The 251,969-nt window shown below is 43.8% G+C and overlaps 4 protein-coding genes across 8 annotated transcripts; 3 read left to right on the forward strand and 1 right to left on the reverse strand.

Annotated features, from left to right (window-relative positions):
• The first annotated feature begins 28,543 nt into the window (after positions 1 to 28,543).
• rbm39a (RNA binding motif protein 39a) lies at positions 28,544 to 67,715 on the forward strand. Of its 4 annotated transcripts, XM_055652269.1 has the most exons (19): positions 28,544 to 28,928; positions 33,114 to 33,180; positions 36,354 to 36,423; positions 39,082 to 39,131; positions 39,982 to 40,176; positions 47,513 to 47,584; positions 48,874 to 48,927; positions 53,030 to 53,147; positions 53,872 to 54,024; positions 54,956 to 55,093; positions 55,359 to 55,424; positions 55,730 to 55,934; positions 57,716 to 57,802; positions 58,833 to 58,907; positions 59,648 to 59,680; positions 60,448 to 60,529; positions 63,161 to 63,266; positions 64,564 to 64,642; positions 65,493 to 67,715. In XM_055652269.1, the coding sequence occupies exons 3-19, from the start codon at positions 36,370 to 36,372 to the stop codon at positions 65,591 to 65,593; spliced, it is 1,668 nt and encodes a 555-aa protein (XP_055508244.1). In that variant the 5' UTR covers positions 28,544 to 28,928; positions 33,114 to 33,180; positions 36,354 to 36,369; the 3' UTR covers positions 65,594 to 67,715. The 4 variants fall into 4 exon arrangements, with proteins under 4 accessions (XP_055508244.1, XP_055508243.1, XP_055508245.1 ...); XM_055652268.1 differs by lacking the exon at positions 33,114 to 33,180; XM_055652271.1 differs by lacking the exons at positions 28,544 to 28,928; positions 33,114 to 33,180 and adding an exon at positions 36,692 to 36,765.
• Positions 67,716 to 72,779: 5,064 nt separating this feature from the next.
• nfs1 (NFS1 cysteine desulfurase) lies at positions 72,780 to 87,150 on the forward strand. 2 transcript variants are annotated; one of them, XM_055652272.1, is made up of 13 exons: positions 72,780 to 73,027; positions 73,551 to 73,624; positions 75,101 to 75,217; positions 75,627 to 75,710; positions 76,083 to 76,235; positions 76,507 to 76,600; positions 77,356 to 77,490; positions 78,813 to 78,970; positions 80,080 to 80,185; positions 80,627 to 80,708; positions 81,654 to 81,737; positions 83,330 to 83,419; positions 84,300 to 87,150. In XM_055652272.1, exons 1-13 carry the CDS (start codon positions 72,865 to 72,867, stop codon positions 84,361 to 84,363), a joined length of 1,404 nt encoding a protein of 467 aa, XP_055508247.1. In that variant the 5' UTR covers positions 72,780 to 72,864; the 3' UTR covers positions 84,364 to 87,150. The 2 variants fall into 2 exon arrangements, with proteins under 2 accessions (XP_055508247.1, XP_055508248.1); XM_055652273.1 differs by having other exon boundaries at positions 72,781 to 73,021.
• Positions 87,151 to 92,953: 5,803 nt separating this feature from the next.
• LOC129707322 (serine/threonine-protein kinase 3/4) lies at positions 92,954 to 201,643 on the forward strand. The gene is made up of 11 exons (XM_055652274.1): positions 92,954 to 93,092; positions 108,652 to 108,732; positions 118,165 to 118,293; positions 120,589 to 120,703; positions 122,320 to 122,484; positions 126,946 to 127,113; positions 128,544 to 128,681; positions 134,504 to 134,632; positions 138,789 to 138,978; positions 164,849 to 165,009; positions 198,830 to 201,643. The coding sequence occupies exons 1-11, from the start codon at positions 93,061 to 93,063 to the stop codon at positions 198,986 to 198,988; spliced, it is 1,467 nt and encodes a 488-aa protein (XP_055508249.1). The 5' UTR covers positions 92,954 to 93,060; the 3' UTR covers positions 198,989 to 201,643.
• Positions 201,644 to 214,717: 13,074 nt separating this feature from the next.
• Positions 214,718 to 227,995, reverse strand: si:dkey-43k4.5 (potassium voltage-gated channel subfamily S member 2). Its single transcript, XM_055652275.1, has 3 exons — positions 227,541 to 227,995; positions 219,378 to 220,372; positions 214,718 to 218,787 (listed from the first exon to the last, which is right to left on the reverse strand). Exons 2-3 carry the CDS (start codon positions 220,341 to 220,343, stop codon positions 218,332 to 218,334), a joined length of 1,422 nt encoding a protein of 473 aa, XP_055508250.1. The 5' UTR covers positions 220,344 to 220,372; positions 227,541 to 227,995; the 3' UTR covers positions 214,718 to 218,331.
• Positions 227,996 to 251,969: the final 23,974 nt, after the last annotated feature.

Raw genomic sequence — 251,969 nt, forward strand, 5'->3', positions numbered from 1 at the left:
GCGGAAAACATGTGAAATATGAAGAGTCACCCAGGTCACTAAAGAGGATATTTCAAAACGGTCCAGAACCTATATTTAGATACTCTAATTGGAGCTGGTCCACCAACATGCATTCCCAAAACTTCCCAGCTACCCTTATTATTAGTGTCCAGAAATGTTGGATGTTATATTTAAGGAAAAGTTCATCCAGAGTTAGGCAATAAATTAAAACCAAGTTGCTTTAAAATTTGCAACTGATCCCTAGCCCAATGATATGACCGTGGGCCCTGTGGTGGTGTTAACAGAGGTATTAATGCATGAAGTTTAAACTCACTAGGTTTAGGTTGAATGTCATGTGTACCAAGGTACAGAGAAAAGCCTTTGCCTGCGTGCTATACAATCAAATCAGATTATTAAAGGTAGACACTGAGTGCTGGAGTAACTCAACGGGTCAGGCAGCATCTCTGGAGAAAAAGGATGGGTGACGTTTCTGGTCGGGACCCTTCAGACTAAAAGTAAGGGTGGTGGGGGTGGATGTGAAGAGCTGGAAGTGAGCAATGCGAGAGGGTGTTACAGAACTCTCCTCTGAGTGAGGAAGTGGCAGAGTGGCGCAATGGTAAAGCTGCTGCCTCACAGCGCCAGAGACCTGGGTTCGATCCTGCTATCTGTATGGAGTTTGTACAATCTCCCCATGCAGTGGCGGACTGGCCAGGGTGTCAGCTTGCCCGATGGCAAGTGGGCCCCTGATAAAGTGGGCCCCCTATATCTAGTGGGCCCCTGATGAAGTGGGCCCCATAAACCCAGTCCGCCACTGTCCCCGTGACCACGTAGGCTTTCTCCGGGTGCTCCGGCTTCCTCCCACACTCCAAAGATGTACAGGTTCGTAGGCTTCGGTAAAATTTGTGAATTGTCCCTGATAGTGCTAGTGTACAGGGTGATTGCTGGTCATCGCGGACTCAATGGGCTGAAGGGCCTGTTTCCGCACTGTATCTCCAAAGTCTAAAGATGCAAGTGTAGAAGCTGGGAACTGCTACTAGATGCCTTGAACAATTTGCCACCGTGCACAGCAGCGAAACCAATGCAGGCCAAGCTTTGACCTTGCTGGTGTGTTCTTTACTCAATGACCCCCCTCCATCTCCGAGAGTTATCAGCTCACTTAGGGTAAAGGGCACGCTGACAGAAGTAAAAGAAAGCCCGCAGTTAGACTTTGTATGACTCGTGGGAGCGCTGAGAGGCCGGGGCGATCATTCTTTCCACAGTCTTTTATTAGCAGAGCAGAAGTGACAGATAATGACTTATCTGTGTACTCCAGCCCGCCTGATTGTGAGGTGTCCTTACTGTCCGACACTGCTGGTGTGAGTGGACTGCTCTTTTCAAATTAGATGAGGTCGGCTTTAGGGGCAAGTAAGAGCACTGCTGCACATGACCCACGAACGTTAACCTCCCCTGCTCATAGATTTGTCTCAGGATCAATGTGGCAGCAAGTGACCTCGTCCCAACAATGTAGTGAACTATGATCATTAAATACATAGGACATAGAACTTAGAACAGTCCAGCGCAGGAACAGGCCTTTCGGCCCACAATGTCCGTGCCGAACATGATGCCACGACCAAGAATAGGGAAGCCACGAGAAATTGCAGAGAATTAAATACCCTTTAGCATGTATTTTGCACTAGGTGTGATTCCCTTTATCCTGTATCTGTACACTGTGGGAGGCTTGATTGTAATCATGTGTAGTCTGCACGCTGACGATAGCACGCAACCAAAAAGCTTTTCGCTGCACCTCAGTAGCTGTCCAACCATATCCAGGGCAGCACAGCGGTAGAGTTGCTGCCTTACAGCGCCAGAGACTCGGGTTCAACCCTGACCTCGGGTGCCGTCTGTACGGAGTTTGTACATTCTCCCCGTGACCACGTGTGTTTGGTCTGGGTGCTCTGGTGCCTTCCCACATTCCAAAGACATGTAGGCTTGTAGGTTAAATGGCTTTGTAAAAAGTTGTAAAGTTGTCCCTGGTGTGTGGGACGGTGCTAGTGTTTGGGGCTCGCTGTTCGGAGCCGACTTGGTGAGCCAGAGGGCCTGTTTCCACACCGTATTTCTAAACTAAACTAAACTAATTTCCACTCTCAGAGAGTCATGGAGTCGTGCAGCACAGAAATAGGTCCTTCCACCCACCTGCCCCACGCCAACCATGTTGCCATTTAACGTTGTCCCGTTTGCCTACATTTGGCCCAAATCCCTCTAAACCTTTCCTATCTATAATCTGAAGAATATCTTTTAAATGCTTTTATAGTACCTGCCCCAACTACCTCCTCTGGCAGCTCTTTCCATACACCCACCACCCTCTGTGTGAAAATGTTGCCCCTCAGTTTTCTATTAAATCTGTCCCCTCTCACCTTTGAGCAAGTAGGATGAGCTTAATTGGGGCATCTTGGTCGGCATGGGCAAGTTGGGCCAAAGGGCCTGTTTCTGTGCTCTTTGACTCTATAATCGATTCCTGCACAGAAAGAGATGTACACTATTTATTATTGTGAAAAAACAGCAAAGAATCAAAGGGGTTAAAGTTAAAATTCATAAATCAAATGTTTGGTGGTCGAGGAATCTGTGTGTAGTTTCCATCTGAATGTATCACATGAGCCCACCCATTGTATTCCTTGTCTGGCTCTTCCGCCTCACACCACCATCAATCGGTCCCAATCCCAACCCGAAACGTCAACTACGCATGTCCTCCAGGGATGCTGCCTGATCCCCTGAGGTACTCCAGCACTTTGTGTCTTCTTTCGTAAACCAGCATCTGCAGTTTTTTGTCTCAACAAAAAGTACTTGTCGTACAAATGATGTCATTCAAAATAAATTCAACATTTTTATGTTAACACACACAAACTTGCACATATATACAGACACACACTTACACACACACACATACAAGCACATACACACACACACACACACATACACACACACACACACAAGCACACACACATGCAAACATATACACACACACACACACCTGCACACGTGCAGCCACACACAGGGATAACACATACACTAAGACACACACTAACACATCTTTGGAACCAGAGGAATCTACACTGTGCAGAGAACAATATTTCATCCTGCAACATTTAACAAAGAACATTTAACAAACGTCACCAATCCATGTTCTATAGAGATGCTGCCTGACCTGCTGAGTTACTAGTGCACATTGTGTCTTTTTTCTTGTAAACCAGCATCTGCAGTTCCTTGTTACTACCTCTCTTAGACATTGTTACTGTAAGTTTAACAATAAAATACTACACGTAAGATTGAAAAACAAATTATATGGATGAATGTACCAGTGGGAATCCCCAAGAGTGGATCAAAAATGCAATAAGTATGGTGAGGGGAACTGCCAATGAAAGCAGCATCCTTACAGGAGATGTCCTCTAGATTAGTTGGAAGCATGGAATGGGGGTAAAAATGCAGGCAGTGTTGTTGATTATTGATTATTGAGAGCTGTTTTGCATTAGAGGTTTGTCCTTGGATTTCATCCCTGCTGGCTGCATTTCCTTTTGTTTATTAACTCAATCCTTCCCAACATGTGTACATGAGATAGACACAAAGTGCTGGTGTAACTCAGTAGGTCAGGCAGCATTGCTAGAGAAAAGGCACAGGTGGTGTTTCAGGTCAAGACCCTTCTTCGCACTGAGATTCCTACCCAGGATGTTTCCATTATGACGTAAGTTCAGAAGACACAGGGGCAACAAGGTAGCGCAGCAGTAGAGCTGCAGACTCACAACGCCAGAGGCCCAGGTTCAAGCCTGACTATGAGCGCTATCTGTACAGAGTTTGTATGTTCTCCCTGTGACCGCATAGGTTTCCTCCGGGTGCAGCGGCTTCTTCCCACATCCCAGAGACATGCTGGTTTGTAGGTTACTTGGCCCTCTGTAAATTGCCCATAATGTGTAGGGAGTGGATGAGAACATGGAACTAGTGTGAACGGGTGATCAATGGTCAGCATGGACTTCTCGAGAAGGCATGTTCCTTTGGGGAAATGGATATCTTGTTTAAAGATTCCTGTGTGAAATCAGCAAATTTATCACTGTAAATCACCGTTCAGGACGGCACGGTGGCGCAGCGGTAGAGTTGCTGCTTTACAGCGCTTGCAGCCAGAAATCCGGGTTCAATCCCAACTACGGGTGCTGGCTGCACAAAGTTTGTACGTTCTCCCCGTTACCTGTGTGGGTTTTCTCCGAGATCTTTAGTTTCCTCCCACATTCCAAAGACATACAGGTGTGTACGTTAATTGGCTTGGTATAAGTGTAAATTGTCCCTAGTGTGTGTTAATGGGCATGTATCGTTGGTCGGTGCAGACTCAGTGGGCCGAAGGGCATGTTTCCACGCAGTATCTCTAATCTAAACTAAACAGAAATGACACATTCCCCTTCACTGAATGGCCTCAAACATATACAGGAGCTTGTGGACTGAGGTAGACAGGCAGCTTAACATCTAAGGGGAGGGATGAGGGTGCGCTGCCCTACAGGGGGGGTCACGTTTCAGAGGCATAGAAGGTTTTTTAGTTTAGTGCGGAAACAGGCCTTTCGGCCCACCAAGTCCGCACCGCCCATTAATCCTCATGAACTAGTTCTATCCTACATACTAGGTACAATTTACAGAAGCCAAATTAACCTACAAACCTACACATCTTTCGAATGTTGGAGGAATCCGGAACACCCGAGGGAAACCCACGCTGTCACAGGGAGAAAGTGCAAACTCCACACAGACACCACCTGAGGTTACGATGGAACCCGGGTCCCTGGTGCCTTGAGGTAGCAGCTCTATGACTGTGTGCCAGTGACCTGGGTTCGATCCTGACTACGGGTGCAATCTGTACTGAGTTTGTACGTTCTCCCTGTGACCTGCTTGGGTTTTCTCCGAGTGCTCTGGTTTCTTCCCACACTCCAAAGACATACAGATTTGAAGGTTAATTGGCTTCAGTAATATTGTAAATTTTCCCTAGTGTGTAGGATAGTGTTCATGTACGGGGATTGCTGGTTAGCACGGACTCTGTGGGCTAAAGGGCCTGTTTCCGCGCTGTTTCTCTAAACTAAAATTAAAAAAGCAAGTCATATCTCCAACTTTTATTTTTGTTAATATTTTGAGTTTAGGTATTCTGGAACAAGCATGTTGATGTTTGTAATTAAGCTCAGAAGGGTCCCGACCCGAATATCCAGAGATGCTGCCTGATCGTCTGAGTTTCTCCAGCTTTTTGTGCCTATCTTCACCATGTGACAGTGTCAGGTCAGAGGTTAGGTCAACATTCGAATACCAACTTCACATTGTTGATTTATGAAAGTTTAAAAATGAGGCACAACTCTTTTCCAAAGCTCGCCAGTACTTAACAGAAGAAAATCCCAAACATCTGTGCATTTCAACCAAGTTCCAAGTTTCCAGATGTATCCTGGACAATATCCAGCTTCGCAGTTCTGCTGTACTCTGTGGAGGTTTGCTCTCAATTCAACCAAGCACTCAGCACTGCCAGTCTCTGTAAGGTCAAACCTCCTCATACTGCACAGTGAGGGTGGGGGTGGGGGGGTATGGTATCCGTGATTGCTAATCGTCCACTATAAACGAGTAGGGGTTTATCCCCCATTGACTTCACTGCCTAATCTGATGGCTGGGTCAGAATCCTCGAGCCCCATAATGAGATGGATCCCAAGAAGTTGTCCCCATTTTGCAGGCTCACAATATATGGGAGCTGTGTAATGTAATCACAAATCTTGCAAGGCTAATTAGTTTTAGTTTTAGTTTTAGAGCTACAGTGTGGAAACAGGCCTTTCGGCCCCCTGGGTCCACGCTGGCTAGTTCTATCCAACACAATCCGGACAATTTACTGAAGTCAATTAACGTACAAATCTGCTGGTCATTGGAGTGTGGGAGGAAAGCAGAGCACATGGAGAAAACCCACACGGTCACATGGAGAATGTACCAACTCCGTGCAGGTAGCAACCATAGTCAGAATTGAACCGGGGTCTCTGGCACTGCAAGGCAGCAACTCCACCACTGCACCACTGTGCCATCCCTATTCATGGGAAAAATCTGGCACTGATCCACTTAAAATGGTATGCTAAAGCCGTGCGGGTTTGTAGGTTAATTGGCCCACTGTAAATTGCGCCTAGTGTGTAGGGAGTGGATGAGAAAGTGGGATAACATAAAACTAGTGTGTAGAAAGGTCCTGACCTGAAAGGTCACCAGTCCATGTTCTCCAGAGATGGTTTCACCAGTTCCCTGACCTTTTGAGTTGCTCCAGCACTTTGTGTGACTTCTTTTTGCAAACCAGCATCTGCAGCTCCATGTTTCTACAACTAGTGTGTACGGGTCGAAGGTCGGCGCAGACTCGATGGGCCGAAGGGCCTGTTTCCACGCTGTATCTCTAAAACCAAAGTAATGCTGAAAGCCTGATCTGAGCAAGTTCTTCTGTATTTGGGATCTGGAGCTCAACTTGGAACATGTGGCCGTGAAGCCAAGCTGAGGAAGGTCACCATTAATGTCAAAAAAACTCAGCTACACCCTGAGCTTATTGCCCGATAAGCCAAAACAAAGTAAACAACATTAGAGCCAATGGCAAATAAATAATTGAGGGGGAAAATAAATTAGGTTTCATTGATCGTGACAGGGCTAAGTGGCAATTTAATATCACTGCGACTGAGTGCCTCACGGAAACAATCCCTCGTGCCACTGTGAGAGGAGACTGCTGTGTACTGACCTGATGCGTTGTGACAGCTTCTTGTCTCCAGGCAACTATCTAGCTGTCTTTGGTAACCACTCTGCACAGTGCACAATAAAATGTCTCCGCATGCCACAAACAAATGGAGACTTGGTCCATGTGTCTGTGTTATTGTTGATTATTTACCCCTCCCTGCAAAATGGGGAGTTGAATTGGCATGGCACCCATCACCTTCCATCAGGGTGCGGTATGAAAGTGCACAAGAGCATAGCTTGCACTGTTTCACGATGTACACTGCCAGACAGGTGGCCTTCGAGTTCATTGTGCCTATAAAGAACTGTGTGTTCGTTCTATCTATTTTCCTCATGATCATATACACCTCTATACGATCACGCCTCAGCCTTCTGCACTCCAAGGAATAAAGTCCTGGCCTACCCAACCTCTTCCTATAGCTCAGGCCCTCAAGTCCTGGTAACATCTATGATGCCCTTTGGTTTAGACTTTAGAGATACAGCAGAAAAACAGGCCCTTCGGCCTACTGAGTCCGCACCAACCAGCGATCACCTTGTACACGAGCACTATCCTACACTCTTGGATCAATTAACAATTTTACCAAAGCCAATTAACCTACAAACTTGTACATCTTTGGAGTGCAGGAGGAAACCGAAGCACCCGGAGAAAACCCACGGGGAGAAAGTAAAAACTCTGTACAGACTGCACCCGTAGTCAGGATCAAACGCGGGTCTTGGGCGCTGTCAGGCAACAATTCTGCCGCTGCACCATTGTGTTGCTGCCGGTTCCTGATTCCCATACTCTGGGTAAAAGACCCTGTACATTCACCCTATCTATTTTCCTCATGTGCTTTCCCCAAGTACTCACAATGCCTTTCCCTTTCAAATAGTTAACCTATTCCCATTTGAATTTGATTTCACTTCTCTTTCAGGTGGTGCGTTCTGGAGAATAACAACTTGCAGTGTGAAAAAAAAAGTCTCACTATCTCACCTCTGGTTCTTTCTCCAATTATCTTAATTAGATTAATGCAATGCTGACTCCTCATGGTTCAAGCTCAAATGATGACCTAATCAACATTGGTGAGAGCAAGTAACTCCAAACTGGTATGGCCTTCCCCTGAGGAAATGAAAAAAAAGAGAAAAAGGCAAACCCCAAAATCATAAAAACACAAAGTGCTGGAGGAACTCGAAGTGTCAGCCAACATCTTTTAGACTTTAGACTTGAGACATTAGAGATACAGCATGGAAACAGGCCCTTCGGCCCACCATGTGTGTACCGACCAGCGATCGCCCCGTAGCACTATCCTACACACTAGGGACAATTTTCAATGTTTTACTGATGCCAATTAACCTACAAACCTATATAGAAAGGAACTGCAGATGCTGGTTTATACTGAAGGAAGATACAAAATGCTGGAGTAACTCAGCAGTCTCAGGCAGCATCTCTGGAGAAAAAGGATGGGCGATGTTTTGGGTCGGAACCCTTCTTCAGACTGAAAGTAGAGGCGAGGGAACTGGAGGTAAGAAAAGGCCAGAACAAAGCATGACCGGCAACAGATGACCAAGGAAGGGTGGAGCCCATCGTGGCCCGTTGTTGGTTGGGGAAGAGGTGATAATGAAGGGATACAAGGATGTAAATGGTGGAACTAGTAGGATGACTAGGGCGGGTGGGTAAGGGAATGCAGGAGCTACTGGAAATTAAAGAAATCAAGTTCATACCGCTGGGTTGTAAGCTTCCCAAGTGAAACAAGTGTTCAGCAAAACGATCACCCAATCTGCGTTTGGTTTCACTAATATATAGGAGCCCACGACAAACACAGTAGAAGTGGCTGGAGGAGGTGCAAGTGAACCTCTGCCTCACTGAAAGGTCAGCCAGTGACCCTGGATGGAGTTGAGGGAGGAGGTATAAGGAGACATCTGTCTCCTCTTTATCCCGTAGTTCCTCTCTTACACCCCCTCCCCGACAGGAACAGAGTCCCCCTTGTCCTCACCTTTCACCCCATCGGCCATCGCATGTCACACATCATCCTTTGACATTTTCGCCACCTACAACGGGATCCCGCCACTAGATACATCTCCCCATCTCAACCCCTTACTGCTTTCAACAGAGGCTGTTCCCTCCGCAACTCCCTGGGTCACTCATCCCTTCTCTATACTTTGCAAGAGTGTCTTTGGTTTAATTTTGCAGACAGCAATGAATGAGTGGTGTTTTTATATTCAAGGGGAGTTTATTTGATCTAATTGATTGGATCTGCTTGGAATGGAAGGATACGGATTATGTGCAGGCAGGTAAGAGTTGGCCTTGGAATCATGTTTGCTGCAGACATTTACAAAGATTTTGCCAGGACTAGAGGGTGTGAGCTATAGGGAGAGGTTGAGTAGGCTGGGTCTCTATTCCATGGAGCGCAGGAGGATGAGAGGGAGATCTTATAGAGGTGTATAAGATTATGAGAGGAATAGATGGGGAGGATGCACAGAATCTCTTGCCTAGAGTAGGGGAATCGAGAACCAGAGGACATAGGTTTCAAAGTGAAGGGAAAAAGATTTAATAGGAATCTGAGGGATAACATTTACACACAAAGGGTGGTGGGTGTGTGGAAACAGCTGCCAGAAGAGGTAGTTGAGGCTGGGATTATCCCAATGTTTAAAAAACAGTTAGACAGGTACATGGATAGGGCAGGTTTGGAGGGATATGGAACAAACGCAGACAGGTGGGACTAGTGTAGCTGGGACATATTGGCCGGTGTGGGCAAGTTGGGCCGAAGGGTCTGTTTCCACACTGTATCACTCTATGACTCTATGATTTTATTGTGGGCTGAGGGCCTGTTCCAGAGCTGTACTGCTCTATGTTCTAAGTTCTGTGATCAGATCATTAACTTTTTTATAACACTGAAGTTTTCAAGAGAGAATTAGATTTAGCTCTTAGGGCTAAGGGAATCAAGGGATATGGGGAAAAAGCCGGAATGGGGTACTGATTTTGGACAATCAACCATGATCATATTGAATGGCGGTGTTGGCCCAAATGGCCGAATGACCTATTCCTGCACCTATTTTCTATGTTTCTATGTTTCTATGAACGTTAGGGCGGCACAGTGGCATGGTGATAGAGTTGCTGACTTTCAACGCCAGAGTTAGATCCTGACGTCAGGTGCTATCTGTGCGGAGTTTGTACGTTCTTCCTGTGGCTTTTCTCCATGTGCTCGGGTTACCTCCACACTCTAAAGGCATACAGGTTCGTAGATTAATTGGCTTCGTAAAAGATGGTAAAATTGTCCTTAGAGTGTAGGGTAGTGCTAGTGTGCAGGGTGATTGCCAGTTAGCATGGACTCGGTGGGCTGAAGGGCCTGTATCGGTGCTGTATCTCTAAAGTCCACACTGCCACAAGTGGGACAATCACTCGTACAGACTGACATTTGCCAGTTGACTTTCATGTCATCATTCAACGCCCTTAACCTTTCTATCCAAAGTTTGCCCACTCTAATTTGGGAGACTGTGGCCTTTACATATCTGAGGACCTCAATGCCTCCGTGATATTTTGCAGTTAAATCTAATCCACTTTGAAAATAAAGTTTTACTGCTAAACTCAGCAATAAATCCTTCATTGACATTCCTTTTCCCACCTTCCCCTCACCAACAGCCAAACTCAATAATGGAGACAGTGCCTGGGATCTCAGTTGACTGTGTAAACGGAATTAGTTCCATGTAAAAAGACCCCGTGTTGCAATGACATTTTATTTTCCACACAGAAGGGGAAAAATATATTTAGTAATTCACCGGATTGGACATGAAGCATTTTAATTTTGTTTATTGTCCTGAAGTACTGGAAAGATGTTTTGTTGCGTGCCATCCAGTCAGTGGAAAGACTATACATGATTACAATCATGCCATCCACATTGTACATTGTCTGAAGAAGGCTTTCGGGCCTGAAACGTTGCCTATTTCCTTCTCTCCATAGATGCTGCTGCATCCGCTGAATTTCTCCAGCATTTTTGTCTACCCACATTGTACATATACAGGATAAACGGTGTAATGTTTAGTGCTAGATAAATGCCAGTAAAGTCTGATTAAAGATAGTCTGGGGGTCTCCATTGAGGTGGAAGATAGTTGAGGACTGCTCTCTAGTTGGTGAGAGGACAGTTTAGTTGCCTGATAACAGCTGGGAAGAAACTGTCCCTGAATCTGGAGATATGCATTTTCACACTTCTGTACCTCTTGCCTGATGGGAGAGGGGAGATGAGAGAGTGACCAGGGTTAGACTCATCCTTGGTTATGCTGGTGGCCTTGCCGATGACAGCGTAATGTACAGATGGAGCCAATGAAAGGGAGATTGGTTTGTGTGATGGTCTGGGCTTTCCCATTCCCACACTGACCTTTCTGTCCTGGGCCTCCTCAATTGCCAGAGTGAGACCAACTTCACCAACAGTCAAATTCCCAAACAGTAGCGCAAACAGTCCTGGGTAGAGTATGTACATGAAATTAGTCCCATAGAAAAAAAAAACAGCTGTTACATTGCAACTTTATTTTCCACACTTAAAGGAAGGAAGAAAATATTATTGTTAGTCATTCACAGGACATTCACAGTCATTCCCACATATCCAAGCTTTATCTAAATGCCTCTTAAACATCACTATCGTATCTACCTCCACCCCCACCCCAGGCAGTGTGTTCCTGGCACCCGCCAACCTCTGTTTGGCTTGCACATCACCATTAAATGTTGCTGCTATCACCTGAAAGCTATGCCCACTAGTATTTGATCAGTGAGTGGATATGCAGGGAATGGAGGGATATGGATTATGTGCAGGCAGATAAGTGTTGGTCTTGGAATCCTTGAAATCTGCACATCTCCTTTAAACTTTGACCCTCTCAACCTTAAACCTATGCCCTTTAGTCTTTGGTTCTGACTGTCGTAACATTTATTCCTTCCCCAATATAAAGAGCACCCTTATACATCTTCTGGATAGACCCAAGGAATTTTTAATATTCTCCTGAAACGGTAATCAGAGTCACTTATGAATGAATGCGATGGTTTAGGACTCACTGTGACTGTTTCCCTGGACTTTAACTCCAAACATCTTGGGTGGGACGAGCTTCTGGTCGAGAGGTGAAAGTTCTACCGTACAAGTATGCACACACTGCAGTACACTATGTGCCTCTGGTTTTTAGTGTTAAATCCTGCATTCTGAGAGTCCCTCTAGTGGCTAGTGTTTACCGTATTTTCTTGGGTAGGATAGGGGGAAGTGTTGGAATAGAGGGGGTGGGGAAGGGGGGCGGTGAAGCAATGTATCCCAATCCTTGCCAGTGGAAAAAAGTAATCCATTCTGAACTCAGCAGGATGGAAAACTTTGATTTACGAGGCACTTAGAACATTTTCTTCTCATGACAAAACTTTTTTTTCCCCTTGAGCAGTCGTGTACTGAGCAAACTAAGAGCCTTCTGGCAACGTGCATCTGTGTCTGGACTGGCTGCTCCGTGCTTAACCACACAGTGGTGGAAGCACACAGTGGGAACAGATGGACTTTTGGCTTTCTTGCTTGTTGTAAGGGGGGCTTTTTCTGATTACATTTAGATTTATTAGCTTTCTTTTGCATGCTATCAAATCAAGTCAGATAATCTGCCACGCTGCCTCAGCAAGGCCACCAACATAATCAAAGACACTTCCCACCCTGGACACTCCCTTTTATCCCTTCTCCCCTCTCCCATCAGGCAAGAGGTACAGAAGTTTGAAAACGCACACCTCCTGATTCAGGGACAGTTTCTTCCCAGCTGTTATCAAGCAACTGAACCATCTGCTCACCAACTAGAGAGTGTGCCTGAACTCTCAACTACCTCATTGGAAACCTTCAGACTATTTTTAATTGGACTTTACTGGACTTCACCTTGTACTAAACATTATCCTGTATCTGTACACTGTGGACGGCTTGATTGTAATTCATGTACGATAATCTTTTCACTAATTGGACAGCACGCAATAGAAAAGCTTTTCACTGTATCGTGGTACACGTGACAATAATAAACTAAACTAAAAACTAAACTAAACTGATAGATATAAATACAATAAAGTGCAATAGGTAGAGCAAAGGGAAGAAGAATATAGCTCTCAGTAATGTAGCGCACCAGTTCCGTAGATAAAGTCCAATGTCCGCAATGAGATAGAGGTGAATCGGACAGTACTCGAGTTTAGAGAAGGACCATGCAGAAGCCTGACTATAGAGGGGAAGAAGCTCTCCCTGAATCTGGTGGGGCATGCTTTCAAGCTTCTGTATCTTAAGCAGGAAAAAGATGGAATGAGCGTGATGGGACTCCTTTGATTTCTTTGGCTCATTCTGTTTTATTGTCATGTTAACACAGTGTGTTGCTGTCAAAAATATTTGTCCAAAGTGAAACAATTTTGCACATATTAACCTTCCATTCAGAATATTTATAGTCATGGAGTGACACAGCACGGAAACAAAAATCCTTCAGCCCAATTTGCCCATGCCGACCGATCTATGATAGACCTACCTGCCCGCATCTGACCTATTTCCCTCTGAACCTTTCCGATCCATGTACCTGTCCATATGTCTTTTAAACGTTATTGTACCTGCCTCAAATATCTCCTCGAGAAACTTATTCCATGTACCCACCACCCTGTGTGTTTTCCAGGAGGAATTTTATTCTGCCTATCCTTTCTATCTAGCATGACCCCACTGAAAGATGTCAGCAGTAGGTTGTTCGTTTAGTTTAGTTTTAGTTTAGAGATCAGTACAGAAACTGACCCTTCGGCCCACCAAGCCCATGCCAGGTGTCAATCACCCTAGTTTACACTAGCTCTATGTTATCCCACTTAATCAACCTCTCCCTACACACTAGGGGAAACTTACAGAGGCAAACTAACCTACAAACTTGCATGTCTTTGGGATGTGGGAGGAGACCCAGGAGAAACCCACACGGTCACAGGAAGAACGTGCAAACTCCACACACAGCATCCGGTCAGGAATGAACCCGGGTCTCTGGCGCTGTGAAGATGCAGTTCTACCAGCTGTGCCACTAGGTCATTGTGCCATCCATTTACACAAATCCTACAATAATCGAATCCAACTTTATTCTCTCCAGATTGTGATCAGGTCGCCCCTCAGCCTCCTTTGTCCGTGGAAAGCAAGCCCAACCCATTCAATCTGTCCCCATAACTGAAGTCCTCCAATCCAGGCAACATCTCTGCACCTTCTCTGCACTCTCTCCATCGCAACAACCACTTCCCCACAGTGTGGTGACCAGAAACGCACATCATGTGCAGTCTAAACCCAGTGTTTTAGAACATAGAACACAGAAAAGTACAGCACATGATGAGCCCTTTGGCCCACAATATTTGTGCAGAACATGATGCCAAGTTAAACTGATCTCATCTGCCTGCATGGGATCCATATTCCTCTATTCCCTGCACTTTCATGTGCCTATCTAAAAACCTCTTAAATGCCACTATCTTATATCTGCCTCCACCACCACCCCTGGCAATGCTGCCCGGGCCCCACTACTCTCTGTGTAAAAAACTAGACCCGCACATCTCCACCCCTCACCTAAGACAGACACAAAGTGCTGGTGTATCTCAGCATCTCTGGTGAAAAGGAACCGGCAACGATTTGGGTCGAGACCCATCATCAGAATGAGAGTCAGGGATGTGGACACTAGATGTACGGGAAGGTATAGAGCCTACACATTTTATCCATTTCTCATCATAGCTATGCCCTCTAGTGTTGGATGTTGGATATTTCCACCCTGGGATAAAGTTTCTGACCGTTTACCTGTATCTATGCCTCTCATAATGTTATATACTTCTATCAATTTACCCCTCAACCTCTGTAAATCTACCCTGGTACGCAGGGAGTGGTTCTGTCTTGTTACATTCTCTGAATACTCAGGGGATCATTTAATCAGAAGTTAGAGGACTAAAATAATTATGGAATTCCCAGTGATGTCCACATTGCATAAATAAATAAAAAGGAAGTAAATAAGTGTGCTCACCAGAGGTCATTGAATGAGAGGGAACAAGTCAGAAAGGTCTCCTGAAAGGTTGAGATGGGCAGATGAAATGGGTAGAAAATTGTTACAAACACCAGTTACAAACACCACCAATTTTGCTTTATTATTAGAAACATAGAAACATAGAAAATAGGTGCAGGAGGAGGCCATTTGGCCCTTCGAGCCAGCACCGCCATTCATTGTGATCATGGCTGATTGTCCCCTATCAATAACCCGTGCCTGCCTTCTCCCCATAGCCCTAGACTCCACTAGCCCCTTGAGCACTATCTAACTTTCTCTTAAATTGCCACATGTACCAAGGTACAGTGAACATACAATCGTCAAACTCAGGAACAATTGGCAGATCAAAGGGGAACAATTGGTGCACCTGGAGAAATCCCACGCGGTTACAGGGAGAACATACAAACTCCGCACAGGCAGCACCCATGGTCATGATCGAACCCAAGTCTCTGGTGCTGGAAGGCAGCAACTCTACTGCTGCGCCTGATAACAGCTGGGAAGAAACTGTCCCCGAGTCTGGAGTTATAGACAATTAAATTCTTATGCGAGGTAATCAACATTGCAAAAAATGCAACTGTACTAGACAGTGTGTGCCCGGTAAAATGACCTTCCTAAGGCGACATGATGGCGCAGCGGTAGTGTTGCTGACTTACAGCGCCAGAAACCCGGGTTGGATCCTGGCTACTGGTGCTGTCTATATGGAGTTTGTACGTTCTCCCTGAGACCGCGTGTGTTTTCCCAGGGTGCTCCAGTTTCCTCCCACACTCCAAAGATGTACAGGTTTGTAGGTTAATTAGCTTCTGTAAAGATTGTAAATTGTCCCTAGTGCATAGGATAGTGCTAGTGTATGGGGAGTACTGGTTGGCGAGGGGCCTGTTTCCGCTCTGTATCTTTGAACTAAACTATAATCTGGAGACACAGGACCTGTAGATGCTAGAATCTTCCATAGAATACAAAGTACAGGAGTAAGTCAGTAGATCAAGCAGCATCTCCGGAGGACATGAGGAAGGGTCCCAAGCAAAAATGGCATCTATCCATATCTTCCAGAGATGCTGCCTGACCCATTGAGTTACTCCAGCACTTTGTGTTCCATCAGTATAGACTAGTTGGGCTGAAGGGCCTGCCTTGGCATCCCCTGTTCTGTATCACTGACGTTTTATTTTGGGACGTTTCTGTTTACACATCTGCAATAATGAGATGAACCACAGATCAGTAAAAGCAACAGTTTTCAATGACAAACTTTGGCTCAGGACTTCTGTGTACTTTGTCTCCATCTTGTGGTCTCTCCGTTGGCATACAACCTCTTACAAACCACAGTGGTGCAGCGGTTACTGCCTTACAGCACCTGAGACCTGAGTTTGATCCTGACTACGAGCGCTGTCCGTATGGAGTTTGCACGTTCTTCCGATGACAGGGTGGGTTTTCTTTGGGTGCTCCGGTTTCCTCCCACATTCCAAAGACGTGCAGGTTTGTAGGTTAATTGGCTTCTGTAAATTTTCCCTAGTGTGTTGGATAGAACTAGTGTATGGGTGGGTGATCGTTGGTTTGCGCCATCTCGGTGGGCTGAAGTTGTATCCATGTTATATCTCTAAACTAAACTAAAGTAAACAAGAATACAGAATATTAACAAAGTTTAATGCAGACTGGAGAATTTTCTGGACTATCAGATGTTATTTCTGTACATCAAGCGGCATGGTGGCACAGCGGTAGAGTTGCTCCTTTACAGTACTTGCAGGGCCGGAGAACCAGGTTTGATCCCGACTACGGGTGCTGTCTGTATGGAATCTGTACGTTCTCCCCGTGACTGCGTGGGTTTTATCCGAGATCTTCTGTTTCCCCCACACTTCAAAGATGTACAGGTTTGTAGGTTCATTGACTTGGTAGCGGCCGATTGGGAACTCCAAGCTGCTGAGAGCGTTCTTCCGACGCCGGAGTTCCATCATCCGACGAGAGGGCCTGAAACATCGGACCGCCGTTGCAGCGACTGCAGAGGCCTCAATAGGCCCCGACCACGGGTGAACAAAAGGAAGAGGACTGAACTTTGCTGCCTTCCCTCACAGTGGGAAACGTTGATTCTGCTGTGGGGGGGGGGGGGGGGGGGGGGGGGGGGGGGGGGGGGGGGGGGGGGGGGGGATGTTTGTATGTTTTATGTTTAATGTTAAATTCTATAGTGTTGTGTTTATCTTATTTGTGTGCTGCATGGTAACTCAAATTTCACCGCACCAATTGGTGTATGTGACAATAAATGTCCTTTGTCCTTTGTATAAGTGTAAATTGTCCCTAGTGTGTGTAAGATAGTGTTAGTGTGCAGGGATCGCTGGTCGGTGTGGACTCGGAAGGCCGAAGGGCCTTTCTCCTCGCTGTAAGCTAAACTAAAGACACCAGACATATCTTTAATACAGCATTAGAATAGATTTTTGAGTGAACTGCATAACATTTAAAGGAGCCAGGATCCTGGTGAGTTGAAAGTGTGTGAGGAAACTGAGGCCCTTAGTGTGTATAAATGAAACAGGAACCAGCAACATCATGGGTGGAATGGAGAGAATGTATCGAGACCCCTCTGAGTGTAAATGCAAAGCATGAACTGGGTCAAGACAAGAGTCAAGAGTGGTTTATTGTCGTATGTCCCGAAACGGAACAATGAAATTCTTACTTGCGGCAGCACAACAGATATGCAAACATAGTACACATAAACATAAACAACGGTGGTCATGGCCTTGGGGGGGCTGAGATATCGCCCACAACGTCAGCTGCAGAAGTTAGCTATGGGAACGAATCTGTCGGCTCTGGCTGGGCCCCGGCTGCAGGTGGCAAATTCAACCTGCGATCTGCGCAGAACTCCCGATGAGGTTGAGATTGGCCGCCTCTCACGGTCTAGGCACCACATTTTTGGGGGACTTCCAGGGGACGGGTGGGGGGTGGGGGTGGGATTGTGTCCAGATTAAAGGTGGAGCCCAGACTAATGACAAATTAGTGACAACTAGTGACAAATGCCTATAGAATTTTCACCATTGTGAACCAGGCGAGGGTCACTTGTTCAGTTGTACAGATGATGTAACCACCTTCTAATGTGTGGAATTAGATCTGCTAATCTCTTAAGGCATTTAACAGTAAATTATATTACCCCTCCCACTTCTGGTAATGTCATCACTTACTGATTCTCTCTCTATCTCTCTGTTCCGTTTGTTCTTTCTGCCTGGCTGCCTTTCACCCTTGCCTACACAGCTTCATCTCACAAGAATCATACAGCACGGAAACAGGCCCATCAGTCCGACTTGCCCATGCCAACCAAGATGCACCATTTATGCTGGTCCCACCTGCCAGAGTTTGGCCCATATCCCTCTGAACCTTTCCATTCACATACCTGTCCATATGGATCTTAAACATTGTCATAGTACCTGACTCAACTACCTCCTCTTGCAGCGCCATATACTCCATATACTCACCACTCTGTGTGAATAAGTTGCTCCTCAGGTACCTATTAAATCATTCCACTCTCAAGGTAACCTGTATCCTCTGGTTCTTGATTCCCCTACTATTGGTTAAAAGGTCTTGTACATTAACCCTATTAATTCTCCTCATGACTTCATACACCTCTATAAGATCACCCTTCAGCCTCCTGTACTCCAAGGAATAACATCCTAGCTTGCCAACCTCTTCCTGTAACTCAGACCCTTGAATTCTGACAACATCCTCATACTCTCGTACACCTCTGTACCCTTTCAAGTTTAACAACATCCTTCCAATAGCATTACGGCGGCACAGTGGCGCAGGTTTACAGTTGCTGCCTTATCGCACCAGAGGGCCAGTTTCGATCCTGACCACAGGCTGCTGACTGTACGGAGCTTACACGTTCTCCTTGTGACTGCGTGGGTTTTCTTCTGGTGGCCCGGTTTCCTCTCACGTTCCAAAGACGTGCGGGTTTGTAGGTTAATTTTCTTATGTAAATTGTCCCTAGTGTGTAGGATAGCACTAGAACCAAATGACCTGTTGCCATGCTGTGTGAATCTGACTACATGACACAATAGTTCAGGAAGGAAACTCAATGAACTATTAGGAATGAGCAGTAAAGTCTGGTTCTTGCCAGCAATGTAAATGTGGAATTATGTCCGAGATAAAGAGGCCATGAGCATGAAGGGATTTGAAGACAAGATTGAGAATTTGTCGCACCTTTTAAAATCCAAAAATTATTTATGGAGCTATAGAGATATACTGCATGGACACAATCAGTTCAACTTGCCCATGCCTATCAACAAGCCCCATCTACACTAGTCCCATTTATCCGCACTCAGACCAAATCCCTCTAAATCTATCCTATCCATGTACCTGTCCAAATGTCTCTTAACGTTGTGATAGTACCTGCCTCAACTACTGTATCTCCTCCGGCAACTCGTTACATATACCCACCTCCCTTTGCGTAAAGAAGTTACCCCTCAGGTTTCTATTAAATTTTTCCCCTCTCACCTTAAACCTATGTCCTCTGATTCTCGTTTCCCCTACATATATTCATCTCTCTTCCTGTCTCCGCAGACGCTATCTTGGTGCCTCCCACCATTTTCTGGATTCATTTCAGATTCTCAGCATTCGCTGTTGCTTTTTCTCTAAGTTAAGTTGTTAATTAAATGTATTTGATGGTTTGTGAGCAGTGCTGATGGCATTTGTTGGGGCTCAGTTGGTAATATCTTTGTCAGTAAATAAAAGTTTGTGTGTTCACTTCAGACACTTGACTCCAAAGATCGAAGCTGGCACACTTGTGCAGTCTGTCTGCCTTACTGGAGGTGTTGATTCATAGATGAGGTGTTAAAACAAGCTAATAAGCAAGTCTGAAGAGTCAAGAGTCGTCAATAGACATTTTTCAGGAGGAGATTTATAGATTCTTGATTGATACGGGTGACAGACATAATGGGGAGAAGGCAGGAGAATGGGTTTGAGAGGGAAAGATAGATAGTCATAGAGTGATACAGTGTGGAAACAGGCCCTTCGGCCCAGCATGTCCTATCTACACTAGTTCCACCAGCCCACGTTTGATCCATATCCCTCCAAACCTGTCCTATCCATGTACCTGTCTAACTGTTTCTTAAACATTGCAATAGTCCCTGCCTCAACTACCTCCTCTGGCAGCTTGTTCCATACACCTACCACCCTTTGTGTGAAAAATATACCCCACAGATTCCTATTAAATCTTTTCCCCTTCACCTTAAACTTATGTCCTTTGCTCCTCGATTCACCTACTCTGGGCAAAAGACTCAACCTGATCTATTCAAATCATGATTTTATACACCTCTATTAGATCACCCCTCATCCTCCTGTGCTCCATGAAATAGAGTCAACCTACTGAAGTCTGAAGAAGGGTTTCGGCCCGAAATGTTGCCTATCTCCTTCGCTCCATAGCTGCTGCTGCACCCGCTGAGTTTCTCCAGCATTTTAGTGTACATCCACAGATCTATTGGTCCGATATGCAAACAGCAGAGGGTCCAGCAGGGGGATCGTGATATTTTTCAGCTTGCCCAGCCCAGCGGAGACTTTGAAGCAGGCAGGGACAGTACATGTTTGCAGGGACTGGTTAAAAATGTCTGTAGACCAGTGCCAGTTGTTTGGCACAGAGCTTGAGAGCAAAAATCCTATAGCGGAGTAAGATGGCCTACTCCTACGCAAAACACGTAGTACCGTCATGGGTAGATTCACGGGTGATTATAGGACCCATCTTGATCCGCCATCTTGCTTCCGGCCAAAGATCGATCTTTACTTCCGCCTCCGCTCCCGTATCTTCGCTTTGGTCTTTGACTTGGGCGGGGAGAAGGGGTGCGCAGCCCGGGGCAGCGGGGAGAGGGAGGTGCGCGGCCCGGAGCAGCGGGGAGAGAGGAGGGGAGTGGTGAAAGGTCCGGGGGAGGGAGAGAGCAAAGATCTTATAGCGGAACTCCGCTATAAGATCTTTGGGAGAGAGAGGTGGGGTAGGGGCCGGGGTGCAGAGAGCATGGGGAGAGATGTGGGGTTGGGGGCTGGTGGGTTAAGGGACTACAGCATAGGAGGGGGGGGAGACATTGTAGTGTGGGGGGAGGCGAGGGAGTGCCGGGGGGACGGGAGAGTTGAGGGGTGGGATTGGGCCTAGTATGTGTGAAGTTGCGGGGAGGTTTACAATGTTTATTATTTAATGTCCCTTGTCTAGTCTGAAATAAAGTTCCATTGGATATAAAGATCAGAAGAAATAGAATTGTGTGTGTTATATGATTATATACATCTATATCACATTCATGTATGTGTGTTTATAAACATTTTATTCTTTAACAAGAATTAACAGAATTATGAACTAACAGAATAATGAATCTAACCCTATATCACGCACAAAAACTGTTCCCCCGCAACGTTGATTACCCTGCGAGTCGGGTCACAGTTTAAGGATAAGGGGGAAATCTTTTAGGACCGAGATGAGGAAAACTTTTTTCACACAGAGAGTGGTGAATCTCTGGAATTCTCTGCCGCAGAAGGTAGTTGAGGCCAGTTCATTGGCTATATTTAACAGGGAGTTAGATGTGGCCCTTGTGGCTAAAGGGATCAGGGGGTATGAAGAGAAGGCAGGTACAGGATACTGAGTTGGATGATCAGCCATGATCATATTGAATGGCGGTGCAGGCTCGAAGGGACGAATGGCCTACTCCTGCACCTATTTTCTATGTTTCTCTATGTTTCTATGGGTCGGGTAGGTTCCGGTTACTACAAAATCAACTCACAGCTTATGAGCCATTTAAAAAGAAATGATATAAAAAACATAAAAAAAGACAATTACCAGAGTCAAATGTTATTCTTGACAAGAATTAACAAAAGTATGAACTGATAGAATAATGAATCTAACCCTATATCACACACACAAACTGTTCCCCCGCAATGTTGATTACACTGCCAGTCGGGTCGGGTCAGGTAGGTTCCGGTTACTAAAATGGGCGGGGAAAAATTCGGTGTGAAATGGTGATTGGAGAGGGGTGGGTATAGAAAGGCCCAGTCTTTGCAGACTGAGGTCACGCTGTGAGTGGGTGTGAAGTGTTGGTTGGGGTGGGAAAGGGTCCAGTCTTTTCATACTGGAGTCTTGCCTTAAGTAGTTGTGAAGTGGTAAATGGGAAGGAGTGGGAGCAGGGTCCATTCTTTGCAGACTGGGGTCTGGCTGTGTTTGTTGCAGAGGGGGGGAGGGGATACCAGGGTTACGTTTCTGATTTTCAAACCTGCAGTAAAACTCATTCATGTCGTTGGTCAGCTGACGATTGTCCAAAGAGCAGGGGTCTTTCCTCTTATAACTGATAATTTCTTGCATGCCCTTCCAAACTGAAGAAGAGTCACTAGCTGAGAACTTGCTCCTAAACTTCTCAGAGTACCTTTCCTTGGCAGCTCTGATTCCTCTTCTCAGCTCTTTATCGATTAGGCTATCTTTTAACCCTTTAACGATTAGACTATCGGCTTGATGCATATTTGACCCCACCCCTCCCCTTGATCTCGAAATGGAAGTGTGACATCTGTATATAATGATCCGATTAAAATGTATATTTTATAAATTTCCAATATTTTATACTAAGTTTATTAAAATTGGTTAAATACTTTTGTTATAAGATGGAAATATGTTGTAATTTGAAGGTACACAAAATTGCTCTGGCAATGGAGGAGACCCAGGACAGAGAGGTCCGATTGAGAATGGGAGGGGGTTGAAGTGCTGAGCCACCGGGAGTTCAGGTAGGTTATTGCGGGCTGAGCGGAGGAGTTCGGCGAAACGATCGCCCAACCTCCGCTTAGTCTCCCCGATGTAAATCAGCTGACATCTAGAGCAGCGGATGCAGTAGATGAAGTTGGAGAGATACAGGTGAACCTTTGTCGCACCTGGAACGACTGCTTGGGACCTTGAATGGAGTCGAGGGGGGAGGTGAAGGGACAGGTGTTGCATTTCTTACGGTTGCAACGGAAAGTGCCCGGGGAGGGGGTGGTACGGGAGGGAAGGGAAGAGTTGACAAGGGAGTTGCGGAGGGAGCGGTCTTTGCGGAAGGCAGACATAGGGGGAGATGGGAAGATGTCGCGAGTGGTGGGGTCACGTTGGAGGTGGAGGAAATGGCGGAGGATTATGTGTTGTATTTGCCGGCTGGTGGGGTGAAAGGTGAGGACCAGAGGGACTCTGCCCTTGTTGCGAGTGCGGGGATGGGGAGAGAGAGCAGTGTTGCAGGGTATGGATGAGACCCTGGTGCGAGCCTCATCTATCGTAATTGTAATTTGAACATGGGAATTAAAATTATTCTGGACTTAATTCACACCTCTGTAACATAGCTTTAAGGGGGAATACCGTACAGAGCTGATTTTGGTACCAAAATGCGTGCAATTCAATTACACAAAAAGGTCAGAAAATCTAGTCAGAAAATCCTGTGTCAAAAACTTTTAGTTTTTAACCGTAAAGAATCACAATTAGCTCCGAATAAAATTGGTGATAATGTTTTCACTCTCTTAAACCTTTGGTTTTCACTGCACAAAGGAGATATTCCAACTCCATCTTCTCCCTGGCTTCCTCAGCATCCTCAGATCGGTCGGTGGGGGCGCTGCGAGCCGGCAGCCCTGCCAGCAGCTTGTTAGTTTTTTCTAATTTTTTAGTGTGTCTCAATGTGTGTTTTTAATGTTTTTTGTGCGTCTTGTGTGTGGGGTGATGTGGGGGGAAACCGCTTCGGTTGCCTCCTCCACGGAGAGGCGACTTTTTCCACGTCGTCTCCCCCGTGGCCTAAGATCGAGGATCGCTTCAGCCACGGGCGCAGCGAGGAGGACTCTTTTGTGCGGAGCGGGTGAGCCCTCACTGGGGGTCGCCGGAGGGGAGCGCTCCATTCGCTGGCCCGCGGCAGCCTGAAGCCGCAGTCTGCGGAGCTCCAGCTGGTGCGGTGACCGGAGCCTGGGTTCCCGCGCCGGGGATCCCTGGAGAGGAGCTCCAACCACCGGCCCTGCGGTCTGCGGTGCTTCTGGCTGCGGCGCGGTGGGTACTTTAGATCTTCGACCGCCGGCCTGCGGCCTACACCATCTTGAAGCCGCAGTCTCTGGTGGGGAAGCACCGATTCAGGACTTACCTGGACTTACCTTGTCTGCACATCTGGACGCCCACAGCGGCGACTGCGGAGGGTTGTGGTCCCAACCACGGGGGAAAATGGAGGAGGACTGACCAAATGTTGTGCCTTCCACCACAGTGATGAATGCTTGGTGGATGTTTGTGTTACATTTTTATTGTGTATTGTTTTTTTTTTAATATTGTACCGCTGCTGGCAAATTCATTTCACTGCACTTTATGTGCAAGTGACGAATAAAACATGAGTAACATCATCAATGGACTGTAGACAAAAATGTTGGAGAAACTCAGCTGGTGAGGCAACATCTATGGAGCAAAGGAAATGGGCAACGTTGCCTATTTCCTTTGCTCCATAGATGCTGTCTCAGCAGCTGAGTTTCGCCAGCATTTTTGTTTACCTTCGATTTTCCAGCATCTGCTATTCCTCCTTAATCATCAATTGCCTGCTGCATTACTGATGTTTTCATCCATGATAACCCTGAAAATATGCAAATTTTTGTAATATCCAAATTATATTAAAAATATGATGCAAAAAGAAAGTCACAAACTATGGAATTCATATTTTTCAATATTGTTATCAAAGCAGTTCCAATTGTTTGATATTGTTTGATATTATTCATATGGAGGAGAAAATATAATAGCTCTAAAACCTTCCTTAATTTTGCAATCTCACTAAAGATAATCCCCCTTTCCCTCTCCCCTCCACCTCTCTCTCCCTCGCCATCTCTCTCTTCCCTCCACGCCTTCCCCTCTCTTTCTCCCCCTCCCCTCATCACCTTGCCCACCTTCTTTTGGCCCTCCCCAACCCAACGCTGAGCATCCCCGGGGTTCATTGACTCAACTACAGAGGGGGTGGGAGCGAGGGGGGGGGGGGGGGGGGGGGGGGAGTGGGGTTAATGGCACCGGAGGCGGAGGCCCCCGCCAGGGATTTGGGGAAATTCCTCTGAATGTGCCCCACCTCCTTGCAGGAATGGCACCTGGGGCACTCCAATGTCCAGAAGATGGTAAAATCACACCCATCTTGCTGGACACAGAAGCGCCCCTCAACTTCCTCCTGCTGGTCCAGAGGGAAAGAATGTGCCATAGCTCCTTCCTGTGGAACCATTGGGACACTGGGACATCATGGTGATGTTCATGAGGACCTTCCCCAGGGTGTGAAGGTGGGAAGGAGGGCCTCGTTAGTAATGCAGGGCAGGACATTGGACAAGATCACCTGCCCCAAGAGGAGCAGCCGAAGCAGCTTCCTGTGCATAGCTCCTGGAAGGCCCCGGTCGCCAGAACACTGACCCAGCAGGGTATCGGACACTACAATTACTCAAACAAATAACAAACAGATATTGACAGTCCAAATGACACAAAGCCAGTGTCCACACACAAATATGGAAACAGTTCGACGGAGGGGGCGAATGGTGTTGCCTCAGACGTTGATCATGGCGGCCCCCACGAAAACTGTTGCGTCACCTGCTCTTCGCCCGGCTATCTCGGCTTTCCTGCCTTCCCTGGCGAGCTGCTGACTTTCACAGGCAATCCCACCTGTTCTTCGCCGCTCCTACAGCAACGAACGGGACTTACCTGCAGTCTTGTTGTCGGAAACCTCCTATCTCTGTCGGTTTTGTTGAGCGAAAGAGGCTTATGCCCCTGTCCCACTTAGGAAATCTGAACGGAAACCTCTGGAGACTTTGCGCCCCACCCGAGGTTTCCGTGTGGTTCCCGGAGGTTTTTGTCAGTCTCCCTACCTGCACTACCACTGCACTTTCCACTACCTGCAACCTCCGGCAACCACCTGCAACCTCCGTGAACCGCACGGAAACCTTGGGTGGGGCGCAAAGTCTCCAGAGGTTTCCTAAGAGGGACAGGGGCATTAGTCTTCAGTTTCAGGCTCCAAGGCCGCAGAAAGAGGTCGAGACAGTGCATGTGCAGAAATCCTCCCACACCGCACGAAAGCCTGACCGGCTCAAGTGAGGCAGTAAGTGGGGGGGGGGGGGGGGGGGGGGGGTTGCTCTGCACGCAGGTGGCAACGTCCTGAAAAAATTTCTCCTCCCTTTTGCTGAGCCGCAGTTCCTGGCAGGTTGCCAGCCAGTTGTGGGAGCTACGCACTCTGCTGATAAGACTGCTCGCAGCCCTAAAATACACAGAAACCTTTAAGCAAGTCTCTGCAACATCGCAGCGATACTCAAAGATGTTTAAATGTATCGATTGCTGTGCCTCCTCCGAATTCCAAAAGATGTTTTAACACACTAGTTGTGTTTGGACAAGAGCTCCAAATCACCACACGTCCTCACGTAACCAGCTTTTTATTTTTTTAATCAAAAATACTTATTCAAATATTAAAATAGTATTTACAACACAATAAAACAAAACAGAACCCACCACTATAGTACAGGACAAACAAATATACCAAGTAAACTACTAAACAACTATATTACAATCCTTGACCAGGATACATTCAACCCCCCTCGGTGCCCAGCGGTCCTCGAATCCCCCCAGGGTGCCCGTGGACTGCGCATAGTCCCTTTGTATCGCGTAACCAGCTTGGAGGAGATGATGGTATTGAACGCCGAGCTGTAGTCTATAAGCAACAGCCTGACGTGTGTTTTTATTGTCCAAGTGGTCCAATACGGAGTGGAGAGCCAGTGAAATCGCATCCTCCATTGACCTGTTGTGGTGGTAGGCGAACTGTAGTGGGTCGAGGTTCTTGTCGAGGTAGGATTTGGTATGCACCATAACCAGCCTCTCAAAGCACTTCATCACCACAGACGTTAGTGCCACTGGACGATAGTCATTGAGACACGTCACCTTACTCTTCTTGGGCACCGGTATTATTGATGCCCTCTTCAAGTATGTGGGAACCTCAGACCTCAGAAGTGAGAGGTTGAAAATGCCCGCAAAAACTCCAGCCAGTTGGTCTGCACAGGTATCGAGAACTTGACCGGGTATACCATCAGGTCCAGGCGCTTTCCGAGGGTTCACCCCCTTGAAGGATCTTCTGACGTCAGCCTCTGTGACTGGGACTATAATACCATCAGGACGAATGGGGGCTCGGGAAGGCACATCAGTGTTCTCCCTATCAAAGCATGCATAGAACGCATTGAGCTCGTTAGGGAGTGATGCTTCGCTGTCGTTTGAGCTGCCTCCTGATTTCGCCTTGTAGGAGGTGATGGCATTCAAGCCCTCCCACAGTTGCCGAACATCCGCCTCATCCTCCAGCTTAGAGCGGGTCCCTTTTAACCTTTTTGATCGTTTTGTCAAGGTCGTATCTAGACTTCTTATAGACCTCTGCGTCACCAGACCTGAATGTACGGGATCTGGTCTTCAGAAGAATGCGGAAGAAGGGTCCTGACCCAAAATGTCACCTATCCATGTTCTCAGGCGATGCTGCTTTACCCACTGAGTTACTCCAGCACTTTGAGTCTTTTTTGTAAACCAACATCTGCATTTCTTTGTTTCTACAAGCAAATAAGCAGGTTTTAAAAAAAACCCAAATTTTAATAGAGTTTAATGCAGTTGTACATCATGGAAGCAGACCCTTCAACCTGTTTCTGTGCTGTATGACTCGATGTTTATTACTATGTGCAAAATACAAAATGCTGGAGGAACTCAGCTGTTCAGGCAGCATCTGTGGAGGGACCAGACAGATGAAATTACGGGTCAGGAACCTTCTTCAGTTTGAAAAAGAGCACCGATCCATAACATTTTCTACTGAGTCTGAAGAAGGATGCCTGACTGCTGAGTTACTCCAGTACATTGTGTCCTTTTTTTTGGTAAACCAGCACCTGCAGATCCTTGTTTCTCTACTCCGTGGAGAGAGTATCAGTTCCTGTTTTAGGACTGTGATCTTTCATTGTATTGTACACTTGATTAGTACTTCATTGATTCTAAAGCATTCTATAAATATATCCTTAAAAAATGTATTTATATAACACCAAAAATAATTTATATTATATATAACTCCCAGTTTATAACTCTCAGCAACTAGAGAGCGGTCCTGAGCTACCATGTACCCCGTTGGAGACTCTCGGACTATCTTTAATCAGACTTTACTGGACATGATCTTGCACTAAACATATTCCCTTTATCCTTTATCTGTACACTGGACGGATCAATTTTAATCATGTATATTCTTTCCGCTAACTGGATAGCACACAACAAAAAGCTTTTCACTGTACCTTGGTACACGTGACAATAAACTAAACTAAATAAACTAATATAACCCCTAGGAAAAAAAGTAACCTATAAAATATATTTACATAAATCCCCAAAATAATGTATTTGACTATATATAACTCCCAGTAAATATAACTCCCTGGAAAAAAAATATAAAATGAATTTATATAACTCCCAAAAATAATATATTTGATTATATATAACTCCCAGGAAATATAACTATCAAGAAAAAATGTAAAATGTATTTATATAACTCTCAAAAAGAAAGTATTTGACTATATATACATTCCAGGAAAAAATGTAAATTATATAATTCTCAAATCGCTTTATTTTAAAAAGTGATTAGGGAGTTGTCATACAAAGCGTTTTTTTTTAAAGCGTTTTGAGAGTGGTCATGTAATTGCAAAACGTTTGCTTAAATTAATTCCTGATGGCAACGGGGGTGGTGAACGATTGAGGGTAACCCCAATGTATCCTTTTGGTTCCTGGTTTTTACGTCACTGACGTTGCCAACGCGATCCCGTTGCCATGGAAGCGGCGCCTGTGACGCGCGGTGGCCGTGACGCTGCGCCACGCCCCGCCCCGCCCCTGCATGGTGACGGTGGGAAACCCGTTTAGTGCCGCCGCTGGCGGACTGGACGGCAGCGGCGCCATTTTGTGATCGCTCCTTGGTCGTCGAGGCTGCTTGTCCGTGACAAGGGGAAAAGAAAACAAATCAATTTACACACGCACAGCACCACACCTATCTAATTTAAACTAGAAATATTGTCTGCGCCCCGTTAAACAGCTTCTTTGCCTCGCAGATCCGTTTTAAAAACAATATATACATTTAAAAGTCGCGAGCGAGGCCTAAGGGCGGAAGACGAGTCCGAACAGCAAGGCCTGACATCAGGAACTGTGAGGAAAAGAATCGCCTCATTGCCCAAGAGAAAGACTCCCAGCGTCCAGACTCGGCCGCAATCGTTAATCCTTTGATATTAAGGTAAATATGATTCCCTTTTCATGCTCCCCGCACGCATTTCTTAATCGCTGACCTTCGCCTGAGGGCCGCGTGTTGTAACGGCGCGGAACGGAGCTCAGACGGGCCTCGAGGAAACCAGGCTGTTTTTAAAAAAAATTAGGGATAATGATGTGAATAGTGGGGTTAATATTTATCCTTGTCGGCCTCCAGATTACAAACACGAACCCAGCGAGTCTCCCAACGAGGATTTAGTTCTCTTTTCATCAGCTCTTTTCTACCGACGAAGTTATGCAACAGGCCCGGGGTGGGAGTTCGCTGCGTTTCGCAACAAACTGCTGATAATCCTGAAGGAGTTGGATTTTGTGTCTCGGTTCCTCCCCAGCTTTGTAGTGCCCTTGTGTGCTCAACCGATTTTGCTTGCAATAAACGTTTATGATACATACATACACACTATTGGTGAAATTCATTGTGGACACTAAATAAATAATTCAACGAAATTCTTAAGGTTTTGAGTTAAAACTGGAAGTTATGATACCTAAAATTTTGAGTAATCTCGCTAGTTGGAGCTGGAAGTTATGATTATATAAGATACCAGGGAAATTTAAATTATTAGAAAGGGGAGTAGATTTTATTAATACATTTAAAATAGTCGAGTATCTGTTGTGGACATTAAATTGATGGAAATCATGATTCTTAAGGTTGCACGATACAATAGAACGTTATTTATCCCAGCAGGGAAATTGAAGTTTGAGTAACCCTGCTAGAGCTAGATCTGGAAGTTATAATTATATAAGATAATAGAGAAATTGAAATTATTAGGGAGGGGAGTAGATTTTATTAATACATTTAATTAAAATAGGCTAAAATCTGTTGTGAACATTAGATTGATGGAAGTTATGATTAACAATTTGAGTAATCTTATTGGAGTTAGCTGGAAGTTATGACTATCAGATATTGGGGAAATTGAAATTATTAAGAGGGGAGTAGATTTTATTAATACATTTAAAATAAACTAAAATCTGTGTGACCATTAAATAGATATTTCAATTCATGAAATACTTATGGTTTTGAGTTAAAGCCTTGAAATTATGATAATATAAAATAATAAGATCAAAATGATTAGGCGAGGAGGCATAGATTTTATTAATGCAATTTATAGTGACTAAAATCCATGGTGGACACTAAATACTCCAGTCTGCAAGATATTTCCTTGCGTGAGTTAAAGCTGTAAGTCATGACTGTATAAGATAATAAGGAAATCAAATATCTTAGATGGGGGGGGGGGGGGGGGAGCAAATTCAATGTATATATTGTCAATAAATAATTTGTGAGATTCTTGATAATCTGAAGACACTCAAGATTTTGAGTAATTCTGCTTGAAATAGAGCTGGCAGTTTGACCATATAAGATAAGCAAATATAAATAATTGGTGGGGGGAGGGGTGAAATGGATTTGGTGCAGTAGCAACTATAAAGATTTTGTTGTAAGTCTAAAGATAAAGTGGGTGATGGGACATGATTTTGGAACTTGTGTGCCATGTTTCACCTTCAGCTCTTTCTTGAACAGGGTCCTGCGACATGGATATGGGACTAAAGGTTACTATTAAACAACTTTGAAAAATGTGTTTCATTTAAAAAAAATATGACTTTCATGGCCAAATTAGCTTTTAATTTACATTTAAACTGCTTCAATTTTTGTTGCATGGTAGATGACGAGATTTTTTTGTTAAATTGTCAGCAAAGATAACAGGAACTGTAGACTGTAAAGCTGTAGTTTCGATTTACATTGCTATATAAACTAAGAACTGCTGCTCGGTGTAATAAATTTAGTAAACTTGAGGTTGCACACTTCATTATGTTGTGGAGAGGGACAAACAATTTAACTTATCACTTCTGTGCATGTTCTCAAGTTGCATGTTATTTCCAAAGTGCATCAAATTAGACTCTTCTATGTGTCTATTTTCATATTGTCACAAGGTTTACTTAATGGAAGGCTTATTATGAATTTTAAATTTAATGGCTTCTACGTTTTACCATGAAGGATGATAAATTCTAGAACTGTAGGGGATTAATTTCGAACAGCTGATAGAAAAGGCAAATTTTGTTTGAAATGGCTGTTGATTAATCATTCAAAATCTGTTCAAATAGTAAAAATACTTAAATCATGTTTGTTGGATCACAGAGTGTTTGAAAACACTTTTTTAGTTGTAATACTAAATTGTAAGAGCTTGTGAAATTTAAAGTCCTTGTGTAGCATTAAAGTTGGGGCAAACTGTTCTATGTTGCTCTACATCTATTCATTCTGGTAGTTCCCATCTTGTGCCCTCATTGGAAAATTCCATAGATGGGGCAGACATATTCCCATTCAAACAAGGCTCCATGAAAAGCCCAAAACTAATTTCCCATTCCTATGGGAATTTATTTCCATAGGACGCCACAGTTTTTTTTTTCCCTGCAAAAAAAAAAGTGAAGCTTGTCCGGTTAGTTCCTAATAATATTCCTTTTGCATGCACTTCCTGCGTCAAAGATACTTGCTGCATCAAGGAACACAGTTCCTCATCCTGTTGTATCTTTCTGTCAGACGGTGGCTGAATTTAGCTTGGCTTTTGCTTCATTTCTCTGCTTACCAAGTGAATGTTTATGGCTCTCATTCTTGAAACTTTATTTACTCACCACCCACCTTGTATTAAGTAATGGGGAAAATTTCCATTGCCCTTAAATTTGCATATGGATTTAACTCCTTTGTCGTTATGATTAATTAACTATGCCCTCTTGTTTCAGATTCTTCCTCAGTGAAGATTGTTTATCATATTAAACATATTTTTAATGTAGGAAAGGTCACTCAAATGTTTATTCAACTGTTTGTGATTTCATCATGTAGGCCATCTGGTAAATCTGCAGTTTTATTTCCGCCATATTTTACGAAGTTTGGCATTCGCGTCTGATTAGAGTACTCATGCAAGGTCTCATCAAGGATCCACACAACGATGCAATCTGTTCTGTCCTTTTGTGCATCAACCCCATCAAATTTAAAGAACAAAAACTATTATTTTGTACCATATTTCTGAAAGTATTCACTTGTTTAACCTTTCACAAACTTCATCGCCATGATTCTTGCCTTTCTGAAAATATCAATCATTTGTTTTCCAGATCCTTGTGCCTCTATACATGCCACAGTTTGACTCGATCATTCACTGACGTTTCATTGTAATTTTGATGTAATCTTCCCATTAATATAACTTATTTTCTAAATTGTAATGTATTGAAAAGTAGGATCCCAGTTTCATGTAACCGGGAATCCTGTGTGTCACTTTTTCTCTGACACTTACCTCCCAACATGTAAAATTATTTCTGTCTGTCCAAACCTTTATTAAAGGCATTCTAGAAGCTAACGAGGACAGAATCTTTAGATATAAATATGAATATCATATAAATAATTCAACTGCACTTTGCAAATCCCTGTGTTCATATTATCCTAAATATGCAGTCTCTCAGTTCATGATATTTCCTGTAACTTTTCCACTTTATTTTGAACGGAAGGGACCAAAATGACAAATTATGTTTTAAGTCCCTTCTTGGGAACGAATTACATTTCTGATTAGAATTTAGAAAGCTTTGGAAGATTATGACAACCATTCACAATTTTTTTCCCCTTTTTTGTTGCTACAGGGTGAAAGCCATCATCAAATCTTGAAGTTTTCTTTAATGTCCTTTTTATTTTCTCCCCTGCCATATATGACCTGGCATTAGTGCACAGTTTCTCCCCTCTTTCCATTATTTGACTTTTTTGGACTGCTCTATTTTGGCCTTATATACTTATGCTGTTGCAAAAAATGCCTGCTTTTACCATTTTTTGATTGATAATACTTCCTGGATCTGTTTTTAATAGCCCATGTTCCCCTTTCTATAGTTAGAAAATCTTTAGCTCTTAGCTTTCATTCTACGTGCAATTTAGTTTTGGCTTCCTTTTTGTAATCCTTAAAATCTTCCCAGTCTGCTGGATTTATGCTTTTTCATAAGTTATTGGAAATTACTTTAACTTGATTCAGTTTCTAATATCATTAGTCAACCATTACTACACAAATGGAGCTTTTACCTTTTCATGGATGTGCTGCTTTTGAACCTCTCCGAATACAGTGAATACTAGTATTACCATTGTTTGCTCCTGCTAAATATGTGTTTGCTAATAGGCTTTTCTTTTTGATAGATTTTGGGTAAATTAACAAACTTGTCAGATGGAAAAGCTAACCAAATAGATCCATTAAATTGGTCAGGTAAAATTTACTTTTATTTCTGTTTGTTTGTAATTTTTGACTGGACTGAGGCTGACTAATTCTGGACATATAATATTCAGAAATAGACCCAAAAATCAATGTGTTTGAGGAAAATAATTTGTCAACTATAACTTTCCATTTTTCTGTCTTCAGAAATTAGTTGTCTCATCCGTGATGCGAACAATCTGATGTCTTTGAAGAATATTTAACAAGGCACCAGTGCTATATCAGCATATTTGGACAAATTCTAATAGTAGGATTGTCTTGTTTCATATTGAAGTTTGTATGCCTGTAAGGTTTAGTTTATTTGTACAGTACCATGCCAATGTTGACAAAGCTCCCTGGTATCACGTTTTGCCCCATATGTCACAAATGAGTTGATACCGCTCATTAGAACACTTTGGGGTTTGTGTGAATGCTGAAACTGGTTCTTTATGGAACTTTTCCAGAACATTTGATTTGGAACATCGCTATTGTGGATTTAGTTATCCACTTTCAATGGCCCATGAGAGGGAAATGTCAGGTTATATTTCTGTGAAGGTCAGCGCACATAATGAGAGAAACATAATTGTATTTCTTTGTATAATTTAGACTTCATAAAGACTGATGAACAAAAATATATTGGGCAATACAATTCAAATAGGTTAAATAGTTCAGTGGAGAGCATGGGGTTCAATGCAATTTCTAGGGAATGCACCTAGTAGTTGATAGCTCTTAATGTTGTGAGAGTAGAACTTGGAACATATGGTACCTAAAGAACCTAGTGCCGAATTTATGGTGTTTTTTTTTTTGGTGTTATTGGCAGGTTGATTTTCAAGACTAAGAGTTGCACTACACTTCTGCTGCTGTTACCTAATTCTGAGCATATATTGTAAGATAGAATCTAGTACCACGAGTTGTAATGCAAAATATGTGGTAGTACACATTTTGAATGTCACTAAGCATTGTTCATTATCAACTTAGGCCTATTATGTATCTCAGGATTTTGTTATGAAGCCGTTCTTTCTGTTTGAAAGGTGCATCTCTGTAAATGCACCAGATCTGGAATTGGCTATTTTTCTGTTTTAGAGGCAGTTGGTGGTATTATCAGGTTTTAAAATTTACACAAGACTATATTTCCTTCCTTTGTACACCGTTGTCCTAGTACAGATGTTTTCTGGAAAAGTATCACATGGCAAGGAAGTAGAAGAAAATATCTGAATGATTAAATGAAGCGATTGAATAACCATGTAAAGGATTTTGTTTTAATAAGATAACAATTATTTTTATTTCAGGTTAAAGTCGGCCTGAGACAAATTACATGAAATGGGCAATTTTTCATTTAATTTAACTAAAAAATAGCCACCTTAAAATATCAGTGCAGATACATCTTTTGCCACAGTTCTTTTAACAGTGAAACATGAGTATGCAACCAGGGTAAGTGGCCAAATTGAACATCACATGACAAATATAGCATCTAACTTCATAAACTGGAGAAAACTGCCTATTAAATTTTCACTGTTGAAACTGGTATATATTTACTTCACGTTGGTGCCTGGGATATAATATTGTTGGACCTGACATTAGACCAAAGACATATTGCCTTTTTAGAGCCAGAGGGGTTTTGCATCTAACTGTTCAAATAGTGAAAGTCTAAACTTTCTTAAATGCACCACACTGCATTATGATTGGGACAGAAGGACATGAATACTTAACTGGAAATTTATTTTCTTCAAAATTTTTAGTCTAATTTAGTGTAGTGTTCAAGATTGCTCTTCAAAACTTTAGTTCAGCTGACATAGAATGAAATACTACTGTTGCTTAACTGTGAATTTTGTTTTAAGTGGAAGTAAAGCAGACCATGGTAGCAAAAAACAATTATCTTTTCATTCTGGAGTAATCCACTGTTTTTAGTCAAAAGATTATCATAAGATTCACTGCAATCATATAGTTGTATAAAGGGAGCTTGCAGTTGTATAATGCTTTTCACTTGCCAAGTTACTGAACAGTGTATAGGAGGCAGAGTGGCTGCTAATTTCCACAAGCAAGCTCTCACCAATAGCAAATTAAAATTATCTGTTTATAGCAAGTGCTGGAACTATTCAATGTTTCACGGCATCTATTGAGCAAAATATTTAACATTTTGGGTGAATATCACTGCCTTTCACTGGCTAAATATATTTGTGATCATTAAATTATAAATGTTGCATTGACAATAGAGAGAATTTCTTTTGTAGTTATTTTTTACATAAATCTAACGCCCCCAACTTTATGGAGATGATGGAGACTTTATTGTTTTGCACTAAATCTTTCATGCAGTAACAATCCATTGTTGTTACGTTGGGCAGCCAGCTTAGATTTTTGTGTTCAAGTCTCTGTGGCACTTGAGTCCATGGCCTTCTGACTTGGGTGAGGGTGGTACACATTTGGTTGCCACACAGTGCAAATCAAATTGCTTTTTTCTTTTCCAGACGTTGTTAAAAAGTAATATGTTAAAGCTATTATTTGGCTTAGACTGTTCTCATATTGCTGAACATGTCTATGTTTTTGTGCCATTATGATGCTTGTATTTGTGACTTTTACAGTTAATTATCTGAAAGCTGCTTCTCCTGAGATCCTTAAGGACATCATTGGAATCACCTGTGTAGACTGGAGAGCCATTAAATCCTTCAACTAAAGTTTTCAAAGAACGAAAACTTTGCTATTGTGCTAATTATGAAATGCATTCTCTGACAAATTATAATGTTCTTCCTTTCCCCCAAAATGTAATTGTTACAGCTGTACTTTGGGTGTGGGGTGGCATTTGGCAGAGATAATATTCAGTGTGTGCATACTCTTCAGCTAGTGCTAATGCTAAATTTGAAGTTCAACCAATTAGTCATTTAATTAAGGGTCTCATTTTTTGTGAGTGCTAAACTGAAAATACATTTCTTATTAGTTTGACATTTTATTCTTTGACAGGTTTGTCCCAATATTAGTAAGCATGAATGGGAAAGGGTATTTTAATTCATGCATCCCCTTTCTCTTACTAAATAGAGATGAATATTCTATGGAATTGGAAATTTGAAAATTAGGTAAAATGCACAATGCATTTTTAGTCATTTTTGTTATAGCCTTGGGTGATTGTTATGAATTTGATTCAAAATTGCATCCAAATTCTTAATTGTTTCTGCTCCTCTTTGTATGTTTTTCAGGTGGCAGTTAGAAAGCATGGCAGATGACCTGGATATTGAAGCAATGCTGGAAGCACCGTATAGAAAGGAGGTGAGGAACATTGGCAACCACACAGGTCATAAGTACAGAGCAACATAGCACCATTTATGAAACTACTGCTGTGCTATACTCATTGAATATCACAGTTCCATAACCCTTTCATTTTAATATTTACTGCATATAGAATACAGATATTTCACTACATTTAAGTAAAGTTTTTCTTTACTGTTGAGCTGGTTCTGCAACTAGAAATGAGATCTTTTTTTGCAGTAGTTTCGATTAGAGTGATGAATAAATGCCCATCTATCTCTTTTTGTAGACTTGCCTAGTGATATCACATCTCTACTACCATGAATACAGCTTTGATTCCAGTCTGAACTATCAAACAATAAGGTAGTAATTGCGTGAAGTATCGCTGTTCTGTGGTACCCTGGGTAAAAACCCAAAGCCCAAGAAAAGATGGCCTATTCTTTGGTATAGCAACAAGGTGAAAGTACGGTTTTAAACAGTAAACATATTGCATTGTAGTATCAAAGAGTAGATAAATTGTAAACAACAACAAAAGTCCATTATTTAGAGCTTTTAGAAGAGAAACTAATATTCTGCATGCAAAAAAAGTTTCACAGAACCTAAACGTAAACTATATTGATCTGTTAAATTTTACTTTCACTGTATGTAATGCATTTATACTATGATAGAATAAAGTTCAACAAAAAAAAACCAAGGCCCTGTTTACACAGAGAAATCAAGATTCATGATTGAAAGTTACAAAGTGACTGGTTTTGCAGTCTCATGCAGGCTGGGTTTAGGAAACTCAGGTGGTGAGCCTCTGAATAACTGTTATGCAGTTATTTCTTGCATAGGGATGAATGAATCCGATATGTTAATTCAGTAAATCGTCCAAAAGACATGCTAATGTATTTATTCCACCAAATTATTTTGGCATTCACAAATATTTGATCACGCCTTTACTACATCGAAACTGGAGAGCAGCTGTTGAGATTTGGGAATCTTGCAGAGACTTTGGAGGGTTTATCCCTGCTGTAACGAATGTAGTTAAATACTATTTTATTTTGATAGTTTTAATAGTTAAATTCTGAACTGAATTGGCAAATTCAATGTTGAGGAATTGTTATTTAGTCTCTGCTCAGGTTAGTAAGACAGGGAACATAATGAGGAAAGAAATGTTTGGTGGCAGCCAGACATTTTGTTGCCTTTTCTTTTTGTAGATTTTAAATGACAGTGTGTGAAAGTCTGCAAAAAATAACTAGCTACATTTTAGGCATTCTGTATTAGTAGATAGTGTGTTTGTATCAACTGATTAGTATTTCACAGAACAAAACAGGATAATGTAGATGCATACGAAACGTGTATCTTGAACAGACTCTGCAAACTACAGAACAATTCAAAACGTCTTTCATCTGTTCTAACACAACATTTTGTTTTGACTAGCTCAAGGCTTGACGGTCCTGCAAATTGCATAACTTGCAATGTAGTATACTATTTATGTCACACTGCACATACACACGGTGGAGAGGAAGGAACCATTCGAAACCTAAAGTTAAAAATCGCCCAATTATTTTGTTTTGCTGCAAGTTTCTAAGTAACATTGTATTTTAGTGCAGTCATAAAATTTGCTTCCAGTGGAGTATGTACTAAAAAAAAATAATTCAATTTTGTGATTATATTTCCTGAGGGGTGAGGGGTTGGCATTTGAAAGTATACTTTCACATGAGTTCAGTATATCAGATTTTAATGTTTAAAAGAAAAGTGCAGACTAATCTAAGCACTCAATTGAAAATTACTGCAAAATATAGTCTTTACTTGGAGCAACTGATGCCTGGGAACATATGTTGGGGCTGTAAATAATTTAAAAAAGCACTAGTCTATTGACATTTTGTGGACAAATTTGCTTTGTAATTACAAGAAAATCTTTAATGTGCAAATGACCAAAATTGTTGTTTATCAACCTCAAAAGAACCAAGTATGTTTCTGTTCATACAATTGACTTGGCATGTCAAATTTGTAGAAGCTCCCCCCCCCCCCCCCCCCCCAAAAGAAAGCAGCTAGTATTTGGAAAAAATAAATATGATACGTCAAGCTTTGCCGCTGCAAAATAGTTGGATTGTGTTTGAATAGTGTTTCTTTCATTTTACCTGGTTTAATATGAATAATATTCCCTGTGTAAACAGGACCACATTTAGGGAATGATTAGGCTGAACTGGTGGATTATTGAAGACTTCAGATTTCTTGGGAATCGACATTACTAAGAGGTGTGATTCCCTGTTTGCTTCAGGGCGAGATGTGTGAGAGAGGTGACTTCAAGCTCTTACAGTCGCACCCTTCCAGCACAAATGGGCGAAGACGTGAGGAACAGGATTGGTCGCAGGAAATCAACTGTGGCTCTCAGCTAACACAGCCACACATGTCTTAGGCACACTTATAGCACTGGTACTGATCGGTGTGTCAGTAGCAGCAAGATTTTCTTGTCCTCCTATCTTCCTAAATTCCTTATTTATTAATTATGTAATTAATAAAAATCTAATGTGTATAGAAGGGTCCATTTCAGAGAAACTTTAGAGTTTCTTACTAGTAATAAATTTTTAAATGATTATGTTCTATATTTTCTTATTCCCTCTTCCCTTCCCCTCACGACTTGCAAAATGTTTCCCCTTCGTCATTCTGATGTTCTTCTGTCGACCTGCCTAGGATGAGAACAAATCGAGCAAAGCTAATGGACAAGAGGAACGTAGTAAAAAGTGAGTGAAGTAGTCTGTTTTCTTAAAGAATTATGAACTGTAAGAAATTATTGTGCTGTTGTTTGAAATGCCAACTGATTAGTACACCTTTTTTAAAAGAATTAATGCTGCATTATTTTCACCTAACCCATATATAAAACCTTGAATAAAAGGATCATAGTTTTGTTTCTCCTGCATAAAGCACTCGATTACCTTGATATTCTGTAACACTATAGCCTGTGAAGTACCTTTTGAAATGTCCCAATTACAATATAGGAAACATGGGTAATTTAAACACGGGAAGCTCCCACAGATAATGTTAATGATGTTAATTGTTAATTAAGGTATCATTTGGTAAGAACACAATACAAGGACATGAGATTATCGGGTTCATTCATCTTTCCTTTTGGAAATTTGGAGGATTTAAAAGAGTCTGGGTTTCAGAAGCGTGCAGGAGGGCAGATGCAATACATTTTAGACATGTTTCGGGTCTTGTTCTCTAAATACAATTTTCCTAATTTGACCAAATACAAAACTGGAGCCGTGGTTAGTTTCCTTGTTTACGTTCACTTCCTAATTTAAAGCAGCCCATGTTATGGGCACCAGATACATTATGCCAAGGTGTTTGCAGTACACTCCCAATTTGTGTTTTTGGGTGCATGTTGAACTTGATGCAACATTTTGCTCTGTTTGAACTTGCTGTGTTTCACTTATTTTGTTGAATTAATTTAGTATGCAATAGTAGAAACTTGACTTCACTGTACATATTGTTTGGCAATAGAATCACTTTACTGAATTGTTAATTACTTGATTTTGTTGGGAAAAGCACCCCTAAATTAGATTGTAATTTAATTGCTAATGATTTCTTCAGGAAAAAGAAGAGCCGAAGTCGTAGCCACAGCCGTGAAAGGAAGAGAAGTAGAAGCAAAGAGCGTAGGCGTAGCAAGGAACGAGAAAGGAGGAGAAGCAGGAGCAGAGAGAGAAAAAGCAGCAAGAATAGGGAACATCGTCGCAGCCGAAGCAAGGACCGAAGGAGGGTAGAAAGAGGCCGTTACAGGAGTCCTTTGTATGTATACTTTTTATGTTGCTTTGTTGCTCTATTTTAAGTAGCCGCTTTGAAATCTTGACATTGGATTCCAAAAATCTGTTTCAGTTAACAAGCAAAGTATTTCATAGTCATTTCTAGCTCGAATAATATGAATATCTATTGATTACGTTGGGATTGAGTCTGGTATTTAAGAAAATGTATTCTGATTCAGTATGGTGGGTGGAATTTTATAGAAATTAAGATCTTAATTTAGCTTTTTGCATAATATATTGGCTTTAAAATATGAAAAGTGATCAATGCCCATTCTACCAGTCTTCCAATAATACATTTAAAGTCTAATATTTCTGTCAGCCTTAACATATTGAAGGTGACCCGTATCTGCTTCATCCTTGATCCCTATATTGCGGCAGTGTTTTGATTAGATCAAATCTTTGTGCCATCTTTTCATTTCTTCAAATTTGTGCTGGTACATTTGCTTATTGCTCAGCATGCATTGCTGGAAAAAGGAGCATGAGTGGATTCAGTGCTTAAATGTGTTAATCATTATATGTGGACGTATCCATCACAGAGTACAGGGATGTTGGGTACCTAACACAAACTGCCCTCTTTTGTGAAATGCTGCGTCATGATTCTGGTTGTGATGCAGCCCTTTTCTGGCAAGAAATGGCCTTAGTGATCTTGTGCCATGTAGTTTGGAGTGAGTCACCATGGCAAAGTGCAATGTTCTGTGAAGGCTGAAGTAAACTGCAGCTCTTTGGTGTTGGGATGTGGGGCTCAGTGGTCTAGCGCCAGTTTCTTCCTGTGTTGAATGGAGCTCTGTCACCTCCTTCTCCACTTTTTTGCTGCACAGGTCTTCCTGGCTGAAGATTTCTTTATGGCAGCAAATTTTACTGCCAGTGTGACCATAATTAAATCTAGTATTGTGAGAGCTGTGCTTTCGAACAATGAAAGGGAATAGGTAGCTTTTGTCATATCCAATAACCAGTCTATCAACAAATGAAGCAGCCATTACGCTCTGCACTGGCCAAGATGCCTCTTGAACCCTACATCTCAGTGGTGATTAGTCACACAACTCACCCAACACTATCTTTTGCACGCTGTCTTTAAATATTGCATTGCTGGTTCATTTCACCGAGCCTCAGTACCCTCCATAATGTTTGGGACAAAGACCCGTCATTTATTTATTTGCCTCTGTACTCCACAATTTGAGATTTGTATTAGAAAAAAATCACGTGGTTAAAGTACACATTGTCAGATTTTATTATACATTTTGGTTTCACCATGTAGAAATTACAACAGTGTTTATACATAGTCCCCCCATTTCAGGCCGCCATAATATTTGGGACAGCAATGTCATGTAAATGAAAGTAGTAATGTTTAGTATTTTGTTGCATATCCTTCGCATTCAATGACTGCTTGTAGTCTGCAATTTATGGATATGACCAGTTGCTCGGTGTCTTCTCTGGTGATGGTCTGCCAGGCCTGTATTGCAGCCATCTTTGGCTTGTTTTGGGGGCTAGTCCCCTTCAGTTTTCTCTTCAGCATATCAAAGGCATGCTCAGTTGGGTTCAGAACGGGTGATTGATTTAGCCACTCAAGAATTTGTTAGCTTTGAAAAACTAGCCGTATGTTTGGGATCATCGTCTTGCTGCAGAATGAACCACCGACCATTTGTTTGAACTTGGGCAGATAAGATGCGTCTATACACTTCAGAATTAATTATGCTGCTATCATCAGCAGTTGTATCAATGATGATAAGTGAGCCAGGACCTTCAGCAGCCATACATGCCTAGCCTATAACACCCCTACCACTGTTTCACAGATGAGGTGGTATGCTTTGGATCTTGGGCAGTTCCTTTCTCTCCTCCACACTTTGCTCTTACCTTCACTCTGATGTAAGTTAGTCTTCGATTCATCTGCCCACGAGATCTTTTTCCGTTGCTCCTTTAAGTACTTCTTGGCAAACTAACTCGGCTATCCTATTTTTGCGGCTAACCAGTGGTTTGCATTTTGCAGTGTAGCCTCTGTATTTCTGTTCATGAAGTCTTCTGCGGACAGTGGTCATTGACAAATCCGAACCTGAGTGTGTTTCTGATCTGTTGGACAGGTGTTTGGGGATTTTACTTTATTATAGAGAGGATTCTTCTGTCATCAGCTGTGGAGATCTTCCTTGGCCTGCCAGTTCCTTTGCGATTAGTAAGCTCACCAGTGCTTTCTTTCTTCTTAATGATGTTCCAAACTGTTGATTTTTGGTAAGCCTAAGGTTTGGCTGAAGTCTCTATCAGTTTGATTCTTGCTTCTCAGACTCATAATGGCTTCTTTGATTTTCATTGGCACAACTTTGGGCCTCATGTTGATAAACAGCAATAAAAGTTTCCAAAGGTGATGGAAAGACTGGAGGCATGACGAGGTGCTGAGAACTCTCTTATACCTGCATTAAGGAGGCATTTAAACACACCTGAGCAATTATAAACTCCTGTGAAGCCATGTGTCCCAAACATTATGGTGCCTTGAAATGGGGGAACCATTTATAAACATAGCTGTAATTTCTACACGGTGAAACCAAAATGCATAAAAAATGGCCTTTAATAAAATCTGACAATGTGCACATAACCATGTGTGATTTTTTTTCTTCTTTTTTTTTCCCCCTCTATTACAAATCTCAAATTGTGGCATACAGATGGAGGGCACTGTATGTAGCTATCGGTAGCGCTAGCAATTGGCGGAGTTTCAGGCCAGGTTCATGTGTATATTAGTGTTTGGAATCCAACATCAAGTGTGCAACAGTAAACCTGAGGGATGCCAGTTTACTAGTGTCAACTTTTAATGCATACTTTTGGAACTGGTGTGGAACTTTACCTGTTATATTTCATATCAACTTTCTACATTGAATTGCACAAAAGCACGGTGTTGCCTAATGGAGAAATTTTTCTGTCACGGTTTGTGTTAACTTTGCGGACTAGAACTGGAGGATTCAGACGTGGATATAATTTCAGACTTTTCTTCAAACTTCAAGATTACTGTACTGTTCTGTGAACTGATTTCAGAGCTGCTCTCCTTACTGAATATACAAACACTTCCATTCTAATTGATCTGTGCACATAGAGTTTTACTCATGAGTTGACGGCATGTTCTCGTGTTACCTGCATTATTGGTTTTGAGGATATTGCTTTGCACAAGTAGCAATAGTTTTAAATGATTAAAAAGGGTGGAATTGCTGATGCTTTCAGAAGTTGAGTGTGTACTTATATAAACTCTTTCTTACCATCTTTACCTGCTTAGTTTGGAAAAGCGACTTATGTAAGTATGTGTAGTGTTCTTCCCCCCCCCCCCCCCCCCCCCCCCCCAAACCCTATGATTATATTCTCGTTTAGACAGGCTCTTTTAATCTTCAGTTTTTGAGAATGGGAAATGTATGAGGTAGCAACAGCAGTAGCATATTAATTTAGTGAGAATAGTTAACTTCAAATTTCTAACAATTTTTCATGCAATTCTGTTCGATTCAAATGAAAACATCACGACATTGTATCTATTAAACCGTTAAAGTTCAAATACAATTTCATATTACATTCCCGTGTTTTGTTAATGACTAAAGTTCTGTAATCCACATTTTGCTATTCTCTAAGTAGCCTGAACAGTTTAGACCCCAAACTGTTGAGATATTTAGATTTATTTGTATTTCGCTTCTTAAGTATGGTCCTCTATTATTTTAATCATGGAATAAAACAAATCTTGGTGTTTTTGACCCCAAACTTAAAAAAAATAATCTGCTCATATGGATGTATGCTCTCGATGCCTGGTGGAATGTATGTAGACTTGAAGAATATTGGGTTTAACATGTGGAATTGAAATTATAATCTGTTATCTGTGGTTTAGGAATATTGAGATCGGAGGTTTTATCCCAAAATATCTTTCCTCTGAAGGTGTGCTATTGTGGAGTTTGCATCTTCAAACTTTAAATAGCTTTGCTGTGAATCTAGATTATATTTAGTGGTGGTTGTGAAAATAGTGAATTCTCAATTTTTTGACATTCTATCAACAAACTATATCACATTTTCTTTTGGAAAAATGGGTGTGTTGAGGACATCAATTTGACTTAATTTTGTACGTCCCACTTTCAGATTATCTAAAATCTATTTGAGTTACATTTTGACTGTCTTTTATGTGAATCATTTTCTTTGACAGTTGATTTTCTCTATGCTCAAAACATTTGAATTTCATATCATACTTCCCACTTGCGTTTCTGTTGGTGCTCTTTGCATGTATCTTACTGAAACATGGCTGTTTTGAATGATTTTTATTAGCATCTTGAGGTTTTTGTGGCGTTAATCCCAATATATTGCCTCACTGTATAACAAAAACAGTTACTAACATTAGTAATGTTGATTGTGGTTCTTAAAACCTAGGACTGAAATTGAGTGGTCAGTCCTTGGTACAAATAGAAGGAAATCAAATCTTTCAAATTATAGCTAAAGTTAGTGTGACTGCATCCATCACAAGAAGGTATTATTATTGTTATCAAACAAATTTTCATGCTTGGCATGGGTAAAACATGCAAGGCTTTCTGATACATTCCAGTCCTGTTGAAAGCATTTTGGCTGATATACTGTGCCCTCCATAATGTTTGTGACAACGACCCATCATTTATTTATTTGCCTCGATACTCCACAATTTGAGATTTATAATAGAAAAAAATCACGTGGTTAAAGTGCACATTGTCAGATTTTAATAAAGGATATTTTTATACATTTTGTTTTCACCCTGTAGAAATTACGGCAGTGTTTATACATAGTCCCCCCATTTCATGGCACCATAATGTTTGAGACACAGCAGTGTCATGTAAATGAAAGTAGTCATGTTTAGTATTTTGTTGCATATCCTTTGTATGCAATGACTGCTTGAAGTCTGCGATTCATGGACATCAGCAGTTGCTGGGTGTCTTCTCTGGTGATGCTCTGCCAGGCCTGTGTTGCAGCCATCTTTAGCTTATGCTTGTTTTGGGTGCTAGTCCCCTTCAGTATTCTCTTCAGCATATAAAAGGCATGCTCAATTGGGTTCAGATTGACTTGAGCGGGTGATTGACTTAGCCACTCAAGAATTAACCATATTTTAGCTTTTTAAAAAAACTCCTTCGTAGCTTTAGGAGTATGTTTGAGATCATTGTCTTGCTGTAGAATGAACTGCCGGCCAATTACTTTTGAGGCATTTGTTTAAACTTGAGCAGGTAGGATGTGTCTCTACACTTCAGAATTCATTATGCTACTACCATCAGCAGTTGTATCATCAATGAAGATAAGTACCTTCAGCAGCCATACATGCCCAGGCCATAACCCCCAGTTTCACAGATGAGGTATGCTTTGGATCTTGGGCAGTTCCTTCTCTCCTCCATACTTTGTTCTTGCCATCACTGTGATCTAAATTAATCTTCGTCTCATCTGTCCACAAGATCTTTTTCCAGAACTGTGGTTGCTCCTTTAAGTACTTCTTGGAAAACTGTAACCTAGCGTCCTATTTTTTTGCAGCTAACCAGTGGTTTGCATCTTGCAGTGTAGCCTCTGTATTTCTGTTCGTGAAGTATTCTGCGGACAGTGGTCATTGACAAATCCACACTTGACTCCTGAAGAGAGTGTTTCTAATCTGTTGGAGAGGCGTTTGGGGATTTTTCTTTATTATATAGGCTGTTGGCCTGGCATCCAAAAAGCGTCTATAATTTAACTTTTGTGACCCATGTCTGGCACAGATTTAGATAAAATATCATTAAGAAGGAATTCGTAACTCGTCAGTGCCAAAAGTTGCACACTAATTAATTAAGATAATTAGAACATTTATTAGAAAAAGTAACTTGTGCTTAATAATAGGTAGCTTAATATTACTCTATGGGGAGCTGAGTTCCGTGCTGCAGGCTGTTTAGTTCCTGGCTCAGGGAGATCACAAATCAGAGAGAGCCTGGGACAGAGCAGCCAGTCTTCTGCCCAGTAGCTACCTGCCAACCACCATCTCCACCGGTTACGCCTGTGCCGAAGGACACTGTGGCAGGCGGGCTGAGGTGGCGGCCGGTTCCGCTGCCTGCGCTACTTCCCTCCCCGACCACAATGCGGTGGCTCCGTGCCCGGAGCGCCACGGCAGCGGCGAGTGAGTTGCTGGCATGATCCTCGACCCCCTCCTTTCAACGCTCCTGCCCTCCTCACAACTTTACCCCCGACGGCCCAGCCAAGTTTGCTATTTTGTGCAGTCCTGGGCCAGACTCCCTACACGCTGTGGAAAGGAACTCTCCACCAACTCGTTGGAAAATTTCTTCTGCATGTTGTTGAAGTAAGACCAAAATGTGTTTTGAACTCCTTCAAACGTATGCATGCACAGTAATCTGCAGTTCACTCTCTTGCAAAAACTAGATGACAACTTGCTGAAAGTTCACAGTAATCATCAATCGTACTTTCATGATTTATTATGGAGTATGATAATCATGTGAGGTTATTTGTATTATTGTTTTGACAGTTAAAACCTTTTGCACTAACCTTCCTCGGAATCTCCTGTCATCATGATCCCAGTATGCTCCCTGCCTAGCTAGCATGAAACTAAGCGCGTAATTGGTCAATAGGCGTCTAACTCAATGTCAAAAGTGCTTTGATTGGACAATTACTGCTCGGAAAATTTGTGCAGGTTTTTTTCGACGCGTATCAGATAGGATTTCTACAATATTTTTACACAATATGTTATAAATATAGGTAGATATGGGATGTGGGTCACAAAATGAAACGAAAATGCACCTTGGCCCACGGTCTAAGAGAGAATACTTCTGTCATCAGCTGTGGAGGTCTTCTTTGGCCTGCTTGTCCCTTAGTGATTAGTAATGTTCCAAACAGTAGATTTTGGTAAGCCTAAGGTTTGGCTGATGTCTTTATTCTTGTTTCTCAGTCTCATGACGACTTTGTTGACTTTCATTGGCACAACTTTGGTCCTCATGTTGATAAACTGCAATAAAAGTTTCCAAAGACTAGATGCTGAGAGCTCTCCTCCTGCCTCCTGCAGTAGTAAGGAGGCAATTAAACACGCCTGAGCAATTACAAACACCTGTGAAACCATGTGTCCCAAACATTATGGTGCCCTGAAATGGGGGGGGGGACCATGTATTAACGCAGCTGTAATTTCTACATGGTGAAACTAAAATGTGTAAAAACACCCTTTACTAAAATCTGACAATTTGAGCTTTAACCACATGTGATTGTTTTTTTCTCTATTACAAATCTCCAATTGTGGAGTACAGGGGCAAATAAATGAATGATGGGTCTTTGTCCCAAACATGGATGGCTCTATCTTGTAACTATAATTGACTATGTCTCATTTTTTATTCTAGTTCTGGTCCAAAATTCAGCAGTGGTGGTAGCAGCAGAGGGAAGATTGGCATGCAACCTGGTATCAAAATAAGGTGTGTTATTGAAGTAACTTGCATTTAACAGGAGCCCTACTTAAAATGGCAAAGTAGATATTATAGACTGGCATAACACACAAAGATGACTGCCAATTTTTTTTTTTTTGTGAGAATACTATTCAAGCTTTTAATTGTGAGGCTCCAATTTGTGGTCCAATCATGTATATTTTAAAATCCTAAGAGGCAGATGTTTTTATTCCCCCTGAGTCTGGCTCAATGTCCCAGAATGTGTAGTCATCATTGAGCCACCCATGATTACCACTGTTTTACAATAAGCGATCACAGTTTCCATGTTGAGGTCGGCACAGAAACCAGATTAAAACCTGGCTGGACACTGACCATAGCCATGACCCTGGCATGAGCCCAAGTCCTTAAGCATTTCCCCAAATACTTACCTGTATAAAGTACTGAGCAAGGCAGGTATCTTGACATGACTTAAAACCAAAGGATTCAAAGTATTCACCATGCCTGGGCTGTGATGACTGGTCAGGTGGGGTGGGGGAGCGAACAAAACGGGTTCTGCCTGTTATTTTAAAAAATCCTACCAGTTGTCAGGCATTTAGAAACATTCCAAAATTAATGCAAGACTTCAGGACAATTAACAATATTTGAAACACTAAAGATAAAACCTCAAATATTAGAATATGCCTAGGTCCCTGTTGGATATTTTCTTTCGATGAAATAAATGAAGAACGATGGTGGTCTGATTATGATGCAAGTTGTAAAAGAGGATTCCTAACATAAGTGTGGGGAATCTCTGCAACTTTGTGCTCCCTCAGTGTTTCCTCAGGGCATCAAATAATAAGCAAATTTGGGAATTCTGATTTTGTGCAGAAGTGGGCCATGCTGTGAGCCTGCTGTCACTTAAATAGTAACATCAATAGTCACCAGTAATTTTCAGGCTACATGGGACCAATCATTGTGATTTATATTATTTTTGTTAACCTAATGAATAACAGAATGCCAAGCAATCGGAAAGATCATTGCTACCCAACTCGTCCCAATGTCAGTTTAATTATAACTTGTGAAATTGACAGTGAAAATTATTTTGTAGCATGTAGACCCAAGAGAACTTTAATTTCAACGGTCTAGTGATAAATTAGGCATCAATAAATTTTAAAATTTGAAATCTCATGTATAAATGTATCTGTGCTGAGCTTGTTTAGTCATTGTGTGTTTAAAATGTGACAGTGATCACAACAGTTAAATTACAGTTCTTACTGGAGGAATCTGTTATTTCCCCCAAAGATTCATACTAATTCTTGTGTTCTTTTCCGATTTCAAAGTCGAAGGCGATCTCGAAGCAGAAGCCCACACAAAAAGGATAAAAGTCCAATAAGGTAATACTTGAATAAATTCATAGGTACTGCTGTAATAAAAAGCCAATTAAACTTGCATGCAAACCACATTTAGCACGAAGCATTGTTTTCACTGTGTGAAAAGGGTGGACCTATGGTAGGATTTAAATATTGGTTGTGCGTTTTGATATTTAAGGTTCAACAGGGTATTTTATAAAGTGCAAACAGTCTCTTTTTCAGCCCTTTTCTCAATTTATTTTTCATACGCGACCACTGAACACCATGGCACGATTGTTAAAATCTTGTACTGTTGTGTAGTGCAGTTAATCCTTATGCAACTTACTTTAGTCATGCATAAGCTTGTGTAATATTGTAGTGACCGTAATATGGTCAGGTTTAATTTACAATTGGAGACGGAGAAGGGTAAATCGGAGGTGTCAGTGTTACAGTTGAATAAAGGGGACTATGGGGCCATGAAGGGAGGAGCTGGCCAAAGTTGACTGGAAGGATACCCTAGCAGGGATGACAGTGGAACAACAATGGCAGGTATTTCTAGGAATAATACAGAAGGTGCAGGATTAGTTCATTCCTAGGAGGAAGAAAGATTCCAAGGGGAGTAGGGGGCGAATGTGGCTGACAAGGGACGTCATGGACAGTATAAAAATAAAAGAGATGTACAACTTAGCAAAGATGAACGGGAGGCAAGAGGATTGGGTAATGTTTAAAGAGCAACAGAAGACAACTAAAAAGACAATACGGAGAGAAAAGATGAGGTACGAAGGGTAAGCTAGCCAAGAATATAAAGGAGGATTGTAAAAGCTGCTTTAGGTATGTGAAGAGGAAAAAATTAGTTAAGACCAAAGTCCGACCCTTGAAGACCGAAAAAGGTGAATTTATTCTGGGGAACAAGGAAATGGCAGATGAGTTGAACAGGTACTTTGGATCTGTCTTCGCTAAGGAGGACACAAACAATCTTCCTGATATAGTAGTGGTCAGAGGATCTGGGGTGACAGAGGAACTGAAGGAAATCCACATGAGGCAGGAAATTGTGTTGGATAGACTGATGGGACTGAAGGCTGATAAATCCCCAGGGCCTGATGGTCTGCTCTAGAAATCGTGGATGCATCGGTGATAATTTTCCACTGCTCTATAGACTCAGGATCAGTTTCTGTGGATTGGAGGGTAGCTAATGTTATCCCACTTTTTAAGAAAGGCGGGAAAGAGAAAACGGAATTATAGACCAGTTAGCTTGACATCGATGGTGGGGAAGATGCTGGAGTCAATTATAAAAGATGAAAAAGCCGCACATTTGGATTGCAGTAACAGGATCGGTCCAAGTCAGCATGGATTTACGTAGGGGAAATCATGCTTGACTAATCTTCTGGAATTTTTTCAGGATGTAACGAGGACAATGGACAAGGGAGAGCCAGTGGATGTGGTGTACCTGGACTTTCAGAAAGCATTTGATAAGGTTCCACATAGGAGATTAGTGGGCAAAATTAGGGCACATGGTTTTGGGGGTAGAGTGCTGACATGGATAGAAAATTGGTTGGCAGACAGGAAATGAAGAGTAGGGATTGACGGGTCCCTTTCAGAATGGCAGGCAGTAACTAGTGGGGTGCCGCAAGGCTCGGTGCTGGGATCCGCAGCTATGTCAAATCAAATCAACCTTTATTGTCATCTTGCAAAGCAGTTGTACAGTGCAAAGTGAGAAGATGTTTCCCAGGGAATACCGGAGCATCGCACATGAAACTTAAAACATTTCACACATAATAACAATAAAAACAATCCAGTCCCTGATGAAACAGTATACATTTACAATGTACATCAATGATTTGGATGAAGGTATTCAAAGTAACATTAGCAAATTTGCAGATGACATAAAGCTGGGTGGCAGTGTGAACTGAGGAGGAGGATGCTATGAGAATGCAGGGCGACTTGGACAGGTTGGGGGAGTGGGCAGATGCATGGCAGATGAAGTTTAATGTGGATAAATGTGAAGATATCCACTTTGGTATCAAAACAGGAAGGCAGATTACTATCTAAATGGCGTCAAGTTGGGAAAAGGGGAAATACAACGGGATCTGGGGGTCTTTGTTCATCAGTCTATGAAAGTAAGCATACAGGTACAGCAGGCAGTGAAGAACCGAATGGCATGTTGGCCTTTATAACAAGAGGAGTTGTGTATAGGAGCAAAGAGGTCCTTCTGCAGTTGTACAGGACCCTAGTGAGACCACACCTGGGAGTATTGTGTGCATTTGGTCCCCTAATTTGAGGAAGGACATTCTTACTATTGAGGGAGTGCAGCGTAGGTTTACAAGGTTAATTCCCGGGATGGCGGGACTGTCATATGCTGAGAATATGAAGTGGCTGGGCTTGTACACTCTGGAGTTTAGAAGGATGAGAGGGATTCTTATTGAAACATATAAGATTGATAAGGATTTGGACGCGCTAGAGGCAGGAAACGTGTTCCCGATGTTGGGGGAGTCCAGAACCAGGGGCCACAGTTTAAGAATAAGGGGTAAGCCATTTAGAACGGAGACGAGGAGACTCACCGAGAGTTGTGAGTCTGGAGGAAGGAACGGTATACTGATTGGGGATGATCAGCCATGATCACATTGAATGGTGGGGCTGGCTCGAAGGGCCTAATGGCCTCCTGCACCTATTGCCTATTTATTTGTTTTATTATATATCTCTTTCCCCCCCCACCCCATGTTTAACTTACAAGCTTATGGTGCAATTTAGATTAACTGCCTTTCACAAAGTGATATGGCAGAGAATCATAATGGACTAATGAACAGGAGATATGGATTTGGGTCCAATCGCAACATAAGCACATGGAAGCAGGAATAGGCTGTGCTCTAAGACTGCTCTGCATTCTGTGTATGCATCAGGTCTACTTTACTGTTTGGTTACCGTATCGCCTGATCCCTCTAGCATTCAGGACAAGGATGTTTGGAAACACGCAGTTCTATCATGCGGTTTGTTTATGCTGGCATTTTAAAAAGTACAGGAGGTGCAGCTCAGCATTTATTAGATTTGTAGAAGGATGTTGAGGCAGCTCAGCATTTAGTAGATTTGCAGATGGTTGTTGTGTGAAATTTACTGAATTGCCTTTTGGGATTTGTTGACAAAAGCCAGATGATAAACAGTCCTTGTGAAAATTCAAGTGTGTTTACTTGTCGCATACATAGAAACATAGAAGATAGGTGCAGGAGGAGGCCATTCGGCCCTTCGAGCCAGCACCGTCATTCATTGTGATCATGGCTGATCGTCCCTAATCAATAACCCCATGCCTGCCTTCTCCCCCTATCCCTTGATTCCACTAGCCCCTAGAGCTCTATATAACTCTCTCTTAAATCCTTCCAGTGATTTGGCCTCCATTGCCCTCTGTGGCAGGGAATTCCACAAATTCACAACTTTCTGGGTGAAAAAGTTTTTTCTCGCCTCAGTCTTAAATGGCCTCCCCTTTATTCTAAGACTGTGTGTGGCCCCTGGTTCTGGACTCGCCCAACATTGGGAACATTTTTCCTGCATCTAGCGTGTCCAGTCCTTTTATAATTTTATATGTTTCTAAAAGATCCCCCTCATCCTTCTAAACTCGAGTGAATACAAGGAGTTTAATATGAACTGGAGCATTAAAAGTTAGAAGCATTTAAAGTACTGATTGAGGTTCGCTGATGAGGAAGTCCAGGAGCAGAGACCCAGTTCCCTGAGTTTGAAGATGGGCGTAGAAGGGATGCCGTTGAGCACCATGCTAGTCAGTGAACAACAGCTTGGCGTACGTGTTCTTGCTGTCCAAGTGGTCTGGCACAGAATCATGTCCGTTGTCCATCTGTGGTGGTGGGTAAATTGAAGATAGTCCAGGTGAATACTTAAGCAGGAGTTGATCTGCATCATAATCTTTCAGAAGTAATTCAGTACATTGGATGCAGGTGCCACCGTAGGGTAGTCATTCACATATTTCACCATGCTCTTCTTGGGCACCTGTTCTTTCTGTAGGATGTTCTTTTAAAGCAGCTGTGTACCTCAAACTGTAGTAGTGAGGTGTTGAAGAAATTTGGGTGAAATATCTTGTATTCAAATAATTTATGTTTAACATTTCTAAATATAATCTTCCATTTTCTAATATTGTTCATTATAGAGAGCCAATCGATAACATTTCACCTGAAGAAAGAGATGCCCGCACAGTGTTTTGTATGCAGTTGGCAGCACGGATACGACCCAGAGACTTGGAGGAATTTTTTTCTTCTGTAGGAAAGGTAGGATCATGATTTTTATTTAATATTTGTTTCAAAGTTAATTAACAAAAAAGTTATTTTTATTTAAATCATTGCCGGGCTCATCTGATTCAGTTATATTTGGAACTCCAGCGTCTTTTTTAGATGTTTATTGAAAAAATAACTATTTTGTAGAAAACTAAAAAATAAGAAAATAAATAGGCCATGCAGCTATTTGAGGCTGTTCCACATTTCGAAAGAATAAATTCAATCGCATATTCACTCCACCTCATACTATTTGATGCCTTTCAAATTTAGAAAATAGCCATCTCAAGGATATTCAGAAGTTTGCTTTCCACTGCAGATGTTATGGGGAACCGCATAGGACTACCATTGCCTAAGTAAATTTCTTTACAGAAATTACAGTAATTTAGTGTGGCCAATTAACTTCTAACCCACATTTGGGAGGTGGGAAGGAATCGTAGCATTTGAACGAAACTCGCAGGTTCACAAGGAATCATGTAAACTCCATGTGAACTGCACCCAAGGTCAGAATTGAAAGTGGTTTTCTGGTGCTTTGAGGCAAAGGCCACGCCAGCGGTGCCACTGCTCCACTTTGTAATCTTTGCATCTTAATCCTTGGGGATGAAATAAATTTGGATATCTGAGCTGAAGATCAAGTAGCTGCTGTGGATGAAGTGCAGTGACTTATTTAACACATTTTTTATTCATTTGACTTTGGTAAATTGAATATCTTTTTATACAGGTTCGTGATGTAAGAATGATATCAGATAGGAACTCTAGACGCTCAAAAGGAATTGCTTATGTAGAATTTGTCGATGTGAGCTCTGTTCCACTCGCAATAGGTTTGACGGGGCAAAAGCTGCTTGGTGTGCCAATTATTGTTCAGGCTTCACAGGTAAGGAAACATAATTTTATATCAATATATAATCAAATGTTAACTTAATTTAATGTCAGTTTACATCACATTGTGAATAAATTAAATGAATGAGAACTATAATGTCTGTTCACTAAAAACTGTCTTGAGCCCTTTAAACAATATCCCCTCCTTTTCAAGCTCAATTCATCTCTGAAACCCTCAATGGAAAAAATTAGCCTCTGCGTATCAGTTCCGTTCCAATTTAATTTTTGAGCACTTAGGTGATGGATTCAAGGAGTTAATTTCAGGCAGAGGAAAAATGACCCTACGGGGAAAGGGAGAGAAAATGTGTTTATATGCTGCATTTTGCAACTTAGTGTGGTCATTTGTGGGCCAGTGGTACTAACGAGGTTGCAGATTTTCAAGTTACAACGCGAAAGAATATCATTAAGCCTATTTTATCCGTGCTCAGTTTGTTCCACTTCATCACCCTCTCCAAAGCCCTGCATGCTTTCCATCAAAACCTCAATTGCCTAATAGATTTCATTATTCATGGAAGCTTCTTACATTATGGTAGATAGCAAAGCTACAGTTCTCTTGTTGGTGAAAAAATAGTTTCAAATGTAATGATATATGTAATCATATAAAAAAAACAACATTCTGTGTTGGTGCATTTTGTTTTCTACAATTTCTACATCATAATTTAATGTCAAATAATTTTGAGAAATCTAACGAAAGCAGAAATTGCTTGGAAAAACTCAACAAATCAGACAGCATCTGTGGAAAGAGAAACTGCCAGAATAAAAAGGTCAAGACTTAAAACATTGATTTTCTTTCTACAGATGCTGTATAATTTTCTTTCAGATTTGTAACGTATTGAGTTTAAAAAAAAAATCATTTACTGTTGGATATATGCAAGTTCCTCTTTTCACCAAATGAAAAGTTAATTCTGATCATTCATGTGAAACAGGCTGAGAAGAACAGAGCTGCAGCGCTGGCTAACAACCTCCAGAAAGGAACGGCAGGACCAATGAGGCTATATGTAGGATCTTTGCACTTCAATATCACTGAAGAAATGTTGAGAGGAATTTTTGAACCCTTTGGTAGAGTAAGTATAATAAAATATTTTATCAAATAAAAATAATTCAGTGAAATGTAATGTCATAATCCTATCATTTTTTTGAAAATGTGTTCATCATGCTTTGGTCAAATACTGATGCATAAACACTTAAGAGAGGGTGGGTATTCATAAATTAGTTATGCAGAAAATTTAATTTTACTTAAGGTCATCAGACCGTTGGAAAATGTGTAGATTTTTTTACATAAACTTGAAATAATTTTGGGGTTGTGACTTATGTTCTTTGAATCTTTAGATTGAAAATATACAACTGATGATGGATAGTGAAACTGGCCGATCGAAAGGCTATGGATTCATAACGGTAAGTTTTAGGTCTAAATTTGTATGTGTTTTATCATTTTACTTTTCTTTTCAGGGTGTTGACTGGATTGGATGACTTTAGTTTTGGTGAGAAAATAGATAGGTTGTTTAGTTTATTGTCACGTGCAGTGAAAATCCCGGTGAAGGATATGGACCCACTGAGGGCAAATGGGATTAGTGTAGATGTGTAATAAGCTCGGCATTGATGCAATAGGCATTGTGTCTGTTCTGAATATAATGCAAAGGGAGGAACTTTGATGCTAAAATTACTTATGATGCTAACTAGCATAATTGTTTTCTGCGCAGTTTTCTGATGCTGAATGTGCAAAGAAGGCTTTGGAACAATTAAATGGGTTCGAGCTTGCCGGTAGACCAATGAAGGTTGGCCATGTGACAGAACGATCTGATTCTTCCAATGCCAGCTCATTTCTAGACAGCGATGAATTGGAAAGGACTGGTATTGACCTTGGAACAACGGGGCGTCTGCAACTGATGGCTAGGCTGGCAGAAGGTACTTTAGTGTGAGACAGACTTGAAGCTTGTGCATGTTTTTTATGTTGATTTTTCTTTCTTTTCACTTAACTTAACTGATGCAATACTACAGGCTCTGGTATTTGAAATCCCTTATTTCATAGCATAGATTTTGTTTTCTTTGTTACAACTTGAATGGAACTTCCTCAGCCTTGAGTCCAGGCAGTATAGGCTGCAGTTTTAATGCCTTGTTCCCTGTCACTCAAATAGTATATAGCGGTGAATCCAACTATACAGAAATCCCAATGCCACATAGTTGTTTCCTTAATTCTCGTGGGATTCATTGGGGTTTCTCTGCGTTGTGCTGAGCTTTACTATATTGATTGGCAATGTTATACTGTGTGGCAAATAAAATTAACGTAATATGGAATGGCATGCATTAGTCTGGAAAACGCAACTGTTCGGTGGTACCAATGTTCCACATGCCACACTATTTAAGGTTTATTGCACAGTTTTCAGTGAACCTCTAATTTGTGATTCAGGTCTATAAAAGCCTAATAAGATAAAGAGTCTGTTCTTGTAGCCTCTTGTGCATACTGCATCACCCAGTAAATTTTAAAACTGATCTTGCCTGCAATTACTTGACCTCAAACTTTTTTTTCCGTGTAAACCGGCATCTTTTGTTCCTTCCAACACAAAACTTTATTTCATTTGGTTCTATCAGTCTCAACCTTGAAAGTTTTAATGGATCAGTTGTCACTACCTTCTCGTTGGGTAGAGAATTCCAATGTTCATAATGAGCAAAGGGAATGTCTCTGCCACCATATTCAATGGCAATATTCTAATTCTAGATTTCAGGAGAAATATTTACAGTATTAACCATGTTAAGGCTCTTGGGGACCTCAATTGCCTGCTGTCTTTCTAAACTACACAATATATAGCACACAGGGCAACTTCATTATAGGAATTTATTTTGTGAACATTTAGGAGGAATTGTTTGCAAGGCTACATCCTTGGATAAGGAGAGCAAAGTGCATGTGTTCCTCCAGATACAGACTGGTAAACTTGTACGGTTACAGCTAGGCTTCCTTTCCCTTAACACTGCACCTATTGCAATAAAGGCCAATGTTCCTTTGTCTATGTTAATTATCTGCTGCAACCATGATTCTTTGTATCACTAAACCCTGATCTTTATGCATATTATCATTTAAATCATACTCTGCATTTCTATCCTTCCTACCAAAGTGGATAACTTTCAATGCCCCTTCATTATACTCTCATCTGCCCTTGTTTTGGCCCACTCATTGAACATGTCTATTTTTGCAAGCTCTGCTATTCTCACAATTCATAATCTTTATGATCAGATGTGGTGAGTTTATCTGTCCATCTAAACACCTGTAAATGAATAACTAATGTTTTATTGTTTACAACTGGTTAGTGATCCAACTATTTAGAAACTAGGGATCAGTGAAGTTATGATGTAACCAATGTTTTAATGATGGTCTATCTTAAGCTAGAATTTACAAGCATGAAACGGGCTAATTGCATGAACAGATCCATGCTAATGTTTAGACTTCATGCAAGCATCCTCTCCATATCTGCAGATCTTAAATGTTTGGTAGGTGGTTTGTCGGTCTTTTCCATCTGGAGAATAGTTCAACTTTTTTTTACCAGACTGCAAGTTTGTTAGCTCATGTGCTATCTCTTTGATAGCTGGTTTTGTTTATTCTTCCCATTAAAATTTTCTTTTTGCATAGATTTGTTTAATATATCTCGCATTCTGTGTCTTAATATGTTTTGCTTATGTTCTGTTTGGTTCAGGAACAGGATTGCAAATACCTCCGGCAGCACAACAGGCTTTGCAGATGAGTGGCAACATTTCATTGGGTGCCATGGCAGCAGCAGCAGGTACGGTCAAACCTCATGGTGTTTTTATATAACAAATAGATTTGTATGACTGTTTATTCAGAGTTTGGCTATTGCTGGTATAACGATTTATTTTAAGGTAGTGGTGAGCTGCCTGTAAGGCAGGATTCCTTTTTATCCTGCATCTGTACAATGTGGACAGCTCAATTGTCATCAAGTGTAATCTGTTCGCTGACTGGATAGCAGGCAACAAAAAGCTTTTCACTGTACCTCAGTACACGTGACAATAATAAACCAAACTAAATAATAAACAAATCTAAACTTGATTGAGAATATTCCCATGCTTCTGAACTGGGGAGTACATTCCTAAGATAATTTGTATGACTTGGAAGGGAACTTGCAGGTGATGGTGATCTGCTAGGAGTTAGTTTACACATTTGAGATTTATTTTTGAAACATTCTTAAGTTGCCACAGTGGATCATATAGATAGTAAACCTTCAGCCAATCAAGCAAACTGCTTTGTCCCTCTGCCTACCATGTTCAGACTTGGAGTGCCATTCAACCAGACAAGTTTTAAGAGTATCCCATCGTGTTCCGTTGACTGATGGAGGGAAAGGGTGATTAGATACTAAAATACTAGCAGTGGTCATAGCATGACTTTCTTGTGGCACACAGATACCACATGCTGCTCAACAGCCCAACCCCTAATGTCCATGTCTACTTGCATGTGGACCTAGCTGGCTCCATTTTCTGGCGAAATTGCAGTTGGAACTAAAATTGTGCAATTATCAACAAATATTCATACTTCTGACATGATTGAAGGAAAGTTACTGATAAAGCTACTGGAGAGATTGGCTATTGCCCTGAGAAACTCTTACAATGATATCTTGGGGCTGAGGTGAATGGGCCTGGGTCCATCAGCAACTTCATACTTTTATGCTATCTTTGGCTCAAACATTGGAGAGATTTCCCCTTTGACTTCAATTTTGCTCCAATTCCGTGATGCCACATCTTTTGCCAATTGCTGCCTCTCAGTTCGCCTCTAGAACTGCTCTTTTTGTCCATGTTTAGACCAAGGATGCAATGATGTCTGGAGCAGAGTGGTCCTGGGGGAACCCAAGCTGAACATCAATGAACAGGTTCTTGGTAAGTAAGTGTTGCTCGATAACAGTGTCCATCAAATTGAGAGTGGACTGGAATAGTAATTGGCCAGAGTGGTTTTCTGCTTTTGATATGGTTTTCCACATTTGGCCAATTACTAATCTGTCTACTTTCAATTTTTAATGTTGGCCAGAATTCTCATGGATTGTTTGTCTATGCTTCTGAATTACTTGTTCAGTACTGTTTTATCTAAACTGAAATGATGATTCAATTTTAGAATTACTGATCCTTCTTAGTTGGTTGTTTTTTCCCCTTCGGCCAAGTTCGATGTATTTAAAAATAGTTTGTTTCTTCATTTTAATTTGCAAATGCTCATCGTTGCAACATTGTACTCTATATATTCAAAATTTGTGGATTGTATTCTCGACCTCTACCCATTATCAACTCTCCTCACAACCACAAAATTCTTGCTCCGTAGAGCGACTGTGTGATTGTTAATGTAATGGAGTTTTTAAACTGTTTTGAAGCTCCATGTAATTTCACACTGCTTTTGTTTTTTTTTGAATTGCTAATTAATACTTCAACTGCTGCTTGCTAGATATAATAGGGTGTGGCACTTTATTTCATCTGGACAATGTGTTGGTGACTTTGCTACTGAGCTGTTTCTTTTAACAGTGAGGTGGGGTTTTGACACAATGGTTTTAATAATTGCTTACTTGAATGGTCAAGTTAATATACATTAATTATTTGAGAGGATTTAATATTTGTCCCTTCTGCTTTGTTAGATTTGCAGACCAGAATTATGCAGCAGACTGAAGGTAAGAAGTTTTATTCTGGTGAATTTCTTTTTTTCATTTATTTTTAAAACAGAAGGATTACAGTTTGGGTGTACAAAGCAATGCTCAATTCCTTAGGATACCCCAAAGGAGTGCACTGATACTGAATTAAGTTTGTGGTATAATCACAATTATGTAAGTGTGTCTGAAATTTGCTGGGTTGTCTAAGCAAAAAGGCTTTTTTTAACCCCCAAGGAGCTGGGATTTTATTTTAATAATTTATTTCATGGCCTGTATGTCAATATAATCAGCATTGCTCCATTATTTGTGTTGAGCTGGAATCTAGATGTGAACACTAATTTAATACACTGTATTTTGATGCTGCTGCAAAGTCGTGAACATAAGGGTTGCGAAATATAGCATGGTTCCACTGTTTGCGTAACAATGTGATTACACACCAGAATTTAAATTAAGTTCTATGGCACTCGTTAACAAAACATGACAACAATGATTGTAGCACTGCCAATTGCACTTGTACCTTACAATTTAAGGTGACAACAATAGGAACAGTGTGAACTCATCTTTTGCATTTTCAAAGAGTTCTAATGATAGAGTAAATGTATCAATAATGTTCATAAGACTGGGTATGTCAAATCGTTATAAGAAATATGAGATTTTCTGTTGCATCTTGGATAGAAAATTAGGTTTCAGTGCAAATGTGTTTTTTTTTTAAATGATCATTACAATGTAAAGTGACACAAGTTACATGTTACGGAATGAATGTGCTAATATTATTATTATTATTTCAGCATTGAATCCTCCTATGGCTGTAAATGCCCCACCAATAGCGACACAGTGTTTCCAGTTGTCCAACATGTTTAACCCACAGTCGTAAGTTTTATTTTCTTTACTGATCTGCTTTCTTGAAATCCTTCCCAAAATACAAGTAGGTAGTATTCACATGCCTTCCACATTTCAAGGGAGTCTGTTCTGCACTGGTGTTTGGAATAAAGCTGCTCGGTACAGCCAATAGAAAATATTAATTGTGTACGTTTGTATTTGAGTAAAGGTAATTAGCCAATTTGGCATAGTTGAATGAGGATATGATTAAGCAAACCAACAATAGCTGATTAAGCTGAAATCCAGCTGCGAATGTCTTCGAAGAAACCAGTTTATGCTGTGATAATTATGAATTATGTAAACACCGCAGAAATGTTAAAAACATGAATCGCACAACTGTTAGTTGAAATTATGGCTCTCTTGAGCACATAATACTAGAAATTGTTACCTTGGAACAAGATGCCTTGCCTTGATGCAAGCCATTTTGCAACATTTCACGAGATTTCTGCGGACTGATATCAAACTTCACAGTTAAAGATTAACAGAGTCGCGGCAGAATTTGATAGGTATTGAAGTGTGAGGTCGATGGCACTGGAGTGACATTTGAAGTTGCAACAGATTGGAATCTGGAATAACAAACCTGATGGAGGAACATAGCACGTTGAGCAGCGTATGTGTATAGAGAGAAATGGTTGGTGTTTCAGGTTGAAACCCTGCATCAAGACTGAGTGGAGATTGAAGATGGCTTCAATAAAGGCAATAGGGGCGAAGTGAAGTGATGGGTGTGCATACGAGCCATGTAGGGAAGGGAGGGGAAATAGTTATGAGCCAGAGGCCGATTGATGATGGGTAAATTTTTACTTTACATGCTGATATAAAAATAGAGAAAGTAAAATACTTGAGTGGAAATGTACATTGTTTTGAGAGTCCTTACAGAGAAGTCGCAGTAATGACGTGTAATTAGGAAAGAGAAAGATAGCCATAAGAAATGGGAATAGACTTGGGCACAGTCAACAAGATCCTAGCATATCCGATCTACCTCGCACACCATTACCTTCAAATAGATGTCAATTGTCACTAAATATATGCAGTGATATGGAATTTTTTACACCAAAGAGATGTAATTCAAAAGCAATTCCTCCTATCTAATCAGTCGTTACTCTGGAAATTAACCAGATATTATTGAGACACTAGAAACTGCAGACGCTGGAATCTTGAACAAAAACACAGTGATGGAGGAAATTGTCGGGTCAAGCAGCATCTGTGAAAGGAAATGGACAGGTGACATTTCATGTCGGGGCCCTTCTTCAGACTGGAATAGGAGAGAGAATGCGGGAAAAGAGGTGGGTGGGCAAATGATAGGTGGGTACAGGTGAGGGGTTGTGATGGACAGATGAGTGGAGATGGTGACAAAGGTCAGTGGTGAAAATGAGACAAATGTATCATAAGGAAGGAAGAATATTTCTTTTTTTTTTCAACTCCATTTTTGCAAAAATAAATTCCCTGTGATTTTATTTACTGAACTAAGTGGGACCCGTTGGGTCCCAGTCACATGGGAGGCCTGCTCCCCCAAGGCAATATTCCACCACTCACCATAGCCCCTAACTGCGCAGGTGTGGCTTATTTCCCCTCATCCCCTTTGTGTGGTGGGGGGTAGAGGGGATTTGTGGGGGGAGGGGAGTGAGCTCGGGGAATATACGGGGGAAGAGCCATGGGGAAGAGGAGCCAGCGAGGGGGACCAGATGTGTAGTGGCTGGAATTAGCGGTGTGATGGGGACTCACAGCGGACGCTGGTCATTCTCCGTCGGGATCAGAGTCTCTGCTTTCCGTTTGGCAACATCTCCGACTCTGGGCTGGGCTGGATCTCCCACGCTGGGTCTCTGTGGGGCTGGGCTGCTTAGGAGAACGGTGAGTGAACTGGCGAAAAATCGTATCGCAATTGCAAACTGTTTTTGAGCAGATAGGAAGACCACCAAACAGGAAGATAACAAGATCAGTTTTAGTTATGTTTTGATGGAAATGTGTTGGTTATTTCCATTTTCCGTTACGTAGGCTTTGAGGCTGAAATTCTATTAAAATATGGATGGATTAATGCCTACAACTAGCAAGCTTTTTCCAAATGTTTTTTTTACTTGATAGCCGTTTATTTAAGTTTGGTGATAGAAGCCATTACAATGATAGATGGCACTCTTCCTAATGTTGGCATAAATAGTTTTAGTTGGTGATATTCAAGTATGATCAGCAGTAAGTACGGTTTTTTTCTAGAACGGGGATGGGGAGAATATTCCTCTTTTCCAGTTTTTCTCTCGCTCCTGCTTGTGATCACTACATTTCCATGGACAGCAGGTGTCCTTTCTTTAGCCAGGACTTTGCAGTTTTTAACGTGGTCATTATTTTAAAAATTCCATTACTTTTGCAGATACACCGCTTACATAATGGTGGATAATGACTGCCAACATCAGTTCATTTTCCTTCACCCTAACGTTAGTATTGTTGAACTTGATTTTGTGGTCAGTTACTAGATAAACCTTGTCATCCCAGTTCAACCCAATAAAGCATTAAAATATGTTTTTGGCTGAGAATTTCTTGAAATAACTGATCTTTTGGAATTCATTATTTAGTTGCCATAATAGTGGAATATTTGCAAGCCTTTTCTCACTTAAGTATAATTTCTTTATGAAGGGAAGATGATCCAGCCTGGGACCAAGAAATCCGAGATGATGTAATTGAAGAATGCAATAAACATGGAGGAGTAATTCACATATTTGTGGATAAAAATTCACCCCAGGTGAGCTGTCTTTCCTGGCAAGATTTTCTGTAAGAACATAATTTCTGCTGGCAGTGGCAATTAAGTAGGTGGGTTCAAAGCACCAGTGGTGCAGTGATAATTAGTAAACAGTCGCTATCTTAACTCGTGTTATGTTGCAAAGAACCAAATATGGAGATAAACTTCATTGTTGAAGAAAAAGTCATATTTCTGCCAATAAGCTTTTCAGTAAGCACAAGAATGAGCATATAGAGCTCCACTGTACATTGCATTGCTGAGAAAGAATACCTTTCTCTTTTCAGTCACATTCCAGGATTCTATATTTCATCCTGTAAATTGCTTGCTAATTAAAGAGCTCCTTTATAAGTTGTACCCACACCTTAGCCTTTTCTACAGATATTCCAAAGCATTTTTAATTCTTCACATACTGTACTGATTCTGACACCCTTTGTTCCAGAGCCATACCGTATTATGTGTTTTTCCGGACTAACAGCAGTTGCGGCCTTTGGTTGGGAGGGGTGGTGCAAGATAGTCGGCCGCAGAAGCTGGCTGTGGGAACAGATCTGCTGGCTCTGGCGTTCCAGAGCCCCAGCCGCAGGGGGCAATCACGACCATCAGATCGGCACAGAATGAGGTCAAAATCGTCTGCCTCGCCTGACCTAGGCGTCGTATTTAGGGGGGGAGGGGTTAATTTACTCTCACAATTGTTGGCATTGTTTTTCTTTTCTATTTTGGTTGAACATTTCCGTGCTGCGAGCATCTCTGGTATTCTCCGCTTGTGTTCAAAAGCTTTTTTGGTCTGTTGACCAGTTAATTTTGATAACTCAACTTTTGATGTAACCAGAAGAAGGGTAATCAATGCAGTGACTATTTATTTAAACTGTAAGCATTAAAGTAAATCTAGTATTTGGCAAGATAATCTAGTATGTGGAAATCTTTGTACATGGTACTTTGTGTAATAGAGCTGCTGCTTCATAACGCCAATGTAGGTTGCATCCTGATCACCAATTCTGTGTGCAGTCTGCATGATCTCCCCATGGCAATGTGGGTTCCCTCTGTGTTCCGATTTCCTCCCATATCCCAAATATGTGCTGGTAGTTAAATTGGCCATTGTAAATTGTAGGCGAATGGTCAAATCAGCAGTGAATAGGTAAAATGGAAATAATGCAGTTAGTGTAATTAGGTGCTTGATGACTGGTATGGAATAAGTCCGCCATAAGATTTATTTCTGTGCTGCCTGACTAACCTATAATAAATGCTGGTTATTGTGTGAATGCTTTGTCGGTTTATCAAAAGGTATGGTTTGTTTCCTCTTCAGGGAAATGTCTATGTGAAATGTCCCACTATTGCCGCTGCTGCTGCAGCTGTTGGCGCCTTACACGGAAGGTGGTTTGCTGGTAGGTATTTAAAGGGTGCTGAACATGCTCATTTGGGTATGTTTAGTCGAGCCTCTTTTGATCTTAACTAATCTACATGCACATGTTCAAATTCTACCCGAGTGATAAGAAATTTTAAATTGAATTATAAAGTTAGAAAGAATTGGTGATGAAATGAATGAATCATTGTCAAAATCCATCTAGCTTCAGGTGCGCCGAACTATCATTGTGCACTGCCCAGTGAAATTTCCTAATTGATGGCTCTTTTCAAGGGGTCATTAGGATGGGCAATAAATTCTAATCTTGTCATTGCGTACCACATTGGAAGGTGGAAAACCAACCTTATCAACAATCATTTATTTTGAGCCAATTATTTTGAAAACATTTAAAGACATTTTAAAAACATTTAAGGTGGCATTGATGGGGATGTTGGCTGTCTGAAAAATATTTGGAGTTTCAATACTCTGAAATAAAATTATTTTTGTGCTTTATTTTCTTCCTCATTGTGGGGTGCTGACATGCCAGGAATCTTTGGAAGCAACCTTATTTTATATCTTTGCTAACTTCAATTGTTTTCCTTTGAGCTCCAAGATTGAGTTGGGATAGCAAGCCATCTTTTGAAGATTGGGATGTTTTTGTTCAGATATTTTATCAATGTACAAAGTCATATATTTTTAACCAGATAGATTCCAGTTAGCATTGAGAATCTGGTACTAAAGCTGAACGCTGAGGTCCCAAGAGGAGCTCTCGTTTTTACCTAGCTGAGATTAGTTACATGAGAATGAGGATTTATTTCTGTGCCTCCTATTAATCGCTTCTTGTTGTGGCTGTGTTTGTAAGTTTAGAATGTATCTGTTTTCTTCTTTTGTAGGAAAAATGATCACCGCTGCCTATGTGCCACTTCCAACCTACCACAACCTCTTTCCAGACTCGATGACAACAGCCCAGCTGCTGACTCCGGCAAGACGATAGGAGCTGCAAGGGAACTGAAATTCCAAATAACTTGGAGGAATGTGGACAATTACATAGGGGTTGCCTGTACAAACGATGCAAGTGGAAAGTATCGGGGGGAAACTCTTTACAACTCCCAATGGACTTCAGACATGTTTCTTTTTCAATCTTGCCAAGCCCTAGTGGAAGAAATAAAATGGCAGAAGTAGATTTACACACAAGCGCCCTAAGGCTGTTTTATTTTGGTGCAGTGTACCACATTTTGACTATAAGTAACGTTGATAACCTGATCAGATAACCTGATTGAAAGATGGTGTGCATCTTTTTGGGGGGTTTTGAACTTATCCTTGTGGTTCCTGTGATTAAGACTAAGACTACTGCAGTCAGGTAGACTATAGAGATAGCACTGCACTCGTTACCCATTTTAAGTTACGTTTTGTTGATTTTGCTGCTCTTCTGGTCGAACTTCACAGATGAGCTTTTTTAAATATCAGTTTATAAATTTTGTGAAAATACTTATTGTATTAAAGTGAGTTATTGGAAAAGATAATCTTTGAATAGTAGGCTGCAGCTCTTGTGAATTAAAGATCACACAGTAAATCTCTCAGACCTCTGATCATTTACTGCATTCATTCTGCTACGTGGAGTTCCAGTTGATTCTGAAAGATTGGGGTTAGTGACCCTGATGAAACTAAGTGAAGGCAAGTTGCATGGTGTGTTGAAGCAAGTTTACATACGATTGAGGGTGGGGATGTGGAGTGAGAGAGAAAGGAGCCCAGGTAAGCTTCTTTATAATAACTGGAAAAGAGACTGGCTACACCAGATTATTTCCTTTAGTTACTGGTGATTTACGTTGCCAACCATTTTTGACTGAGGAATTGATCACTGAAGTTCAAATACGATGGAGCAATGCTGAATTTCTACAGAATTGGATTAGTAGCAATTGTGAATTTGGCTACTTCCCATTCCATGTTCAAATTAAGGAGTGGTGTTCTATATCGGTATAGATCTAGGGCTGTTTAAAGATCACTGTGCCTAGTTCTGGAAAGTGTTAATACTAGATTTGGCTAGCATTCTTATGACCAAAGTTTGGGATTTTCATTAAATAAAAGGCTTAACTGCAAAAGAAATGGAGTTCTAAATAATTTTTGTGTACAGTTGGTCTCTAGGCAACATTTTCAGATTAAAGATTATTGTATATACAGTTTGCCTTATTTGGTCTGTTTTCAATGCTAATCTTCACTTCCCACCCACCCTGACCTGATTTAACCATCTTTATGTAAATAATTAATAGTGATGTGCTATCCTTGTGCTTCCATAGGATCTAGGCCAGACAAACTTAATTTTACCATATTTAAAAAAATATATATCTGAGCATTTGGATGAATAAAAATAGGGGTAAGGGCAAAATATGAAGTCCACAATAGAGCTGAATGAGAACTGATATACTCCTTCATTGAGGAAGTAAGAAGGAAGCTGCTAACAACTACAGACCTGAGTAATGTCCCTCTGACTCCATTCTATTATAACCCAATGTTTAATTGATGGTAAGATCGCGAGGTTGTTGTCACTTCACAATGGTTGACTGCATGGACTGGTGTAAATTGAAGTTCGGAGGTTTTTTCAACTAATTGCATGTTCATTCTTTTTAATTGTTGTCAAATAAGATGAAAGCCAAATATAATCACTCTCAGCGCATCTTCTATTGGATATTAATTACAGGTAAGCAATGACTTTCTGTAATTTAATTTTATGCATTTAGAACCCTAGGCCAGTTTATAGTTGTTTCTCGCTGCCTTTGTTGTAGAAAGTGTTATGCAGGAAAAAAAAACATTGGAAAGGTTTATTAATAATGATTTTGTTATAAATGCATATTTTAAGAAATTAAGATGAAAAGGGTAACAGTAATTTTGTCTGGCCGTGCGTGGTGTTTCTTGCTGGGTTTTTTTTTGTTTTTTTTTAAGCTCTGTGAGCTCCAGAGTGTAAACATTACCTGTTTTTTTTTTTTTTTTTTTCCGCCCCCCTTCTGTAGTGTGATTCAAAAGCAGCCTGGTATTTCTATTCAAAAGTAAGGATTTTGTAATTGGTACAAATTTTGTATAAAAAATGCAAAATCATTCAATAAATAAAAGGAAAAAAAACACGGGGGAAATCCTGGATTTTGTTTATGAGGATATTGGTAGGTGTTTGCAAGTTCAACTCCTCTTGGGCATCGTAATCAGACCTTTAGGGATTGGACATTTGATATGATCCAGGCTTTCTGTAGTTGGTTTAGTTTAAAGATACAGCGCGGAAACAGGCAATATGGCCCACTGAGTCCACTCCGACTAATGATCCCCGCACACATTAACACTATTCTACACCTGTACAAAAAAGGCCCTTTTTGGATTGCCGACCTAAAAATCATAAGATTACATGTGCAATATTAGATTATTTTCCAATTTTAATGCTTCAATGTCATTTTACCTCAAAAGGCATAAAGTAACTACATTACCGCTTAAGCTAAATTTGCTTGACATTTATTTTCAAATGTGCAAAAGCTAAAACATGAGAGCCTCTGAATCCACATTTAAGATTGAAATTGAACTGTAATCTAGGAATTACAAGACTATCATTTGCAATCTCATCGCAATACAAAGATCAAAAGGTTGACTAATTAGTTTGAAGCTGAACTACGTGTCGAATAAACTGCTTTAGGAACCATGGAAAATTGATCTTCTTCTGCCAATTATGCTATATTTCGAATGTTTTCAAAATTCCCCAAATTAGCAGAATATATGTTGCTATGATGCATGTTTTAGGTTCTACTGATTTCCACCTCAAGATGAATGCAAGTGCACATATCATCCCTTAACAGGAGTGTTCTCGATCACACAAGTATTAGGAAGCAAATTGCAAGGTTGTGGTGGTAGTCATAAAGGGGTGGGGGAGGGACTCTGGAGAGGCAAACAGGGAATTCAAAATCCCGAGCCTGGTCAACCTGTGACAGCAATCAATTCTTCAGGAATGATAACCGAGATGGTCAGGTTGTCAGAGTTGATAGAATGCTATCAGGTTGTAAGATTATGTCTCTTGGAAGCAAAATAGAATTTTAAAACTGACATTTTTGGACCAAAAGCTAGTGGAGGTTAATGAGCAATGAGGTGAATTAGAGAAAAGGGCAATAGTGTTTTGAGGGCACAGAATCTACTGGGGTTAAATAAATACTTTTCCTATAATTATTAGAAATATTCACGTCGTCAACACCTAGAGAGAAAGTTTAAATTATTGTTTTTTTCATCAGTCCTGGCCTTGTCTGACTTCAATTAGTATGGCTGCAGAGTGCATAACATAAACAAATGTTTGTATAGACCCATTAGACTTCCAGAAGCATTCCTGCTAGTTCTCTATATGGATTTTGATGCATTTTGGATACGTTTAGTTTCGAGATACAGCGTGGAAACGGGCCATTCATACCACCGAGTCTACATCTTACCGGCGACCACTCATTCACGAGTTCTATCTGACACAGTAGGGACAATTTACAGAAGCCAATTAACTTAAACTGCACGCCTTTGGAATGTTGAAGGAAACCAACGCACCTGGAGAAAACATGCAGTCACTGGGAGAATGTGCAAAATCTATACAGAAATGCTGGCTGCAATCTATTGCAGGAATTTGCCCCAATGTATTCCTGTTAGAAGAGACGTGCTACTCATTCAGAATGTGCCCACAATTTATTCTTCACCATTAAAAGCTTATGTTGCATTGAGAATGAATAAACCATTTGTAAATTTGTCTAATCGAATCCACATCACAAGATTAGAAGTTGTTCAGCCAAAGCTGAATGCTCTTCTCGGCATCTGCAGAGAATGGCTTCTTGTGCATAGTGGTGGAAACAGCCGCGACGTGAACGCTCTTTCCTTGACCCCCATTTGTAAATTGAATATCTTTACAGTGAAGGATGACTGACAGCATCCATTCTTTAGATGAATCTTCTCTCCCTCACCCCCCCACCTCAGCCCTCACCAATTAGAACCAATAACTGGTTGATCTTCATTTGTCACCCTCACAACTCTTCGATCTTGGGCAGAGTAGCTGCCAAACCAAGTTCTAATGCATCCCGATAGCATGCTTTGTAAGGTCGATCTAGAAATTATTAAGTGTGGTTGGAAACGTGACAAATGATCTTTGCCTTATGAGGAAGAAGTGTTGGTGTGATATGTAGGCCGCAGCATCAATGAGATTGGACCAGACAGAACAGGTCATTCGTGTTATTTACACTCAAGAACTTGAAGCTCTCGGCAATTTGCACTTCAGCATTAATGTTGACTGGGATGTATGTGTACAACACCCTGTTTCCTGAAGTGGATGACTACCTCTTTCGTCTTGATAACATTGGGGGAGATTGTTAATACAGTACCCTGCATAATGTTTGGGACAAAGACCCATCATTTATTTATTTGCCTCTACACCACTATTTGAGATTTGTAATTTAAAAAAAATCACACGTGGTTAAAGTGCACATTGTCAGATTTTAATAAAGGCCATTTTTATACATTTTGGTTTGACCATGTAGAAATTAGAGCAGTGTTTATACATAGTCTCCCCCCCCCCCCCCCCCCCCCCGCCCCATTTCAGGGCACCATAATGTTTGGGACGCAGCAATGTCATGCAGGATGAAAGTAGTCATGTTCAACATTTTGTTGCATATCCTTTGCATGCAGTGACTGCTTGAAGTCTGCGATTCATGGACAACACCTGTTGCCGCGTGTCTTCTCTGGTGATGCTCTGCCAGGCCTGTATTTGCAGCCATCTTTAGCTTATGCTTATTTTGGGGGATAGTCCCCTTCAATTTACTCTTCAGCATATAAAAGGCATGCTCAATTGGATTCAGATCGGGTGATGGACTTGGCCATTCTAGAATTTACCATTTTTTAGCTTTGAAATACTCCTTTGTTGCTTGAGCAGTACGTTTGGGATCATTATCTTGCTGTCGAACGAACTGCCGGCCAATGAGTTTTCAGGCATTTGTTTGAACTTGAGTGGATTGGATGTGTCTATACACTTCAGAATTCATTATGCTACTACCATCAGTTGTATCATTAATGAAGATAAGTGAGCCCGTACCTTCAGCAGCCATACATGCCCAGGCCATAACACCCCCACCACTGTGTTTCACAGATGTTGTGGTATGCTTTGGATCTTGGGCAGTTTCTTCTCTCCTCCATACTTTGCTCTAGCCATCACTCTGACATGTTAATCTTTGTCACATCTGCCACAAGACTTTTTTTCCAGAATTGTGGTTGCTCTCTGAAGTACTTCTTGGCAAGCTGTAAGCTGGCCATCCTATTTTTGCGACTAACCAGTGGTTTGTACTTGCTGTGTAGCCTCTATTTCTGCGGATAGTGGCCATTGACAAATCCACATGTGACAATAAACGGACTTTGCAACCCACATAGCATAGAAACGGACCATTTGGCCCACCACAACTCTGCCTATCTGTACTAATCCCTCTATACCTTGATCATTCAAAGTATTGTTCATGTTCAGATGTCCTCCATTATGCAGAATACCTCTGATCTATTGTGGCTGTGGTATTTGTGTGGCTAGTGCTGTAGAATTTTTAAATAACTGACCACCTCCTCACCCCTATTATTGATGGTAGGAGACTTGGCAATGGTAATCCCATTGAATGTCAAGGGTAGGTGTTTGATGCACCCTGTTGGAAATGGTCAATCCTTGGCACAAATGTGCTTGCCACTTATTGGAGCTGAATATTGTCTAGGTCCTCAAGGTAGACAAAAGTGCTGGAGAAACTCAGCGGGTGCAACAGCATCTACGGAGCAAAGGAAATAGGCAACGTTTCGGGCCGAAACCCTTCTTCAGATTGTCTAGGTCTTGCTGCATTCAGGCATGGTGCTTTATTTGCTAATGCGCGGCAAATATTATTGAATATTGTGCAATCATTAGCAATCAAAATCATTGAGCAGCTGTAGATAGTTGTGCCTGAGACACTGCCCTTTGGAAATCCTGCAGTAAAGTTCTGGGGCTTGGAAGATTGATCTCCATAACCACCTTTCATTTGTGCAAGGGAGGTCCCCACTTCTGGAGTGATTCCCTTTAATGCCCTCTGACTTCAGTTTTATCAAAGTGCCCCGATGTCACACTTTGTAAAGTATATCAAGGGCAGCCACTCTCGCCTCTGGAATTGTTCGCCTTGGTCTATAGACCGAGGCTGTGATTAAGTCTCAAGTAAATGGTCCTGCTAAAACATTTGGCATTGGAGAGCAAACCAGTGCATGGGAACTACTTGACCCCCCCCCCCCACCCCAGGCGCCTGCAAAAGCAGAGCACCCGCCATCGACGGGGACACACACAAAACGCTGCAGCAAGTCAGCGGGATAGGCAGCATCCCCAGCGCCCGGCCCCTGCTGGCATCGAGGGGTAGCCGACAGTCATTGGACAAGGCGAGAGGCGCCGCCGACGGCCACGGGGGAATGGGCCACCCTCTGGAGCCAGCGCGCTAGCTGCAAGTCGGCTCCCACCACCGCCCCGCCAGCCCAGGGCCACCCCGGACAGGAACGGGTCACCCGGGAGGGGACGGCTCAACAGCGCCTGCAGTGTCAGCTACCCCGGCCACGGATGAAACGCAGGACTACACACAACGCAGCACCACAGCTGCCGAGAATGTTTATAGCGAGTGACCTGGGCATACGCAGTCGGAATACCAAACTCGCTTATTCTGTGGATATGGCCTCTGGTCCTAGACTCGCCCACTAGTGGAGACATCTTCATATTTACCATGCCTTTCACTATTCGATGTTTCAAAGAGCCCCCCCCCCCCCTCATTCTTTTAAAGTTCCTCACTGTTTCTATTTAAATGTGACAAGAAATGAACTAATACCAGTGGAGCCTGACGCTTGGCTTCCCCAATAACCTACCGATTGGACACCCTCGACTGCACCAATCCCCATTGTACCCTGACTTCTTCTTACCCTTCGGCCCATCCACCCTAGCCTATTTCCCCCCGCCCGCAGTTTGTATCTCCCGACCTCTCCCTCTCTTCTACCCACTGTTCCTGTACAAGCTGCAGGCTGCTCCCGATTGCAATTCTTAATATGATTAAAAAAAAACAATTCCGCTCGGTTCCTTCAATGTTTGTTCGAGTGAATGAACTCCCAGTTTATGGCTTTAAATGTCGACCCACGTGACCGGCGCGATATCTCACGTCCGTTGTCAGGGTGAAGGGTCAAGCCTGGTTTCCGGTCGGTGTCCCTCCACACCAAAGATCCTGGATACTAGAGCCTTCTATGATCTTTGCTCCACACGGCCTTGCGGCTCAGGCAGTTGGCGCACGGCAGCTACAGATGTGGTTCCACCGTTCCGTCCGGCTGCTCCCCGCCGCCCGCGGAGCCTGGTGTCGGTGGCTCAGCCTGTCGCAGGCCCGAGGGGCGGCTGCTGAGCTAGGTGGGGGTGAGATGGGGGTTGAGGAGGGATGGGGTGCGGGAGGGTGGAGTGAGGAGGAGAATCGAGGGTAGGGACGGGGTTGTGAGGGTGAGGGTAGGGACGGGGTTAGGAGGGGGGGGGGTGAGGGTAGAGGACGGGGTTAGGGGGAGAGGGGGGGCTATGTAGGGGAGGGGTTGAGGACGGGGGTGAGGAGGAGAATGGAGGGGGGGAAATAGGGATATGGAGGGGGGGGTTGAGGGACGGGGGGGTGGGGGGGGGGGAAGTAGGGGATATGGTGGGGGGGGTGGAGTGGGGATATGGAGGTGGAGATGAGGAGAGTGGTAGTGAGGAAGGGGACTACATGGGATGTTGGAGGGAACAGAGTGAATGCAGGGAAGAATATGTTAAGAGAGTTAGTGAGGGGCAAAGAGGGGTGGGGAAAAAAGAGGCAGTGCGTGGTCTGCATAATGTATGTAAGGCCCAATAACTGACTGAACTTCCTTGTTGATCCTGTTTCCTTGAATTCTTGCTTAATTTTCAAACACTCTAGATGGCAAAGCTTCAAAAAATCAAGAAAATGAACTCCGGCCTCTATACTTGGATTTCCAAGCAACAACACCACTGGTACAGACTTTTGTCAAACATTTATTTTCTGAGATCTGGTTTTCGTTGACCGTTACAGCATTTTGCTTTAGCAACTATCTTACTCTGTTGCATTCCTTTAAGTGATGTTGGCTCAGTACACTTGACAATAATAAACCTAATCTGAACCTGAGGACATTCATAATTCCTCCCAATTGTCGGAATGTTTTGGTGACAAGTTTTCTAGGTAAACATAAACACCAGTTTGCATGCTACAATATGTACTGATGATGTTGAAATAAAGGGTAATTAATCCATTAGGAGGTGCCTCATTGATATTGCTATGAAGTGTCATCTTCATTGTTATGATTGTGCCCTTAAATCCCAAATTATTTTTCTCCCTTCTAAATGTTTTGGACCTGCTACTGAATTAAAAAATGTTTCTCAGTCCTCTGGTCTACAACATGCCCATGCCACTTTGAAAGCCAATTTTCCAATTTAACATGATTAAAAGTTAAAAGCCAGGCTTACTCTTGTCCCTACTTTTCTTCAAGCTTTCTCTCCCCCCCCCCCCCCCCCAATCAGTCTGAAAAAGGGTCCTGACCCAAAACATCACCTATTCATCTTCTCCACCGATGCTTGATCCGCTTACTCCAGTACTTTGAGTCTTTATTTCCTTAAAGCTGCAGCTGCAGTTCCTAGTATCTCCATTACCTTTTACCTCCTTTGTTAACCATTGATTATGCCACATGGAACCCCGCTTTTTGACTGGGATAAACTATTATCGAGCATTACAGAGGCAGTTTGAATATCTACCACTGTTCGTTGCATGTTAGAAACATAGAAAATAGGTGCAGGAGTAGGCCATTCAGCCCTTCGAGCCTACACCACCATTCAATATGATCATGGCTGATCATCTAACTCAGTATCCTGTACCTGCCTTCTTGCCATACCCCCGATCCCTTTAGCCACAAGGGCCACATCTAACTCCCTCTTAAATATAGCCAATGAACTGGCCTCAACTACCTTCTGTGGCAGAGAATTCCAGAGATTCACCACTCTCATCTTTTTTCTCATCTCGGTCGTAAAAGATTTCCTCCTTATCCTTAAACTGTGACCCCTTGTTCTGGACTTCCCCAACATCGGGAACAATCTTCCTGCATCTAGCCTGTCCAACCCCTTAAGAATTTTGTACGTTTCTATAAGATCCCCCCTCAATCTCCTAAATTCTAGCGAGTACAAGCCGAGTCTATCCAGTCTTTCTTTATATGAAAGTCCTGACATCCCAGGAATCAGTCTGGTGAACCTTCTCTGTACTCCCTCTATGGCAAGAATGTCTTTCCTCAGATTAGGTTCTGTGTCTTAGCTTGTTTACCCAGCCCACTTTAGCCAGGTGTCTCATAGTATTATTTAAATTGAAGACACTGAAATGGGCCTATGGTCTTGTCCCCAAGTCATGACAGTGCAATGTATGCCACTGTGTTACCAGCATGCTTAATGTTCCCAATTAACCTCTAGGATCCGCGAGTGTTGGATGCAATGCTCCCTTATCTGGTCAACTATTATGGTAACCCTCATTCAAGAACACATGCATATGGCTGGGAGAGCGAGGCAGCCATGGAGAAAGCGAGAAAGGTGAGCATTTTTCCTCGTAGCTCTGCCAGCTCTCTTTAATTACAATTAGCATACTTGAATTCTGAGTTGGATCAGTTTTTGGCTGAGAGTTAATTGCAATCGGCATTTGGACATTTGCTTTTGCTTAATGTTTTTTTAATCTCTTCCTCCTCCATAATTAATATGTTGCAAGACTAATCCTCCTTTCCTGCAGCTCAGTGTATTTCTAAGATATTTTCAGAATATTAGTGTGGGTTTATGATTTTTCATTCTTTGAATTGCTCTTTAGTCCTGCCCAAATATTGTGTATTTTCCTATAGAATTTGGGTGAGATTAAATGTGCATCTTTTAGAAGTATTTTTTAGAAACCAAGTATGATAGTTTTTTATCAACATTCATTTTTGTTTCATGAAATCATTTGTTACTTCAGCAAACAGCTGCTGTGATTGGAGCTGACGAGAGAGAAATTATCTTCACCAGTGGTGCGACAGAATCGAACAATATCGCCATCAAGGTAAGTTCTCCATTTCAGTGGCTTGGTGTTCAGCCCAATGTACCATTTACTGACGGTTAACCGGTCTCATTGCCCGCTGATCTTGTGGGTTAACTTGGTGTATTTGGGAGGGATGAAAGACCAATATTGTGGTCTGTCGTCATAATTTTAAACAATTTTTTCTGGTATACTGTAAAAATGACATTAATTTGAGGTGAATGAAACCTCCCAAGAGTAATTTAGATTTAGAGATACAGCATGGAAACAGGCCCTGGTCTCTGGCGCTCTTATGCTAACTGATTCTGAAAGATAAAGCTAAGCTTGTCTCTTCACCTTTATTTTTATAGGTTACATTCTTGTGCTATAGATCTATTTTTGTTCTGTTATTACCAGGGTGTTGCAAGGTTTTACAAAGCCAAAAAGAAGCACGTCATCACGACACAGACAGAGCACAAATGTGTACTGGATTCTTGCCGCATGCTTGAGACTGAGGGCTTTGAAGTTACCTATCTACCGGTGAAAACAAATGGCCTTATTGATTTGGAGGCAAGTCTTTATTTTTGCTATTTCAAGTATTTTTCCTATTTTTTTCCCCCCCCAGAATTTAACCCTTTCTTCAGGTGTTGAGCTCATGCTGCCTCAAAACAGTAGAAATAATCAAAGACTTGTATAGTTTCTGGACTGGAGTGTGGAGATTCGGGCGAAAAAATGGGGAACATTGACCACAGCCAACTGGATCGCTGCCGCAATTTGGAAGGGGTTGTTTTATTTAAAGCCAAGTTGTTTTCCAACTAACAGTTATATCTATACTTATTAGGAATTGGAGAAAGCAATTAGACCGGATACGAGTGTGGTGTCAATAATGACTGTGAACAATGAAATTGGGGTAAAGCAACCAATTGACGATATAGGTATGTTAACACTCACTTGTTCTTCTAGAATGCGTTCCACTCGGGACCCTGATAATGCCAGGATACTAACTGATCACAGGCATTCTACAGCCAAGTATAATTTTTATGTAACTGGGTGTTCCTTGTAGAAGAAGGTATTAATTTGCAATGGAGAACTAAAAGTTGGTTTCCTCGTCTTAATTTGGGTCGTTGTGAAAGCTATTTTCTCGGTCAAACTTCGGTTTTGTTTGTTTGTGTGGCTCAAGGCACTAGCTTGATTGGATTGATTGTAATATACAGCATGAAATTGGCCCTTCAGCCCACCGAGTACATAGCAACCATCAATTAACTGTTCACGCTTGACCTAAATTATCCCATTTTAGCAGGTACTCTGTGTATACTAGCGCAATTTACAGAGGGGCAATTAACCTACAAACCTATATATCTTTACGATGTGGGAGGAAACTGGAACCCACGTAGTCAAAGGGAGAACGTGCAAACTCCACACATTACCCAAGGTCAGGATCGAACCCAGGTGGTGTGAGTTAGCAGCTTTCCCAACTGCTCCGCTGCCTTTATAAAGGGCGAGAGGGTATTGGTTGAGGGATGATCTTTCTCTTACAAGGCACTTGGAAAGGTACATGGATAGAAAAGGTTTAGAGGGATATGGGGCAAACGCGGGCAAGTGGGACCATCTTTGTGCCCTGGGCCAAAGAAACTGTTTCGGTGCTGTATGACTCTACATCCATCTATCAATTAATTTTTGTTATCTGCAGGTCACATTTGTAAAACTAAGAAGGTATTTTTTCATACGGATGCCGCACAAGCTGTTGGGAAAATTCCTCTTGATGTGAACAAAATGAAAATCGATCTGCTGTCGATCAGCGGTCACAAAATCTATGGACCGAAAGGTACAGAAATTAGTCCCGTTGTCTGTTACTTACAGCTCATCAGAAACACAATAAAATGACTTGAAATTAATATTATATTTAGAAAAAGCTTTCTTATAAATTGTTAAACTGTGCAGGCATAGTTTTTAATCCAGATTGAATCCAGAGATGTGCTTCAGTGCACACCCTGAAGAGGGTCACCCATTTTGGGGGAGATTGAAGCTGCTCTACAGGCAAGATGTGTAGGAAGGGACTGCAGGTGCTGGTTTGTACCGAAGATATACACAAAGCACTGGAGTAACTCAGCGGATCAGGCAACACCTCTGGAGAAAGAGTATGCGTGACAATTCGGGTCCGAACCCCTCTTCAGACTGAGAGTCTCTCAGAATTTTCAGTCTGGAGAAGCGTCCCTACCCGATATGTCACCCATCCTTTTTTTGCAAGAGATACTGTCTGACCCCGCTGAGTAATCCAGCACATTTTGTCTGCTCTACAGAGAGTTTTACATCTGAGCAACAGATCAAGAGATTCAAAACAACTGCAGTATCATAGGTAGATACAAGAGACTGCAGATGCTGGAATCTGGAGCAAATAAATTGGTGCAGTAAATATGTATTTATACTTTTGAATTTTCGGACTGTCCAAACAGTTGACATATTGCTTAATCACAAGCAGTCTAACTTGGTAGAAAATTGTTTTATGAGGAATTCTTCAATTTTATTTTGACTAATCGTTTTTATATGTGCAGCATTGGAAGTCTGTTATTTTGTAGTAAATTTTATAATAAATTGATTGGAGACATGGATAGGCGACATTTTGGTTAGAGGCCCTTCTTCGGAATGATTGTGGCGGGGGAAGAGAGAAAGCTGGAAGAGAGGAGGGGCAGGATAAAGCTTGGTGAATAGGTGGATGCAGGTGAAGAGGGGGGGGAGGGGTTGATAGGCAGATGGTTGGGCAAAGGTCAGAGATAAAAAGACAGAAGGTGTGGGACATAAGGAGTGAAGAATTATGAATTGTGAAGCTGGAGGGTGAAGAAGAGGAGAAAGATAAGTGAGAACCCAGGTGAGACACAGAGGAGGGGGGGGGGGGGGAGGGGAGGGGCAGCGGGGAGAACAGAAAGGAAGCCCATATGGTCATGGAGAACGTGCAAGCTCCACACAGACAACATCTGAGCTTGGGATTGAACCCGGACCCCTGGCGCTGAGGCAGTAGCTCAACCAACGGTGCCACGCTGCTGCTGTGTGATCAGTATATTTTGTCACTGTTATTAACTTTTAACATTGGTGTACGATTGTTTTGTCCCGTCTACCCAACACTCCCACCTTGCTCTGAAACCCCGTTAGGAATTGGCGCGTTGTACGTCCGCCGGCGGCCCCGGGTGCGGCTTGAAGCCTTGCAGAGCGGCGGGGGGCAGGAGCGGGGCCTGCGGTCGGGTACAGTTCCAACTCCGCTGGTCGTCGGGCTTGGGGCGGCCTGTGAGATAGGAATGCAGGAGATGGAGGTGAGTGTACAACAAAAGTTTTTGGTAAAACAAGGAACTGCAAAGGCTGGTTTATAAAAAAAGACACAAAGTGCTGGAATTCTGGGTCAGCCAGCATCTCATGAGAACATGGATAGGTGACGTTTCAGGTCGGGACCCTTCTTCAGACCGATAGGGATGGGGATGGGGAGGAAGAAAGCTGGAAGAGAGGTGGGACAGGACAAAGCCTGGCAAGGAACTGCAGATGCTGGTTTTCATCCAAGATGGACACAAACTGAGAGAGTAAATCAGCGGGTCAGGCAGCATCTCTAGAGAAACAGAATGGGTGACATTTTGAATCGAGACCCAACTTCAGACGATCGATGCAGGTGAAAGAGGTTTTTGATAGGCAGATGGTTGGACAAAAGTTAGAGATGAGAAGATTAACTGCCGTAAGCGGGGCTGGAAGGCAAGGTGTGGTTGGCTGCAGAGGTTTTGCAGGGCGATCGGTCTACAAAGCCTTGAGTGCATTGGGCATCAACGGAATGGAGAGGAGAAGAGCCATCAAAAACACCACAGAGGCAGCGGAGAAGGCCTCAAGATGGCTCTGGATCAGGAGAGGAGGTCCATGGGCGGAGCGAATGCCACTTGAACACATCGTGGTCTGATCAACTGCGGCTGGGTCACCTGGGCGAGTGTGTCTGATGTTGAAAGACCCGAAACACCTAATGACCCCAGGTTACATCACTGGTTGATTGACAGATGGGTGGATAAGGGCTACATTGAAAAAGGGACAAAACGATATCAATTGAGATGGGAAGGGTGAAATGTAGTCGGAGGAAGGGATGTAGATGGAATGAGGGGGGGGGGGGGGTAGAATGATGTTGGGGAAGAGGGACAGAATGGTGGGAGAAAAGGGTGCGTATCAGATTGGGGTTTGGGGGCATGGGGAAGAGAAGAGTTTGTTACTTAAAATTGAAGATTTTTAATGGAAATGTTGTATAGTTGCTAGTAGCTGTCTAGCGTTAGAAAAGGCAGAGAAACTGTTAAGTCTGCACCTGTCTATAGTCCCTTACTATAATATGAACATTGCAATTTTAAACTGTTCTGTGTTTTTGCATGTTTTAACGTGGCTGCGTGTGTTTCTGCAGCTTGATCACAAGCACGTGACAAAGATGGCCAAGCGTTTTGTGTCAAAGATAATGGATGCGATCCCTGATGTGATTCTCAATGGAGATCCTGTGCAGCGGTATGCAGGTACGGTGACTGATTCGTCCTCACACGCCTAAAGGGTTTAGGTTCCTCGCTTGGGGGATGGTCTTGCACTTCAGATTGGTCTCACTTTTTTCTTCACTCCCCACTGGAAGAGAAAAGTGTCCCTGTGCGGCAACCTTGTACATATTCGCTCTGGGTCTCTGAGAGACCATCTCGGACACTTTCTGTTGGGTTCTTACCCTTGCAATTGGTGACAAAAAAAGACACATACTTCCAGCTTTCTCCCTCCCCCCCCACCTCCCCACCACAATCAGTCTGAAGAAGGGTCCCAGCGTCATTAGGCAGTGACTCTATCAGCTGCACCACTGTGCCACCCTGTGCTGTTTTGGATATTAATTACCTATGCAAATTGTGGGCTTACTTGTTTGTGGTTACTATTGTGTTGGAAAGAATGACAATGTGTATTTTACCTGGTTCCTGCAGGCTGTATTAACCTCTCATTTGCCTATGTGGAAGGAGAGAGTCTTCTGATGGCTTTGAAGGATGTAGCCCTCTCATCTGGAAGGTAGTGTATTAGTTCACTTGATAATACCATGTTACTGAGTATAATCATGTAGAGGATTATTGCGCAAAAACAGCATTCATTGTGTATCTGTTTTGCCTTTGGAAGCCTCTATTCAACAAGAAGTTTAAATTAGACACAGGAATTGGCCACAGTCGTGTAGTATAGAAAAAGGCTCTACGGTCCACTACGTCGTTCTGAACATTTTACTTGTCTACACTAATTCTACTTTCCTGCATTCGGGCTGGATTCTTCTATGCTTTTCCTATTTAAGCGTCGGTCTAAATGCTTCTTGAACACAGTAATATACCTGATTCCACCATCGTCTCTGGCTGCACATTCCAGATATCAGCCACTAAAAAAGACGTACCTCTCAGATCTCCTTTATAACTTCATCCTCTCTCTTTAAACCTTTCCCTCTTTCCATTTTGCACTCTCTATACCTCTCATAATCTTACATCGGGAATAGGGCCTGTGTACGCCTGGAACAGGGATTGTTCAAGGTACACAAAAATGCTGGAGAAACTCAGCGGGTGCAGCAGCATCTATGGAGCGAAGAAAATAGGCAACGTTTCGGGCCGAAACCCTTCAAGGTACCCTACAAAGAGGTGGGCATAGCTGTGGCCCATGCGGGTGCCCATAGCTGCGCCCACCCAAACCGCCCACTCCCCAGATGACTGGGAGAATGTGCAAAGTCCATACAGACAGTACCTGATGTCAGGTTCGAATCCAGGCCTCTGGTGCAGTGAGGCTGAATGGTCTGTTTCCACCCTGTATCTTTCAATCATTCCAAGTCTTTTCATGGTAATATTTACTCTTCATTACCACCTGCCTGTGGTTTAACGAGAATCTTAACCAATAATTTCCAAAAGGTCAAGCTAATGTGAAAGTTGCATTTTACTCAATTAAGATTCACTTCAGCGGTGTGCATTGTGTGTGTATTTTCAGTGCGTGTACGTCAGCCTCTCTGGAGCCTTCCTATGTCTTGCGAGCGATTGGAGCTGATGAAGATTTGGCACATTCTTCAATCAGGTAGGAGGTTTGGCTCCCCTTTCAGGCTGTGACTTGGTTTGCTCCAGGTTCAGGAACAGCTTCGTCCCAACAACCATCAGGCTCTTGAACACGACAAACACTAACTAAGCCTCGAACTATGGACTGTCTTGGTTGCACTATGGACGGGGTTTTTATTGCTTTTTTTTGTGTATTGTGCTATCTTTTGAATACCAGAGTTTACAGACGTGTTATTCTGTTGTAAGTACATACGCCAATTAAACACTCTTGAAAATAACAAAATCCCCAATGTAGCGCAGAACAGTGGTCCCTCCCTCTGCCCCGCTCTCTCCAACCTACACTCAGTTTTCCTCTGGATTTGATTATTCACCTTCAGCACCTCACTTCTTCATTCAACCTGTCTTTTTATGTTCTTTGCTTAGATTCTTTTGGGGAAACCAAATAGCTGCCATCTTGCGGACATTAGCAACTGGAGATGCTGGATTCTCGAGCAGAAAAACAAAGCACTGGAGGAACTCAGCAGGTCAGGCAGCATCTATGGAGGGAATGGGCAGATCATGTCCATTTTTCTCCTCAGTTGCTGCACAACCAGCTGAGTTCTCCAGCAACTTATATTTTGCTCAGGCCCTTTCCTTGTCTCATTTTAACCGTTTCTTTCTCATTGCCTGATGACATTGGGGTGTTTGATTTCCTTGCCAACCTGGCAAGAATGGACATGGAAATCGACAATAGACAATAGGTGCAGCACCACCATTCAATGTGATTATGGCTATGTGAGCTTTGGGTTAAGTTGCACTATTAAGCATGCTGGGCGAGGAGGGAAGAGGGTTTTGTATCTTTCTTTAATTAAAAGGGCAAGAACCCAACAGATAGTGTAAGAGAGGGTCTTGCAGAGCTTCTGTGAGAAACTGTACATGTGTGCTGAACAGGGGCTGTCGAACTTTTTCAATGGGTGATGAAGATAAAAATGGGACCAATCTGCAATGCAAGACCGTTCCCCAAGCGAGGTATATCGATCACAAGATGACACGATTTTGTTTTCTTTTAGCTTGAATCATCTGATTGATATCACACTAGCTACAGTATTAAATAGACCAATTCCATCGGTCCGTCTTCAAGGCTGGTGGAGAAAACATGGATAGGAAACGTTTCAGTTCATGCTGAGTCTGGAGAAAGATCACCTATCTGTATCCTCAAGAGATGTTGTCTGACCCATTGAGTCAGTTTAGTGAGCTGAGGTACAGTGAAAAGCTTTTTTGTTGCGTTCTATCCAGTCAGCAGAAAGACTATACATGATTACAAACAAGTCGTCCACAATGTACAGGTAGAGGATAAAGGGAATAACACTCAGTGCAAGGTAAACTAAGATTAAGATTAAAAGGCTCGAAGGGCCGAATGGCCTACTCCTGCACCTAATTTCTAAATGGTCACTAGCGCTTCGTGTTTCACGCAGGATTCCAGCATCTGCAGTTCCTCATGTCTTTCATACATAGAGATGGCTGTTCTCCGCTTTCTTTTTCCCAGGTCGTCCAGAAAGTGTGTTTAGTGTTTTGTTTGTGTTTTGGTGGTACCTGTTTGGTGGTCGCCTGATACTGGTGTTCTTGTTGCTGCAGGTTTGGCATTGGGCGTTTCACCACTGAGCAGGAGATGGACCACACAGCAGATCGGTGCATCCAGCAAGTGCGGAGGTTGAGGGAGATGAGGTACGTGAGGCATACATCAGTTAAAACATTGAGGGTTGGCAGCTACTTTGAAAATGAAATTTGTCAAAGATTGCATGCCTTACAGCGCCAGAGACCCGAGTTCATTTCTGATTACGGGTGCTGTCTGTACGGAGTCTCTCTGTGACAGCGTGAGGTTTCCACGGGTGCTCCAGTTTTCCCCCACATACTAAAGATGTACAGGTTTGTAGATTAATTGGCTTTGGTAAAGATTGTAAATTATCCCTAGGATAGTGCTAGTGTATGGGCTGATCGTAGGCCGGTACGGTCTCGGTGGGCCATAGGGTCTGTTTCCACTCTGTATCTCCAAACTAAACTAAACTAATCCCACTTTGGCCACAAAATGATTCAATTTCACTTTATTGTCACATGTACCTAGGTTCAGTGAAATGCTTTGTTTTGCATACAACGCAGTAAAATCATGTAGCAGACCTCACCTAGGTGGTATACAAGTGTCGTCACATTTTGGCGCAAAGTTACAAGAGTTAACTGAACAGTGCTGGCCACTGCACGTCCGTCTCCCCCCCCCCCCCCCCCCCCCCCCCCCCGTTGGGAGTGTTTGAGAAAGGGGGGTGACATGGAACTAGTGTGAACGGTGACCGATTGTCACTTGGACTCGCTATATCTCTGAACTAAACTAAAGAGATGTTGAGGTGTAAATGTTTCAACTGAGATGAGATGGTAGCTAGGGAGGATGCCAAACCTCGCCCTACTCATGAACCTAGATTTATTAGTTTAGAAAGAAAGAAAGTCTGGCTGAAAGATGTGTTGAATCTCTTCCCTCATTTTTGTTTCTGTCTCTCTCTCCACATCTCCTTTCCCCCGCTGCCCCCTCCCCCCATTCCTCCATTTTATTTTGCAGCCCACTCTGGGAAATGGTTCAAGAAGGCCTGGACTTGAAGAACATTAAATGGTCACAACATTAGAACATTCCAGAAGAAACTGGCCACTGGGAAGGACAGTTGTCGTGGTCAGCGACTGTAAGATGGGACTCGGCTTTCGTCATTTGCAGAATGGGTAGATTAAAGCAAATGAATCGGTATGCCTTATGAGTCAGTGCTTTACAGTAAATGTGGTGAATCCTAGCACCTTATCTTGCTATATTGGTAAACTCAAACCTTAATCTATCAGCAACTCTGGCTAATGAAAAAAAAATCTAATCAGAAATGATTCATGTTTGAAGCAATCTCCCTCGTGGGTATTGAATGAAATGTTGCTTCTTGCTTATCACTGGTACATTTACATGGTGGCTGTCAGCTAGCCCTGAAGAGGGACGATGTAATCAGTCTATTTAATATAGCAAGTTTGATATCAATCAGGTGATCTAGTATAAAAGAAAACAAAGATGCTGTCATCTTGTGATCTAGATACCTTGCTTGGGGACGGTCTTGCCCTGTAGATCGGTCTCATTTTTATGTTCATCCACTGGACGGGGAAATTAGACAGTACCACTGTGCAGCACACTTGTTTGCTTTCTTTCACGGTCTCTGCGAGACCCTCTTGTGCACTTTCGGATGGATTCTTCTCCTTTCAATTAAAGGTGACAAAAAAAAAAGATAAACTTCCAGCTTTCTCCTCCCCACCCCCCCTCCCCACCACATTCAGTGAGGAACGGTCCCGACCCGAAACGTCACCTATTCAGGTTTCAGTTTGAAGACCCGTCCTTCAGAACAGGAAAGATGAGTAAAGGAGCTTGAGAAATTGAAAACGCAAGGAACTGCAGATGCTGGCTTAAAAAAAAAACAAAAAAAAAGACACAACCGCTGGAATAATTCAGCGTTCAGTCAGCTCCTCTGGAGGGCATGAATAGGCGAAGTATCCGGTTGGGAAAAGACACAAAGTGCTGGAGTAACTCAGCGGGTCGGGCAGCATCTCTAGAACCAGGTGACGTTTTGGGTCAGGACCCGTCTTCAGATCGATTACAAGACATGGTACATTTGTCCTCGGTACATTGCCCCTAGTGTGCAGGAAGTGGATGTAACAGAACTAGTAAGAACAGGTAATCGATGGCGTGGTTGAAAGGCCTGTCTCCATTCTGTTTCTCTAAACTAAACTATAGTCCTTATGTCTCTGCTTTAGACACTGTTTATTGTCTAAGACAAACTTTAGGGATTCTGTGCTACGAAGCTGCCGGGCTTTAACAGCAGATGAAATGGGATCTGTTCTCGTGCCTGCCTCTTAAACGACATGCCCAAGTATAGAATGCATGAGTGATGTTTATTTCGCTATGCCATTAAATGGGTGAACCCTGATCTGTACTTTCACAATGATTAACAAGGGTAACCCTCTGGCCCACTTGGAATGATGAAGGACAAACATATTACCTCTACATTTATGTAATTAATTTCCTTTTTAAATTGTTCAATTTTGAAGGTGGCACAAAGAACTGCAGATGCCGGATTTTGTGTAAAACACAATGTGCTGGAGTTTCTCAGCTGGTCAGGCAGCATCTCTGGAGGACAAGAGTAGGTGACGCTTCAAGTCCGATCCAAAACGTCGCCTATCCATGTCCTTCAGAGATACTGCCTGACCTGCTGAGTTACTCAAGTAGTTTGTGTTCTATTTTGAAGGTGAGGATTTCTACATAAGGTTTGGAGATGACCTTGTCTAAATGGGTTATTCTTATTCAAATCTGATAGTGTGTGTGAAAGGTAGTATGGTGTTTGGAGCCTCTTCCCACGATAATGATGATGAAAAGGGAATCTTAACATTGTGTGCACAATACCAATTAACCCAAACTGCCCATATTTGTCCAGTACTAATTATCTTTCCTATTCAGTAGAACTATTTCTATTATAACTATATTATATTTTCGATATTATGTCTTAGACTGGATGGGTTGAAATTGTATGGCAGCTCACAAAACAATACCATCTCCTCGCTCATTTTCCCTTCAATCTATCCTTGTCGTTCCATGTGGCCAAGGAACCGACCAGACCACTGGTCACGGTTCGATCAGAATTGACTGTTGGGAGACCTTGCCTTCACATTTGGCACAGTAACTTCACTCTCAAAAGGATACAAAGTGCTGGAGTAACTCAGCAGGTCAGGCAGATTCTTTGGAGAGCATGGATTGAAGAAGGGTCTCGACCCACAACGTTACCTATCCATGTTCTCCAGAGATGCTGCCTGACCCACTGAGTTACTCCAGCACCTTGTGTCCTTTTATGTATTAACCTGTATCTGCAGTTCCTTATTTCTACAATTTCCTATTCTCTGGTTTAGTTCATTTGCTTCCAACGTGGAACTGAAATATGTTCCCATTGAAGCCATTCAGAACTGCAATAAATAAAATAAATCAGCCAGGCCATGTGTTTTGCCTCAGTACACGCGATTGAATTGAAAATGTAGGTGAATCCTCTTGTTTAGCTGCCAATACTGAGATCTCGGTTCTCTTCAGCTCATGTTTCATCCGTGATAATCTCAACGGGACTTCAGACCATCAATGAAGGGGAGGGAATGAGGATGTAATAAATCAGGCCAAGGTTTTTCACATCTTTAGGTGTCGACAATGAGGGCTGTCAGGAAGCCAACTGTCTACGAATCACATCGGTGAAACTAAACACGCACAATTTATGCTTTGTTTCGTATCTAAAGCTGTTTTGGGGTTCCCATGATATGTATTGATGTGTTTCTTTGTATCTTTTACGTTGGTAAAGTTTGTTAACATAAATGTACAAGACCCGTCATATTAAAGGAGTTATATAGCCTTGTGGAATGGTTGTTTTTTTCAAGCAGATGAACTCGTGCAGGCTGCAGGGGCGAGTGAAGATGGTAATGGAGGTGGTGGGATGGAAAAGATGAACAAAGGGAGAAGGGACCTAGGTGGATAGACATGTAGGCGGTGGGCAGATGGAGCCAGGTGCTTGAACCAGAATGATGAGTGAACAGTGGAGGAAGATTGGAAAAGGAGAACAAAAGGAGGGAAAACCTGGGTGGAGACCGGTGGGAATGGTAAAGGAACACTGGGGGTGTGCATTACCTGAAATTGGAAAGCCACACTTCGTACCATTGGGTTGTAGACTACCTAAATGGAGTTTGAGGTGTTGGTCTTCTAGTTTGCAATGAGCTTCACCGGGGCAATGAAGACAGATGGATCGGCATGGGAAGGAGAGTAGGAATACAAGCTCGGAGGATCAGGATGGCCATTATGAACAGAATGCAGGTGCTCAGCAAAGCGATTGTGCCAGTGTGGTGGAGGCCATATTGCAAGCATTGATTGCAATAGCAGAGTTTGGAGGAGATGCACGTGATTCTTTGTGCATCTGGAAGGGCTATTTAGGTCCCTGGATGGCAGTGAAGTGATGAGTAGCACCAGGAAAGTGTCCAGGGATGAAGAGGGGTGAGCAGTCAGGGAGTCGTGGAAAGAAAGAGTGGTCCCTGCAGAATGCAGAGAAAGAGAGATGTGAGAGGTAGAACTGAAGGATGTGCTGGATGCAGAGGGTGGTGGGTGAAAGATGGGGAGAAAGGGAACTACCTCTTGTTTGGGTGGGGTTGAGAGCAGATGTGCATGAAAAGATTGCGAGGCTACCATCAGCTAATATAATTCATATGTCCCAGGAGCAGAATCAGGCCATTCGGCCCATCCAGTCTACAACCCCTGACACCCAGTGGCGTAGCGTAGGGGGGGGGGGCAGAGGGGTGGTTGCCCCGGGCGCTAAATTTTTAGGGGCGCAAAAAAATTGTTGGATAAAAAAAAAAAATTATAAAATGGCAAAAAAAAAATGTTCTAAAGGCACACTGCACCTCTTTGTCAGCCTTCCCCTGAATTATTGTAATAAAATGTAATTTTTTTTGCCATTTTATAATTTTTTTTTATCCAACAATTTTTTTGCGCCCCTAAAAAGTCTTAAGTCTTTGTCTCATCCCTTCTTATTCTCCCTCTGCGCCGAGGCCGCTGCCACTGTCCCAGCCGCCGCTGTCGTTTCACTGGGCCCGCGGTGTGGTCGGGTCGAGTGGCCGCTGCCGCCGGAACGTGCCCCAGCTCCGGGTTCTGGTTGCCGCTGTCCCAGCTCCGGAACCAGGTCGCCGCTGCCGCTGCTCCAGCTCCGATGCCGTGTGGCCGCTGCTGCTGCCCCCGCCCCTGCTCCGAGGCCAGGTCGCCGCTGCTGCTGCTCCAGCTCCAGCTCCGATGCCGTGTGGCCACTGCCGCTGCCCCCGCTCCGAGGCCAGGGCGCTGCCCAGCTCCGAGTTCTGGTCGCCGCTGTCGCTGCCCTGAGGCCGCCAGCTCCGCCATTAGGCCTCGGCGCAGGCGGAGACGGGGGATACGACAAAAGAAGTCGCATCCCCCGAAGGAAGAGACCAAAAACGTGTGCCCCCCCCCCCCCTTTGGATTTATAACAGCTCATGGGCCATGGCTAGCCGCTAATGAGGAGGCGCAATATTTTAAACTGCCCCGGGCGCTCAAAACCCACCCTACGCCACTGCTGACACCCGTACTAATTAAGAATCTATCAATCGCAACCTTAAAAATACCCATTAACTTGGCCTCAACAGCCTTCAATGGCAATTAATTCCCGACGATTCACCACCCTCTGACTAAAAAAAATCCCCATCTCCTTTCTAAAGGTTTGTACTTTTATTTTGAAGCTACACTATCCCACTGGTGGAAACATCCGCTCCCCATCCACTATCCAGGACTTTCACTATTCCGTAACTTTCAATGAGGTCCCTTCCTGTCCTTCTAAAGAATGTAGATGAAATTGAATATATAAAGTTATAAAGGATATCAGAAGAGAAGCCATGGTTCCTGATGAAATCGGTGGTCCTGGAAAGAAGCCCGATAGACATGGTGGAGATTGAGGAACTGGGAGAGAATGATGACATCTTTACAGGAGGCCCATTGAGCTCCTCCGGCATTTTGTTTTTTGCTCAAGCCCAACCCTTGTCTCGCTTTAACCCTTTCCTTCCCATTGCATGAAGACAGTGACCCACATAGGGGTGTTTGATTACCTAGCTGACCAGGCAAGAGTGGACATTAAATGGTGAGAACTTTGGGTTAAGCTGTATTATTAAGCACCCTGGGAGAGGAGGGTGTGGCGCCACCTGGTGATCAAGCAAAGATGGTCAAGCCACTTACTGATCGAACCCTCATCATCAGAACGGTCACGTGACTGCGTTTGACGGGAAGAGAACGTCATTAGTAGAGCCAGGATTTTGTCATGAATGCCAATTGCCTTTTCATGCCTTTTTTGATCAGGATAATGCCTTTTTCACGATCGAGTGCCTAAATCAGTCTTGTTTTGCCATTTTGCTAAAAGGTCATGCTATTTTCTCTAGTTGTACCATGATTACAATTATGTTTTCTATGTTAATACGTTAACGTGTTATTAACATGTTAACATAGTATAACTTACAAGAAAACTTCCACCACCGGGACGAAACCAGGGGCGCCACCATCCGTCATTCATTCGTTAGTGCCGCTGGTTCAGTCTTCTCCAAGATCTATTTAATAAAGAACTGCAGATACTGGATAAAATTGACAGTAGCCAAAAAATGCTGGAGAAACTCAGCAGGTGAGGCAGCATCTATGGAGAGTAGGAATAGGCAACGTTTCGGGTTGAGACCCTTCTTCAGACTGATGTGGGCAGATGCGGGGAAAAAGAAAGAAAGAGGCGGAGACAATAGGACTAGAAGGAGAGCTGGGAAGGAGGAGGAGGGAGAAGACAAGGGCTATCTAAAATTAGAGAAGTCAATGTTGATACCGCTGGGGTGTAGACTACCCAAGCGAAATACCCAAGTTTGTCTCCTCTCTACATTTACTGCTGGCTCCAGTCGCAAATCTGAGTTTTTGAGTGATCTGTGCAAGACTTATAGTACTGTAGTATATCTTTATTGTCATTTTCCTGAGTACTCACATACCCAGAGGAAACACAAAAAAACATTGCTCAACCAGTGTCCATTCAATGTGCAATACAAAATAAATAGAAATAAAAATACATATATCATGAACAAATTAAACACTCTACTCTCTACTAAACATCAACAGGCGTTCCGATCGACAGCAGCACGACAGTGGCTCTGCTGCAGTGTGTCCAGGTTGGTGGTTGGTGCGCGATACTTTGGCAGGGGGCAAAGTCCATTTATCAGTCTTATAGCCTGTGGGAAGAAGCTGAGGAGTATCCTGCTGGTTTTGCAGCTAATGCTCCTGTACCTCTTCCCAGCTGGCAGGATGGAGAATATGTGATGCGATGGGTGGTAGGGGTCTTTGATGAGGGAGATGGCTCTGCTGATACATCTCTTCCTGTATATGTCCAGCAGGAAAGGGAATGGAGCACCAATAATCCTGCTGGCGGTCTTCACAATCCAGTCTAGTTGGTGCCGTTCGTACGCCTTCATAGATTCATAGATGCTGGAATTCCACTGTGGAAATTGGAATAACAAATCTCTTGGAGGACCATATACCAAGCGAGTCATCATTACGGACAAATTATGTTGACAGTAACTTCAACATTGTTGTTCAGATAATTTGAGATGAAGTTGCATGTGACAAAATATGGATCTCAATAGACGAGACAACCGATGCTGTGGGGAGATTTGTTGCCAATGTGGTCATCAGTATACTGGAGGCAGGTCAACCATCAAAGGAGTATTTGTTGACATCGGAAGTATTGGAGGTCAAACAGCTCAACTATTGCTCAGTTGTTTACATCTTCACTTGCTGTACTTTGGCCAGAAGGCATAAAACACGAGAATGTTCTTCTGTTTGTGTGACTTAAAGTTTTATTCCCCAAAATGTTGCATTTGCCATGTTTAGCTCAAGGACTTCATAGAATTGCCAAGCACATACTTAGCTTGTTTCCAAATGTCGATCGCCTAGTTTCTAGTGTCAAGAAAATCTTCCTCAAAGCACTGTCACGTGTGCAGTTGTTCAAGGAAATGGCACCCGAGATTCCACTACCTCCTCAGCCCGTTTTGACTAGTAGGGGTACATGGCTCTCTGCTGTACTCTACTATGCTGCAAATTTTGAAACGATAAAAGAAATCGTCAACTGTGTTGAAGAAGAATCTGCTGCAGTCAGGATCGTCAGTGAAATCATGCAGAAGAAGTCCCTCCACCGTGATCTTGCAATTTTTCAAACTTCCCACAATCTGTTACTTCCCTTGAGAAACGTGGCGAACATTAATGAATAACTTGCAGGTTGAGAAGAAACACTGTTTATTGTTCTAAATAAAGAATTCATTTTCACTCAAATGTGTCGTCTCGCCAAAGAGTTATTCCCAGTATCCTGCCACCTTTGTTCCTCAGTCACCCTCAGGCAGCATCAACATTCAGAGAGACACTGGCACAAAGTGTGGAACCATAGCTTTACAGAAAAGGGCACAAAGTGCTGGAGTAACTCAACGGGTCTGGAAGCATCTCTGGAAAGCAATTTTCCCTCTTTTTCAGATGCAGAACTGTAGGTCCTCAACAGAACTTCACTTTGCCTGTACCTGTAGGTGGTGCTGAAGGCATTTGGAATCACTTCAACGTCTCCCTTCAGTCCAGTAAAAAGAGTTGCTGCAATTTCAACAACATTTGACGAAAATAAGCAGGAAAAGAATGTCCCTGCTGGAAATCTAAAACAAAAAAGTCCTTGCAGACAAATGAATGAATGCCAATATAGTTTAGTTTATTATTGTCACAGTGAAGAGCTTTTTGCCTGTCATCGAGTCAAAGAAAAGATTATACAAGCCTTCCACTATGCACAGATAAGGGATACGTTTAGTGCAAAGATATAACATTAAAGTCCGATTAAAGAGTTCAGAGCTCTCCAATGATGAAGATGGGAAGTCAGGGCCACATTCTAGCTGATGAGAGGCCTGATATTAACGGATGGGAAGAATTCAACAAGCAATTCGGAATGTATTTGGTATGTTAGCTTTGATTTCAAGAGGAGCTCTCACAGCATTTGTGTAGAGCCTTGGTGAGACTACACAACTGGAATGTTGTGTACTGTTCTGGGCACATTTACCAAAGGGTATATTTTCCACAGAGGGAGTGCTGCGAATGGTTTCAGGTTCATTGAGCGGACTCGACCTGTGTTCTCCAGATAGACACAAAATGCTGGAGTAACTCAGCGGGACTGGCTGTGGAGAAGGAGTGGGTGACGTTTCGGGTCGAGACCCTCCTTTAGACCAAAGATCATAGAGCGGAGCACCAAAGATTAAGCCACCAAAAACCAAAGAGCGGAGCCAAAAACCACCTAGTCTTGTGCAAAGATCCTATAGCGGAGTCTTATGCTTCACATCCACACCACATAGGGTAGCTGCCAGTTCCGCCCCGCAGCTCGGCGTCCTCATTTCCGCCCCGCAGCTCGGCGTCCTCATTTCCGCCCCGCAGCTCGGCGTCCTCATTTCCGCCCCACAGCTCGGCGTCCTCATTTCCGCCCCGCAGCTCGGCGTCCTCATTTCCGCCCCGCAGCTCGGTGTCCTCATTTCCGCCCCGCAGCTCGGTGTCCTCATTTCCGCCCCGCAGCTCGGTGTCCTCATTTCCGCCCCGCTGATTACGTCGCATGGCGACGGATGCACGGAAGGGAGCAAAGATACTCTGGCAGGGAGTTTCCGGTGCGGGGCGGAAGTCGGCGAGAGGAGCCGGAGCCGGAGCCGGAGGCTGAAGCTGAAGAGTGGGAGCGACGCAAGCCATGGAGGAGGTTCAGCGGCGGCATCCGCGCCGGTAGGAGCCGGAGCTGGGGGAGGGGGGAGGTTGTGGCGGCGGCGGCGGCGGCGGTGGCTGGGCCCCGGGCAGCTGAGCGCTGGACCCGGGTTTGAAGCGATGGGGCAAAGGCCCGGGGAGCGGCGCAGTCTGGACATCTGCCCCTCCTCCTGCACACCGGGAATCACCCCTCCTATCCCCGGGGATCTATCCCCCCCCCCCCCCCCCCCCTGCCCTGCCCTGGGTCTGTCCCCTCTACCACACGATACTGGGATCTCCCCCCCCCCCCCTCCCCGTCTCACCCTTTATCCTTCCCCCCCCCCCCCCCCCCCCATCATTCCCGAACCTCTCTCCCCCTCCGTCACCCTGAGACCTCTTCTCCCCCTTACCCTGAGATCTCCCGCACCCCTTTTACTCCGGGATCCCTCTCCCCCCCCCCTTCACACCAGGATTCTTCTCTTCACCCGGGATCTTCCCCAGATCGGCTCCCTCCCTCGGGTTGTCCCTCCTTCCCCACCACCCTTATCCCCCTCCCCCTGGATCACCACCTCCTCTCCCCCCCTTTAGGGTTGATTCCTCCTTCTCCCTTCCCCAGGATTGCCCCACTCCTCCCGTTGCTTGGATCTCTGTATCGCTGCACTCCTCGTGATGTACTATCGTCTGTCTTGGCATCGAAGTTCGTCCTTTTCTCTCGGAATCTACTCCCTTCAACCCCCTCCCCCCCCAAAAAATCTTGTTAACACGGTTTCCTCTATCCAATTTCATGGTCTGAAACTGGTTTTATACAGCTTCAAATGAACAGGCAATTTTCAATGTTTCCCCTAATGTTAGCGTGTCACCTTTCTCCAACAACATGTTTCTCAAATCATTTGATTTGCAACTTTGGACAACCTGATCCCTGGTTTGATTCTCCAACAGCTCCACAACTGCAGCCCTCAGAATCTTGACGTAATCTTGTGACAAACTGAGCAATGCCTTCCCCCTCTGTGTCGATTGCCGGAATACATGTTGTGGAAATATAGCATTTGTTTGCACCCCATATTGTTTCTTCAAAGCAGCAACAGCCATCGCATAATCTGCTTTCCTCTGAGATTGCCAACCTACTTAGATTCCACCACCTGCGCCACCGCCTCCCCTGGGCTGGGGGATTCCAATCTGACCAAAATTACAGAAATGGAGTTCAATGTGTATTGTTGCACAAATAATAGTTGGACTTCTGCCCTGACAATTTTACCGAAACTTCCATGTTTAATTTGTCATGTTGCAAATGTTCTTAACTTCCTTTTCTTCAAAAAGAGGAACTAGCATAACTGTTGCTTCTGTGCCTTTGCTTTAGGCACTGGTATGACTGTGGCAAGGTGCACTGAGTATATGAGGCACTTGTAATTGCAGTGTCTGTACAAAAGCCAATTGAGAGGTGGGAATTTGTATCGCACAAATCTATCATACAGATATACCACCAATTTTCCGACAGCTGATAGTCTGGCACCTCCTTTAATCTGGGCAACATTACAAGAGTGGCACACGCGCTTTCGGGATGTGTGCCTCCGCCCAGAAAGAGTTACTTGTTAAGTCTATAGTTTAGGTTCCAGCAGACCATGGTGGTTTAGAGATGGGGGAGGGGTATAATTAGTGGGTCAAAGGTATACTGTTAAATTATTATTATGTGACCTCTGTTGGTCTGGAAAAATGGATAATCCAGCAACGTTCTGGAACTAAGGGTGCTGGAAAATCGATGGTGTACCTGTACAACCATTGGACACTGATGGACAAGGCTAAGCAGGTGAACCCACTTTCCAGTTCTCTCCAACTCTTGGAACCTTTCAGTGCTCAAAGTGGATATCTAGTGTTTTCTCTTAACTTATACTGAGGTATTCTTTCGCCTCCCTCCTCCCTCTCAGACAATGAAATCCAGGATCCCACTGTCTGAACAATAGTGCAGCTGGCCGAGCTGCTGCCTCACAACATCAGATACCCTGGTTGACCCTGACCTATGTGCGTGGAGTTTGCATGCTCTCAGAGGGCTGTTTTTATGTATTTAACCGGGGATTGTATGTGTATGGCCATAAACTTACTGATCTATATGTAAGAAAAGAATCTCACTGTACCTTGATACACGTGATAATAAAGGATAATAAACCGACACGTGCTCCGGTTTCCTTTCACATCCCAAAGATGTGCAGGATTGTAGGATAATTGGCCCCTAATGCAAAAGAAGTGGATGAGAAAGTTAGAAAACATTGAACTAGTGTGATGATTGACACAAAAGCTGGAGTGACTGAAGACTGAAGAAGGATCTCGACCTGAAATGCCACCTATTTCTTTTCTCCAGAGAAGCTGTCTAATCCACTGGGTTACTCCAGCTTTTTGTGTTCTATCTTAAACCAACATCTGCTGTTCCTTCCTACACATTGACTTAATGTGAATGGTTGGAGTGGACTCGATAGGCCTGATTCTGCGCTGTATCTTTCAATCAATCTTTCTTGCCTTTTTTAACCAATTATTTTAAAGATATGGCACTTAAGATATGGCACTTTATCTGACTCTCTTCGATTTATACACCTCAATTAAATCTCTATATGGCCTTCATTGGTCCAAAGTAAATAACTCCAGCCTGGGCAATCTCGCTTTATAGTCAATCTTTTCCAGCACAAGTATTGTTCAGCAAATCTACCCTGAAGCCCCTATAGTGCAGCAACATCCTTTCTGTAACCAGAACAGTATGCAATAATCTCAATGTAGATGAACGTGTTTTATATAGTTTTGCTATGACTGTTGTTGGAGACACAAGGAACAGCAGATGTTGGAACCTTACATGGATTGCAATGTGCTGGAGTAACTCGGCAGGTCAGGCAGCATATCTGAAGGACGTGGATAGGTGATGTTTCAGCTCGGGACCCTTCTTCAGACTGTCCCTACCCGAAACGTCGCCTATCCATGTTCTCTAGAGATGTGGCCTGACCTGCTTAGTTACTTCAGCATTTTGTGTTTGTTTTTTGGTTGTTGTATTACTTGGCCTGCATTTGAAGCAAAGTTTATGAACAGACTGGGCAAAAGATGCATCACATTGCTTTTAATGACTTCAGACTGCCGCAACGTTGTCCACAACCAGCAGGTTTTTGGAATTTTATTTAACGTTGTGATGTGGAGAAATGCAGCTGCTAGTTTTCCAGCCTCAAAGGTACCTCAAACAGCAATGAGTGCTGGAAAGAACTGCAGATGCTGGAGTAACTCAGTGGGACAGGCAGCATCTTCCTTTTCTAGTTTATCTATTGTGTTTTTAATATTTAATTGGCCTGATGATTATATGATGTAAACTATCATAGCATTTCTCCAAAATAATGCACTGTTTTTATAATGTTAAATTAGGAGAACTGATTTCTGGTGACAAGCCGTTTGTGAGCAGTTTTGGAGCCCATATCTGAGGAGGGATGTGCTGGCGTTGGAGAGGGTCCAGAAGAAGTTAACGAGAATAACCCCAGGGATGGTTGGGTTAACATATGATGAGTGTTTGACGGCACTGGGCCTGTACTTTGGAGTTTAGAAGGATGAGGGGGAACCGCATTGAAACCAACCGAATAATGAAAGGCCTGGATAGAGTGGATGTGGAGAGGATGTTTCCACTCGTGACACAGCCTCGGTATAAAAAGAAGTTCCTTTGGAAAAAAGATGAAAATAAATTGCTTTAGTCAGAGGGTGGTGAATGTGTGGAATTCATTCTCACAGACGGCTGTGGAGGCCAAGACATTGGGTATTTTTAAAGTGGAGATTGACAGGTTCTTGGTGAGTAAAGGTGTCGAAGACTACGGGGTACGGCAGGAGAATGGGGTTGAGAGGGAAAGATAGACCAGCCATGATCGAATGGTGTAGTAGACTCTGGGCCGAATGGCCTAATTCTTCTTTTACGACTTATGAAACCAGAATACCTGGAGGAAACCCATGTTTTCACAGGCAGAATGTGCAAACTCCACACACAGCACCCGAGGTCCGGATTGAATCTGGCTCTCTGGTACTACGAGGCAGCAGCTTTATCTGCTGCGCCACATTGCCGCCCAATGAGCAAATAGTCCCATAAGGAGGGAATAATATCCAACAGTGTATTCGATTTAGCATTGAAGGACAGTGGAAGAAGATTCAATTGTAACTTTAAATAACAAGTTAAAGTAGTAGAATCAGGAGATCTGTGGGGAGAGATGGTGAGGGTAATTAGATAGCTTCTTCAAGGACATCATAACAGTTCCAAATACCCATCTGCTTTGATATGTAATTCTTTGATTCAATGTAATTTGTGTTCTGTTAATCCTATTGCGTATCCTATACACTAGTTCTGTTGGATTGGAGCCTTGTGTTTATGGAGTGCAGCTGTACTTGGACAATGGAGCATTGAACTCTGACCTAGATTATTCAAAGGTTTTCAACATTTTTCCTTGAAGAATCAGATTCATGAATTCTTGTGGTCTGTCCCCCAACTCTTCAAAGCCCATTCCTTCCCTCAGGCAGCTTGCTCATTAGACAAGATGTATATACTCACAGTGCCCTCCATAATGTTTGGAACAGAGACCCATCATTTATACATTTGCCTCTGTACTCCGCAATATGAGATTTGTAATTTTTAAAAATCATTTGTGGTTAAAGTGCACATTGTCTGATTTTATTAAAGGGTATTTTTATACATTTTGGTTTCACCATGAAGAAGTTACAGCTGTGTTTATACATAGTCCCCCCCATTTCAGGGCACCATAATGTTTGGGACACATGGCTTCACAGGCATTTGTAATTGGTCAGGTGTGTTTAATTGTCTCATTAATGCAGGTATAAGAGAGCTCTCAGCACCTAGTCTTTCCCCCAGTCCTTCCATCACCTTTGGAAACTTTTATTGCTGTTTATCAACACGAGGACCAAAGTTGTGCCAATGAAAGTCAAAGAAGCCATTATGAGACTGAGAAACAAGAATAAAATTGTTAGAGACATCAACCAAACCTTAGGCTTACCAAAATCAACTGTTTGGAACATCATTACCAAGAAAGAGAGCACTGGTGAGCTTACTAATCGCAAAGGGTCTGGCAGGCCCTTTGGTAGACCTCACAGCTGATGACAGAAGAATTCTCTCTATAATAAAGAAAAATGCCCAAACAACTGTCCGACATCAGAAACACTCCTGAGTCGGTTGTGGATTTGTCAATGACCTCTGTCCGCAGAAGACTTCATGAACAGAAATACAGAGGCTACACTGCAAGATACAAACCACTGGTTAGCCGCAAATATAGGATGGCCAGGTTACAGTTGGCCAAGAAGTACTTAAAAGAGCAACCACAGTTCTGGATAAAGGTCTTGTGGACAGATGAGAAGAAGATTAACTTATATCAGAGTGATGGCAAGAGCAAAGTATGGAGGAGAGAAGGAACTGCCCAAGATCCAAAGCATACCACATCATCTGTGAAACACTGTGGCGGGGGTGTTATGGCCTGGGCATGGATGGCTGGCTCACTTATCTTCATTGATGATACAACTACTGATGGTAGTAGCATAATGAATTCTGAAGTGTACAAACACATCCTATCTGCTCAAGTTCAAACAAATGCCTCAAAACTCATTGGCCGACGGTTTATTCTACAGCAAGACAATGATCCCAAACATACTGCTAAAGCAACAAAGGAGTTTTTCAAAGCTAAAAAATGGTAAATCCTTGGCCAAGTCAATCACACGATCTGAACCCAATTGAGCATGCCTTTTATATACTGGAGAAAACTGAAGGGGACTAGCCCCCAAAACAAGCATAAGCTAAAGATGGCTGCAATACAGGCCTGGCAGAGCATCACCCGAGAAGACACCCAGCAACTGGTGATGTTGATGAATCACACTTTAAGCAGTCATTGTATGCAAAGGATATGCAACAAAATACTAAACATGACTACTTTCATTTACATGACATTGCTGTGTCCCAAGCATTATGGTGCCCTGAAATGGGGAAACTATGTATAAACTGTTGTAATCTCTACATGGTGAAACCAGAATGTTTAAAAATACCCTTTAATAAAATAAAGTGACAATGTGCACTTTAACCACATGTGAATACTGGGGCAAATAAATAACTGATGGGTCTTTGTCCCAAACATTCTGGAGGGTACTGTGATTCATATGGAAGACGAGAGCATCCCTATCAAAATATGTTCTTGAGATTAAGATGGCAAAATGCCTGGAACAGCCATTTATCAACATATGATGCCACTGTCCTGTCAGCTGGCAAGACCCAAAATATTTATGTGGTGGTGGTGGTGAGAGAACGGCAATAATTGGCGGCGCAGTGGTATAGTTGCTGTCGTACAGTGCCAGAGACCCAGGTTTGATGCTGACTATGGATGTAGTCTGTTGGAGTTTGTACTTTCTCCCCGTGACATACATGGGTTTTCTCCAGGTGCTCCAGTTTCATCCCACACTCCAAAGACGTGCAGAGTTGTAGGTTAATTGTGTGAGTAAATTTGTAAATTGTCGCCAGTGTGTGTAGGATAGTGCAAGAATATGGGGGTTGCAGGTCGGCGCTGACTCTGTGGGCTGTAGGGCCTGTTTCCGCAATGTATCTCTAAGCTAAACTAAAATGTTTGGGCCAGGAGGGTATGAGACGTAGGCATGTAGTTTCCACTCCCATGCCCCCCCTGTTGCATTGTACTTCAAGGTATCAAGTTGGTGGATAGACACAAAATGCTGGAGTAAACAGGTCAGGCAGCATCTCTGGAGGACAAGGATGGGTGACGCATTTCTGGTTAGGGTGGATATGAAATAATTCTATTGAATCAAAAGATTCAGACCACTCCGACCATCGATAGCATCCGCCTATCACTTGAAAGGATTCAAAGTGCTGGAATAACTCATCGGGTCAGGCAGCATTTCTGGAGAACATGGACAGGTGACGTTTCAGGTCGGGAACCTTCAGCCTTGTATCTTTACCTATCACTTGCCAGGCTTTGTCCCACCCCCACCTCTCTTCCAGCTTTCACCTCCCTGTCTCCAACCACTGAAGACGGGTTGTAAGCACCCCCACCACCATTCCCCCTGTCTTACGTCCCCTGTGGCCCCCTGGATTCTCACCTATATCTCTCCTTCCCCCTACAATCCTTCATCTAGCTTCACAATTCACAATTCTTCGATCCTTTTGTTCCACACTTTCTGCGTTTTAATCTCTGCCCATTGTCCAATCATTTGCCTATCAAAAAAAGTAATCACCTATATAACAACCTATTATCTGCCTTTGCTATGCCCCTCCTCTCTTTTCCTCCCCCCCCTCCTCCCTTAAAATTTGTCCGAAGAAGGGTCACAGCATGAAACGTCACCTCTCCATGTTCTCCAGAGATGCTCCCTAACTTGCTGAGTTGCTCCAGCACTCTGTATCATTTCTTGTAACTGCATTGCCAGAAATCATGGGCATAAATCTCTTCTGGGCTCTCTAACTCCTCCACGTCTTTCCTATAGTGAGGCAACCAGAAAATAACATAATCCTTTTCTTGAGGCCAGCTGGGGTTTATGTAGGTTCCGCATGACATCTCTGCTTTCATATTCTCTGCCTCATTCAATAAAAGCAACGGGTTTAACAGTAATCCCTGGAGACGGTCATTATTCACCTTCCTCCATTCAACACCGCACTCTTGCATGTTTTCCATCCAACTTTGTATGCATGATTTCAATGTGCCTTAATGCCAGATGCTTTCTTTTTTGCTGTTAAATCTGTAATAAAAAGCCTCTTAGAAAGCCATTGTTTAGGTTTATTATTGTCACGTGTACCGAATTACAGTGAAAAGCTTGGTTTTTGTCCAATCGTGTCAGATTGAACTATACATATCAAACCAATGTTTTCTCTATTACGTTTACCAAGGTACAGTGCAACCTTTTTGCATACGGATCAGCAAGACTATCCCTGCACATAAGCGCAACCCCCCATTTAGTACAGAATGTACAGAACAGCCCACTGAGTCTATATACAAGAGGCGCCATTTTACAATCCCAGCTGCAGCTGGACACAAAGGCCTCTTCTGACCGTCGCCCCCATTCCCGTCGTGCCGTGAACCGTTGCCTTCTCCTTGCACAGTCCCCTTCAGCCCTTGTTCCTTGGGGGCACCTCCCGCAGCTGACCCAGAGGGCTCAGAAGGTAACCCCCCCCACCCCCCAGATTTAGAGCCTTTTGTCCACCATGGCTACAAATATCACTCCCACCTGAGTTTTTGGCACATTGTTATTATAGAAATACTATTCAATTTGTGGCAGTTTTGTGGCTACTTTTTTACACTGCCATATGCACATATTTTTCAAAAAAGGTTGACTGCATAGGTTTTAATAGGAGTCTTAAAATTGGAATGGGGTTAAGAGGTTTGTTCTTATGTGAAGGAATTTCTCGAGCTTAGGGGCCCGGCAGCTGATGGACAGCTGATGTTCATGGGATCTAGGGAATGGGGAATCTATAACATGAGAGAAATGTAGACTTCTCAGGCAGATTATGGAGCTAAGGTGTGAGCCCATTGTGGAATTTGAGCAAGCACGGGAAAATAAAGTCAAGGCAACAATGAGTTTTGCTGAATCTTTAGGTCATTCCTTTTCTACATGGGGGGGAAAAAAACTGAAGGTGCCAGAAATTTGAAAACAGAAAATGAACATAGCTTAAGGTGAGAGGAGCAAAGTTTAAAAGAGATGTGGGGTGCAAGTTGTTTTGTACACAGAGTGTGTTCGGTGCTTGGAACGTGTTGCCAGGAGTGGTGGTGGAGATAGATATGTTAGTGATGTTTAAGAGGCTTTTAGATAGGCAGGGAATGGAGGGGTATGGATCACATGCAGGCAGGGGAGATTTGTTTATCTTTGCAACGGCTTGGCACAGACATTGTGGGCTGAAGGGCCTGTTCCTGTCCTGTTCTATGTAAAATGTCAGCATTGTTCACCAGGTCGGGCAGCATCTGTGATGTAAACTGAATTCATGTTTCAGGTCAATGAGCTTTCATCAAAACTGGAAGAAACTATGTTTCTATCTTCACTGATAGAAGATAATTCCAAGCTGCCCAAGTAATTCCAACATTTTCTGCTTTTATTTCTTCTGGAAATGGCTTAAAGCAGTTGACAGGATTCTGTGATATTTGGATGCTATTGCTTCCTGCTTAAGTTCAAATGGAGTCCAAGCCTCAGATACGGTGGACACTTTCTTTTCCTCTTTTCTTTTGACTGCCATTTCCTATAAGTGCTGAGTAACAAAATTAAAACGGATGTATAATTCTGACAAAAGGCAGCCCAGTCAGTGTCAATTATAAAATTGCTCCAGGCACTTGCCATCAGAGTAGGCAAGGTAGGCACTACCCTGACTAAAAATTATTAAATGGTAATTATTAAATATAAATAGTAAAGGCATGGGAGAATTATCGATCTCTTAAGTAGGCATAATTCTCCCGTGCCTTTCATCCGCAGTACATGTACTACGCGAAACTATGTGCAGCCCACGTGCCGTCAACGCTGCTTCAAGCCTTCAATGACAAGGGGAGCTGAAGGCAGCTGAAATACTGCCTTTGCACTGTGGACTGCCTCATGGCCTCACTTGCTGTGCTTGGTGACACTGCATGGCATTCATTGCCCGGTCCGTGTCTTTCAAAGTAGACCAGACAGTGAGGGGACCAGCTCAAGAGTGGGTCAGCGGGCGATGGATAACAGAACAGCGGGTGGTGTAGCTTACTCCTGTGTCAGCGCGAGTAACCTCTGTTGGTCCCTTGTTCGCGCTGACACAGGAGTAAGCTCCACCGCCCGCTGTCCTGTTATCCACCGCCCGCTGACCTGCTCCGCATTATGATCTTTGCTCTTGAGCTGGTCCCCCCCACTGTCTGGTATACATTGAAAGGCATGGACCGGGCAGTGAATGCCATGCAGTGTCACCCAGTGCAGCAAGTGAGGCCATGTCCTGCTCCCGGCAGCAGTCGGGATTTAAGGATTTGCAGGAAGCGGCTGACATGAGCGAGGCCGATGAGCGGCAGAGAGAGGTGTCAGACGGAGAGCACTGCCAGAGATGAGCGGGCCGGCAGAAGGCGCTGAGGTCCCAGCGGCCGTTCGCAGCCACCCGAGCTAATTCCCTCCCCGGCAACAATGCGGTGGCTCCGCGCCCAGAGCGCCGCGGCAGCGGTGAGTGAGTGGGTTACTGGCATGATCCCTGACCCCCCTCCTTCTCAACGCTCCTGCCCTCCCCGCAACTTTACCCCTGGCCAGACTCCCCACACACTGTGAAAGGAACTCTTCCCCCCCAATTGGTCCCTTGAACTAGTATTATCATTCAGTAAGATCATAACTGATTCAACTTGTCCTGGTGTGCTCCCGTTTTTCCCACCATCTTTCCAACTGCCCTCAACCTCCACCCCCCACCCATTCAGTCATTCAGAATGGAGGAGATTTGGAAGCAATGGGCAAATTGAATTGTTACTTTCTTTTTTATTTTTTTGAGCGTGAGAAATTCTATGTCCCGCCAGCCTTTCAGAATTTAGCTAGGATTCTAGGAAGAGTGCAGTATGGAGGGGGAAAGTGGAGTGAACCTGTTAGACCTCCCATTGTAACAGGCTGTTGGTAGATCAGGGAATTTTCATAAAGACAACTAGCAGTTGTATTACACAAAGGAAAGGAAGTGTTCTTGGGGTAAAAAATGTGTCCACACTTAAAAATTAATTTGTACCTTACTATTTCTTATCAAAGTTAAATTTTAAAGAGTAATTGTATACTTTGAGTGTATGTTTGTTTTACGAAACGGATGATTGATCACAGAAGGTTTTGGTACTGATACAAACACAGAAGGAAACCAACTTTAACATTTTAGTTTAGTTTTAGAGGTACAGTGTGGGAAACAGACCCACCGAGTCTGCACCAACCATCAATCATCCGTGCACGAGTACCCTACACCTTGGGGACAATTTACAGGGGACAATTTACAGAAGCCAATTAAACTACAAACCTGCACTTCTTTGGCATGTTGGAGGAAACTGGAGCACCCTGGAGAAAAAACTCCTGACTTTACCTATTCGTCCCATAGTGACTGAATCAGCTGTATAAGGTTTACAGCGGGTTCCTCGTAAATAAAGCAAGGAAGTGATTTATGACCATATACTAAAACTGTTTAATATTTTCTCATACACCCTTCATCCCACAAAGCAATCTAATACAACTTTAGTTAGGCCACATTATATATTGGTCTAGAATATTTAGATATTGTATTTTGGTCGATGCATTATAAGAAAGATGTCAAGGCTGTGGAGAAGGTACAGAAGTGGTTTGTTGGATGTTGCCTGGATTAGAGGATATTTGCTATAAAAAGAGGGTTGGTCAAACTTGGACCGTTTTATCTAGAGCATCAGCGGCTGAGGGGAGACCTGACAGAAGTATATTCAATTATGAGGGGTAGTGATAATATAGCCAGTCGGGCTTTTGTTTTTGTAAAGAGGGAAATGCCAAATACTAGACGACACAGATAAAAGGTGAGAAGGGGAAAGTTTAAGTGAGATATGTGGAGCAAGTTTTGTTTTAACACAGTGGTAGGTGCCTGGAATACCCTAGCAAGCGAGCTGTGAGAAACTGGGACAATCGCAATATTTAAGAGACATTTAAACCGGCAGGGTGAATCAGAAGAAGTCTCGACGCGAAACGTCACTCGTTCCTTCTCCAGAGAAGCTGCCTGTCCCGCTGAGTTACTCCAGCATTTTGTGTCTACCTTTAGATAGGCTGGGATTGATGGAATATAGATCATGTGCAGGCAGAACAAATGAATTGAAATTGCCATCATGTTGGCACAGACATTGTGGGCCGAAAGACTACGTTCTAGTCTTTCTCCAAAGCCCTGAAAATCTTCCTTTTCACGTGTATCTAAATGTACAATTATTTAATGGTATCACTTGATTGTCTGGTTTCCCATATCTCTGTATAGAAAGCACAGTTTATGTAGACCGTGTTATTCTGACTTTTAATTGTGAAACTGAATTCCATTCGAACTCTGTTTCTGACTGTGTTGTGTTCCAGTCAAAGAACAAGACTGATAAAGCATTCTGTTTAAGATAACCTGTAATTAAGACTTGTTTGATATTCCTTGGGGATTGGGAGGTTTAGGGATATTTCTGATCTCGCTGTGACTTTGCCTGTGTGCTATCACCATGCAAGACTGAAGCACAGGAAGCTCTCTGTGATGGCCACCCAGTTGTGCACCATGCAGAACATCTTGTTTGGGAGTGTGCAATGTTGATAGCGTTCTGCAAATGTCAATTCCAGCTAAATTACAAGCAATGTTCCTAGTCCATTGGTGTTTGAGGCTAATTGTTTCACTGATAAGCAGCCGATTACATTTCCCTCACGTCTTTCCTGTGCCCTCAGTGAAAGTTGCAATGATCGCACTCGCCAGCTGCTTGCATCTTTGGGTGGTTGATAAGATAAGCACCATTAAAGAGAAATAGCGCTGCCAGAGACCTGCTTCTTTCTCCCCCCCCCCAATGCAGACATGACACACTGCTATTTCTAAGTAATAACTTATTCTGTGGTTAATAGTCTCATGCAGGCTGTGAGCCGAAGCTCTTAAACCAATCATCCACTGATTATTTCCCAGATGAGTTAAAGGGTCATCATCACTTTGTGTTAAAGTGCAGAACGTTGAATGAGATTGAGCGACGGTGACTCAATGGTGCAATGACACTTTATTATCACATCGCGTACTAACCGGTAAAATAATACAGCAGATCTCACTGCGCTGACAAAGTTACAAAGGTTCACCAAACGGTCCTATCTTCTGCCTGCTGCGGCACGTGGTAACAGGCGGTATTTTTGGCGTATGTGGTAACAGGGCGTATTTTTGAGAAATTGACTGAAGGGGTAGAGCGGTTGGCAAATATTGATTAAGAGTCGGGGCAGAAGGAGATGGTGCATGGGGATGGGGTGGGGCGAGTGGGGTTGCTGTGTGAAAGTGAGGAGAGGAATGTGAGTGTGAGAAACAATATCCACCTCTGAACTTGGCCCCGAGTCACCGGGGTCGATAGACACGGGGGCTGCACGGGCGATTGCCAACCCCCGGCCGACAGGCAGCCGCCGCGGAACCTGCCTGGAATGGGTCCGAGGCTCGTCTCCCGCTCGCCCCCGAAGAACGAGAACCTGAAGGAGGAGATAGTCGGCGACTCCAGTGGAGTCTAACCTGCGCTTTCCAGGTCGTCTCTTGGGAGACGCCCTCCAGGGAACAAAGGCTAAAGCAGCGGACTGGAGAAGGACAGCTCGCTGGTGATCTGTACAAGGGGGGAGAGGCGGTCTGGGCAAGGACGAGACGACGCAAAGAGGACAAAGAGGGACCTGGCGGGAGGGGTATGAGACTGGGAACAAAGAGGGACCATAATGAGTACTTTGTTGGCATCAGATATACGTGACAGCACTTTGCGTACTTTGTGTATTGTACACAAAAACAGAATTTCACTGTACCTAGATACATGTGACAATAAGGTATTATATTCCTTGAATATATCTGTGAAGATAAAGTGGATAATCAAACATCTGCAAGAATTGCCCATCATCTGGTGTGTGCATAGGACCTCTTCATGCTCTAACTGTAAGAACTCAATTTTTGGTTGCACAAAAATGTCAGATCTATTCATAGTCTCAATTTCTCAAGAGATACCAGATGGTTTAGAGTCTGTTTGTTGTAGGTTAATTGGATGATCAAAATAGAAGGCAGCAGAAACCAGCCAGAAACCGTGCAGCAGGCCGACACTCCATAACTTTGGCATGTGTCTGGCTCTTTTTGAGAGTCCTGAGTGAGGGATGGGCCTGTAAAAACCCCCCACAAAAAACACACACACACAAACCCAGATTGGTATCAGAAGGATGCAAGTATACTACTGTGTAAACAGTGCTGCATAAAAGACAGGCCCTCCAGCACTTGAACTAGAATTTGTGCCCTACACAAATATCCTTTCACTGTTTTGGCATTATATCCATGTAATCAATCCTTTGACCCAAATTTATGGGGACCATATACATTTGGTTCTTTTCTCCCTACCTTCCTCGTGAAACATAGAAACATAGAAAATAGGCGGTGCAGGAGTATGCCATTCGGCCCTTCGAGCCTGCACCGCCATTTAATATGATCATGGCTGATCATCCAACTCAGTATCCTGTACCTGCCTTCTCTCCATACCCCCTGATCCCTTTAGCCACAAGGGCCACATCTAACTCCCTCTTAAATATAGCCAATGAACTGGCCTCAACTACCTTCTGTGGCAGAGAGTTCCAGAGATTCTCCACTGTCTGTGTGAAAAATGTTTTTCTCATCTAGGTCCTAAAAGATTTCCCCCTTATCCTTAAACTGTGACCCCTTTTTCTGGACTTCCCCAACATCGGGAACAATCTTTCTGCATCTAGCCTGTCCAACCCCTTAAGAATTTTGTACGTTTCTATAAGATCCCCCTTCAATCTTCTAAATTCTAGCGAGTGAAAAGCATTCATGTTTCTTATTTCATTTACTACTGTGGTAGCTATCCTGATGGTCTACACATTTAAGATGTATTTAAGATATGCAAGCATTTAAGATAGCGCAGCACAGTGGTGCAGCTGGTGGATTTGCTGCCGTACAGTGCCAGAGACCCGGGTTCAATCCTAGCTGCGGATGTTTGCGAGTTCTCCCTGTGACAGCGTGAGATTTCCCCGGGTGCTCATTTTTTTCTCTCAAGTCCCAAAGATGTCCAGGTTTGTAGGATAAGACTTCTGTAAATTGTCACTACTCTGTAGGATTGAAATGATGTACGGGCAGATCACTGGTCGGCTGTATCTCGAAAACTAAAAACAAACTAAAGATACTGAAAATGAAAGAATCAAAGTTCTAAAGCGCACTTCAGCCAAGATCCTGCAAAAAGCTTTTGAAGTATACCTGTTGTGGTGCTGTATGAAACTAGTCAGTTTATGAACAGCACGGTCCTACAAATAATAAAATGATAATTACAAAGTAATCTTTTGGCGATGATGAGCAAGAGATAAATGGTGACAGACAGTAGAGAAAATTGCACTGCTCTTTAGAGATACAGTGCGGGAACAGGCCCTTTGAGCACGCCGACCAGTGATCACCCCGTACACTAACCTACGCACACGAGGGGCAATTTTACAACTTACCAAAGCCAATTAACCTACAAACCTGTAGGTCTTGGTAGTGTGGGAGGAAACCGGAGGACCTGGAGAAACCCCACACCGTCACAGGGAGAATATATAAACTCTGTACAGACAGCACCCGTAGCTAGGATCAAACCCGGGCATCTGGCACTACGCCACTGTGTCGCCTTATAAATATTTCATCAAAAAAGTCCTATATTTCTCACGGAGAGATCAGATGGAACGGGACATCGTAAAGGTGGGCTTCTGACTACATCACTTGATTGCTGCTACATTGCAAGATGGGTTTAGATTTGTAAGTTAACCTATCTTCTGACTTGGAAATCTCAAATTGTAAATGTTTTGATCAGGGAACAGAGCTCAAATGAATACGTGGGGATAACATTTTTATAGCCTTCCCAGTGTTATGACAGTGTTTTCAATGCAATTTTTCCTCTTCCACCCAATACAGATCTCTGAAGAAACTTAGTGAGGACAGTTTGACGAAACAGCCGGAAGAAGTCTTTGACGTGTTAGAGAAACTTGGCGAAGGGTGAGTGTTGAATATTTGCAGAGAAAAAATCTGTCAAAATCATGTTGAAGGTTTTCCATTTTGAAGGACAATGATATTATGACAGCTTTGTAGCCTTGCTAATCTTCAGTCCAGCAATCCCCTTCAGTCCTGCAATTTCCTTGACATCACGTTCGACACAATTATTGCGGGCAGAAGGGCCTGTTCCTGTGCTGAACTGTTCTATGCATCTTCCCCCCCAAAAAAAATCCTTGATGTCTCTTTACCAACCATTCCCATTTTAAGGAGCTTCATAAAAACCGTATCTGTCTTTTGGTCACAAGAACAAACATCTTTTTGTGGCTTTGTGCCAAGGTTTGTTTATAGTGATCTTGTGAGCTATATTTTGCTTTATCAAAGGCACTATAACAATATTATTAATGACGCTTTAGGCAGCAAAGATTTTAATTCCATTGCAGTGATTGTGACCTTGTGTGCTGTACTGTTTCCCCAGCTGTTTTCTAAATCATTCAGTTAGTGCATTCCATTCTTTCTTATTTTTAGCACGTCTGAACTTTTGTGGCTTCTTCGTCACCATCCTCAGCATCTTCACCGCATTCCAATCCCATCTCTAATTAAAAGCATCTAGTCGGCAGCACATCAGTAACTGGGGCCGGTGAAACTGAAGAAGTTGATTGTTGGAATGGTTGATAGTCAAACATACCACTTTAGTTAGAGATATAGTGTGGCAACAACAGGCCCTTCGGCCCACTGAGCCCATGCTAACCAACAATCATCCCTACACTAATTCTACCCTACACACTTGAGACAATTTTACAGAAGCCAATTAACCTGCAGGTCTTTGGAATGTGGGAGGAAGCCGGAGCACCCGGTGGAAACCCACATGGTCACAGGGAGAAGGTGGAAACTCCATACAGACCACACCTTTGGTCGGGATTGAACCCGGGTGTCTGGCACTATAAGGCAGCAATTCTACTACTGTGCCACACTAACCTTGGTACAATTTGAAGCAATGGGATTGGACGGACATCCAGGTATACTGGAGTCTTGGCTAACAGAAATAAGAAAATCTGAAATATAATCAGAAAAGGCTAGAAATACTTACAGGTCTGTTGGTGGATTAATTGTTAATGTTTTGGGCCTGTCTTGTGGCCTAATTCATCCATGTCGACTAAGTTGCCTTTCTCAGGTTAATCCCACTTGTCAACGTTTAGCCAGTAGCCCTGTAAACCTTTCCAATCTATGTCCCTATCTAACGATTTTTAAATGTTGTAATTATACCTGTTTCAACTACTTGTGTTGCATTGGGGAGGCACAATGACACAGCGGTAGAGTTGCTGTTTTACAGCAGCAGAGACCCAGCTTTAGTCCTGACTACAGGTCATGACTGTATGGGGTTTTCACCGGGTGCTCCAGTTTCCTCCTACACTCCAAAGACGCACAGGTTTGTAGGTCAATTGGCTTCGGTAAAGGCTGCAAATTGTACCTAGTGTGGCGGATAGTGTTAGTGTACGGGGATCACTGGTCAGCGCAGACTGAAAAGGGCCTGTTTCTGTGCTGTATCTCCAAACTAAACTAAACTGTTTCCTCTGGCAATTTTCAGGAATTATATACTATTTTGTTTCTGTTTGACGCAGCGGTAGAGCTGCTGCCTTATAACGCCAGAGACCCGGGTTCGATCCCGACCAAGGGTGCGGTTTGTATGGAGTTTGGACGTTCTCCCTGTGACCATGTGGGTTTTCGCTGGGTGCTCCGGTTTCCTCCCACATTCCAAAGACTTGCAGGTTAATTGGCTTCTGTAAATTGTCTCAAGTGTGTAGGATAGAATGGCCAATGTGTGGTTAGCCTGGACTCGGTGGGCCGAAGGCCCTGTTTCAATGCTGTATCTTGAAACTATGCTAAAGTGGTATGTTTGTCTGTCAACCATTCCAACATCATCTTCTTCAGTTTCACCAGCCCTAGTTATTGATGTGCTGCCGACTAGATGTTGTTAATTAGAGATGGGGCAGGAAGGCGGTGTTGATGCTGCGGATGGTGGCGAAGAAGCCACAAAGTACAGACATGCTTCTTCTTCTTCTTTTGTGTGATGTGCACAGCCTAAAGTTGTTGGACAACTTGTTCTATTTGATCTTCCGTTTGTGCACGTCGAGTTGATTGCATTAGTCGAAACAGGGCGGACCACGTGAAGGTTGCAATCTTCCACCCCTCAGACATGCTAAAAATAGTATATAATTCCTGAATGTTCTCTGTTTTTCAACACTCCCTAGTTCCTTGCTGTTTATTGCACGTCCTACCCTGGTATAACTTACCAAAGTGCAACAGTCCACACTTGTCCAGGTTAAATTCTATCTGCCAGCCCTTGGATCACTTTCCGTTGATCTATGTCCTATTGTAACCTTCTTCCTGACCTTCCAACTACCGCTGTGCCATCCTGCACCATCTCTTTCATCTTTTCTTTATCCTTCAAAATTCACCTGATATTTGGCCCTTACAGTTTCTTTGCTCCGCCATTGGTGTCCATGCATTATCGATGGAGTTCTTTCACTAGTTCTCTCTGCCTCACTACTTCCTTCCTTTCCTCTTAGTCTGACAATAGGTGTAGTACGCCATTTGGACCGTCGAGCCAGCACCACCATGCACTGTGATCATGGCTGATCATCCACATTCAGTACCCCGTTCCTGCCTTCTCACCATTTTGCCTGACTCCGCTATCTTTAATAGCTCCATCTAACTCTCTCTTGAAAGCATGTAGAGAATTGGACTCCACTGCCTTCTGAGACAGAGAATTCCACAGATTCACACCTCTCTGGGTGAAATAGCCTACCCCTAACTCTCTGTTCTAAACGGCCTACCCCTAATTCTGAACCTGTGGCCCCTGGTTCTGGATTCCCCCAACAAGTCTGCTTGAAGCCTACCTCTTTGTATTCCTTTATGGGACATAGGTATCGTTGGGACGGGTGGCATTTGCTGCACATCCATGATTGTCCTGAGATGGTCAAAGAGTCTTACAGCGTGGAAACAGGCCCTTCGGCCCAACACCAATGGTGTTGGTGGACTTTTAATCACCTGCCCTAATGTGTCCTTAAAATACTTCTGTGAACTACAAAGCAGTTCATTCTAGGCAGAGAGAGTTACAAAACACAAGGACGTTTCTGTACATTAAACTTAAACTAATTAGAGGCAGACCATGGCGCATGTTGTTTCTATTTTTGAAATAGTGAAAACCCCTAAAAGGTATAAACAGGGAACCAGATGAATAACTTTGTGTACTTTTGAGCCTTATTCAGCTCACTGACCCAATTGTGTCTGTGGTGAGCTGTGTAACTGGCCACATTTTCCTCTTAACAGGCAGGCCAGCATAAACATGTTCAGCTGTCTCACTGCCTTGATCAAATAAATATCTTCACAATATTGCCACGGGATTGTTTGCAGCCCTTGAAGAGGCAGATAGAGCCGATGGTGGCACTTCAATGGGACACAAAGTGCTGGAGTAACTTAGTGGGTCTGCTAGTATCTCTGGAGAAGATGGATAGGTGGCATTTCGGGTCAGGTTAGGTGACGTTTGATCAGAATTGACTGTCGGGGTTGTTTTTGTGGAGAATACCATGTCTTCACATTTTACACCGTTACTTCCTACTCACAAGTACACAAAGTGCTGGATTAACTCAGCAGGTCAGGCAACATCTCTGAAGAATATGGATCGAAGAAGGATCTCGACCCAAAACTTCAACTATGCATGTTCTCCAGGGATGCCTGACCCCCGGTTACTCCAGCACTTTGTGTCGTTTTTTGTAAACCCACATCTGCAGTTCCTTGATTCGACACTTTAGTGGGATTGGACTGAGTTTGTTATCCTAAATTTTGCACTCATGTCTGTAGAGTTTTTTCAATCCATAGCTTTCTGACATGCATAACTCACTAAATTTCTAAATGGAAAAGGGAGAGGAGGCTTGTAGTCATTGCGCATGAAGAAGTAAAATGGGTTGGACAAACTTCCTCTTTCATGGTTATCTAGCTTGGACATTACTCCAGCAACAAAATTGGGTGGGTGCCTTTTTGGTGTTTCTGAGATAAAGGGAGGACCATGGGCGACCTCAACCAACAGTTCAAAAACTGACTTCAGTGCCCACAATAATTCTGTGACTCCACCCCATCAATTGAAATTTCTCACTGAAATTTAGAGCTGGGTGAAATGGTTAGATTGTTTTCTTTTGGAAGTTTAAAGAAAAACTAGCTTCTTTATCAAAACACCCTGGACTTAACGTTGAAGAACACAGAGATCATTAGACATAGGAACGGATAAGGCCATTTGGTCCATCAAGTTTGGTCCAACTTGGATCTATCTTTCCCTCACACATTCTCCTGCATTTTCCCCATAATCATTGCCCTTACTAATCAAGAACCTATCAATCTCTGCTTTAAAAATACCCAGAGACTTGGCCTCCACCGCTGTCTGTGACAACAAATTCCACAAATTCATGCTCTGGTTAAAGAAATTCCTCCTCATCTCTATTTTAAACATACGTCCTTTAATTCTGAGGCTGTGCCCCAGGTCCTAGACTCCCACTAGTGGAAACTTGTTGAAATAGACAGTGCATCGCAGACCATATTGAACTTGTAACAGGAGGCATCCCAGGGGCATTAAGGCTGAAGGTGTCAGCACGAGGAGAGGGACGATGGTTCCGTAGAGACAACAGCTGCAATGGCCTCTTAATGCCAGCGACGCCTGGCACTGTAAAATGGTGCCACAACATGGCGCATCTTGCATGTGGACAGTGGACTGTTTTTGTACGTTATACCATCAGGAATTGGACTTATGTTGGGCAATAATCTTACTGATCTGTATGCACAACAAATAATTTTACTGTACCGTGGTAAGCATAATAATAAAGAACCATTGGGATACTTTCCAAACTTTTTACGAGGGTTATTTTGCAGTAGGATGTTGAGGTTGTCTGAGACTGGGGACTGTTCTTGTTTCTATTTTGACGTGTGTTGCCTGGTACAATCAGAGAACATGCAGGCGGACTGCTTCCCCACAATTAGTTTCTGTTTGTGGGTTTCCTGTTGCAGAGGAAAGATTAGAGGCCTGTGCAGAATGGCTGTGCGTACGTACTCAACACTGGACACCCACACTTGTCAGTGAGTGTGTTTCGCAGCCATCTTCTGACCTTGGCTTTACGTTTGCATTGTGATTGCCACCCACAATTTTGCAGCTTCTTGTCGGGAAACATAATTCCTTAAGAGAGTTGAGTGAACATAGAACATAGTACAGAATGGGAGGGTATTGGAAACAAACGAAAGGCATCAATGTGGGCTTTATGGATTTTTGCCGTCATTGGGATCCCTGTTGAAAAGCATTGCTTAAAATACGTTGGAAGCAAATTAAATTGTAGTTTTCAAAAGGGAAGTGAATATGCAATGCAAAAGGGGAGGGGCTGCAGAGCGAAAACGCTGCTGCCTTGCAGCGCCAGAGACCCGAGTTTCTTCCTAACTACCGGTGCTGTCTGTGTGGAGTTTGTCCGTTCTGCCTGTGACCGCATGGGTTTTCTCCGGGTGCTCCGGTTTCCTCTAAAGATGTACCTGTTTATAGGTTATCACCTCTTCCCCAGCCAACAATGGGCCATTATGGGCTCAACTCCTCCTTAGTCATCTGCTGCTGGCTCTGATTTGTTCTGGCCTTTTGCTACATTCACTTTACTTTCAGTCTGAAGAAGGGTTCCAACCCATCCTTTTTATCCAGGGATTCTGCCGGACCTGCTGAGATACTCCAGCACTTTATGTCTATCTCAGATTTATAGGTTAATTGTCTTCAGTCTATTGCCCCTAGTGTGTAGGATGCAAAAATGGGTTAACATACAACCAGTGTATGGGTGATTGTTGGTTGCCGCAGAGTCAGTGGGCCGAAGGGCCAGTTTCCATGCTGTATCTCTAAACTTTGGTACATGCTTTAAAATGAGAACGGGTGAAACTTGTACTGCAATGCTCAAGGAATAAACAATATGGTTTAAGAGATCGTACTGGATTTAGCTGAAGTTGCTGGTTAAGGCTGCCTCGAATAAATTGGTTCCATCTGGGTGGTTGTAAATTGTTGTTTGACACAGGAAACACGATGACTAATTTGCACACAACAAACATCCAAGTTGTGTGGATCAGATAATCTATTTTAAAATATGAGAGACTTTTAGTCCGGGGCACTGTGACGCGTATCACTGTGTCTTGAAATCTTTATGCACAGGCCCTTGGTTAATGTCTTCATTAGTAAGGGCATCAAAGGTTCCTGGGAGAAGGCAGGTCAATTGAGTTGGCAAGGAAAATTCGATCAGCCGTAATTGAATGGTGCAGCAGACTTGATGGGCCGAATGGCCTAATTCTGCTCCTGCTCCCATGTCTTATGATCTCATGTCCTATTCAAAAAGCGGCCTGTGCAAATCTATCAGGCCTGCCGTAGATTGGCAACCTCGATTTCTTCACTCTCGGTCAATGTGGAATATAAATCCACATCCCTCTGAGATGAGAGATAAAGCAGACCTATGGTTACTTTATTGTCATGTGTGCAGAGAGACAGTAACATGCTTGTTCAGTATACTATCTGTAAAATCATACCGTACATGAGTAAATTAGAGAAACAAGGAACTGCAGATACTGGTTTCCAATTAAAGACAAAATGCTGGAGGAACTCAGCAGGTTGGGCAACATCTCTGGAGAACGGATAAATGACACTTAGGATCAGGACCCTTCTTCAGTCCGATCCGAAACGTCACCTATCTATATCATCCAGAGACGTTGCCTGAAGCACTGTGTTATTCCAGCACTCTCCGTCCTTTTGAGTAGAATCGATCTCGCTTGGAGCAGCACTCTGTGAGTTGCCACATTCCAGCCCTCTACTTGCAACTTCCAAATCTCTGAAAAGTCTGATCAAGGCCTCAGGAAATATGCAGTGACTTACATTTCTCACTTTAAGGCCTGGTGACCTGACAACACTAGGCTAATGGATGGGCCTGGCCCAGAATAATGCTGCTTGTTCCTTCCATCGCCACTCCATGCAGCTGCCACAGGCTGCGCTCGATCCACATGCTCCTAGCTCTCTGTGAATCTTTATCCCATTCCTTTTTGCTTCCTACCCAATGTATTTTGGACTCAAGCTCTCAACTCTGAGCCTGTGTGACATTCCTCTCCTATATTTGACCTTACTGTACTGTACCAATTGGTAGTTTTCTATACTATACTTTTACTGGATTATTTGTGGTCCATAATCTCTGGAACTGAAGACGAAGTTGTCAATGCTTTGCTTTATTGCGATGCAAAAGCGTTCGTAACGTCTGCCGTATGCTTAAACATACTTGTGTACTGAAATGAAGTTCCTGTAAGTCATTTCCTGCTCACTGTTGTGGTTATCAAAGGTGCAGTCAACATTGAATCAGTGAATTGCCCTGTGCTTTAACATACAACATGTTCCTGTTTACAAAATCCTTTGTGAATAATGTGCCTTGACGAATTGGGTATAACTATTTTGTTATAAGCAGTAGACCAAATTCATAATTACTCTGAACCAGAGGACGTAGGTTTAAGGTGAGAGGGAAAGATTGAATAGGATCGTGAGACAAGTTTTTCACACAAAGGTATATGGAGCGAGGAGATAGTTGATGCAGGTGCTATCCCAACATTAAAAAACATTTGGACAGGTACATGGATAGGATGTGTTTAAAGGGATATGGCCCAAACGCAGGCAGGTGGGACTAGTGTAGTTGGGGCATGTTCGGCTGGGCAAGTTGGGCCGAAGGGCCTGCTTCCATGCTGTATGACTCTGAGTTTAGGGATACCGCATGGAAACAGGCCCTTCGACCCACCCAGTCCACACCAACCATCAGTCATCCGTTCACGCTGGCTCTATGTTATCCCGCTTTCTCATCCACTCCCTGCACACCAGAGGCAATTTTACAGAGGGTCAAATAACCTCCAAACCTGCATGTGTTTACGATGTGCGTTAAAACCGGAGCACCTGGAAGAAACCCACGTTGTTACAGTGAGAGCGTGTTAACTCCACACAGACAGCACCCAAGGCCGGGAACGAACCCAAGTCTCTGACGCTATGAGGCAGCAGCTCTACCTGCTGTGCCACCCAGTTGGCTGCATGGCTTTTTATCCCAGAGAAAGTAATTTTATTTTCAGAACTTCATCCCCCCAGAATAACATTTTAAAAATGAAATGATTTTAAAACTGAAGGTAATTCTTTTTTGTTTAGCTTTGGTATTCTTTTGAAATAAATCACTTTCACTTCCTGTAGACATAAGGAAGTACAGATGGTTGTTTACAATAAAAGACACAAGGTGCTGGGCTAACTCAGCGGGTCAGGCAGCATCTCTGGAGATAGATAGTGTCCTCTAGGCCGGGAATCTTCTTCAGACTGTATGAAGAAGGTATGACCCAAAAGGTCGCATGTCCACATTCTCCAGAGATGGTGCCTGACTCTCTGAGTTACTCCTGAACTTTGCGTCACTTTCACTTCCTGATACATTTATGTGAGCATTCTTTGATCTAATCAGACAAATAATTTTGTCGTTGTAACACCCCCACAGTTGGCACCAGTTACAAAGTCCTGTCAGAATCGAGACAATCACCATTCTATGTCCCATGTAGAAACAAGGGATTGCAGATGCTCGTTCACTAAAGAAGATACAATGTGCTGGCGTAACTCAGTGGGTCAGACAGCATCTTTGGACTTACAGCGAGATATTGAGCAGAAACAGGCCCTTAGGCCGACTGAGTCTGCCATACATGAGCACTATCCTGCACACCAAGGACAATTTACAATATTTTATTGAAGCCAATTAACCTACAAATCTGTGCGTCTTTGGAGTGTGGGAGAAAAACGGAGAAAACCTATGCTGTCACAGGGAGAACGTAGAAACTCCGTACAGACAGCACTCATAGTCAGGACTGAACCTGGGTCACTGGCGTTGAGAGACAGGAACTCTACAGCTGCGTCACCGTGCCGCACACCAGCGGAAGGAAATGGAAAGCAATTGACCTCTATCACAGACAGAGACCTATCACCTGTTCAGCTGGCCAGGAAGTAAGAAAAGTAGTGTGAAAAATCTAAATGGAACAATTGTGAAATATTCTATCAAAAGGAAACTTCTATAATTATTGTTCTCCCTTATGTTAGAAGTTAGAAGTGCAGAATTCAATCATGGCTGATCTATCTTTCCCTCTCATCCCCATTCTCCTGCCTTCTCCCCATAAATTTTAACACCTTCAATAATCAACAATTTGTCAATCTGTGTGATTAAAAATAGCCAATGACTTTGGCCTCCACAAAGTCTAAGGCAATGAATTCCACATATTCACCACCCACTGGCTAAAGAAATTCTTCCTCAGTTCACTGTCATCTGGAATGTGCTGCTTCAGTGTCACTTAATGAATGTTAATGATGTGTGCTTCCTCTGACAGGTCCTATGGCAGTGTGTTCAAAGCTATTCATAAAGAATCCGGCCAAGTGGTGGCTATCAAACAGGTCCCAGTGGAATCTGACCTGCAGGAGATTATCAAAGAAATCTCGATTATGCAGCAATGCGACAGGTGAGGCTCCGCAATTTTTTTGTTGGTGGCTACCGATCTTGACTTGTTTTTTAAACTCTTTAGGTTTGATATCACAAGATACCTTGTATCTTCATGATACCACAAGATTTGGATTAATTGGGGTGTGGAAATTGGGTCAAGAAGAACACCGACTTTCTTTGACAAACAACATCGGGACCAAATTATCAGGAAAGGAATTCAAAGCAGAAAGAAAATTGTTTATGAAAATCAATTTAATTAACTGACATGACCAGAGTAGAGTTTCATTTTGATATTAAATATACTTTAGTTTAGCTTACAGTATGGAGACAGGCCCTTCAGCCCACCGTCCACGCCGACCATCGATCACCCGTTCACACTATGCTATCCCACTTTCACATCCTACACACTAGGGGCAATTTACAGAAGCCAATTAACCTATTGATTTGCACATCTGTGGGATGTGGGAGGAAACAGAAGCACCTGGAGAAAACTCACCCAGTCACAGGGAGAACGTACAAACTCTGTACAGACAGCACCCGAGGTCAGGATGGAACCCGGGTCTCTGGCGCTGTGAGGCAGCAACTCTACCTTTGCTCCACTCTGCTGTCCTGTGGCATGATTCAAAGAAGAACTGCCGACATGAACATTAATGAGTTCATCACCAGATTATCTCTCCGTTCACCTTGCTCCCATTTGTAGTACATTGTTGATCCACATTGGGTGTCCCATTTACTTCGTTTAAGGGGAATGCAAGAACCAACGCTTTGTGAGTTTAAAAACAGGTTAGGATTCGGAGGTCTCATGAGTTCAAGGGGGAGGTGCAGGAGATGAAGCTGTGGAATTCATTGCCACAGATGGCTGCGGAGGCCAAAGTCAATGGATATTTTTAAGGCGGAGGTTGACATATTCTTGATTAGTTAGGGTGTCAAGGAATATGGGGAGAAGGCAGGAGAATGGGGTTGAGAGGGAAAGATAGATCAGCCATGATTGAATGGTGGAGTAGACATGATGAGCTGAATGGCTTAATTCTGCTCCTTGAACTTACGAGGCAGACCTCCCCAGGTTGAGGGAGGGTGAAGTTGTAGACTCATGGGAGACTGCAGCCTGTTGAAGTCAGGCAGCTAAAGTTTCTACTGAAAGTTTGGAGAGCAGATGGGTGGCTGGGTATTTTGGAGCTGGGCCAAAGGCTTTAGCTGAGGGAAAAGGGTATGGGCAAGATCTTGCATCAGGGGCTTCAGCTAGTTTGATCCTGCGTATGCACTCGTGGGCCACAAGGTCAGAGGATGGAAGCAGGGGATGTGAGACAGCAGATGCTGGAATCTTGAGCTAAAAAAAACTGCGGGAGGAAATTGGCAGGTCAGGCAGCATCTGTGGAGGAAAATGGACTGATGACATTTTGGGTTGGGACCCTTTTTCATTAGCCACCTAGCCCCTCAACCCTGCTCCACCATTCAATATGACCTTGAGTGATCTGTGCAGTCCTCATCTATTCTGTGCCAGTTCCCCACAGCCTTCAATTGAAATATTTATCCATCTCCACATTATCCATCCATCTAATGATCTGGCCTCCACCGCCCTCTGCGGTGAGGAATCCCAGAGATATATTACCCTCTGAGAATTCACCATGAGTTGAGCTAGTACAACAGAGCCGTGTCACTATTTGTCCCGGACCTCCTTGCTATTGGACAAAGACGGTGTGCCCTGTCAAGGCTGTGTGGTAGCTGATACACAACACTCAGAATATTCACACACTGGCATCTTCCACTCCACAGAGTCTGAGTGACTTGCCTAAGAAAATGCAAAAGCCACTTCAAGACTAATTGATTACACAAAACGATTTATTATACAGTGTACATGGATTGGAAAGGATTGGAGAGATATGGGCCAAATGCAGGCAGGTGGGACCAGTCCATGTTTAGGGGGGGGAGAGAAAGATTTAATGGTAACCCGAGGGGTAGCATTTTTACACAAAGTGTGCTAGGTGTATGGAATGAGCTGCCGGAGGAGGTACTTGAGGAAGGGACTATTGCAATGTTTAAGAAACATTTAGACAGAAACGTGGATAGGAAGGGTTTATGGGAATATGGACCAAACGTGGGCAGGTGGGACTAGTGTAGATGGGACATGATGTTACGTGTGGGCAAGTCGGGCTGAAGTGCCTGTTTCCACCCGGTATGACCCAATGGAAATCTGCGTAAATTGAGGTAACTATGACAATTGTTCTCGTCGATGGGTATAACAAACGTTACATTTTCAACCGCTCATTTGTACTTTCTAAGAAAATATTTTAATTTTCCTTCCCTTTCTCCACAGTCCTCATGTGGTTAAGTACTATGGAAGCTATTTTAAGAATACAGACCTGTGGATAGTCATGGAATACTGTGGCGCTGGCTCGGTGTCAGACCTTATTCGAATAAGGAATAAAACGGTAATTCAGTCCTTTTGCTTTTTTTCCCCAGAAAGTCAGCATTATCTGCTAACAGTATGTGAGTGCAAGTTTAGAAGCTGATATCATAGGATAAAGCAGCAGTGGAGCTGCTGTCTTACAGGGCCAGAAACCCAGGTTCGCTCCTGACTACGGTCTGTGCAGAGTTTGTACGTTCTCCCTGTGACTGCATGGGTTTTCTCCAGGTGCTTCATTTTCCTCCCACACGCCAAAGACGTGCGGGTTTGTAGGTTAATTGCCTTCTGTAAATTGTCCCCAGTGTGTAGGATAGAACTAGTTGTTACGGGTGATCGTTGGTTGGCGTGCATCTGTGGGCCAAAGGGCCTGTTTCCACACTGTATCTCTAAACTAAACTGAAGTGGAATTATCTAAAGTCATAGTCACACACAGCACGGTAATAGAGACATAGTTGTGGAAACAGGCCCTTTGGCCCAAGTTGTCCATGCTGACCAAGATGCTCCATCTGCACTCGGCTCACCTACCTCCATTTGGCCCAACCCTCTAAACTCTATGTACCTGTCCAAATGAGGAATGAGATAACGAGTGTTGGTTAAATGAAAAATGCACGCTGAGACCTGTTTGAAGAAATTCAATTGGCTTGCTTTTGCTTGTTCCCTATAACGGTTTGAAGGAGATTGCAAGATAATATTTTATCTGCTGTGCTTAGGCTTGTAATCACTTGCAATGCAATTTGTGCAAACTGATTAGATCCCCCCCCCCCCCCCCCCCCCCCCCCAAAGCAGCACCTGTGTTTCCCTTAATTATAGTGATGGTGCTTCAAAGCACTTCACTAAAAATGCTCTGGGCTGTACAGTGGCCATGAGAGGTACTATAGAAATGCAAGTTCTTTGAATGAGGAGCAGATATGAGTGGGGGACATATCTTGGAAACGATATGCAGTCATTTGTGCACAACAGCATTAATTCAGTTGCTGGGGCACCTTCCATATCACAGATGGTACAGTTAGAAAAGAAATGTAATATCTCTATCTCTGATGGTGGGATACTTTACATTGTTATTATGTCATTAAGTTGGAAAGAGTGCGGAGAAGATTTGAGAATGTTGCCATGACTCAAGGGCCTGAGCTATAGGGAAAGGATGGGCAGGATTTTATTTCTTGGAGCACAGCAGACTGAGGGGTGATCTTATAGAGATGTATAAATTCATGAGTAGTATAGATATGGTGAATGCACAGTCTTTTATCCAGGGTAGGGAAATCACGAACCAGAAGGCATAGGTTTAAGGTGAGAGGTGGAAAGATTTAATAGGAATCCGAGGGGCAACTTTTCACACAGAGGGTGGTGGGTATATGGAACGAGCTGCCAGAGGAGGCAGATGAGGTAGGTATTACAACAAGATTGATAAGACATTTGGATGGGTACATGGTAGGAACGTTTTAGAGGGATATGGGCCAAATGTGGGCAAATATGATTGGCGAAGAAGGGGCATCTTAGCCGACATGGGCAAGTTGTGCCGAAGGACCTGTTTCTGTGCTGTATGGCTCATTGGTAGATGAATAGTAATGAACTGTGCTTAGCCTTTAATAAAACATTTCCGAGAGTCTGCATTGTAAATCAGATCTCTTTCCCTTGCTGCAGCTAACAGAGGACGAGATTGCCACAATCTTCCAATCCACGCTAAAAGGACTGGAATATCTGCACTTCATGAGAAAAATCCACAGGGATATCAAAGCTGGAAACATCTTGCTTAACAATGAAGGGCATGCAAAACTGGCAGACTTTGGAGTTGCGGGTCAGCTTACTGTAAGTCATCCTGAAGAATAATGGCCCACACAGCCAAAGACTGTTGTTATGAAGTTATCTGAACTGAACCCTTTTCTATTTGATGAGAGAAATATCTATTGACAAAGTATTGAATAGGAGCTGACTCGAGCAATATTTTTATACATAGAAGTAAAGTATTACATTTTGCCTACTCTTATATATTGGTACAACCCATTTCCAGCGGCTTTAAACAAGACATCAGAACATGGGATATGTTCAGAACGAAGCAGGGTCTCGACCCGAAACGTCACCCATTCCTTCTCTCCAGAGATGTTGTCTGTCCTGCTGAGATACTCCAGCTTTTTGTGTCTATCTTCAGTTTAAACCAGCATCTGTAGTTCCTTCCTACACATCAGAACATGGGAACTGTCCCTTATTCCCAGTTCACCATTCATTAAAAATATTGGGTATTATTTTACGACATGATCACTGCCAAATGTTAACTCCACAAGTTAACATGTTATAATATCACCAGTGTTTCAATCCCGAGTTTCAAAATTATAATTTGAGGTAGCAGCAATTGCGAGAAAAAAGGAACTGCTGATGCTAGTTTATGGACAAAAAGACACAAACTGCTGGAGTAAATCAGCATGTCGGGCATTATCTCTTGAGAACATGGATAGGTGACATATTGAGTCAGGATTTCTGAAGAAGTGCTGAAGTAACTCAGCGGGGTCAAGCAGCATCTCTGGAGAACATGGATAGGTGACCTTTTGGGCCAGGACCCTTATTCAGACTGTTGAAGGGTCCTGACTCAAAACATCTCCTACCAATGTTCTCCAGAGATGCTACCTGACCTGCTGAGTTACTCCAGCATTGTGTGTCCTTTTGTCTACACCGACATCTGCAGTTCCTTGTTTCTGCATCTTATCGATAGGCTCGCAGTGTAATGATAACGGAGGTAAAAGGTGAACTGAAGGAGCTGTCGTCTTTGCTGACACATTTCACAGTAAAACAATGCAGCCTGTGAATACTCTAAATCGGTTGGCTGTCTGTTCTCCTAGGATATCTATTCTGTCTACCAGTTTGCTCCATTTGGCTGCAAAGTGATGCCGAAATAGATCCTTTTCCCAGTTAGGTTGCTTGCAATAAATAAGGCTTATTAACTGAGCAGCCAGTCAATTTGGGTCGGGACCCTTCTTCAGTCATTAATTTGGAAATGGGACATTAGAAGGACAAGGATAAATTAAAGAGATGAGGTGGTGAATCTGTGGAAATCATTGCCAAAGATGGCTGTGGTCGCCAAGCAATTGTGTATTTTTAAAGTGGAGATTGAGATTCCTGGTTAGTAAGGGTGTCAAGGATTATGGGGAGAAGGCAGGAGAATGGAGTTGAAAGGGAAAGATGGATTTGGTGGAGTAGACTCGATGGGCCAAATAGCCTAATTCTGCTCCTAGGTCTTATGAACTTCCTCATTTAGTTGCATTCAATAAATAGGGCTTACTAACAGACCTGCCAGTCACTAAGATGGACAAGGCCAAATTAATACTACAAACATGGATATCGTTACCAGCGTAAATTGTAAATGTTTGAAGAAGACGCAGACTGTATAATTGAATGTTTGAATTTGCATCTGGTGCGGTTTTATTTATGAGATGTAGTTGTCACTAGCAAGGCCAAAGTTTCACACTCTCATTGTCCTTGAGGCAATCCCCTGCTTGGAACCAAAGATCCTGTATCGCTATAGGATCTTTGCTTGGAACTGCTGCAGTCTTTATGAAGATACTCCCACGGTGATGTTAGGTATGCAAGACAATGGAGTTTGGGCTGGGCATTGTTTAATTCTAAGAATATTTTGACGTAGGTAACATTGATACAATTGAGAGGCGTGTTGGCTAGAGTCAGCAACCTTTATTGTGGCTCACATTTAGCTCCAGTGAGGTAAGCACAGCAAATTTCCTCCCCTTTAGATATTAGTTAACCAGAGAAAAATAATCCAGTAGCTTTGACATTTCATTCACTGATGCTATTTCTAATTCAGTTCTCGATGATTTAATTAAATGAATTAAGATCCCCAGCTGTAGCGACGGGAGTTTCATCTGTGTGTCTGCCTTCTTCGTCCACATTTCTCAGCCTATCTAATTAAGCAAGCTACTTCTATGCCTTCACACAAAACCTTATTGTGCATCCACTGGCATCCGTTTCCCTCTTCCCTCCCCCTTGTCCCATCTTCCAATTATATTGTGGAACAAGGCATCTTTCAGTGAATGATAATTAGATGAATACTTGAAGCATAGATGAATCAAAGATTACAATGATGTGCGTAGATTGAGTCAAGTCTGGGCAGGCTTTGAGTGGCAGAGGCGCTGACTGGAGCAGCTGAGCTGAATGGCCTTTCTTCTTAAGCCACTTCTTATGCAACAATCGACAGACACAAAGTACTGGAGTAACTCAGCGGGCCAGGCAGCATCTCTGGCGAACATGGATAGGTCAGTCATTGACCCATCCTTTATCTCCACATATGATGTCTGACATGCTGAGTTCCTCCAGCACTTTGTGTCCATCTTTGGTATAAACCAGCATCTGCAGTTCACAGTAAATTGTTATGCAACTGTGGCTCTGCATTCACTCTTCTGCATAAATTCACTGACTGGGATGAGTCACTGGTTCGCAATTGGGTGTCGAAACAGACTTACATCTACTCTCAGGGTAGCAAAGTTACTGGTTATCCTTTATTATAGTTACAAATGTACCACTGCTGGTTCTAGTGGTCAGTAAATGGTTTGCCTGTGGGTTTATTATTGTTACATGTACCAAGGTACAGTGAAAAGGTTTTGTTTCAGTGCTGTCCAATCAAACCACATAATACAATACATGAAAATAGACACAAAATGCTGCAGTGACTCAGCAGAACAGGCAGCATCTCTGGAGAGAAGGAATGCGTGATCACGACAATACATGAATACAATCTTCAGACAATACATGAATACAATCAAACCACGCACAAGTACAAAGAGTAGAGCAAAGAGGAAGATATTAGAGTTTAGAATATAGTTCTCGGAATTACAGCTTAATGTTTGTCAACTTTTCTAATTGTGTGTAAAACAGAAATAATGTACCTCTACTCCCGCCTAATAAAACCATAAGACAAAAGAGCAGAATTAGGCCATTCGGCCCATTGTGTCTACTCTGCATGCAACACAACTCCATTCTCCTGCCTTCTTCCCGTAACCTTTGACAATCAAGAATCTATCAATCCCTGATTTAAAAATGCCCAATAACGTGGCCTCCACAGACATTTGTGGCAAAGAATTCCCTAGACTCACCGTCCTCTGGCTGAAGAAATTCCCTTGTAAAGCTATGTCCTTTTATTCTAAGGGTGTACCATCTGGTTCTGGACTCGATTTTTTGTAAACATACTTTTCCTGTCTAATCTAATCCTTTCATTATTCAGCAGGTTTAAATGAGATTCCCCCCCCTTGTCCTTCTAAATTCCAGCAAGTACAGGTCCAAAGCCATCAGACATTCCACATATGTTAACCCAATCATCCCTGGGATCATTCTCGTAAACCTGTGGACACTCTCCAATGACAGCACATCTTTCCTCCGATATGGGACCCAAAACCTCTCAACATTCCACATGTGGCCTCACCAGCACCATATAAAGTCACAGCATTACATTCTTGCTTTTATATTCTAGTCCCCTCAAAATGAATGGTAGCATTGCATTTGTCTTCCTTACCGCTGACTCAAAATGCAAATGAACCTTTTGGGAATCGTGCACCAGCACTCCCAAACTCTTTACAAGTTGAATGCAATGCCTGTCGGGATGTAAAGCAGATTTAATGGTATCCTTCAAAAGTGAACTAGATGTAGTTTTGAAAAGAGCAGGAAAAATGTAACCAATTGGGCGAAATGCCAGCACAGCTTGAGGGTCTGATATATACTGACTTACATACTGACGGCAAGACCACAAGAAATTGCAACAAATTTTGGATGCAGCCCAGATCATCACGCAAATCAACCTCCCTTCCATTGACTCCCATCTACACTTGATGCTGCCTCGTCAAGACCACCAGCATAATCAAGGACCAGTCTCACCCTGGTCATTCCCTCTTCTCCCCTCTCCCATCAGGCAAGAGGTACAGAAGTGAGAAAACGCACACCTCCAGATTAATGGACGGTTCCTTCCCAGCTGTTATCCTATTACCAACTAGAGAGTGGTCCTGAGCTACCATCTACCTCATTGGAGACCCTCAGACTGACTATCTTTAATCGGGCTTTACTGGACTTTATATGGCACTAAACATTATTCCATTATCATGCATCTGTACCTTGTGGACGGCTTGATTGTAATCATGTATAGTCTTTCCGCTGACTGGTTACCATGCAACATAAAGATTTAACTCAGATTTAATTCTATCGTTTGTTCTACATTGGTGTGTTGAAGCCTTGGCCCAGTTGGAAATTTCTTTCAGTGACGTGTGTGTGTCTACTCAGGATACAATGGCCAAGAGAAACACGGTGATTGGAACGCCATTCTGGATGGCTCCTGAAGTGATCCAAGAAATCGGTTACAATTGCGTGGCAGATATCTGGTCCTTGGGGATTTCGGCGATCGAGATGGCAGAAGGAAAGCCACCTTATGCGGACATTCATCCCATGAGGGTAAGGAGAAAATAAGGTATACCGAGTCCACTGGGCTTTTCATAGCCCCTTGCACAGTCATGGTCAAAACATTCATGTCTCTGTCTGTGACTTCCAGATTGCAATACCACCCACACATTTGTAATAACATTGTTCCCCCCCAAAAAAGAAAAAACCTGCGCCTTTAAATCTGAGGACATTGAAAGTAGGAGGGGAATACTCAGCATATCGAGCCTGTTCGTTTAATTCTAGTTTAGTTCAGTTTATAGTCACGTGTACCGAGGTACAATTTAAAGCTTTTGTTGCGTGCAAACCAGCCAGACAAGGAACTGCAGATGCTGCCTTACAAAAAAGAAACACTGTGCTGAAAAAAAGAAAGTGCTGGAGTATTTCAGCAGTTCAGGCTCTGGAGAACATGCACACTTGAACTTTCAGATTGGGACCGATGTTTGAAAACCTTGCCTAAATCATTTTTTTTTAAAGTCTAATATACACCTTCCCACCACACTGAAGTTATAGTGTATGTGTCAAGCCTCATAATGTAGTACATGCTCCTTGACTTTAGTTTTTTTCCTCAGTTGTGGTGCTATCAACGAAACTGGAGTTTTATTTTCTCTGCAGTTAAGGTGCCATATAGCACTTAGATGCTATACAGTGCTATATAGCACAACATATAGTCACCTATATAGCTGCAGCTGAGACTTTGGAAACAGTGTCAAACCCTGACCATCTTACATGTGGACTTGGTCGGCTGTTTCTTTGTTTCCTGTATTTAACTGGGGATTATATTTATGTATGGCAATAACCTTACTGATTCTACACAAAAGAAGCATTTCACTGTACCTTGGCACACGTGATAATAAAGATCCATTGAACCATTGAGGAGTCTTGCCCTTTAGAAAATTACACTATAAATTTTCAGATTGTTTGGAGTTTCGGTTGACTTTATTTTAAATTGCATTTTTTAAGTGCTAGATTGGAGAGCTGATTCTTAAGATCTTTTAATGTGTTTTTATTCACACAAGGTCAACCTTTTTTATATTTAACCATTCATCCGAAAGATTTAGAAAATCACACTATAAATTTCCAGAATGTTGGGAGTTTCAATTGACTTTATTAGAAAACATTTTTGAAGTGTTCGGATGGAGAGATGATTCTCACGACCTTTTACTGTGTTTTTATTCAAGCGAGTTCAACATTTTATATTTGAGCATTCATCGGAAAGATTTAGAAAATCACACCATAAATTTCCAGAGAGTTGGGAGATACAGTTGACTTTTTATAAATGTCATTTTTTTAAAATTAGGATGCTGAGTCGATTCTTAACATCGTTTACTAAGCCTTTTTATATTCAAGCAAGGTCAACATTTTATGCTTTAACCATTTGTCTGAAAGTGACTTAAATGTTTTATTTCACCCCCCCCACCCCCTCCCCCCGTTATTCTCTACAGGCTATTTTCATGATTCCCACAAATCCACCACCAACATTCCGGAAACCAGAACTCTGGTCGGATGAATTTACAGATTTTGTAAAGCAATGTTTAGTTAAAAACCCAGAGCAAAGAGCTGCTGCAACACAGCTTCTACAGGTACGTGCAAACATAATGTGATAATGTCCAAAGAAAGGCATGGTCTGGCGGTTAAATGTGCATGTTTCTAATGCCAGTCAGTACTTAAGAAGGTTAATTTAACCAATACTGGAAATGTTATGCCTAGAAGCACGATATTCAACCAAACGTTGTAATGGAATATGGTAACACTAACAGGAAATGGAATATTTAGTTAAATACTAATAACACTGCAACTGGAAACATGATGCAATAAAACCCATAACACTGGCATTTTTTGAAGTGTTGAGATGCTGAGTTGATTCTTAACATTGTTTACTAAGACTATTTATATTCAAGCAAGGTCAACATTTTATGGGGTCTTTGGCGTTGGATGGGCACATTTTCCAGACTGTCGGATGTCATTCTATTTTTTTCAGATGTTGCACAGTAGAATAATATTTTTCCCAGTGAATCCTGTAAGTTTAACAAGAGCTCCAAAGGCATAAAGGTTTGTAGGTTAATTGACTTCTGTAAATTGTCTCTAGTGTGTAGGATAGTGCCCGTGTACAGAGTAATCGCTGGTCGATGCGAACTTGGTGGGCAGAAGGGGCTGTTTCCGCACTATATCTCTAAAGTCTACAGGTGCTGGTTTACACAAAAGGACACAAATGTTACCTAAAATTGGAGAATTGAACATTCATACAGTTGTGGGTGTAAGCTACCCAAGTGGAATATGGAGCGGTGTTCATCCAGTTTACGTGTGGCCTCACTCTGGCAATGGAGGAGGCCCAGCACAGAAATGTTAGTTTGGGAATGGGAAGGTTAGTTAAAATGGTTTGTAACCGGGAGATCCAGCAGGGTTTGGCGGACCAAAGACATGTGTTCAGCGAACTGGTCGCCAAGTCAATTGTGCCTCTAAGTTGGCAATACACAAAATCAGTCCACGGTATCTAGACCTCCACAATATTGTAATAGAGTGTTTCATAAGTACATAAAACTTATAAGAAAGAGCAATTGTTGAAAAGTGGGGAGAGAGAGAGAGTGAGAGAGAAGAAACTATTTCTGCTGTTCATAGGAATGAATGTATGCCAGACCTGAATTTAATAATATTCCAGGAGCTCATTTGTAGGGGTGTCTAAATCAGGGGTTGGTCTGTAGATTTTTTGCTGAAGGAAGACTGGGTACAAGCAGGAATTTTACCTGTAAGAAAACGTTAAGGTAAAGTGAAGTTGTAGAGGAACATAACTGCTGTAGGCTTGGAGGAGCACTGGGTGACTGTGGAAGTAAATGAGAACTGGGGTTAGGTGGTCTGAATATGAGGAAGGAACTGCAGATGGTGGTTTGCACACAAAGTGCTGGAGTAACACAGCGGGTCAGGCAGCATCTCTGGAGGGAAAGGATGGGTGATGTTACGGGTTGGAACTCTTCTGATGATAATGTTGGGATTGTTGCTAAGTGAGCCGAGTCTGTGCTTTGGGAGGGGTGAGGTTAGAGTAGGTAAGGGGAGTAGAAAAGGTTAGTCAGTGATATCCTGCTGGCAGGATATGTAAAGGTCCAAAGAGTTCCGACCCGAAATGTCATCCATCCTTTTTCTCCAAAGGTGGTTTGATTGTTTGCGGCTCATTATCATTGATTATCATGCCAGCTACAAGTTTCATTGTTCAAAACACAAAGTGGCGGAGGTACACAGCAGGTCAGGCCGCATCTGTGGAAGGAAATGGACAGGCGTTTCGGATTGGAGCCCTTCTTCAGACTGATGGAATAGGGGCGGGGGGGGGAGAAAGCCAGAAAAGAGAAATGCCCCAATCCGAACCGTCGTCTCTCCATTCCCTTCGTAGATGCTGTCTGCTCCGCTGAGTTCCTCCTGCACTTTGTGTTTTGCTCAAGATTCCAGCATCTGCAGTCTCTTGTGACGCCATCATTTTCATTGAGCTAGTTTGTCATTGGGGAAAGTTGGAAGATTTGCACCCGTCATTCCAACAAGACTGGATGTATGGGTCTCGTACATAAAATATCAGGCAATCTGTTTCACTGTCTCAAGGTTTTTTTTATAAAAGGAATTCTTTGTTGTGTCTGCTGAATCCAGGAAGAAGCAAACACGCTGTGCTGGGCATAGATTAGGTCCATAAACAGTGTAGACCATAGTGACCCTGCTTCTTGCCCAAGTAATCTGGCACCCAACAGCATCCCGTGAGCCCACATAAGGACGACTGAAATATTATTTTGGAGCAAACAAGAGGGCTTGAGTTGGAAGAGCGTGGAGGAGTCAAAGGTCCCCATAGATGAAAGGATCAATGGTAACACAGTGCCCCACCCCCTCCCCACTGTTGAGCAAGGGAAGAGAGACAATGTGCCCCTGCACCCTCCCTCCCCATGTGCCGCCCACCTACTGGCTCTTGAACCTGGTGGTCATGGTTTTCTGACTCCTATATCTATACTCCTATATATAAGGAATGTCATTGCACCCTGATGTATATGACAATAAACTAGCCATCCCCTCCCTCCTTGCACCCCTGTTAAAAAAAATATGGCACAGGCATTATCCTTATGGAGTGAAAACAAGTCATCCTTGTTTCCAATGTACCAGCTGAGAGGGGCAGCATAGTGGCACAGCAGTAGAATTGCTGCCTTACAGCGCCCGGAGACCCGGGTTCCATCCTGACTGGTGGTGCTGCACGGAGTTTGTACGTTCTCCCTGTGACCGCAAGGGTTTCCCCGGGTGCTCAGGATTCCTCCCACCCTCCAAAAACGCGCAGGTTTTTTGGTTAATTGGCTTCTGTAAATTGTAAATAATCCCTTGTGTGTAGGATAGGTTAGTGTGCAGGGTGACTGCTAGTCGATGCGAACTCGGTGGGCCAAAGGGTCGGTTTCCGTGTATCTCTCCAAAGTCTCAATGATTTCTTTATTATCACGTGTACCAAGGTACAGTGAAATACTTCCACAGTAAAGGAGGAGGGAATGAAATTCACACTCCAATTCTCTCAATCTCACTGGAAAGTGCTGCTAATAGTTTAATTACATGATCCTTTCAAGATACTACAAAGCAGCACTAATCATGCCTTGCCCGACATTATGATGCCTTTTGTCTTGCTATGGTTTCATTATGTAACTGGTGGCCAGAATTATAATCAATTACTTGAGGAATTTGATCTGCTAAACAACGTTCTGAGCTCCAGAGATGAATCGGCTGAGATGCTGGAGGTGGCAATGGGTTAGACAAGTTTAAACGCATCGTTATGGAGCAACCTGCAGAGGTGGCTAATGCAATATTGATCTGAAATGGAATAGAAACAAGTCTGCCTTTGATCATCTGATCTGACAACCTGTGCACTGTCGGAAATAATCAATGTCAACTGAAAAGAAGACTTGCTTCCCTGATGGCTAAATGGGTTTCCTTAGTTCTACTGGTGTATTTTCATCCCATGGATCATTGTGTACTTAGTTCCGAGGCTGGCACCTTAGATGAACTACAAAAGAGAATAAAAGACTTGGAGACATACAGTATAGAAAAGCGCTAGCTGAATCAATGCCTTTTAAACCAATCTGACAGTAATCATAGAGTCTTACTGCATGGAAACAGGCCCTACAGCCCTACTTGCCCACACTGAGCAACAAACCCCATCTACACTAGTTCCACCTGGCTATGTTTGGCCCATATCCGTTTATGCCTGCCCTATCCGATGCCAACCACTAAGCATTCATAATTCTAAATGTCTCGATCAAATCACTCCTTGGGCTTCTCTCTTCCAGCAAAACAGACTCTCTAAGCACTGAATCGTTCCCAGTTTTGGTGCAGAGAGACTGACTATATTCTTGAGTTAGCCTGAATTGTTAGCTTGGATTGTTAATTGATGGCGCATACTCCATATACATGTCATAGTTTTGATCAGCTAATGGTGTTAATATTGATTTAGTTTCACAATTATAGAAGATAGAGCAGTGCAGCACAATGTTCTGGCTGACTATCCTATCTATGTGTCCCATAATTTCAGAAAAGCTTTTTTGTTGCGTGCTTGCTAACCAGTCAGCAGAAAGAGAATACATGATTACAATCGAGCCATCTACAGTGTACAGATACAGGATGAAGGGAATAGCATGAAGAACATTTAGTGTAAGGTAAAGTCAGATCGCTGATAGTCCAAGGTCCTGCAATGAGGTAGATGGTAGGTCAGGACCGCTCTCTAGTTGTTGGTAGGATGGTTCAGTTGCATGATAATAGCTGGGAAGAAACTATTCCTGAATCTTGTTTTCACACTTCTGTACCTCTTGTCTGATGGGAGAGGGAAAAAGAGGGAGCGGCCACGCTGAGACTGGCCCTTGATTATGCTGATGGCCTTACTGAGGCAGTGTGAAGTGTAGATGGAGTCAACGGAAAGGAAGTTGGTTTGTGTGATGGTCTGGGCTACGTCCACAATTCTCTGCAATTTCTTGCGGCTTGGATGGAGCTGTTCCCAAACCTTGCCGTGATGCATCCCGATAAAATGCTTTCTGCGGTGCATCTGTAAAGGTTGGTGAGAATCGTCGGGGACATGCCGAACATCCCAAGTCTTCTAAGTATGTAGCAGCACTACATTGTATGGAATTGCTGCCTGTTTAGGAAGAGAGCTGCTTAGTATACCTCCAGTGGAATAAGGAAGATAAATGTTCAGATGGAATAAACAATGTCTCCCACAAACAAATAAAAAATAAAAGTGAGGATATTATATGCTCCACAAATGAATCTTCAAAATCATTATTTTTCAATCTCGAGGCCTGAACCAGTTTTGAGGGACGTATATATATATCCATGGTTTGCAGCATTAGAGGAGATTATTTTGAGGGAAAAGCAAGACCACAGTGGGATTTGAAAGCAATGATGAATGCAAACTCTCTGAACTACTATCCACGCATGAACATAAAACCTTTACATTTTATGTAAGTGACATTTAGCTCAGCTGCAATATCTCTTATGTGGCTCTTAGGGAGCTAGGGATCAAAGTAGGACATTAAAGCTTCAAAAGCTAGCTTACTGAACGACAACAAAATACATTTTTACGCAATTTGTTTAAAAATAAAAGGCATTTTTCAGAATTGATAGCAAACAATGGTTGGCACCAAACCACATAAAAGATATTGAACCCGAGCTAAATGTCACTAACGTAAAATTTAAAGGTTGCATATTCATGATTAGATAGTATTGAAGAGTGTTTGCTTCCCAACTTTTCAGATCTGAATTGGTAATCAATCGGATCTTGCATTGAGTTCGAAACTGAAGTTAGTTCCAGTGCTGCGTCTTTGCAACAACTATTAAACACAACAAACAACAACTAAACTTCACACTATCAACTGACGACACGGAGTGCTGGAGTAACTCAGTGGGTCAGACAGCATCCCTTCTTCAGGGTCCGACCCGAAACTTCATCTCCACTGTAACGGGGCGATCAGAACCTCTGAATTACTCCAACACTTTGTGTCTTCTTTTCCAGCACTTTTGTGTCTCTAAACCAGCATCTGCAGTTCCTTGGATCTACTTTCAAACTACAAACTGTCATGGTTGCACTAAGGAGTTTGGGGTTTTGCTTTGATTTGCACTAATTTTCAGGCCTTTTTTGCTCATTGGACTTGTTTTCTTTGTTTTATTTATGATGTTGTCTATTGAGTTACAGCTGTTACAGGTATTGTTTACAGGCTGTTATGCTGCCGCAAGCAATCAGTACAAATGACAATTAAGCACTCCCTACTCTTGAAGCAAAAAGGTAGATTTAGGTTTTACATTGCATGAGCATGGTCAACCAGTCCCGCTGCTAATTGATGGATTAACAGTTTGATTAAGAAGTGTTTATTTCAAACACATTTCAAGCAATTTCATTTTCACTTTACAGCATCCCTTCATTAAAAGTGCCAAACCTGTGTCGATCTTGCGGGACCTGATCAACGATATGATGGAAATAAAATTAAAGCGGCAAGAGGAACAACAACGAGACTTGGATCAGGATGACGAGGAGAACTCGGTGGGTCTCTGCTTCTGTGTTTCTCTGTTTCGATGATCTCGCTTGCTCATAAGCAGCACAGTGGGTGGCACAGTGGTGCAGTGGTAGAGTTGCCCCCTCACGGCGCCAGAGACCCGGGTACCATCCTGACTACGGGCGCTGCCTGTTGGGAGTTTGTACATTCTCCCCGTAACCGCGTGGGTTTTCTCCAGGTGTTCCGGTTGTAGGTTGTAGGTTAATGGGTTTCGTTAAAAAATTGTAAATTGTCCCTGGTGTGTTGGATGGTGTTAGAGTTTGTAGTAGTGAGTGGGATAGTGTTAGAATACAAGGACGCACCTTTGGAAAGGAGATGAGGAGGAATTTCTTTAGTCTGAAGGAGGTGAACCTGTGGAATTCATTGACACAGAAGGCTGTGAAGACCAAGTTAAGGGGTATTTTTAAGGTGGAGATTGACAGATTCTTGATTAGTACGGGTGTCAGGGGATACGGGGAAGAGGCAGGAGAATGGGATTGAGAGGGAGAGATAGATCAGCCTTGATTGAATGGCGGAGTGGACAATGGGGGAATGGCCTAATTAGGTAACTACAACTTATGAAGTAGGGGGTCGGCACAGACTTGATGGGCTGAAGGGCCTGTTTCTGCACTGTATATCTAAAGCCTGAAGCAGCAGCGCTAGGAAGGTCATCTTGACTTTGAGCAGCCACTGTTGCATCTGGGTTAGAAGAATTTGGGCTTGGGTCATACATCAGGACTTCAGACCGCCTCTCCTGAAGGCGTAGGTTAATTGGTTTTATAATCACAATTAGCATTTGTCAGCGGCAGAACACAAACCCTCAAGGACACGATGTAAGTAGGATTTGATTCTTTTAATTGCCATTGATCTGCCATGAACTTGGACAGCTTTATGCTGTGTCATCAGGGATGTTCACTGATGTAGTATTCTTTGCCCATCTTTCAAAAGCATATAATAGTTTTAGTTTTAGAGATACAGCATGGAAACAGGCTTTCCGGCCCACATAGTCCAGCCAACCCTCGATCACCTGTTCACACTAGTTCTATGCTACCCCACTTTCGCCTCCACTCCCAACACACGACGGGCAATTTACAGAAGCCAATTAATCTATACACTTGTACATCTTTGGGATATGGGAAGAAACTTAAGACCCTGTGAAAATCCACGCAGTGACTGGGAAAACGTGCAAACTCCACAGAGACGCCCATAGCCCGGATGCAGCCCGGGTTTTTGGCGCCAAGAGGCAGCAGCTCCACCACTGCGCCACTGTACCGCCGTGAATAGTATTAGCCTGGTTGCGCATCATACATGTCGAGAAGGAATCGAGTGCAGGTCAACCACAAGTCTGGCAAGCGGAATGGTCTCTTCCTTATACAATATAATTATAATCAAGTCTGAAAAACGTCCCAACTCAAAATGTTGTCTATCCATTACCTCCAGAGATGCTGCCTGACCAGCTGTTACTCCAGTACGTTGTGCTTTACTCAAGATTCTAGCATTTGTAGTTCCTATATTTAAGTTCCCTTCTGTGTCCATGAGAGGAAATGATTTGTACTTGTACAGTCAAATCGTTGAATTAGATCACTGTTAACACTTCAATATTCCAGGAAATGCATGCTCTCTGTACAAATAGTACTTAATTTAACTCTTATTTATGCTTATTTTGTATGCTGTATCCTCTCCAAAACCAATGCAGACTTCTGTGGTACGGTATCCAGAGCTGCAGCCATTCCACCAGAGATTTGTAGAAAGATTCAGACCCGGAACGTCACCTGTACCTTTTCTCTAGAGATGCTGCCTGACCCGCTGAGTTACTCCAGCATTTTATGTCCATCTTTGGTATAAACCAGTATTTGCAGTTCTACACTACCAATTCCACCAGATGTGGCCCAACCACACCTTTATGGTTTACTCAGATTTTTGTCCTGTAATCAGGGCAGCACAGTGGTGCAGCGGTAGAGTTGCTCCTTTACAGAGCCAGAGACCCGGGTTCGATCCTGACACCCGGGTGCTGTCTGTACGGAGTTTGCATGTTCTCCCTGTGACCGCATGGGTTTTCACCGGGAGTTCCGGATTTCTTCCACATCCCAAAGAGATGCAGGTTTGTAGGTTAATTCACATCTGTAAATCGTCCCTGGAGTGTAGGATCGAACTAGTGAACGGGTGATTGTTGGTCAGCGTGGACTTGGTGAGCCGAAGAGCCTGTTTCCACTCTTCTATAAAGTAAACTAAACTATACTAATCCTTTTCACCATCTATCACTTTTCACTCTTCTAGTTACAGTTTCTGATTGGGCTTGTAATCCACTTTTTTGTCTAGAAACCCGTTTATAGAAAATTTGTCTTACTGAATAGGAATAGACATAAGATGGAGGTGAGGTGTGTGTGTGTGTTTGAGGAGTGTGGTTTTTGAGGTTTTGCATGGGACTTTGTCTTTAAATACAAAAAATTGCATGCTAGTTTTGTTGAAATCAGGAAGTGACCTACAAAATCTTTGTGCCTTTATATAGTAATTTATTGTCAAAACAGCAAACATTTCCATAGTTAATTTCTTTTTGCAGTAGTGTGACTGCTACAGAGGTGGATGCAGTAGTTCGGCTGTGTTAAGGTTGGAGTTTTTAGGTTTGACTTGGGGGTGTGTGTGCATGCATTCTCACACGTGGATATGGCGTGTTTCACATACTCATACAAGTGTGTGATGATTTTACTATACATGTGTTTGTCTATTGCTAACATGCATATGGTGTACTTTCACATTCATGCAACTGCATTCATGTATCCTAGAGTCCTAGAGTCATTCAGCATGGAAACACGCCCTTTGGCCCAACTTTCCCACACTGGCCAACATGTCCCATCTACACTAGTCCCACTGCCTGTGTTTGGCTCAAATCCATCAACCTATCCTATCCATGAGTCTAAATGTTTCTTAAACATTATGATCGTACTTGGCTCAGCTTCCTCCGGCAGCTCGTTCCGTATGCCCACCACCCTTTGTGTACAAAATGTTACTCCTCGGGTTTCTATTAAATGTTTCCCCCTCACTTTAAACATATGTCCTGTGTTGGCACAAACACCTGCATGTTTACATACACTTGGAGGAAACCCATGCGGTCACAGGGAGAAAATACAAACTGTACAGCCTGCACCCATAATCAGGATTAAACCTGGGTCTCTGGCGCAGCAAGGCAGCAACTCTACCACTGCTCCACTGTGCTGCCCCGCTATGTTTGCTGATTAATGTAACGTCACTAAACCTGACACTTGGGTGCATTTCACAGTTTGCAGACCCTTTCCATTTCTGAGAGAATGTCAATGCTTGAAACTTGTAACCCAATGGATGTGAGCACTTCCCCTCTTTAATGCTGCTTTATTAATGTATTTTTTAAACATCAAACTGACAAATTATTCAACATTATTCATTTCCGTATTTTTCAATGTAAAAATAAATTAAGCCTAAAACAAGTGAGAATCATCTGGAGGCATTAATGGAGCTGAGGTTACCATAAATGGATTCTCTGTATTTATTGTAATCTTTTTCAAATGTGGATGTTAATTTACTTCCCTGACACCCTAAATAATCTCGTCGCCCTTGTTCCCAAATACTATTATTTGTATTCACTGCAACATCATAAAATATGTCACATTTAGTTTAATTTAGAGGTTCAGCATGGAAAATAGGCCCTTCTGCCCACCCTCCACGCTGACCATCAATCATTTGTTTACTAGTTCTATGTTGTCCCACTTTCTGTACCACTCCCTACACGATAGGGGCAATTTGCAGAGAGCCAATTACCCTACAAACCACACCTCTTTTGGAGGTGTTAGGGAAGAAACCAACACGGTCACATGGAGAACGTGCAAACTCCACACATACAGAACACAATATTTGGATCGAACCCGGGTCTCTGGCGCTGTGAGACACAGAGACAGTTGAGCCAAGGGACCTGTTTTCACACTGTATGACTCTACTATTTTTATTTGGCTGTTGTCCAGTTAAAGAAAAGACTGTATACATGAATACAGTCAAGCCGTCCACAGGGTACAGATAAAGAATAAAGGGAACGATGTTTAGTGCAAGATCTACACTCTGCATTTGGCCCACTCTTTGAGCGGATCAGGGTTGCTATCTATTCACTATTTTCTTGCTGTTGAACAATTGGAACAGGAGGAAGATGACAGTGACTCTGGCACCATGGTAAGAGCGAGTGCAGATGACACGGGGACCATGAGAGCAGCCAGCACGATGAGTGAGGGCGCGCGGACGATGATCGAGCACGACAGCGCTACGCTGGACTCGCAGATGGGGACCATGGTGATCAACAGCGGGGATGATGAGGCGGATGGAACAATGAAAAGTAAGACCTCCGATATTTTAGTTTAATTTAGAGATACAGGGAGGAAACAGGAAATCAAGATCGAAAAAAAACACCCATTGACACCCTCCACAGCCGTCTGTGGCAATGAATTCCAGAGATTCACCACTCTCAGGCTAAAGAAATTCCTCCTCATCTCCATTCCTAAGGTACGTTCTTTTATTCTGAGGCTGTGCACGCTGGTTCAAGTTTCTCCCACTGCTGGAAACATCCTCTCCTCGTCCACTCTATCTGGGCCTTTCATTATCCAGTAGGTTTCAAGTTCAAGTGAGTTTATTGTCATGTGTCCCTGATAGGACAATGAAATTCTTGCTTTGCTTCAGCACAACAGACCATAGTAGGCATTTACTCCAAAACAGATAAGTGTGTCCATATACCATGATATAAATATATACACAGATGAATAAATAAACTGAAAAAGTGCAAATAACAGATTATGGGTTATTAATGATCAGAGTTTTGTCCGAGCCAGGTTTAATAGCCTGATGGCTGTGGGGAAGTAGCTATTCCTGAACCTGGTTGTTGCAGTCTTCAGGCTCTTGTACCTTCTACCTGAAGGTAGCAGGGAGATGGGTGTGTGGCCAGGATGGTGTGGGTCTTTGATGATACTGGCAGCCTTTTTGAGGCAGCGACTGCGATAAATCCCCTCGATGGAAGGAAGGTCAGAGCCGATGATGGACTGGGCAGTGTTTACTACTTTCTGTAGTCAATGAGATTCACCTCATCCTTGGGATACTGGGATTTTGTGTTTCTTTTCATGAATGTGCCATGTGGTTGTTTATAACCACTTGGAAGAGAATATTGTTGAACATTTAACAGCACCTCTAACAACGCAGCACTCCATCACCGCTAGAGTACTGATGGAGTGCTGTGTTCATTTGTCTGCATGCAGGATGATTTCAGGCCTAACTCTTTGGCTCAGAAGTGAGAGTGCTACCTTCAGCATCAGGGCTGTTGAGAATGAGTTAATGTAGGAAATGATGTTGTGTGGTTTGACGTGACCAATCTTTGTCTCTTCCTAAACTGTGACTAATAACACAGCCTGGTTGATATTGATGTAGATTTATTTTGTTGGAGGTTAGTTTGTGTTCCTTTGAGATCAGATAAATATTTAATGAGTCATCAGTGCGGCATTCCTTTCTGATTTCTCTTAGGCTATGCTTCACTGTTAAATATATGTTTTATATAAGAAGATAAAAGCGTAGGAGCTGAAGATTGGAGTGTTCACTTTGATATTATCTAAATATCATGATGAACTATGGAAACAACATTTATAAAGCACCCTTTTATTAAAGTAAAAGGCATTTTACAAGTAATTATCAAGCAAATTTTAACTTAATAATGTATGAACGTCATTTAATTGTATCCCATGCCCACAGAATATAACATTAGTGTCTTGTGGTGAGTATTAATGTTTGATAATTTCTGGTCTAACTTTAGACTTAGACTTCAGAGATACAGTGTGGAAACAGGCCCTTTGGCTCGTCGAGTAGGCCCGACCAGTGATCACTCTGTAAACCAGCTATATCCTACAAACTAGGGACAATTTACAGATGTCAATTAACCTACAATCCTGTACGTCTTTGGAGCGTGGGAGGAAACCAAAGCACCCGCAGAAAACTCAAGCAGTCACAGGAAGAATGTACAAACTCTATGCAGGTAGCACCTCTAATCAGGATTGAACCCTGGTCTCTGGCGCTGCAAGACAGCAACTCTATCTCTGCGTCACTGTGCTGACTCTTATCACAAGTCAGCAGTAGATCCGATGGTAGAATGTGGGAATGGGTGGCTCACAAAGAGCATGTAGGGACTAGATAAACCCTGCCCATTAAACTTTAGACCTTAGAGATACAGCGAGGAAACTGACTCTTTGGCCCACAGAGTCTGTGCCGACCAGCGATCACCCCCCTGTACTTGCACTATCCAACACAATAGGGACAATATACAATTTTACTGAAACCAATTAACCTACAAACCTGTACTTTTCTGGAGTGTAGAGGAACCCAGAGCACCCGGAGGAAACCCACGCGGTCACAGGGAGAACGTACAAACTCTGTACAGACAGCCCGTAGTCAGAATCAAACCTATAAGGCAACCACTCGACCACTGTGCAACTGGGCCGCACCATTGTCCACATGCAGCAGGGGTCCAGAATTGAGAGATTTGCATGGAAAACAAAATGCTGGAATATCTCAGCAGGTCAGGTAGCATCTCTGGAGGACATGATCTGCAGTTTCATTGCTCTTCATGTGCACCCTTTCATGCAGTGAATTTTACTTTCGTTCAGGTACAGTGCAGAAACAGGCCCTTCAGCCCACCATGTCCATGCTGACCCGCTACAATAGCACTACCCTGTGCACTAGGGACAATTTACAATTTGACCAAAGCCAATTAACCTACAAAACTGTACATCTTTGTAATGTGGGAGAAAACCGTACCACCCACGTGGAAATGGGGAGACCGTACAAACACTGTACAGACAGCACCTTGTTCAGGATCGATCCTGGCATAAGTGCTGTAAGGCAGCAGCTCCGCCATTGCGCTACTGTGCCGATCGCTAATTCCAGGCACCTCTGGGTGAAAATGTTTTCCTCATCTCCTTCTCTCCCATGTTTGGATAGCTAGCAGCCATGTGATCCCTCCCCTCCCATGCCTCTCCTTACCATGTTCGTAAAAGAGCAGACCGATGGCAGAAGGCTGGGAACTATAGAACGGTTAATTCAACGCCATAGGCAAGATGTCATAGTCACTCATCATAGGGGAAATAGGTCATTATTTCTGGAAGCTGGATATAATCAAATCTAATCAACATGGTTTTAATGAAAGGTAAATCATGTTGGACAAATTTGGCTCTAATTCTTAGGGGATGTAACAGGGAGAGGAAATACAGGGGAATGTGGTAGATGGGTAGATTTAGATTTCCGAAAGACATTTAACAAGGTGCCGCAGAGGAGTCTGATTTATAAATTAAAAGCCCATTGTATCGGTGGAATTGTGTTCAAATGGATTGTAAATTGGCTGTCTCATTGAAAATAGTGTTGGAACAAGTGGATCCTTTTCAAACTAGGTGTAGGTAGCTAGTGGAATACCGCAAGAATCCGTTCTTGGAAGGGATGAATAAGTAGTATGCAAGGTTTTCACATTTACCGATGATACAAAAATAGGTGGATGGGTATGTTGTGAAAAGGATACAGTGATTCTGCACTAGGATATGGAGAGAGGTGAGTGGGCAAAATACTTCAAAGACGTACAGATTTGTAGGTTAATTGGCTTTGGTAAAATTGTACATTTTCCCTAGTGTGTGTAGGATAGTGTTAGTGGGTGATCGTTGGTCGGCATGGGCTCAGTGGGCCGAAGGGCCTGTTTCCATGCTATCTCTAGATTAAAACTGAACCATGCTTGCAAATGATGTTTGACACGGGACAGTGGGGGGGTCTTACAATTTGGTAAGAGAAATCGTACCAAAGATTTACCTAAGAAAGAAGGGTTCAGATCCAAAACCTCACCTATCCATGTTCTCTAGAGATACTGCCTGACTGGCTGAGTTACTCCAGCGGGTTGTGTCTTTTTCAGCTGTATAACACTTCAGTTTGGCCACATTTGGAGTATTGTGTGCAGTTCTGGTTGTCCCATTCCTGGAAGGAATTGGAGACTTTGGCGAGAACGCAGAAGAGGTTTACCAGGATTAGAGAGTTTATGAGGAGTGGTTGGAAAAACATGGGCAGGTGACATTTTGGGTTGGGACCCTTCTTCATTCTGAAGAAGAGTAGCGACCCACGACCCATCAGCTATCCATGTTTCCACAGGTGCTGCCTGACCTGCTGAGTCAATCCAGCACTTTGCATCTTTTACTGACTTTTAAGAACTTCGTCCGTGAAATGTGCAGTTTGCTGAGATTCCTCTAAGACCACAAGGTGGCACCAGATCTCAGTGATGGTGCGCTAAAGAAGTTTAAAATAAAAGGATATTTAATTTGGTTTAGAGCTACAGCATGGAAACAGGTCCTTGGGCCCACTGTGTCTACACCGACCATCAAACACCAGCTCACGCTAGTTCTATGTTATCCTACTTTCTCATTCACTCCTTCATGCGGGGGATCTCACAGAGGGCCATTTAACCTACAAACCACGTGATCATAGGGAGAATGTACAAACTCCACGCAGACAGCGCCCTTATTTTATTTTTGCAGCAAAATGTTGATGATTTTCAATTTTTGTCTTGTGATGCTAACTTTCAACGCTATTTTATTCATAACTTCATTTTCCAATGTGATAACTTGCACCTTTGCTGTCCATGGTTCCGACTTCTCCACTACCTTTCCTCACCAATCTTTCCAGCTCCGCCATGTGCTGCTTATCCAGACACATGGGGGCAATTTACAGAGGCCAGTGAAACTACAAAGGTATGTCTTGGGGTTATGGCAGGAAACCGGAGCATCCGGAGGAAACTCACGAGATCACAGTGAGAACCCTGTGATTCTTCCCCGTAATGTTTCATAAATCATCGGTCCATTACCAACTCCCATTCGCATTCCAGCAACAGTAGATGGGAAAGGATCCTTAACCTCGGAGGTCATAACGAACCCTGGTCACTGGAGCTGTAAGACACTGCACTATCCACAGCACCTCTGTCACCCAGTTTAGGAATCAATTCCCTTATCGCCCTTTCTTGTCTCTTCAGACCAAATCATGGTAGAGTAGTAGAAATTCAGCATGTTTGTTTTTCAACTAAAAAAAATTCATTTTCTGAATGAGTTTATTTATTTCCTCTCTTGCCTCCCTTTCACTTTTAGATGGTCTGTATATTTATAATCTCTTTCTATATGTCATTGCTGCCTTGATCTATTTCCACTTTCCTGTATTGTTGTGATCATATGCAGTGTTTAATTTATATTCAGTATTTTTGTGTTGCCGTACTGCAGTCATTCTTGATCCATCTGGTTCCTTGCAGCATTTTACAACCTCCAGTTTTCCAGTTTTCTTGGACAGTTTCATTCATGGTTTAGGACTTTCACCCTTTAGCTTTTAACTTTTTTTAATACTTGTGTCCCAAAACAACATTAATTTCCATGTCTGTTTTCTCCAGTTGCCTGTCCTATCCTTGTTTACAATGACAGCTGTTTCATTCTTTGCCATTATGGCACACTCCTGTCTTACAGTTGTAAAGTGTTTAAGAAGGAACTGCAGATGCTGGAAAATCAAAGGTACACAAAAATGCTGGTGAAACTCAGTGGGTGCAGCAACATCTATGGAGCGAAGGAGATAGGCAATGTTTCGGGCCGAAACCCTTCTCCAGTCTTTTGGCCCGGAACGTTGCCCATCTCCTTCACTCCATAAATGCTGCTGCACCCGCTGAGTTTCTCCAGCATTTTTGTGTACCTTACAGTTGTAAAGCCCTTGCCACCTTTCTATCAGGGCACAGGTCACATTCTGGTAGAGGTGAACTAAAACCGCAAAACACTGGAAGCACTGAGCAGATCAGGCGGCAGCTATGGTAGAGTTACTGCCTTTACAGGGCCAGAGACCCAGGTTTGATCCTGACCACGGGTGCTGTCTGTACATCCTTCCTCTCTCCGTGTGGGTTTCCTCTGGGTGCTCCGGTTTCCACCCTCCTAAGATGCTCGGGTTTGTAAGTTAATTGGCTTCGGAAAATTATCCCTAGTGTGTCGGATGCGAAGGTGGGATAACCTAGAACTGGTGTGAACGGGTGATGGATGGTCGGCGTGTACTCTGACCCCCTCTCTCTGCAAGTGGAGCCTGGTCTGTGCTTTTATAGACATTAGACAATAGGTGCATTAGTAGGCCATTCGGTCCTTCGAGCCAGTTTCACTGTGATCATGGCTGATCATCCACAATTAGCTTTTCCAATATTTCCATTGACTGAGCACTGAAACGTTGGGCCAGAGCTCTTATCTGGCACTAAACCAGCCCAATGGGATTAGCAGGTTAATGGAACTGCCGCTCTGCAAATATCAGGGGGGAGTAGAACGAGCAGCTAACTTTATATTTTTTGGACCATGGACACATTTATTCCCCCTGCGTATTTCCTTGACTGACTGTTTAGTTTCCTGTAATAATGCAGAGAACCAGGGTTCATTGTTTTCACATTTTGCCTGAGGGAGATACAATATATTTTGCAGACTGGTATTCATCTGTGACATATCCGAGTGTATTTTGTTAATGGAACAAAACCTCCAGAGCATAGAGTACTTCCAGACATTAATGATTCACTTGGAGAGCTCTATTTGCCTTCTAATTGTGGACTCCAGCTGATGAAAACTCAAGCAGCCTGAGTGTCAGATGTGAGATGATTAAAAGTCAGAGCACTTGGCCAAAAGAAACAACAGCTTACAATAGTATAGCACTTTTCAATTGTGTAGTGCTCCTTGAGTGTTTATCTGCATGTAATGACCCAGGCAGGAGATTAGGATAGGTGACTGAAGGCTTGGTCAAAGGTGTGGGTTTTACCGAGGTTTGAAAGTTAGGTGAGATATGAAGAGGTTTAAGAGGGTGATTTCACAACTACATGCAAGATGAAATGAGGAAGATTGGATATGTAAAAGCGGTCAGCATGAGAGATTGGAGAACTTGGAGGATAGATAGTAGGCCTGGAATCGATTGCACAGATCTGCACAGGGATGTAATGCTGACACTTTATAAGGCACTGGTCGGACCACATTTGTAGTATGATGAACAGTTTGGGTTCCTTATTTGCGGAAGAACGTGCTGACATTGGAGAGGGTACAGAGGAGCTTCACACGAATTATTCCAGGAATAATTGGGTTAACAAATGCTGAGCGTTTGACGGCACTGGGCCTGCACTCACTGGAGTTTAGAAAGTCGTGGGGGGACCTCATGGAAACTTACCGAATAGTGAAAGGCCTTGGATAGAGTGGATGTGGAGAGGATGTTTCCGCTAGTAGGAGAGTCTAGGATCAGAGGCCATAGCCTCAGAATAAATGGAGATTCATTAGGCAGAGGGTGGTGAATCTGTGGAATTCATTGGCACATCAAGCTGTGGAGGCCAAGTCAATGGATATTTTTGCGGCAGAGATTGATAGATTCTCGATTAGTGTGGTTGTCAGGGGTTATGGGGAGAAGGCAGGCGAATGGAGTTCAGAGGGAAAGATAGATCAGCCATGATTGAGTGGTGGAAATTGATGGGCCGAATGTCCTTGTTCTGCTCCTATAACTTATGAAGAGGGAGAAGAAATTTGAAAACAAATTTGAATTTTAAAACCGAGGCCTGGCCAGACTGGAAGTCAGATTCACTCAGCAGGTGTAGGGTAATTGGTGAGTGGGAATTAGTGCAGGTTAGAAAATAGGTCGCGAAATGTTGGATGAACCCAAATGCTCAGAGGTTTCAAGCTGTGAAGCCAATCATGAGGGCTTTGTGAGAGCCCATCTACATACCATTTGCGGCCTTTACGGTTTGTTACTATTTAAAGAAAACATAATCCTAGTACAATCCTAGTGTTTTACAGATTATTTTGAACCTTTCGCCCCTCAGTTAACTTGGCAACTCTGGTTTGGGTTTGACTTCAATGTCAAACACTCTCCGGATGGGCTGTTCCACTATGCTTTGGGGTTAGGTTGTCAGTTTGCAGGCGGTGGCTTCATCATTCCTCTTGCTGGATGTTCAATGTCACTGGAGATTGCCGCATTGACCTGGCCTACAATGTAATTACCTTTGTGCAAATCCATTTGCCTTTATTAGCCTCCACATCTTCACATCTTCTCCTTCCCTTAGCCTTCAGCCTAACTCAGATTCAAGATTTTAGTAACTAATTCTCTTGTCCTAGTTTGGGCTAATCTGGATCAGAATACAATTTGGTATTTGTGATTTTACCGAGTCCAAGCTTGGTTTAATCTGGATCTGAGGAGAACTTGGTATCTGAGGATTTCCCTGCTCCCATCTTGGGCTTGATCGTTCTTGCTGTTTTTCAGTCTTTACTGGATCTTGCCTCGCTGTGACGTTTCTGAGGACCAAGGTAACGAGGATTGTGTCGTTTTGAATGTCACATTGTCAGTTTGCAGACAGTGGGATAATAATGCCTCTTGTGCTTCACTGTACTCATGATCCGTTGGGGTTGAAGATAGACACAAGGTGCTGGAGCAACTCAGTAGTCAGGCAACATCTTTGGAGAAAAAGGATGAGTGATGTTTTGGGTCGAGACCCTTCTTCAGACTGAAAAGTAGGTTTTGACCCGAAACGCCACCTATCCTTTTTCTCCAGAGATGCTGCCTGACCCGCTGAGTTACACCAGCACTAAATGTCCATCTTTGGTATAATCCAGCATCTGCAAGTTCTTTGTTTCTAGGGCTAGGGTTAAGTTGAACTCTTTTCAATGGGAAATTGCACTGCTTGTTAAGACAAGCCTTGTTTTTGCAATTGCCTTGATGGAAGACAATAGACAATAGGTGCAGGAGTAGGCCATTCGGCCCTTCGAGCCATTCAATGTGACAATGGCTGATCATCGCCAATCAGTACCCCGTTCCTGCCTTCTCACCATACCCCCTGACTCCGCTATTTTTAAGAGCCCTATATAGCTCTCTCTTGAAAGCATCCAGAGAACCTGCTTCCACTGCCCTCTGAGGCAGAGAATTCCACAGACTCACCACTCTTAGTAATAAAAAGTGTTTCCTCGTCTCCGTTCCAAATGGCTTACTCCTTATTCTTAAACTGTGGTCCCTGGTTCTGGACTCCCCCCAACATCGGGAACATGTTTCCTGTCTCTAGCGTGTCCAAGCCCTTAACAATCTCCCTTAACGGAGACGAGGAAACATTTGCAGCTGAAGGTTCTTGATAGGCATCCTTTTACATACAGTTAGCAATAACCATACGGTGCATGTCCCTTGAGAGTTATCTTTACTACGATTAAATGCAAATAGAGGATTGAATAGCATGTCGTTTTTATGAGAGATTTGTTTGTGTTATAACATATTATGATTGGTAATAAGGAATTAGAGTGCTTAAGATTTCAATGAGTGCATTTGGCAGTCGGGGTAGTTGGATATGGTGGATAGTTGATCTCTAATCCTCCATCCCTCATTTCCCCTCTCCCCTCCACTGCAGTTGCTGCCTCAGCAAAAGCACAGTATTTATTGATTTTGACATCTACTGAGGGCTGCATTACTGTCGGGAGCGTTTAATTGTTATATGTACTGACAACGGAACAATGAAATTTTGACTTGCAGCAGCATAGCAGGTCTGTAAATGCAAAACACGTAGATAATATGTAATAAGTTAAAATAAAATTCAATGAATTAATAACCACAATACTAGTGCAAAAAAACCTGTAGAACACAAGGACATTCATGTTACTGAGCAGACAATACAGTCTTGCTGCATTGAGAGTTCTCACCAGTTTCACCATCAATAATGCAGCAGGTTGGGACTTGAGCCTCCACTACAGAAGCATTGGATTTCCTTTCTGACAGATGAAAACAGTCGTGGACATTTTGCCGAAAAATACAATGGGACTGTTCACCTTGTACCTCAGCATCTTTTCTAATCAACGATAGCAGGCCGTTTTTTACTCTTCTGGCATCAATTCCTGCGGGAATGAATTGTCATTTGTCAAGAGAGTTGCCACCCTCTCACAACATCAAATCTGCACCATTTTGCTTTGACTTTGATGTAACCTGTTGTGACGGATTTAACCATATTCTTCATCTGAATTTTTCTATCTTGGTTTTTCAAAACTGCTTTCTCCCCTTCCTCCACGTTCATCTCCCTATCCCTACTATTCATTTTGTTCTTTGCCAGGGCTTGAAAGCTTCAAATGTTTAGCTTAGATTTGCTTAGTTGAGAGATAACAGCATGGTAGCAGGCCCTTTGGCTCTCCGAATCCGCTCTGCCCAGCGATATACTAACAGTATCCTGCACACTAGTGTGTACGAAAGAACTGCAGATGCTGGTTTAAATTGAAGGTATACACAAAATGCTGGAGTAACTCAACGGGGCAGGTAGCATCTCTGGAGAGAACGAATGGGCAACGTTTCGGGCCGAGACCCTTCTTCAGACTGAAAAAGGGTCTCGGCCCGTTCTTTCTCTCCAGAGATGCTGCCTGTCTGTCTGAGTTACTCCAGCATTTTGTGTCTTCCTGCATAATAGTGACAATTTACAAATTTACCAAAGCTAATTAACCTACAAACCTGTACATCTTTGGAATGTGGAGGAAACCGAGGAAATCCCATGCGGTCATGGGAATCATTGTATACAGGTAGCACCCTTAGTCAGGATTGAACCCGGGTCTCTGGCGCTGTAAGGCAGCAACTCTACCACTGTGCTACTGTGTCGCCACAAAGTTTCACCATTTTTGCCATGACATTGATGTAACCTGCTATGAGGGTTTTAACCATACACCCTTTGAATTTCTCTCTGTTTTTTTCCAAACTGCTTTCACCTTCAACTCCATGTTCATCTCCCGATCACTGCTGTTCATTTTGTTGTTTCCCAAGGCTTAAAAGCTTCAAATGTGTGTTTGCCTTCACTCTCCTCAAAATGTCATATAAATCAAGAATAAATATTGAGTTCATTGATGTAAACTCAAATAATTTTTTTCAAATGACTTGATTCCTTAACAAAAAGAGATATTATCTGAATCTTAAAATGCATATCTTTTTAAGAATCAGGAATTCACAGCAATTGATTAAGCAATTATTGACCAGAAACACATGATCACAAAGTTCTTTTTAGAACAGACTTCCGTAAAAACTTCCCCCTTTTAAGTATGCCAACTTTTCCAATCTATCTAAGTTACATAAAAATCTGAAAAAGGTGCTTAGCTCTTAAAGACTTGCGGGGTTGTAGATTAATTGGACCTCTGTAAAATGTTTAGGGAGCGGATGTGAAAGTGGGATAACATAGAACTAGTGTGAACGGGTGATCGATGGTCGGCGTAGATTCAGTGGGCAGAAGAGCCTGTATCTCTAAACAGAAAAAAATCTCACCAGGTCAGGCAGCATCTGTGGAAAGAGAAACGAGTTTCTGTTCTAGGTCAAAGATCCTTCCTCGGAACTGATTCTCTTTCTACAGACCGACCTGCTGACTATTTGCAGCTTTTCTATTTTCTTTTTCTATTATCCCAGACTCAACAACTATTTCTGCATCAGACGGATATGTGTACGCCCAAACATGAACCATTCATCTCTGCTGTCTCTTAAGTGCAGTGTTCAGTAATTCAGTCGAGTGAAACATTTTCTGAGGCATTTAAATATAGTTAGTGTAGGAAATAGTATTGATTCAAAGCTTTCACCATTATTGTTCTTGCAATTGCACGCAATGCTGAAGCTGTAATGAAGGTTCATTTTTATTTCCCCAAAACTAGCCAGTTCAGTAATTTCCTCATTTGTAAAAAAAAAAGACAGAAAAGCTACTTTTATCTGCACAAACTGTGATTCTTAATGAGCTTGTAATTAGTATTTCCAGATGTAGTGAGCATAAGCGCCTCACTTAATGAAGGTTATTAATGAACAAGATTATCTCTCTGTCACAGTTTTGTAGCAATATAGATATTTGTGTTATTGCAAACGCATCCAGCTGGGACCAATTTTCAGCTTCACAAACTCCATGGAAATTATTCATTGTCTAGCTTAGAAATAGCTGTTTATTAGACCACTTATATCGTGCTTTGTCTGTACATCAGAGTGCAGCCGTGATCTGAATTCATTAATCTGAAAGTAATCCCCGCCTGGGGGATAGAGTGCAACCTTCTTGTGGAAATCCTGATTGTTTTATCCTGAAATTTCCTCGTTGCTTGAAGCGATATCTTTGGTCTTCTGAGTACGGGCTACCCCGCGTTGGAGAACTGTAAATCATTCCTTCCTTTAGCCGCTATTATGCTGCTACAACTAATTAAAGTTGCTGCAATACACAATCCTCTGTTATTTGGGCCAGTGAGATTCCACGAAAGCTAATCAAACTGTGACTTGGTTATCATTAAAAGACACAAGGTGCTGGAGTAGCTCAGCGGGTCGGGCAGCATCTCTGAAGAACCTAGATAGGTTTACGTTTATTATTGTCACGTGTGCCGAGGTACAATGAAAAGCTTTGTTTTGCAAGCTGTCCAAACAGCTTATTGTACTGTTTGTGGGTTAATTGGCTTCTACAAATCGCCCCTAGTGTGTTGGATAGAACTGTTGTATAGATGATCATGGTTGGTGTGGATTCGGTGGGCCGAAGGGTCTATTTCCACACCGTATCTCTAAACTAAACTAAACTAAACCAAGCTGCATTAAGTTTCATTATGTATATCTCACCATGTAAGCCTGGACAGTGGAATGTGCCAATTACAATATTCAGTTACTGATATAAATAACTGCACTGGGAGGCAACAATGTTTTAGATAGACCACTGGGCATTTTAGTTGATAATCTCGCAACAGCAGCAAGTGACGCTCAGGGAATGCCCCGGGAAAGGCCTTTGGAGCCGAGAGATCTGTTGTTGAGGATGCTGTTCAGGATGAAGCTTCCAAGACCTTCCTGGATAACCAACATTCCAGAAATACAACATACATTTAAACAGGCAAGGTATAGGAAGGTATGGTCCGAATATTGGCAAATGGTGTCGGTGTAGAAGGCAAAAAGGTTTACCATTGGTCCTGTTCCTGTGCTGCATTAATCTAACGTTTAGGTATGTGAATAACAGTCTCAAACACCACAGCTGTTTAGAAGGCAGAATACAAAGGCATTGTGATTCTGGTTAAACATATAGGTTTCTCAATATCACCAAACCAAGGGTTGAAAGCTTTGGTGTTAAGGTAATCTGCCAAATGACCTTAATAATCTTCTTAGGGATTCATATGGTGAGATCTATCATCTCTATGTCCCTCAGGGCCTGAGGACATTCTATGCTTGATTGAGTTATGGTGAAAGCTTTTTTCAACAGACCTTTCCATGAGGGCATGAGTGGTATGGCATGGTCCAGCTGAAAGATGGAAATGGCCAAACCTAACTGTAGCAAGATGGAGAGAGGGAACCTTGGCACCTAGAAACACTGGGTGAATGAATGCCTGCTTAGAGGCAGACACAGAGGTAATCAACAGAATTAGGGCTATATTAAATACAATTTCCTTTCTTTCCTTTCCTTTGCGATTCGTACATCACATTCTTCGGATGGGTTTTTTTTTGATCTCCAGGTAAACTAGATGGCTTCATTTATCAAGGTTTATGGGTATCATCCTTGTCGACACAAAGTGCTGGAGCAGCAGTGGGTCAGGCAGGATCTCTGCAGAAAAAGGATGGGTGACGAGTTACTCCAGCACATTGTGTCTATCTTCGGTATAAACCAGCATCTGCAGTTCCTCTTTACACACATCTTTGTAGACCTCTGCTGCAAAAGAAAACTTCTCCCTCTCAACCTCTCAAAACTCCCCCTCGGTTTTCAAATAGCTCGTAAGCATCCCCCCCCCCTCCCCCCCTCCCCTCCTTTCCCAACCTTAAATCTTCTCCTTTAAGACTTCAAATCTTTCTCCTTAATCAATTCCTTAAAACATCTTTCCCTGGCCTTCTATCTCATTTTCTTTCCTCTCGCTCCTCTGAATGTGCCTTGGGCTGTTTTATTGCCTTTGGGATGTTGCTAGCATAGAAGCAGAAATAATTTATGCAGGATTTCAGTTCTTGTTTTATTTCCTCCAACGCAGAGGTGCTTTGCTTCAGGCCTTGTGCACAAAAACAGATCTTAATGAGCTGTTAATGCTTCATGAAAGACCAAAAATAGGCAAAGAAGAATTCTATCTCGAGCTTAATGACCCTAGTATTTAATGGGGGAGGCAGTTGGATGAGGTGGCGACAGTTTTATTCATTGATGGAATAGGCGGCCAAACTATCACTGTAACCTCATATTAAATGACATTCATCACACTGTTTTTTGTGAGGGAGGGAGTTCCCAGGTATGGAGGCGCAACAACTGAAGAAGGTTGTCCACATAAAGGACCCGAACACTATAGGGCAGTAGAATAGTTGCCTGACAGCGCCAGAGACCCGGGTTCGATTCCGACTTCTGAAAAGACACAAAGTGCTGGAGTAACTCGACAGTTCAGGCTGCATCTCTGGAGGACAAAAATAGGTGATTTTTTTTTTTGGTGGGGGGTGTGCCAGGACGCCTCTTCAGGCAGTTCCTTGTACCTCCGTAGAAGATGGGAGGCACATCAGAAGTACCGCCTATCTAAGAAACAGTAGAGGCCGGAGATTTGAGCTGCCCATGCGTGAGGCAGGATGTAGTGAGAGTACGTCGTCTCACAAGGAATATAACCATGTAGTTGGAAGGTCATTTTGGGATCAAATATGACGTCAAGACTGCAAGTAATCTCAGTCATCCTCATACCATTGCCGTGCTTCTGTCTTGGAGATGAGATTGCTACGGACAGAGCCACGGTTGATGTAAGATCATATGACAAAATAGTTTAATGTGAAGTAAAACGGAAAATGTTGCAGGTCAAGTAGAGTACTATCTGATTCTCCTCCTCTTCGAGACAATAGTAAGGATTTGAAAACTGGGATTGAATTTCTTAAAGTGTCGTTCATGTGAGAGCAAGCATAGGGCGAATTGTAACTCTTATACACAGGATGCGATGAGGGATGAGCTGACATTTCGGTATGGTGGGATTAGGGAGGTTGGGTAGGAATGCAATTTAGCAATCAAATCCAGAGCCAAAGACATCGTTCAACTAGAGATGACTGAGGAATTGTCACAGGTGGATGATGCTACTGTTAGAAATAGGCAACGTCGATGACTGCATGGATATATGAAAATACAAATAATATCACTGTACTGTACAATGCTGATAAATGTGAGGTGCTACACCTTGGCAGGACAAATCAAAATAGGACGTACATGGTAAATGGTAGGGAATTGAAGAATACAGTTGAACAGAGGGATCTGGGTATAACCGTGCATAGTTCCTTGAAGGTGGAATCTCATATAGATAGGGTGGTAAAGAAAGCTTTTGGTATGCTAGCCTTTATAAACCAGAGCATTGAGTATAGAAGCTGGGATGTAATGTTAAAATTGTACAAGGCATTGGTGAGACCAAATCTGGAGTATGGTGTACAATTTTTGGTCGCCCAATTATAGGAAGGATGTCAACAAAATAGAGAGAGTACAGAGGAGATTTACTAGAATGTTGCCTGGGTTTCAACAACTAAGTTACAGAGATAGGTTGAATAAGTTAGGTCTTTATTCTCTGGAGCGCAGAAGGTTAAGGGGGGACTTGATAGAGGTCTTTAAAATGATGAGAGGGATAGACAGAGTTGATGTGGACAAGCTTTTCCCTTTGAGAATAGGGAAGATTCAAACAAGAGGACATGACTTCAGAATTAAGGGACAGAAGTTTAGGGGTAATATGAGGGGGAACTTCTTTACTCGAGAGAGTGGTAGCGGTGTGGAATGAGCTTCCAGTGGAAGTGGTGGAGGCAAGTTCATTGGTATCATTTAAAAATAAATTGGATAGGCATATGGATGAGAAGGGAATGGAAGGTTATGGTATGAGTGCATGCAGGTGGGACTAAGGGGGAAAAAAGTTGTTTGGCACGGACTTGTAGGGCCGAGATTGGTCAAGTAAGACACCTGCACTGCTGACAATGTTGTTCTGTCTCAGATGGTTGGAAGGGAAAGGAAGATTTGAGTAGATTTGAAATACAATGTAGAGAGGATGTTTCCACTAGTAGGAGAGTCCAGGACCAGAGGGCACAGCCTAAGATAAGATAAGATACATTTATTGTCATTTGGACCCCTTGAGGTCCAAACGAAATGCCGTTTCTGCAGCCATACATACAAACACAATAGACCCAAGACACAACATAATTTACATAAACATCCATCACATAGCTGTGATGGAAGGCCAAATAAGCTTATCTCTCCACTGCACTCTCCCCTCCCCGATGTCAGAGTCAAAGTCAAAGCCCCCGGCTGGCGATGGCAATTGTCCCGCGGCCATTTAAGCCACGCCGGGTGATGCGAGGTCGCACACCGGGTCTTGATGTTGGAGCCCCCGGTGTGCGCTCGCAGAGTCCAAGCCGCGCGGGGCAGTGGTGTCAGGCCCCGCTCCAGGAGCTTTTCGACCCCGCAACTAGGGCGGGGGAAGTCGCCGTTGCGAGAGCCCTGAAAAGCGGTCTCCCTCCAGGGAGCCGCGGGCTCCCGGTGCCGCCGTCCACAGACCTGTCGTTGGAGCCTCCGACTCTCCGGTCGGGCCGCAGCAGCAGCAGCAGCAGCATCAGCGCTCCTCCACCGCTCCACCCGCTCCGGACTCGGCCAGCCCCCCGACGGCGACGGTGAGTTGTAGCACCAGAGTCCCCGGCTTCTTCCTGTTGGAGGCCGCTCCTCGTTGCGGCCCCAACGACAACGGAAACCCGACGAGAAAAGGTCGGGTCTCCAGTGCAGGGAGAGATTTAAAAAGTTTCCCCCCCCCCTCCCACCCCCACCCCCACCCCCCCACACACACACACCCCAACAAAAAATAACAAAAACTACATTAAAACACGGACAGAAAATAATAAAACGCGGACAGACTGCAGAGGCCGCTGCTGGCCAGAGCCGCGCCGCCCACCGGAAATCTACACCCTCAGAGTAAAAAGTAGTAGGTTTAGAAAAGAGATGAGGAGAAATTTCTTTAGTCAGAGGGTGGTGAATCTATGGAATCCATTGCCAGACGGCTGTGGGTGGCAAGTCAATGGATATTTTTTAAGGTTGAGATTGGCAAATTATTTGATTAGTACGGGTGTCAGTGGTTGTGGGGAGAAGGCACGAGAATGGGGTTAAGAGGGAAAGATAGATCAGCCATGATTGAATGATGGAGTAGACTTGATGGGCAAAATGGCCTAATTCTGTTCCTAAAACTTATGAACACAATGTGGAGAGGAGTCAATCTTCTTAAAAATTGCACATTTTCCCGAATCAGATTATTGAATGAAATGGAAATTATTGAGAACTCTTGCCCATGAGGGTTTTGTGGGTGAACTAGAAATTGAAGTCTTCAGATGTCAGTGAATTTTAATTTCTGAAGGCGACGGTGATTGCCGCTTCTCATGGAGAATTATGTCCTCATTTACACCATTGCTATCAAGATCTTTGGGATTAAATTCCTTCATTTATCATGTCAAGTGTGACAGCCAATAGTCGTTATGTTAACAAGGGATTGCTAGACATTTCTTGATCTGTGAAGTTTGGCTAGTTAATTCAGAACACGTATGCCTGTCATAGAAACCATCAAGTTTTCATGAATTAGGTTTGCATAATGTAAGGTGCCATCAGATTTAATAGTGGGTTGGTGAGGAACCAGTACGTGGTTTGATCACTTAAAATCCTCATGAATACTGTTGTCATTGAACAAACTCTGGTTATAATTTTGGTTGATCGCACTTGCTGCAAACTTTATGAAAAGAGTGAGAGTCAGGCAATGGTTTTACATATTAATTTTCTCGATCATGGCGTTGGTGTCAGAACTGTCCATCCTCAGATGTCGTGCGAAGGAGAAATTACCCTTTTCTTTGAATCACTGCAAGAGGATTTTTGATAGAACCGTCTTGGCGACTGGATCACTTCACAGAGTCAACCGTTTGAAAAGGAGGAATAATGGCTTCCTCTAAGAGAGAGGCTTAAGGATTTAGCAATTGTCGTGGAGGTTTAAGTTGGGATTTTGGAGCAAAGAGTCTAGAAAATAAGTACTTGGCCTCCAGTAATGTAACAGTGAAAATCATGAATTCTTAAAGGGTCAGGCTTGGAGAATGCAGAGATCTTGGGAGGATGTTATGCTGAAGTAGGATCAAATAATGTGAATGACAAGAGCAACTAAGGAATTTGTTATCAATTCCATGAACTTATCGATCTTTCTTGTACCTTTTCAGGTGTCCTAATATCCTCTTTGTCATATGTAATAGAAACATAGAAAATAGGTGCGGGAGGAGGCCATTCGGCCCTGCGAGCCAGCACTGCCATTCATTGGGATCATGGCTGATCGGCCCCAATCAATAACCCGTGCCTGCCTTCTCCTCATATCCCTTGATTCCACTAGCCCCTGGAGCTCTATCTAACTCTCTCTTAAATCCATCCAGTGATTTGGCCTCCGCTGCCCTCTGTGGCAGGGAATTCCATAAATTCATAACTCTCTGGGTGAAAAAGTTTTTTCTCACCTCAGTCTTGAATGGCTTCCCCTTTATTCTAAGACTTAAATGCCAGTGGCCCCTGGTTCTGGACTCGCCCAACATTGGGAACATTTTTCCTGCATCTAGCTTGTCCAGTCCTTTTATAATTTTATATGTTTCTATAAGAACCCCCCTCATCCTTCTAAACTCCAGTGAATACGAGCCTAGTCTTTTCAGTCTTTCCTCATATGACAGTCCCGCCATCCCAGGGATCAATCTCGTGAACCTACGCTGCATTGCCTCAATCACAAAGATGTCCTTCCTCAAATTAGGAGACCAAAACTGTACACAATACTCCAGATGTGGTCTTACCAGAGCCCTATACAACTGCAGAAGAACCTCTCTACTACTATACTGAAATCCTCTTGTTATGAAGGCCAACATTCCATTAGCTTTCTTCACTGCCTGCTGTACCTGCACACCAACTTTCAGTGAGCGGTGGACAAGGACACCCAGGTCTCACTGTACCTTCCCCTTACCTAACCTAACCCCATTGAGATAATAATCGGCCCCCTTGTTTTTGCCACCAAAGTGGATAACCTCACATTTATCTATATTATACTGCATCTGCCACGCATCTGCCCACATACTCAACCTGTCCAGGTCACCCTGCAACCTCCTAACATCCTCTTCACAGTTCACACTGCAGTAGTGGTGAATTGGTATATAAATTGGAGGCAATGGTGTTTCCAAGATGTTGCTCTGGGTTTTTTTCATGCCAAAGGTGGTTGGGTCTGCAGATTCTCTTCAAAAAAGACAGTCTGACCTAAAGTGTGAATGTGTTGCTTAAACCACTTTCTATAAAATATAATTCTATAACAAGTAATGGCAGTGTGTTAATTTTCACCCTAGTCATCACTTTATCAATACAGATGCAAGGAACTGCATTTTCTGGACGTGTGCAAAAAAAAAAACCAGTGCTGGAGTGTCTCAGCTGGTCAAGTAACATCTATGAAGGGAATGGACAGATTACTTTTTGGATTGGGAGGTACTCTAAAATGCGGTCTGTCTGTTTCCACAGATGCTGCCTGACCCACTGAGTTGCTCCAGCACTGTTTTTCACTTTATAAATGCACTTGGTTGATATTTTGCAATTCCTTTTGAGAAGGTGGGCAGGTGGGCTCCTCCTCCAATGCCAAGTACGGTCACCAATCAACTTGTATTGAAATTTACTTTGACAGATTGGCAGATGGTCGATGGAATTTTAAGGCAACACCAACTGGCATTTAAGTAGCATCTTTAAAGAGTGCTTCACAGGGGTGTCAGGAAACAGCTTGATAACTGAGATTCAAAGATAACTCTTAAGAAAATAGATCCAGGGCTAAGGCGCAGCATTGGTTTAACTGCTTGTGTAAAACAATTCAAATCTGTCAAAATTCGAATCAAATTTGGGGGCGGCACGGTGGCGCAGCAGTAGAGTTGCTGCTTAACATCACTGGAGACCCGGGTTTCATCCTGACCTCGGATGCTGTCTGTACGGAGTTTGTACATTCTCCCTATAACCGCGTGGGTTTCACCCAGTGGCTCGGCTTTCCTCCCACTTTCCAAAGGCGTACAGCTTTGTGGGTTAATTGGCGTCTGTAAATTGTCCCTAGTGAGTAGGATTGAATTTGTGTATGGGTGTTCAATGGTAGGCGCGGACCCGATGGTCTGAAGGGCCTGTTCCAACTCTGCAGGTCTAAACTAGACTAAACTGTTGAAAAATCTACTTTGCTTCAATGGCAAATAAATGTTCCCAAGGTCCAACTTTGATGCCAACCATGAGCAAAGTAGATATAATAACAAGGAATGAGATGTTGGCATACCAATAAAAGACACAAAATGCTGGAGTAACTCTGGGTCAGGCAGCAGCTATTTTGGTCGGGGACCCTTCTTCAGGCATATATATAATTGTTCATAGTAGGTACAGCCGTGCTAACAGCAGTAATTATTGAGAGGGTGGAGAAATCTGGCTCAATCTTTATTTTAGTTGTTAATTTATGGCAATGGTTTTATTAATAGACTTGATCAGCTGACTATATATGCCTTAGGTTTATTTTGTGCATGATAAGTGCATGATAGATCTCTCCCCCATAATTTGCTTTGACTTCCAGGATAATTTAGTAGAAGCAATAAGGCTGCTATGTTTTAGGACTACATTTGTTTAGAGTTCAGACTTTACAGAGTGGGAACAGGCCCTTCGGCCCACCTAGCCTGCGCCGACCAGTCATCACCCCGTACACGTACAATTCTTCACATTAGGAACAAATGACATTTTACAATTTTACGGAAGTCAATTAACCTACAAACTTGCATGTCTTTGGGGTGTGGGAGGAAGCCGGAACACCCGGACGATATCCACATGGTCACAAGGAGAACATGCAAACTCCACACAAATAGCACCAGTGGTCGGGGTGGACCCTGGGTGTTTGGCGCTGTGAGGCAGCAACTCCACCCTTGTGCCTGCCACTGTTCTTCGTGCACTTTGCATTATCAGAGTTCCATAAATATTAACTGAAGTCATTCATAGTTAACAGAGTTCAGAGAATCACGTAGAATGCTCAAGGCATTTCAGCTTATGTTGCTATTTCTTTTTTTTTTCTTGTATTTAGTTTGTTTCTTTCTGAAACCATCAAGCTGTTTGCCTTATCCACTTAATAAAAAAACACAAAGCATTGGAGTACCACTGTAGATTAGGCAGCGTCTCTGGAGGACATGGATCGGCAATGTTTTGAGTTGGCAGCTTCAGACTAGATTGTGGTAGGGAGGAGAAAGTTGGAAAAGAGGTGAGGGTGGGACTATGATGGGCAAGTGACAGGTGGATACAGGAGAGGTATCCACCTGTCACTAGGTGATAGTTGATTGGCAGATGAACGGACAAAGGCTGGAGATGAATAAGAGACTAAAGGAGAGTAGAGGAGTGAAATGTAATGCCAGGGGGAGAGATTTAGATGGGAGGGCGGGGTGGTGGGGATTACAGAGAACACTATATGCTTGAAATGTTTTACAGATACCAATTAGCCTACAAGCTCACGTGTCTTTGGGATGTGAGAGGAAACCCATACAGTCACGGTGAGAATGTACAAACTCAGTACAGACAGAACCGGTCGTCAGGATCAAACCCGGGTCTCTGGCGTTGTAAGGCAGCAACTCTACCACTGTGCCATTTGGCTGGAAACTGGTTTTAATTGGATGAGTAGTTGAGTTTTAACTACCTGGGATCTGTGAAGAACACTGTGGGAGGATGGTATTGAGTGCATTGAAGCAATCAGATCTGTAAAAGACAAAAAAAACACATGAGCTTCCAATGCAAAATATTATGAAGCTGCAGATGGTATGGAATTGTAGATCTAGTCTTAGTAGTGCTAAGTTTTATGTGTTTCATTATATGAGGGGTGCATTCAGAATCCCCATTCAATTAATTCATGGCCGATGTGAATCTCAGTCCCATTTCTCTGTCTTGGTTTCATTATCTTTTATAACCATGCTGAACAAAATAAAGTCAAATGAAAGCAGTAAATACAGGACAAATTGTTCTGTCGCTGAAGAAGTAGACAACCAAGTTTCAGATATAAATTTGTCAAAAGAATTTTTTTCTTTATCCTGCAGTTTTGCAGCAATTTGTTTTAGTTTTTATTTGCTGCATTTTGTTTTCCATGTCTCACCATAAATTCCAATTCCCCTCACCCTGTTTGCGCTATTCATACACGGATCAAGACAATAAAGACAGAATCCATAATAGTTCTGCAGGGCATTCCTCCGCACTTGAAGTGGCATTGTAGGAAACGTCACGCTGTACTTGACTGAAATGTCAATGGAAGATCCCTGGAGTGTCTAGCCACATGATAATTCCACTGGAAATTTTGCATTTGCCTCAAACCGCAGTGTAAATACTGCTGGCTGCAAGAGATAGATGTGCATTTGTTATTTATTTCAAGAGACGCAGCTTATTGTGGTTATGTGTGTTGTAACGTGCCTGTGTTAGATTTAGACAGCTCGTTGTGACTCAAAATTGCCTTAATACTTGTTACAAACAAACTGATCTGTCAAATTTATTATAGGTATTTTACTTTACGTCAACTATCGCATGTCAGTTCCAAAGTCGTTGAAAAATGTTCCTCACATCTAACTCTTGACAATTTTTTCAAGCTATGGTCGTTTTTGATCAGAATATTTAATTCAACTATTAAATTGATTATTGTAATTCCTCCATCTGTTGCTAATTCTATAGATTCAAATCATGTTTGATTCAATTATTCAATGATACTTTTTCTCACGTACTGAGGTATAGTGAAATGCTTTGTTTTGCATACAACCCGGTTCTTACAATTCGTCAAATATTGAAGGATGTCATTGTTAGAATATAGAACAATACAGCACAGGAACAGTCCCTTCAGCCCACGATGCCTGTGCCAATCTCTGCCTGCACATGATCTACATCCCGTCAATCTCTGCTTATCCACTTGCCTATCTAAAAGCCTCTTAAATACATCTATCATATCTGCCTCCACCACCACCCCAGGCAGTGTGTTCCAGGCACCTTGAACCCTCTGTGTAACAAATAAAAGCATTTCCCCACACATCTCCTTAAAACCATGCCACTGTCACCTGAAAGCTATGTCCTCTAATCGACATTTCCACCCTGGGGAACAGGTTCTGTCTGTCCTCTTTATCTATGTCTCTTATATATACTTATACTTCCATCAGGTCTACAATGGAAGCATGCCAAATGTAGTTCTGCTGATTCACACTTGTGCTGTAAGTCCATAAACCCCTTCCTGAACATTCCACTGCTTTTTAACGTTATTGATGTATTGAGCTGTGCAAGGTTTCATACAGAACCAGTAAGAAAATGTATGTACATAAATAATTTTGATGGCCTAGGTCTCTCAGAATTGGATATAAATAATTCTTATTTTTATTTTGGAGATGTAATTGCATTTTGAACACCTATATTTTTGATTATGGAAAATGTCGATGATTCAAATTTAAATTTTGGACTATTAAAGACATCCACAGTGAGCTGAAGAAAATAAAAACTAGGAATAGTGGATTGTATCCCCCTCATCTGATTATCTCTGCTGCAATGTATGTTAATTTAAATCAAATTATAGGCCATATTTTCGCAATTTTCGAATTCCTCTAGACTATAGATCTTTATCTGAGATATAACACGAAAAACATGCACTTTGGCCCACCGATTCCGTGCTGACAAGCCATCATCCCACACACTAGCTCTATCCTACACACTAGGAACATTCTTTTACAATTTTACCAAAGCCAAATAACCTACATACCTGCATGTCTTTGGAGTGTGGGAGGAAACTGGAGCACCCGGAGAAAACCCACACGGTCACAGGGAGAGCGCACTAACTTCATACAGGCAGCACACCCTTAGTCACGATTGAACCCGGACCGCTGGCATTAAGGCAGCAACTCTACCGCTGCACCACTGTGCTGCCCCAAGAGCTTAGAGATCAATTTATTGGCAATGGTTTATTATTGTTACACGTACTGAGGTCCAGTGAAAAGCATTTGTTTGCATGCTATCCAATTAATTCAGATTATACTGTACATGAGTATGATCAAGCCAGACAAGTGGAGCAAAGAGAAACATACCAGAGTACAGAATATTATTAACACTCAGTGCCAATAAGTTACATTACTCCTAGTCAATAAGTGACAGATCACATCCCATTTACGGTGTTAAAAGGAAAAAAAGGGGTTTGATTGAATTAATTGAAAGATACGGCATGGAAATAGGGTGTTCAACCCACTGAGCTTATCGGCCAGTTTGCTTTTTGATTGCAAATTTTAGTTTACTTTAGAGATTCAGCATGAAAACAAGCCCTTTGGCCCACCGAGTCTACACTGATCATCAATCATCCGTTCACACTAGTTCTATGTCATCCCACTTTCTCATCCACATACATAAGGCAATTTTCGAATTCTCCCATGTGAGTTTAGAGAGCAATTTATTGGTATTGGTGATTATTGTTACATGTACTGAGATACAGTGAAAAGCTTTTGTTTGCATGCAATTAGATTATTTCCAATCATACTATATATACATGAGTATAATCAAGCCAACACAAGTACAACAGGTAGAGCAAAGTGAAAAATACTGGAGTACAGAATACAATTTACAGTTTAGTATATTGTCACGTGTACCGAAGCACAGTGAAAAGCTTTTGGTGCGTGCTATCCAGTCAGCGGAAAGACAATACATGATTACAATTGAGCCATTTACAGTGCATAGATACATGGTAAGGGAATAACATTTAGTGCAAGGTAAGCCAGCACAGTCCATTCAAGGTTAGTCTGAGGGTCACCAATGAGGAAGATAGCAGTTCAGGACCGTTCTCTTGGTTTGCATGATTCAGTTGCTTGATAACAGCGGGGAAGAAATTGTCCTTGAATCTGGAGGTGTGTGTTTTCATACTTCTATACCTTTTGCCTAATGGGAGAGGGGAGCATTGTAACATTACCAATGTCTATAATGAAGTAGGTTGCAAGGTTAAGATCACACCAGTTCCAATTACTCGTATAGCCAATAAGTTAAGATCACATCCTATTTTCTGTATTTAAAAAAAAAAAGGGTTTGATTGAATTGATTGAAAGACATGGCATGGAAACAGATCCTTTGGCCCACTGAGTCCACGTTGACCATCGATCACCCATTCATACCGGTTCTACGTTATCCACTTTATCATCCACTCCCTGCGCACCAGAGGCAATTTTGCATAGATCATTCAATCTACAAATCCACAGGCCTTTGGGATATGGGAGGAAACCAAAATACCCGGAGGAAACTTACACAGTGACAAGGAGAACATGCAAACTCCACACAGACAGCATTCAAGGTCAGGATCTGTACGTTCTCCCTGTGACTGCGTGGGTTTTCTCTGAGTGCTCCAGTTTCTTACCACAGTCCAAAGAAGTACAGGTTTGTAGATTCATTGGTTTTGGTAAAAAAAAAAAAATGTATCTAGTATGTAGGATAGTGCTAATGTACGGGGTGATCGCTGGTCAGTGCAGACATGGTGGGCCGAAGGGCCTGTTTCTGTGCTGTATCCCTAAAGTCGAAAGTGGTAAGCAAACAGTTCTATATATATAGAGCATGGGAGAAAAGACGTATTTTATCTAAATGACAATTGATTGTGAATTAATGAGTTAATTTTTGATCAGGAAAACCCACAAAATGCTGGAATAACTCACTGGATCAAGCAACATCTCTGGAGAACATGGTTGTGACATCTCGGGTCGGGCCCTTCAGACACTGGAGTTGGAAGAAGTCTGAAGTCTCAGAATCTGAAGAAGGATCCTGACCCGAAATGTCACCTATCCATGTTGTCCAGAGTTGCTGCCTGACAGGATGAATTACTCTAGAACAATGTCTCTTTTTGTAAACCAGCATCTGTAGTTCCTTGTATCCTAATATTTAAATCAAATTGTTCAATTTATATTGTACAAAGGTATTGCGAGGTAAAGTGTGGATAAAAGAAGTATTGTTACAGTTTATCGTGTTCTTAGTGAATGATAACAGACTGGAGAAGCTGAGTAGCCTTCCCCTGTTTCTACATCACTAACTTTCTAATTCCTGCTCCCAGAGATGCTGGATTACCTTCTGAAAAACTGTTGGGGACTGCTCAATATTCACTGTTTAACAACTTTGAGCTCTCACCCAGAATTTTGTTTAGCTCACTACGTGTTTTTCCTCAACCACACAGAGAAAGAAGATACGTTACAGCAAAGCAAGCCCTCCTTCCTGGAGTACTTTGAGCAGAAGGAAAAAGAGAATCAGGCGAATAGCCACAGTAATCGGAATGCGCAAGCACTTCAGGGCTCCTCCGATATCTGGAAGGTGCCACAGGACGGCGACTTTGAATTTGTGAGTAAATTCGAATCTGTTGTTATTAATGTTTTGACAAGTAATAACTAAGAGGACAAATTCAACCATTTTTAAAAAATATTACCCAACCAATCTTGGCACAGTTGGCTGTAGTTATGTCGATCAGAAGAGCTGGCCTAGTTTAATTTAGTTTAGAGATATGGCATGGGAACGGACCCTTCAGCCCACTGAGTTCATGCTGACCATCAATCACTCATTTACACTAGATCTATGTTATCCCATTTTTTTCATCTACTCTACACACGAGGGACAACTTACAGAGGGCCAATTAACCCACCATCCTTCATGTGTTTGAGATGTGAGAGGAAACTGGAACACCCGGGGGAAACCCACGTAGTCACAGACAGCACTCGTGGTCAAGGTGATGGTGCTTCAAGGGCCTTTGGATAGGCGCATGGATATGGAGGGAAATGGAACATGTGTAGGCAGAAAAGATAAGTAATCCTGGCATCATGTTCAGCACAGACATTGTGAGCTGAAGGGCCTGTTCCTGCACTGTACTCTTCTATGTTCTCTGGTTTGGAGCAGATGGGATTGAGAGGCCACTTGGTTGTTCAGGGCTAGACTAAATTATCTTGTCTCTGAGAAGGGAAAAGTTTAAAGGAGAAGTTGGGGACAATTTTTCAAACAGGGCTCGGTGCCTGGAAAAATGCTGTCAGGGGTGGTAATGGGGGCAGAAACATCAGTGGTGTTTAAGAGGCTTTTGGTTGTGCAGGTAATGGAGGGATTTTCCCCTCCATTCCAAACCCTCCCAAAGCTTTTCTCTGAGCTCTTATCTAGAAAAAAAAGCTCTATCCTGGTCAACCTTTCCAGATAATTTTTAGTTTAGTTTAGAATTTACAATGTACCCATTAGAAGTAGCACAAAAAATACATTTACAAGGATAAAAACGCAGCTGAATAATTAGGACAGCACAGTGGTGCAGCGACAGAATTTTCTCCGTGTGCTCCGGTTTCCTCCCACATTCCAAAGACGTACAGGTTTGCAAGTTGATTGCTTCTGTAAATTTTTCCCAGTGAGCAGGATAGAACTAGTGTACGGGTGATCACTGGTCGGTGCGGACTCGGTGGGACGAAGGTCCTGCTTCCATGCTGTATCTCTAAACCGCTATGCCTCTGTGCCACCCATTAACTCTTATCTGCCTGTATGTAATTCATATCCCTCCATTCCCTGCATATCCATGTGCCTATTCCAAAAGCTTCTAAATGCCATTATTGTATCTGCCTCCACCGCATGAGCTTGCCCCGCATGTTTCCTTTAAACTTTGCCCCTCTCAGCTAAAGGCTTCTTCTTCTTTCGTGTGGCGTGCACAGCCTAAAGTTGTTGGACAACTTGTTCTATTTGATCTTCCGTTTGTGCACGTCGAGTTGATTGCATTAGTCGAAACAGGGTGGACCACGTGAAGGTTGCAATCTTCCACCCCAGCTAAAGGCTATGCCTTCTAGTATTTGATTTTTATTCATCCTGGGGAAAATGTTATGACAGTCTTAACATTTCTGACAATGTTAGCTGATCATGTGACACGGTGGTGTAGCGGGAGAGTTGTGGCCATACAACGCAAGAGACCCGGGTTCGACCCTGACTGGGTGCTGTCTGTATGGAGTTTGCACATTCTCCCTATGACCACAAGGGTCTTCTCCGGGTTCTCCGTTTCCTCCCACATTCCAAAGACGTGCAGGTTTGTAGATTTATTGGCTTATGTAAATTGTCCCTAGTGTGTAGGGTAGAACTAGAGTATGGGTGATCGTCGTCAGCATGGGCTCAGTGGGCCGAAGGGCCTGTTTCCATGCTGTATTGCTGAACTTAAAAAAAACTAAACTAAAGAGTAAGTGCATTTGTTCTTGCCTGTTGTTGATGGGGCAAAGAGAAATAACCTGTTCCTGCCCCTATCATTTGCCTCAGCACAGAAATAAGAGTGATCAGAGGAGTGTGTGCTTCTCCTTTTTCAGTGGATATGCTATTAGTAGGTATTAGAACTATTAGAACTAAGCACATCCATAGCCATAACAGGAGTTAAGCACATCCAGCCAAAGACAAGGGAACCCATAATATCCACTGAGTAGACGGTTATGGCACCACTTCCAAACCAACTGTTCTTAAATTCTACATTTATCTTCGAATGTATGATTCCATTAACAATATCTGCAAGCACTGTTCAACCACTTGGAAATTCTTGATCTCCAGACTTTCATGACATGGGTAATGGAGAAAGCTACGTTTTACTCTTCAAAATTATTGCAGCCGAATTCAAGACACTTTGCATCATGGGTTCACAAGGCTCCCGACCTGAAAAGAACGCAGTTATGAAGTGGTGATTTAGTACCGCTTTTAAAAGAGGTTTCATTACCATTGCAATTTTCTAGTCCTCTGAGGCAACTGAGCCCAATCAACCTAACAATCAGAAGCACAGTAAAAAAATGCAATTATGGTTGGGAATTTGAACAAGAATGGAGCTTAATGTTTGCAGTCCATACCCACTACAGTCTTCAGAAGTACTGCCGCAATCTGCTGGTGGATGATAGCAGAGCAGGGCAGCAGTTTGTTCTGTAGATCTCAATAATGTATGGGGGAGGAGGGTGGATATTAACCTAGTAAGCCACTAATAATTCCAGAACCTCCTCAGCATTTCTTTCCTCCTTGAAGTTCTTATCAGATGCAGGTATTGGGGTTGGTTTTGGTTTATTGTTATTGCCGAGTCATTTGAATTTGAATGTTTTAAATTTAAACAGGGACAATGCATATTGATAAACATTTACATGTAAATATGCAAGATTATAGCCAATAGCTAATTTCCATCTTTAGTTCCTTTGGCAGCAAAAAGAAACAATTATATAAGACACACAGCCAGCCAATTCACACAGACATCCATCACAGTGGGTCTCCTCGTCACTGTGATGGAAGGCAAAGTCTTTTCTCTCCCTTGCTCTCCATCCTCTCCCGATGTTAAAGCCCCCGGCGGACAATGATAAGTCCAGCGGCCGCTAAGGCCGCGCTGGCGAAGTAAGGGCCTGCTCCGGGTCTTGATGTTGAAGCCCCCAGTGGGCGATGGCAAGTCCCACGGCCATTAAAGCTGCGCCGGGAGATGTCAGGCCCCACTCCGGGTCGCCTTCAACCCCGCAACTCGGGCGGGAGAAGCTGCCGCCGCGGGAGCTCCGGAAAGCGGTCTCCCACCAAGAACCCGCTAGCCCACGATGCCACTGTTCACAGGCCTGCAGCTGGAACCTCCAAAGCCCTGAAGTCTGGTTGCAGCCGCACGCCACCACCGCTCCCTACGCTCCAAGGCTGGCCAGCCCCACGATGCCAAGTCCGCAGGCTCTGCGAGTGGAGCCCCAAGGTCGCTCCGGCTGTAGGCCGCTCCACGGTGCTGGGCCCCAACGACAACGGAGACCCGACAGGGAAAACGTCAGGTCCCCGTGCAGGGAAGAGAATTAAAAGTCCGCCCTCCACATATATACAGCTAAAAACAATGTAAAAACCGCAGCTAACGGACAAAATTTAAAAAAAAAGGACAGACGAATTGCCGGGGCTGCGCCATTACAGCATAAGAAAGTCATGCAGCACATAAATCGGCGGCACAGTGGCCCAGGTAGAGTTGCTGCCTTACAGCGCCAGAGACTGGCTTGATCCTGATTATGAATGTTGTCTGTACGCAGTTTGTACATTCCCCCTGTGACTGCTCGAGTTGTCTCCGGGTGCTCTGGTTTCCTCTCACGCTCCAAAGACGTACAGGTTTGTAAGTTCAGTGGCTTCAGTAAAATTATAAATTGTTCCTTGTGTGTAGGATAGTGCTAGTGTACGGGGTGATCACTGGTTGGTGTGGGCCAAAGGGCCTGTTACCAGGCTGTATCTGTAAAGTCTAAACAGGCCCACTCGGCCCAACTTGCCCATGCTGACCAAGATGCCCCATCTAACCCTTTCAAACTGTTGCTACTGTGATAAGTCTAGTTGTGCAATGTCATGAGTTCAGCTGGAATTGAAAGAAGGCACACAAAGTTCTGGAGTAACTTAGTTTGCCAGGCAACATCCCAGGTGAACATGAACAGGCGACATTTCGGGTCTGGAAGGTTCCCAATATGAACCGTCACCTATCCATGTTCTTCAGAGATGCTGCTTGACCCACTGAGGTATTCCAACATTGTCTTTTTTCACATTTATATTGTCATAGAGTTATTCAACGTGGAAACAGGCCCTTCGGCTCAATTTGCCCACACCGACCAACATTTCCCATCTACTCTAGTCCCACCTGCCTGCGTTTGTCCCAAATCCTGTCTGGGCAAATTGAAATTTTGGATTAAATTCTGGGATTAATTTGACCCTGAAGTGACGGGTTAAGCATTGCAGTGCAGAGACTGCAACCTCGGAAACAATTAGTAAAAGCTGGAAATATTTAGCAGCTCCGACAGCAACAATGACTATTAATGATAGTTGCAGGTCATATAGGTCATCAATCAGAAACATTACCTAATTTTCCCCTTCTGCAGATGCTGCCTGATCTGCTGAGTCTTTACTATAAATTTCTGATGAGCATTTACAGTACATTGATTTTGTATTTTTGATGATCCGTGTAATTTAGTTTAACCAAATAGACGTAACAATGAAATATAGCACCCAAATGGGAAAACAGAGACAGTTTAAATTGCATTTGAGGCTTAGTTTGTACAGCAAAAGGAATTGAGTTGGTATATAATTTTCTCTCGCACTCAGGAGGATGTCTCTGTTACTGCTGTGACAGTATGCATGATTTAGCTGCATATTGATTCAAGTTGCGCAGACTTTTATTTTGCTTATAATAACAGCCATCGGGACTGGTGGAGGGCAGAACTGGGGGAGGAATTTGGGGAGAGAAAAGTGGTGGGTATGGTGACAGTAGCATTGGTCATAGACTGTAACTCAGTGCATACCCCCAAATGATTTATGCTGTAGCCCCATGTGAACCTTCTCCCACCCTGCTTCATTAACCCTAGCATTAGCCCCAGCATCACATCCTCTGTTCCTGTCGGTCTGGCAGCATAATTGGAGGGAATGGACTGACGATGTTTCAGGTCCAGACCCTACTTCACACTCGTGTCTGAATAAGGGTGCTAACCCGAAACGTCATCTGTCCATTTGTGCACTTTGTAGTTTGCATAAGATAGATTGACAATCATTGATGTAGAGACACTATTTTGTCTGCTGTCGAGTCCAGAACAAGGAAGTGTAACTTTATAATTAGTGTCCAATGTTCCAAGATGCTATCAAGGAGCAGTCTAGGGACAGGACATGGGTTTCCTCCTGGTGCTACGGTTTCCTCCTATATCCCCAAAAACGTATGGTTTGTATGTTAATTGTCCCTCAGCAAATTGTCCCTAGTGTGTAGGGAGTAGATGAGAATGCGGGATAACATACAACCAGTGTGGCTCATAACTCATAGGAGCAGAATTAGGCCATTTGGCCCATTGAGTCTACTCTGTCATTCAATCATGACTGATCTATCTTTTCCTCTCAACCCCATGCTCCTGTCTTCTCCCCTTAACCCCGGACATCCTTACTAATCCAGAATCTGTCAATCTCCACTTTAAAAATACTCACTGACTTGGCTTCCACAGCTGACTGTGGAAATGAATGCCACAGATTCACCGCTGTCTAACTAAAGAAATTCCATCTCATCTCCATTCTAAGGGTTTGAAGAAGGGTCTCGACCTGAAAGATCACCTCTTTTTCTCCAGAGATGCTGCCTGGCCTACTGAGTTACTCTAGCATTTGGTGTCTATCTTCGGTATAAACTAGCAGTTCCTTCCTACATTTACTTTTTATTGTTCCATCCACATCATCATTTCTAGAAGTAAAACAGTGAGGAACATCTCACAATAAAGACCACTGTTAATATTTGAGTCATTACAAAGGCCTTTTGTGGTCACAATGAGGAGACTATTCCTCGGTGAACATGCTTGCTGAGCTGGATTTTGTTCAGTTTAGAGATACAGCGTGGAAACAGGCCCTACGGCCCATTGAGCCCCTGCCAACCAATGATCCCTGTGCACTAGACCTATCCTACACATTAGGGACAATTTGCCAAAGCCAATTAACATACAGACCTGTACATCTTTGGAGTGGGGGGGGGGGGGGAATCGGAGCACCTGGAGAAAACCCACGGGAGAGAGTACAAACAACAGACAGCACCTGAGGTCAGGATTGAACTCGGGTCTCTGGCGCAGTAAGGCAGCAACTCTCCCGCTGTGCCACCGTGTCGCCCAACTGTGACAGCTGGAGGCAGCCTCCAGCTGCATCAGCTGAACAAGTAGCACTTCCAAATGATTAAAAGGCCTCGAGAAAAAATATTGCCTAATCCATCTTCATGCTCTCCCTCATCCGTCTGAAACAATTGCATCAGGGAGATTCACTGCAGGGGAATTGTCTGTCGTGGATAGTGTGTTTTGCAAAACCCAGACTGAGGAAATATAGAAATGTCAGGAGATAAATGTGATGGTGATGATTAATGCTTCTCTGAATTCCCAAGGGCGGTTAAAGCCGCTGTTAGTCTTTGGGTATTATAATTCACAAAACTTTTGTTGCAGGAATGTTTATAAAATCCTGCCAGTTTAATATGTTAAGCGCCAATGAAGAGGAGAGAATAGACATTTATTTAATCGCTTTTCTTCTTTTGCTACTCCCCCTTAATCTCCGATGTTAACAGTTTCAGGTCAGAGTCATTCAGCACTGTAACAGGCCCTTCAGACCAACTCGTCCATGCTGACCAAGATTCCTCTATCTAAGGTTATTCCATCTACGCTAGTCCCCATTGCATGCGTTTGACCCATTTCCCTTTAAACCTTTCCTATCTGTGGACCTGTCCAAGTGTCCTAAATGCTATTTTATTACCAGTCATCAAAAACTCTGGCAGCTCGTCCCTTTCCCACAACACTCTGAGTGAAAAGGTTGCTCCTCAGGTTTGTATTAAACCTTCCCACTCTCACCTTAAACCTATGTTCTCAGTTTGTTGATTCCACTACCCTGAGTCAAAGACTCACTTCATTCACCTTGAATTCTAGGTCATTCTAGTCCCCTCGTGGTTTTGTACATCGCCAAGATCACCTCTCGGCCTCCTGCGCTCCAAGGAATAAAGTCCTAGCCTGCCCAACCTCTCGCCAAAACTCAGCCTCTCAAGTCCAGGCCATACCCTCATAAATTTTCTCATAGTCATACAGTGTGAAAACAGGCCCACACCAACCATCTACACTAGTCCCACGTGCCTGTTTGGCTCATATCCCTCTAAACCTATCCTATCCATGTACCTGTTTAAATATTTCTTAAATGTTGCGATCGTACCTGCCTCAACTACCTCCTCCAGCAGTACATTCCATATATCCACAACCCTTTGTGGAAGTAAAGTTACCCCTCAAGTTCCTATTAAATCTTTCCCCCCTCACTTTAAAACTATATCCTCTGGTTCAAGGTTCGCCTACTCTGGGCAAGAAACTCTGTGTGTTTACCCAATCTATTCCACTCATGATTTTGTACACGTCTCTGCACTCTTTCCGGCCTAGTGATTTATTTTGATGTTATAAGCCTCCCGATTATGCTCACAACAGGGCAAGATGATGCCTGTAGGCATAGCGTTTTGACCTTTAGTGACATCAATCCAATCTTTAATGCTTCCCATTCCCCTAAAGGTCACCGAGTGCATTTAGAGTAAGAGCTTTGCACAAATTCAACACTCTTGTCAGGCTGGCGCTGAATTAAAGTAGCACAATGTAGCACCACATGGCAATACTACACCAGGCCAAGAAATGATTGTTGCCCAGAGCTCCCAACACTAATGAACACAAGGTGAGAGCTGCAGCACTGCTGGTGCCTCTGTTTTATGCAGAACACAAAATAAATTGAAAAGTGCAGGGAAAGAGGACATGATTTACTTTAAAAAAAATATAAAGTTGAAGAGCCAAGAGTCTTTAGACTTTAGAAATACAGTGCTGAAACAGGCCTTTCGGCCCACTGATCGCCATACACAAACGAGCATTATCCTACACTCGAGGGACAATTTACAATTTTTGTCTTTGGAATGTGAAGGGAAACCGGAGAAAACCCACACGGTCACAGGGAGAACGTGCAAACTCCGTTAAGATAGCATCCGTAGTCAGGTCTCTGGCACTGTCAGCCAACCACACTGCTGCTGTGCCACAATGCTGCCTTTCAAGAGTATTTTTTTGTCATATGTCCTGAAAGTGACTACGGAAATTACAATTAAATTGATCCCTAGAAATGTGAGGAGAAATAGTTAGGTCTATCATTGAGCACATTCAGACATGATGACAATCGAGCCATCCACAATGTAAAGATACATGGCAAAGTAAATAACATTTAGTGCAAGATAAAGGCCAGTAAAGTCCGATCACAGATAGAGGATGTCCAATGAGGTAGATGGTAGGTCAGAACTGTTCTCTAGTTGGTGATAGGATGGTTCAGTTGCCTGATAACAGCTGGGAAGAAACTGTCCCTGAATCTGGAGGTTTTTCACACTTCTATACCTTTTGCTTGATGGGAGAGAGGATAAAATCGTACTGAGTCTTTGTTAAATCAACTTCCACGCTGCATTCTTCCAGTTCATTGCTTATAAACTGCAAGTGGCAGCAGTGTAATATAAATTAATCCAATATTTGAGGGATAATTACAGTGAAATCATAGCTATGTAGCACGGAAACAGACCCTTCGACTCAATCCATCCATGCCAGCCAATTCCTTTTCTCTGGAGATGCTGCCTGACCTGATTTACTTCAGCATGTTGTGCCTTTCTTTGGTAAGAACAAGCATCTGAAGTTCCATCCTACACCTTTCACATTCTTGTGGGTCAGTGCAGGAGAATAAGAATCATAAAACTCCTTCTCAAATTTATCCACTTTCCTGTCTGTCACCCCTTTTGAAGAGCTATCGTATTAGTCTCTCAAACGCCTTTCTCACAGCTTTGAAGTCTAAATTCAATTAGTTTTCGAAATTATGATTGAATTGGTTTCCACAAACCTTCGAGGCACTTTTCCTTAAGCCCCGCCAACTTGACATATAAGATGAATTATGCTGATCTCACTTCTAATTCTTTTGCCAGTCCGTGTCTCTAATTACTGACCTTCCGCAACCAAAAAACAAGAGTCTCTTGTTGTAGAAGCAAGGAACTGCAGATGCTGGTTTATACCAATGATAGACCAAAAGTGCTGGAGTAACTCAGCAGGTCAATTGTTGGCTGGGGAAGGTGTGATCGCAAGAGAAACAATGTGGAGAACGGTAGAACTGGTAAAACGACTAGGGTGGAGAAAGACGACAGGCAGCATCTGTAAACATTGAATGGGCTGAGTTACCATTGAACAGAAACTCAACTGGACCAGGTACATAAATGGTGAGGGCAGCTGGTGGAATTGCGCCAGAGACTGGGTTCGATCCTGTCCTCGGATGTTACTTCAGTTAATTAAGTTGAAGTTACTTGAGTTGTTTCAAGAGTCCATTGGCATATGTATCAAAAACAGAACAACTGAATTCTTACTTGCAGCACCATAACAAGATGTATTTAATCTAATCTTCATTTTGAACAATTCGATTAATTCGCTTGTTAGCTCTCCTCTGTTGCAGTGATAAGAAGCCCCAGTTTTCTGGCATTTCCTTGCAACCTCACTCAAACCTTGATTTGAAATTTTACATTCTGGGTTTCACCTTATCCCATACCTGACTTCTCGTACGAAACTTAATTGCTCCATAGACCGAACGTCGCCTTGTAGATGGTCGAAAGACCTTGGTATATCAGAATGTAAACCACATCTCAGGGAACCTAGCCGAGGACCTGATCTCGATTGATAGATACAACATGGAAACTGACCCTTCCCCCCCACTGAGTCCACACCCTCCATCGGTCAACCATTCTTACCAGTTCTATGTTATCCTACTTTCACATTCGCTACCTACACACTAGTGGCTAATTAACCTGCAAACCCACACATCTTTTGGATTGTGGGAGGAAACCGGAACACCCGGAGGAAACACACGTGGTCACAGAGAATATGCAGATGGCATCTGAGGTCAGGATCGAACCCAAATCTCTGGCGCTATGGAGGCAGTAGCTTTACTACTGAGCTGCCCGCAATAATTATGTGCCTGGTCCAGTTGAGTTTCAGTTCAATTGCAACCCATTCAGTGTTGTGTAGAAAGGAACTGCAGACGCTAGTTTATACCGACAATAGGGACAAAGTGCTGGAGTAACTCAGTAGGTCAGGCAGCATCTCTGGAGAAAAACGAAGGGTGATTTTTCAGGTTGGGACCCTTCTATAGACCCTTCTTCGATGTTCACAGTCAGAAACTGATGACTGTTGGATAGGAATACTTTTTTCTCCATGGTTGTGTGATTTTACGAGAAGACAATAATTTTCCCTAAAACCAGGGTGAAATGAGAACTATCTGACATCCTTTAATCTCCTTTTCATCTCTAGCCTTTGTCACTTACTTCACCCATCTGGCAATCACCCCCTACCCTCCCCTTACCTGTATCCAACTGTCTGCAGAAGGGTTCTCACTCAAAACATCACCCATCATTTTTCTCCAGAGATGCTGGTCATTCCAGCTATTACTTATCAGGCTTTGTTCCGCACCCATCTTTCTATTCAAGCTTTCTCCCTTCCTTCTACAATCAGTCTGAAAAAGAGTCCCGACCTGAAACCTTGCCTATCCATTCCTACCATAAATGCTGCCCCTGTCATGCTGAGTTACTCCAGCACTTTGTGTTTTTCTGAAGATTCCAGCATCTGCAGTTCCTTGTGTTTCCACGAGAGCTATTTTTATACAGCAAATTATTTTGATCTTTTCAGTAGAGTGGAAGCAACTTTCAAAAATAATTCCATCTAGAAACGTAGAAAGTAGGTGCAGGAGTAGGCCATTCAGCCCTTTGAACCAGCACCGGCATTCAATATACCATGGCTGCTCATCCAGAATCAGTACCCTGTTCCTACTTTTTCCCCCATATCCCTTTATTCCGTTAGCCCGAAGAGCTATATCCAACTCTCCCTTGAATACATCCAGTGAATTGCCGTTCATGCCTTCTGTGGCAGAGAATTCCACAGATTCACAACTAGCTGAAAAAGGTTTTCCTCATCTCAGTCCTAAATGGCCAACGTCTTATTCTTAAGCTGTGAGCTCTGGTTCTGGACTCCCCCAACATGGGAACATTTTTCCTGCATCTCGCCTGTCCAATCCCATAAGAATTTTATATGTTTCTATATCCCCTCTCATCCTTCTGAATTCCAGTGAATATACGCCGAGTCGATCCATTCTTTCATCATATGCTAGTCCCGCCATCCTGGGAATTAACCTGGTGAACCTACGCTGCACTCCCTCAGTAGCAAGAATGTACTACCTCAAATTAGGAGGCCAAAACTGCACACCATACTCCAGGTGCAGGCTCACCAGAGCCCTGTACAACTGAAGTAGGACCTCCTTGCTTCAATACTCAAATCCTCTAATCTCCGTTTAAAAATGGGAGGTTTGATGGGGACTATTGGCCCTCAAGTTCTGATGCGTTCAAGTTGTTTGCTTCAGCACTGTATAATTGATTCAATACTATATTAGGCACAGTGTTATTTTGAATATGTTATGAGGCACTTAAGCAAAGGTTTGTAATGATAAAAAATTAAGATTAATATTGCTAATGACACCCTGTTATTAGTGGAAACATCTAAAAGCATGCATATACCAAAGGGCCTGTTTCAAAGCTGTATCTCCAAAGTAAACTGAAATATATGTGCATTTACAAAGGAAAAGATTGATTAGCTTCACCAGATACAACAATCCAGGAGAGGGTGATGGGTTAATTGTCCTGATGACACTTTATTTATTGCTTGCTTTTGTGTATTTGTCTATCTTTTGAAAGCGTCCAGAATGGCAAGGCATCAATTCTGTGAAGTTTTGTACATGATGAATAAATCTTGCAGCAGTTCCAGCCTCTGCTGAGTTATGCTGTCTGCTAGCTGTAAAAAAAAATTGAATTAGTGTTAAATTGACCCAAGCAGTCCTGAATGAATCACACACCACTCTCTCAGCATCCATTGCGAAGCAGCTATCAAATCATCTGATTCTTGTCTTTGACCTGAACGCAACAGTAGTTTTGCTCCCTCTCCTCAGCCTCAAACCTTCTATAAATTGCTTGAATGTCAGGCACCATTTTGTAGAGGCAGGGAGAGAGTCCAGAGGGTTTAATTATAAGTAATTCAACTTTGCTCTGAAGAACTAATCTGACTTTTCCCTCAGTACTGTGACCCATTAAGTATAGCCATCATCCCCCGGGTGCATTATTTTAGTCAGCAATTATTAGGATTATTAGGATTAAAATTTCTTGACATGAGGGCAAATTATCCAATTGTTGCAATCTGAAACAGACACAAAGTGCTGGAGTAGCTCGGTCAGTCAGGCAACATCTCTGGATGACATGACGAGGCGATGTTTCGGGGCAAGGCCTTTCTTCAGGCTATGGATGAGTTTTGGTCATTTGAAGAAGGGTCCCAAACCAAAACGTCGCATATGCATGTCTTCCAGAGAAGCTGCCAGAGTTTTTGTATCTTTTGTGAACCAGCATCTGCAGTTCCTTGTGTCTCAAATTGTTGGTAGTTGCTAATCTAGCACAGGAATTGGAGCTTGAACTGAAAAGCATTGAACACATCAACAATTAACTATTCACATACGAAAATTTGCATACTTCATACGACATAAGAGCAGATTTAGGCCATTCACCCCATCGAGTCTACTCTTTAATTCTTTAATGATATATATTAATGATTTGGACGAGGGAATTGAATGCAACATCTCCAAGTTTGCGGATGACACGAAACTGGGGGGAAGTGTTAGCTGTGGGGAGGATGCTAGGAGGCTGCAAGGTGACTTGGATAAGCTTTGTGAGTGGGCAAATGCATGGCAGATGCAGTATAATGTGGATAAATGTGAGGTTATCCACTTTGGTGCCAAAAACAGGAAAGTAGACTATTATCTGAATGGTGGCCGATTAGGAAAAGGGGAGGTGCAACGAGACCTGGGTGTCATGGTACACAAGTCATTGAAAGTAGGCATGCAGGTGCAGCAGGCAGTGAAGAAAGCGAATGGTATGTTAGCATTCATAGCAAAAATATATGAGTATAGGAGCATAGGAGCAGGGAGGTTCTACTGCAGTTGAACAGGGTCTTGGTGAGACCACACCTGGAGTATTGCGTACAGTTTTGGTCTCCTAATCCGAGGAAGGACATTCTTGCCATAGAGGGAGTACAGAGAAGGTTCACCAGACTGATTCCTGGGATGTCAGGACTTTCATATGAAGAAAGACTGGATAGACTCAGTTTGTACTCGCTGGAATTTAGAAGATTGAGGGGGGATCTTATAGAAACTTACAAAATTCTTATGGGGTTGGACAGGCTAGATGCAGGAAGATTGTTCCCGATGTTGGGGAAGTCCAGAACAAGGTGTCACAGTTTAAGGATAAAGGGGAAATCTTTTAGGACTGAGATGAGAAAAACATTTTTTACACAGAGAGTGGTGAATCTCTGGAATTCTCTGCCACAGAATGTAGTTGAGGCCAGTTCATTGACTATATTTAAAAGGGAGTTAGATGTGGCACATGTGGCTAAAGGGATCAGGGGGTATGGAGAGAAGGCAGGTACAGGATACTGAGTTGGATGATCAGCCGTGATCATATTGAATGGCGGTGCAGGCTCGAAGGGCCGAATGGCCTACTCCTGCACCTATTTTCTATGTTAATTTGGCTGGTTTATTTTTTCCTCTCAACACCGTTCTCATGCCTTCTCCCCATTAGCTTTGAATCACTTACTAATTGAAACCTATCAATCGCCACTTTATAAACACCCAATGACTTGGCATCCCGAACCACCTGTGGCAATGAATTCCACTGATTCACCACAGTCCGGCTAAAGAAATTCCTCCTCATTTCCTTTCCAAAGGAATGTCCTTTATTCTGAGGTTGTGCCCTCTGGTCCAAGACTCATCCTTCTAAACAATTCGGACCACATCCAGTCTATCCAGGCCTTTCATTATTTGGTACGGTTGCAATGAGACCCCCCCCACCTCCCACTCATCCTTCTAAACTCCAGTGAGTACAGGCCCAGTGCCATCAAACGTTCCTTAGGAATAGTGGAAATTTTCTTTTTGAAGGGCCTGTCCCACTTTCCCGAGTCCTCCGCCGAGTTGAATGGACCTTAAAAAAAAATCAAGATTTTTGTGATCTACGAACTCCTCCTCCCGACTATCTTTTTACTCGTGGACTTTTTTGTCATGCTGGAAAAAACGTCCTGACTTACCTTATGCCCCGAATACCTACGGCTGGCATAACGAGCCGCTACGATATATATACGGACTCCTACAGCCTGGCTATGGACTCTTATGAACTCGCTACTGCCATTCGCTGAGTTTGATTCGAGGGGAAAACTGAGGAGAATTCGTGAGTAACTCGGGAAAATGGGACAGGCCCTTAAGCAGGACTAACCTGTTGAAATCTTATAGATATATTTTGTCCAAAACACTCCGATTTAGGCATGTGGTTATGTGGCACACGGCATTTTCACCATACAAGTAACAGGCATACAATGTTAACAGGCATACAATGTTCTCCTATGAAAGCGAGCCTATACAAATGTATACCCTTTGCATACCCTTTGTATCCCACAACATTTTTTCTCATGCCGCGTCCCTTACACATCCAGATTTCAGGGTATCATTATTGAGAAGAACCTTAATTGGACCAGTCACACACAGACTGTGCCTATGGGCAGATCAGGCCCTGAATATTTCTGCAGCCTGTTAATCGTAAAGTTGTGGCACTTTCACGACACAGGTCAGGATTATAGAAACAAAGAACTACAGTTGCTTGTTAACACACAAAAGCAGACAAAGAGAGAGACAAAATGCTGGAGTAACTCATTCAATTTAGTTTAGTTCAGTTCAGGCAGCATCTTTGGAGAAACGGAATAGGTGACATTTTGGGTTGTGACCCTTCTTCAGACTGCAGAAGGGTCAGACCAGTCAGAAAGTGAATGCATAATCCAAGCGACCAAGAGTCCTACATTGCCAGTGTTGTGTTGTCTCTAACGTACAGACCCTTGCCTCGTTGGGCTGGGGTATGTGTGGAAGATTCTCACTGTTTGAAGAGGAGCAGGTCATCGCTGCCTGCTAATCAGTTCTTATCTCATGACCCACAGCCAAAAATGCACCCATCCTTTTGCTATTCGTTGCGTCCTTGCAGTGTGCAAATTATCTATTATGTCAATCATATAACCATATAACAATTACAGCACGGAAACAGGCCATCTCGACCCTTCTAGTCCGTGCCGAACACGTATTCTCCCCTAGTCCCATATACCTGCGCTCAAACCATAACCCTCCATTCCTTTCCCGTCCATATAACTATCCAATTTATTTTTAAATGATAAAAATGAACCTGCCTCCACCACCTTCAGAACAATTCTTGCACTTTAATTGAAATTTGTTGTCAGAAATGCCAGGAGGTGCCCTGAAGATACAAAATGAGCAATAAAAAAAAAGCAATTGCCGTTTTGTTTTCTCAATAAAAGTTCCAACTAAAGTTACAATAATGGGAATGTTCCGAAGAGGCAAAGTGAATTTTAATGGAAAAGTTTATTGCTGGTCATGTTTTGCTTTAATTTTCTTTGCACCATCTCAAGTCTGAATACATAGAACATCGAACGGTACAGCACATGAACACGCCCTTCAGCCCACAATGTCAGCACGGAACATGATGCCAAACTAAATTAATCTCATCTGTCGGCATGTGATCTATATTCTTTCATTCCCTGGATATCCTTGTACATAGCCTTTTAAACGCTACTATCATATCTGCCTCCACCACCAACCCCCGGCAGTGCATTTGAAGCACTCACCACCCTCTGTAAATAAAATTGTCCTGCATGCCTCCTTTAAACTGCGCCAATCACTTTAAAGCTATGCTCTCTAGCCTTGACATTCCCACCCTAGGGAGAAAAGCTTTGAATGTCTATCGTGAACGTCGTAAGTATTTGTAATTGTTTTAATTGCATGCATTAATTAATGCTTATTGGTTTCCTTTGCTGCATCATTATATATTGATCTTTGCTGTCATTTCTTAATATTAGTTTAGTTTACAGATACAGCGTGGAAACAGACCCTTCGGCCCACCGACCACCAATCCGCATACACTAGCACTATCCTACACATTAGGGACAGTTTACATTTTTTAACCAAAGACAATAACCTACAAACTTGTACATCTTTGGCATGTGGGAGAAAACCAGAGTACTTGGAGAAAACCCACATGGTCACAGGGAGAAAGTACAAACTCTGTACAGACAGCACCCGTAATCAGGATCGAACCTGGCTCTCTGGCGCTGTAAGGCAGCAACTCTACTGCTACACCACCATGCAGTAATTGTCTAACCACACCCCACATCCAGAATAAGATGGGCAACAGTTTCCTCCCAAGTATTGTGTTCAGTTTTGGTCACCATGTTTATAGGAAAGGTGTTGTCAAGCTGGAGAAGGTGCAGAGAAGATTTACAAGGATGTTGCCAGGACTCGAGGGCCGAAGCTATAGGCAGAGAACGAACAGACTAGGACTTTACTCCTTGTAGAGCAGTGGGATGGGGGGGGGTGATTTTATAGAGGTGTACAAGAGTGGGATAGTTCGCACAGAGCAGTGGAATTGAGAACCAGACATGGGTGAGAGGTGAAGATTTAATAGAAATTTGAAATGTAACATTTTCGCACAAGGTGTATGGAACGAGCTGCCAGAGAAGGTACTTGAGGCAGGTACTATTGCAATGTTTAAGAAACATTTAGACAGATACACGGATTAGGTAGGTTTCAAGGGATATGGCGAAACGCAGGCTTGTGGGACTAAGGTAAATAGGGCATGTTGGTCAGCGTGGTCAAGTTGGGCAGGTGGGCCTGTTTCCATATGACTATCACTCTTATTGCCTGTTCTTATTTACTAAAAGATGGTTTCTTCATCGACTGCTATCCTTCTGATGAAGATATTTGCAGCGTTACGGAGACTCCATGTTGATGAAGGACTATTGACATATTTCCATGTCAGAATGGTGTACAACCTGGGGTAGATCCTGCCGGTGAAGGCGTCCCCATTGCATCTGCTGCTTCCTTAGTAGTGTTGCAGTAACTCATCAGCATACGGGACTAGCTTAGATGGGGCATATTGACGTTTCCTGTAAATACTTGGGTGGGCTGCATTCGTTCTTCCATCTGTGAGCTTGAGGTCATTCAAAATTCTGCTGCTCCTGTGTAAACCCCAACGGTAGAGTTGCAGGGCCAGAGACCCGTGTTCGATCCTGAGTACTTCTGTTGTCTGTACGGAGTTTGTACATTCTCCCCGTGACCGCGTGGGTTTTCTCCGGATGCTCGGTGCGCCGAAGGGCCTATTTCCACACTGTATCACTAAAACAAAAACTGAAAAATTTGCATCAAGTACCTTCCATCTTTCTTGCATCTGCTTGATGACACACACACACACACACACACACACACACACACACACACACACACACGCACACACACAAACCCGCACGTCATGAGTCTTGCATTGCCACAGCTCATTGCCTTGTTCTTTTGTGTCAATGAATACTCCATTATTTGTAAACTGAGCCACTTAATTAGGGTCCTAGAATTATTTCGAGCTTGAGAGGAATGATTGGTTATATACTTTGGAGGCAGAACAGAGTGAATTGTGCGTTTTAATTTTATCTTGAATGAATGGACATTTTTCATCTCGAGTGTTTTTGTATTGACAGTTCAACAGCATTGCCTAAAGGAAACAAATTCTCTGTACTCTTTCCCAATGTTATTCTCTCATAGTTCAGCTGACATTCTTAGGATGGGGAGGGGAAGGGGAAGGAGCGTAAAATGTGCATATATACACTAACAGCAAGAAGCGAGAGCCCAGAGCGCTGTTATCAAGGCTCATCATTGTCATACCGATCAGGACTATTTTAAGATGAATCTGAGATGCATTGTTTCACTTGAGTTGGGGCATTGTATGGGGAAGAGATTGATGTAATGTACAATTTAACAAAGCACTGCTTGAGGCCGGCTCCAGAAGGTTTAACCCTGGTGATTCAATGTTTGAAGGTTATTTTGTCATTTAACTAGCAGGCTCCATTGATTGATTTTTTTTTGTTGAAACGCCACAGAACAATTTCTCACTATTGTATTGGAGAGAGGCACGTTTTTAAACAGAAAAATATATTTTATTTATGAGGCAGCTGCAAAAAAGGTTCCAGTGATTTGAGTTTAGAGGTAAGGACAGCAAGGTGGCGCAACGGTAGAGTTGCTGCCTTACAGCGCCAGAGACTCGGGTTCGATCCTGACTACGGGTGCTGTCTGTATGGAGCATGTACCTTTTCCCTGTGATTGCGTGGGTTTTCTCCGGGTGCTCCAGTTTCCTTCCACACTGCAAAGAGGTACAGGTTTGTAGGTTAATTGGCTTTGGTAAGCTGTCCCTAGTGTGTGTAGGTTAGCGCACGGAGTGGGCGCTGGTTGGCACAGACTCATGGGCCGAAGAACCTGTTTCCGTGCCGTATCTCTAAAGTCTAAAAGTACTGCAAAAAAAAGAGACTTTTTGTTTTGCACTTCAAGGAAATAGTTGAATTAATTCCACCCAACACCCCTGCTGAAACCGATCCATTGTTTAATCTTTTCTCTAACTCCGTGAATACTCTTTGAAGGGCAAGTTGCGTATTTGAAAGGAATGTGATCTGACAATGACAGAGACGGATGTCAGTCGGAGATATTATGAGCTGTGACACAAAGCTTTATCTGAAAGGTGGATTTCTAGTTGTACCAAAGAATGAAAGGGAGGCCGGGAGTTCTCGAGTGAGTCCTGCTTTTTGTAATCAAGTAAACAGGTATAGAGTGAAAACAAGGAACTGCAGATGCTGGTTTACCAAGGAAAGACATAAAATTCTGGAGTAACTCAGTGGGTCAGACAGCATCCCAGGGTATAGAGTTGTGGCTAGTAATGGGTCACAAGTCTTGCGCATGACCTTTGTGTTGCCTTCTGTTCTTGAATCCTTTGCTTTATCCATTGCCCTCAGCTGTTTATTGATGTCACATGCAATGAATCAGGTTCCGTGCGATCGCATTTGCTGTGATGGTATAGACCTCAAGAGGAATACAAAATGGATAATCCATTTGACAATTTTAAGCTCCAGGTGGTTCTAACTGCTTCAGCCTTGTTTTTTTGGCATTCTTTCACAGCCCTCCAGACTTGATTATAAGGATTGTTTTATACTTTAGACCACCGGCGTGGAAACAGGCCCCTCTGCCTACCGAGTCCACACCGACCAGCAATTGGTACGCCAGCACTATCCAACACACGGAACAATTTTTTACCAATGCCAATTAACCTACAAACCTGTACGTCCTTAGAGTGTGGGGGGAAACCGGAGAAAACCCACGTGGTCACAGGGAGAATGTACTAACTTTGTGCAGACAGCAGCCACAGTCAGGATCGAACCCAGGTCTCTGCCGCTGTAGGGCAGAAAATCTACCGTTGCGCAATCCTGAGACACTTCTTTCTTCCGTTGCCTTGGAACCAGTACATCCACTCGGACAACTAATACGGTGATATTGTTACAGATTATTATTATTATTATTATACAATTGATTGTCGTATGCACAAGTACTGCGCATTACTTGACAATCTTGCTTGCAACAGCATCACCGGGATGTAGAGCAGTATACAACACATAAATTATGCATTATACATAAATTATACAAGGCAGTGGAACGGAAAAAGACTGCAAAAACAAGATATTGGTGCAAAACACAATTAGGAAAGAAGTCCATGGAAGTGCAGGAGGTGATTGATAGTGCTCTGTTGGTAATGGGATTTTATTTGTCCTGTGTACAGAGGTACAGTGAAATTAATTTTTGTATTCAGTATGACTGCATAAGCACTTAGATAGATAAGCATCTCAGATACAGTACACGTGTACAGCAGTAGCACACTGACACAGTATATAAAGTAGCCATGTTTTGTTGCCATTTTCCAGTCCCAGTTTTTCAGTGCAGGGTTCTTGAACCTGTGGTGTCGGGTCGGCCTAGCTGTGGTGTTCTCCACCACTGCAGGCCGTGTACGGTCCACGCGCTCGGCCTCTTGCGGCGGCTCCCAGTCCAGCCAGCAGCCCACTCCACCGTCGAGACACTGCACTCCGTCCCGCAGCCAGAACCTGAAGGGTAACTTTTTCACACAGAGTGTGGCGGGTGTATGGAACGAGCTGCTGGAGGAGGTAGTTGAGGTAGGTACTTTCACAATATTTAAGGAACATTTAGACAGGTACATGGATAGGATAGGTTTAGAGGGATATGGGCCAAAGGCAGGCAGGTGGGACTAGTGTAGATGGGCCATGTTGGTCAGTGTGGGCAAGCTGTGTCACTCTATGGGATGATTGTGATGTACGCTGAGCTGTAATAGATTAACAGTAACCTGGTGTATGTATTCCTGTTGTTCAGCTGCTCCAGAGCAGAGGGGAGAGAGCCAGCGAAATATCATCTGCTGCTGACCTTTCTTTAGCAGTGTAATCTTTTTTAACCATGATATTTCTTCCAGTGCTTTCACAAAAATGCCAGTTTGTATCCAGGCTTTGTAACCCAGCTGAAGCTGTGTGGAAACAGTATTGAGTCGGTAATGTTGGAAAATCTGGCAGAGATACAGCATCCTAATGTTAAGTTACCTGATGAACTGCCAAAGTTCCAGACAATTAATCCTGAAGCAGTGCAGCTTAGGAATCTAAATTTAAGTAACTAAATGAAAATGTAAAAATACAGGGGAGAAAGCCACTAAATTGTGGCAATAACACATTTGATTCACTCATTCACCCTCGGGAAAAGAAACCTGCTGTCCTTGCCCAGTATCAACCCTATTTGCTTCCACACCCTTGTACGGTTGACTTTGATAGACACAAAGTGCTGGAGTAACTAAGCGGGTCAGGCAGCATCTCTGGAGAAAATGGATAGGGGACGTTTCAGGTCGGAACCCTTCCCTAGCTAGAGTCATGCAGCATGGAAACAGGCCATTCGGCCCACCTTGTCAATGGCGACCAACATGCCCCATCTACTCTAGTCCCATCTGCCTTATTTTGGCCCATGTCCCTCTAATCCTATCTATAAACCTGTCTAAGTGTTTCTTAAACGTAGCGATGGTTAACAAAGCTGCATATAAGGGTCAGAACCCTTCTACATTATGTGTCTATCTTTGGTACAAACCAGAATCTGCAATTGCTTTTAATTGCATGATGGTTGATTTTAAACCGTACATTTTAGGACAATTAGGGATGAATAATAATTGCAGGCATCATGCATCATATACAGTCTTCTTTGAATGGATAGTTCACAACAAAAGATCGTCACCGTATGTCGATACAAGTGACAATAATAAACTAAACTAAACTAAACCGACGTGCTTTGGTTTCCTCCCACACTCCAAAGTTTGTAGCTTAAGTTGCCTCTATAAAATTGTCCCTAGTCTGTAGGGAGTGGATGAGAAAGTGGGATAACGTAGATCTCTTGTGAACGGGTGATCAATTGTTGGCATGGACAAGTGGGCCGAAGGGTCTGTTTCCATGCTGTGTCTCCAAACTACACTAAAGAGAAATAATTAACATTTCAACGCCCTTTCAACATAACTAGGAAACGTTGAAGATGAGCATGCAAGGCAAAGGGAGGATTGAAGGAGTCAGTGCTCTTAGGAAAGTTAAAATAAAATAGAGTGCTGAAGTAACTCAACAGGTCAGGCAGCATCTGTGGAGAACGTGCCAGGTGACATTTTGCGTCAGGCTTTTAGGGCAGTTGCTTGATGATCAATAGTAGAGTAGTTCTCTCCCAGAATATTCCATATCATTGATCCTTGGTTAAAGTGGTTTAAGATAATATATGGTAAATCTGTAGTGTACCACACAGCGTTGTAAGTGCATTACAAGGCCACATTTCAAAAGGCTGAGACGTGTAATATGCATCCAGACTGGTGCACTTATCCCATAAATATCCCATGGCACTTGGCCTTGGTAATTTAGCAAGATCAGGATTAAAAATCCCTGCAGAAGTCATGAATAAGTTGAGAGAGTGCAGTGAATCCCCTGAGGTGACTGGATGCTGGAAAACCTGGAATGTGAGGAGCTTCAAGGGACTGCATACACCTTCAAGGCAGGAATGGGTATGAGGGCAATTAGCATTGTGATTTGGATGTGCTTCAAAAGCAAATGAGAATTGTATCGATTTGCTAATGGCGATTAGATTTTAAATTCTGCAACCTGTTTTCATAAGGTGCTGATAATCTTCCTGTTGGGTATCCAATAATCAAACATAAAATGAATGTACACTTTGGCAAACTCCCCACCAAATGCTGATAATCTTGTTCAGTATCTGATAGTCAAACTTTATAAAGAAGGTGGACTTCATCATTACACGTTTCCCCGACTGTCTCTCATCGTTTTGTGAATGACATTGAGCTGTCACCAAGCTGCATAATTAATTTCCGTCTCCCGTGGCTGCAAGCGGACATCAAAGATTGCCACTGCATTGCTCGGGCTTTGTAAGAAAATTACAGTTTAACCCGGCAGAAGACAGCTACATTCAGCATCACCACAATGGACTTCATTGCAAGTTAACCCATGAGAGCATATATCTCTCTTTGATCCAATGCTGATTCTTTGAAAGAAAGTTTGTTGTAGCTGCTTTGTGAAGAGAGGAGGTATCAACTGAGTCGTCATGATTAGCTTGAGAAGTGCCTGTCTGGGTATGTGTTTGATCTGAGTCGGCTTGCTGTAGTTAGTTGGGGAGTATTTGGAGGGGCAAACCTTTTTGGAGCGGCCTAGCTGCTGCCTCACAGCGCCAGAGACATGGTTTTGATCCTGACCTCGAATGCTGTCTGTGTGTGCAATTTATACATTCTCCCTGTGGCCGTGTGGTTTCCTCTGGGTGCTCCAGTTTCATCTCTGGATGAAGCTGCAAGTTTATAGCCTAATTGGCCCTCTGTTAATTCCCCCCAGTGTATAGGGACTGGGTGTAAAAGCGGGATAACATAGAACTCCACGCAGACAGCACCCGTGGTCAGGATGATCCCAGGTATCCAGCACTGTGGTGCAGCAGCTCTACCAGCTGTGCACATAAATGATTAAGAACCAATTACTTTGATACCATAACCACCTCGGGGACATTAGAAATACAAGCAGGATATGACAATTCTGCCCTTGTTAGGCACAAAATGCTGGAGAAACTCAGCGAGTCGAGGAGCATCTCTGGAGAAAAAGAATAGGTGATGTTTCAGGTCAGAACCCTTCTCCAGCGATTCTCTGTGTTCTTGCTGAGATGCTCCAGCATTTTGGGTCTATCTTTGGTATGAACCAGCATCAGCAGTTCCCTCCTCCACATTCATCCCTTGTAGCTACTTTGTCATTCAATAAGAACATGGCTGATCTTTTACCAGCATCATTCTGCGGTAACACTGCTTCCCTTGATTCTTCTGGAATATTTGAAAGTTCCGTGACTCTCTGGAAGGGAGAGTGCCAAAAATTCACTTCCTTCTGTGGAGCAGCAAAGAATCTTCTTATCTCAGTCCTCAATAGCTGACCCTTATTTTGAGACTGTGTGACCCTTGGTTCTAGAGAACCCAGCCAGCAGTTGGAAGTGTTGTCCATTCGATGTTTAAGGTCACTAAACGGTCTTAATATATCAGGTATTGAGCGTGCAGCGAAGAATTACGAAGATGTGTGCTGAGGCCCTGAGCTACAGAGAGAGGTTGGGCAGGCCAGTGGTTTATTCCTTTGAGCGGAGGAAATTGAGGGATCGTCTTATAGATGTGCATAAAGTCAGGGCTACCAACTCTCACGCATTGAGCGTGAGACTCGCGCATTTGAAGAAATTCTCACACTCTCACGCTGATGGTAGAAGTACTCACGCTCAAATCTTTTTCTTCTTTTTTTTAAATAAATAAATGAAGGCGCGCTCCTCCACACTCACCAATGAGAATAGTTTTCTGTTGGCGGGTTTCCCGTAAAGAACGAGCAATTGGCTTAAGCCCATCGCACACTATTTAAAATGGCAAGGTTACACAAAAAAAAGCTGGAGAAACTCAGCGGGTGCAGCAGCATCTATGGAGCGAAGGAAATAGGCATCGTTTCGGGCCGAAACCCTTCTTCAGATGGCAATATTTTTTTTTTTGGCAATATGGCAATATAGACAAAAATGATGGAGAAACTCAGCAGGTGAGGCAGCATCTATGTCTGAGTTTAACCCTTCTCCACGCTCAAGCATTTTTGTCTACCGCTCTTTAGATGCTGCCTCGCCCGCATTCACATTCCCGTGCAGATGGTGTAAGAGGTGAGGCATGGCGGTGGTCCCAGCACCGACCCCTGAGGCATCGCTCACACCTCCCACCGCCACCTCCGGCAGCTCTGTGTCCGGCGGCAGCTCTGTCCACACCGCATGGAGTTTTAACCCCGGCCCGGAGCCAGGAGCGAACCGGGTGAGTGGGGGCATCGGTGCCGCCTCCGGAGCCGCGGGGATGAATCTTGGGCTAAGGCTCCGCTCCGATGCCCAACCCCCGGGTCACTGTCCCTCACCTCCTCCGGACCCCAGCTGGACACAGAGCACCTGGGCCAGCCCGCATTCCCAGGAGGGGGGGGAGGGGGAGTGGGAAATGCTCCCCGGACATCGCCAAGTCTCCGCTCACTCCGGGTGTTGTCGCCGCTTCACTGATACACACTCTCACACACAACCTAACACACACCCTTGCACACACACAAGGTTTATAGGGATATGGGCCAAATGCGGATAAATGGGACTAGTTTAGATAGAATATCTGGGACTGCATGGACAAGTTTGGATGAATGGCCTGTTTCCATGCTGTAAGTATGACACACTGTAGAAAGGGTGCAATTGCTCTGGAGAGGATTCAGGTACGATTTATGAACATATTGGCAGGGCTGGAATTTTTTTTTTCACTTTGAAGAAAGATTTGATAACTGGGATTGTATTCTCTGCAGCAATCGAGGTGAGGAAAAGACCTGTTTCGCTTTACAAAGAGTGTAGGAAGGAACTACAGATGGTGGTTTAATCCGGTTAGACACTAAAAGCTGGAATAACTCAGCAGGACAGGCAGCATCTCTGGAGAGAAAGGATAGGTGACGTTTTGGGTCGAGACCTTCAGACTGAAGAGGTTAAAAACCAGCCATTAAACACAGTGACTGGAGATGTGTATTATCCAACTAAGGGCAGAAATCAGATCATGTGCTCATCTTTATTGGCGTGACACCATAATAAATATATTACAGAAAAAAAAAATTTAATGGGGTGGCACGGTGGCGCAGCGATGGAGTTGCTGCCTTGCAGCACCACAGACCCAGATTTGATCCTGACTATGTACAGTATTTGTACATTCTCCTTATGACATGGTTTTCTCTGGATATTGAAGTTTCTCCCACGTTCGAAAGAAGTGCAGGTTTGTAGGTTAATTGGCTTCTGTAAATTGTCCCTGGTGTGTAGGATACAACTGGTGTATGGTAGATTGCTGGTCGGTGTGGACTTGGTGGGCCGAAGGGCCTGTTTCCATATATATGTTTTACATATATATCTTAATTTCATTGAAACATATACGGTTGAATATGTGGCATTATTTCGTCTTGTTTCTATAGTCAAAGGGTAAGGTTGATTGATTTATTTGTGCAGAACAGTGATGGAAGTTTGACTCCTCTTGCCTTCTTTTTATGTTTTTGTTTCTCTAGATATATATATGCATAACAGCATGAATTATAATCTGATTTCCATACATGGTCATTCATGTGCTGCACCTGTTGATCAGAGCCTGGCTCTACTGTGGAATGTAATTAGGAATGTAATTTAGCCTAACCTTCCTCATACTTAACCAATTTGAGCATTCTGTTGCATTCAAGTGTAAGTTAAAAGACTTGGCTACAGCCCATGCACCTAGATTGCACAATTTCAATATAGACAAAAATGCAAAAGCTCCCTCAGCAGGTGAGGACAGCCTCCCACACTTCCCCCCCTCCCCAGCCCCCCCACGCTCCCACACACCCCTCCCACCCCCCCCCCCCCCCCCCCCCCCCCGCATTCAGTCCATTCCCTCCCTCACATTTCTCACTCTAAGAGGTGATGTTGGCAGCCCCTGATAAAATCATGAGAGGGATATATTGGGTGAACACAGTCTTGTTTACCAAGAGTTGGGGAATCATAGTGAAGATGTAAAAATTGTCCCTCATGGGTATAGGATAGTGTTCATGTGCAGATCGCTGGTCAGCGTGGACACGGTGGGCCGAAAGGGCCTATCTCCATGCTGTATCTCTCAACTAAAAGGATAAGAAAGGTTTAGAGAGATATGGGCCATATGAAATGGGATTGGCTTAGATGAGGCATCTTGGTCAGCATGAGTTGGGCCGAAGGGCCTGTTTCCGTGCTGTATGACTCTCTGCCTCTATCCAATGACTCTGTACTCCTTCACGATTAGCACTTGAAGAACTGTTCAGCTGCGGGGCTTTTCAGACATAAATCTTAACCTGCATTGGACCCGATGATGTCTGGCTTGGATATAGTATCGCAGTAATTGATATATACTTGTCAAATCTGTCACATGAAAAACGTTAGAAGCTATTAAGCTATTATTAAATACATTGTGGCAGAACACAGAGAACTTCAAGGTCGGGCAAAGTCAATATGGCTTTGTGAAGGGGAAATTGATTAATTTATTCATTCGTCAGTCGAAGTAACATGCTTTAACGGAGAATCCGTGGTGTTCAGTTGTTGTCTGGTAAGGGGCTGCAAGAGATGTTAATGCAAGCCATAAAAGCTCATTGTGCAGGAGTACCATATTGTTGTGGGTATAAGGTTGGCTAACAGGAGCAAGCAAATAAAGGCGTGGGAGACTCATCATATAAACAGGCCCTTCTGCCCACTGAGTCTATGCCGTCCACCGGTCACCTGTTCACACTGATTCCACTTTTGCATCCACTCCCTACACACTGGGCACAATTTATAGAGGACCAATTAACCTACAAACCTTTGTCTTGTTTCTGCTCTCTCCCAGCTTTCTTCCATCTCACCCCCCTCCTCACCATATGTCTAAAGAAGAGTCCCAACCGAAACGTCACCTATCCATGTTTTCCAGAGTTGCAGCATTCTCCCCATAACCTTCGCTAATCAAATCCTAGCAATCTCGGCTTTAAAAATACCCAACGACTTGGCTTCCACAGCCGTCTGTGGCAATTAATTCCAAAGATTCACCACCCTCTAGTAAATAAATTCCTCCCCATCTCCATGCTACAAATATATCCTTTTATTTTGAGGCTGTGCCCTGTCGTCCTAGACTCTCCTACCGGTGGAAACATCCTCTCCTCATCCACTACATCTCGGCCTTTCATTATTTGAGGCAGCATCCCCGCAGATCATGGAGGGTGCTGCCTGACCTCCTGAGTTGTACCAGCACTTTGTGTCTTTCAAATGTAAAGAAGGGTGAGCTTATATGCAGGCTTTAGTCTGCCCAGTTAGCAAATTTAGTAAATAACATAAATATAATAAAAAGGAACTGCGGATGCTGGTTTATTAGGTGGACACAAAATGCTGGAAAGCGCAGCAGGTCAGGCAGCATCTCTGGAGAACGTCGATGGATGACGTTTCAGGTCGGGACCCTTCTTCAGACTGATTGTAAGGCTGGAGAATAGGAAGCAAGAAAAGGCCATGACAATTTGGTTAATGATTCGGTGCCACATCAAAGTTTTATTTATTTCACCTTGTCAATTAATTTTATTTGCTACAATGTAGGGAATATTTTTGGAAATGATCTTTCAAACACAGATTTGAGAAAACCAGTGACTGAAGAAGGGTCCAGACCCAAAATGTCACCTGTCCGTTCCCTCCACAGATGCCGCCTGAACTGCTGAGTTCCTCCAACACTTTGTGTTTTGCTCAAGATTCCAGCCTCTATAGTCTCTTGTGTTGAGATTCAGCAGTCTTTTCCATTGGGTTAGTGGGAAGGAGTCAGTGAAATAAACAAGTTATTTAAAATGGAAAAACATCTCTCTTAAGCACCTGTGTTTTTCCATATGATAACAAAGTCCCTTGAATGAATGACTAAACGTTTCAGCTTGAATGCTTCAGTTTGTCAATTTGTTTAATTGCATCCTTTCTGGAAAGAGATTGACTATCTTCTGACATCTGACAATCCATTCAAACAGTATTCCTTTGAAACCTAAGGGCTTACTGGGTCTCCTGCCCTACATATTTTCATATGACAAAGGATTAGTCATACAGCGTGGAAACAGGCCCTTCAGCCCAAATTGCCCATACTGACCAAGATGCCCCATTTGGCCCCATTTGGTCTATAACCCAGTAAAAAATGTTCCTATCTATGTACCCTTTTAAATGTTGTTAAAGTGCCTGCCTCAACTACTTCTTCTTGCAGCTTGTTCCATATGCCCACCACCCCCTGAGTGAAAAAGTTGCCCTCCCTATTGGACAGCACAGTGGCTCAGCGATATAGTTACTGCCTTACAGCTCCAGAGACTCGGTTTTGATCCTCAGTGCAGGGACTATCTGTACTGAGTTTGTACGTTCTCTCTGTAACCACGTGGGTTTCTTCTGGGTGCTCTAGTTTCCTCCCACATTCCGAAGACGTGCATGTTCGTTAGTTAATCGTCCTCTGTAAATTGTCCCTAGTGTGTAGGGTAGAACTAGTGTATAGGTGATCGCTGGTTAGCGCGGACATGTTGGACCCAAGGGTCTGTTTCCACGCTGCATCTCCAAACTAAACAAAAATTTTGCCCCGAAGTTAAACATAAATTGCTGGAGTAACTCCGCGGGTGAGGCAGCATCTCTGGAGAGAAGGAATGGGTGACCCTTCTTCAGCCTGATGTCAGGGAAGGGGGCGGGACAAAGATACAATGTAGTCGAAGACATTAAGACTAGTGGGAGAACTGGGAAGGGGGAGGGGATGGAGAGAGAGGGAAAGCAAGGGCTATCTGAAGTTAGTGAAGTCAGTCTTCATACCGCTGGGGTGTAAACTACCCAAGCGAAATATGAGGTGCTGTTCTTCCAATTTGTGCTAGGGTCCCATCAGAGTCTCCTTGATATCCCGCAGCTCTGCTCTTGCTCCTCCTCCCCCCATTCGTAACAACGAGTCCACCTTGTCCTCACCTTCCACCCCATCAGCCGTCGCATACAGCATATAATCCTCCAACATTTTCGCCACCTCCAACGGGATCCCACTACTGGCCACATCTTCCCATCTCCACCCCTTTCTGCTTTCCCCAGAGACCGTTCCCTCCGAAACTCCCTGGTCAACTCGTCCCTTCCCACCCAAACCACCCCCTCCCCGGGTACTTTCCCCTGCAACTGCAGGAGATGCAACACCTGTCCCTTTATCTTCCCCCCTCGACTCCATCCAAGGACCCAAACAGTCTTTCCAGGTGAGGCAGAGGTTCCTCCTCCAAAGTCATTTACTGTATCCGCTGTTCCAGCTGTCAACCTCTATATCGGCGAGACCAAGCGCAGGCTCGGCGATCATTTTGCCGAACACCTTCGCTCAGTCCGTCTTAACCTACCTGATTGCCCCGTCGCTCAGCATTTCAACTCCCCCTCCCAATCCCAATCTGACCTTTCTGTCCCGGGCCTCCGCCATTGTCAGAGTGACTTACTTAGACTTAGTTCCTCCCACACTGTTGTGTGCATTGGGTAGCAAGCTTTCGCCATTCTGTTCGGTTATGTGCGACGTCTTCCACCCTCAATAGGCTTGCGTCCCGGGTTTCCACAACCTTCTGGAATGTTCGCCTCCATGTGAGTTTTGGCCCAGCGCAAATTGGAGGAACAGTGCCTCATATTTAGTTTGGGTAGTTTACACCCCAGCTGTATGAACATTGACTTCTTTAACTTCAGATAGTCCTTGTTTTCCCTCTCTATCCCCTCCCCCTTACCAGTTCTCCCACTAGTCTTCTTACTGTCTCCGACTACAGTCTATCTTTGTCCCATCCCCTCCCCTGACATCAGTCTGAAGAAGGGTCTCGGCCCGAAACGTCACCCATTCTTTCTCTCCAGAGATGCTGTCTGACCCGCTGAGTTACTCCAGCATTTTGTGTCTACCTTCGATTTAAGATCACCTCTCAGCGTTCTAAGGAATAAAGTCCTATCCTGCTTAACCTCTGCATATAGTTCAGGTCCTAAAGTCCTAGCAGCGTTCTTGTAAATCTTCTCTGCACTCTTTCCAGTTTAATGACATCTGCCCTATAGCAGGGTGACCAAAACGGAACACAAAACTCCAAATGTGGCCTTGTACAACAGTAACAAAACATCCCAACTTTTATACTCAATGCATTGACTGATGAAGGCCAACGTGCCAAAAGCCTTCTTGACCACTCTATCTACTTGTGACGCCACTTTCATGAAATTATGTACGTGCGTTCCTAGATCCGTCTGCTCTACAACACTCTCTAGGGCCATGCCCTGGTTTGAGTTCCCAAAGTGCAACACCTTACATTTATCTGCATTCTTTAAGAACCTAATCTCTTCCTTAAGTGGGGAAACCTGTACAGATAGAAAGTATTCTCAGTAATCATCTAAGGGTCTGGGGAGAGGATGGAAATGTGATGGATCAGCTAAGATAATATTCTTTGATGCATGAAAAGGGCCGAATGGCCTATTTTTGTTCTCGTTTTCTATGTATCTTTGAATGTTAATTTGTTTTACTTTGTGTGTTTATTGTTGATAAGGATAAAATAATTCATTTCATAAAACTTTCATGTTTGACACTATTTCGATAAATTAATGCCACAAAAGCACTGTCATTTTAATTGGAGGTTATCCATGGAAACAGTTAATTGCAATAAAACAAAGCTATGTTAATATTTTATTAAAGGATTCGCACAGGGCCCTCAACAATGGGCGAGCTAATTTGTGTTATCCCAGCCTCAAGTGAAAACGTGACCTTGCACAATAGTTGCTTCCCCTACCTCCACCCCAACCCACACATGCTACCCTCTCTCCTGCTGTGCTCCATGCAAGTGGGTGGATTTCAGTGCCGAGACAGCAAAGTATTACTCATTTTAAGTAATGTTTGGAGAAACAGCATCAGTCCTAGTACATTCAACATCAATTGCCTGAATCATTTTTTGCAGATGAGATTAGTTTAACGGCATAATTTTCGGCACAGACATTGTGGGCCAAAGGGCCAGTTTCTGTGCTGTACTTTCCTATGTTCTGTGATTTCGGTTTTTTAAGTCATTAAAAGTAATGGGTGAGGGGATTTACTCCCAGTACCAAGCGATGAGGACTCTATTAATTAATTGAAATGGTGTCCTTGACTGAACTTCAAGTGTCAGTTCCTGACCAGAGCACGTGCCTGTCGAGCATTAGCCAAGTCAGGAAGTGCCAAAAGCAATTAACTGAATTTCTAAACATCGAGAAGTTGGCTCCATGACAAAAACTATTCAGGGAAAAAAAAAAGAATAAACCATTGATTTAAAAATTTCTGTAATTAAAGAGTATTTGTAATTGCTGGGATTTTAGTGGTCATTAACAACAAAGACCAGGTCCTCTTCAATGGAGCAGATAATCAATAGGGCAGCACAGTGGCGCAGTGGTAGAGCTGCTGCCTCACAAATGTCAGAGACCCGGGTTCAAGCCTGACCTCGGGTGCTATCTGTGCGGAGTTTACACGTTGTCCGTGTGTTTCCTGGGTTTCCTCCGGGTGCTCCGGTTTCTTCCCATATTCCAAAGACTTACGGGTTTGTAGGTTGATTGGCCATCTGTAAATTGCCCCTAGCGTGTGTGGAGTGGATGCGAAAGTAGAATTACATAGAACTGGTGATCACTGGTCGGCGTGGACTCTGTGGGCAAAGGGCCTGTTTCCGTGCTGTATCTCCAATAAACTCTAACGTTCATCTGCCATGTCTGGCATGTGTTATATCTTTCCAATGGAGATTTGAGCCTCCATGCAAGACTAAAGGAGAAAGCTGTTAAGTGTTATTATTTTCTGAGTATGACTTGTTTTAAGAATCCAAAATTAATTAAACGTTTTATGTGCAGTAGAATACAATAGGCTACGAAAATTATTGTTTTCTTTAGCATGCCTTTAAAGGTGGTGTCTTTGGTATCTTTGGATTCTACAATGTCTTTATATTTTATGTATATTTTCCCATGAACCATCCCATGAGGAGCATCAATTAGTCATTTGGAGAACTTTGATGCAGTCTGAAGAAGGATCCCGACCCAAAACGTCACTTATACATTCTCTCCAACGATGCTGCCTCACTGACGGAGTTACTCCAGCACATTTTGTCTTTTTTTGTAAAAGAGCACTTGCTGTTCCTTGTCTCCACGTCGTCATTTAGTTCAGTTTGCAGATACAGCATTGGAAACATCCCATTCAGCCCACTGAGTCCGCGTCCGCGTCAACTATCGATCACCTGTTCACACTAATTTTAGTCTGCACCCCGGGGGCATGAACATCGAATTCTCCCAATTTTGTTAGTCCTTGCTGTCTCCTCCCCTTCCTCAGCCCCCCTGCAGTCTCCTCCCATCCCCCAGCCTGGCTTGCAAACTGAAGAAGGGTTTTCGCCCGAAACGTTGCCTACTTAGCTTTAATGCTTATCCCACTGCAGCTTTTTTGTGTAAACTACAGTTCCAGTATCCCCTCCACTACACACTATGGACCATTTTGGAGAGGCTGATTAACCTACAAACCTCACATCTTTGGGGTGTGAGACCTGCAGGAAATCACAAAGTAAAGTGCAGTAGAATATAGTGCAGAGAGAATGTGCAAACTTTATACATATGGCACCCATGGTCAGGATCGAACCCAGGTAGTACCTGATACAACTACCTCTTCTGGCAGCTCGTTCCATGTACCCATAACCCTTTGTGTAAAATAAAAGTTGCCCCTCGGGTTCCTGCTAAATCTTTCCCCCCTCACCTTGAGCTTATGTCCTCCATTTCTTGATTCTTTTTTCCCCTCTTCTGGGCAATTGCTTCCTGGCATGGAATTTAGCATAAACAGGAATGTATTGAGAAGTTTGGGGGCTCAGTTTTATTACTGTACATTTTATTCCTGAACGTCCTGTACACTTTTTCCTATAAGAGATTAAATCTCTTAATTGTTTCAGACATCTCGATTAGCTCAAAAGGAGATGAGGAAGAATTTATTTAGTCAGAGGGTGGTCATTTTTAAGGCAGAGAATGATAGGTTCTTAATTAATAAGGGTGTGAAGGGCTTTGGGGAGAGAGCAGGAGAATGGGGTTTAGAGGGAAAGATGGATCATATGATTGAATGGTGGAGTGGACTCAATTGGCTGAATGATTTAATTCTGCTCCTGTGACTTACGAACTTATGAGCTCCCATCTTATTTTTTTAGTTCAGATTAGGTGCGAGATACAGTGCGGAAACAGGCCTTTCGGCCCACCGAATCCGCGCCGATCAGCGATCCCCGTACACAAGTGCTATCCCACACATGTAACAACTTACGATCTTTACCGAAGCCAATTAACCTACAAACCTGTACGTCTTTAAACTGTGGAAGGGAACTGGAGCATCCGGTGAAAACAAGCGGTCAGAGGGAGAATGTACAAACTCCGTACAGACAGGACCCGTAGTCAGGATCGAACCCGGGTCTCTGGCGCTGTAAGACAGCAACTCTACCACTGTGCCATCATTATGTTCAGGTTTATGTTCAGGTTTTTTTTTTATGGTGGTAAGGAAGTTAAAGCTAACGTTTCTTTTTAATATAATTTGCAGTTAAAGAGTTGGAGCGTTGAAGAACTGCAGCGGAGGCTTGCCTCGCTGGACCCCACGATGGAGCAGGAGATCGAAGAGATTCGCCAGCGCTACCAGGCCAAGAGGCAGCCCATCCTCGACGCCATCGATGCCAAGAAACGGCGGCAGCAGAACTTCTGAGACCCTGCCGGGAGTCCTCACCATTAGGGTGGTGCGCTGAGCTCAGAGTTACACTCACTCGGGGCTCTGCGGAGAAACATTGTTTCCAAAGCACATGTACACTCATGCGTACGCACATACATGCACACACATACCACTGACTCTCACGCACATACTACGGATTCACCACAACTTTCACTTTAATGGCACAAACACATTCTTATGCGGAGTAACATCATGTTCCAATGCACACAGAGACACAAAACTCATTTCCACACACACATCTGCACACCTACAGACAAAGACAGGACACACATACTCAAACAAACACCGACTCTCATACAAACACGCATACAACAAAAGAAATGCTTTCTTGTCGTGGACTAATAGGCAAGTTGCCCCTCTATCTCAGGAGTCTTGCTTTTGGTTATGTGGCTGATACAAGCCACCACCAGGATGAACATTGTTTTTATTTTATTTTTTAAAAAACTATTTTTCTAAAATATGTTTTTCCAGAAGCCATCATCACTCTGAGAGAAAACCTTAAGCTATATATTTTAAACAGATTAGAGGAGGCTCCCAGATTAACACTTTGCAATAAAACTACTGTATATCCGAGCTTTGGGATGAACCCCAGTCTCCACTTTTCCCTACCCAACCACTAAAGCCGAGGGTTCAACAGCAGGTGGGACAACTGTATCCAAGATGTGAAATGGAATCAAACATTAGGAAATCTTGGATTAATCTACTGAGAAACATACTGCGTCTCCTCAACGTGCACAGTAGTGTAGCTGGTAGACCTGTCGCCTCACAGCGCCACACTCCCAGGTTCAACCGTGATCTTCGGTGCTGTCTGTGTGGAGTTTCCATGTTCTCTCTGTGACCACATGGATTTTCTCTTGTCCTAGAGACCCGATTTCAATACTGACCTCGAGTGCTGCCTGTGTAGAGATTGCACATTCTCTCTGTGACTGTGTGGGTTTCCTCCGGGTGTTCCGGTTTCCTCCCACATCACAAAGACTTGCAAGTTTGTAGGTTAATTGGTCTCTTCAAATTGCCCCTAGTGTGCAGAGATAACATAGAACTAGTGTGATTGTTGGTCGGTGTGGACTTGGTGGGCCAAGCTCCTGTTTCCACAATGTTTCTCTAAACTAAACTAAATGGTGTTTACATAGCCCCATTTGTTCCCAGCAAATATCCACAAGATTCAGTGAAATAAAGTTAATGCGATCTGTTTTTAGAGAGGTTGATTTAGAAACAAATGTTGCCCAGGGTACCAGAGGAAATTTCTTCATTTCTTTGAGATGCTTTTCTTTGGATCTTTTACCTTTAGCTGACAGAACAGATTGGGCCTCAGTTTAATGTTTCTGATAGTGTGGCATTCTGTCATGCTGCACAGGAGGCTTCACCATAAGTATTATATTTACTTTCTGTATTGAGACTGGAACTCAAGACCATCTCGCTGGGAGATGACATCTTTACAAAGAAGTATCTGAAGGTGCAGCGCACTTATCATGTCAAACCTTTTCAGGACCAAGTATCACTTGCAGCTTATAAAATGCTCACATTCCTCAGCAGTTGGAGGAATTCTAGTTCCTCAGGCAGTTTTTGTCAACAGTGTTGGCCACAGCCGTATCATTCCTCACAGGAATATAGGCACAAAGTGCTGCAGTAACTCAGCGGGTCAGGCAGCATCTCTGGAGAAAATGGATGGGTAACGTTTCAGGTCGGGACCGTTCCTTAGACTGCGTCAGGTCGGGACCCTTCTTCAGACTGGCTGAAGAAGGATCCCTCCTTTTTCTCTAGAGATGCTGCCTGACCCGCTGAATTACTCCAGCACATCATTCCTCACACAGCACTGCTGTGATAACAGCATCACCCACTGGATCTCCACAATATCTTCTTCTGTAGTGCAGTCTTGTATTGCATTAATCCGCTCTATAATTCCTCACACAGACTGTTTTATATACAAAATTGTTAAACTACATAGTATTTTGGAAGTTATGGCCTACATTTTTACATGGAGCCCACCAATAGAAAGCATTCCTTCATGAACTGTGCAGCTGACTGTGCAACTTTTATAAGCAAATTTTATTCTTATCTTAGTGTCAGCATCCATGATTACCTTAAGTGCTAACTTTCCATTGCCAACTATATTATCAAAGTGAAACCTGCCCAGTCAATAAGCTTTCAACATTGATAGAGGAAAACAATGAATTACTTGACTGTTTCTTTTCTCTTTTTGACCAGCAACACTTGTGAACTAATACATTTTGTCAAGCTCCATTTACTTTACAATCTGACTGCGTTCTCGTTGGGTTGGGATCTGCTGAATGTCAATAAAATGGGCTTTATTCTCTGCTTCAGACTCTGAGAACGCCTGAGGAAAGGTCCCATCACAAAACTTCATCCATCCTTTTTTTCCAGGGATGCTACCTGACCTGCTGAGTTACTCCAGCGCACTGTGTCTATCTTTGTAGCTCCTTGTTTCTTTATTTCATTTCTCAGTGATCCATTGAGATCGCCTTTAGGTCAACTTTGGTGTTATGAACTGATTGCCAGTTGAATAGCTTGTTGGGAAGAGTGTTCTGTATTTCTACTTTGTTTTCAGTGAAGAAGTGTTAATTTCTTTATTTTCTATAGATAGGAAAATCTCCAATGTTGTTGCTTGTTGTTCTGAACCCCCCCCCCCCCCCACCGCGCCTCTCAGTATCAGTGTCTCAATTCTTTCCAGCACAGTGGCCGAGCTGGTCGAGCCGCGGCCTCTCAGTGCCAGAGACCTGGATTCAATCCTGATCTTGGCTGCTGTCTGTGTGGGGTGTGCACGTTCTGCCTGTGACTGACCAGGTTTCATCCGGGTGCTCCAGTTTCCTTCCACATCGCAAAGACGTGTGGGTTTGTACATGTTTGGTGTCTGAAAAGTGTACATGGAGTGGATGAGAAAGTGGGATAAGATTGAATCAGAGTGAACGGGTGATCAATGGTTGGCATGGACTCGGTGGGCCAAAGGGCTTGTTTCCATGCTGTGCTCCTCAACTAAACTATGGAAGTCCTAGTTGACACTTAGCATAAGGCATTGGAGCAGAATTCGGCCATTCAGCCCATCGAGTCTGCTCCGCCATTTGATCATGACGTGATGCTCAGCCATGTAGTACCACTGTCAGTTGTCATGACGCCACCCGTGTTTTCTCTCTATCCCCTCAGTCAAGTCCTTTACTCAAAAACAAGGTCTCCATTGAGATCACATTAACTAACTCCACAAAGTGGACTTCAAAAGATACGCGAGGAATGCCGTCAAGCTTTGGAAAGTGTAGGAAATCATTTTCACTCCCAAATCATAGTCATACAGCTGGAAACAGGCCCTTCATCACAACTTGTCCACGCTGACCAACATGCTCCATCTGCACTAGTCCCACCTGTCTGTGTTTGGCCCATATCCCTCTAAACCTATCATATCCATGTACCTGTCTAAATGCTTCTTAAACATTATGATAGTACTTGCCTCAACTACCTCCACCAGCAGATGGTGAATACATCCACCAACCTTTGTGTAAAAAGGTTAACCCCTCAGGTTCCTATTAAATCTTTTCCCCCTCACCTTAAACCTATGTCCTCTGGTTCTCTATTCTACTATTCTTGACAAAACACTCCGTGCGTTTACCCAATCTATTCCTCTCATGATTTGTACATCTCTATAAGATCACCCCTCCTCCTCCTGTGCTCCTGTATCCTAGGCTGCTCAACCTCTCCCTATAGCTCAGACCCTCTAGTCCTGGCAACATTCTCGTAGATCCTCTGCACCCTTTCCAGGTTGACACCATCTTTCCTATAACATGGTGTCTCAACCTGAATACAATACTCTAAATATGGTCTCACCAACGTCTTATGTAACTGCAACATGACCTCTCAACTTCTATACTCAATACTCTGACTGATGAATAAGTGTCTTTACAGCGCCAGAGACCCGGGTTTGATCCTGACTACGGGTGCTGTCTGCACGATGTTTGTACGTTCTCCCTTCTTGCGTATGGCGTGCACAGCCTAAAGTTTTAAGACAACTTGTTCTGTTTTGATCTTCTGTTTGTACACGGCAAGTTGATTGCATTAGTTGAAACATGGTGGACCACGTGAAGGTTGCAATCTCCCACCCCACGTTCTCCCTGAGACCACGTGGGTTTTCTCCGGGTGCTCCGGTTTCCTCCCACACTCCAAAAAGTGCAGGTTTGTAGGTTAATTGGCTTCTGTAAATTGTCCTGATTGGGATGGAAGTAGTGCATGGATGATCACTGGTCCGCACAGACGTGTTGGGCGGAAGGGCCTGTTTCTGCGTTGTATCTCTAAACTAAACTAAAACAGCTTAACAATGTGCCAACTTTTCACTCAATAGTTGTATAATATATTTCATTTCTAAAACCCAGACACACTAGCAATCAGTCACTGCTATTTTTTTTAATGAGAACGGCATATTTTTTATATCTGGGCAAAAAATAAAAATCTAAGCAAACAGTATATGTTTTAAAGATACGTGCACCCATCACAAGTCCATTCTCTGATCAATGATTCTGAGGACTGAAATAGTTAGCTTATTTAATGGAATTATGAGAGCACAAATTTAATCTGCACTTTTCCCTCAAAGGCGTGTAAAATGCAGCAGTGGTTGGAAGCAGATTTTCCCTTCCCAATCAAGGATTTGATTTCTAACATTTCTTGGCTCATGTCACATAAGAGGCAAGTAACAAGAGAGCGGAGACTAGAGTGATCTGATTTTGAATTAAGTTAGCTGTTTATGTGTCTGCTTTTGCTGATTATTAATGTAAGCTGAGGGCAAGTGCTCTACTTTGAAAGCAGGTAATTCCTGACAGCAGTGAAAATTACCCGACAATTTCAACACATCTTGCGTAACGGGTAAAAAGTTAGCGTTTTGTAAACGTTTTTAAAAAACAACCAATGCTAAAGAGGCAACTTTCATCCATGAAACATGCCCCCATTACGCGTACATTCTCTGTTGACTGGTCCTTCTTGCAACGTGCAATTCTTCAATTTTACTCTCTGTGACCTCAAACTAGTCATATTGCCTCTGCTTATGGCTCCACTCTGACGCAGCAGTAGGCAGAGTTACTGCCTTGCAGCACCAGAGACCTGAGTTCGATCTGACTACACTGCTGTCTGTACTGAGTTTGTGCGTTTTCCCTGTGACTGCGTGGGTTTTCTCCAGGTGCACCAGTTTCCTCCCACATTCCAAAGGCGTGCGGGTTTGTAGTTTAATTGGCTTCTGTAAATTGGCCCGAGTGTGTAGGATGCAAAACTGGTATAACATAGAACTAGTGTGTGTGTGTGTGTGGGCGATCGTTGGTGGGCTGTTTTCACGCTGTATCTCCAAACTAAACTAAAACCAAACTCTCAGCTATTGATCGAAGACTGAGTGTCTCAAAATTCTTGATCTTCTCCCAAAACTTTTCTTCAACCAACGACTGTTGGTGCAATGATCCCTTTCTCCCACAACACGAATGAATACATGCAGTCACCAAGTGTCTGAAAATAATCTTGACATGCATTACAGATACAATTGTTTTAAGTTGATTAATTAATTTCATAAAATAATAAAGAGAACATATTTATTTCTTCAAATGGAGTTTGCCTAGAAAGGGAAGGAATAATCAAACATTAAAGCTATGGGGCAGCCCAGTGGCACAGCAGTAGAGCTGCTGTCTCACAGTGCCAGAGACCTGGGTTTGATCCTGAAAACAGGGGTGCTGTCTGTACAGAGGTTGTACATTCTCCCTGTGACCACGTGGGTTTTCACTGGGCGCTCTGGTTTCCTCCCACATTCCGAAGACATGAAGGTCTGTAGGCTAATTGGCTTCAATAAAAATTGTAAATTGTCCCTAGCGTGTAGGATAGTGCTAGTGTACGTGGTGATCACCGGTGGGCCGATGAGCCTGTTTATTAACCAAACTAAAGGTAGTGTGCACCAACTCATTGCTTTAAATATATTACTCCTTTTGCCTTGGGTTCTTTACCTAGTTTATGTTCAATATCTGAGTTCAAAATACCAGTCCACCTGAGACTCCCTCAAAATTATGAAAAGTCTCTATTAAATCTCTCAGCTTAATTACTCTGCTGGAAGAATGATCATGTGTTCGCCTCATGTAAATCTCTATACTGTACAGTTTTTTTTCTTACGTTCCCCGACCCAAAAAGGTCGCCTATGCATGTCCTCCAGAGATGCTGCCTGACCCGCTGAGTTATTCCAGCACTTTGCATCTTTCCCCAGTGAAAAATCATCTGCAGTTCCTTGTTCCCACATGTTCCTGCACTTTGTGTTCTACCCAGGATTCCAGCATCTGCAGTTCCTTGTGTCTTCTCTCTGATATTACAGCAACCTTGCAAATGTGGTGTTCAAAGTCTTTTGAGCGGGATACAAGGATTTGCTTAGGTGGTCTGTGTCTCATTCTACAGAGCTTCTTTACGTTGACTTGCTTTAAAATATCACTTCTGATTTATTTTTCTGTTTGAGGGGATGAGGCCAGGAGGAATTGTACTGCCACTGAGTTTTGTTGTGAAATGCAAGTCCAAACTTGTAGATAATAACTGTCGGTGGGGAGAAGGATCTGTTAAATTAAAATGGTGACCGCTTGAACTGCAGTACAGAAGCATGGCTGGTAGAACCGCTGCCTCACAGCACCAGAGACCCGGGTTCGATCCTGACCTCGAGTGCTGTCTGTGTGTGGAGTGCACGTTGCCCGATCCTAGAGGAGCTATAATCTTTGGTTGTACCTGTCACTGTGCGTTTCCTCCGGGTGCTCCAGTTTATTCCTACATCCCTAAATTGCGGGTGTTTAGGTTAATTGGCCTTTTGTAAAATTGCTCCTGGTGTGCAGGGAGTGGATGAGAAAGCGGGATATCACAGAACTGGTGTGACCTGGTGATCGATGGTCGGCGTGGACTCGGTGTTTTTGAAAGGCCCGTTTCCATGCAGTATTTCTAAACTAAACTAAGTCCATTTCTAAAAATCGCTGAGACTTAACCATATTGCCGTCAAATTGCTAAGGCCTAGCCTATATTATTACATTCTTTTTCATAAAAGCACTGAGATGGAAAGACATTAATATTTTGACTTTCCAATTTAAAAACTTAAAAGTATTTCAGAGATATATCATCACAGCAGGTTGTGATCATTTGGAATGGAGGTCAAAGCAGTCAGGTTTTTTTTCCTGTGTGCATATTATGTAAAATGTTCAGTTTAGATGTGTATGTTTGTGGATGAAGAAGTTTGTAAATTTTACTGTCTTTTTATTCCGATTTAATGTTACAGCCACTGTTTTACTGTATTTGACAACGATGATGTCATTAAAGAAACTTGTTGAGAAATGTTTGACGGGGTGTTTCTTAATCCGATAAAGCACAGCGAGACTGCAAAATGGATCTTAATTCCATGAAGCCAATTGTCCAGAGTGTCCTGACCAGCAAAAGGCTCGATACGAGCAAAAAACAAAATTAAGGCAATGCAGACAGGGGGTGGCGTTGAAGTTCGATAGGTCAGTCTGACTAACTATAACTGAAATCCACTATAAAGAACTCTGTAAAAGTGCGGGTTTACTTCTAGAGGAGGACACACTGAACATTTGGAGTATTGTGAGCACTTTTGGGCCCCTATATCTGAGGAAGGATGTGCTGGCATGGAGAGGGTCCAGAGGAGGTTTATGAGAATGATCCCAGGGATGATTGGGTTAATGTATTATGAGTGTGACAGCACTGGGCCTGTACTCACTGGAGTTTAGAAGGATGAGGGAGTGGAGTGCAAGGCCTGGATAGAGTGGATGGGGAGAGGATGTTTGCACTGGTGGGGAGAGGAGCCTCAGAATAAAAGGACGTACATTTAGAAAGATGATGATTAATTTATTTTGCCAGATGGTGGTGAATCTTTGGAATTCATTGCCACAGAAGACGGTGGAGGCCAAGTCAATGGGTATTTTTAAGGTGTAGATTCACAGATGATTGATTAGTAAAGGTAACAAGGAATATGGGGAGAAGGCAGGAGAATGGGTTGAGAGGGGAAAATAGATTAGCCATGGTTGAATGGTGGAGTTGATGCGATGGGCCAAATGGCCTAATTCTGCTCCTATGACTTATAAACGCTGAATAAAATGGACCATGTTGAAGGATGAGCAGCTAAATCTCTGCCTCACTTTAAAGGGCTGTTTGCATCTGGGTGGTGGTAAGGAGGTGTAGGAGTGTGGTGAAGGGGAAAGTGTCTGGGGCTAGAGAGGGTTGGGTCGGGAGGAATAAGTGGTGCAGCTGGTAAGCCACTGCCTCACAATGCCAGAGACTCGGGTTCAATCCCGACCTCAGGTGCTGTCTGTGGGCTTGCACGTTCTCCCTGTGAACGCCTGGATTTTGTCCGAATTTCCGGTTTCTTCCCACATCCCAAAGATGTGCAGGTTTGTAGGTTAATTGGCCCTTTGTAAATTTCCCCAAGTGTGTAGGATAGTGCGAGTGTATGGGGTGATGGCTGGTCAGCGCCATCTCGGTGGGCCAATGGGCCTGTTTCCAGACCATCTCTGGAGCCTAAAGCAAAGTCCCACCTCTTTTGGACACAATGATTGAACCTGACTCCATTATAAACCCCAACAGCATATCCCACCCCCAACCACACATTGTGATCCTGACCTCGGGTGCTGTCTGTATGGAGTCTGCAAGTTCTCCTTGGGTTTCGTCTGGGTGCTCTGATGTCCCTCCACAGACATTCGGGTTTGTAGGTTAATTGCCTACTATCCCACGTAAGACTGCCCCTTGTGTGTAGGGAGGGGATGAGAAAGTTGGATAACATAGAACGAGTGATAGATGGTTGCCGTGGAATCGGTGGGCCCAACAGCCTGTTTCCATGCTGCGTCTTTCAACCAATTGATCAAACAAGTAGACTAGGCTGTCACGGGTAGAGTGGGCCCAGCAGAAAGCAGAATGAGGTGGGGAGAAGAGGGGAAGTCATGACCAGTGGGAAGACGTGGTGAATGATGTGGAGGCTGGTGGGGTGAAAGATGAAGACCAATGGAACTCCATCTGTGGTCTGTCTGATGAAAGGGACTATGGCAATGGGTTATTTGGCACAGTCGGGGGTTCCCCACTCAATATTACAAATAGATTATTAGCTGATTCCTGTTGGCGGGCCATTACAACAATGACATCCCATCGACAGGTTGGCTGTAAAGAGCTTTGGGACACCCTTAAAGGGACATGAGGGATGTCACATAAATGCAGGTTGTTGTTTATATCTGGTGGCATCTGCAGTTCCTTCTTACACACTTGGATTTTATTGTTATTTACAGGTCTCTAAAATAATAATAAAATCCAAGTGTGTAAGAAGGAACTGCAGATGCTGGTTTAAACCGAAGACTGACACAAAAAGTTGGAGTAACTCCAAGCCATCAGTAATGGGCTATATTTAGCATGTCCTGCCCACAAGCTCCTGCCATTGATGCTTCACGGCTGGCAGTAAATCTGAAGTCTGCTCTTGTAATAATATCAGCTACATATGGAATCTCCTTCTTTCGTGACATTAACACTCAATGTAAGTAAGACAAATGGATCCGCTGAGTTACTCCAGTACTTTGCGTGATTTGTTTATTGACATTTATTATGTATTCCCCTTCCTTATGGATTCAGCAGAGATCAACTATGATTTTTAGGGAAAATGAGAGGTAAATTTGTAAAGCAGAAAACTCTGGAAACACTCAGCAGGTAAGGCAGTGCATGTGCAGAGAGAACTTCCTCAGCTGATGGACATTCAGCGGGCTGCTCTCCGTCCTCCAAAGTTCGGACTTCTGAGCCTCAGTTCCAAAGCTTGCAGAGATGAATCCCACCGATTGATTAGATTAGAGATACAGCATGGAAATAGGCCTTTCGGCCCATCGTGACCATGCCGACCATTGTTCACTCGTTCACACTAGTTTAGACTTTAGACATACAGCACGGAAACAGGCACTATGGCCCACCAGGTCCGCGCCAACTATGGATCACCCGTTCAAACCATTTCTATGTTAACTCACTTTCATATCCACTTCCTATACACTAGGGGTGATTTACAGGGGGCAAATTAGCCTGCAAACCCACACGTCTTTGGGATGTGGGAGGAAACCCAAGTCGTCACAGGGAGAACGTGGAAACGCCACACACAGACGGCACCCGAGATTAGGGTCTCTGCCACTGAGAGGCATTGTCTCTACACGCTGCACCACTGTGGCATCCTTATTTAGTTTAGTTTATTGTCACATGTACCCCCCGAGATACAGTGAAAACCTTTATGTTGCCTGCTATCCAGTCTGTAGGAAGACTATACATGATTACAATCGAGATGTCCACAGTGTCCAGATACAGGAATAAGGGAATAATGTTTAGCGCAAGATAAAGTGCGATGAAAGATAGTCCGAGGTTCTCCAATGAGGTAGATGGTAGCTCAGGACCGCTCTCTAGTTGGTGACAAGATGATTCAGTTGCCTGATAACTGCTGGGAAGAGGGTTATCTGTCAGCAGGAATTACGATCCCACGACACTATGTGGATATGGAGAGTTCTCTTTCTGTCTAATTGTCCCTCAGCCACCATCATTAACGACTCAGCTACCAGCAGCTGGGAAAGACAGACAGGAGGAGATGACAGACAGCCAGGTAGTGATGTGGGGAAAGCATGTGACAGACAATCTCTCTCAAAGCTGACAAATCACTTCACACACTTCTTGCTCAGTTAATAACATTTCACGTTAGTTTGCATGCTAATGAACCATTTCAAGCTAATTCCATTGCCTTGTGTTCCCATGTGAATGGAAATTAAAAGAAAAATCTGTAGCTCATTATATCAGAAGGAGACAGATCAATTCCTCACACATACTGCAGCATGATATTCAATCACATCCTCTCCCTGTAACCCTACACCTGAACCACAATTTGCTGTTAATATCTAACCTTGTTCTGGGTTAGAGTGTAGACATGATGAATTGCAGATGCAGGTTTACAAAAAAAAACCCCACTAAGTGCTGGAGTAACTGTGGAGGCAGCTGGTAGAGCTGCTGCCTCACAGGGCCTGTGACCCAGGTTTGATCCTGACCTCAGTTGCTGTCTGTGTGGAGTTTGCATGTGCTCCCTGTGACCGCGTGGGTTTCCTCCCACATCGCAAAGACGTGCAGGTTTGCAGATTAATTGGCCTATGTAAAATTGTCTCTAGTGTGTAGGGAGTAGATGAGAGAATGGAATAACACAGAACTAGTGTGAACGGATGATCGATAGGTGGCATGGACTCGGTGGGCCAAAGAGCCTTGTTTCCAGGCTGTATCTTTCAATCACCTCAATAGGTCCATGGTTGGGTTAAAGGGCACAAGATGCTGGAGTAACTCAGTGGATAAGGCAGCATCTCTGGAGAATATGGTCAGGTGATATTTCGGGTCGGGACCCTTCTGGACTTTATCTTGCATTAAACGTTATTCCCATTATCCTGTGTCTGCACACTGTGGACAGCTCGATTGTGTTCATGTATAGTTTTTTTTTCGCTGACAACAGCACACAACAAAAGCTTGTCACTGTGTGTGTGTGACAATAATCTGTGAACTTCTGTGACATGGTGGTGTGTGTGTGTGTGTGTGTGTGTGTGTGTGTGTGTGTGTGTGTGTGTGTGTGTGTGTGTGTGTGTGTGTGTGTGTGTGTGTGTGTGTGTGTGTGTGTGTGTGTGTGTGTGTGTGTGTGTGTGTGTGTGTGTGTGTGTGTGTACCATACTGAGGATCATCCACCAACATTGAGGGAACAGTTTATGGGAAGATAGGCTCAAAATGCTGGAGTAACTCAGCGGTTCAGGCAGCATCTCTGGAACATCTTTACCTCCGAGATGCTGCCTGTCTCGTTGAGTTACGCCAGCATTTTGCGCCTATCTTCAGTGCAATCCAGCATCTGCAGTTCCCACTGACCCAACTGTTTATGGGAACTCACCCAATTACTTTGGCATCATTATGTTCTTCTATGAACCGGTTTGAGGTGGTTTTCCATTCACCCATTGACACCAATAAATGCTCGGTCTTCATTGACGATGTTCTTTATTGAATCGAGTAGTGGTTTACACAATGATGTACGACATGCATAGATAGTCTTTAACTGCATGTAATTCAACATGCAACATCAGTACAGGTTAACCCTCAGTAATATTGACAGATTATTCTGAATATTAGTTTTATCCGACAATGCCATTATTGAAGCAGACACGACCAAATGTCTGCAAATAACTAATAATACCAGAAGGTTGTTATTGTGGTGCATTGACCTCGGAGATTTAATTTAAGTGCTTTTTGCTTTGGCTCAATCTTTGATTAATCTGAACAAATCCAAGCCTTGGTACATTGAACGATTCTTTATTTCTGGTGGTCTACCTGCAAGGTTTGGGCACTGTGTTGTTGAGGTATAATGTCTTGGGAAGGACTACGTGTGGGGCTTTTCCTCCTCAAGGCGCACCATTGCCATCTCAAGGGGCAAGCAGGAATGGACAACCTGAGACCCCTTCATTTTCCCGAGCCACATCTCCACCGCTCACCCCCTTCCCTACCGACCTTCTACCAAATGTCAGGGGCATTGGAACCGCTGCGGTTTGTGGAGATGTCTGAAGCTCCGATTAGGGCGAGATGGAACAAGACAGCTTGAAAAAAAAGTCACCAGAAAAGGGATTCAATAATGATGGGAGGTTGCATAGATAAAGCAGACTGTCGATGAATTGGGATGTCTAACTGAGGTATCTGAGAGGAACGCAGAGGTTGTCTGGGAAGATAAGGACGAGATCCTTCAGAACTGATCACCGGAAGCGCTACTTCATGTAAAACAAATGTCTTATTTATAAGAAATCTCAACCACTCGCCTTGAACTATTGAGACCAGCTGAATCACTGTGACTCTCCAGACTGTGACAAACTGATTTTTGTTACCTTGTTGTAGGTTTTTTGTTGTTTCATTTAAGTGCTTTTGGCTTTGGCTCAATCTTTGATGAACCTGAACACATTGAAGCCCCATTGAAGTATGGTTCACTTTATTCAAGGCTTGTATGGATTATTAAGTTAAGATCCACGTTGCCAAGGGATGACTGAACAACACTAAAGGTTTGAGAGGCCAATATTGTTCCTATGTTTGTCCTCAGCTAATGTAATTGAATCTAAATGGCCCCATGGCTAAGGAAATTAGTTTTGTTTTAGAGATACAGCACGGAAACAGGCCCTTCAGCCCACTGAGTCCATGCTGATCATCGATCACCCCTACCCACTGTCACATCCACTCCCTACACACTTGGGGAAATTTTACAGAGAACAATTAACCTGCAAACCCGGAGGGTCAGGGAGAACGTGCAAACTCCACACACAGACAGCACCCGAGGTCAGGATCGAACCCAAGGGTTTCTGGCGCTGTGAGGGAGCGACTCTACCAGCTAGGCCACTATGCCTGCCGCCCCATGAATTTTGTTAGCTAAGGTTTCAAGGATTGCAATGGCCACAGGGAGTGAAGATTGGCATTGGCAAACGGTGGTAAGACAGGCACAGAGAGCTGAGGGGCCCATCCTGTTGCCACATTTATCCTTGGGTAATGTACTGGCCCTGTAATTGGGGCGATTAAGGATGGGCAATTAGTGGTGGCAATTCCCAGTAACGTCCCACATCCTCTGGGGAAAATTGAATGAGAAAAGTCAGGTGGACCGCCTGTCTTCCCAGGTTGACGTGGAAAATTAATGCTGCCCTGTTGAAAACCATCCATGAAGCCGTGGCTAATAGTGAACCCTCGACTGAGGAAGGCAATCCATGTGATTGGACAAATCTACCCATGTAAGCACATGTCTATCCAGGTGTACATGTTCCTGTCATATATGCACATGTCTATCATGTATACATTTTCCTGTCGTTTATTACACATCAATCCATTCATACATGTTCCTGTCATGTATATGCATATCAGTCCATACATATTTCTCTCATGTATATACATACTGGTCCACGTGTACATGGTCCTGTCATATATATACACACTGCCGCATACATGTTCCTGTCATGTATATATAAGTCTGGCTATGCATACATGTTCTCTTCATGAACACACATGTCTGTCTATGTCCATGGTGTTGTCCATGTGATTGTTTTGTGTGTCTATGACAATAATTTAACTTATTGCTTTTTATGGGATCTTGCTGTGCATAAAGACTACTGGGTCCCTGCAATACCAAAGCAATGAGGCTGCAGCACCAGCCGCCGGCGGGCCCTCTGCGTGGCCTGAGGGTGTAAAGGGCACTGCAGAAATGCAGTTTTTTACACCATCTTCAATGTTTGTGGAAACATTGTTCTCCTTGAGGAGCAGGAAAATGTAACGTGTAAGAGCGAGGGACATGTGGCCATTGTGAGTGAAAAATCAAACCCCCTGTGGGATCATCACACAGACACGCACTGTCTTGCCCACACACACAGACTGTCTTGCCCACACACACAGACACACACACACACACACACACACACACACACACACACACACACACACACACTGTCTTGCCCACACACACACTCACAGAGACACGCACTGTCTTGCCCACACACACACACACATACACACAGACAAGGACACAAGCGCACACCCACCCACACACTCACTCACACACACGCTCTCACACACATGCATACACACTCTCTCAACACACTCACTCTCATATTTACACACACCCATTCACTCTCACACACAACACACTCTCGCTCACGCACACACACAGGCACTCTCCCACCCACATACTCAACACACACACTCACACACGTTATCTCACACACAGGCATACACACTCTCTCAATACACCGAAATATACACACACACTCACTCTCTCTCACACGTACACACACACTCGCATTCACCCACACACTAGCACTCACACGCACACTCCCAAACGGCAGTATCAGTGTGGAGTCGAGCTGCACGTACACTGCACAACAGTGAACCCAAATGTCCTCACCATCCGGAGGATTGCTACACCTGTGAAAACTACAGCTACAGGGAGATCATGCCCTCAGTCCCCGCGCTCCCCCCCACACCACACCACAACAGACCACAGGCAACTTCCTGCTGCTGATCGCGGGTATGTTAAACTCGAGTCACAGACTGACAAACTTTATGCTGTGGGGCAGCGATGAGGCTCGCACCAATCCCACTCCTTCACAACCCTGTTGGCCTTGCACAATGTGAATAATCTGACAGTCATATAATAATGTCCAGTGCCATAGTTAAACTGCAATGCAACACGGGCCATGAGGCACCTATGTGTGTGTGTGTGTGTGTGTGTGTGTGTGTGTGTGTGTGTGTGTGTATGTGTGTGTGTGTGTGTGTGTGTGTGTGTGTGTGTGTGTGTGTGTCGCCTGTAGTGTGTGTGAGTGTGTGTGTGTGTGTGTGTGTCGCCTGTATTCAGTGGGTGTGTATGCTTATGTATTTAAACATAATTTTTTATATATATTTCTGTGCATATGTGTGCATGTGTATATACATGCCTGGGTTTGTTTTATAAATGTGCGTGTCTCTCTTTAAAAATATGTGAAGGTGTTTGCATGTGTGTCTATGTGGGTGGCTGTGCATGTCTGTATGTGTCTGAGTGTGTGTGTGTGTCTGTGCATGCATATGTGTGTGTGTGTGTGTGTGTGTGTATATGTGTATGTGTGTGTATATATGTGTGTGTGCATGTGTGTGTGTGTGCATGCATATGGGTGTGTGTGTGTGTGTCTGTGCATGTGCCTGTTGCATGCATGTCTGCATCTTTATATGTCTGTCCCAGTGTCTCTATGTGTTGCATGCATGCACACATGGGCAAATGAGCACAAAAGTGTCCATGTGTTTCCCTTTGGCGACTGCATTAAGTGGACGGTAACTGTGATTGCAACCTCTCACGCCTCACTGGGTCAGTGTGAAGAGAGGCGAGCTGTTTAAGGAGTGTATGACTGGGTCTCACCAATTGCAGAACAACGCAAGGAGACCATCAGTCATGTTACATCAATATCCATCCGATAGCTTGGAGCTGATTATTATTCCAGCTTTTGTGGCCTTTTCTCATCCGATGCTCTTTAATCATTCCCATCGATCGGCTCTTTCTGCAATGACTTTTATGAAGGGGAAGCAGGGAAGGTCACTGTGATTTCTTGGCACTGAGGCTTGTGACACCTTAGACTGGCTTGTCATCAGGAAATTTTGTCTAGTGTTGATGGAACGGTTTCATTTTGGATTTCAGGCTGAGCATAAGTTTCACAAACCTGCAAGGAACAGCTGTAGGGTTGTGGGTATCAAGTACATAGACATTGTCTACCAACATAGGACAAATAAGGCCCTTCAGCCCACAGTTCCTGTGCTGGATTTTGAAAGCACTAAACTCTCATCATTCTCAATCTCCCTCTCCTCCACTAAGAACATAGAACATAGAACAGCACAGGAGTAAACTCTTCGACCCACTGTGTTTGTGCCGAACATGATGCCAAGTTAGAATGATCACATCTGCCTGCCTTTGGGAACAGCTCCATCCTGGACCATAGGAAACTGCAGAGAATTGTTGATGCTGCCCAGACCATCACGCTAACCAACCTCCCTTCCATCAGCTCCATCCACACTTCACACTTCCTCGGCAAGGCCACCAACATAATCAAGGACAAGTCTTACCCCTCTTCTCCTCTCTCCCATCGGGGCAAGAGGTACAGAAGTGTGATTACTCACACCTTCAGACTCAGGGACAGTTTCTTCCCAGCGGTTATCAGGCAACTGAACCATCTTATCAACAACTAGAGAACCCTGCTGAGTTACTATCTATCTCATTGGAGACCCTGGAACTATCTTCAATTGGACTTTGCTGGACTTTGTCTTACACTAAACATCATTCCCTTTATCATGTATCCACTGTGGACGGCTCGATTGTAATCATGTGTGGCTTTTTCACTGACTGGTTAGCGCTCAACAAAAGCTTTTCACTGTACCTCGGTACACGTGACAATAAACTAAACCAAAACAAAACTGTACATGATCCATATCCCTCTATTCCATGCACTTCCATGTGCCACTATCTTATCTGCCTCCACCACCACCCCAAGCAATGCGTTCCAGGTACTCTAAACCCCACACCTCCATCAATTTTCCCCTCTAACCTTATGCCCACTTGTGTTGGACATTTCTATCCTGGGTAGAATCCCATCTATGCCTCTCATCATTTTATATAATTCTATCAGGTCTCCACTCAACCTCCGATGTTGCAGAAAAAACAATCCAAGTGTATCCAACCTCTCCTTGTAACTAATGCCCTCAAATCCAGGCAGCATTCTGGTACAGTAGAAACAAAGAATCGCAGAGTCCAACTTAACCCTAACCATAGAACCAAAGGACATGCGGATGCTGGTTTACACCAACGATAGACATAAAGTGCTGGAGTAACTCAACGAGTCTGGCAGCATCTCTGGAGAAAAAGGATGGGTGACATTTAGGATCCCAAAAAATGGAAAATAATTTGGGGTGGGGCAAAGCCTGGCAAGTGATAGGTGGATACAGGTGAGGGAGGTTTGATTGGCAGATCGGTGGACTCAGGCCATAGATGAAAAGACAAAAGGATGTGAGATAAGGAGATACCTTCCACCTTTATCCCTTTCTCTGGCTCCACATTTCATCCCTCTTCTCTCCTTATTCATTCAGCTACCGAGACGCCAACTCTGAAATCCCCCTCCCTTCTCCTTCTTAAAACCTGCCCCTTCGACCAAGCTTTTGGGTAACTTCCCCTGGCATCTCCTCAAGTGCCGAGAATCCCAGTTGGTGTGACAATGCAGGGGTAGGCAGGGAAACTCATTCAGGCAGAGGAATTAGTTTAACATGGCACAATGTTCTGCATTGGCACTGAAGGCTGAAGAGTCTGTTCCTGCGTTGTATTATGTTCTATGCTCCCACTAAGTAGTTCCAGGAGTCTTGGAGGGATATGGATCATGTGCTGACAGAGGAGATTAGTTTAACCTGGCAAACATGGCATCATGTTAAACTAACAGGAGATGAGGAGGAATTTATTTAGTCAGAGGGTGGTGATTGTGTGGAATTCACTGCCACAGATGACTGCGGAGGATGCCATTGGGTATTTTCAAAGCAGAGATTGATAGGTTCTTGATTGGTAAGGGTGTCAAGGCTTATGGGGAGAAGGCAGAAGAATTGAGGGAAAGATAGATCAGCCATGACTCGATGGGCAGAATGGCCTACTTCTTTTCCTATGGCTTATGACATATTCAGCACAGGTACTGTGGGCCAAAGGACCTGTTCCTGTGAGGCACTGTTCTACATTCTACGCACCCTCTAGGAAGCTCCAGTAGTTTTGTAAGTTAAAGGTGCTATATAAATGCAAATTATTTCTGCGAGATGTGGCGTTGATTGGCATCGAAGACTTCCCCGCTGAGAATTACGTCTCAATTATTGCTGTGTAGAACACGTCAAGCAGGACAGGTGGTGGGGAGTGCGGGAGGTGCTGTGTCTATGGTGGGAACAATGCAGCGTATACATTTGTATAAGGTGTTGGTGAGGCCGCATTTAGAGTATTGTGTTCAGTTTTGGTCACCATGTAATAGGAGAGCTATTGTCAAGCTGGAAAGGGTGAAGAGAAGATTTACGAGGCCGTTGCCAGGACTCGAACTATAGGGAGAGGTTGGGCAGGCTAGGACCTTATACCTTGGAGCGCAGGAGGATAAGGGGCGAGCTTATAGAAGAGGTCTACAAGTACATGAGAGGAACAGATCGGGTCGATGCATAGAGTCTTCTGTCCAGAGTAGGGGAGTTGAGAACCAGTGAACACAGGTTTAAGGTGAGGGAGGAAAGATTTAATAGGAACCTGAGGGGTAACTTTTTTTGACACAAGGGAGGTGGGTGTATGAAACAAGCTGCCAGAGGAGGTAGTTGAGGCAGGTACTATCGCAACGTTTAAGAAACATTGGGACAGGTACATGGATAGGACAGGTTTAGAGGGATATGGGCCAAAAGTGGTCAGATGGGAGTAGTGTAGATGAGGCATGATGGTCGGCATGGGCAAGTTGGGCCGAAGGGCCTGTTTCCACACTGTATGACTCTATGAATCTAATAGTCCTTTGGCATGGAGTTCAGCGGGGCAAGGGGATGAGCAGGACAACTAACAATTGGTAGCACCACACCTATCACATGATGGCTGCCCTTAGCTTACAGGAGGACATTGTTCACAAGGGCTACAGCCGGGGAGAGGGGATATAAAATTCTCACAACCGTCCCATTCAGTCAGAATCTTCCTGTGTAGAGAATGTCCCGCAATCTAATATAGATTCTATAGAACAATTCCTCTGTGGCTCGGACAAGTCTTACTTTGCCGGCAGTTCTTGGTCCTTTGTTCTGCTGGAGTGCCGCAGAGCCTGGCCGCTTGGCTGTGCCGACTCCTCTCCCTCTCTGCCCTCCTCCTCCTCCTCCTCCTCCCCGCCCTCTCTCCTCACCCTCCGGCTCCCCCTCACAGCCTCCTCTAGTGCCTTCTCCTGCCGGTAGAAGTGGGAGAACTTGTTGAAGATGATGGTGATGGGCAAAGCCACCACGAGGATGCCCCCCAGGATGCAGCCCGAGGCGGCCAGCTTGCCAGCCACGGTGATGGGCACCACGTCGCCGTAGCCCACCGTGGTCATGCTGACCGTGCCCCACCACCAGCAGGCTGGGATGGTGTCCAGGCCAACGCCCTCGTCCTTCTCCGCCGTGTAGGCCATGCCGGAGAAGACACACACGCCAACGCCCAGGTACAGCAGCAGGCAGCCCACCTCTCGGTAACTGTGCTGGAAAACACACGCAAAGATCCGTCAGTGCCACGGGCCGGCCTGGTGAGTGGAGCCGCTGGCTCGCCGCGCCAGAGACCCCGGTTCAATCCCGACCACTGCCATTGTCTGTCTGTGTGTGTGGAGTTCGCACGTTCTCCCGGTGACCCCGTGGCTTTCCTCCCGGAGCTCCAGAATCCACACTCACCATTGAACACCCGTTCACACTAGTTCTATGTTATCCCACTTTGTCATCCACTCCCTACTCACTAGGGGCAAGTTACTGAGGGCCAATTAACCTACAAACCCCCTCTCTTTTCTGTATTTGGCGCGCACCCATTTCTACCACTATCCCACCCCTCATTCTCCCCTCCCACATCCCCTCTACCTATATCCCCCCCCCTCATATAAGAGACATTTGGACACGTACATAGATAGGATAGGTTTAGAGAGTTATCGGGCCAAGTGCAGGCTGGTGGGACTAGGGTGATTGGGGCCTGTCGGTCAGTGTGGGCAAGTTGGGCCGAAGGGCCTGTTTCCACACTGTATGACTCGATCACTCTGTGACAACTCCATACCAAGATCATCAATTGGTAAAGACTCATTCTCACCTTCAAGGTGGCCCCTAAGGAGCGCAATCCTGTTGAGTGCCTTGCCAGCTTCAATACCCGGAAGACCCTCATCAGCCTGAGGATCTGGATGACCTTGCCCAGGTTTTCCAGGTCCATGGAGCCACCGAAGATCAGGTGGACCAGCAGGGTGATGTAGAACGGCAGCACGGAGACAATGTCGATCATGTTGAGCGGGTGGTAGCAGAACCTCTTGATGTTGGGCGTGAGGAGGAGACGCGAGCAGACTTCCATGGAGAACCAAGCGATGCAAAAATATTCCACGATCTGCAGCCGTGGGTCATCGATCTGCTCCCCAAATTCGTCAAACATCTGGTGCTTGGGCATGCTGTGGATGCACATGGTGGCGATGGAGCCCAGGACTACACTGATGGACATGAAGCTGAAGAGTCTACTAGGGATGGAGTATCCAGGGTTCTCCAAGGTCAACCAGAGCTGCTTCCTGCAGTTGCCGTACTTCATCCCTTGGAACATCATCAAGTCCCGGTTGAAGTTGGAGATTTCATCCGGGGAGGTGTCAACGCTGCTCACGTCACTCTCCTCGTCCCAGTTCTTGCGCCTGCTCTCCGTCTTGCGGTCGTGGTAGCGGTAACTGCAGCACGTGTCGAGGAAGAACTCGTTGATGCCCCAGTACTCGATCTCCTGCGAGAAGGAGAAGACACACAGCTCGTCCATCATGTGCAGCTTCCCGGTCTGGTAGAAGTTGAGGACGTACGGGAAGAGGCCTGGGTGCCGGTCGAAGTAGAACTCTCTCTTTGAGACGTCGTAGTCGTCACATATCCGTAGGATGGACTCCTCCGTGTCGCAGGCGAGTAACTGGCCCAGCCTGGTGTTGGGGAACCTGGAGAGTGTGCTGGAGCTCAGCTTTCTCTTCAGGCCCCCCACGTTCACGTTGATGGCTTGGTCCTCAAACTTGGGATCCCAGGATCGAGATGTCTCATTCACCATGGTAACCGGTAGCACAGATCCGTAGTAACCTGGGCAGCGGATAGAGAGGCACGGTTAGACCAAGCGATGTGGATTACAGTGGACACGGCATTGTGGAAGACTCCCGGATCAGATGGAATCCTTACTGAACCAGAGCCCATTTACTGCATTCGGCACATATCTCTCAAACCTCTCGTTCGGCTCTGCACTTTTACCATTAGAACACAGAACATAGAACAGTGCAGTACAGGAACAGGCCATTCGGCCCACAATTTCCCTGCTGATCAATGATGCCACGTTAAACTAATCCACTCTGCCTGAATATGATCCATCTCCCTGCGTAAGCTAAAGGTTGTTAAATGTCACTGACATATGTTCCTCCACAACCGCACTCATGTAATCTACATCCACTACCCTCTGTGTAAAAAAACTAGCCCTGCACGTCATTAAATTTTGCTCAAAGCCAGGCCCTCTGGTCCTTTGATGTTTCCACCCTGGGGAGAACGGTCCTGACTGTCTACTCCATCTATAAGCCTCTATCATAATTGTATACATTTCTATCAGGTCTCCTCTCAGCCTCCACGGATTCAAATAAATCAATCTCTGTCGACCGTTGTTCTAAGCTTCCCTGGTTGAGGGAATATTGGGTACAAGTCCCTTCTGCCCCTCAGGGCGGTAGAGTTGCTGCCTCACAGCGCCAGAGACCCGGGATCGATCCTGACAAAGGGTGCTGTCCGTACAGAGTTTGTACGTTCTCCCTGTGACCGTGTGGGTTTTCTCCGGGTGCTCCGGTTTCCTCCCACATTCTAAAGGCCAACAGGTTTGTAGGCGAATTTGCTTCTGTACATTATCCCTAGTTTGTAGGATAGCACTAGGGTACAGGGGATCAGGGTAGAATGAGGGGCAGGGTAAGAGGTACAACTCATAGACTCATCAAATGAAACAATGTCTTGTACAAGACATTAATGAGACCACATTTAGAGGATTGTATCCTTTTCTAGGAAAGATGTTGTTTTGGTTGAAAAGACTACGAGGATGTTGCCGGGGCTGGACGGCCTGAGCTATAGGGAGAGGTTGAGCAGGCGAGGACTTTATTCCTTGGGGCACAGAAGGATGAGGGGTGATCTTATAGAGGTGTATAAGATCATGAGAGGAATAGATAGGGTAAATGCACTGTTTTTTAACCCAGAGTAGGGGAATCGAGAACCAGACGATACAGGTTTAAGGTGAGAGGAGAAAGATTTAATAAGAACCTGAGGGGTAACTTTTTTACATGAAGGGTGGTGGCTGTACGGAATGAGCTGCCAGAGGAAGTAGTTAAGGCTGTTTAAGAAACAGGTACATGGATAGGATAGGTTGAGAGGGATAAGGGCCAAACGCAGGCAGGTGGGACTAGTGTGGATGGGGCATGTTGGTCGGCATGGGCAAGTTGGGCCGAAGGGCCTGTTTCCACGATGTATGACTCTATGTAAGAGCATGCCTATGAATGACTCAGCTCCTGATTCCTGCCAGCCCTCTGAGCGAGCGACCAATTTTCTCCGTGCTTTCTCCATGCAGTCTTGCGTTGCACATATCGTCATCAGATTCACAGGCAAAAGCGAATGCAGGATGGATTCAACTGTCGCTATGAAAGTCATTGACCTGAAACCATGACTGTGTAGCTGACTACACTGCTGAGTATCTGTACTCTATATCTTCCCCTTCACTCTATCTATTCTACTTGTTTGCCTTGATTCTATTATTGTATAGTCTTCATAAGTTCATAGGTTATTGGAGTAGAATTAGGCCATTCAGCCCATTGTCTATGCCCCTATTTCACTCCCCCAAGAATGGAAGCTAATCCATCCATTTGTGACCTTAAAAACCTCTACCAGGTCACCCATTAGGCTGGCGAGTGATAGGTGGATACAGATGAGGCACCTCGCTACCAACTTTCACCTCCCCCCCCCCTCCCCCCTCCACAATCAGTTTGAAGAAGAGTCGTGACATCACCGAAACATCACCTGTCCATGTTCTCCAAAGATGCTGAAGATAGACACAAAATGCTGGAGTAACTCAGCGGGACAGGCAACATCTCTGGATAGAAGGAATGAACGGTATTTCGGGTCAAGACCCTTCTTCAGACTGAAGTGGACAGTGGCAGGGGGGGGGGGGGGGGGGGGGGGGAGCAAGAGAGTGGGGGAGGGCATAGGTAAAAGAGGGGGGAGAAAAATGTGGATTTCATTGAAGACATTCATTGTTCCAATCCAAATCTGGAGAATATGGTAAATCACCCAAGAAATTGCAGAGAATTGTGGACGCAGCCCAGACCATCACGAAAACCAACCTCCCTTCCATTAACTTCATCCACACTTCACTCTGCCTCGGCAAGGCCACCAGCATAATCAAGGACCAGCCTCAACCAGGTCACTCCCTCTTCTCCCCTCTCCCCTCTGGAAGCACACACCTCCAGATGCAGGGACTGCTTCTTTCCAGCTGTTATCAGGCAACTGAACCGTCCTATCACCAGTGGCTTTTCACTGTACCACTCATAACAATACACTAAACTAAAACTAATAAACAGTTCTTGAAAATGTTATAATTCTAGGTGATATGAAAAAAAACGTTTCCTCTACCCAATGAATTGCTGTGATACACTAGTTATAGAGATACCACACAGAAACAGGCCCTTCAGCCCACTGAGTTCATGCCCACCATCGATCACCCGTTCACACTAGTTCCATGTTATCCCACTTTTTTTTATCCACTGAGGGTCAATTAACCCCAAACGTGCACTCATCCTTGGGATGTGGGAGGAACCCGGAGCACCCGGAGAAAACCCACACCCACACGGTCACAGGGAGAAGGTACAAACTCTGCACACAGGCAGCACCTGCGGTCAGGATCGAACCCGGCGTCTCTGGCGCTGTGGCGCAGCTGCACCACGTGCTGGCAGGCAAATTCTATAGTAATTTTCGGAAGTGATTTGGATAAATACACAAAGGGGAAACATTAACAAAGCAAGGAGGAACAAGTGGGAGAGTGAAACTAATTGGAAAATGTCACCAAAGCACAATGGGGCTAACTGTGACTCCCTCTTTAATTACATCTATTACAGACAGAATGAAGCTTTATCTATATATTACTTTTAGAGCTTAAACAATTAAAATAATGGCTCATCTTTGTAATCCCATCCATCTAATGATTGCAGTTAATTAGTGCTGGCTAATGGTGTCACTTAGCAGATTGACTGGGGAAAAACGCTGTGAATGGTGAATTGAACTGTTTCAACGGGGACATGATTAACTCATGGATGGGGTCTGTAATAGAGACACAGAGACATAGAGATACAGTGTGAAAACAAGCCCTTCGGCCCAACTTACCCACACCGGCCAACAATGTCCCAGCTACACTAGTCCCACTTGCCTGCGCTTGGTCCATAACCTCCAAACCTGTCCCATCCATGTACCTGTCCAACTGTTTCTTAAACGATGGGATAGCCCTAGCCTCAACTACCTCCTCTGGCAGCTTGTTCCATACACCCACCACCCTTTGTGTGAAAATGCTACCCCTCGGATTCCTATTAAATGTTTTCCCCTTCACCTTGAACCTATGTCCTCTGGTCCTTGATTCCCCTACTCTGGGTAAAAGACTCTGTGCATCTACCTGATCTATTCCTCTCATGATTTTATATACCTCTATAAGATCTTCTCTCATCCTCCTACACTCCATGGATTAGAGACCCAGCCTAAAACTCTCTCTATAGATCACACCCACAAGTCCTGGCAACATCCTCTTAAATCTTTTCTGAACCCTTTCAAGCTGGACAATATCTTTCCTATAACATGGTGCCCAGAACTGAACACAATATTCTAAATGCGGTCTCATCAACGTCTTATACAACTGCAACATGACATCCCAATTTCTATACTCAATACTCAATGACTGATGAAGGCCAATGTGCCAAAAGCCTTTTTGACCACCTTATCTACCTGCGACTCGACCTTCTAGGAACCATGCGCTTACTCCTAGATCCCTCTGCTCTACAACATTACCCGGAGGCTTACCATTTACTGCGTAGGTCCTGCCCTTTTTCGACGTCCCAAAATGCAACACATCACACTTCTCTGTATTAAATTCCATCAACCATTCTTCTGCCCACCTGGCCAATCGATCCAGATCCTGCTGCAATCGTTCACAACCGCCTTCACTATCTGCAAAATCACTAACTTTTGTATCATCAGCAAACTTGCTAATGTTGCCCTGTATGTTCTCATCCAAATCATTGATGTAGATGACAAACAATGTCTAAGTTTGTAATGATCGATTCACACCTAATAAAAGAAACACACCAAGTGCTGAAGTAATTTATCGAGCCAGGCAGCATCTTTGGAGGACATGGATAGGTGATGTTTCGGTTAGGGACCCTTCCACAGGCTGAAGAATAACTCGGGTGTTTTACCCAGAGTGGGGGAATCGTGAACCCGAGGAGTTTAAGGAGGAAAAGGCAAGATTTAATAGGAATTTGAGGGGCAAATCTTTTGCACAGAAGGTGGAGGGTACATGGAACGAGCTGCTAGAGGAGATAGTTGAGGAAGGTACTATAACAATATTTAAAAGACACTTGGACAAGTACATGGATAGGAAAAGTGTAGAGGGATGTGGGCCAAATGTGAGCAAATTGAATCAGTTTCAATGGGGATACTAGGAACTGCAGATGCCCATTTACAAAAAATATATAGACAAAGTGCCAGAGTAACTCAGAGGGTCAGGCAGCATCTCTGGAGAACATTGATAGATGATGTTTCGGTTTGGGACCCTTCTTCAGATTTCAGACCAGTCTTCAAATGCCCTTCATGCAGCTGAAACTGCACAAATGCGGGGATGGAGTTAACTATGAATTCTCTTTAATCTTTTCCATAAACTAAAGGGTCAAGGATGTTTAATTGCCCTGTGTACTGAAACCGAACAATCAAATTCTTACATGCAGCAACAGCAGCAGCACGACAGTGTTGTAAACACAGTACCCCGTAGAAAATATAATAGACAAATATTAAAATTGAAGTTCAATAAATAAATTTGTGTAAAAAACAAAACAAAGCCAGAAGTTGTGAGTGTAATCAAGGTTTCTCCCCAAACCAACTCGATTTGGGGAGAATTCTAATCATCCCACTGAGGTGTGTATTGTTGTACCCAATACTTCAGTACCTGCAGCCTGATTCACATCCTTCCAGTAATAATCTAAACTACACCAAGTTTATATTTGGCATTAGGCAAAAGAGGGAAGGAGGGAAGAGAGGGAATTGGATATTCACATCACAGAGCCCAGCTGTATACACAGACTCTCAGCTGTTCTTGTCTTTCCCTTTTATTTTCTCATCCAGCTCTCAATCATTCTCCTATCTCCCCCCCCCAAGTGTCCATCATTTCCTATCCAACCACACACTCTCTCTCTCTATCTCTCTCTCGCTGTCTCTCTCTCGCCCTTCTCTTTATCCCCTTTCTTGTTCTCTCTCTCCCCAACCCCTTTTATGCTTCAGTCCTTCAGTCTTCCTCTCTCGCTCCCTTCTTCCCCCTATCTATTTATCCCCAGTCTCTCACCATACTCTTGCTTTTCCTCTCCCTCCTCCTCTCTCTCTCTATCTCTCTCGCCCTCTCTGTCCCCCCTTACTCTCACCCCTTCCCCAGTTTTCTCCCTTTCCACCTCGCCTCTTTCTCCCCTCGCCAGTTTCCTTCTCCCCCCTCCCCCCACCCCACCCCACGCCTCCCTCCCGGGATCCTGTGCCGACACCAATGGTCTATTTCCCTCCCCAGGCATAGAGAGAGAGAGAGAGAGAGAGAGAGAGAGAGAGAGACCGACATGAACCTCCGACGATGGTCTAATCTCCTTCAGCACCTTTCCCAGTCTCCACTGTGACCTGTCACCTTTCATCAACCACTCGTTTCAGGCTTCTAACCCCACCTCGAACGTGGCATTTACAATAAATACTCAAAAAGAAAAAGAGAGAGGGAAGGAGTGTGGGAGGGAGGGAGGAAGAAGGAGAGTGGTAGTAGAGGGGGAGAGAGGGAAGGAGGGAGAGAAGGAAGGAGGGAGAGAGGGGAGAGGAGAGGAGAGAAGAAGAGAGGGGGGGGGGGCGGGAGCGGGAAAGGGGGGAGGAGGGGAGGGGGAGACGGGGAGGGAGGGAGGGAAGAGAGGGAAGGAGGGAAGGAAGCAGAGGAGGGAGAGAAGCAGGGATAGAGGGAGCCTGAGAGGGAAGAAGAGAGAGAAGCAGGGAGGGAGGAGAGGGGGATGAAGTCCATCAAAGTAAGCATGCAGGTACAGCAGGCAGTGAATGGCATGTTGGCCTTCATTGCGAGAGGATTCGAGTTTAGGAGCAAGGAGGTCCTACAGCAGTTGTACATGGGCCTGGTGAGACCACACCTGGAGTATTGTGTGCAGTTTTGGTTTCCTAATTTGAGGAAGGACATTATTGCAATTGAGCGAGTGAATTCCCGGGATGGCGGGACTGACATATGATGAAAGAATGGGTCGACTGGGCTTGTATTCACTGGAATTTGGAAGGATGAGAGGTTATCTTATAGAAACATGTAACATTCTTAAAGGATTAGCCAGGCTAGATGCAGGAAAAATGTTCCCGATGTTGGGGGAGTCCAGAACCAAGGGTCACGGTTTAAGAATAAGAGGTAGGCCATTGAACTGAGATTAAACATTTTTTCACCCAGAAAGTTGTGAATTTTCTGCCACAGAAGGCAGTCGAGGCCAATTCACTGGATGTTTTAAAGAGGGTTAGATTTAGCTCTCAGGGCTAAATGAACCAAGGGATATGGGGAACAAGCAGGAACGGGGTACTGATTTTAGATGATTAGCCGTGATCAAATTGAAGGGCCGAATGCACCTATTTTCTATGTTTCTATGCCACCGGTTTTAACAACTGCTGGGATTTAGACGGAGACTGGGATCCAAGTGAAGTTTAAACTGCTCTGCGATTGTTTCTGACCGGGGAAGCTTGCATCAGACCGAGAGGTGTCTTTAGTTTAAACGGTCAAACACCAATTGGACAGCCGGGGGACCGGCGACATGGAGCTCCCTTAATAAATCACACGGGGAAATGGAATAAAGGAACATGTAGAATGATAACGTAAAAGGGAGACCCCGGTCGTGACTGGCAATGAAACGCGGGATTCCTTCCTCATCCAGCCTCTCGCTTGGCTCGGGGTTTACAATGTAACTGGGTTTACCTTCCCGGCGATGTTTATAGGCGCTCCTGGACCGCTCCTTGTCTCCGGAATATCTTATCGTGTGTTTTTTTATCCGATTCCCATCCCGCGGGTTCCCGGCTGCATTGTATCAACGCCCATTCAAGTTTCACGGCGGATTATCATCAGCACGTTGTAATGTTTCTTTATGTTTGTAAATCGCTTCCTTTCCTCAATTCGTTTAGCTGGTTGCGATTCTGACTTGGACAAAGTTAAGATTTGGTCGTGGTTTTGAGTTCCTGTGTCTCCAGCGCCTTGCTGTGTCGCCTCAGCGCTGTGTGTGTGTGTATAGATCCAGCAATATCTAGCGCCGGGCCATGGTCCGATTAACTCCTGGCGTTGCCGGCGTTACAATCACACCCACTGTCTTGTCTCCTTAAACTCGGGCAGCTGAGACATCTCCATAAACCATCACACCCAGAAGGACCCGCGGGCACCCACACCTAAACACAAACCGATTTAAAACCAAATTAATCTGAAATTTACCCCCCACCCCCTCACTTATATCCCACATTTTATCATTTGTACATTTTAAGCACATTTAATTTAAGCAACAGACACGAGTTCCAAATAACTGAATGACATTTAAATTTAGACACGAACTCCTATTGAAAGAGTAAATAAAGAATATTAAATATCAGATCTGATTGTGTAAATAATAAAATAATATATTAAATAAAGAATATTCATATCGTATTCAATGATGTATGTGGCACATCATTATGTGTTAATAAAGTATTAAATATATTAAATAAAGAATATGTGTGTAAATAAAGTGTATTAAATATAATATTAACGATATGATATAGAATATCATTTTACATTTATAAATAAAGAATATTGAATATATTAAATGATAATGAATATCATGTTATACGTAAGTCAAGAGTATTAAATATATCACATTTTAAAGAATATCATATTAAGTGTAAATGAATATCAAATATCAGATTAAATGATATAAATGATAAAGAATATCATATTGTGTAACTAAAGAATCTATTCAAATCCACAAAACCAACCTATCTAGATTCACAAACAATGAATTTATATAGATGCAGTTAAGAATGTAAACACACATACATCGAATATATAACAATATATGCTCATGCACATCCATAATAATTATATTCAAATTCACGTACGCGGATAGCTATGTAAATAAATCAAGTACCCTTTCTTTTCCCTAACTCAAATGAATACCTTTTAGACTTCCGAGATAACCAACCGGATGAAACGCAGGTGGACCAGTCGCGGTGGATTTCTGCCTTGGGATTGGGATGGGGATTCGGGATGGATTTTCGGAGGGATTTTCCAGAGAGCTCTGGGACTGATGACGGGGGGATGAAAAGGGTCGGAGTGCCCAAACCGAGCCAGTGGCTTCCCCGGGACGGTGAAAGGGATGAGAGGGGTGGTCACAATGAGCCACACTGTCCTGGACTGCGTTCGGAAGGAACATAATGGAGCGGGCGGGGAGCGGGGCTGAGAAGGGTCAGAGCGGACCCCCCACCCCCCCCCCCCCCCCCCCCCCCCCCCCCCCCCCCCCCCCCCCCCACCCCCACTCTCTCTCCGTTCCTCTACCACCCTAGTCGTCGTATTAGTCTCACGGTCGTCCTGTTAAGTTTCACTGTCTGCACCACTCGTTATCACCCACCCCACAGCCAACAATGGACCATTGTGGGCTCCACCTTTCCTTGATTGTCGTTGCTTTCTGCATACCGTTCATTCATTTGATCTGTGTACCTTCTATATCTCTCGTTTCCCTTCCCCCTGACACAGCCTGAAGAAGGGTCTCCAGAGATGCCGCTTGACCCGCTGAGGTACTCCAGCTTGTTGTGCCTATCTTCGGTTTAAACCAGCACCTGTAGCTCCTTCCTGCACATCACATTGTGGGACTCAGCAGGGCCAGGCAGTATCTGTGGAGCGGAGTGGACGGGCGCGGTTTAGGTCCGGGACCCTTCTGCAGACTCCTGCCAATTTCCCAGAGGGGAGGATCGGACAGCAACCCGCACAATTGCGCAGCGGCAGAGATGCTGCCTCACAGCGCCAGAGACCCGGTTCCATCCTGACTGCGGGTGCTGTCTGTACGGAGTTCGCACGTTCTCCCTGTGACCGCGTGGGGGAGACGTCTTTAAGCAACAGCGAAACACAGCTACAGAGGAATCGTGACTGCGGGAGCTGGCAACTCAACTGGAACATTAAATGGGACGGAGACAGGTCGCAACGTTGGAGGGGAGACACCATAACGGAAGGGCTAGACGGGCCGAATTCCCGTATTACGTATTGCTACGCCCTGGGGGTTTGAGGAGACTCCCGTCCCCACCGCACCCTCCCCCACCCCCGAAATTAACGTGGTCCCAAACCCCGGGGTGAGGAGTGCGAGGATTTGGAGTAAGATCACCATCACCAACCCATCCGCACTCGGCCAGGGGTCTGGGGCTTGGGGACCCGGCTACAGGGGGATGAGGGGTTGTTTGCGCGGGTGTCCGATTACTGATGCCGGGGGAAGGAAGATTACGCTCACTCCCGCTCCATTTACATTTCCAGAGCTTATTCATTATTAATGGTATGTTCTTTTTTTAAATGCATCGTTCCGTTTTACAGAGACGAAGGAAGCCAAGCAAGACGAGAGAGAGGGAGGGAGAGAGATTGAGGTAGAGAGATAGAGAGAGAGAGCGAGCGCGCTGTAGATACAGATATAGACAGAGGTAGATAACGAAGTAGAGATAGAGAAGAAAAGAGAGAGGTGGAGAGATAGTTAACGTGAGAATTAATAGGTAGGAGAGGTACATCGGTAGAGATAGACATAGAAAGAGATAACGATCTAGAGAGATAAGTATGTAGAGACACACACAGAGAGGTACTCAGAGAGGGAGTGGTGGAGAGAATAAGAGAGAGGCAGGGGGAGGTAGATAGAGATAAATATTGTAGAGAGAGAGGATAAAGGGGAGAATGAAAGGGAATAATGGAGGGATAGAGAGAGTGGGTTAGAAAGGAAGAGGTGGAGAGACAGGGAGAGATAGACAGAGGTGACAGAGAGGAAAGAAAGAAAGGTTGGGTCTGACAAGGACAGCAGGGGGTAGAACAGAGAGAGGAACAAAGGAACAAAGGACAAAGTCACCGCGGAGAGAGCGAGACGCGGGGAGAATGAGGCAGCAGCGGGAAGAGGTGGGAAGACGGAGACAGACACAAAGACGGATGCAGAGATGAGATAGCGAGGAAGACAAGAGAGAGAGTAGAGAGAGAGAGAGGCGCAGAGAGGAGGAGGCAGAGAGAGGGAGGAATGCGTGCAGGGGAGTGAGAGAGGCTGGAAGATGTGAGACAAAGAGACAGATGGCCGTACAAAGCCTCAGGCACTACAGGGAGAGGGGGAGAGAGAGAGAGGTACGGGAAGAGGGGGGGTGAAGACAAGAGAGAGGAGAGGTAGGAAGGGGGAAGGATGGGGAGAGGAGGGCGAGGAGAACGAGTGGGTGAGACAAAAAGGGGGGGGGGGGGGGGGGGGGAGAAAGAGGGAGAGAGGGATAAGAGTCCTGTGGTTTTCGCTGTTGGTGGGAATCCGTGGGAGAGTAAAGGGATACAAGATTGGGAGCGAGGGGAGAAAAGGGGGAGAAAAAGAGGGAGAGAGAGAGAGATAAGAGAAAGAGTGGGGAGAGAAAAGGGAAGAGGGACAAAGGGGGGGGGGAGTGCGAGAGGGGGGGAGGAGAAGAGAGGGGAGAGAGAAAGATTGGAGAGCGGTAGATGGGGAGAGGGGGAGAGAGAAATAGCTTAGAAAGAGAGGGGGGGGGGGGGGAGTGGGGAAGAGGCGGGGTGGGTGGGGGTAGAGAGCAAGCTCGTGTATTGCTGCTGCAGGAAGGAGCCGAACATCCATTGCGAGGATTATCAGGAGCACTTTCTGGTGAAGCTATGACCCCTTTGCCCACCCAGTGTGTATTCCTCGCCTCTGAAGCGGAGTGTGTCCCCACTCCCCCCCCCCCCCCCCCCCCCCCCCCCCCCGTCTGGGATTCCCTGCTGACGTCATGCGGGGTGTCGCGGGGATTCCCCGCGGGGACCCCCTCACTCTCCGCCTCGCCTCCACTCAGAGGCACGGCGTCTGATTCTTCCATCTTCACTAAAGACTGTTCCCGGCAGCAAAGCGGACCTCTCCCACTCGGAGGGAGAATCCCAATGGCAACATGCAGATCACATGCAAATTACACGCATATCACATGCAAATTACATGCATATTAACACCATAAAACGATGCATTCCAAAAATGAACAGGAGATACAATAAAGATGAACCTTACAGAGCACTCGCCTGCAGTGACAAATACACCTATGCTGGAGCTCAGCACTTCACTCTGTTTCGGGAGGGGCGGTTTAAATCAGAGTCATACATAACGCAATTTCCCCTCTCTCTCCCTTAAACCTGCGCCCTCTAGTTATAGAGTCTAGAGTCATACAGCACGGAAAAGGGCCCTTCGGCCCATCTCGTCCATGCCAACCAAAATGCCGGATCTACATCACTCCCATTTGCCCGCGTTTGGCCCAAATCCCTCTAAACCGTTCCTGTCCAAGTATCTTTTAAATGTTGTTATACTACCTGCCTCAACTACCTCCTCCGGCAGCTCGTTCCATGTACCCACCACCCTCTGTGTGGAGAAGTAGACCCATAGGTTCCTAATAAGTATTTCCCCTCTCACCTTAAACCTATGCCATCTGTTCTTGATTCCCTTACTTTGGGTAAAATACTCTTTCATTCATCCTATCTATTTCTCTCATGATCTTTTATCACCCTCCAGCCTCCTGGGCTCCGAGGAATAAAGTTCTAGCCTGCTCACCCTCTCCTCACAGCGGGCATAGTAGGCATAGCTTTAAGGTGAGAGGGACAACGTTCAAAAGAGTTGTGCAGGGCAGTCGTTTTGACACAGTGTATGGTGTTTGCCTGGAGCGAGCTGCTAGCGGAGGGAAGATATGATAGTGGCATTGAAGAGGGTTTCGGATTGGCACGTTGATCTGGTATTGAGAGATATAGATTACGTGCAGACAGAGATGGGGAGAGTGGAGAGGGCAGTCTTGTTATCATGTTGGGCATGGACATCGTGGGCTGAATGTGCTCTATGTATTTTCCTACAATATAATAAAAATGGCCTCCTCCTGCACCTATTTTCTATGATCATATTGAATGGCGGTGCAGGCTCGAAGGGCCGAATGGCCTATCCCTGCGCCTATTTTCTATGTTTCTGTGTTTCTATGGAGAAGGCAGGCACGGGTTATTGATTGGGGACGATCAGCCATGGTCAAAATGAAAGGCGGTGCTGGCTCGAAGGGCCGAATGGCCTCCTCCTGCACCTATTCTCTATGTTTCTAAAAAGAAACTGCAGATGCTGGTTGATACCGAAGATGGACACAAAATGCTGGAGTAACTCAGCGGTTCAGGCAGCATCTATGGAGAAAAGGAATAGGTGACGTTTCGGGTCTGAAGAAAAGGTCCCGACCCGAGACCTTGCCTATCCAGAGATGCTGAGTTACTCCAGCATTTTGTGTCGATCTTTGAGACTGCAGGTATACCCAGCTCACTCTGTATCCCTCCATTTTCAAGGGAAACATCAGAATAAAATAGGAATTAACAAAACATTGTAATAAAATATATCCAGGAACCCCTTGCACTAAAAATGGAAGCTGACTCACTTCTAAGTATAAACGGCCCTGATTATAGGGCCATTCAATCAATGCTTGGTGAAAATAGTTACTCAGTTCGTGACAACAGCTGTTTAATGTGGGCGGCACAGGCACAGCTGGTAGAAATGCTACCTCGTAGCGCCAGAGACGCGGACTCAATCCTGACCTCTAGTGCTGTCTGTGTGGAGTTTGCACATTCTCCCTGTCGTACATGTGGGGTTCCTCTACGTGCTACAGTTTCCTCCCACATCCCGAAAACAATTGAAGAAGGGTCTCAACCCGAAACCTCGCCTATCCATGTTATCCAGAGATACTTAGCTTAGTTTAAGGTAGACAAAAATGCTGGAAAAACTTAGCGGGCGAGGCAGCATCTATGGAGACGAAGGAAATGGGCAAGGTTTCGAGTCGAGACCCTTCTTCAAACATTCTTCTGAAGAACGCTCTCGACCCGAAACGTTGCCTATTTCCTTCGCTCCATAGATGCTGCCTCGCCCGCTGAGTTTCTCCAGCATTTTTGTCTACCTTCGATTTTCCAGCATCAGCAGTTCCTTCGTAAACACTTAGCTTAGTTTAGTTTAGACAAGAGTGTTTTATTGTCCTATGTCCCAAAACATGTATATTCTTACTTGCCACAGCAGAACAGATATGTAAACATAGTACTCTATTAACACCATAATAAACAGCAAAAATGAAATTCAGTATATATTTTATTTTCATGTGTACCAAGGTACAGTAAAAAGCTTTTTGTTGCATGCCATCCAGCCAGGTTAAAGACTATACATGATTACAATCAAGCCGTCCACAGTGTACAGATACAGGGTATAATCAACAATGCAAGCTGCCTGACCCACTGTGTTACTCCATCATATATATTTTTCTCTTCAGTATCGTTTGTTATACAAAGTTCCCCAATCTTGCCATCTTTGCCCTTCACCCGTATCAGATCATGCTAGCCCTGAGCTCTTTCCAACTCTCTTCTAAAAACTCCCACTTACCTGCTGTCGTTTCACCCGCAAGCATCTGTTCCTCATATACTTTTGCCAAGTTCTCTGACACTATTGAAATTAGCCTTTCCCAATTCGAGACCTTAACTTCAGTACCTATTTTATCCCTTTTGGGTGGCTTTGCTCCCATACACAGTGTCAGAGACCCAGGTTCAATCCTGACTACAGGTGCTGTCGGTGTGGAGTTTGTATGTTCTTCCTGTGACCTCGTGGGTTTTCTCCGGGTGCTCTGAATTCCTCCCACATTCCAAACACGTGCAGGTTTGTAGGTTAATTGGCTTCTGTAAATTGTAAATTGTCCCTAGTGCGTCGGGTAGAAATAGTGTATGGGGTGATCGCTGGTCTACATGGACGTAGTGGGCAGAAGGACCTGTTTCCACCTCTAAAGTTTCTAAATCATCCACGGAGAACATGGACCCATCTTCGGACTGACCCACTGTGTTACTCCATCCCCCTCCCCCTCCCCCCCACCTGTGTTGACCTATCACCTGCCACGCTTTGTCCCAATCATCCTCTCTTCCAGCTTTCTTACTCCCTTCACAATCAGTCACAACCTACAATGCCACCTATCCATGTTCTCCATAAGGTGCTGCTGAGTTAATCCAGCACTTTGTGTGTTTTTACTGTAAACCAGCATCTGCAGTTCCTTGGTCCTATGTGGTCTTCTTGTTGACTTTTAAATGATTCCAGGATAGATATGATACTGAGGAAGGTGCCATTTTAATTATTCACTTACAGGGTATGATGAGCGTTGGCAAAGTCAGCACTGTATTTATTCAACATCCCGATTATCTTCAGAATAAATGTTCAACTGAGCCAGCTCACAGGGCAGCTAAGAGCCAATCACGTTGTTTTGGGTCAAACTATGGATGGATGGCAAATTGGCAGACATGGAAATAATGGGTCAAATGGCCTCAATTTGTGCTGTAGAATTGTCACGTTCATGGCAGGAGGAGAATTAAGCCATTCGGCCCATCAAGTCTACTCTGCCATTCAATCATGGCTGATCTATCTCTCCCTCTCAACCCCATTCACCTGCTTTCTCCCCCTAACCCCTGACACCCCTCCTCATCAAGAATCTATCTATCATGGCCATTAAAATATGCATTGGCCTCCACAGCCTTCTGTGGCAAAGAATTCCAAAGATTTACCGCCCTCTGACATATGAAAAATTTCCTCATCTCCTTCCTAAAGGAACGTCCTTTACTTCTGAGGCTATGACCTATGGTCCTAGACCCTCCCACTGGTTGAAACATCCTCTCCACATCCATCTGATCCAGGCCTTTCACTTGTCTTTGGATCTCTTTCTTTCCTGAAAGAAATCAATCTAGAATCAAAGAACTGCAGACGCTGGTTTATACCAAAGATAGACATAAAGTGCTGGAGTAACTCAGCGGATCAGGCAGCATCTCTGGAGGAAAAGGATGGGTGATGTTTTTGGTCAGGACCCTACTGAAGACTGAATGTAGGGGGTGGGGTGAAGCGTTGGAGACCAGAGAAGATCGGGATGAAACAGTGCCGGCACAGTGGTGCCATTGTTGGCCAGGGACGGTGTGATCTGAAGCAAAGATCAGAGGGATACAATGGTGAACTGTGGAACTGGTTAAATGACTAGGGAGGAGGAAGGGGGCAAAGGGGGAGGGAGTGTTAGTAGAAATTAATTAAAATGAGAGAATCCAATATTCATAGCACTAGGTTGCATGCTCCCCAAGCAAAATACGAGGTGCTGTTCCTCCAATTTACATGTGACCTCACTCTGGCAATGGACGAGGCCCAGGACAGAAAGGTCCGTGTGGGAACAGGGAGGGGGAAGGGTTGGCAACCTGGGGATCTATAGGCCGAGGCAGACCATGTGTCCAGAGGCACAGTGGAGTAGCGGTAGAGTTGCTCCCTCACAGCGCTGGAGACCCTGGTTCGATCCTGACTACAGGAGCGGTCTACATGGAGTTTTTTATGTTCTCCCTGTGATCATGTGGGTTTTCTCTGGGTGCTCTTGTTTCCTCCCAAAGATATACAGGTTTGTAGGTTAATTAGCTTCGGTAAAATTGTAAATTGTCTCTAGTGTGTAGGATGATGTTGTGATCGCTGGTGATCGCTGGTCAGTGCGGACTCAGTGGGCTGAAGGGCCTGTTTCTGTGATGCATCTCTGAAGTCTAAAGTCTAATGACCCTGCCTGACCCACTGAGTTACTCCAGCATTCTGTGCCTATCTTCAGTCCAGCAGATGGGTTTGAACCACAATTCATTCGTTTCTTGTTAATCATCACTGACATCAGATTTACGTTCCAGATTTACCTTATTGATTTAGAAGTCCCAAGTTACCGTGGTTGCTTTAAGTTCCTATCTATGGATCATTAGTCTGGTCCTTTGGGTTATTAAGCTAGTGATATGAACACGGTGTTATCATGAGCAAAGTGACTGTGTCGCTGGATTGCAGTTTGGTTTGAGACCCAAAACGTTACCTATTCCTTCGTTCCATAGATGCTGCCTCACCCGCTGAGTTTGACCAACATTTTTGTCTACCTTCGACTTTTCCAGCATCTGCAGTTCTTTCTTAAACATGTCGCTGGATTAGTAATCAGATTTGATTTCTCTAGTACCTTGCTGGAGTTCTTTGTTCATTGAGAAAGTGGTGATGATGTAGAGGTGCATGGAATGGGCATGCAAATGGCAGATAGTTTATCACATGGGGATAGAGGAAGATTTAGGTTTAGGTTTAGTTTAGTTTAGAAATATAGCATGGGAACATGAGAACGTTTGCACATTCTCCCTGTGACAGGTTGGATCCCCTCCGGCTGCTCAGATTTCCTCCGATGCTCCTAAAAACATGCATGTTTGTGGCTTGATTAGCCTCTGTAAATTAGCCCTAGTGTGTGGGGTGTGAATGTGAAAGAGGGATAACATAGAACTCATTTGGACAGGTGATCTTTAGTCAGCAACGACGTGGTGGGCCGAAGGTCCTATTTCCATGCTGAATCTCTAAACTAAACTAAACTAAACTAAACTAAACTAAACTGAATCTCTAAACTAAACTAAACTAAACTAAACTAAACTAAACTAAACTAAACTAAACTAAACTAAACTAAACTGAACTGAACTGTAAAACACTAAATTGACACAAGGACTGGAGATGCTGGTTTACAAAAAAAATAGATAAAATGCTGGAGTTACTCAACGGGTCAGGCAGTATCTCAGGAAAAAAAAGGATGGGTGACGTTTTGGGTCAGGACCCTACTTCAGACTGAACGTTGGGGGCGGTGAGAAGGGGGGGGGGGGGGGGGGGGGGGGTGAGGGAGGTGAAAAGCTGGAGGCAAGAAAAGACCAAGGCCAACCAGGGCTGGCCACAAACGACCTCAGGCAGATCAGTACCTGGTAGGCCCACTGTTGGCTAGCGAAGGTGTGGTCTCAAGAGAAGCAACATGACATGTTGTGGTGTTAGACCGTTACTGACCCGAAACGTTGTCTATCCATGTACTCCAGAAAGGTTGCCTGATCTGCTGAGTTACGTCAGCACTTTGTGTCTTTCATTCGTAGAGAACCGTGTAAAGAACTGTGGAATTGGACAAATGACTAGGGTGGAGGAAGGGGGCAAGGAGGGCACGGGGTGGAGAAGGTGAGTGACAGATGAAGTTATTTAAAATGAGAGAAGTCAGTGATTATACCGCTGTTGTAAGCTGACTGTACAACATCCTGGTAATTTAGGGGGTCATTTCGTCCCCTGCCAGCAACCAGCGGGTGTGGGAATGAGCTTTCTATGTTATAACTGAAGAGTTATAACACAGCACCACAGGAAGAGGCCTTTCCGAATGACATTGACACTTTAATGGGCTTGGTTCGCAGCAGGAGAGTGGCAGAGCTTCCCCTGCACCTGACCATCCATGTAACAGCAGGAAGAATAACAACAGCATGAGCTGGATCAGCGTTAGTTAACGCTGCGTCTCTGTCATGGATGCGAAATGTCACAAAAAAGTTGGAGCACAAGTTGGTTCAAATACTTTCCGCCTTTTAAAATATTTGCAATGAATGTGTGTCCTGTGATTTAGTGCGCTGAGTCCCCCTCCGTACATCACCGAAGGAGATTAATTGGGGCCATCTACCCCAGATATGTTACCTGACCCGCTGAGTTATTTAACCATTTTGTGTCTTTTTGGGTGTCACATTTTGAGAAATCAAACCACGGCAGGTCCTTCACAGTGAATGGTCTGAATGAAATGTCATTGCCTGCAGCCATACATATAATAATAATAAAATAAACAACAAGACACAATAAACACAAATTAACATCCACCACAGTGAGTTCACAAGGCAACTCCTCACTGTGATGGAGGCAAAAATCTTAGGGTTACTGTCTCTTCCCTCCTCATTCTCCCTCTGCGCTGAGGCGATATGTTGTTACCCCACCGGGCGATGGTAGTCAGTCCCGCGGCTCAACCGAGCTCCGCGAATGGGCCGGTTCAAGCTCCGCGGCCCGGGGTGGTCGAAGCTGCAGCCCTCCAGTCCAGCGGATGCAGCTGTTGCCGCGGGAGCTCCAGAAAAACAGGCACCAGCCTGTGACCTGCGAGCTCCCGACGATGTCGTCCACTGGCCCGTGGCCGAGTCCCGGAATCAGGTTGCAGAGGGATAGTCATGAGCATACAGCATGGAAACAGGCCCTTCGGCCCATCCTGTCCATGCCAACAGAGATGCACTATCTGCACCTGTCCCACCTGTCCACATTTAGCTTATATCCCTCTAAACCTGCGGTACATTGGCGCGGCGGTAGAGTTGCTTCCTTATCGTGCCAAAAACCCGGGTTCAATCCTGACTACTGCTGCTTCCTGTACGGTGTTTGTACATTCTCCCTTGGATTTTCCCCAGGTGCTCCAGTTTCCTTCTACACCCCAAAAGCGTGCAGGTTTGTACGTTAATTGGCATCGGTAAAATTATAAATTGTCCCTCGTGTGTCGGATAGTGCTGTTAAGGGTCGTTTCACTTCAAACAGACAAAAACCCAATAGAATTTGTAATCAAGTAGTAAAATCTTTATTTCGTCCATGCAGGTGTGGCCGTCACTCGTACAGTATGTAAAACACAGACTATACAGAGCCACTCTATCCCCACACAAAGAGGTAATGTTCAATCAGATATATTTAAACCCCAATAATCAGCAATTCAGCAATACTTTATCTTACAGAGCATTGTACAGCCTCTTGCCTGTTAAGATTGACAGGTTCTTCCGTGAGAGGAAAGGTTAGCCCATATATGGTTATGCTAAAGAAGCCACTTCTCTGCAGATCAAGCATTTGTTTTTTTTTACCTAGTTGACGCACATTATAATCTTATAGAGTAAGAGGACGAGCCAAGAGTCCGACCATTCTCCTGAATGTTTTTCTCTATGATATAAACATTCATGTATTTGTGCTGTTATCTTGCTAGTGTTATGGAAGAATGGCGAAAACATTTCTGTTAGCCTTGCCAGTGCAATAGGAGAAAGGTGAAAGCACCCATTTTATTGCTTCTAAAGCTACAGCTGAATCCATTTGGTAACTTTTCAATCTTTCCCAGTGCTAGTGTGAACTGGGGGGGGGGGGGTCATTGCTGGCCGGCGTGCACCCTGTGTGCTCAAGGGATTGTGTCCGTGTGTTATCTCTAAAATCTAAGGTCTAAAAGTAGACAACATTGTACAGAGGTGCCTCGCTGACTCAGTTTCTACATCTAATAGCTTTTAGTGAGAAGATTGTATGTTAAACTCTCAGACCAGTAGCTCAAATATAAAATCATCAATGTGGTACTGAGGGTGTGCAACATTGTCAGAGGTGCTGCGGTTTGGAGGAAATACAACTTGTATTTACAGATGTGTTTAAGAAGGAACTGCAGATGCTGGAAAATCGAAGGTACATGAAAATGCTGGAGAAACTCAGCGGGTGCAGCAGCATCTATGGAGCGAAGGAAATAGGCAACGTTTCGGACCGAAACGTTGCCTATTTCCTTCGCTCCATAGATGCTGCTGCATCCGCTGAGTTTCTCCAGCATTTTTGTGTACCTTGTATTTATAGATCACTTTTAATAATCTTGCGATCTTGTGCAAAGCACTTTACAGTCAATGAAGTACGATGGAACCATGCTGATGCAAGGAATGTGACTGCCAAAACCCTTAATGGAGGAACTTGACAGTCAATTTGCACACAACAAGATCAGGCCAACAGCATTATAATAATGGCGAGGTAATTAGTCTTATTGATGTTAAGTGGGGAATAGATGTTGGATCAAAGAACTCTTAATCCAATGGTGCTGTGGATATTACATCCATTTCAAGTCATAAACTATATAGGGTTTTTGACTCTTTATAGAGAGTCATAGAGTCATACAGCGTGGAAATGACTCGGCCCAACTCGCCCATGCCGAATAACATGCCTGCTGTGCTCCAAGCCCTATATGAATTGATCCCTAGTGGTTAGGGAGTGAAGGCGAAAGTGGGATAACATAGAACTAGTGTGAACGGATGATCAATGATCAGCGTTGACTCAGTGAGTCATGGAGTCATAGTGATACAGCGTGGAAACAGGCCCTTCAGTCCAACTTGCCCACACCAGCCAACATGTTCCAGCTGCACTAGTACCACTTAGTACAATGTCCAACTGTTTCTTAAATGTTGGGATAGCTCCTGCCCCAACTATCTTCTCTGGCAGCTTGTTCCATAACCCCGTGAAGAAATTACCACTCAGATACTTATTAAAATTGTTCCCCTCACCTTAAGCCTATGTCCTCTTGTCCTCGATTCGCCTACTCTGGGCAAGAGACTCTACCCAATCTAATCCTCTCATGATTTTATACACCACTATAAGATATCCCCTCATCCTCCTGCGCTCCAAGGAATAGAGTCCCAGCCTACTCAACCTCTGCCTATAGCTCAGGCCCTCGTGTCCTGGCAACATCTCGTAAATCCATTCGCTCTTTATTAATGATCTTATTTATCCTTCAGATTTTGATTGACTCAACCATCCCTCAACATCAGCAAGACAAAAGAGTTGGTTGTTGACCTAAGGAAATAGGAGGTGAAGGTCTGAGGGATGAATACAACCTTGTTCTTATCGACGATGCTTCTGTAGAAATGGCCAACAGCTTCAAGTTCCTTGGTGCCCATTTCAGCAGTAACCTAACCAGTGCCAAATATGAAGCCAGTCTGAAGAATGACTCTGACCAAAACGTCACTTATTCTTTTTTCTCCAGTGATGCTGCTTGACCTGGTGAGTTACTCCAACATTTTGTGTCTATCTTCAATGAGGCCAAGACCAACTATCTACCTGCACATAATCCATATCTCTCCATTCCCTGCATGTCCATTTCCCTATCCAAAAGTCTCATATGGCACCATCGCATTTGCCTCTATCACCATCCCCAGCAGCACATTCCAGGCACACACCCGCCCTCTGTGTAAAAGCACTTGTCGCACACATCTCCTTTAAACTGCTCCCCTCATCCTCATGCTCGTGTTTGATCTTTCCATCCTGGGAAAAAAAAATTCTCTATGCCTCTGATAATTTTATATACTTCTCCTCAACCTCCAGCGTCTTCAGTCTGAAGAAGGGTTCCAACCTGAAACATCACCCATCCTGTTTCTCCAGGGATGCTGCCTGGACAATGAGTTACTCCAGCACTTTGTGTCTATCTTTGGTATAAACCAGCATCTGCAGTTCTTTTGTTTCTAGATCGCAATCAGTATGGATTAGCAACAACACCTCCTCCTCACCGCCCAACAGCACACGGACCGTGGGGACCATGGGAACCGTGGGGACCGTGTGCGGGTGGGGCATCGAAGGGCGAGAAGCCGAAGCGAAGACGTGGAAGCCAAGATACCGAACGGAAACAACGGGCGCAACACTGAAAAGCCAAATAACCTAATAACCTTATTTAGTTTTACTGCGTCACTCCCGTTGGGTTATTTGGCTTTTCGGCGTCGAGCCCGTTCAGTATCTTGACTTCCACTTATTCTCTTCGGCTTCTCGTCCTTCGACGCCTCGTCCGGGTACCACGGGGACAACTCAGGGCTGTGCGCTCAGTCCCCTGCTCTCTCTATACCCACGACTGTGCAGCCGGCCAAAAGTACAATGCCACCTTTGCATTTTCCGATGCTATAATTGTCATTGGATGAAGACCATATCGATGAGTTAGAGTGCAGGAAGAAGATCAATAAGTGGGCGAGTGGTGCCAAACAATAATGTTGCTCTCAACAGTAGCAAGACCAAGGATCTGACATAGACACAAAGCGCTGGAGTAACTCAACGGGTCAGGCAGCATTTCTGGAGAAAAAAAGGATAGTTGATTTTTCGGGTTGGGACCCTTATTTAGACCGTTCTCCAGATATGCTGCCTGACCTACTGAGTTACTCCAGCACTCTGTGTCTGTCTTCAGTATAAACCAGCATTTGCAGTTCTTTGTTTCTACGCCAAGGTTTCTGATTATTGACTTCAGGAAGAGAAAGGTGAAGGATCACACAGCTGTCTTCATCGATGGGGCGATGTTGGAGTCAGTCAACAGCTCCAAGTAGTCGAAACAAAGAACTGCAAATGTTGGTTTATACCAAAGATAGACACAAATTGTAGAGTAATCCAGCGGGCCAGGCAGCATCTTTGGAGAACATAGGCAGGTGACGTGTCGGATCGGGACCCCTCTTCAGACTGAAAGTGGAGGGTGGATGGAGGGGGGAAGAACTGGAGGGGAGGGCTGGCAAACGATGATCTCAGGCAGGGCGGTTCCCTGATAGGCCAATTGTTGGCTGGGGAAGCTGTGATCTCAAGTGATCTCAAGTGGGATACATCTTTGCAAACTGTAGAATTGGTTAAAAGACTAGGGTGGAGGAAGGGGGGAGGGGAGAGGTGGTAGAAGTAGAAGTTACTTAACATTGAACAATTCAACGTTCATACCATTGGGTTGTAAACAACCCGAGCAAAATATGACCTGCAAGTTTCCGACCATGTACATCCCTGATGATGGCCTCAGAATAAAAGGACGTACCTTTAGAAAGGAGATGAGGTGGAATTAATTGCCACAGACTGCTGTGGAAGCAAAGACAATGGGTATTTTCAAGGCGGAGATTGACAGATTCTTGATTAGTACGGTGTCAGGGGTTGTAGGGAGAAGGCAGGAGAATGGGGTTGAGAGGGAAAGATAGCCAGATAGCCATGATGGGATAGCAGTGTACATTTGATGGGCGGAATGGCCTAATTCTGCTCCTAGAACTTAAGGATATGATGGGGCCTGGATCCAGCACACTGATGTAATCACAAAGAAAGCTCATCACTGCATCTTCATCCTCAGAGGTTTGAGGAGATCTGGCATGTCGCTGAATACTCTCTCAAACTTCCACAGGAGAGCACGCTGACTGGTTGCATCACGGCCTGGTTTGGTAACTCGAACACCCAAGAACGAAGGGGGCTGCAGAAAGTGGTGAACATTACCAGGACCATCGCAGGTACTGGCCGCCCCACCGCTGAAGGGATCTACAGGAGGGAAGGGAGGGAGGAGGAGAGAGAAAGAAAAAGGGAGAGGGGGAGAGAGAGAGGGGGGAGAGAGGGGGAGGGAGGAGAGAGAGAGAGGGAGAGAGAGAGAGAGAGAAAAGAGAGAGACAGAGATGGAGGGAGAGTGAGTGAAAGAGACAGAGAGAGACAGAGAGAGAGAGAGGGAGGGAGTGAAATGGAGTGACAGGATGAAAGTACAACAATTGTTCTGCACAACTTGGAATTGTATAGCGCCCTTGACATAGTAAAATAACTCACAGCGTTCATGAAACAGGAAGAGCAAGGAGCAAAAGCAGCACAAGGAACTGCAGATGCTGGTTTACAAAATAAAACACCAAGTGTCTGAAATGGCACCAAAACCTGCCGACTCTTGCATATGGACTCAGTGATCTGTTTCTATGTATTATGTACTTATTGTACTTACGTATGGCAATAATCTTACTGAATTGTATGCATAAAGAGAAGTTGACTGTACCTTGATACATGATAATAAAGGAACCGTTGAACCATTGACCGATTGGAAGGAGGACACAAAGTGCTGGAGTCTCAGCGGCCAGGCAGCATTTCTGAAGAAAAAGAATAGGTGACGAAAGAAACTGAAGGCGAAGAAAGGCCAGAGCAAATCAGGGACGTTGGAACGATCATTGAATAGGCCGCTCAGAGGTCCGATGACAGAGGGGAAGAAGCTGTCATAGAGTCTTACTGCATGGAAACAGGCCCTTCGGCCCAACCTACCCATACCGGCTAACATGTCGCATCTACACTAGTCCCACCTGCCTGCGTTTGGCCCATACCCCTCTAAACCTGTCCTATCCGTGAACCTGTCTAAATATTTCTTAAACGTTGTCATAGTCCTTGCCTCATCCACCTCCTCCGGCAACTCGTTCCATACACCCACCATCCCCCTTTGTGTGAAAAAGTTATCCCTCAGGTTCCTATTTAATCTTTCCCCCCTCACCATAAAACATAAGTGTCCTCTGGTGCTCGATTCACCTACTCTGGGCAAGAGAGCTTGTGCATCTACCCAATCTATTCCTCTGATGATTTTGTACACCTATAAGATCACCCCTCATCCTCCTGCGCTGCAAGGATTAGAGTCCTAGCCTGCCCCACTGTGGCTCAGGCCCTTGAGTCATGGCAACAATCTTCTCTGCACCCTATCCAGCTGAAGCCCTGTCCCTGAGTCTGGTGCTTCTTGGGTTACGATATTGTAAGTAAAGATGAGTAATCAATTCTTTGTCTTTGCTCCATTGTATTTTTAAGGTGAAAGCAAATTGAGAAAGGATTGCCAGATGCTGCCCTCTGCTGGCACCAGCCTGAACCATCGTGAACCATTCGTCAATCTGTGAAATTAGTGGGGGCCGACCAGAAATATCACCCATCCTTTGTCTCCAAAGATGCTGCCTGACCTGGTGAATTACTCCAGCACTTTGTGTCTATCTTTGGTATAAACCAGCATCTCGTTCCTTTTATCTACACTGTAATTAGTTGTTGGGTTTAGTTTAGAGATAGAGCATGGAAACAGGCCCATCATCCCACCGAGTCTACGCAGACCATCGATCACCCATACACCAATTCTACATTGCCCTACACACGAGGGGCAACTACACAGAGGGCCAATGAACCAACACGCCCACACATCTTTGGGTTGTGGGAGGAGACTGGAGCACCCGGAGGAATCCCACAGGGAGAATGTACAAACTCCGCACACGCAGCACCCGAGGTCAGGATAGAACCCGGGTCTCTGGCCCTGTGAGGCAGCGGCTCTACCCGATGCACCACTGTTCCGCCCTTTTGGAAAGATTGAATGATGGAAAGAGACCCTTGGGAGAAGGGAAAAATTCTATAGGAATCTGAGGAGCAACATTTGCAATCAGAGGGTGTTGGGTGTATGGTACAAGCTGCCAGAAGGAAGTGGTTGAGGCAGGTTCAATAACAACCTTTTGAAGACACTTAGACAGGTACATGGATAGGGAAGGTTTAAGGGAAATTGAGCCAAATGTGGCATGAGGGACTAGCTTAGATGGAGCATTTTGGTCGGATTGGATAAGTTGGGTTGAAGGCCCTGTTTCAGTGCTGCATTGACTATGACTCTCTCAAAGTGTTTCACAGTCAAGGAGGTACAATATGTGCTGTATGCATTCAATACTCAATCAGGGATTGTACTTATATATGGCAATAATCTTACTCATCTGTATGCAAAAAAAGAATTGCACTGTGCCTTGGTACACATGATATAATAAATAACCATTGACCATTGGTAGTTGAAGTCAAGATAATTCATTGGGGACTTCATTAGAGCTGGTTTTGGCCTTATCTCTAGCTCGAGATCAATGCCCTTCTTGTCTTTAGTGGTTGCCTTCAAGTATTCTCAGAGGGTCGAGTTGACCCCAGGCTGTCACTGCCTGTGTGACTTAGTACCACGGAGGTCCCCTGCAGTCCATCCACAACCAATTACATTTTAAATTCTACATTTATTATTCTATATTTGTCACAATTCATTTTGGAGCTGAGTCTAAATAAATGATAAGCACTAATCCCACAATATATAATGCGCATAACGCACACTAATGAATGAATAATGAACGTGTACAATGGTCTCATAAACACCAGAGTGGTAATATATTGATAGAGTAACCAAAATATAATGACGGTCATAGAATACAGAATCATAATGGACCACAATGTAATAATAAGTTGGAAAGGGTGCAAAACATCTTCACCCGACATGAAAAATCACTAATCCTTTTTCCCCAGAGATGCTGCCTGACCCGCTGAGTTACTCCAGCACTTTGTGCATATCTATGATATAAACCAGCATCTACATCCAGAGGAAACCGGGGGAACGTGCAAACTCCACACAGACAGAGCCCAAGGTCAGGATCACACACGGGTCTCCAGTGCTGTGAGACAGCAGCTCTACCCGCTGCGCCAGTGTGCTGTGGAGAGTACAGCCGAACCAAATGTAACATGGCCTCCCAACTCCTACACTCAACGCCTTGGCCAACAAAGGCAAGCATGACATGTGACGTCTTTGTCATCGATTTTCGGGGAGCTATGTATTCGTACCCCAGGGTCTCACTGCTCAACAACACTTCCCAGGGTCCTGCCATAGCAACAATTAAATAGAAACATACAGTCATAGTCACACAGCATGGAAACAGGCCCTTTGGCCCAACTTGCCCATGTTGACCAACATTCCCCATCTACACTAGTCCCACCTGCTTGTGTTTGCCCCATATCCCTTTATCCTATCCATGTACCTGTCCAAATGTTTCTTACAAGTTATAATAGTACCTGCCTCAACTACCTCCTCCAGCAGCTCGTTCAATATACCCACCACCCATGGTGTAAAAATAGTTACCCCTCGGGTTCCTATTAAATCATTCCTCCCACCTTTAATGTAACAGCATACTAATATAGTTACATTTTATAGCCATGTAATCATCATTTAATACAATCATAATTGAGTACCATTGCAATGGAGTAATATATATGAGCATCAGTAAAGCAATGACAGTAATATAGGGGTCTGTATAAAGGTAGTACCTGTATGATGACACAAGAATGTAGCTGTATCAATCATTCAATTTAAACCGCTCCTCCAGGTGCTTGTTATGTGATGGACTGGTCTCATTTACAAGCTTTAATAACCATGTAAATCCCTTCAGGAAGTAGTCAGCATCTCCTGAATGTTGGCAGAGCTTATATTCCAACCCTTGCACTGGGAATTGGTTCCATGTATAAATCATCATCAAACTAAAATGGTGCTCTCGTGAATTGTTCTTTCTTTTTTAAAGAAGACACAAACTGCTGGAGTAACTCAGTGAGTTAGGCAGCATCTCTGCAGGACAAGGATAGTCGATGCTTTGGGGCAGGACCCTTCTTCAGACAAGCAAGCAGAAATGCTGCCTATCCATGTTCTCCAGAGATGCTGCCTGACCTGCTGAGTTACTCCAGCACTTTGTGCCTTTTTTTAAAAAAAAATAAAAAGTGCCGGTCATTTAAAATTGAGGTAGATACATAGAAACATAGAAAATAGGTGTAGGAGTAGGCCATTCGGCCCTTCGAGACTGCACCACCTTTCAATATGATCATGGCTGATCATCCAACTCAGTATCCCTTACCTGCCTTCTCTCCATACCCCCTGATCCCTTTACCACAAGGGCCACATCTAACTCCCTTTAAATACAGCCAATGAACTGGCCTCAACTACCTTTTGTGGCAGAGAGTTCCAGAGATTCACCACTCTCTGTGTGAAAAATGTTTATCTCATCTCGGTCTTAAAAGATTTCCCCCTTATCCTTAAGCTGTGACCCCTTGTCCTGGACTTCCCCAACATCGGGAACAATCTTCCTGCATCTAGCCTGTCCAACCCCTTAAGAATTTTGTAAGTTTGTATAAGATCCCCCCTCAATCTCCTAAATTCTAGCGAGTACAAGCCGAGGCGCGTCGAAATGTCTTGGAATCACACAGTCATAGAGTCATATAGCATGGAAGCAGGTCTTTTGGCCCATTTTGTCCATGCTAACCAAGATGCCCCATCTAAGCTAGTCACAGTTGTCTGCATGCGGCCCATATCCCTCTAAAACATTCCTATCCATGTACCTGTCCAAGTGCCTATTAAATGTGATAGTACCTGCCTCAACTACCTCATCTAGCAGCTTGTTTCATATACCCACCACCCTATGAGTGAAAAAGTTGCCCCTCAGGTTCATATTACATCGTGCTCCTCTCAGCTTAAACCTATGTCCTCTGGTTCTAGATTAGTCAAAGTCAACCTCTCCCTGTAGCTCATGCTCATACCCTCGAGTCCTGGCAACATCCTCGTAAAACTTGTCTCCCCGTGAAGGCTGGTGAAGACCAGATCTTTAGTTATATTTAAGGTGGGTATTGGATACATATTTGAAAGATTGAGGAAGTGGGAGTTATGAGGAACTGGCACAGAAGAGGCCCTTGTGGCTCAGTCAAGGTCCTATTGAATGATGGGACAGGTTTGATGGGCTGAATGGTCTACTCTTGCTGCTGTTTTCTCATTTAGAGATACAGCATGGAAACAGGCCCCTCGGCCCACCAAATTCACGGCGACCAGCATTCCCCGTACATGAGTTTTATCCGACACACTAGGGACAATTTACAACTTTACCGAAGCCAATTCACCTACAAACCTGCACGTCTTTGGAGCGTGGGGGGAAACCGGAGCACCCGGAGAAAACCCACGTGGTCACAAGGAGAACATACAAACTCCCTACAAAAAGCACCCGAGGTCAGGATCGAACCTGGGTCTCTGGCACTGTGAGGCACAACCTTTACCGCTGCGCCACTGGGTTCTAGTGCAACATATCTACTGTCTACCTATGCGGTATACGCCAATCCATGCCAGAATCCTCATTCACCTGAGCAAACATTGAGAGGAATCTGCAATTCTCTCAACCTACATGCAAGTGGGGGGTTTGAGTCTTGTTTGGGGGAATGTTTGCGGTCAAAATAATTTCCTTTCAACAGAGTTGAAACTTTCCAATAAAAAGGGCTTTATTTATTGACAGAAATATTCTGAGGTTGAGGTTGTGAAACAGAGCATTCATTCACAACTCTTACTGCCCATGGTCTTGGAGCTGATTTTTCTGCAGCCAAAGTACACAGAGAGGGTGAACATCTCGGCAATAAATCATGCTTTCGCAGAATGTGTGAGTGCACTTTTTTTTTTAACAGGAGACAGATTTTGAGTGTGTTGGAAGGAACTGTAGATGCTGGTTTATACTGAAGACAGATACAAAGGAGAATGGGGTTGAGAGTGGAAGACAGATCAGCCATAATTGAATGGCAGTGTAGACTCGATGGGCCGAATGGCCTAATTCTGCTCGTAAAACTTAGGAAACTTGTAAACTTATGAACTTATAACCAAAGTGCTGGAGTAACTCAGCAGGTCTGGCAGCATCTCTGGAGAAAAAGGATGAGTGACAGTTTTGGTCGGGATCCTTCTTCAGACCTGGACCCTTTGTCACATTTATACTTTGAGTGTGTTGGTTTCAGCTATTCGGACAGCCAGTGTGACCATATTGACAGTGAGTGTCCAACACTTGTGAATACGACGGAGATGAAGGACAGGGGGGGTTGACGGGGGCTGTGTGTTATGGCTGGGATAACATAGAACCAGAGTGAACGTGGGATCGATGGTCAGTGTGGACTCTGTGGGTCGAGAGGCCTGTTCCCATTCTGAATCTCTAAACTAGACTAAGCTAAACTGTATCTCTGAAGTAACAAGAAAGGTGCAGCTGGTAGGGCTACTCTAGAGACCTGGGATCGATCCCGACTTCAGGTGGTGTCTGTGTGCGGAGTTTGCACGTTACCCCTGTGACCGTGTGGGTTTCTGCCGAGATCTCTGGTTTCTTCCGACATCCCAAAGACGTGCCAGTTTGTAGGTCAATTGTCCCTCCGGGAAATTGCCCCTAGAGTGTAGGGAGTGGATGAGAAAGTGGAATAATGTAGAACGAGTGTGAACGGATTATTGATGGTCGGCGTGGATTCGGTGGGCTGAAGGGCCTGTTTGAATGCTGTATCTCTAAACTAGAAAGAGCAGCACAATGGCACAGCTGGTGGAGTTGCTACCTCACAGCACCAGAGACCCAGGTTTGATCCTGACTTTGGGAGCTGTCTGTGTGTGGAGTTGGCACGTACAGTATGCTCGTCCCACGAGCTGGAGTGTAGTCCCGATCTTCCAACCTACCTCATGGGCCAGCGGTCCTCCAGGAGCCCATGGACCTTTACATCAGGCCAGAAGTTGTATGGTCACCATTCCCCACGTTGCCTTTATGTTCTACTCAATGAGCTGAACTGAGACACCTCTGTAGTGGGGTGTGAGTTTTTGTCTTCAGATAATCAGTCAAAACCTCTGGGATAATGGCTCTTATCCATTAGGCAGGAGAATGGGGTTGAGGAAATATAGATTGATCAGCCATGATTGAAGGGCGGGGTAGACTTGATGGGCCGAATGGCATTCTTCTGCTCCTTCAATTTACAAACTTATGAATTCTTGTGTACCATGCAATCTGCAGGGCTGGCCAGTCACCAAGGAGAGCCGCTATTGATCACTGGCATCCCCCAGCAGACCCCTCTGTGACAGTACATGTAACATTGTTCAATACTAAGCATCGAAAGCATGAACCAACAGATTCAGGAATCCCGGCTCCCGGGATGCGCCGCAGCGATGGCAGAGGGCTCCCGGGAAACCCCGCAAAGCCGAAGGAAGAGGGAAGAAGATATGAGGCCGTCACGAAGGGCCCCCATATCTGAGAAGGGATGTGGTGCCGTTGGAGAGGATCTAGAGATTTACGAGAATGATCCCGGGGATGATTGGGTTGACATACGACGAGCGTTTGATGGCACTGGGCCGGTTCTCACTGGAGTTTAGAAGGATGAGGGGAAAACCTCATTGAACCCTACTGAAAAATGAAAGGCCTGGATAGAGTGGATGTGGAGAGGATGTTTCCGCTAGTGGGAGAGTCTAGGACCGGAGGCCACAGCCTTAGAATAAAAGGATGTAACCTTAGAAAGGAGATGAGGAGGAGTTTCTTTATTTTGAAGGTGTGGAATTCATTGCCACAGTCAATGGATATTTTTAAGGTGGAGATTGACAGATTCTTGATTAGCAAGTGTGTCAAGGGTTATGGGGAGAAGAAGGCAGGAGATTGGGATTGAGAGGGAAAGATAGATTGGCCATGATTAAATGGTGGTGTGGACATGAGGGGCCGAATAGCCTCATTCTGCTCCTATGTCTTATGAATACATGAAGGAAGTCCCGGCTGGGCCGCCAGTGTCCACAGGCAGAGGGATCTGGCGGGCCGCTGCCCGCAGTGGGGAAGCCCAGAAGCCATCGAGCTCGGCTCCCAAAGACCAGATAGCCGTGGAGGAGGAAGCCACTGGTGGTGATGGACATGATTAGTGGAGAGGTAGGAGAGGTATTGGGACATTGCCTCCAGCGCCCACCTGGTGGGCTGCAGGAGGTGCCCCCCCTCCCTCCTACCGGGACACAGAGGCGGTCGGGCGAGAAGAGGGATGTCAGTTTGCGGGACGAGGGCAACGGAGGAGGCCCTGCAGTGGCCTGGGGCTTTCCTCGATTGGGAAACGCTCCAGTACATCAAGCGCGTGGACCGAACTTTAGACTTTTGTAAGTGGCGCTAAAATATGGTGAACCGTGCATGTGTGGGCTACGCAAGTGTACAGTGTACACGTGACAATAAATAACCATTGAA

Source organism: Leucoraja erinacea, chromosome 21 (assembly GCF_028641065.1).
Source record: "Leucoraja erinacea ecotype New England chromosome 21, Leri_hhj_1, whole genome shotgun sequence".
Lineage (NCBI taxonomy): Eukaryota > Metazoa > Chordata > Chondrichthyes > Rajiformes > Rajidae > Leucoraja > Leucoraja erinaceus.

What these genes read in the sequence shown, in the direction of transcription:
- nfs1 (XM_055652272.1), top strand. Translation starts at nt 72,865, where the DNA reads ATGATCTTTGCTCCACACGGCCTTGCGGCTCAGGCAGTTGGCGCACGG. An exon ending in CGAACAATATCGCCATCAAG is followed by an intron (nt 75,711 to 76,082) that starts GTAAGTTCTCCA and finishes TGTTATTACCAG; the next exon opens with GGTGTTGCAAGGTTTTACAA. An exon ending in ATGGCCTTATTGATTTGGAG is followed by an intron (nt 76,236 to 76,506) that starts GCAAGTCTTTAT and finishes TATACTTATTAG; the next exon opens with GAATTGGAGAAAGCAATTAG.
- LOC129707322 (XM_055652274.1), top strand. Translation starts at nt 93,061, where the DNA reads ATGGAGGAGGTTCAGCGGCGGCATCCGCGCCG. An exon ending in ATTATGCAGCAATGCGACAG is followed by an intron (nt 118,294 to 120,588) that starts GTGAGGCTCCGC and finishes CTTTCTCCACAG; the next exon opens with TCCTCATGTGGTTAAGTACT. An exon ending in AGGACGGCGACTTTGAATTT is followed by an intron (nt 165,010 to 198,829) that starts GTGAGTAAATTC and finishes TATAATTTGCAG; the next exon opens with TTAAAGAGTTGGAGCGTTGA.
- rbm39a (XM_055652269.1), top strand. Translation starts at nt 36,370, where the DNA reads ATGGCAGATGACCTGGATATTGAAGCAATGCTGGAAGCACCGTATAGA. An exon ending in AAGCACCGTATAGAAAGGAG is followed by an intron (nt 36,424 to 39,081) that starts GTGAGGAACATT and finishes CGACCTGCCTAG; the next exon opens with GATGAGAACAAATCGAGCAA. An exon ending in TTATTGTTCAGGCTTCACAG is followed by an intron (nt 54,025 to 54,955) that starts GTAAGGAAACAT and finishes CATGTGAAACAG; the next exon opens with GCTGAGAAGAACAGAGCTGC.
- si:dkey-43k4.5 (XM_055652275.1), bottom strand. Translation starts at nt 220,343, where the DNA reads ATGGTGAATGAGACATCTCGATCCTGGGATCCCAAGTTTGAGGACCAA. An exon ending in CCTTAGGGGCCACCTTGAAG is followed by an intron (nt 218,788 to 219,377) that starts GTGAGAATGAGT and finishes TGTGTTTTCCAG; the next exon opens with CACAGTTACCGAGAGGTGGG.